Source organism: Oncorhynchus tshawytscha, linkage group LG16, assembly GCF_018296145.1.
Source record: "Oncorhynchus tshawytscha isolate Ot180627B linkage group LG16, Otsh_v2.0, whole genome shotgun sequence".
Lineage (NCBI taxonomy): Eukaryota > Metazoa > Chordata > Actinopteri > Salmoniformes > Salmonidae > Oncorhynchus > Oncorhynchus tshawytscha.
In genome coordinates, this window is record NC_056444.1 from 40,248,408 (window position 1) to 40,476,227 (window position 227,820).

Below are 227,820 nucleotides of genomic sequence, written 5' to 3' on the forward strand. Positions count from 1 at the left end.
TGGTGCTTTATTTTTTTTAAAGCAGGTTTGCTGTTCACTTGCGCTATAAGAGATGTAAGGGAGTTCCATGCAATCATGGCTCTGTATAATACTGTGTGTTTCCTTGAATTTGTTCTGACCCAGGGGACTGTGAAAAGACCCCTGGTGGCATGTCTGGTAGGGTGTCTGTGTGTGTGTGTGTGTGTGTGTGTGTGTGTGTGTGTGTGTGTGTGTGTGTGTGTGTGTGTGTGTGTGTGTGTGTGTGTGTGTGTGTGTGTGTGTGTGTGTGTGTCAATGCTGTGTGTAAGTTGACTATGCAAAGAGTTTGGAATTTCCAACACATGAATGTTCTTATAAAAACAAGAAGTGATGCAGTCAGTCTTTCCTCAACTCTTAGCCAAGAGAGACTGGCATGCATAATATTGATATTAGTCTGCTTGCAATGAAGAGCAAATGGGCCGCTCTGTTCTGTGCTATCTGCAGTTTAACTAGGGCCTTCTTTGCAGCACTTGAACAAATGACTGGACAATAATTGTGAGAGCCATTTGTTAGATCCATTTATAGAAGTAACCTTTTAGTGTATGGAAGCTTAGCCATTACAATAATCAAGATAAGAACAAACTAGAGCCTGCAGGGTGTTGGGTCAAAAAAGCAGAGCATCTCTTTATCACAGACAGACTTCCCCCCATCTTTACAACCATTGAATATACAGTTGAAGTCGGAAGTTTACATACACCTTAGCCAAATACAATAAAACAATTCCTGACATTTCATCCTAGTAAAAATTCCCTGTCTTATGTCAGTTAGGATCACCACTTAATTTAAAGAAAGTGAAATGTCAGAATAATAGTACAGAGAATGATTTATTTCAGCTTTTATTTATTTCATCACATTCCCAGTGGGTCAGAAGTTTACATACACTCAATTAGTATTTGGTAGCATTGCCTTTAAATTGTTTAACCTTTCGGGTAGCCTTCCACAAGCTTCCCACAATAAGTTGGGTGAATTTTGTCCCATTCCTCCTGACAGAGCTGATGTAACTGAGTCAGGTTTGTAGGCCTCCTTGCTCGCACACGCTTTTTCAGTTCTGCCCCACAAATACTTTATACGATTGAGGACAGGGCTTTGTGATGGCCACTCCAATACATTGACTTTGTTGTCCTTAAGCCATTTTGCCACAACTTTGGAGGTATGCTTGGGGTCATTGTCCATTTGGAAGACCCATTTACGACCAAGCTTTAACTTCCTGACTGATGTCTTGAGATGTTGTTTCAATATATCCACATCATTTTCCTGCCTCATGATGTCATCTATTTTGTGAAGTGCACCAGCCCCTCCAGCAGCAAAGCACCCCCACAACATGATGCTGCCACCCCCGTGCTTCACGGTTGGGATGGTGTTCTTCGGCTTGCAAGCATCCCCCTTTTTCCTCCAAACATAACAATGGTCATTATGACCAAACAGTTTTATATATTTTTCATCAGACCAGAGGACATTTCTCCCAAAAGTATGGTCTTTGTCCCCATGTGCAGTTGCAAACCGTAGTCTGTTTTTTATGGAGGTTTTTGAGCAGTGGCTTCTTCCTTGCTGAGTGGCCTTTCAGGTTATGTCGATATAGGACTCGCTTTACTGTGGAAATAGATACTTTTGTGCCTGTGTCCTCCAGCATCTTCACAAGATCCTTTGCTGTTGTTCTGGGATTTATTTGCACTTTTCACACCAAAGTACGTTCATCTCTAGGAAACGGAACACGTAACCTTCCTGAGCGGTATGACGGCTGCGTGGTCCCATGGTGATTATACTTGTGTACTATTGTTTATACAGATGGATGTGGTACCTTCAGGCGTTTGGAAATTGCTCCCAAGGATGAACCAGACTTGTGGAGGTCCACATTTCTTTTCTTGGCTGATTTCTGAGGCACTGAGTTTGAAGGTAGGCCTTGAAATACATCCATAGGTACTCCTCCAATTGACTCAAATGATGTCAATTAGGCTTCTAAAGCCATGACATCATTTTCTGCCAGCAGAGCCTAGCATAGCATTATGCCATGATAAACTTACAGAAATGCTTGTCTAGCATTGGCTGTAAAGCATATTTTGAAATTCTGAGATGACAGTGTGATTAATAAAAGGCTAAGCTGTGTCTCAATATATTTAGTTTGTGATTTTCATGAATAGGAAAATTTTCTAGGAAGATTTATGTCGCTGCTAATTAGTTTGAGGCGATGATTACGGTCCCGGATCCAGGTTTGAGAGTCACAAGAAGTTAACTTTACAAAATTCTAACTTACAATGCTTTTATTTCATTATTAGTTTTTTTATGCATGACTACGATGGCTCACAGTTCGTTGTTATCACCTTTCAAGTAAGACCCAGATGCAGACAGTGTCGGAAGTAATAAAAGTTCATTACTAGTACAGGGCCAGGTAAAACGACAGGTCAGGTGTAAGCAGGGATCAGTAATCCAGTGTGATGTGGCAGGATACAGAATGGCAGGCAGGGTCAGGGCAGGGCAGGCAGAATGGTCAAAACCGGGAAAAACTAGAAAACAGGAACTAGAATCGACCGGATCAAGGGGAAACACACTGGTAGGTTTCACGAAACAAAAATGAACTGGCAACAGACAAACAGAGAACACAGGTATACACTGGGGATAATGGGGAAGATTGGCCACAACTTGAGGGGGGTGGAGACAAGCACAAAGACAGGTGAAACAGATCAGGGTGTGACAGTTGTTGGTATTTCCTGCCTAAGTTTGCCGACTTTGCCCCAGAAATAATCATTCAAATAATTGGCAATATCAAATAGTTCTGTGATGAATCAGCCTTCTGATTCGATGAAAGATGGACATTAATGTTTTAATGTCTTTCTGCCCATAATTGAATTTAAAGTACTCCAAAGTTATTTTTATCTTGGCTTCATAATACAGTTTCTTCTTTTTGTTGACTTTAGATGTGCAGCCAGACATACTAGTCTCTCCTTTTGCCCCATCTATTTCAACCATACAGTTTCTCAATTCATGGAGCCTTTAAAAAAATGTTTTTGCCCTTTTTCGTGATTCCAATTGGTAGTTACAGTCTTGTCCCAATGCTGAAACTCCTGTACGGACTCGAGAGAGGCACAGGTCAAGAGCCGTGCATCCTCCGAAACACAACCCTTCTTCTTGACATACTGCTTGCTTAACCTGGAAGCCAGCCGCACCAACATGTTGGAGGTAGCACCATACAACTGGCGACCAAAGTCAGTTTGCAGGTGCCCGGCCCACCACAAGGAGTCATTAGAGCGCGGTGGGACAAGGATGTCCTGGCTGGCCAAACCCTCCCCTAACCCAGAAGACGCTGGGCCAATTCTGTGTCACCTCATGGGTCTCCCAGTCACTGGCCAGCTGTGACACAGTGCCTTAGACCGCTGAACCACTCCGCAGGCCCAGCCTTAACATTTTTAACAGTAAGTTTCTTAACAGGTGCATGTTGATCAATAATTGAAATAAGCAATTTTATAAATTCATCAAGTGCAACATCTGGATGCTGCACTTGACTATGCTAAACAGAATTATTAATAGTGGGTGATCTTAATTTGGATTGGTTGATGCCCCTATCTGATAGCCTGAACGATATTTGTACTAAGCTAAATCTAACTCAGTTGATAACTAAACCAGCTAGTCCCAACTTTAAACACCCTGAAAAATCTACTATTTTAGATATTAGTCTAACAAACCAATGAGATATTTGCTAATGAGTTCAGTGACCATTCTCCTGCCTGCATAAGAGATGTTATGATGTTATGGCTGCAGGGGCAGTATTGAGTAGCTTGGATGAAAAGGTGCCCAGAGTAAACGGCCAGCTCCTCAGTCTCAGTTACTAATATATGCATATTATTATTAGTATTGGATAGAAAACACTGTAAAGTTTCCAAAACTGTCAAAATATTGTCTGTGAGTATAACAGAACTGATATTGCACGCGACAACCTGAGGACAATCAAGGTGTCAACAGTCTTCAGACATAGTTTCAGGCTTTTATTTTGAAAAATGAGCCAGAAAGATAACATCGCGTCAGGTGTTCGCATGAGTTTTGCTCGCGCAACAGAGTTTGAGCAGCCATTGCCATTCCCTCTCCTACTGAAAAATACAGTTGCGGTTGATATATTATCGGTTATATATTTTAAAAACAACCTGAGGATTGATTATAATTTCTGTGGACATTACGGATATTATTTGGAATTTTTGTCTGCGTTGTCGTGACCGCTCTTTCCTGTGGATTTCTGAACATAACGCGCCAAACAAACGGAGGTATTTTGGACATAAAAATAATCTTTATGGAACAAAAGGAACATTTATTGTGTAACTGGGAGTCTCGTGAGTGAAAATATCCGAAAATCATCAAAGGTAAACTATTAATTTGATTGCTTTTCTGATTTTTGTGACCAAGCTACTTGATGCTAAGTGTACATAATGTTTTGTCGGGCGATCGCTATACTTACACAAACGCTTGGATTGCTTTCGCTGTAAAGCATATTTTCAAAATCTGAGACGACAGGTGGATTAACAAAATACTAAGCTGTGTTTTGCAATATGGCACTTGTGATTTCATGAATATAAATATTTTTAGTAATATTATTTGAATGTGGCGCTATGCAATTCAGCGGTTGTTGATGACGATGTTATCGTTCTGGCTCATTTTTCAAAATCAAAGCCTGAAACTATGTCTGAAGACTGACACCCTGAGGAAGCGATAGGAAAAGGAATCTGGTTGATATCCCTTTAAATGGAGCAATGGGAGGCTATGGAACATGGAGTTTTCAAAATAGAAGCCACTTCCTGGTTTGATTTTCCTCATGGTTTTGCGTGCAATATCAGTTCTGTTATACTCACAGACAATATTTTGACAGTTTTGGAAACTAGAGTGTTTTCTATCCTAATCTGTCAATTATATGCATATTCTAGCATCTGGTCCTGAGAAATAGGCTGTTTACATAAAATATTGCCCCCTAGCTTCAAGAGATAAGTGCCGTGATCAATTCATTATTATCCAGGGAAGTGGGTAGCGCTACCTTGGAAAATAGTTAATAGAAGGTGTGTATAATAGACAGGAGTGAGAAATCTAAAACACCCTAGACACAGTTGGGAGAGGTTTGGGAATAATAACTATTCATATAGCGACAGATGGCCCGATTCTCCAAGCGGAGCTAGAGGGTTTTAATAAAGCCATGGAGTCACTGAAAGAAGTACACAAGCATTCTACAAATTCAGCTCGAATATGGGGAATTAATAGAGGTACTTAGCTACAAAAAGACTGGGTACGTGAGTACATGGAAGAATGAGTGTAAGTAGATATGGAGCCTGCTGTATTTGGAGGGAATGCCGCTATGCAAGTGTTTGCGTGTTTCTGTTCGATCGATAGTGGTTCATAGAGACTACAGTTTCGATGTGAAGGAAGACGTATGAGATCACGTCTTACCTAACTTTTTAGTAGAGGCCAGGGATCAAATATCGCGGATTCCTTATGATGAGAAATTGTCACAGGAAAATGTATTTTGGGTTGAAGAATCTAGGCGAAATGCCAGGGGAATGGATTCTAGAGGTAACAAATTGAAATTATCGGTTACAGTACATGCTAAAAAAAAGATGCATAAAGGTTGGTGGATTGAAACAAACCTTTAAAGTTTGGGAGGTTTTGAAATGGTTTCTGAAGGACAGGGAAAGAAAAGGGAGGAAATATTTAATGGTGTCGAATGCCCTGTATCCTGACTTTTTGGTGAGGCCTGTTCTCTCACTAGAAATTATAGAAACAGGTGGGTTTTAATTATAAAATGAATGAGAAACACCAGTTTCTGTTCTATTTTACCATTGCTTTATGAGATAAGTTGATTGGTTATTCGAATGTGTTTATTTTTGAATTAACATGTTGTTTTTGAATCACGATGTGAATCGTGTTTGAAGGAAAAATGACCAATTCCCTGGTGTTTGGGTACATTTTCAAATGTACATTGTTCAGTCTGCATATAGAAGGAAAAATACATGTTAAATATGGATGACAGTTACTCCAAATAGATTGTGATATGTGTATTGCTGATTTCCTCTTCTTTTCTTTTTGATACAAATTTCACCAGATTGGGATTTATGGGGTGTGGGATTTCCGGATGGGTTAGGGTGCTAACTTCCTGATCTGGTAACTCTTCCGAGAGGTCGCCAGTAAAATAAGGGAGTATGAACTAATTTTGAAAATGTTTTTTTTTAGCAGTAACAGTATGTTGTTATGCTCTTTGACATTTGTTGTAGAGATAATGTTCGTAAGAAAAGGTTCATGTAATAATTTTTCAAATAGTCAATGCTTGTCTGGATTTCCTGAAACAGAAATTAATTGAACTAAACTGTTGATCTGATCTGTCCTTTTTGAGGTTATTATGGAAGGTGGCGTCAGATCGTGTCTTAATGCATGGTAGGAATAATTTGACCACAAACAGTGTGTGTGAACCTCAAAACCCACCCTAACCGGCTGAAGAAAGAGCGACTAAGGTGCTAAATGCGACAGTGACTTTTAACACTTCTATCTGAGTCCGAGTCATTAACCTGGGTACAGGCGGCAGGAAAGCCAGAGTCCTGAGACTATGCGTGGAGAGAGATAATGGCTCAGGTGAGAGACTCGTGTACGTGGGAGAAACAGATGTATCTATTTGGATATTGAAATCGGGACATTATCGAGGACCATCAAATGAGACAGGAACGAGTCACATATGTTGGTAAGGAGGAAGTGCCGAGAGGAGGGGGGGTTATGGTATTGAGAAAGGTCTACACACACTGCAAACAATTTGGACCAAGAATGCATTGAGATACCGGTCTTTCATTACCAGGCCACTCGTGAAAGGAAAACAGGGACAAAGGGGGACTGTATAATGAGAAGAGTTATTACTGGCAATAAAAGGTCCCGTTTATAAATGTACATTCTAACCACGATGATGTGTGCTAGGTTGAGAAGATTCAAAGGAAGCACTAAGGACTGTTATTCTAAATTTGGGTTGGATCATTTATAAAATGTTTAGGTTATGATTCAGATACAGCGAAAGATAGTTGCGAACGGTGAGGGGTGGGGGCGCTGCTCAAATTGATGAGGCCTAGGGAGGCTCTAGAAACCTTATCTGAGTATCCTGATACGGGTGGTTGTTAGAGAACTCACTGGATGATAGCTTGGGTCAACCATGAAGGTTTTTTTGTTCTCTTTTGTTTTACCATGTCATCAGAATTGTAATGTTAAATCGCATCGATAAATAGAGATGGCGGGCTGATACGGTACAATTAATTGCATACAAGGCTCATAGTTTCGCAATAACACCCAAGGATGAAAATGAAGGAGAGGGCATGGAGACCAGCATAACCTGGGCATAGAATGTAACGGGTGGACGGTTCTTTCCCCAATTTTAGTCACATAAAATGTGGTGTGAAGTTATTAAACATGTATTTTTCTCTCTTTCCTGTTCAAGTCAATATGTTTTTAGGTTTCGTGGAACATAAGAGTGATCATTGTTCCAGAGGAGGGACTGATGTATGTTGACTAATTGATTTGAGAATGTTTTTGTATGTTTATAACTGTAGAAGTGCGTTAGGAGTAGTGACTAGTGTGTTATGGGTTAGATGGAATGATATATGTGCAAATGTATCTGTAGCAAGAGGTGAGGTGTTTGAGACAGAATGTTTACATAGGGCTGTTAAGTAGGATGGAACATGCCTGCAGTGGAGATTTGTGGTGGCTCATAAAATAAGGTCGCGGTGGTAGAGGGGTATCATTCCCAGAGACTATATAAAATTGTTATAGGAGATGGCTCATAGGAGAGGGAGGACAGCTAACTATGCGTAATAGGGACTATTATGAAGATAAATTGAACATTACATATACCCAGATCATGGTGAGAGTAGAAGAGATAGTGGTGGCATTTCAGACACCTTGGTAAACTTTCAAGAAACCTGTGACTCAGGGTTTTGTTAGGTTGGATATTCTTCCAACTCATTCAATATCTTTAACAGCCGGAAAACGCTTGAGAGATTACATGCAGTAGTTATTCTCAAGCAGTCGCTGTAGGGACCGTAATTGTTTTTTATTTTATTTTCTATTTCACCTTGATTTCACCAGGTAGGCAAGTTGAGAACAAGTTCTCATTTACAACTGCGACCTGGCCAAGATAAAGCAAAGCGGTTTGACACATACAACAACACAGAGGTACACATGGAATAAACAAACATACAGTCAATAATACAGTGGAAAAAGTATATTACAGTGTGTGCAAATGATGTAAGATAAGGGAGGTAAGGCAATAAATAGGCCATGGTGGTGAAGTAATTACAATATAGCAATTAAACACTGGAGTGATAGATGTGCAAAAGATGAATGTGCAAGTAGAGATACTGGGGTGCAAAGGAGTAAATAAATAAATAAATACCATATGGGGCTGAGAAAGATTGGATGTGCTATTTACAGATGGGCTATGTACAGGTGCATTGATCTGTGAGCGGCTCTGACAGCTGGTGCTTAAAGTTAGAGAGGGAGATATGAGTCTCCAGCTTCAGTGATTTTGGCAGTTCGTTCCAGTCATTGGCAGCAGAGAATTGGAAGGAAAGGCAGCCATACAAGGAATTGGCTTTGGGGGTGACCAGTGAAATATACCTGCTGGAGCGTGTGCTACGGGTGGGTGCTGCTATGGTGACCAGTGAGCTGAGGTAAGGTGGGGCTTTACCTAGCAAAGACTTGTAGATGACCTGGAGCCAGTGGGTTGGGTGACGAGTATGAAGTGAGGGCCAGCCAACGAGACCGTACAGGTCGCAGTGGTCGGTCGTATATGGGGCTTTGGTAAGAAAACGGATGGCACTGTGATAGACTGCATCCAGTTTGTTGAGTAGAGGTTATTTTGTAAATGACATCGCTGAAATCCAGGATCAGTAGGATGGTCAGTTTTATGAGGCTATGTTTGGCAGCATGAGTGAAGGATGCTTTGTTGCTAAATAGGAAGCCGATTTTAGATTTAATTTTGGATTGGAGATGCTTAATTTTAGGAATAGACGTGCCGCTAGCGACCCACCTCGACAACATCCGGTGAAATTACAGAGCACGAAATTCAAAAATACTAAATTCGAAATATTAAACATTCATGAAGATACAAGTGTCTTACATCATTTATAAGCTTAACTTGTTGATCCAGTCAGATTTCAAAAAGGCTTTACAGCGAAAGCATACCATGCGATTATCTAAGGAAAAGCATTAAAAACATTTTCCAACCAAGCAGATGCATCGCGAAAGTCAGAAATAGCGATAAAATAAATCCCTTACCTTTGAGGACCTTCATCTGGTTGCAATCTCAAGGGTCCCTGTTACATAACAAATAGTCATTTTATTCAATAAAGTCCTTCTTTATATTCCAAAAAAGTAAGTTTATTTGGCATGCTTCATTCAATAATCTACTTGTTTCCCCTCGTTCAAAATGAATCCTAAACATTACTAATACACTTGGCCCAAACATGACAAACACTGTTCCTAATCAATCTTCAGGTACCCTAATATGTAAATTAACCATAAAATTTAAGACGGAAAATAGTATATTCAATACCGGAGATACATAACCAAGTGCGTGCCTTCACCGGAGAGAGTCACAAACATTTTCCAACCAAGCAGATTCATCACGTATGTCAGAAATAGCGATTAAATAAATTGCTTACCCTTGAAAATCTTCATCTTTTTGCAATCCCAAAGGTCCCAGTTTCACAATGAATGGTCCTTTTGTTCGATAAAGTCCTTCTTTATATCCCAAAAATGTCCGTATATTTGGCACGTTTGATTCAGAAATACACCTATTCCAACTCGCCCAACATGCCTACAAAGGAATGTAAAAGGTATCCTGTAAACTTGGCCCAAATATTTCAAACAATGTTTCTAATCCAACCTCAGGTATCTTAATATGTAAATAATCTATAAAATTTAAGACGGAATAAACTGGTCAATACCCGAGAAAACAACGAGGAGTGTGCACTCATTTACGTGCACCAAAAGACTACAGTCCTTTTGAGTGACACTTAGAAAGAATACAAATACTTCTTCATAATTTAAAAAAAAAGAGTCTGTTGACATCTAGTGGAAGCCATAGTAAATGCAATCTGGGTCCTAATAATTAGGTTTTCCCATAGAAAAGCATTGGAAAGTCCAATGACCTAAAAAAAACATTTAATGGAAAGGATTTCCCTCAGGGTTTCGCCTACCAAATCAGTTATGTTATAGTCACATACATTATTTTAAGAGTTTTAGAAACTTTAGAGTGTTTTCTATCCAATACTACTACTATGACTACATATGCATATCCTAGCTTCTGGGCCTGAGTAACAGGTAGTTTACTTTGGGCACCTCAGTCATCAAAACTTCCAAATACTGCCCCCTATCACTAAAAAGTTAATGTGAGTCTGGAAGGACAGTTTACAGTTAACCAGACACCTAGGTATTTGTAGTGGTCCACATATTCTAAGTCAGAACCGTCTAGAGTAGTGATGCTGGACTGAAGGAGGCTATAGTCATGGGCCATGTTAGTAGTAGCAGGGGTTACTTCAGTAGCATTGTTGGGATATCAGTTTATGAAGACTCGTGCCACATGGCTTGGTAACTGATTACTGGTAGACCGATGGGAGTACAGGGGGGGCTGTTAATCAAATGTCACAAATTAGTGATCTTGCCATAAGAGGAGAGTCTTTGTTGTCAGGAAATGACCCATGTGTTGCAGTGTGTACATCCTCAGGTGAAAGCAGCACGTGAGGAGCCAGAGATAACTGAGGGCACGGGCTGAATTCTGGAGATTGAGTGTATATCAGGGGTGTTGGGACAGTGTTGGTCTGGTCCACACACAGTACTCCTTACAACACCTGCAGCGGTAAATATCGTCATGTCTCCCCTCAGTGAGTGCATAGTTCTCATGTGAAGTGGGTTCCAGCTGCATAATGGGAGAGCTTGAAGAACAGATGACAGAGGAAGCAGAGCTAAAGAGAGAGAGAGAGACTAGATTCCACTGTAAGACATGCAGATGGGTTGAGTCTGGGAGCTACTTTGAACATCATAGTTGGGTTAGAGTTATCTGCTTTATTGGTTAATACATCATATGAAAGAGGATAAATGTTGGAGTAATTGTACTCTAAACAAATTTTTGAAGGCATTGATGTGAAAGCATATACAGTGTTGAGTTACCTCAAGAGGATGTAGGGTTGATTAGTGATACACACTTTCCGGTGACGTGCCTATCAGCTGGCAAAGGAGGAGATGGGGGAACAAAGTGAAAATTACATGGCTTGGGAACACCTCTCGGAACCTGTGGCCGGAAAGGGGAAGACTGGGTAAAAGCACGAGGAGGCTTTTTAGGGCTTTCTTTTTGTGGAATCCAACAGAAAAGTATCCTGGAGGCATATCAGGTGAAGAGAGTGGGAATTGTCATGGTCTCAGACTTTGGTTTTCATGCATATACAATTATGCATAGTTTACCACATTGTTAATACTGTTATGTTTCATGTCTTTTTGTTGTTTTCCAAGTGTTATGCTATCACTCTCTTGGGAACCAGAAGGAGAAAGTGGAGAAACTAACAGCAGCTCCAGCTGGCGGGGAGGAAGCCAACAGATTCAGCTGGAATGGCATTCTGTTGTATGATGAGAGATGGAAATAAGGGTGTTGTCATGACGTTGGCCTGGGGGTAGGTTTGACAGTCATAAATACCTCTTCCCCCCCCCCTTTTTTCCTCTCTCTACCCTACTGATGTTACATTTGCAAACCCCTTTGGTTAACATAGAGATTCTGGGAACATCAGAAGGTGGGGGGAAATGAACTATATTCTGGTAATCTGACCAATTGAACATATGTGGTGGTACTTAATGAATATGATGTCAGTTCGGTTGTCATCTGAGACATTCTCATCAATGATAAGATGACATAAACTCTACAGTGGAAAGTCTACACATCAGAGTTATCGGATTCACATGGAATTGTTGTTCAATTTAAATGTTTGAATATGAAATTATTTGTTATGGGATGAAATGTAAAATATTACTATGTCTTTAAGAGTTTATTCGGAAGATAACAGCTCTATAAATATTATTTGTGGTGCCCCGACTCTCTAGTTAATTACATTTACATGATTAGCTCAATCAGGTAATATTAATTACGGATAAATTATTATATAGAATAGCATGTCATATCACTTAATCCAGCATAGCCAAAGACACGACAGTGTGCATTTAGAACAGAGGCTGTTAGCCTAACTGTGAATGTTAATCATGTTTTATTTTTTGTTCATGTTTTATTATTATGGTTTGTCCATTTAGAAGTAATTTTCAAGTGTACGTAATGTTGAACAGTATGGAGTTAAAATGTTCAAAACGTGGGACTGTTAGATTCTGTGTTAAACTTGTTATACTCAGAAGTATCGTATCTAAGGAGTGATAGAGACGTTTTTTTACATCAGAAGCTAATCGTTATCTGTAGGAGCCAGATGGCTTTGGAATGTGTTGGGTGGTCGGGAGGAAGTCACAGGATTGCTATAGGGGATACAGATGGACATCTGTGGATTAGGCAAATGAAGGGTTGAGGTCAGGTCAGATCCCCTTAACTTTTTATGGCTGCAGGGGCAGTATTGAGTAGCTTGGATGAAAAGGTGCCCATTGTAAACAGCCAGCTCCTCAGTCTCAGTTGCTAATATATGCATAATATCATTAGTATTGGATAGAAAACACCCTAAAGTTTCCAAAACTGTCAAAATATCTTCTGTGAGTATAACAGAACTGATATTGCAGGCAAAACCCTGAGGAAAATCAAAACAGGAAGTGGCCTCTATTTTGAAAACTCCATGTTCCATAGCCTCCCTTTGCTCCATTTAAAGGGATATGAACCAGATTCCTTTTCCTATTGCTTCCTCAAGGTGTCAACAGTCTTCAGACATAGTTTCAGGCTTTTATTTTGAAAAATTAGACAGAACGATAACATTGCGTCAAGTGGTCAAATGAGTTTTGCTCGCGCAACAGAGTTTGAATAGGTATTGCTTTTCCCTCTCTTACTGTGAAAGACATTTGCGGTTGATATATTATCGATTATATATTTCAAAAACAACCTAAGGATTGATTATAAAAAACGTTTGACATGTTTCTGTGGACATTATGGAAACTATTTGGAATTTGTCTGCGTTGTCGTGACCACTCTTTCCTGTGGATTTCTGAACATAACGTGACAAACAAACAGTTTTTTGGGATTTAAAATAATCTTTATGGAACAAAAGGAACATTTGTTGTGTAACTGTGAGTCTCGTAAGTGAAAACATCCGAAGATCATCAAAGGTAAACGATTAATTTGATTGCTTTTCTGATTTTCGTGACCTAGCTACCTGATGCTAAGTGTACTTAATGTTTTATCGTGCGATCGATAAACTTACACAAACGCTTGGATTTCTTTCGCTGTAAAGCATAATTTCAAATACTGACACGACAGGTGGATTAACAAAAGGCTAAGCTGTGTTTTCCTATATTGCACTTGTGATTTCATGAATATGAATATTTATAGTAATATTTATTGTATGTAGTGCTATGCTATTCAGAGTTTGTTGATGACACGTATCCCGATATCGGGATTGCAGCCATAACAAGGAAGAATTAAACTTGGTCAAGCTTTCATAATGAGTGAGTGTTTTACTTTGAGAATTAGAACCTAACACTTGTTAGAAAATCTAAATAGACTTATTTCTTGAATTGTGTATAGGAGAGTGGTGGTAATCCAGCCAACTTCTGGAAAGTGGTCCAATCTTTTAAACAAAACTCAGACTCACCAACTTTATTTTCATTTCAACAATGTACTTAGTGGTTTACTAAAGATTGATGTTTAAAAAAGCCGTAAGGGATGATTCACTTGATCACTTCTTACTGCAGCTCTCTGCCCCACTTATTGCAGAACCAGTGACCTATATTTTTTACTTGACAATTGTCTGTTGTGTTATCCATACAATCTGGAAAGTGGCACATGTCCTTCCCTTACATAAAGGAGGAGATTCTCCTGACTTAGATAACTACAGTCCAATTTCCAAATGATCTTGTCTTTCAAACGTTTTAGAATCGCTGGCCAACTCAGCTAAGAACTTTAACATCTCACTCTATTCTTAATGTGCAGCAACACAGTTTTAGACCTTGACATAGCGCCGGTTCAGCTGCTACTCTTGTTTTAGATATATTAAATTGCTTAGCTCATAAAAACCATCGTGTTGCCTTATTTATAGACCTTTCCAAAGCCTTCGACACTATTGGCCATCACATTCAAAGGTTGGCTGAAGTAGGCTTGGATGAGGCTTCTCGCAAGTGGTTTGAGAATTATCTGTCAGACAGGACACAATGTGTAATTTCTGATGGTGTTGTCTAGTGTCCTGGATATTATGAAAGGTGTGCAGTACAGGTGTCGGTTTTGGGACCTGTCTTTACTATTTATATAAATAATATTGGTCTATCTGTTAACTTGTAATATTAATCTGTATGCAGATGATACTATTATGTATGCCATTGTCCCAACTGTAGATCAGGCATTGTTAGAGCTGCAATCTGACTTTGTTGACTTACAAAAAGCCCTGGTGGGTTTAAAATTAATTCTCAACAACAAAAAATCAGACTACATATTTATTCATTGAATGGTTCTCCCATCGATCGGGTTCCCACCTATAAATATCTGGGTATTTGTATTGACAAGGAATTGTTTCAAAAATATACTGATGAGCTATTACATTTTTTTTTTAAGTGGGCTTCTTATTTATTAACAGAACTTGCATCTCCCTCAACAGCAGGAATGACAGTCCTTAACTATGGTGACACCATTTACCAGAATGCAGCAGCTACTACTCTTAAACCTTTGTCACAGGTGACAGTTTTAATAATGATCACTGCATCCTGTATCAAAAATTTGTCTGGCCCTCATTAAAGTCCAGTGTATCATTCCATTATTTGTTTACAAAGCTCTATTACACAAGCTTCCGACTTAACTTCGTTGTTGAAGTATAAGAACATGGGTTACCAAACCCTTTCACGGGGTTTGAGGTTTCTCGGGTCTCCACCCAATTAATAAGTAAATCCTCCCCATTTTTGGAATAACCTGCAGAACCCCCTGCATCTTGACTCCCTGGTGCCGCTACGGCAGTTTAGTCGTCGAATGTTGATTTAGTTAAATGAGAATTGCATTTGTCTTGATTACATGTGAAAAATGTATTGTTGTGTTGAAATTGTAGTTTTTCAAATTGTAACCTGTAATTTTTATAAATTTTATTGGAACGTTCGTGTTGAATTTGTTTTCCCGGGGGCACTATTGAAAATAAAACTATGGTGTCAACCGGCTCCCTTGATTAAATAAAAGTTGAATAACACATTTATAAAAATAAAACATTCCTGGTCCGAGTGCCAACGTCAGCTGCGAATGTCATTCTCAGAGGGAGCAGTTACTTTTACACACACACACACACACACGCACAGACGGTAAAGACAGACAGCACAGCTTTGTAAGAAACAGCATTTCATGAAACATATTTCAAATAGATCCAAGACCAATAGATATTCTTGTGCATCAATTCTTTGTTGCCAAGTTTATTTTTTTGTATTTATACATATGTACATACATATGTACACTCTTAAAAATGTGTAGTGCTACTAGAGTAGCATATAAATGGATAATCATAATATTTTAGGCAAAAATAAAACTAAAAAATTGTTCTAGGGGACTGGCTGGTTGGTGGTAATGTAAACAGAGGGCCAGAGTATGTGACCTCGGATGCATCTCAAATTGTACCCTATTCCCTAAATAGTGCACTACTTTTGAGTAGATCTCCATGTGCCCTGGTCAAAAGTAGTGCACTATATATAGGGAGCAGGGTGACATTTGGGGCACATACCCCTAACCTCCTTACAGAGGGCAGCCTGAACTAAGAAACCTCACTAGGGATCTACTTCTTATAACTCAGACATTCACCTAAATCACATTTCCTCAAGTAAGGACCCTAACCTCATCATCAATGCAAACTTTATAACTAGCTCTTGTCCAGTGCGTTATGTGGGGCTTGCCGACACTGAAGCTCAGCATTAGAAAGCCACATGTAACGCCCTGGACTGGAGCTATGTTATAACTAGGTTATTACAACTGTTCTTGAGCACCATAGCCTAGCAGAAAGGCTAACCTTTAGCATCCAGTTGATTTCACTCAGTGGTTGTGATTGATTTTCAATTAGAGATCGAAAATAAATATAATTCAAGGAAATATTTTTGGGGTATCTCATAACGCACATTTATAGCTAATTGGACTGTACTAAGTGCATGGAACTGTCCATAAGAAAGGGTTTCACTTAAAAAGACATACCATCATGGAATAAAGTGGATTGATTTGACCCAATAACTCTACTCTAAAATATAAAATAGTTGTACACCTGACACCAACAATGTGATTCAGTCTACAGTATGTTGTACTAAAAGTGCTGAACAGAGTGTGTATCAATGTTACAAAATGTTTCTGGACCCTTTATAAATTGAACAACAGTACTGTAATGTCACTATTCTTTTTGTCTTGTAAGGCCAGACTAAGGTGTGCCCCAATGGAGAGGCAGCATCAACATCAGAGGACCAAACACCGAAAATGAACAATGCAGATTTTTTTTTGAAACGCAAGCAAAGAAAACAGGAACAATTAAATTAAACAAAAACAATTGCAAATATATAGCATTTAACCCAGTTACATGGTTTACCACTTCTCAGTCATTGCTAACAGTAGTCTGAATGAACAAATTCTTCTTTTAAGTGGCAGCATACAAAAAATAAATTAAAAAACCCTGACAAATATTTTTTTAAATGCTAGTCACAGAAAGCAGTACAGTACAGAAGATAATTCTGCTGTTGTGTCATGCTTCATCAAACACAGGTTTAAAATATGCATATTTGAGAAGATCCATGCATATCCACACATAAACGAAAATGTCTATGTATCGATACACACACACACACACACACACACACACACATATATATATATATATATATATTTATTTACTATATATAATAAAAATACTGCCATTGCTAAGGATGCAACGGCCTTTACAAAGGAAGCATACATAAACGGGTGTAGCAGCAAGATGGGACAACAGAGCGGTTTCAGAGAGAGGGGAGTCCTACCACTGTCTCAGTGTGTGAGGGGTTGGAGTCTCGGGGCTAGGCTGTCACTGGTGAATATAGGGGTCTCTGGCCCAGTCCTCTGTGTCACCCCTCTTTTTGGGGGCAACCTCCCCCTCCCTGTCCCGGTCGCGGTCATAGTACTGGTGGTGGTGGTGGTCGCGGGCCGGTCGTTGATGTTGGTGACTGCGCGGCTTGTTGCGCTCGTTGTGGTCCTGCTCGTTACGCTCCTTAGAACGGTGGTGTCCTATTGTGCTGTGGCCCGCCTCCTCGCCAGCGCGGTGATGGTGGTGGTGGTGATGATGATGGTCCCTGGGTTGGGGCTGGGCCTCGTAGCGCACCTGCTGCTGCTGGGGGTGCCCTCCCTCTCCAAGCCCCTCCTCGTCATACTCCTCTCCAAAATCATCCTCCTCTTCCTGGTGTAGGAGCTGAGACAGAGGCTCTATGTACGCTGAGTCTCTACTTTCTCTGCTCTCCCGGCTCTCGGGGGTCTCTGAGTCCTGTGTCTCCCCCCGGGAGAGACCCTTGCCCCGGCCACCACCACCGCCACCACCACGATGATGATGGTGGTGGTGGTTGTGGTGCTGCTCAGTTCGCTGGGAGGAGGAGCGGTGGTGGATGTGCTGGGGTCTCCTGGAAGACTCTGTCCTTAGGGGCCTCTCCTCCTCCTCCCTCTCCTCCTCCCCCTCCCCCTCCCCATCTGGCTGCTCCTGGCTCTGATGCTGGCTGTGGTGGTGATGGTGGTGCTGGTGGTCCTCTCTGGAGCCCTTCCTCTCCCCACCTTGTCCTGCCTTGTCCCCTGCTTTCTCCTCTGCCCCGCTGCCCTGGGGTTAGCAACACAACACGCCTGTTAGTACAGTTAGACACACCAACACGCATATGCAGAGTAAAAAAGACAAACACACACCCTCAATCACATGCAAATCAAACACACATTTCAACCATTTCCAGACAATATTTCAAATTCACACACGGAAACCCGCATGCATGAAATTCAAACAGCACACTTGTACACATACACACATACACACATGTGCACTGCACACTCAGAGGTTGAATATAGGTTATCAACCAACCACTGAAGGTTGACTATGGTCCTGGAGAATACAGTTTCCCTAAAAATCCTCATATCCATTTGCTTTCAGATTAATTTGGCCTGGTTTATTATTTTAAGTCTCCAGAACCAAGGCCGAATCCCCATGGAATACTAACCCTTGGTCCAAGTCCCAAATGGCACCCTATTTCCTACTTAGTGTACTACTTTTGACCAGAGCCCTATGGGCACTGGTCTATAGTAGTGCACCATATAGGGAATAGGGTGCCATTTGAGATGCATCCCTGAAGTCCACACAGCTCTGATGACGGAGTATCTCACTCACCACAATCACAGACATGTTAACCTCACTCATCAGACGCATTTTCATCAGCATTTTCAAGAGTTTCAAAAGGACTCTCATTGTCAGGAGTTTCAGTCTTACATTTCCCAATGGGGGAGCAATGGATGGGGATGGGGAAAAGACGTCGACATTTTAAAAACAACTGAAACAGACCTGAATCAATCAAATGACCCAAACAAATTGTTCGCTGCTCATCGTTAAATACAGAACCTTCAAATAGATCATTATTTTCAAACTGACAGAGGTGCATAATGCAAAACACATCATGATCACCCTATTCATTCATTTTCCTGTAAGTATTAATTATTTCAAAGGAATTCATTATAGCAACCCACTGTGTTAAACCAATTAAAATGACAAGCTCCTGAGTTGTCAGCGTACATTCCTGACTTAATGATCTTGACTAGTCATGGTTAGCAGGCCCACCACCGGTCATGTTCCTCATCTCTCTATTCCTATTACTCTCTCTGCCCTGCTCTTTCCTACCGTGGTCAGTGTGTCATGACTCTGACTCAGTGGCGGTACAGGCTGCTCATGGCCAGTGAGCTACTGGTCTCCCTGCTATCCCTGTCTGGGCCCTGGAGCAGACTGCCCATGTTGGCCTAAAGCCTGGTCAGCACCTGTACCTGCATGCTGGAGACGGGAGCGGGGCTGGAGGGCAGGGCGTCTGTGGCCAGCTTGGCCAGCAGCGGGTTGGGGGGGTTGCAGCTGGCGGGGTGGGTGCTCTTCCAGTAGGCCTCCAGGTAATCAGCCATGTGCTCACACGCATCCTCCAGCTGGTTCTCATCCAGGATGATGTCAAACATCTCCTACATGAGAGATAAACAGAGGGAGGGAGGAGGGGAAAACGGTACACTCTTAGAAAAAAAATGCTATCTAGAACCTAAAAGGGTTCTTCTGCTGTCCCCATAAGACATCTCTTTGAAGAACCCTTTTTGGTTCCAGGTAGAACATTATTGGGTTCCATGTAGAACCCTTTCCCAAGAAGGTTCTACATGGAACCCAAAAGCGTTCTACCTAGAACCAAAAATAGCTCTCCTATGAAACAGCCAAAGAACCCTTTTGGAGCCCTTTTTTCTGAGTGTATTGTTAGTGTTTTATGTGCCCAAAACAGAGAGATAAAGAGATGAAGAAAGGAGGATAGGAAAAAACTCAATTATTAGTGTTTTAAGAGCTGAAAACAGAGAAATAAAGAGAGAGAAAGGAGGATTGGAAAAAACTCAATTGTTAGTGTTTTAAGGGCTGAAAAACAGCATGTGTTTGTGCTATGTATGGGCCAAGAATAGCATCATAACAATTTTAAAACAGTGGATCTACTTTTTCTTCGTGATAAAAAAGGACAGACTTCGGGATTCTTTGGGAATAACTTCCAAATTACTTCAGCAAGAAACTGACCTGCTTCTCGGATTAAGAAAGTTAGAAAAAACTGTCAAAAAATTACAAAAATTAAATAAAATATTAATTTGGCAAGAATTGTCTAATTAGTGAGATTGTTGAAAGCTAAATCCCACTAGGGATGCAATGGCGCTACAGAGGGTAGTGCGTACGGCCCAGTACATGACTGTACCTGACATCCATGACCTATATACTAGGCGATGAGGAAGGCCCAAAAATGTTTCAGTCTCCAGTCACCCAAGTCATAGACTGTTCTCTCTGCTACAGCACGGCAAGCAGTACCGGAGCGCCAAGTCTAGGACCAAGAGGCTCCTTAACAGCTTCTACCCCCAAGCCATGAGACTAATTCATCAAAAGCCACCTAGACAATTGACATTTACCCCCCTTTGTTTTTACACTGCTGCTACTCGCTGTTTATTATCTATGCACACTTTACAAATTACCTCGACTAACCTGTACATTGACTGGGTAACACCACCCCTGTATATAGCCTCGTTATTGTCATTTTCTTGTTACTTTTTTTCCCCCATATTTGTTTTTCTCACTTTAGTCTATTCAGCAAATATTTTCTTAACTCTATTTCTTGAACTGTACTGCTGGTTAAGGGCTTGTAAGTAAGCATTTCACGGTAAGGTTGTACCTGTTGTATTCGACGCATGTGACAAATACAATTTGATTTGATGCTATTGGATGTACATTAGGGCAGATTTTCCACAAGCCTGAAATCATTGCACTCATATTCTAAAAGAATATCCAAGAAGATCACAGAAGGACGGAAATAGAATTGGCAGGAGATATGAGTCTTTCTGAAGCATTCCACAACAGTATTATTAATATAAGGGCAGAATCCTACCGGGAGATATACGCACACGACTCAAAACCTCCACGCAAATCTGCGATCAACATCAGTGGCAATACACATAAGACTTCAAGTAACTCGAGTGTATATTTTCAGTGTGAGTTCGCAAGTTAGGATTCAGACCGCGATAGTCTCCTTTACAGTATCAACAGAGGCTTGTTGCACAGAAACCCAAATCTTCAATGGGCACACTGAAACAGTATTATGAAATGTCCAGGATGTGTTAGATGTCGTATGTGGTGGGTTTCATCCAGGTAACAGTGATCTCCGAGCAGTGGTGTGGCTATACTCACGGCAGGGCACTGGGCCAGTTTGTCTGCGGCAACCATCTGGACATTGAGGTGCTTAGCCTGGGACTTCCCTCTGGACTTGATGAGCCTCTGCAGAACCTGTGGGACATATGAGCGTATATCCATTAATGAGCGCATATCCATTAAAGCGTTGTCAACACCGTAGCAAAGTCAACTCCATCACACGGAAGCGTCATCAGCACCGAAACTAAGTCAACTCCAACACATCACAGCATCATCAGCACTGTGAGGAAGTCAACTCCGATGTAGCAGCAACGTGGAAACTTGAGCCTAACATTAGCACTAAAGTAGAACTGTGGTTTTACTGGTTCACAGCAGCAGATGTTGATAAAAAGAGGAGTCAAATACACTTGGTTTATCCCATCGAGGTGCGATTCAGGCTGCCGACACTTTGATTTAGAGCCATATTTCACATTCCTTCAGCGACGCCTTCTTTCCCTTTCTATCTTACTCAAATGCCAGCGTTTTTTGAAGGATATTTGAATCATGGGTGTTATTTACACTAAGGCTGAAGGTTAGCGTGATGAATCAGTCGCCCCCACTTCACTCTCTCCCATTCAGACGAGCGGAGTAGTCAGTGCCGACAGGCCGTGTTTAATAACCCAAACAGGAGGCCGTTCAGTTAGAAAAATGCGATATGAGCAGTGACAAGACATCCATACACCACTTGCTCCCCAATGCATCAGGGACTTCCATAGACCTCCATAAACCAGTAGGAGACTACTTCCCTACTCAGGAGACTTTCACTTCAGCTCAGTTTACTTCATCAATCTGTCACTCACTGCTCTCACACTGGACCGTTTACACGTGTTCTCCTGGCCTGCATCTACCTTTCCACAATTACACATAATATTACTGTGTGTGATATGGAAGGTTGGCTGAATACATTACTAGAAAATAAAGGTTCGTATTAGAATATGAACCATGTAATACACTAGGGCACACTGTACACTGCATTCAGTTTGACATGTCAAGTTTAAACTACCAAAGTGCATTTTGTGGAATGGAAATGTAAGTTGCCATTTTTTTTTTGCATTGCTTGGCCTCACCTTAGGAGAGGAGATCTTGACGTAGACGATGATAGGAGCCAGGGATGTCTTGCCCAGTTGGGCCGGGTGGTTGATGGTGTCTGCGTCCAGAACCACCAGCTGTAAGGTCCGGGCCAGTTCAAAGATACGCTCTATCTCACTCTGCACTTCAGCTACTAAGAGAGAACGAGAGGGGCAGAGGGAGGGACAGAGTCACAGACAGAGAGAGAGAGAGAGCGAGAACGAAAGTCAAACCATAGCTCCGTTTCCATTCTGCCGTTCAGTTAGGCGGCGGTGAGAGAAGGAGATATTAGCAAGACAATGATTATTTCATTTTTTTACATTTTTAAAGTGAAATATTAGCTTTTCCCTCGGAAAAAAAGGAAATTCAAAAGCTAATTTGACCTTTGCACAAAGAAGGATTTTCAACATAAGCAGCTTGACTACTGCTAGACTACTCCAAGATTCATTGGTCAGATTAGAAAGGAAGAGGTTGTGTTTGCTCAGTTGCATCTAGGACACTGTACATTGAACTCATTTACAACTGGTTCGCAAGCATGTGAATGGCTTGTGTATGGAGTGTATGGTTGATGAAACAGTGAAGCATGTGTTTGTTTCTTTATTCATTTATATATCATAACCGGCATCGATAAAAGACAGTACTGTGCAGCCGTTTTCATCGACCTGGCCAAGGCTTTCGACTCAACAGCCTTGGTTTCTCAAATGACTGCCTCGCCGACCAACTACTTCTCAGCTAGAGTTCAGTGTGTCAAATTGGAGGGCCTGTTGTCCGGACCTCAGGCAGTCTGTCACGTTCTGACCTTTATTTCCTTTGTTTTGTCATTATTTAGTATGGTCAGGGTGTGAGTTGGGGTGGGCAGTCTATGTTTGTTTTTCTATGATTTGGGTATTTCTATGTTTCGGCCTAGTATGGTTCTCAATCAGAGGCAGGTGTCATTAGTTGTCTCTGATTGAGAATCATACTTAGGTAGCCTGGGTTTCACTGTGTGTTTGTGGGTGATTGTTCCTGTCTCTGTGTTTGCACCAGATAGGGCTGTTTAGGTTTTCACGTTTCTTGTTTTGTAGATTGTTCATGTGTAGTCGCTTTATTGAAGTACCATGAATAGAAACCACGCTGCGTTTTGGTCCGCCTCTCCTTCACCACAAGAAAATCGTTACACAGTCTCTATGGGGGTACCACAGGGTTCAATTCTCGGGCTGACTCTTTTCTCTGAAAATGTCAACAATGTCACTATTGCTGTGGGTGATTCCTTGATCCACCTCTACGCAGACGACACCATTCTGTATACATCTGGCCCTTCTTTGGACCCTGTGTTAACAAACCTCCAAACGCTCTTAAATGCAAGTAAACTAAATGCATGCTCATCAACCGAATCGCTGCCCGCACCCGCCCGCCCAACTAGCATCACTACTCTGGACGGTTCTGATTTAGAATATATGGACGACTACAAATACCTAGGTGTCTGGCTAGACTGTAAACTCTCCTTCCAGACTCATATTAAGCATCCTCAAATTAAATCTAGAATCGCTTCCTTTTTCTCAACAAAGATTCCTTCAACGACGTTGCCGAAACTACCCTCGTAAAACTAACTATCCTATCGATCCTCGACTTCGGCGATGTCATTTACAAAATAGCCTCCAACACTCTACTCAGCAAACTGGACGCAGTCTATCACAGTGCCATCCATTTTGTCACCAAAGCCCCATACACCACCCACCACTGCGACCTCAATGCGCTCGTCGGCCGGCCCTCGCTACATATTCGTCACCAAACCCACTGGCCCCAGGTCATCTATAAGTCTTTGCTAGGTAAATCTCCGCCTTATCTCAGCTCACTGGTCACCATAGCAACACCCACCTGTAGCACGCACTCCAGCAGGTATATCTCACTGGTCATCCCCAAAGCCAAGACCTGGTTTGGCTGCCTTTCCTTCCAATTCTCTGCTGCCAATGACTGGAATGTATTGCAAAATTGCTGAAGTTGGAGACTTATATCTCCCTCACTAACTTTAAGCATCAGCTATCTGAGCAGCTTACCGATCAGCTTACCGATCCAACTCCCTACCTAATCCCCACATTGCTTTTATTTACTTTTTTTACTATTTTGCACACCAGTGTTTCTACTTGCACATCGTCATCTGCACATCTATCACTCCAGTGTTAATTTGCTAAATTGTAATTACTTCGCTGCTATGGCCTATTTATTGCCTTACCTCCCTACTCCCTTTGCACACACTGTATATAGATGTTTCTATTGTGTTATTGACTGCTTTTGTTATCCCACTTGTAACTTTGTGTTGTTGTTTTTCGAACTGTTTTGTTTTATCTTGGCCATATTGCAGTTGTAAATGGGAACTTGTTCTCAACTGGCCAACCTGGTTAACCTCTTGAAGCTAGGGGGCACTATTTTTATGTTTGGAAAAATAACGTTCCCAAAGAAATTGCCTATTTCTCAGGACCAGATGCTAGAATAGGGATATAATTGACAGATTAGGATAGAAAACACTCTAAAGTTTCCAAAACGGTCAAAATATTGTCTGTGAGTATAACAGAACTGATATTGCAGGCGAAACCCTGAGGAAAATCAAATCAGGAAGTGCCTCTTATTTTGAATCCCTTCTGTTCCTTTGCATGTCTATCCAACATTTAAAGGGATATCAACCAGATTCATTTTTCTCTGGCTTCCCTAAGGTGTCAACAGTCTTCAGACATAGTTGCAGGCTTTTGTTTTGAAAAATGAGCCAGAAAGATAACATCGCGTCAGGTGGTCGCATGAGTTTTGCTCGCGCAACAGAGTTTTGGCTGCCGTTGCCTTTCAATCTCCTACCGATAAAGACATTTGCAGTTGATATATTATCGATTATATATTTTAAAAACAACATAATGCGCCAAACAAACGGAGGTATTTTTGGATATAAAAATAATCTTTATGGAACAAAAGGAACATTTATTGTGTAACTGGGAGTTTCGTGAGTGAAAACATCTGAAGATCATGAAAGGTAAACAATTAATTTGATTGCTTTTCTGATTTTCGTGACCAAGCTACTTGATGCTAAGTATACATAATGTTTTGTCGAGGGATTGATAAACTTACACAAATGCTTGGATTGCTTTCACTGTAAAGCATATTTTAAAAATCTGACACGACAGGTGGATTAACAAAAGGCTAAGCTGTGTTTTCCTATTTTGCACTTGTGATTTCATGAATATAAATATTTTTAGTAATATTCATTGAATGTGGCGCTATGCAATTCAACGGTTCTTGATGACAATTATCCCGTTAACTTGTTAAGGCTGCAATCCCGTTAACAGAGCTTGAGAAAATGTGAAAGGAAGAATGGGACAAAATCCCCAAATCAAATCCAAATGTGCAAAGCTGATACAGGCATACCCAAGACGACTCAAAGCTGTAATCGCCGCCCGAGGCGCTTCTACAAAGTGCTGATTCAGAGGTGGGAATATTTATGTAAATTAGATATTTCTGTATTTCATTTTCAATACATTTGCAAACATTTCTAAAAACATGTTTTCACTTTGTCATTATGGGATATTGTGTGTAGATGGGTGGAAAAAAACATATATTTAATCCATTTTGAATTCAGACTGTAACTAAACAAAATGTGGAATAAGTCAAGGGGGTATGAATACTTTGAAGGCACTGCATCTGGGACTGGGAAATAGTGTGACACCAATCAGACCCCGAGGGCTGGAGTACCAGATCGAGATGGAATCAACAGACTCGACACAAGATCCAGCATGATCTGATGCAGGGCTCCCCTGGAGAGTTAGCGTCTTGTAGGTTTTTCTCCAACCCTAATCTAGTGCACCTGATTCTAATAACTATTTGATCGATAAGCTACAGGAGGGTACCTCTCCATGAGATCTGAACCTCCACCTAGTCCCCCCCACCCTTTTCTCTTGTGACCTCTCTTCCTCTACTATAGCTGTCTTTAGTGATTGGACTGAGAGAGATGGAAACACAGACAGCCGGCCGCTACGACATTTAACAATGTGTCATTCATTCGCCATTAAATCATCATGTAAAATAAAGTAAATCTTTGTTTCATATTCTTGTTTGTTTGTGCTAAGGACGTCCAGTAGGTTAATATGAATAGTACTGATGACTGGATTACAATCATGTTGGTAAGATATTGTAATACTTTCTGTAACTGGTCTCATCACCTGCTGCTTGCATTTCAATAGGTCATTTGTATTTAAATTCTACAATTGGCAGAAAGTGTGAATGAATCAGGCTAAGATGCTGCAACATCAGTCAACAACCATTGTAGTGCAGAACAACATTGCCTTAACACTTGTGATGAGACTCTATTGGAGATATGGCCAAAGAGTAGCTTATACCAACGATCAAGGTAAGAATATACATAGCTATAAAGTTCTATTTCTGTTTCATTAAATTGTTGCGGCATTATGCTATGTAATTTGAGCATTGGTTTAAATTGATGCAACAAAATGAACGTTTGTAGCTGATCTGAGCTCATGCCTGCATGTTAGATAGTTAATCTACCTTGAATAATACTGTGAGTATTGCTGAGATAATTTAACAAAATAAGTATGTTGAGGGTCAATGTTGTCACAACGAGGGAACAAAAGAAGTATGTTGAGGGTCAATGTTGTCACAACGAGGGAACAAAAGAAGTATGCCGAGGGTCAATGCTGTGACAACGAGTTAACGTAAACTCACGTAAACTCGTACATAGCCTTGGTCCGTACAATTGCCCTTATTTTATTTTAGCCCCAAAAACATAATACTTCCAGATCAACTGTAATGTCAATACCATTGTGAAGCACAATTTCTCCCCCTTCCAACAAAATCAATTACATGACCTAAACGCTGCCCTTTCTGCATAATTCAAGCAGGCAATGAGCCCCGTCGAGTCTTTTTAAAAATGGCGGGTGGGGAAGCAAAACTAATGTGTGATAGTGAGAAGGAGAGATGTTGTGTGGGAAAATGGCTTTTTTTCACTCGATCTGTCCAACTTATCACCTTATCACCTCTAAAAATGTAAATAAAACACTATAAAGAGTTTATATAATGTGTCATTACATACCTATTTGAAGGTTTGTGTCGAATTTGAATCGGGTTTTTAGGGCGGTGCTAAAGTGATCTTAGAAGTAAACAGCGGCTTTGAGAATGATGATCGCATGCAACGATGACGAAAAAAATGACTTACTCCCGTCCCCCTTACTCCCGTCACTGTCCATTTCTTATTTTTAAAGGATGATAGAAGTGCTACACCTGGTCGAGAGAGATTGTAAGAAATAGTTGCTTTATGCGTGCTGTACGTTACGACATGACACGTCAAGATGTAACGGAGGGTCAGGTCTTTCAACTTTTCTCCAATACTATAGAGCCATTACCATGTTGATCAACGCTTGAATAGAAACCTAGTTCACACCCCCGATTTTGACGTCAACACAGTCACTACAATCCCATTAGTTTTCTTTGTAGCCTCGTTTGAATGTTGCGGTTGCGCACATTTGAACGGTATGGGGTGTGTTTACGTTAACTAGCCAACTTGTGCCATAGTTGGGCTGCTGCTCAGACGAGATGTGAACCCGTGAGCCTGGCTGGCTAGCTAGCTAGTAGATAGTGTTACGATGTCAACTAATTAAACATACAATTTCAACAGTGTAGGCTATCTGGCTTGAATTCTATTTTGAATATGGCTTAGATATGTCTGAGAACAAAAATATATTGCGCATCAATGTTGTCAAGATATAACGTTAGCTAGTTAATTAATAACTTGTGTAGGTAACTAGCTAGCTACTGTTGCTAAGATACAAGAGTGTCTTGGTTTCAGTTTTACGTCACGGCTCAGTACATAGAACAGATATATCGTCAATGAGGACCTGCTGCATTTCTCACCTTGCATGGGACTGTATGATTTCTGATCCTGCTTCTGTCTGTCTTATCTTTTCTGTTTCTCCTTCAACCACAATTAAATATTAGCCTGCTAGCCCCCCATGTAATTACTTAGCTTTCCGTCATGTGTTGCTGTAAAAGAGCAGCGAAAATATTGTTTTTAATTACATCAACAAGACATTTCTCGGTTAATCAAATGGAAGGCACTTCCGTCAACTTTCTTGGTCTTTCGAGCATCACTGTTGACAACTTAGTGGAACTTCTTTAATGTCTTCTTAGAGAATCCCGACGGGAGAATGGTACATTTTATAGATTCTTTTAGCAAGAAAAAGCCATCTGCTGACCATTTAAGGAATTGAGTCCTCAACCAGTGGGCCAAATTTCATTCTGTGATATGGAATATTGACAAGCGTAACTATCGCCATCGTCTATAATACTATAGGATTGTGTGGAAATATCATTATTTTTTATTTAACCTTTATTTAACTAGGCAAGTCAGTTAAGAACAAATTCTCATTTTTAATGCCGGCCTACCCCAGCCAAACCTATGGGACTGCCAATCATGGCCGGATGTGATTTAGCCTGGATTCAAACCAGAGACTGCCTCTTGCACTGAGATGCAGTGCCTTAGACCGCTGTGCCACTCATGAGTAACAAGTAGTAACTAATGCATTTTTCTCCAGTTGGGTCAAATACATATATCATGAACAGTCCAGGAAATCTCCCTAGCAACACTTTTTTATTACATTTCATTAGCAGCTCAAACAAAGCTTGTGTTTGCCCATCGAGAGCTGCCCATGACTAAGATACACCCACCTCTTGCCCTATTTGTTTGTGGTCGGAAATTGCGCTGATGGTCCAGATGTGTGTCTGATAATTATAATTCAGCGATTGTCAATTAGGCCCACTAAACTTGTAGCCAGAATTGATGTGTACACTGTTGTATGCGCGCGTCTTGGTCTTGGCCACTTATCTCCGCTTTGGAAAAATATTAGTGTTCTCGTGAACCACAACGCAATTTGGAGAGTATACTGCCCATTTCCAAGTCAATTCAAGTCAAGAATTGTCATGCAGCTGACATGCGGTAATGTTAAATAATTATGTAATTGCGTATAGTTTTCTTGACATTTCATAATAAAAATTGTGATAGGCTCACGTTTTACCGGTAAGGCATTGACCTGCCCCTACTATTTATTTTGCCAGGACGCCGTACAGGACCGTACTGGCTTAGTCCACTTTCACCCCTGTATCTATCACCATCAAGACAGAGTCAGGGTTCAGCGTACAGTCAAAACATCAGTCCCCGAAGTGACAAAATAATTATCCAGTTGCATTGGCTTCAAGTTAAAGCTTTTAGTCAAAAGTGGAGCACAAAGAGTAATGTTTGTGCAGTGTCATGAGTGTGTCCCAGTGCTAATGTATCTTTAAAGATGGGCGGGTTTATCCCATAACTACTCTCTTAGAAAAAAAAAGATTCCACCCCTAACCAAAAAGGGTTCTTCTATGGGGACAGCCGAAGAACCGTTTTAGTTTTCTAGATAGCACCTTTTATTCTAAGAGTGTAATGGAGCAACCGGCACACCAGGGATGCATCCCAAATGGCACCGTACTCCCTATTTAGTGCACTACTTTTGACCAGGGCCCATATGACTCTGGTCAAAGGTAGTGCACTATGAAGTGAATAGTGTGCCATTTGGGACACAGCCCATGAGTAACATTACAGAGGACCACGGCGATCCAACACAAAGATTAGCTACATGGCTTCCGTAGTTTCGTTGGCTCAGTGAGGTCCTGTTTCATTGTTATCGCAGCTTGTTACTCAAGCCTGGTAAAAACAGCTGCGTTCTTGACCTTGTTATCTGGCAGCAGGTATCTAGTCTCAATTTTCTTTCTCTCTCTTTCGTCCCAAAAGCAAACCTTTTTAATCACAGGCCTGGCCAGGTCATTCTTCGCCTCCAACATCTGTAGGTCTGCATTTTAACCATCTCCAAGGTTGCGCCAAAAATGGCACCCTATTCCCTATATAATGCACTACTTTCAACTAGAGCCCTTTGGGCCATGGTCAAAAGTGGTCCACTATATAGGAAATAGGGTGCCTTTTGGGAAACATCCGAAGACTTTCTTTCATCTTTTATTCTTTCCCTTCTCTCTATGCAATGAATTAGTCTCTCTACATACAATGGGCCCTAGAAGAACATAGAGGTTCCCCAATCTCATACCTCCAAACTTACCAAGGTTGGAGCGTGTGTTGGATCGCTCGATGATGGCGTGTTTACTAGGGTTGTTGAGGACGGAGCGTTTGGCAAGAGAGATGTCTGCAGTGACTCGAGTGATTGATATTCTGATAGGAAGGCAGAGAGAAAATAACTGGTCACCGAGAGACTAGAGTGTGCTCTGATTTCTGAAACAGCCTTATCAATCAAATATTTAACACTTGGGAAAAAAGTACAGAATTAGAAACAAAAAGAGGCATCGCAGCAAAATCACCATCCATAAGGAAGAGGGGAGAGTTTTGGGATTTCTAAGCAAGGTTTGGTAGAAGAGGGAAGAGAGTGGTGAGAGTATGCTTTGTAAAACTCATTGTAGGTTATCAAAAGGGTTGCACTTTGAGAGGGATATAAAAACAATGCACAGTATATGCTAATGATCCTATGTTTTGTCAAATAACTTCCCTACTGCGGATGGGAAAGTGGCCAGGCAGCCGGAGAGGAGAGGAGCTGAGGAGAACCCTGCACTGCACTAGGGCCCACTATAGCCTATTAAGGACATGGAGAGGGCCTATTTAAAGTAGCAGCGAGCACACATCTCCAGGCCAAACAAACTTGTTACACACTCCCTCTGCGAAACCTCCAGGGATGACTAAATACCAGCCTATAGGACTCGGGCAGAGCATACTGAACAAGGATACAGAGAGAGAGAGAAAGAGGGAGGGAGGGAAGAAAGGAAAGCAGGGACAGCTCAACTTACCTTCCCTCAAATCTGTGTTTCAAAAAGTCAAACAGTGCTTTTTGCATCATATCTGTCACCTGAAACCAAATGGGGCAATAAAAACATAGTGAACATTTTAGAAATCACCATCATGAAAACAGACAATATGTGTGTCTGCATGGGTGGGTGAATCAAAGCAAAGCTCTTTGTTGCTGAAAAAGGGAGCCCCACAGATTGCTGTTTCAGTATTGACTGAGGGCACGTCAGCCTTCCCCTTGTAAACAACTATGATCCTCCTCAGCTTAGTGTGTCCTGTTCTCACCAGGTTCCAGAGACCCCTGCCCCTGTCTGCCTCCCACAAATACACAGAGACAAAGCTCAACTCTGTCATTGTATCTACAATGTAAACTAGTAGTAGAAGTGTAGTTAGTGTAAACAGTATGCATTAGTGAGTTGAGTAGTGGTGCTAGTTCAAGTAGAAGGGTGGCAAAATTCCAGTAACTTTTCCAAAATGTCTAGGTTTTCCAGAAATCAGAAGGGAATAAGCAGGACATCCAGAATCCTCCAACCAGGATTTCTGGAAAACCGGGGTAGTTTGGGAACGTTACACATTGGTTTCCTTACCCTGTAAACAGTCTATGGACAAGGTATGACAGCAATTGATCGTTTGATTTCATTTCCCTGGCAGTTGCTTGCACAAGTCCCATTGAAGTCATGGGACCGATATTAGCATTTTCCAAATCATATCTATAAGTGACTTTGTTGAGCTTCACAATAAATTGTAGTTACTTTCGAATGATTTGGACATGATGTGTGAAAAAAATTATAATATCAGTCCCATGCCTTGAATGGGATTTGTGCCACAAATGCTAAAACGTTAATATTTGGAAACAGTGCCCGGGAAACTAAACCACCTCATTGGTTTGCTGTCATACCTTAAAGGGTAAGGAAGGGTAATAAAGGGTTAATGCGTAAGGGTAAGGAAGGGTTGCTGTCATAGCTTAAAGAGTAAGGAAACCAATATATCATTTAAACATTTGGGTGAACTATCCCTTTAACAAGTAGGTCACATTCCACTGCTTAGACATTGCATGCATCCACCAATGGTTTCGTGCCACGTCATCAACTGTGTCATTGACTGACAGATTGCTATAACATATGATGTGGTTAGCTGATAGGTAAAATGCCTATCCAGGTGATGTAAGATCTGGCAACATAAGTAGTGGAATGCGACCATTGTGATCTAAATAGAATGTCCTTGTGAGTGTAGTAGTGGTAGTGTCAGTAATAATCCCTTATAAAAACTTTACAGAAATGTATAACAATTATGTTACCTCGTAGCCCTTCAGTGACGGTCCAACCAGGACCACAGGTCGCATGGAAGGCACAACGTCGTATGGAGGAATGTGTTCCGTCTGCCCAACGACAGAAAACAAACCATCAGCTTCACATCCAGGGAGGTTATTATACATAAGATGCGTCCCAAATGGCAACCTATTCCCTACACAGTACAGGGCCCTGGTAAAAAAAAAGTTGTGCACTCAATAGGAAATAGGGTGGCATTTGGTATGCATACACAGAATTACACACTACGTCCAGCAGGGAACAGCAAAGCACAACCCATTAGACCAGGGTTTCCCAAACTCAGTCCTGGGGCCCCCCTGGGAGCCAGTTTTGGTTTTGCCCAGCAAAACTAACTCATCATCAAGCTTTGATTATATGAATCAGCTGTGTAGTGCTGGGCAAATAAGTAAACGTGCATCCGGGAGAGGGGCAGGACCCAGTTTGGGAAGCCCTGCACTAGAACATTTAATAGAACTGAAAGGAACTATGAAATTAGTTGTCCTAATTGCGAGTCCCAGTTTACACTCAACACACAAGGATGCCAGCTAGAATGTTCGGACCCATAGAGATAGGGGTGTTCTGTTATCAAAAGTAACAAATGATACCGAATTATATCACACACTGAACAAATATTAAGATAATCTGTTAGTATTTGCTCTTAGAATACAACATTCTTATCTTCACCCAACCCCTAAATGAATTGAAAAGAAGCTTCACATGAACAACAATCAATCCATGTGTGGAAGTCAAGGTATACAGTGGCTTGCGAAAGTGTTCACCCCCCCTTGGCATTTTTCCTACTTTGCTGCCTTACTACCTGGAATTAAAATCAATTTTGGATTGGGGGGTTGTATCATTTGATTTACACATCATGCCTACCACTTTGAAGATGCAAAATATGTTTTATTGTGAAAATAACAAGAAATAAGGCAAAACAACTTGTGGGTGTGCAATACTGCAGTAATACAATACTAAAGCTCAATTTTAGTCTCATCTGACCAGAGTACCTTCTTCCATATGTTTGGGGAGTCTCCCACATGCCTTCTGACAAACACCAAACATGTTCGGTTATTTTTTTCTTTGAGCAATGGCTTTTTATATGGTCACTCTTCTGTAAAACCCAGCTCTGTGGAGTGTATGGTTTAAAGTGGTCCTATGGACAGATACTCCAATCTCCACTGTGCAGCTCCTTCAGGGTTATCTTTGGTCTCTTTGTTGCCTCTCTGATTAATGCCCTCCTTGCCTGGTCCGTGAGTTTTGGTGGGCGGCCCTCTCTTGGCAGGTTTGTTGTGGTGCCATATTCTTTCTATTTTTTAATAATGGATTTAATGGTGCTACGTGGGATGTTCAAAGTTTCTGATATTTTTTTATAACCCAACCCTGATCTGTACTTCTCCACAACCTCCAAAACCCTGCTCCTGTTTGGTGAGCTCCTTGGTCTTTATGGTGCCGCCCCTTGCTTAGGGGTGCTGCAGACTCTGGGGTCTTTCAGAACAGGTGTATATATACTGAGATTATGTGACAGATCATGTGACACTTAGATTGCACACAGGTGTCACTTCTGAAGGTAATTGGTTGCACCAGTTCTTATTTAGGGGCTTCATAGAAAAAGGGGTGGATACATATGCACCACTCTTCTGTTTTTATTTCACTTCACCAATTTGGACTATTTTGTGTGTGTCCATTACATGAAATCCAAATAAAAATCCATTTAAATTACAGGTTTTAATGCAACAAATTTGGAAAAACACCAAGGGGGGTGAATGCTTTTGCAAGGCACTGTACTTGTGTTGAGTGTGGAGACAGCAGAATCTCTAATTTCACAATTCTTATCTACTCAAAGGGGAATGTCAGTAGAGGAACGTGTTAGTCAGAACAGGGATAATCACAACAGAAGGCTAGTAATGCAAACGAGAGAGGAGCAGACTAGCAGAATAAAAAACACCCAGGCACACAGCAACAGAGTAGGAGCTCAGTGTATCTCAGTGACAGCTTCAGAGGGATCCGTCTGTGTGTGTGTGTGTGTGTGACAGCGAGGCAGTAGACTTCTAATGCCACATCTGCGTGTGCTGTCACAGTGGTGTGACAGTGCAGTGTGAGGAACACTCCGACAAACAGACAGACAGACAGACACGCCATTGCTTTGCAGGGAAATGAAAGCAGAGCGAGCAAGCGAGAGAGAGAGGCAGACGTTCAACGGAGTCGGTTTGTCACACTTCTACCTCCTCTTCTGTGCAAAATTAATGGACAATAACGTTTTCAAATGTAATCTAATCTTCTTTCACGACTCTGTATTACTGCTACACTGAACTACACTGAGCAAAAATATATACGCAATTTCAAATATTTTACTGAGTTACAGTTCATACAAGGAAATCGGTCAATTCAAATAAATTAATGAGGCCCTAATCTATTGATTTCACATGACTGTTAATACAGATATGCATCTGTTGGTCACAGATACCTTAAAAAAAAGGTAGAGCGTGGATCAAACCAGTCAGTATCAGATGTGACCACCATTTGCCTCATGCAAATGCTGTGTGACAAATCTCCTTCGTATAGAGTTGATCAAGCTGTTGATTGTGGCCTGTGGAATGTTGTCCCACTCCTCTTCAAATGGCTGTGTGAAGTTGCTAGATATTGTCTGGAACTGGAACATGCTGTCGTACACGTCAATCCAGAGCATCCCAAACATGATCAATGATTGACATATCTGGTGAGTATGCAGGCCATTGAAGAACTGGGATATTTTCAGCTTCCAGGAATTGTGTGTACAGATCCTTGCGACATGGGGCAGTGCATTATCATGCTGAAACATGAGGTGATGGTGGTGGATGAATGGCAGACAATGGGCCTCAGGATCTCGTCACAGTATCTCTGTGCATTCAAATTGCCATTTATAAAATGCAATTGTGTTTGTTGTTCATAGCTCATGCCTGCCCATACCATAACCCCAGCGCCACTACTCTGTTCACAATGTTGACATCAGCAAATCACTCGCCCACACGACGCCATCTGCCCGGTACAGTTGAAACTGGGATTAATCCGATTCTCCAGAGTACCAGTGGCCATGGAAGGTGAGCATTTGCCCACTGAAGACCCTTTCCTGAGACGGATTCTGACAGTTTGTGCAGTAATTCTTTGTTTGTACATCATCAGCTGTCTGGGTGGTTGGTCTCAGATAACCGCGCAGGTGAAGAAGCCGGATGTGGAAGTCCTGGGCTGGCGGTGGTTACACGTGGTCTGCAGTTGAGAGGCCGTTTGAACGTACTGCCAAATTCTCTAAAACGACGTGGTTGAGAAATTATCATTAAATTCTCTGGCAACAGCTCTGGTGGACATTCCTGGAGTCAGCATTCCAATTCCACGCTCCCTAAAAACTTGTGTTGTGTGACAAAAGAGTGGCCTTTTATTGTTCCCAGCACAAGGTGCACCTGTGTGATGATAATTCTGGTTAATCAACTTCTTGACATGGCCAAGAAGAAATGGTCACTAACAGAGACGTAAACAAATTTGTGCACAAAATTTTACAGATAAGCTTTTTGTGCGTATGGAATATTTCTGGGATCTTTTATTTCAGCTCATTAAAACATTGGAACAACAATTTACATGTCGCGTTTATATTTTTGTTCAGAGTACCTATTGCTCTTGCAGTTTTTTTCTCCATCTCACCCTTTTTTTATATCTTAGTCTCTCTGCTGTCTACCTGTCTTTTCCTCTCTCCATCTCTTTTCCTCTCTCCATCTCTTTCCCTCTGTCCCTCTCTCCATCTCTTTTCCTCTTCCTCTCTCCACCTCTTTCCTATTTTCCTCTCTCCATCTCATTCCCTCTCTCCATCTCATTCCCTCTCTCCATCTCTTTTCCTCTCTCCATCTCTTTTCCTCTCTCCATCTCTTTTCCTCTCTCCATCTCTTTTCCTCTTTTCCTCTCTCCATCTCTTTTCCTCTTTTCATCTCTTTAACTCTCTCCATCTCTTTTCCTCTCTCCATCTCTTTTCCTCTTTTCATCTCTTTAACTCTTTCCATCTCTTTTTCTCTCCATCCTTCTCTTTTCCTCTCTCCATCTCTTTTCCTCTTTTCATCTCTTTAACTCTCTCCATCTCTTTTCCTCTCTCCATCTCTTTTCCTCTTTTCATCTCTTTAACTCTCCATCTCTTTTCCTCTCTCCATCTCTTCCTCTTTTCCTCTCTCCATCTCTTTTCCTCTTTTCATCTCTTTAACTCTCTCCATCTCTTTTCCTCTTTTCATCTCTTTAACTCTCTCCATCTCTTTTCCTCTCTCCATCTCTTTTCCTCTCTCCATCTCTTTTCTTCTCTCCATCTCTTTTCCTCTTTTCATCTCTTTAACTCTCTCCATCTCATTTCCTCTCTCCATCTCTTTTCCTCTTTTCATCTCTTTAACTCTCTCCATCTCATTCCCTCTCTCCATCTCTTTTCTTCTCTCCATCTCTTTTCTTCTCTCCATCTCTTTTCCTCTCTCCATCTCTTTTCCTCTCTCCATCTCTTCCCCCCCCCATTCCCCTCGCTCTCTCTCTCCAGCTCTCTGTCTTTCTAGGTCTCCATCTCTTTTCCTCTCTCAATCTCTTTCTCTCTCTCTATCTCTCTCCCAGTATCTGTCTCTCTCACTTTCATTTTTCTTCTGCTACCGTCACTGGCGGTCCCTGGGGAACTCTTGTTACATCCGAGTGGGGAAAGTGCTGCTAGATGCGGGCCAAAGCTGACCACGTCTGGAGAACCACCGGTCACTGTAGTCACAGATATTTTAGGCCATATTTTCCTGGCCTCGACTACAAGGTTATTGTTACAAAAGAAAATGCATGATGCTAGATGATTGAAAACGGTGGCTATTGTCGCCATAGTTGTTGTATGGTCTTACAAAGGACATTAGGCTGTACCTCTGTATCCATTTGGTATGCTGATTACTGTGAAAAGAAAATGTAAAAAAAAATGTTTTAAAGAAAGAGGATGGAGATGACGTTGGGGTTTGACAAGATTTGCTCCATGTCAAGACACGGAGTGCACACTTGGACTGAGAACGCTTGTATTTGTTATGTGTATAAGGTATGCCTACACACACATCCCATCATGTGCCAAGAAAGCCCTGACGTGATGTTCCTAACTGCTTTGGAATGGTGTATTAAACGTAGCAGTGCTTTACATAAGAATAGATTTACGTAAGTCGTTTCATAATAAGACAAACACAAGAAGAGTTGTTGTATTTGTTCTAAAAGAGGTCACACTTTATTCATGCTGCTGTGTGATAAACACAACCAAACCAACAAGAGGACAGCAATAGCTGTTACTGTGGATATACACTTCTGGTTTAAGAGCTGGATACGCTGAGTTCCCACTAAATCTGCATCACGCACGTACACACGCACACACAGAGGCCACAGCGACGACAGTGAGTAAGAGGGGAGTCAAGAACGACCACAACCACCGCAGAGAAATCACAGAGGCACATCCCCCAGACCCCCAAGGCCCTGCTGGGGGTTTGGTGTGTGCTGCATGCTAACTTAACTTACCGACTTCTGCTTCTGCTTAGCTACAGCCCAGATGGAAGAGGAGAGAGAAAGAGTGTTAGGAAACAGGCAACATGCATGCTAATGGCTCAAACGCCCAGTGGGGGGGACACGGACTGCGGCAGTAAGACACGTAGGATAAACAGAACGGACAGACAAACAGATTTTGGACAGAGTGATGCTGAGCAGCCACAGTCAGGAAGTCGTCTTGGGTAGCCGGACGGATGGACGGAGAGAGGAGATACAGGTCGAGAAAGAATACCAGTGTACTGCCATGTTTACCTTCTTAAAGAAGGGCATTCGTTTGTCTTTGGCTAGGGTGGGTGACATGACTGTGTTTGGCTGACTGACTTTAGGGGAGCGAAGGTGGACTGGAAGCTCATTGTCCTCGGGGTCTAAGCCTGTGGCGTCTATGTCAACGGCTATGCACACAGACATACAAGGCCACCGTCACACAGAGGCAATACACCGAAAGGCTACAGAGGTAACAATGAACACCTAACACTGAACAGATACACAGGTTATTCCAGCACATATAAAAACTATACAAACCATAAACGCACCATAGCCAACTATGGTCATACTATGGTTTGACTATTCAGAAAAAGAGCACTGACAGTAACCAATAGCACATAAGTTAAGCAAACATTTAAGGCCACAGTAAAACAAAAATACCATTCTAAAATTTTTACTAAGGGCCTACATCCTGTTGATTTAACTACTGATTGGTCAAATTTCCTGACGTGTACTAATGACAGGTCAGCAGTAAAGTCAAAATAATGACCTTACTAATAAAACTTACCATCGTCTTCTATTTCTGTCCCCCTTCATACTCAAGCCCTCTTAGAGGTTGATGGAAGTTTGATAATACTCAAGTGTTATGAGTAAAGAGTTTGTGTTAGTGAAAAACATGTCGACCACTGTCAAAACCCTGCTCCAAAACCCTGTTCCCAAAACCCTGCTCCAAAACCCTGCTCCTATGTCCTTTACTCACCAGAGGAAGGGGGGGTGGATTTCCGCGAGTTAGGAACCACTTCACCTAAACTGGTAGAGGAGTTTGCTCCCGATTTACTGCGAAGATAAATCATTCATATCAGTATATCATTCATATCAGCATATTTGAGGTGTTGCTAGTTGATAGTGTGGGATATCTCAAGCAGGGCTTGACATTAACTTTTTTAGCCACTTGTCTTTCGGGACAAATAGGACAGATTTTTGACTTGTCTGAAAGCTGAAGTCACTTGTATGGTCTTTAATACCATGGACCAAATAGTGACTGAAAATTGTGTTCTATGATGCAAGGAACCACGTCACAATATACATTCGTTATTGTCACTGGTATGGAATGGAAGGCTGCTGGTTTCTGATCCCATGTATTATATCTCCTGCCGTTGTGGCCTTGAGCAAGGCACTTAACCCCCCCCACAAAATACAATACTTCACTGATAGGCTACTGTATAAAAACACATGTGGTCTGTTATCTGGAGAGCTGCTGGGTGTGCTGACTGTTGAACCAACCCTGCTCAAACACACCAGAGTCAGCTTATCAAGGTCCTGTTGAGCAGACGATTTTTGACTATGTGGTGTGTTCATGCAGGACTGGAGCAAAAGCCGAAAGTAGCTCTGAAACATTACAATTATCAACCAAATATTTTTTGTCTTTAGAAAATAATTCCTTCATTCACTCACCCAAGGATCAGATCGCTAAGGGAGATATTGACAGCACAGGAGTTAGGCTACTTGTCAATTAGGCTGTTCTTTAAAAAAATACTTTGTCAGAATTACATGGCTGGTATTGAATAGAGGCGAATCCTAGACAATTTTGAGCGCTTGAGAGACCGGGGTATGCAGCATTGGTTTCATCAACTGCACACCTACAAAGTATGTGGGCACTTGCGCATCGAACATCTCATTCCAAAATTATGGGAATTAATATGGAGTTGGTCCCCCTTTGCTGCTATAACAGCCTCCAGTCTTCTGGGCAGGCTTTCCACAGATGTTGGAACATTGCTGCGGGGGCTTCCTTCCGTTCAGCCACAGGAGCATTAGTGAGGTCGGGCACTGATGTTGGGGGATTAGGCCTGGTTCGCAGTTGGCGTTCCACTTCATCCCGATGGGGTTGAGGTCAGGGCTCTGTGCAGGCCAGTCTAGTTCTTCCACATCGATCTCGACAAACCATTTCTGTATGGACCTCACTTTGTGCACGGGGGCATTGTCATGCTGAAACAGGAAAGGGCCCTCCCCAAACTGTTGCCACAAAGTAGGAAGCACAGAATCATTTAACATATAATTGTATGCTTTAGCATGAAGATTTCCCTTCACTGGAACTAAGGGGCCTAGCCTGAACCATGAAAAACAGCCCCAGACCATTATGTATCATCCACCAAACTTTACAGTTGGCACTATGCATTGCGACAGGTAGCGTTCTCCTGGCATCCACCAAACCCAGATTCGTCCACTGGACTGCCAGATGGTGAAGTGTGGTTCATCACTCCAGAGAACGTGTTTCCAATGGCGGAAAGCTTTACACCACTCCAACCGACGCTTGGCATTGAGCATGTCGATTTTAGGCTTGTGTGCGAATGCTCGGCCATGGAAACCCATTTCATGAAGCTTCCGATGAACAGTTCTTGTGCTGACGTTGCTTCCAGAGGCAGTTTGGAGCTCGGAAGTGAGTGTTGCAACCGAGAAGAGACGATTTTTACGCACTACGCACATCAGCCTCAGCGGTCCCATTCTGTGAGCTTGCGTGGCCTACCACTTCGCGACTGATCCATTGTTGCTCCTAGATGTTTCCACTTCACAATGTCAGCACTTACAGTTGACCGGGGCAGCTCTAGCAGGGCATAAATTTGACCAACTGACTTGTTGTAAAGGTGGCATCCTATGACGGTGCCACGTTGAAAGTTACTGAGCTCTTCAGTACGGGCCATTCTACTGCCAATGTTTGTCTATGGAGATTGCATGGCTTTGTGCTCATTGTATACACCTGTCAGCAACGGGTGTGGCTGAAATAGCCAAATCCACTCATTTGAAGGGGTGTCCACATACTTTTGGCCATGTAGTGTCTATCAACTGCGTGTTGGCCATTTGCGGTTATAGCCTAGACGAGTGTCGGTGGAAATGTATTTTAGGACATTGGACATGACAATGACATTAATACATTCCAGTAGCGAAATAGTTAGTCTGTTATTTTACCTGCTGCGCAATGTCTCTCGCTCTCCTTCTCATTTGGCAATGGCCCACTGGTAAACAGGTGATGCACACATCATGACTTTTCCAGCACCTCTGCTGACCAAAAATGTGCTATAACTGTGCAAATAACTCTCTAACTAACAATGAATATCAATAAATGTGCAAATGCAGCTAGGCTCACTTTTATCTCAAAAAACGGCATCTGGCGACTGCATGATTGAAATACCGCTCGGGCCTGTCAGAGCAGGCCTACAATAATTATACCCCCAACGTGCTCTGCAGAGGTTGGGAGGTAAGTGTGTAATTTACCTCCCAATCTCTGATACAATTCTTATAGAAGTAGCTTAATTGTTTGATATTGTGATTTTTGCATGATTCTTCTGCACTTGTTCATGAGGACAATTGAATCGGTAACCTGCTTGTCAGGCAATTACTTTTACTTGACCCGGGCAAGCGGACAAGTGTTAATGTCGAGTCCTGTCAAGTGTTGGCTCCATGGCAGCATCATGATTGGGTGAGGTGCATGTTCGTTTCCGTGATGATTTCAATGAGCGAGGGGGCTGGTAGCTACCTGGAGTGGAACTTGCCCTGTTTGGCTCTCTGCTCGTGTTGTACCCGAGTGTTCTCGATCTTCACAGGACTGGGGATGAAACCGATTTCACAGCCTTCCTTCACCAGACGACCTATCCACCAGTCATTATTAAATTTCTACAACAGTGGGACAGATGTAAGACAGATCAGCCTTCTCCTTTTGCTCATCATCACCAACATCATTGTTATCCTCATCATTGTTATTGTCGTCATGGTTATCGTCATCATTGTCATCACCACCTTTATCATAATCATATTTAACCTCACCCTCCTCCTCCTCATCGTCATCATTGTTATCGCCATCATCATAATCATCATCATCATCCTTCTCCACCACATCATCATGTGATATTACTGTGACCCCTGACCTCTTTGACGTGGAGGAAGTCTTTAGCCTCAAAGGAGATGGCCATGCCCGGCACGGGGACGCCATCATCATTGGTGGCGCAGTAGTTGACATTTGTGCGGACAGCAAATGCAACTGGTTTAGTCTGCCAAAGGAAGAAAACAGAGGGGTTAAAAGTTTTTGTTCTACAATACTTATGGGTGTGAATCTTTAAACATTCAAACGATTCAAGTAAATTGGGATTCTTAACTTGATGAAAAATCCCTAACTGAAAAATTATGTTAGTGGGTCAATTTGTGGGTAAATAGTGGGTCGAGTTCCTCAACAACTAAGAGTGTTGAAGTGCGAGGCTACACTTCTCTGCTGTTTGGGGCCCTGGCTACCAAGCTGAAGCGAACCCGTGCACATGCGCACATTATATTCTTCAATAATTAAGGGGTACATATCATTAATTTACAAGTCACTAAATGGATGTAACAACTACAGATTGAGTTATTTCAGAATGCGTCTGACTCCAACAACAAATACAAGCATTGCACCCTATGCAAGTTAGTTACGGTACATTGAATATTGAGCGATGACTTGGCCACAGGTGACTGTGTGAGAAAGAAGTGTTGCATCTCGCTCATCTCAATATCCTAGCCTACTAATTGAAGTTGCGAGACATTGCAAGCAAAGAAATGACAAGATACAGCATTCAGATACAGATAGGCATAGTGCACAGGTTCAGACTGCCTGTCTGTGGGCCGACCTGCCTATACTGTGCTCCTCCCCTCGCTCTCCGTCCCTCCCTAGCTTGCTATGAAAGTTGCAAGTGTTTGCGTTCTCAGAAGTACGACAACTAATCAGTCAACTCAGTTCCAAAAACGACTGAATCTTAGGAGTCGATTCCTAGCGGAATCCAATCTTAACATTTAGAAATGGGAGTCGACACCAGAAGTCAATGTGCAAGGAGTTGAGGAATCAATTATAGAAAAGAAGGGTGACCCTAAACTTGTGAATACCAGTGCTGGACAAAAAAGTTATACTGAGATATACACTAGAAATGAGAGGACTGTACACATCATTTTGCTGCTCTGCAGTGCTCTGCAGTGCTTTAGTACACAACATTCCCACTTCACATAAGTCTTCATCAGGAGACAAAGCTGAACTCCACGGAATCGGGAGACAGCAGCGTTCGTTCCCTGAATGTAATTATACGTGATGTTTTTTTATAGCTGAGAAGAGAGCTGTGCTATTCGCGGGGCTATTTTCTCCCCGATTGTGTGAGGTGTAAAAATAACTGCAGTCAGAGATGCTGCCTGGCAGGCAGGTTGTGACTCACAGGCACACTCACTTCTTTCTTTATCAATGACCATGCTGATGTGCTGGACTGCGTTCCAAATGACACCCTATTCCCTATGTAGTGCGCTACTTTTGACGAGAGTCTGGTCAAACGTAGTGCACTAGATAGGGAATAGAGTGCCATTTGGGATGTATAGATTCTCTGCCCCTTCCTCTACCACCCTGCTATAGGCTACACAGCCTGGATGACAATCAATTGGAGGAAAGCAACACAACATGAGTTAGTGGCATAACCAACATACTGTATGAGCAAAAAGATCAACTAAGGTTGGAGCCTTGGAGCGATTAGACAGTTTCATAACTAAGCTTTGTTTTTGTCTTGTGTTTCCTTCTGACTAACAATGAGCCAACTGTACTTGTGCAAATGATCGGTAAATATAATCGGTACAATGGCTGGATCAATGTGTCCCAACATGAAATCATTTATGACTTTTCCCCCTCTGGGACAGCCATTCATCCAGGGTCTGTCCCAAATGACTCCCTATTCCCGTTTTTAGTGCACTTCTTTTGATCAGGGCTCATAGGGCCAAACGTATAGGGAATAGGGTCGAGATTTGGGAAGCAATGCCAGTCCATCTGAATAAAACAAACAGAATAAAATGTTATCCCTCCTAGGGCCTGACATAACCGCGTTAAACAGAGAGATCGATCCAATGCAAGAGAATGCAACGAGGTCAAACCCCCCAAACTTTCTAACAGACAGGAGGGAGCAACATGTCGTGCAAATCCACCCCCACCGTAGTAAGGCATCACACTTTCTGCAAAAATGAATTTAGAACATAAAGACTTTTTAAAAAATAGGTCACTGACAACAGAAAAGAGACGGAGGAAAAAATCGTAACCTGACCGTGGCCTTAAAGAATATCCTTTTTTATAACTTGTTTTTCGAGAATGACATAAAATGTTATGGGACATTATTGTAATCTGTGCTGAGTCTGGCCGTGGCAACAGGTAGCGGCAGTTGGTAACATGGACATGGCCCTATCCGGATGACATTTCCTCTGCCTGTGAAAGCATGACAAGCCCCTCGGCCACTGGCGGTCGAAGGAGAGCCAAGCCAAATGCACAATGATTACAACTCACATTCATCTCCACTGGCCCTTTTGCTAAATGTTTACCTGAAGATGAAAGAGAGAGGGAAGGGGAGCTGGAGTGGGAAATGGATGGCTTAGCCTACCACTAGTAAAAAATAATAATAATATCAAAGAGTCATACAGCATAAACCCAATGTGAAACCTTGAAAAATGCTATGCAAACACCAAAGGAATGACAAAGCTAAATCTGACTGGCCATTGTGCAGTTTGGGAAAAGTCCAGAGGGCTGGTCAATCTTTAGCACAGTGCAACTGACTAAATTGTGTTTTTTTTGCATAGAATGATCATTCATTTGCTAATTATTGGGGCCTGCGTGGTGTGTACAGACGTTGGATCATAATTTGAGCCAGTTTGCTACAGCAGGAAAATAATCCTGCAGCAACAGGAAATGTGAATTATTATGTGGATTATATTTAATGGACATTTTTGCAAGGGTGGATACATTTTTCGTAAGGGAAAGGGGAGAGTCTGAAATTACAAAATGGAAATTACAAACTTCAGAAGCCGTTTTAAGCCTCAAATACACGACACATTTTAAATAGTTCTCCTGCAACAGGGCGATCCAATTAAGAACCTACATCTGTAATGCCCAGACTCATTTCTGGTCCCAGTCCTTCCCTGTGTTGAAGAAGCCATACAAATGTCCGTGGAAAGCACTTAAGCCTGTATTAAAACCCAGAGATGTTGCAACAACTGTTAGGTAAGAATCCTCACTCGGAGGAGGGAGTGTAATTCTTCCCAGTCACCTTCATCCGCCGGCCTAGCTTATGGGACCCTCGGCAGTCACCAGGGTTTGGTAACATTCGGGGCTCAGTCGTGAAGACCAGGGGCTGGGGGGGGGGTCCCTTTCCTACAATTCTACATCATTTTACATGACTGGAGACATTACGAGGATATTTACTTCTACCACACAAATGATCCAGATGACAAGCTGACATTTATAAAATGAAAGACCCATGTCTTAAACGCAACCAATAGCATAGCCCAATGGAATCAGTGGACACACAGCTTTTAGACCTACAATATGAAGAGATTTTTGTCCACCAACTTTACAGTACACTCACTTATTCAAACAGGTTTTTCCCACCTTTGCATTTTGAAATATTGCGAAATACCTTCTAGCTGCTGCCTGCGGACATATTTAATCAATCCCTATCCCAGTCTGCTGTTCCCACAAGCTTCAAGAGGGCCACCATTCTTCCTGTTCCCAAGAAAGCTAAGGTAACTGAGCTAAACGACTACCGCCCCGTAGCACTCACTTCCGTCATCATGAAGTGCTTTGAGAGACTAGTCCAAGGACCATATCACCTCCACCCTACCTGACACCCTAGACCCACTCCAATTTGCTTACCGCCCAAATAGGTCCACAGACGATGCAATCTCAACCACACTGCACACTGCCCTAACCCACCTGGACAAGAGGAATACCTATGTGAGAATGCTGTTCATCGAATACAGCTCGGCATTTAACACCATAGTACCCTCCTAGCTCGTCATCAAGCTCGAGACCCTGGGTCTCGACCCCGCCCTGTGCCACTGGGTACTGGTTTTTCCTGACGGGCCGCCCCAGGTGGTGAGGATAGGCAACAACATCTCCACCCCGCTGATCCTCAACACTGGGGCCCCACAAGGGTGCGTTCTGAGCCCTCTCCTGTACTCCCTGTTCACCCACGACTGCGTGGCCACGCACGCCTCCAACTCAATCATCAAGTTTGCGGACGACACAACAGTGGTAGGCTTGATTACCAACAACGACGAGACGGCTTACAGGGAGGAGGTGAGGGCCCTCAGAGTGTGGTGTCAGGAAAATAACCTCACATTCAACGTCAACAAAACTAAGGAGATGATTGTGGACTTCAGGAAACAGCAGAGGGAACACCCCCCTATCCACATCGATGGAACAGTAGTGGAGAGGGTAGCAAGTTTTAAGTTCCTCGGCATACACATCTGTTGAATTTATTATGGATTTATTATGGATAAATGAATAAACAATATCCCCATTTTAAATAGAATTGTGTCTAGGTAAACTTATACTCTGTATGTTTAATAGACAATATGAGTTCATAAGAAGAAATTGTGTGACAGGAGAAAGGAGTAATAAAACCATTCCAACTGGGCAGGAACAAATGGGTTGTGGACTGTGTAAACACATAAGGTCGTTAGCCTATGGTTGACCCAACCTGAAACTTAGCTCTGGGGTTTTTAGATTAGGCAGTGAGTGCATTCCTAGGGTTTCTGTTAATTAAACCTGTCAGTTCAGTGGTGATCGATAATGTTGAGGGGTCAAAAGTTATCTGGGAGTGTGTTAGTAAGATAGAATGAACTTTTCAGCTTACTTTGTCCTGTCAAGAGGGGGGTTTGGTTAAGACAGTGAAATGACATCATGATCTGTATTTAAACTAATGCATGTGTTTGAGTGGGAGCGCGCTCCGAGAATACATTCTATTACCTATTATTTAAAGACTGGTCTGCGTCTATTCTATGCAAACAAGAAATCTTACAAATTCTCATAAAATAGATTAAGGGCTTTCAATTGATGAAAGCACATTGTCATAATTAAATTATACTAACAACATCACAGACAAACTGAATTGGTCCACCCACACAGACAGCATCGTGAAGAAGGCGCAGCAGCGCCTCTTCAACCTCAGGAGGCTGAAGAAATTCGGCTTGTCACCAAAAGCACTCACAAACTTCTACAGATGCACAATCGAGAGCATCCTGGCAGGCTGTATCACCGCCTTGTACGGCAACTGCTCCGCCCACAACCGTAAGGCTCTCCAGAGGGTAGTGAGGTCTGCACAACGCATCACCGGGGACAAACTACCTGCCCTCCAGGACACCTACACCACCCGATGTTACAGGAAGGCCATAAAGATCATCAAGGACAACAACCACCCGAGCCACTGCCTGTTCACCCCGCTATCATCCAGAAGGCGAGGTCAGTACAGGTGCATCAAAGCTGGGACCGAGAGACTGAAAAACAGCTTATATCTCAAGGCCATCAGACTGTTAAACAGCCACCACTAACATTGAGTCCAGCCACTTTAATAATGGGAATTGATGGGAAATTATGTAAAATATATCACTAGCCACTTTAAACAATGTTACCTAATATAATGTTTATATACCCTACATTATTCATCTCATATGTATATGTATATACTGTACTCTATATCATCTACTGCATCTTTATGGAATACATGTATCACTAGCCACTTTAACTATGCCACTTTGTTTACATACTCATCTCATATGTATTTACTGTACTCGATACCATCTACTGTATCTTGCTTATGCCGCTCTGTACCATCACTCATTCATATATCTTTATGTACATATTCTTTATCCCCTTACACTTGTGTGTATAAGACAGTAGTTTTGGAATTGTTAGTTAGATTACTTGTTGGTTATTAGTGCATTGTCGGAACTAGAAGCACAAGCATTTCACTACACTCGCATTAACATCTGCTAACCATGTGTATGTGACAAATAAAATTGGATTTGATTTGATTTGCTGTTCATTGACAGCCACAACTCAACAATCAGCTGTTTTATATTTTGTTGCCCAATTGCGTGATTCCCGACTGTGGACTAGGCCTATGTGCTCATAATGTGACAAAACACAATCCACAGCAATTTGTCATAATAAGCTAGTGATCCTCTGTGGCTAAATTCTGCTGGTGTAGTATTTTCAATGATTTCATTTATTTTCATAGAGAAAGGAGTAATTATATAAATTTGCAAATGGTACTTCAATTTATCTGCAGCACTTCCTGCGGCGCTATGTTTCCTTCCATGTTCCAAGGCCAAATAAATGAATCAACACTTCTTAATATTCATTCAATCGATTGTGGCCAGTAAACCCCATATGAGGTTGTGTAGGTAGGCCTACTGTTACAATTATTTAAAAGAATCTATCCGCAAGTAGCCTAGCCTACAATTATAATGAGAATAAATTCAGTAAGTCAATGAAGCCCAGTAGTAGTTTCAGCTATATTGTTATTGAAACGATGTAGGCCCTGTGAACTTTTTAAACGACGACTGAAATGACTGAAATGCATCATAAAAGGATTAGAAAGTTCAGGAAAACAACAGGGGAGCTCATCAGGTAAGCTATAGGCATAATGTGTGTGTAGAGAGAAAATCTGTATTGCTTTCAATTGCTAGACTAATGGTCATGAGCACTCACCTCAATTTAGATAACATTTCCCAGCCTAATTGTGACCAAACATCCAAGCGGAGATTCAGTGAAAAAAAAAATATGAGTTCCCATGCTTGTCTCAAAGCAGGGCATTGAAGCTGTCCCAATTAAAACGGTGCTCGAATTATCAGTTGACCGCACATGGCAATTGCTTCAAAAACAATTTTAGGTATCCTGCCGGAGCACCATTTTTTATTATTATTACTAAGCCATCATTTCTGAATGAAAGTTGATACCGAAAATCATTTTAGTATATACTGACAATGCATCATCCAAATTGGATGATTGCCTGTGCCGACACATAGTGTAAGTGGCTAAAGGAAAAGGTACTATTTTGTTCATCCTTAAACACCAAATTAGGCCTACCTTATCATACATTAGGCCTACCTTATCATACATTAGGCCTACCTTATCAGAAATGAGGCCTACCTTATCAGAAATGAGGCCTACCTTATCAGAAATTAGGTCTACCTTATCAGAAATTAGGTCTACCTTATCAGAAATTAGGCCTACCTTATCAGAAATTAGGTCTACCTTATCAGAAATTAGGTCTACCTTATCAGAAATTAGGCCTACCTTATAAGAAATGAGGCCTACCTTATCAGAAATTAGGCCTACCTTATTAAGACATTAGGCCTACCTTATAAGACATTAGGCCTACCTTGAATGATGAAAGTGAGGATGGCTAACCAGCTGAACCAATAGAATTACAGAGCAGCCACCGCATGTCCAAAAAAAAATCACAATCATGCTAAATTGTCATAATAAATGACATGGTGTTTTTGGTATAACAGTACCCAGACATTATCATGCTATTGTATTCGGTTTGTTACGTAGAATACTCATTCGTCATTAAGTGATCTTGCGAGACATAGCACCCTTATGAGAAGTGCCAGAGCATCGCTCTACTGCGCACCGGCAGCACCTTACCAGTGATTAGACCGGTTGGATGACTTCGGGAGTTTCACGTAACCACAGCTCTATGAAGTAAGTGGCGCATTCCGTAACTACACTTTTGTTTACGCCATTGCAGCAGTGCAAAAGATTCGGGGCTGACCCAAATTTATTAGGGGTTAGAGCCCCGAAAACCAGGTCCTGGTGACGTCCATGATGGGACCATCTACCATGAATGTGCACCATTAGACTGATTGCCCAGTTTTATCTTGATCTGTAAATGGGTTTTTCCACTGTAAAAAAACATGTTTTTTTCCCCCCCAAATGGCACCGTCTTCCCTATATATGCACTACTTTTGATCAGAGCCTTAATGGCCCTGGTGAAAGTAGCACACTATCAAATGGAATGGAGTACCATTTAAAACACCGTCAGGTAGTGTGTGCCTGTGTGGTCTGGAGAACTGGGACTACCTTACTCATGCTCCACTGCTTCTCTCTCTCTCTAGCTATTCAGGGATCAATTACCTGGTCTGTGACGTCAGTAGCCCATGCTAGCCCAATCATATGATGCAAAACTCCTTCTGCCAGCTGTATTTCTGCCTGCTTAAGCAGCAATAGCTCAGATACACATGAAAACGCGAAATGACCCCGGAAATCGATAGAATATCGCTCAGAGATGCACAAAAAAGATATAGCATTCAAAATGTGTGAATCTGTCTTTTAATGCTATTTCAGGGACCTGTGTGCATCTGCGTATCTCATCTCCTGACCTCGTATGACACCTGTGTACACTATCACCCCCCTGTTCCTCTCCTGTCATCCCCCTGTTCCTCTCCTGTCCATCCCTGTGTTCCTCTCCTGTCCATCCCTCTGTTCCTCTCCTCTCCTGTCATCCCCCTGTTCCTCTCCTGTCATCCCACTGTTCCTCTCCTCTCCTGTCCATCCCCCTGTTCCTCTCGTCTCCTGTCATCCCCCTGTGCCTCTCCTGTCCATCCCCCTGTTCCTCTCCTGTTCATCCCCCTGTTCCTCTCCTCTCCTGTCATCCCACTGTTCCTCTCCTCTCCTGTCATCCCCCTGTTCCTCTCATCTCCTGTCCATCCCCCTGTTCCTCTCATCTCCTGTCCATCCCCCTGTTCTCTCCTCTCCTGTCCATCCCCTGTTCCTCTCCTGTTCATCCCCTGTTCCTCTCCTCTCCTGTCATCCCACTGTTCCTCTCCTCTCCTGTCCATCCCCCTGTTCCTCTCGTCTCCTGTCATCCCCCTGTTCCTCTCCTGTCCATCCCCCTGTTCCTCTCCTGTTCATCCCCCTGTTCCTCTCCTGTCATCCCCTGTTCCTCTCATCTCCTGTCATCTCCCTGTTCCTCTCCTGTCATCCCCCTGTTCCTCTCCTCTCCTGTCATCCCCTGTTCCTCTCTTGTCATCCCCTGTTTCTCTCCTGTCATCCCCCTGTTCCTCTCCTGTCCACCCCCTGTTCCTCTCTTGTCATCCCCTGTTCCTCTCCTGTCATCCCCCTGTTCCTCTCCTGTCATCCTCCTGTTCCTCTCCTGCCCATCCCCCTGTTCCTCTCCTGTCATCCTCCTGTTCCTCTCCTGTCCATCACCTATCCATCCCCCTGTTGCTCTCCTCTCCTCTTCTCCTGTCCATCCTCCTATTCCTCTCCTCATTGCTCCTCTCCTGTCCATCCCCCGTTCCTCTCCTATCTATCCCCCTGTTCCTCTCCTGTCCATCTGCTCATCTCCTCTCCTGTCCATCCCCCTGTGCCTCTCCTGTCCATCTGCTCATCTTCTCTCCTGTCCATCCCACTGTTCCTCTCCTGTCCATCCCCCTGTTCCTCTGCTCATCTCCTCTCCTATCTATCCCCCTGTTGCTCTCCTCTCCTCATCGCTCCTCTCCTGTCCATCCCCCTGTTCCTCTCCTGTCCATCCCCCTGTTCCTCTCCTCATCTCAACCCTCCCACCCATCCCCCTGTTGCTCTCCTCTCCTCTTCTCCTGTCCATCCCCCTGTTCCTCTCCTCATCGCTCCTCTCCTGTCCATCCCCCTGTTCCTCTCCTCATCGCTCCTCTCCTGTCCATCTGCTCATCTCCTCTCCTGTCCATCCCCCTGTTCCTCATCTCCTCTCCTGTCCATCCCCCTGTTCCTCATCTCCTCTCCTGTCCATCCCCTGCACCTCTCCTGTCCATCCCCTGTTCCTCTCCTGTCCATCTGCTCATCTCCTCTCCTGTCCATCCCCCTGTTCCTCATCTCCTCTCCTGTCCATCCCCCTGTTCCTCATCTCCTCTCCTGTCCATCCCCCTGCACCTCTCCTGTCCATCCCCTGTTCCTCTCCTGTCCATCTGCTCATCTCCTCTCCTGTCCATCCCCCTGCTCCTCTCCTGTCCATCCCCCTGTTCCTCTCCTGTCCATCCCCCTGTTCCTCTCCTGTCCATCCCCCTGCTCCTCTCCTGTCCATCACCCTGTTCCTCTCCTGTCCATCCCCCTGTTCCTCTCCTCATCTCTACCCTCCCATCCATCCCCCTGTTGCTCTCCTCTCCTCATCTCCCTGTCCATCCCCCTGTTCCTCTCCTTTATGCAACACAGAAATGCATTCATTAGGCATGCAGTATTGACTGCAGCCAGAGAGAGGGTGGGAGAAAGCGAGGGGAAGAGAAAGAAGGCTGGTGAGAGTGAGTGAGGGGAGAGTGAGAGAAAGAGAGACAGGGATGAAGAGGGAGAGAATAGGATAGGCCGGAGGGAGGAAAGGCCGGTGAGAGAATGAGGGGTTGGAGAAGAGCGAGTGAGGACATAGGGAAAGAGAAAGAAGGGAGGAAGAGAATGGAATAAAGAGTGGACTGATGGAAAAGACAAAACGAGATAGCAGGTTGAAGAGGAGCCAGATCTTTAACTGGGAACCCTGGTAGGTTGCGCTGTGGTTGACGGCCAATTAACACCACAGAGACCTCTCTCTTTCTCTCTCTCTCTCTTCCTTGTCTTTCTCTCTCTCTCTCTCTCTCTCTGTCAACATGACTCTATTTTATGCATATTTCATTGGCTAATAACCTGGAGCCTTCTCTGTGCCCGTACTGACAGTGTTATTAGACACCTGTCCTGTGTGTTGCTGTGTCCGCCTTGTAACTTGTAATCTGGCACCGTCATTGCATAAGCACGCAACGGTGGATCTCGCACCATAAATAAAGATTCTCGTATCATTTCACCTTGAGCAAACGTTTCAAATTGTTCTGAATTCAATTGTAAATCCTTACTGTGCGCAGAGCGGGCACAATGTGCTAGCTGTGAAGTAGGAGCCCGTAAAATGTGCCGAGGTAAGGTCCCCTTAACCTTCATCAATCCAGCATTTTTTTTTTTTTTTCATAAATGAGCAGAGCCAAATGGCCATTTCAGCACTGCCTATGCATAATGCAATAGATAATGAGGACAGTTCTCAGAAGTCCAGACAACTGAATATTTTACATTCATATTGTACGTAATTGGGTGACATTGATTGATTGTTGGGGGTATTTTTATAGAGGAAACGAGAGGTCCGCCTTGGTTTGAATCTGTGGTTATGTCTGAAACTGAGCCCCATTCCCTATAGTGCACTACTTTTAACCAGAGCCCTCTTTCTTTAACAATATAATTTTCTCTCTGCCTCTGTCACTCTCTCTGTCACTCTATATATGTTGCTCCCTCTGGTCACTCTCTCTGTCACTCTATATATGTTGTTCTCTCCCTCTATATATGTTGCTCCCTCTGTCACTCTCTCTGTCACTCTATATATGTTGCTCTCTCTCTCTCTGTCACTCTATATATGTTGCTCTCTCTCTCTCTGTCACTCTATATATGTTGCTCTCTCTCTCTGTCACTCTATATATGTTGCTCTCTCTCTCTGTCACTCTATATATGTTGCTCCCTCTCTCTGTCACTCTATATATGTTGCTCTCTCTCTCTCTGTCACTCTATATATGTTGCTCCCTCTGTCACTCTCTCTGTCACTCTATATATGTTGCTCCCTCTGTCACTCTCTCTTTCACTCTATATATGTTGCTCTCTCTCCCTGTCACTCTCTCTGTCACTCTATATATGTTGCTCTCTCTCCCTCTGTCACTCTCTCTTTCACTCTATATATGTTTCTCTCCCTCTGTCACTCTCTCTCACTCAATATATGTTGCTCTCTCTCCCCCTGTCAATCTCTCTTTCACTCTATATATGTCGCTCTCTCTCCCTCTGTCACTCTATATATGTTGCTCTCTCTCCCTCTGTCACTCTCTCTTTCACTCTATATCTGTCTCTCTCTCCCTCTGTCACTCTCCCTCTGTGTTTTTCTCCATTTTGCTGACTCCAGTGTATCACTGACTCCTTGGTGTTGCTCTGAGGTGATGGAGGGGAGGAGGGCAGACAGACAGCGTTGGTTTGCTGTCAGAGTGTGTTTTGGGAACAGCCTGTAGAACTGATTAGAGCTGTGCAGTCAGACAGAGGGGCTCAAATGCATGTGAGGGGCTACTGATGAGAGAGAGAGAGAGAGAGAGAGAGAGAGAGTGAGAGTGTAGTACCTTGGCCTTGTCGAGCTGTGTCTGAGCCTGCCGCTCTGCCTCTCGTCGCACTGCCTCCTTATCCTCCTCCAGGGAAACATCGGAGTCTGATGGACGGCTGGTGTAGGAGTCCGCCGAACCCTGCAGAGTAGAGGGAAACACACATTAAGGAAAGATACATGACAGATTAATGTATCCGACCTCAATAATACACAACAGAGACTAACTCTTCAGCCCTCAACATCAAACAACAGACTTACTCTTCAGCCCTCAACATCAAATAACAGACTTACCCTTCAGCCCTCTACATCAAACAACAGACTAACTCTTCAGATCTTAACATCAAACAACAGACTTACCCTTCAGCCCTCTACATCAAACAACAGACTGACTCTTCAGATCTTAACATCAAACAACAGACCTACCCTTCAGCCCTCTACATCAAACAACAGACTTACCCTTCAGCCCTCTACATCAAACAACAGACTTACCCTTCAGCCCTCTACATCAAACAACAGACTTACTCTTCAGATCTTAACATCAAACAACAGACTTAATCTTCAACCCTCAACATCAAACAACATACTTACTCTTCAGCCCTCTACATGAAACAACAGACTTACTCTTCAGATCTTAGCATCAAACAACAGACTTACTCTTCAACCCTCAACATCAAACAACAGACCTACTCTTCAACCCTCTACATCAAACAACAGACTTACTCTTCAGATCTTAGCATCAAACAACAGACTTACTCTTCAACCCTCAACATCAAACAACAGACTTACTCTTCAGATCTTAACATCAAACAACAGACTTACTCTTCAACCCTCAACATCAAACAACAGACTTACTCTTCAGCCCTCTACATCAAACAACAGACTTACTCTTCAGATCTTAGCATCAAACAACAGTCTTACTCTTCAACCCTCAACATCAAACAACAGACTTACTCTTCAGCCCTCTACATCAAACAACAGACTTACTCTTCAGATCTTAGCATCAAACAACAGACTTACTCTTCAACCCTGAACATCAAACAACAGACTTACTCTTCAGCCCTCAACATCAAACAACAGACTTACTCTTCAGACCACAACATCACACAAAAGACTTACCCTTCAGCCCTCTACATCAAACAACAGACTGACTCTTCAGATCTTAACATCAAACAACAGACCTACCCTTCAGCCCTCTACATCAAACAACAGACTTACCCTTCAGCCCTCTACATCAAACAACAGACCTACCCTTCAGCCCTCTACATCAAACAACAGACTTACCCTTCAGCCCTCTACATCAAACAACAGACTTACCCTTCGGCCCTCTACATCAAACAACAGACTTACGCTTCAGCCCTCTACATCAAACAACAGACTTACTCTTCAGATCTTAACATCAAACAACAGACTTACTCTTCAACCCTCAACATCAAACAACAGACTTACTCTTCAGATCTTAGCATCAAACAACAGACTTACTCTTCAACCCTCAACATCAAACAACAGACTTACTCTTCAGATCTTAACATCAAACAACAGACTTACTCTTCAACCCTCAACATCAAACAACAGACTTACTCTTCAGCCCTCTACATGAAACAACAGACTTACTCTTCAGATCTTAGCATCAAACAACAGACTTACTCTTCAGCCCTCAACATCAAATAACAGACTTACCCTTCAGCCCTCTACATCAAACAACAGACTAACTCTTCAGATCTTAACATCAAACAACAGACTTACTTCAGCCCTCTTCAAACAACAGACTGACTCTTCAGATCTTAACATCAAACAACAGACCTACCCTTCAGCCCTCTACATCAAACAACAGACTTACCCTTCAGCCCTCTACATCAAACAACAGACTTACCCTTCAGCCCTCTACATCAAACAACAGACTTACTCTTCAGATCTTAACATCAAACAACAGACTTAATCTTCAACCCTCAACATCAAACAACATACTTACTCTTCAGCCCTCTACATGAAACAACAGACTTACTCTTCAGATCTTAGCATCAAACAACAGACTTACTCTTCAACCCTCAACATCAAACAACAGACCTACTCTTCAACCCTCTACATCAAACAACAGACTTACTCTTCAGATCTTAGCATCAAACAACAGACTTACTCTTCAACCCTCAACATCAAACAACAGACTTACTCTTCAGATCTTAACATCAAACAACAGACTTACTCTTCAACCCTCAACATCAAACAACAGACTTACTCTTCAACCCTCAACATCAAACAACAGACTTACTCTTCAGATCTTAACATCAAACAACAGACTTACTCTTCAACCCTCAACATCAAACAACAGACTTACTCTTCAGCCCTCTACATCAAACAACAGACTTACTCTTCAGATCTTAGCATCAAACAACAGACTTACTCTTCAACCCTGAACATCAAACAACAGACTTACTCTTCAGCCCTCAACATCAAACAACAGACTTACTCTTCAGACCACAACATCACACAAAAGACTTACCCTTCAGCCCTCTACATCAAACAACAGACTGACTCTTCAGATCTTAACATCAAACAACAGACCTACCCATCAGCCCTCTACATCAAACAACAGACTTACCCTTCAGCCCTCTACATCAAACAACAGACCTACCCTTCAGCCCTCTACATCAAACAACAGACTTACCCTTCAGCCCTCTACATCAAACAACAGACTTACCCTTCGGCCCTCTACATCAAACAACAGACTTACGCTTCAGCCCTCTACATCAAACAACAGACTTACTCTTCAGATCTTAACATCAAACAACAGACTTACTCTTCAACCCTCAACATCAAACAACAGACTTACTCTTCAGATCTTAGCATCAAACAACAGACTTACTCTTCAACCCTCAACATCAAACAACAGACTTACTCTTCAGATCTTAACATCAAACAACAGACTTACTCTTCAACCCTCAACATCAAACAACAGACTTACTCTTCAGCCCTCTACATGAAACAACAGACTTACTCTTCAGATCTTAGCATCAAACAACAGACTTACTCTTCAACCCTCAACATCAAACAACAGACTTACTCTTCAACCCTCTACATCAAACAACAGACTTACTCTTCAGATCTTAGCATCAAACAACAGACTTACTCTTCAACCCTCAACATCAAACAACAGACTTACTCTTCAGCCCTCAACATCAAACAACAGACTTACTTTTCAGACCTCAACATCACACAACAGACTTACCCTTCAGCCCTCTACATCAAACAACAGACTTACCCTTCAGCCCTCTACATCAAACAACAGATTACGCTTCAGCCCTCTACATCAAACAACAGACTTACCCTTCAGCCCTCTACATCAAAAAACAGACTTACCCTTCAGCCCTCTACATCAAACAACAGACTTACTCTTCAGATCTTAACATCAAACAACATACTTACTCTTCAACCCTCAACATCAAACAACAGACTTACTCTTCAGCCCTCAACATCAAACAACAGACTTACTCTTCAGACCTCAACATCACACAACAGACTTACTCTTCAGACCTCCAGACCTCAACATCACACAAGAGATGAACTCTTCAGACTCACACTCATCAGACACACCAACACTCACTGTCACAGAATCTATACACCATGCCCCTGCTGTCAGTGAGGCATCACAGTTGAAAGGTCCAAATTTGAAGACAATTGCTGGTAAACTAGTTTGCAATGGACATTGCTGCCTTGTTCAGTAGTGTCTCACTGAAACTCAAGCAGAAGCACTATTTTTGGGAGAGGGGTTCTGTCAAAAACAAAAAAGTTGTAAAAAAACACTATGAGACCACAAATAAATTAATGACCACACTCAACGCCAGAGGTACAATGCATCGTCGAAGAGCATCAAAGCCTAGTTAGTGAACTTAGTGAACAGGCGCACAACGTCTAAATCACACAATATTCAAACCCAGAGGGAGGAGATGCAGAAAGAAATCACAATAGCTAATTGGATGCATGTTTCAAATGGACATTCCCCTGCTTCTCATAAAGCAGCGGGACACCCACTATCTCACATTGCCTAAGGACACATCAGTAACTATAGGGTACTATAGCTGTAGGTTTGTCTTCCATGACGTGAGCGCTCTCTCTCTCTCTCTCTCTCTCTCTCGCTCTCTCTCTCTCTCTCTCTCTCTCTTCTCTCTTACTATTTTCTACATTGTAGAATAACAGTGAAGACATCAAAACTATGAAATAACACGTATGGAATCATGTAGTAACCAACAAAAGTGTTCAACAAATCAAAACATATTTTACATTTGAGATTCTTCCATGTAGCCACCCTTTGCCTTGATGACAGCTTTGCACACTTTTGGCATTCTCTCAACCAGCTTCATGAGGAATGCTTTTCCAACAGTCTTGAAGGAGTTCCCACATATGCTGAGCACTTGTTGGCTGCTTTTCCTTCACTCTGCGTCCAACTCATCACAACCCATCTCAATTGGGATGAGGTCAGGTGATTGTGGAGGCCAGGTCATCTGATGCAGCACTCCGTCACTCTCCTTGAGCCTGGAAGTGTGTTGGGTCATTGTCCTGATGAAAAACAAATGATAGTCCCACTAAGCGCAAACCAGATGAGAAGGGGTATTGCTGCAGAATGCTCTGGTAGCCATGCTGATTAAGTGTGCCTTGAATTCTAAATAAATCACTGACAGTGTCACCAGCAAAGCACACCCACACCATAACACCTCCTCCTCCATGCTTCACAGTCGGAACCACACAGTTTATACACACAGGCAGGCACAGACAAGCTGGGACACACACACACACGCACAGACACAAACACACACACACTCTGCAAAGCTACAATGCGGGCAGGCAGCCCAGTATGTTTATAGCCCTGTTTTGTTATTGTCAGACTCAGAGGGGCTTTTTGAACAGAAGGAAAGGTGATGCATTCTCTTACCTGCACAGAGAGGCAAGCCACTGCCAGCCACACAAGATCCTCACTGCACCATTACACTGCACTTTGTTCTCCTCTGTCTGGGTTCAAAATAAAAATAAATAACCTCAAACTGTACCCGGCTGATTTAAAACTACCCAAGCATCCCGTAACCCTTACAAAAAAATATCCATTAATTATAATCCACTTAATAATTGACATTTCCTGTTGCTACAGGATCATTGTAATGCTGTAGCAAACTGGCTCACATTAAGATCCTACATCTGTAGATGAGACACTGCTCATTAACTATCCATGTTTTTTCTCCTACGGTGTACCTGAGACACCGTCTATAAATAACTCTCTACTCTTTATCTGAAACACCGCTTATGTTTCATGCATTTTGCTTCATGCTTTGGATATCGGTGTCTTACCTCATTCGTTAAAGCCTACCTAAAAGTAGTTTTAGTACCCACACTTCACCATCACAGGAGCTATGCACACACATGTACACAGAGTTGCGCACGTAAGCACGCACGCACGCACGAACCAACTGCACATGGTAGTGTAGGTTACTTTCCAAATGTAATCCGTTACAGTTACAAGTGACCTATTATTACTCTCAGTTACTTATGGATTACTTTCCCCTTAGAAGAAGACAAGAAAAGGATCCATCAAACGCATGTGGTGTGTCATTAGAGTGGTCTCTGGCTTGTGGTCAGACTCGTTCAGGCTGAACAAACGTTGTGCTTATTTTCTGCGCTGAATTGAATTTCATTGAGAAAACAGAAAGGTGTCAATACATTCGATTCGCAAACATCCTTTCTGAATGTAAAAGTAATCCAAGAAGTAATCTAGTTTTTTCAAAAGTATCTGTAATCTGATTACAAAATATTTGCTGGTAATGTAACTGATTACTGTTAGCGTTTTTTGGATAATAAGTTACTCCCCAACCCTGCGCACACACGCTCACAAACACTACAGTATAACATACAACCACACCAACCACACCAACCTCATGTATCCTGGTATCCTCATGTGACTGACACTGTTCAAACCATCATTCCATTATGTCCAGAGTAAAGCAGGGGTCTGACCAAGAGAGTTACGACATAATGAGGACTCTGACAGTGATGACGGACAACCCCACTGACCCTTATCATCCCTAACGCAGCATGACAATACCACCCCCTGACCCCTATACAGGCACGCACAGGTGCATGCGATGATGTACATTCAGTACACACACCAGTGGACGTATAAGTTCACGCACACACAAACGTGCACACGCACACAAACAGGAGATAAAGGAAGCATGTTTGAATAATCGGCTTACACAGTCATCGGCGCTCTTGATGCGACCTCCCTTGGATCTTTTCAGCAGCCGAATCCAGGTGGCCTTCATCAGTCACACTTGTCATTCAGTGTCCCGGGCCACTGTTAAGTATCCCTACTGTGACTAAAGATACCTGGACTGCTATTGCTACGAATACCTCTACAGCTATGGCTACCTTTGTTAGGGTTACCTTTGGTGTGGCTGCCAATACTGCAGCGACAGATGTGCTACCTTTGCTCCTGCTACTGCCGTTTGCTACTAGGTCAAAAGCTACTGATACATGTAATGCTCCAACTACCGTTAATGGTGCTGCTACGTTGTCCACGTGAGCTCTCCAATCTCAGCAGCTGCCTGCCTCTCCTCAAGCCTAGTCTATCTGCCGGCGTTGGTGCTGAAGCCGCCTGGCCTGTGTGAGCTGGGCGGCCGCGATGCTCCTTCTCTCCCCTGCTTCCTCATGCCTCAGTCCAGCTCCAGCCCCAGCCCTGTTGTCCTTCCTCCACAGGCTGGGCTGCCATGCTCCTTCCTCGGGGACAGATAAGAGCACGCCTGCCTGGATCCTGGATGATCAGTGTGAGGATGCTAATTTTATTGCTACTGCTGCTGCTTAGCTGGTGCCTGCTGCATTCAATCTCAGCTCTCCTTAGCCTGTAAATATATCTATCTCACACTCTCTCTCGCTTTCTCTTACCGGATTTCTTGCATTTTGTTTCTACCTCTGTGGTTCTGCCTGTCTCTCACTCTCTTCCCCTCTCTCTCTCTCGCTCTCTCTCTGGCTCCCTTCTGTATCGCTCCCCCTCCTCCTTGCTTGTTCTCTCGTTTTCCCCTGTTCCTCCTCACAGTTCCTCTATCTGTTCGGGTGTCTCCGCTGTGATTATCGCTGCCCAATACCGAGGGCCTGTTTGCGTGCGTGTGTCATGTTTGTAAACGATGCATTGATCGATGAATCGATGCAAACATTGAATGTTGCACAGATATTTCAAATCAAATCAAATTGTATTTGTCACATGTGCCGAATACAACTGGTGTAGACTTTACCATGAAATGCTTACTTACGAGCCCTTCCCAACAATACAGAGTTTAAAAGTAAAATACACAAGAATGGCGCTATATACAGTTGAAGTCGGAGGTTTACATATACTTATGTTGGAGTCATTAAAACTCATTTTTCAACCACTCCACAAATTTCTTGTTAACGAACTATAGTTTTGGCAAGTCGGTTAGGACATCTACTTTGTGCATGACACAAGTCATTTTTACAAAAATTGTTTACAGACAGATTAATTCACTGTATCATAATTCCAGTGGGTCAGAAGTGTACATACACTAAGTTGACTGTGCCTTTAAACAGCTGGGAAAATTCCAGAAAATGATGTCATGGCTTTAGAAACTTCTGATAGGCTAATTGACATCATTTGAGTCAATTGGAGGTGTACCTGTGGATGTATTTCGAGGCCTACCTTCAAACTCAGTGCCTCTTTACTTGACATCATGGGAAAATCAAAAGAAATCAGCCAAGACCTCAGAAAAACAATTGTAGACCTCCACAAGTCTGCTTCATCCTTGGGAGCAATTTCCAAACACCTGAAGGTACCACGTTCATCTGTACAAACAATAGTACGCAAGTATAAACACCATGGGACCAGGCATCCGTCATACCGCTCAGGAAAGAGACGTGTTCTGTCTTCTAGATATGAACATACTTTGGTGCGAAAAGTGCAAATCAATCCCAGAACAACAGCAAAGGACCTTGTGAAGATGCTGGAGGAAACAGGTACAAAAGTATCTATATCCACAGTAAAATGAGTTCTATATCGACATAACCTGAAAGGCCGCTCAGCAAGGAAGAAGTCATTGCTCCAAAACCGCCATAAAAAAGTCAGACTACAGTTTGCAACTGCACATGGGGACAAAGATCGTACTTTTTGAAGAAATGTCCTCTGGTCTGATGAAACAAAAATAGAACTGTTTGGCCATAATGACCATCGTTATGTTTGGAGGGAAAAGGGGAGGCTTGCAAGCCGAAGAACACCATCCCAACCGTGAAGCACGGGGGTGGCAGCATCATGTTGTGGAGATGCTTTGCTGCGAGAGGAACTGGTGCACTTCACAAAATAGATGGCATTATGAGGAGGAAAAAATATGTGGATATACTGAAGCAACATCTCAAGTCAGGAAGTTAAAGCTTGGTAGCAAATGGGTCTTCCAAATGGACAATGACTCCAAGCATACTTCCAAAGTTGTGGCAAAATGGCTTAAGGACAACAAAGTCAAGGTATTCGAGTGGCCATCACAAAGCCCTGACCTCAATCCTATTGAAAATTTGTGGGCAGAACTGAAAAAGTGTGTGCGAGCAAGGAGGCCTACAAACCTGACTCTGTCAGGAGGAATGGGCCAAAATTCACCCAACTTATTGTGGGAAGCTTGTGGAAGGCCAGATCAATGTACAGCTATATAGAGGGAGTACCAGTACCATATCAATGTGGAGCTATATAAAGGCATTACCAGTACCAGATCAATGTGGAGCTATATACAGGGAGTACCAGTACCAGATCAATCTGGAGCTATATACAGGGAGTACCAGTACCAGATCAATCTGGAGCTATATACAGGAAGTACCAGTACCAGATCAATCTGGAGCTATATACAGGAAGTACCAGTACCAGATCAATCTGGAGCTATATACAGGGAGTACCAGTACCAGATCAATCTGGAGCTATATACAGGGAGTACCAGTACCAGATCAATCTGGAGCTATATACAGGAAGTACCCGTACCAGATCAATCTGGAGCTATATACAGGGAGTACCAGTACCAGATCAATCTGGAGCTATATACAGGGAGTACCAGTACCAGATCAATCTGGAGCTATATACAGGGAGTACCAGTCCCAGATCAATCTGGAGCTATATACAGGGAGTACCAGTACCAGATCAATCTGGAGCTATATACAGGGAGTACCAGTACCAGATCAATCTGGAGCTATATACAGGAAGTACCCGTACCAGATCAATCTGGAGCTATATACAGGGAGTACCAGTACCAGATCAATCTGGAGCTATATACAGGCAGTACCAGTACCAGATCGATGTGCAGAGGTACAAGGTATTTGAAGTAGATAAGCACATGAAGGCATCAGGATAGATAATAATAAGAGTAAAATAAAGAACAGAGCAGCATCAGCAAATGAGTGTAAAAGTGAGTGTGTGTGTAATGTGTACATATGTGTGTTTGTGTTGTGTCAGTCTGCGTGCGTGCGTGTGTGTTGAGTGTGTGTGCTCCTTGGTCTTACTGACATTGAGGGAGATGTTGTTGTCCTGGCACCACACTGCTAAGTCTCTGACCTCCTCTAGGTTGACTCATCGCCGTCGGTGTTCAGGCCTACCCCCCATCGCGTCATCAACAAACTTGATGAGGATGTTTGGAGTTGAGCGTGGCCACACAGTCGTGGGTGAACAGGGAGTACAGGAGGGGACTAAGCACACACCCCTGAGATGCCTCCATGTTGAGGGTCAGCGTGGCGGAGGTGTTGTTGCCTACCTTCACCACCTGGGGCCGGCACATCCGGAAATTCAGGATCCATTTGCAGAGGGAGGGTTTCAGTCCCAGGCTCCCTAGCTTAGAGATGAGTTTGGACAGGACTATAGTGTTGAATAGCTGTAGTCTATGAACAGCATTCTCACATAGCTATTTCCCCTCTTGTCCAGGTGGGAGAGGGAAGTGTGAAGTGCAATTGAGATTGCGTCATCTGTGGATCTGTTGGGGCGGTATGCGAATTGGAGTGGGTCCAGGGTGCCTGGGATGATGGTGTTGATGTGTGTCATATCCAGCATTTCAAAGCACTTAATAATTGCAGATGTGAGTGCTACAGGCTAATAGTCATTTAGGCAGGTTACCTTGGAGCTTGGCGCATGCTTTGAGAACGAGCCCTGGTATTCCGTCTGGCCTTGTGATTATTAACCTGTTTAAACATTTTGCTCACACCGGCCACGGAGAGCGAGATCACACAGTCATCCGGAAAAACGGGGGCTTTCATTCAAGGCACAGTGTTACTTATATGCCTCGAATCGAGCATAGGAGGCATTTAGCTGGTTTGGGAGTTCAGCATCGCTGGGCAACTCACGGCTGGGTTTCCCTTTGCAATCCATTGTCGTCTGTAAGCCCTGTCACATACAACGAGTGTCTGAGCTGGTGTAGTAGGATGCCACCTTCCTCCTATATTGTCCTTTTGCATGTTTGATGTCTCGTCGGAGGTCGTTGCAGACTTTTTTGTATGCTTCCATGTCAGTGTCCCGTTCCTTGTAAACAGTAGCTCCAGCCTTTAGCCCAGCGCAGATATCCCAAAACATATCCCAGTCTGTAATAGCAATACAGTCTTGTAGCCTTGCGTCTGCTTCATCCAACCTCTTCCGTATTGAGCGCATCACTGGTACATCCTGTTTGAGCTGTTGTTTATACACAGGAAGCAGGAGAATGGAGTCATGGTCAGATTTGCCAAAGAGCGGACGAGGGAGGGGGTATGCGTTTCTGTGGGTAGAATTGAAGTGGTCTAGAGTTTTAGCGCCCCTAGTGGCGCAGAATACGTGTTGGTTGATGTGAGGTAGGAGGGTTTTACGTATTCCTGCGTTAAAGTCTCCGCCCACCAGAAACGCTGCCTCTGGGTGTGCGGTTTCTTGTTTGTTTATGGCCCCATACAGTTTGTTGAGTACTAGAGTGGTGTTGGCTTGGGGCGTGATGTAGACAGTAGTGATAATTACGGATGAGAACTCTCTAATGGTAACTGGTTGAGGCAGAGATTGGAGCAGTAAAACTGATCCAGGACTAATAGGTTGGCAACCCCATTCCAGAGCTGGGTTAAACTGTGTGACCTTAAGTGAGGTCAGCACAGGTCAGGAGAGCAGGAAGAGGTCAGTGGTCACCACCATGCACGTCAGCACTGGGATGGGTTTAGCGGTTTGTCTAATGGCTAGCAGTCATTCCCCTAGGGGACGCTAACCGCTAACCGCACAGCAATGAATATGACACGCGTATCAGTCCTGCTTATCATAACCAATCAATCAATGTCATAGTTCCATCCGCCCAGGGGTCACCTCAATCAGCTCTGGGTTGCATCCCATAAAGCACCCTATTCCTTATTAAGTGCACTACTTTCAACCAGGGCCCATTGTGCTCTGGTCAAAAGTAGTGTACCACAGTATATAGGGAATAGGGTGCTTTTTGGGACGAAGCCTAGTGTGGAAGATGACGTGCTGATTTAGCTGTGTCCTACAAGAAAAGAAAGGCTGGCGGAGAAAATAATATAATTTTAGCTCGTTAAGATCAATTAGCCTAACGACAAAGGCAATTACCACAGTCATATTCAGATTTGGACAGACACAGATTGGAATGACTATGCAAGTAGCAAGTTTTATGTACTATTACAACATCCATTACAAATTGGCCTACTGTATGGAATACTTTCAAATGTAGCCTGAGTGCCAGTCTGCTTGTGTCATCATGTTTGGCTTGACAATGAGCAATGGCAATGGCAAGAGCACAAACGGATCTGGGACCAGGCTAGTTTAGATGGACCTAATATAACTTGTAAAAACAGCTGAGAAAATCTACAATTTCATGAGAAAATATATATAGTTGCCAGACTACACTGCACTTCAAGTGAAACAGGTCCCATGAAAATAAGAGCAGGCAGTAGCGTTGCGAAAGCCTCTACCAATGCTATTGCTGACAGTGAGTGTATAGTCTTAGGTGAAGCGACCTTCCAGGGCAGTGTGTGTGTCACACATGGCTTGAACATTGTCTAATCCGGGTGAGCTAGTGTGATGGGAAGTGTTGCTAGCCTCCAGAGCGCGGCACAGATGTTTTCCATGTAGAGCCTGGTGCCCACTGCCACTGCCCAGAGTAAGGGGCCCTCAGACCGGGCTTGTGTCAGTCTGTGAACACTGGGCAGTGGCCAGTGAGGGAGGTTGACATGGACTCAGTCTGACAGAGACAGCCTCTGGCTTCATGACACAGCTGCCCTAAGGTCCTACTCACACACTGAGAATTTAGAGAACAGAGCATAGAGAGTTCACTGTAGCCACCCTGAGGAGAGAGAGAGGGTGGGGAGAGAGTGAGGGAGAGAGGGGTGGAGGAAGGGTGGGTTTGTTTTTGTGTGCATACGTGCATCATGTGTCTTGTGTGTGTATGTATGTATGTGCGTGAGTGTGTGTGTGTATGGCGATGGAGTCAATGTTGCTTTAGGGGCCCATTTTGTGCGTGTGTGTGTATGGCAATGAAGTCAATGTTGCTTTATGGTGTGTGTGTGTGTGTGTGTGTGTGTGTGTGTGTGTGTGTCGGCGGTGCTCCTGTGGTCTGCTGTAATGGACTTATTGATCCCTCTGGGCTGCTTTGCCTGCAAAACCCCAAACCATCGCTACATATGGTCGGTCACATGACGGTCAATGCATTAGAACAACACAAATCACTAAGGCTAATTACATACATCGAACGGCTATTGGGCTGTACAGAGGTAGGTAGTAGCCTCAGGCCCAGGGCAATGTCAGCATTCCCTTCAGTAGAGGGCATACACACATCACTGGGGAATCGCAATTGTTTTCTGTATGTTATAAGCATTGGTAGCTATTACCTGGAAAATAGGGGTTATTCTAAGTGTACGCAGTTTAAAAATAGCGTTGAGGTACCATCATGTTACATCAAATGATTGAAAATAAAGCTTTGTTAAATAAAGGAGAAAAAAAATATATGTAAAATGATTGTCTTCCTAAGCCAGATTGATCATGGTCCATCACTCCTTGTTCACCTCTCCATACACCTTAGCCCCCTCTCTTCCCCTTTCCCTGACCCTCTGCTAGCACACTCTCTCCACTCTGTCTCTCTCTCTCACTTATACTCTTCTTCCAATCTCCATCACATCCCCATCCCACGGCCTCTCTCTCCTCTCTTTGTCTCCCCCTCCCCTAGTTTCCCATTATATTGCCCGCATTCTCCCTCTCTCTCCCTCCAACTTTCCTCCTCTCTCTCTCTCCACCTTATAACACCTTCCCATCACAGCACTGCCCTCCCCTCTCCTCTCCTCTCTTGTGGGACAGTCGGTGGCTTTCTAGCCCTCCCAGTACTCCTCAGAAAGAGAAGAGAAGAGCAGAAGGGAAAAGTGCATCTCTGGCATTTTCTGCTCATTAATACGCTCGGAATAATGTGTCACGGCAGTAGGAATGCATAACAATGCACAGATTTGTATGGGGTTTCAATTTTAGCATGCATCACTAATGTAGCCTACTTGAAAGGTTAAGAATATAAGAATGCTCTGAGATAAGCTACAACATATCATCTGCAAAGGTTAGATTGGATGTACGCAAAACAGACAGATGTATTGCAAAAGGAAATAGTAAAATGGTAGTGTACTGGGAAAGATGGATTAGATTGTGGACATTTGAGAGTTGGAATTAAGATTGGAGTGGTTGATTGGTTGACCGATACACTTGGAGTCCAGTGCGATTAGGAAATAAACTTTATATATATTGAATTGTAATATTTTCCACCAAGTTCTCCAATCAGGGGAGACGGGGTTAGGGGCATAATAATAAATAAACAAATATATACAGTACCAGTCAAAAGTTTGGGCACACCTACTTATTTCAGGGTTTTCCTTTATTTTTACTATTGTCTACACTGTAGAATAATAGTAAAGATATCAAAACTATGAAATAACACATATGGAATCATATAGTAAACAAAAACGTGTTAAACAAATCAAAAAATATAATACACTCTTTGCCTTGATGAAAGCTTTGCACACTATTGGCATTCTCTCAACCAGCTTCATAAGGTAGTCACATGGAATGCATTTAAATTAACAGGTGAGCATTGTTAAAAGTGAATGCGGAATTTCTTCCTTCTAAATGTGTTTGACCCAATCAATTGTGTTGTGACAAGGTAGGGTTGTTATACAGAAGACAGCCATGTTTGGTAAAAGACCAAGTCCATATTATGGCAAGAACATCTTTAATAAGCAAAGAGAAATGGAGTTTGTTCCCCTTTGCTGCTATAACAGCCTCCACTCTTCTGGGAAGTTTTTCCACTAGATGTTGGAACATTGCTGCAGGGACTTGCATTCATTCAGCCACGAGCATTAGTGAGGCCGGGCACTGATGTTGGGGCGATTAGGCCTGGCTCGCAGTCGGCATTCCAATTCTTCCCAAAGGTGTTCGATTGTGTTGAGGTCAGGGCTCTGTGCAGGCCAGTCAAGTTCTTTCACACCGATCTCGACAAACCATTTATTTATGGACCTCGCTTTGTGCATTGGCATGCTGAAACAGGAAAGGGCCTACCCAAACTGTTACCACAAAGTTGGAAGCAAAGAATCGTTTAGAATGTCATTGTGTGTTGTAGCATTAAGATTTCCCTTCACTGGAACTAAGGGGACTAGGCCGAACCATGAACAACAACCCCAGACCATTATTCCTCCTCCACCAAAATATATACTCTATAAATACAAAAGTAAGTGGACACCCCTTCAAATTAGTGGATTTGGCTATTTCAGACACACCTGTTGCTGACAGGTGTATAAAATCGAGCACACAGCCATGCAATCTCCATAGACAAACATTGGCAGTAGAATGGCCTTACTGAAGAGCTCATTGACTTTCAACGTGCCACCGTCATATGATGCCACCGTTTGTCACATTTCTGCCCTGCTAGAGCTGCCCTGGTATATATATACTGTATATATCTATACTGTATATATATATACTGTATATATATATATGTACAGTTGAAGTCGGCAGTTTACATACACCTTAGCCAAATACATTTAAACTCAGTTTTTCACAATTCCTGACATTTAATCCTAGTTAAAATTCCCTGTCATAGGTCAGTTAGGATTACCACTTTTATTTTAAGAATGTGAAATGTCAGAATAATAGTAGAAAGAATCATTTATTTCCGCTTTTATTTCTTTCATCACAGTCCAAGTGAGTCAGAAGTTTACATACACTCAATTAGTATTTGGTAGCATTGCCTTTCAATTGTTTAACGTGGGTCAAACATTTCGTGTAGCCTTCCACAAGCTTCCCACAATAAGTTGAGTGAATTTTGGCCCATTCCTCCTGACAGAGCTGGTGTAACTGAGTCAGGTTTGTAGGCCTCCTTGCTCGCACAAGCTTTTTCAGTTCTGCCCCCAAATAGGCCACAGGTACATCCACAGGTATTCTCCAATTGACTCAAATTATGGAATTTTCCAAGCTGTTTAAAGGCACAGTCAACTTAGTGTTTGTAAACTTCTGACCCGCTGGAATTGTGATACAGTGAATTATAAATGAAATAATCTGTCTGTAAACAATTGTTGGAAAAATGACTTGTGTCATGCAAATAGTAGATGTCCTAACCAACTTGCCAAAACTATAGTTTGTAAACAAGAAATTTGTGGAGTGGTTGAAAAATGAGTTTTAATGACTCCAACCTAAGTGTATGTAAACTTCCGACTTCAACTGTATAAATATATTTTAAAAAGGTGATTAGAAATGATGCGGGTAATTGTATTTTAAATATTTAAATTTGATCTGCCAATTTTATATCCTCTAAAAAAACTGTCCATGAATCCTTAGATTCAGGCTCTGCCGCAGCCGGCCGTGACCGGGAGACCCATGGGACGGCACACAATTGGCCCAGTGTCGGCAGGGATGTCCTTGTCCCATCGGGCTCTAGCGACTCCAGTGGCGGGCCGGGTGCAGTGCACGCTGACATGGTCGCCAGGTGCACGGTGTTTCCTCCGACACATTGGTGCGGCTGGCTTCCGGGTTAAGCGGGCATTGTGTCAAGAAGCAGTGCGGCTTGGCTGGGTCGTGTTTCGGAGGACGCATGGCTCTCGACCGTCGCCTCTCCCGAGTCCGTACAGGAGTTGCAGCGATGACACCAGACTGTAACTCCCAATTGGATACCAAGAAATTGGGGAGAAAAAGGGGTAAAAAAATAAAAATAAAAATCCTATTCCAAGAACTTTATCTCGGTACATATCTTTTCCTGGACCATCAGATTTCCGTATTTTGGATTGTTGCTTTTTTTTCTAGTCTCCTGTGACAGACTGCAGTGTTGACATTCAGGAATACAGGTTAGCATCCCAAATGGAACCATATTCCCTACATAGTGCACTACATTTGAACAAGATCCTGGTCAAAAGTAGTGCACTATACAAGGAATAGGGTGCCATTTTGGGACGTACAGAGTTGTTTGTGACTCATGCTGTAACTGTGTTCATTCTTTAGCTGGAACAAAAGGTTGCTGCTTCACAGCCATCTGCCTGTAAATGTCACATCACTGACAGGAACAGAAAGTCTATCAAATCATCATCCGACACACTATGACTGCTTTCTCCTTCTACTGCACAGAGACAATGGCACACCAAAAAAGACATGACAACGGATGCACTGTTAGAACATGTTTGACTCCTGCCACTGCTTCCCACTCGAACTGACAATGACGAACGGAAGCAGAGAAAAAGGGTGTGTGTGTGTGTGTGAGAGAGGGAGAGCAAAGGAGAGACAAAAGGGAGAGAAAAAAAAGAAAGTGTGAGCGGGTAATTGAGAGATTGATAGAATGAGTGAATGAATATGTGCGCGTTGCCATAATCCCATATGTATGTCGAAGTGTGTGTGCGCTGGGAGAGATCGGTCAGTACTGAAGTAATGGCTTCTCTGGCGTGGGGAGCAGGAATGGCTGCTTGGACATCAAGGTGAAACTCAGGGAACAGGGAGGAACAGGGGAATGTGTTTACCCAGCATTCCACGTGCCAAGCGATTTCCTCTTAAATAAGTGCATCATCCCATCCAGGTGTTGGGTATCTCCGGCTTTCGATAAAACCACACTGTCTCAGGTAGCAGGACTGTGTCTCAAATAGCACCCTATTCTCTATGTGGTGCATAGGGCTCGGTCAAAAGCAGTGCACTATATAGGCAGTAGGGTGCCATCCCCTGGTCAAAAGTGTTGCACTATATAGGCAGTAGGGTGCCATCCCCTGGTCAAAAGTAGTGCACTATATAGGCAGTAGGGTGCCATCCCCTGGTCAAAAGTAGTGCACTATATAGGCAGTAGGGTGCCATCCCCTGGTCAAAAGTGTTGCACTATATAGGCAGTAGGGTGCCATCCCCTGGTCAAAAGTAGTGCACTATATAGGCAGTAGGGTGCCATCCCCTGGTCAAAAGTGTTGCACTATATAGGCAGTAGGGTGCCATCCCCTGGTCAAAAGTAGTGCACTATATAGGCAGTAGGGTGCCATCCCCTGGTCAAAAGTAGTGCACTGTATAGGCAGTAGGGTACCATCCCCTGGTCAAAAGTGTTGCACTATATAGGCAGTAGGGTGCCATCCCCTGGTCAAAAGTAGTGCACTATATAGGCAGTAGGGTGCCTTCCCCTGGTATAAAGTAGTGCACTATGTAGGGAATATACTCCGCCATATCAGTCACAACCCAGGATGGTTAAGGCCGGCTTCGAAGCACACTGGACCATGTAGGAACACAGCACTACAGAAAGCACAGAGGGAATAATCAAACCTTAATAGGCAGGGAGCTGATGAAGGGATATGGTTTGATGAAGGGAATACGGTTAGGGAGAGACGGGAGGGCCATGGGGGTGTGTCGCACTGGGGGTGTGTCGCACTCGTTGCTTGCATCATCAATATTGTGGCAAGAGCTGGGTTTTAGGGGGCAAGCGGTACCTGTGGATGATTGATGAGCGCTGGGCTGGTTATGAGAGGACTCACTCTGCTGAGACCTCAAGTTCCATCCTCAGAAACAGATTGGGCAAAGTGCAGCCTGGGCAAATGTCGGATGGGCTGCTCCATCTTTAGCCCAGTGGGCCTGTCTAAATGTGTGCCTTTGTGAAGAATGATCTCTAGCAAGGATGGACAGGGAAGGACTGGGACTAGCAAACAGGCCCCCTCTCGAGGCCCCCTGAGAGAGTAAAAAATATGGGCCTGGGCTGTTTTCTGGTCCCAGTCCTTCCCTGTCCATCCTCACTAGAGTAGCAGACAACACCAGAACACCAGGACCATTAGAATGACTGCCAGTACTGTGAGTGTCTTAGCAGTCCCACAGTGTGAAATACACTCTGTACTATTGCTGTTTAGGCCCATTCTGCTCCCACGCAGCCATGTGGGTTGTAACAACACTGTCATGTAATACGTGTCCATATCAGCCATGTGTGTTGTAACAACACTGTCATGTAATACGTGTCCATATCAGCCATGTGTGTTGTAACAACACTGTCATGTAATACGTGTCCATATCAGCCATGTGTGTTGTAACAACACTGTCATGTAATACGTGTCCATATCAGCCATGTGTGTTGTAACAACACTGTCATGTAATACGTGTCCATATCAGCCATGTGTGTTGTAACAACACTGTTTTATTGTATGTGTTGTTTTACAGGGACAAATACGGTAGTTATCAGAGCAGGCTATTGATTAAGCAAGCTAGGTTAGTGTGAGCTAGCACGTTTAACCACATAATAGTTACTAGTATGGTTTAACCAAGGGAACTGTAGCTTGCTAGCTAAGTTAATGAGGGGTTAGTAGAGATGGGGGACTTGGAAGACCAGCATGACTGGGAGGGAGTGGCGAAGGAGTGAGAGGCAGGGGGAGGACAGACAGGGAAGGCTTTCACTGGGGAAGATGCCCTTGATTGAGATGGGGTGAGGGGGAGCCAAGAGAGATCAAACTACGAACTAAATAGCCAATATTGTAAACCACTAATGGCATACTTTGAGATAGTCTATTTGAAATACAGATTTGATTACTTTTTAGGGGCTCCCGAGTGGCGCAGCGGTCTAAGGCACTGCATCTCTGTGTTGGAGGCGTCACTACAGACCCTGGTTCGATTCCAGGCAGGATCACAACCGGCTGCGGTTGGGAGTCCCATAGGGCGGCGCACAATTGGCCCAGTGTCGTCCGGGTTAAGGTTTGGCTGTCATTGAAAATAAGAATTTGTTCTTAACTGACTTGCCTAGTTAAATAAAATACTCAGGCAGTTACAATGAAAGAGGATGACCTCTAACCATCTTCTAAGTGGTGAGGAAGTTGTTCTCTGCTTAGCTGACAGAGAGAGGAGATACAGGAGTCCATTCTGTTTCAAGTACCTTGGGTCTCTTCTATGCACAGCCCTCTGTGGGCTTTCTGCAGGTATTCATAACTTCTATCAATCTCCCCTGTAACTTAATCATTGGTGGTACTGAGTTCCTCTAATTGCTTTGATGCTGTGTGGAGGCATTGTTATGAGGACATTTGTCACGTAGAGAGGATGCCATGTTATTGACTTTGACCACCTGCTGTCTTTTTGGTTAGCAATATGGTTCTACATAGAGGATGGTTCTATACTGAATGTGCACAAGTAGATTAGGTAAGGGATGAAGTGAAAACTAATAGGAGGATAGCTCTCCACGATGAGGGTCGGGCATTAAATGACAGCAGGCTGTTCAATACTGAGCCATACTGACTGACGAGTGGCGTGGACTAATACAGCTTGTATACAGTATTATCACTTATTTGGCTAAACGATTATCCATAGTTGGACACGTATTCCTCTTTTAATCCAGCTGCAGTCTTAAAATGGATCGTAACCTTGAATGCAACACTAAGATGTTAAAACCTTTCAACTCCAATTGAACCCAGTCTATTTTTAGTCTCTATCTGTTCATTACAAAATTAATGGGGAAAAATATTTGCCGATAGGTGTGCTATTAGCAATAAGTATAATCACCTGCAGCCCATCTGATGCAGTATAGTGGCTATAAATAACTAGGCTGGAGTATGGGGTTGCCTACCTGCCTTTACCATTGTGCTCATCATTAGCGAGATCCCCAATGGGGTATTTTAACTAGTTAGCATGTCCAGTGTTGATATATTTTATCTCCCAAAAAAACTTGTATAAACAATTTGTAACTTTTTGGGCGACCTGACCAAATTCACATAGAAATATGTGTTTATAGATCGGTCATTGGTATTGAAAGCATGTTTATGTGCGCAATTTCTATGCTCCCAGTTATTAAAGCTGCAAAATGTTACTTTTTGGGCAACCCGACCAAATTCACATATAAAACGTATGTTAAAGATATGACATTCTCATTGAAAGCAAGTCTGAGGGTGTTTTCACATACAGTGAGGGAAAAAAGTATTTGATCCCCTGCTGATTTTGCACGTTTGCCCACTGACAAAGAAATGATCAGTCTATAATTTTATTGGTAGGTTTATTTGAACAGTGAGAGACAGAATAACAACAAAAAAATCCAGAAAAACGCATGTCAAAAATGTTATAAATTGATTTGCATTTTAATGAGGGAAATAAGTATTTGACCCCCTCTCAATCAGAAAGATTTCTGGCTCCCAGGTGTCTTTTATACAGGTAATGAGCTGAGATTAGGAGCACACTCTTGAAGGGAGTGCTCCTAATCTCAGTTTGTTACCTGTATAAAAGATACCTGTCCACAGAAGCAATCAATCGATCAGATTCCAAACTCTCCACCATGGCCAAGACCAAAGAGCTCTCCAAGGATATCAGGGACAAGATTGTAGACCTACACAAGGCTGGAATGGGCTACAAGACCATTGCCAAGCAGCTTGGTGAGAAGGTGACAACAGTTATTCGCAAATGGAAGAAACCCAAAAGAACTGTCAATCTTCCTCGGCCTGGGGCTCCATGCAAGATCTCACCTCGTGGAGTTGCAATGATCATGAGATCGGTGAGGAATCAGCCCAGAACTACACAGGAGGATCTTGTCAATGATCTCAAGGCAGCTGGGTCCATAGTCACCAAGAAAACAATTGGTAACACACTACGCCGTGAAGGACTGAAATCCTGCAGCGCCCGCAAGGTCCCCCTGCTATAAGAAAGCACATATACATGTCCGTCTGAAGTTTGCCAATGAACATCTGAATGATTCAGAGGACAACTGGGTGAAAGTGTTGTGGTCAGATGAGACCAAAATGGAGCTCTTTGGCATCAACTCAACTCGCTGTGTTTGGAGGAGGAGCAATGCTGCCTATGACCCCAAGAACACCATCCCCACCGTCAAACATGGAGGTGGAAACATTATGCTTTGGGGGTGTTGTTCTGCTAAGGGGACAGGAAAACTTCACCGCATCAAAGGGACGATAGACGGGGCCATGTACCGTCAAATCTTGGGTGAGAACGTCCTTCCCTCAGCCAGGACATTGAAAATGGTTCGTGGATGGGTATTCCAGCATGACAATGACCCCAAACACACGGCCAAGGCAACAAAGGAGTGGCTCAAGAAGAAGCACATTAAGGTCCTGGAGTGGCCTAGCCAGTCTCCAGATCTTAATCCCATAGAAAATCTGGAGGGAGCTGAAGGTTCGAGTTGCCAAACGTCAGCCTCGAAACCTTAATGACTTGGAGAAGATCTGCAAAGGGGAGTGGGACAAAATCCCTCCTGAGATGTGTGCCAACCTGGTGGCCAACTACAAGAAACGTCTGACCTCTGTGATTGCCAACAAGGGTTTTGCCACCAAGTACTAAGTCATGTTTTGCAGAGGTGTCAAATACTTATTTCCCTCATTAAAATGCAAATCAATTTATAACATTTTTGACATGCGTTTTTCTGGATTTTTGTTGTTGTTATTCTGTCTCTCACTGTTCAAATAAACCTACCATTAAAATTATAGACCGAACATTTCTTTGTCAGTGTGCAAACATACAAAATCAGCAGGGGATCAAATACTTTTTTCCCTCACTGTATAGCCCTCTTTAAAAGAACCCATATCAGTCCTCTTTAAAGTAAACCCTAGGGTAAATAAAAGCGAAATAACTTTGTTCTCTTTGCATTCACACTGCCCTTGCCTTTGAATGAGGACTCAAACCTCTTGCTGGTTTATTTCACCTCTATTGAGGTCTCAGTCCTCTTTGCAATCACATTGCCATGATTCATGAGAACTGAGACCATTTACAGATGTGCATTTTGGGTATTCAAATCAAATAACGTCTTAAAATGAAGCACATTAATCCACTTTACAAGGGGTGTAAGAGCCTAACTGGCAAACATACGCAGTGCGTGAGCTTCAAGTTTGGGGAAGATCCTTTAGATTTGCACATAGAAAAAGATGGCAGCGCCTGCGAATTAAAAGCAGGGACAGGAACAAGCTAAACACAAAATGTGCCTGCACCAACTGAGGAAGAAACAAGGTTGAAGAAGGTTTTTGATGAACCAAAACCAAAAACTGTACAGACGTGATGCTGCTAGCAACACTGGCAGTCCAGAATGCATGTTTGCCTCCCTAGTATGACACTCACAACATGAATACGCCTTAAGAGGAATATTTGTCTCGCTTAGAACGCACAACAACAAGCCGACTAGGTAAATTGATCAACTATTCTACTATGGGGTTGTCTGGTTTTTCTAGTCATTAATAGTTTTGCTTGCAGAGGAAAAGTACATGTGGACTGTTCTTGCAGCTTCAAAGCGCACCTGGCAGAAATATTGTTTTGGGCGTGGTGGAAATAACTGCAACGGAGACACTGTTGTGTACCCACATGTTATTCCTAACAATGGAGTCATTATATTCAGCTATGTAAAATGATGTCCAGTAGCTAGTGTACAGCAGGATGAATGAACTTGTTAGATCACAGCCACATTATGTCCATACTCCATCTATTATTTAATAACCTGGTGTTAACTCCCTCATATCAATCAAATACATATCAGGCACTTTATGAAAAGGTGAAGAAAAACAATTAGCTACTGGTGGACTATGGTGTTACTTAGCTAGAGGTAGGCTGGACAATAAGAACGAGTCAGAATTCACCCAAGGTTGAAAAATAGCAAAAGAACGTTGGCTAGCTGGAACACTAGCGCAAGCCTATAGCATATGAATGGAGTCAAACGTTCACAGAGCCTGTGTCACGACTTCAGCCGAAGTCGGTCCCTCTCCTTGTTCGGGCGGTGTTCGGCGGTCTACGTCACCGACCTTCTAGCCATCGCTGATCCATTTTTCATTTTCCATTGTTATTGTCTTGTCTTCCATCACACCTGGTTCCACAATCCCATGAATTACATGTTGTGTATTTATCCCTCTGTTTCCCCTCATTTCCTTGTCAGTGATTGATTGTTGTATGTATTGGTGCAAGTTATGTTCAGGTGTGCGACGGGTTTTGCACCCTCTTATTTTATTTGGTATATTTTGGTTTTCTGAGTTTTTGTATATTCATTAAACTGCTCCGTTTATACCAAGTTCACTCTCCTGCGCCGGACTTCCCTGCCACCAGCACGCACCCTTTAAAGCCTGTTTTGACTGGAGTGAAGCTTAGAATTCCATTTAGCCTAAATGGCACCAAAAAGGTATCCCTTTTTATTTTACCACTACATTCTGTTCTTAGGACGAAACTGAAAAATAACAACTTGTGTAGAAAGTCAACATCAGCACCTCGATGGTGCCAAGTGTGCTTATGTCTGCATAACGAGGAAGTAGGAATGGCAACTTCTGACCATTTCTGGTCTAGCGTTTGATGACAACGTAATACACTGCCCAGGCTTACATAATTAGAAAGAGGAGATTCTCATGATTAAAATGGTGTCCGACTCGAAAAAAATCTAAATGTACACATTGCGAGATATTTGACGATTTATACCAGCATGCCTCGCCATAGGCAAACAATGAGTGGAGCGCAGTGTTCTAAGGGCAAAAGGTAATTTGTGGCTAGTGTTTGATGAGAATGGAATACACTGCCCAGACTTACATAATTAGAAAGAGGAGATTCTCATGATTTAAAATGGTGTCCAATTTAAAACAAAATCTAAATATACACATTGTGAGATATTTGCCGAAATAGATAGACATACCTATATTTCCTTAAAGGGAACAACGGGACGACGTCAGGAGTAATTTTTTGTTGTTTATATTTTATCTACAAACAACGTGGGCAGGTCTCATTGCCAATAATAGCAAAGCAGGCATTGTGACGTAGAACAATAAGCTGGGAATAGAATGTTCGGAAGGCGAGTTAGTGCCACAGTGCTCAATAAAACTAATAGGAGCTGGCAGGGTGAAAAATGCCCTAAAATAAGGGCCCCTTTTATCGTGATTACTTCAAAACTACAGCAAGTAGCTGGGACATATGGTAATATTATGAAACTGGGCTCCACGGTGGATGCAATGAACTAGTTTTTATCCGAAAAAAAACATTGTTAAAAATGTGAGGTGTCCAGCCTACCTGAGGCGCGACTGTCCGCTTTTCGTCTTACAGACAAACCTTGCTTGCTAGCAAGCAATTACATTGCTAGCTTACTTTAGCAAGTAGATTCCACTCACCTCAAGGTATAGTATAGCTAATTAATGTATGCTTATGTATGAAGTTAAAGCTGGGTTTCCCATGTCGCTCGGTGCTTACTGTTCAAGCTGGCTAGCAAGCTAAACAGACAACTCAGAAGCACATCTGTTTAATGTCATGCACCCAAGAAGACTCAACCAATCACACGATACAACACTGGATTGGCCAACGGTCATGGCTAGAAGGGATACAGCTTGTCAAATGAACGTCTTAAGGTTCCTTTTTTCATTTTAGCTCACTCTAACCCTAACCCTTTACCTAACAATAACCTAATTCTCCTAACCTGCAACATTAATTATCCTTACCTGCTGCATAGGTTCTCCTAACCTGCTACGAAAAGTCTAATCTAACAAAAGCAGTATGCTATCTAGTCCACATCCTGGCCATGTGCAAGCATTTGTTAGTTCGTCCATCACTGCAGTGAAAATGACTAATGTAAGGTTTCTAGACACACACCGGCCTCTAAGCCCGACCCCCACCAACCTGAAATCCAATCGAGAAAAAAGAGACTCAAAGGTGCCAAGACTTGAGAGAGAGCAACTTGAGAAATTAAGAGTGAAAAGTAGACAAATCCTATGGCGAGGCATGCTGGTATAAATTTGATGCTTTCACATTTATTTTCTTACACATTTGAACCATGTTTCTTGGCTTGCAGTTGTATATTTTTTCATTGACTTTTTTATGTTCTGCTCACGGGACAAGCTCTTCTATCTCGACTAAGTTTCGTCGTGGGACACATCCTCTGCCCTCTCGACTATGTGTTCGCTTCACCTTGCTCGACAGCGGTATCATGCGCGCAATGGACTTTAATGGCTGATTTGACGCGATACGTCCCCAGAACACATATTCCCCATGGAGGCATCGGTTCGATCCCCATTCCACCACTCACTTTCTCTGCTATTTCTCTCTCATCTGCCCCCCCCATCTACATTTATAAAATATGTGTGTCATTGGTATTTGCAGGCCAGTTTGACTGGAACAGCAAACAGCAGCAGATTGGGAAGAGACAGCTGTTCAGGTACTCCCCTGTCTGTCTCCAGCTCTCTCTTACACCCCAAAGAGTCAACTAGGGAGCAGGAAGATAGACAACAGCATCTGCCACAGACAGACTCCCAGACTCATAAGGACAGACAGAGACAGAGGCACAGACACAGACACAAAATAAAGTAGCACAGAAAGGTAATAGATTTTAAGTGATGATCCAGTGTCAGTAATGCCCTTTATAACGCCAACCTTTCACATGGACAGAGTTAATTAGGAGTGCAGAAGTTGATGACAGCATCCCAAATGGCACCCTATTCCCTATATTGTGAGCCCATAGGGCTCTGGTAAAATGTAGTGCACTAAATAGGGAATAGGCAGACATTTGGGATGCATAAATATCTTATGTGAGGCTACTCTTTGTAGTAAGATGGGTTATTAGAGGATAACGCATGATGGCAGTGTGTGTATGTGACATGACCCCACACACACACACACACACACATTCACATTCCTTCACACTCTTCACATACGTTGCGGCTACTCTCTGTTTATTACCTCTGCATAGTCACTATACCCCTAGCTACATGTACATATTACCTCAACTACCTCGACTAACCCGTACCCCTACACATTGACTCGAAACGGGTACCCCCTGTATATAGCCTCATTATTGTTGTTTTACTGTGTTACTATTTATCCTTCAGTTTATTAAACACATTTTTCAAACACATTGGTTAAGGGCGCATAAGAAAGCATTTCACGGTAAGGTCTACTCTTGTTGTATTCGGCACATGTGACAAATCAAATTTGACTTGGTGTCTATTTCTGACTGTCATCAACACACAGGGTTCTGCCAGCTTTCAGCGCTGTATACTCAGTCACATCAAACACCATTTAATATATACACAACGCACACGCATGTACAGACATTCCTAAGACACACAAACATGCACACACACACGCACGGGATTGTTTCGAGGCACAGATCTGGGGAAGGGTACTAATACATTTCTGCTGCATTGAATGCCCCCAAGAACACAGTGGCCTACATCATTCTTGAATGGAAGAAGTTTGGAACCAACAAGACTCTTCCTAGAGTTGGCCGCCTGGGAAAACTGAGCATGTTTTTCAGCGGCGGGGACTAGGAGACTAGTTCGGATCGAAGGAAAGATGAACAGAGCAAAGTACAGAGAGATTCTTGATGAAAACCTACTCCAGAGCGGTCAGGACCTCAGACTGGGACAAAGGTTCACCTTCCAACAGGACAACGACCATAAGCATACAGCCAAGACAACGTAGGAGTGGCTTTGGGACAAGTCTCTGAATGTCCTTGAGGGGCCCAGCCAGAGCCCAGACTTGAACCTGATCGAACATCTCTGGAGAGACCTGAAATTAGCTGTGCAGTGATGCTCCTCATCCAACCTGACAGAGCTTGAGAGGATCTGCAGAGAACAATGGGAGAAACTCCCCAAATACAGGTTTGCCAAGTTTGTAGCATCATACCGAAGAAGACTCTGTAATCGCTGCCAAAGGTGCTTCAACAAATTACTGAGTAAAGGGTCTGAATACATATGTAAATGTGATATTTCCGTTTTTATTTTTAATACATTTTGCAAACATTTCTAAAAACCTGTTTTTTGCTTTGATATTATGGGGTATTGTGTGTAGACTGATGACGAAAACAAACTATTTAATCAGTTTTAGAATAAGGCTGTAATGTAACAAAATGTGGAAAAAATTAAGGGGTCTGAATACTTTCCGAATGCACTGTAGCTGACTAACTGACGTCCATTCAAGTTAAGGGGTCAAAAACAGTTAGCTGAATGAACTAGAGTGTAAGAAATTCACTACAGAAGTCTTGCATGCACTTAAGGGATGTCAGTAAAGTCTCATCGAATCCAAACTATGTAGTAAACCTCGAAATGGTCCGTTCGTGTTTAAAAAAAATCGAATTACTGTAGATGTTGCTTTAATAGTCTCCATTAAAGAAATACAGTCAGACTATAATGAATATGATACGGAGATATTTACAGTGAGACAGACTTGGATGAACAAACTGTACCGCTAGGAAGCAGAGGCAGAGAAACAAAATACAAGGAGTTCTGAACAGCCACGGTTAAAGAAAGGGGGCTTTTTGAAAGGCTTTACGTTCACTAACTAAACAGTCTCTGTAACCGGAGGACCAGGCATGTCCTTGGTGTTTATTTTCCTAACTTCACACCAGCCATTAATAAACTGACGCGGCTTTCCACCTTTGGCTAGCAACGTTGAGATGCAAATCCAGACAAGATGCCCAAACAATCCACTACCCGCAAAATGACCTCCGTTGCACACGCTACATAAGAGCCAGAGTAGCGACACTCTCACGCAACAAACTGGCTTCCAGGAAAAGTTCTAAGGAAACAAAATAGGAAGCCTAACATTACGCCCTTTGGAATTTGGTCTAAAAACAAAACTCTCCAAGATTCCAGAACTCTCCTCAATTGTTCAGAGAGGAGAGTGAGAAAGAACAAGATCATTATTGCTGAATCTGTACAGCATGCAGATTCAAGAAAATGTAGGCTAAGTATGTTTGCAGTACGTGTCTGTGTTGGGAATACTTTAAAGGACTTACCACGTCGGACTCCTCACTGCCAGAGAGATACATATCTGTCCTAACCGGCTCTGCTGTTTCTCTGCTCTCCTCTGCCCAGCTCGGGAAGAAAAACTCATCAACTGCTGCCCATCTCCTCCCAGTCCCGGCACAGACAGACAAACTCTTACTTACTACTCCTTGTCTCCTTTCAGTAAAACCCACTGAAACTACATAGAGGAGAGGCCTCTTGCTCTTCCTCTTTCAAACTGCAGTGAAGTGAACCACAGAGATTTGGGAGTTTCAGCCCTTGTATGACCCAGTCCTGTCCTGTCTTTCTGGGAGAACACTCCTTCGGTGCTCTGTGACCGTTCTCCAGTCCCCGAAAACAAGCCCCCGCCCCTTGAAACCCTCCACACACACACACACACACACACACACACACACACACACACACACACACACACACACACACACACACACACACACAGCTAGGAAGTAAGAACTCTGGCCAACAAGGCAGGCCTGAAAATTCCAGAATGCAACAAAAGCAGCTGCAATAGCTTTTAATGTGTGTGTGTGTGTGTGGGGGTTCAGGGGCGGGGGCTTACACTTTTAGGAGAGGAAGGGTAAAGACTTAACCTAATGTACGTAGAGGCCCAACACATGTTCCTGAAACCAAACTTCAGGAAATAATTATCTTTACTATGTTGAAAATGTGCCATTTACCAGAGGCTTGATCAATTTAGAGAAGGACACAAAAAGGGGCGAATGTACTTTGAACATGTTTCAATCATCAAGATAATGAAATGTATGATGGTTCTCAAAGAATTTGAGGAAATATTTTTATAATATATAGCCTATCTTGCTTTCTTTCATCATAGTTAAAACATAGTTAAAACATAGTTCTAACAACCACCAACTGAGTACAAAATGTTCCTAACATACATGTAGCCTAAACCAGGCAGAGATCCTATTGTTCTATTTAATAATTGTTCTATTTCAGTTTATATTTAATTATCAAATTAAAGCTTATTTGTTTTATAAACAGATTTGCAGATATTAAAGCAGGTGCAGGAAAAAATAATGTTTTACATTTGATTTAACAAGTCATAAATTCTTATTTTACAATGACCCCAGCCAAACCCTCCTCTATCCCGGACGATGCTGGGCCAATTGTGCGCTGCCCTATAGGACTCCTGGTCACGGCTGGTTGTGATACAGCCTGGGATCGATCCAAGGTCTGTAGTGACGCCTCTAGCACTGAGATGCAGTGACTTAGAATGCTGTGCAACTCGGGAGCCCCTGAAATAAGTGAAATACTTGTTTCTAGCTCCAGCGATGCAGTAAAAGTCTAACATTACAATACTAGTACACAAATACCTATGAAATATTTAGCAAGAATCACAAGAGTGGGTGATATTGTAGTCAGTAAACAATATTGTATTCAGTCAATAGCTGACAATCAAATTAGGTGATTGGCAGTCAGTGTCCCAGCGAGAAAATCTGTCATGCTAATGATTTTCATTGGTGGCCATGAAGCCTTTAGTTAGTTTTCAGTCTATAGTTTGGGCATTCCTTTGGTATTTTTCCTATTTATGTTTTGTCACCATCTGAACAACTATTAAACTGCTTGAACTGGCCCGATCAAGAGGTCAAGAAGGAGCTGGCCCTGGACCTTCGGTAAGGTAGCTGTCTCCTGGGTACATGTACATTCAAAACCTGGTCGCATATGCTTACTTCTCACATGTATGCACAGATCATATCAGGTTACAGACCGTGTAGCTAGACCTAAAAAAAAAAAAATCAATAAAAGTGTGACACCAGATGAGCAAATCCCATGATACACCACTCCTCCTCAGCTTCCTGGCATGGCCCAGATGTTTGAAAGCCATGGAGAGAACCACGTGTTTGGTGGGTAAATCCTACGAGATTATGTGACCCCGTTTGGTGTGCTTTAACCCCTTTACAAGGATTCTAATCCAGAGTGGGTGCTGGGCACGTGGATCAGTGTTAGAGACTGTTGCCTTGTCAGGACAGTGATCCATGACCACCACCTAAGCCCCTTTTTGAGCCAGGAAAAACCCTGAGGTACTCTACAGAACAGACCTTATAACCTGGTTATATATCTGGCATAACACTTCCTGTTATACCCGATGTAAGATATTGGATATTGTCTCCAATCGCTGGTGCACACTAACACAAAGGTCTGCTCACATCGACTAGACACTGTTCCCCAGACTTAGGCCCTGTATCAAAAACATCTATCTTAAAACAGTGCCATACCTCAACATATCGCCCTAGTTATCTCATGGTCAAAGGCCCACAAGCAGAACTAATAGTAATCTGGGGTGAGCGAGGGTGAATCTGCTGCTGGAGAGGAGAGCAGGGCCATGGCTAATTAGGCTCCATCTGCCCTCAGGTGGACCAGGATGTGTGTCCCCCAAAATGGCACACTATTCCCTATGTAGTGCACTACTTTATGGGCTCTGGTAAAAGTAGTACACTCACTATAAAGACAATAGGGTGCCATTTGGGATGTAGTAAAAGGTCTGTTCACACATAGTGTGAAGACAGTAGATTGGAGGTGTGATCTGGGAGGTGAGTCCTCACTCTTAGCCATATTTGATTTATTTTACCTTTATTTAACTAGGCAAGTCAGTTAAGAACAAATTCTTATTTTCAATGACGGCCTAGGAACAGTGGGTTAACTGCCTTGTTCAGGGGCAGAACGACAGATTTTTACCATGTCAGCTCGGAGGATTCGATTTTGCAACCTTCCGGTTACTAGTCCAACGCCCTGACCACTAGGCTACCTAATTCCTGTTGTTGGAGTGAATGACTGCTTTATTCTCATACTCATCTCATGTAACATCTGTAGCATTACAACACTCCGATAATTTACCCCAAATTCCCAGGTGTTCCAGAAGAATCCCAGTTGGAAGATTCTAGGAAGAATTTCCCTACCCTAAACATCTGAGAGTCTGTAACATGTATCTTATTTGGGATTACATTTGCCTTAGTGCCTTTCATGTGATGGAGAAAGAATTCTGATCATTCTGTACATTCTCTTTTGTTATTAGAAAAAAATGTATGTGAGTCATTCTTGGGTTTTTATTAGGAGGATGTGGGTGAGCTCTCTGCGATTGACTAACTAGTGAGCTGTGTGTGTGTGTGTGTTCGTGCGTGCGTGACAGATATCAATAATTTGTGTGGGTGGAGCCAAACTTTGAATAGATCAATTGCCCACTCGCATTACATGCATACAGCGAGGTCTCTCCACAACAGCTCATGAAAGAAAAAAGCAGACACTTTTATCCAGGTGGGTGCATACATTATAGTATGGGTTGCCCCACACCGCTCATGGTGAATATTTACAAAATATGAACTCTCATGAACAAACTGGCATAACGTGATCCTGTAAAGTACATGTAAAATAGATGGAGACTGGTCCCAGTTAGCCTACATCTGCATCAATACCGAGGCTGTGTCCGAAATGGCAGCCTATTCCCTATACAGTTCATTACTTTTGACCAGGGCATTAGGGTATAGGGAATAGGGTACCATTTGGGACAGATCCTGAGAGAGTAGGTGACTGACTGGGAGGTGTGGTAAGTGGAAAACACACATTCCCACTCAGATTACGGCTGCTCTCATTGGGTAAAATAATGATGTGGACGGGTGGCAGTGCCCTGTGGCATTCCTCTACATGGCTGCCATTCCATCCAAAAATAAACTACCCCTGTCCGTGTAATTGTGTTCATTATTATCTAAAAAGCTAAACTGATCCTAGATCAGAACTCCTACTCTGTGACGATTTGTGAATACGGACCCTGAACATACAAAATCAAATCTATCTTGTTTAACCACCCAAACAAGTTCAAAGAGCTCTAATTGACCAATTGCACAATGATGTAATAAATCATAATGAACTATTTGTTTTCTTCCATTGTAAATCTGTACACTCCCAGTAAATGAGAGTGGGCCTTTTTACAACGTCAACAATACCGATAGTGTCATTCTAATGGGCTAGAAGAGGCCTCTATTAGATTATTGGAGAGTTTGCGCTAATCTCTAGCACTTCTTCCTAGGTGGGTTCATCTTGCCAACACTCTTATTATACAAATTAAATGCTCCAAGATTACACTCTGTGCAATAAAGCTAGCAAGGGACGGAGAGAGAGGGGAGGGACACAGTACAGGCAGGTTGGCCACCAGGCAGATAGTAAGAACTGTGCACTATGCACTATGCCTATCTGTATGGAATGCTGTATCTCGCAATATCTTGGCTTGCAATGTCTCGCAACTTCAGTAAAGCAGGGCCTATCATCAATGAATAGGCTAGGATATTCTACACGCAACACACAGATTTTTTTTAACATAAAGGATCCAAGCTTTGTTTAATAACTTCTTTAGGATAGGGGGCAGTATTTTCACGTACGGATGAAAAGCGTGCCTAAAGTAAACTGCCTGTTTCTCAGGCCCAGAAGCTAGGATATGCATAAAATTGGTGGATTTAGATAGAAACACTCTAAAGTTTCTAAAACTGTTAAAATTATGTCTGTGCGTATAACAGAACTGAAATGTCAGGCGAAACCCCGAGGACAAACCATCCCCCCCAAAAAATAATTTCAGCTTACCACTATTTTCAATGGCTTGAACTCTAATTATAAGCCCAAGTCCTCCCAAATTGCAGTTCCTAAGACTTCCACTAGATGTCAATCGACTTTAGAAAGAGTTTCAGGCTGGTTTTTAGAAAAATGACCCGGAAATTGTAGTTTTTCTAGGTGGCTCCCATTTTGGCTTTAGTGATTCCAAGCGTGTGGAGGAAAGCGCGTTCTTTGTTAATCTCAGGGAAAGACAATAATGATTCTCCGTCTTAAATTTGATCGCTTATTTGCGTATTAGGATACCTAAGGAATGATTATAAATGTTGTTTGACTTGTTTGGAAAAGTTTATTAGTAACATTTGGGATTCATTTTGTATGCATTTTGATAGAGGGAAACTGAGTGGATTATTGACTGATGCGCGCCAGATAAACTGAGTTTTTATGGATATAAAAAGGACATTATCGAACAAAAATACCTTTTGTGATGTTTATGGGACATTTTGGAGTGCCAACAGAAGAAGATCTTCAAAGGTAAGGCATGAATTATATCGTTATTTCTGAGTTTTGTGTCGCGCCTGGTGGGTTGAAATATGATTGTCATGTGTTTGTTTGATGGGGTGCTGTCCTCAGATAATCGCATTTTATGCTTTCGCCGTAAAGCCTTTTTGAAATTGTTAACCCGCGCTGCCATCAAACCAAGGCACGCTGCCTGCTAATTATCTATAGGCTATGTTTAAACTTGTCAATTTCAAATTATATTCTTCAGTAACACGTTTTATTTTCTAACAAAAGTTTGAATTGAGGTGTGTTCCGCCTCCTCATTAATTCATATAAGAAGTAGCCCATTTCACTGTTACGGAAAATTTATGTTTGAAACTTTACTGAGCTGGAGAAACCTATATCTTTAACACGAGCCCAAGCACTTCCCCAATGTTTCCCCAGATCAAGTATGAATACATTGCGCATCTCTAGGCAGAACAGGCCTTGCACGATATTTTCCCCCTGGCATTGTTGTTTTCCTAACAAATAATAACTGTGTACCTACTTCCTATCACAGTAAGAGCTTAATTTTCTCTATTTCATGTTGTCATTTCTACTGTAGCATACCGTATGCATGTATGGAGCATAAAGTATTTACCGTTTTATTGACGTTTTCAAGTACTGGTGACAAATCATGCAGGGAGATTCTTGCATAGATAGTAATGGACACATATGATGTGTGTAAGATACTTTTTTAAAGGTTGTACTGATTATGATGAGCAAATTCTAAGCTATTTGCCATCTATGAGTGGCGCCATGTTTGTGGACTTCATACAATGCAATCTGGTTGTCACGTAAGTGTCTGTCAGACCAAGGATGTTATTACAAAAAAAGAGGTGAAGCGATAGTTCACTCGACTGATTTATGGTGCTTTCAAGACAACTGGGAACTCTGAAAAATTATCTTGTGATCAGTGATCTTCAGGTCGGAAAGTCTGAGCTCTAGAAAGAGGCCCGAGTTCCGGATTTGGAAGTCCGAGTTGGATGACCTCTCAAAACTATTTTTCCAAAGTTGTTTTGAACGCGGCATCAGTTTGTTACTATGGTATCGCAGGGTTGCTAGCTCAGACCCTCCCTTCCCAGGGGTTTTATTTAGTTTATACACTTCTCCTGTATTTGCACCCCATTTATTGATAAATCCCCCATCATAGTAATATTTCCCTCCACGATACCTTCACCCATTTCTACCCCCCATGGACTTGAAAACCCCCCACAAATGAAATGAACTTCCTCCCATAAACCCCCCTAAAATGGTTTCCTCCCTGTTTAGCTTTCACGCTATGGTTAGGATAGGTATTTGGGGTGATGATCTGTGAGGTGATAACATTTTATTTGCTTTGTGATTTGTGCTCCAGTTCTGGTATACACTGTAACAAGTGCATCGAAGATTTGTAATATGCTAAAAAGTGGCCAAACTAAGTTCATATTCTTCAGGCAAATGGCGTAGCAATCTTTGACTTTGTTCAATTGCGTCTTACAGTGAATGGCATTCTGGGATTAAAACCTCTTGGTGTTAGGGGGCAGTATTTTCATTTTTGGAGAAAAAAAAACGTTCCCGTTTTAAACAGGATATTTTGTCAGGAAGAGATGCTAGAATATGCATATAATTGACAGCTTTGGATAGAAAACACTCTAACGTTTCCAAAACTGTAAAGATATTGTCTGTGAGTATAACAGAACTGATGTTGCAGGCGAAAGCCTGAGAAAAATCCAATCCAGAAGTGCCCCAGGTTTTGAAAGCGCTGCGTTCCAATGACTCCCTATTCTGCTGTGAATGTACCATCAACGAGCTTCCGCTTTCTACGTATTCCCCAAGGTGTCTACAGCATTGTGACGTAGTTTTACGCATTCCTGTTGAAGAATAGCCGTAGGCGGCCACATTGCGTAAGTGGTCACATGGTGGCTCTGAGAGAGATTCTCGCATAGAATACAGAGGTAGTCATTACTCCAATCGGTCCTAGTGAAAAACGAATTGTCCCGACGGATATATTATCGAATAGATATTAGAAAAACACCTTGAGGATGGATTCTAAACAACGTTTGCCATGTTTCTGTCAATATTATGGAGCTAATTTGGAATATTTTTCTGCGTTGTGGTGACTGCAATTTCCGGGCGATTTCTCAGCCAAACGTGAAGAACAAACTGAGCTATTTCGCCTACAAAAAATAATATTTTGGGAAAAAATGAACTTTGGCTGTCTCCCTGGGAGTCTCGTGAGTGAAAACATCCGAAGTTCATCAAAGGTAAATTAAATTATTTAATTTGATTGCTTTTCTGATTTCCGTGACAAAGTTGCCTGCTGCTAGCAAGGCATAATGCTATGCTAGGCTATGATAAACTTACACAAATGCTTGTCTAGCGTTGGCTGTAAAGCATATTTTGAAAATCTGAGATGACAGGGTGATTAACAAAAGGCTAAGCTGTGTTCCAATATATTTCACTTGTGATTTTCATGAATAGGAATATTTTCTAGGAAGATTTATGTCCGTTGCATTATGCTAATTAGTGTCAGATGATGACAACGGTCCCGTTCACGGGATGGGGTGTCACTACAGGTTAAGGAGTTTTCACTTATCAAACATAAACAAGCATGGCTGCCATCATAACACATTTAGCTGCTGTTAACTGACATCTATCTCTTTTCTAAAATATATTAATTTCTCCTTTGTGCTCACCAGAGATGTGGTACATTGTAAAGAAGTTTAGGTGTCAGGTCGCTAACTTAGGTTTAGTTTTTCTGTCAGCGCAACCTGTAATTTAGACTGGTTTATGGAATGGATTTGACTGTGGATGTGTTCCGTGTGATGCTTGGACGATGAAGTTCATATTTATCTTCTACAATAAAAGGTGAAATTGAGGAATAAAGTTGTGAAGACCTTTATTTCCCATCTGTACAAAACATTAACAACAATGCTTTTTAGATGCGTTTGTTGCATCCTATGTTCTGTTGCTACTGTTCCAATCCCATATATTATCGCATATATTTTATTTTCCGTAAATACTTTCCTAACACTTATTGTTCATAAAACTGCATTGTTGGTTAAGGGCTTGTAAGTAAGCATTTCACTGTAAGGTCTACACCTGTTGTGTTTGGCACATGTGACAAATAAAATTTCATTAGATTTAGATTTAATTAGATTATTAATTTGATCTGAAAAATATACTTGCGATGGTACGCTGAAGGGACCACTTAACAATGATCACAAATAATATTGACAGTTGCCGCAATGACGTCATGAACATATACTGACCAGCTCATGTTATAGACAGAAGCGTGCTACATGGCAGACCAATCCGAACTAGGCATGTCTAGCCCATCCATTATCTCAACCAGGTTCCTAGCTTTTCCCGTGAGTAAACCAACGAAGCTTGTAATTTAACTATTTTATTCGTATTTACAGATGGCATACAAGTTTGTTATTAAGGCACATGAACATTCACATGTTCCAGAAGGCATTTCTGGACAAAAAAAAGACATTTTGATGAAAGAAAAAGTACATTCAAATGGCTCTCCTGTGAAGTAGTGACACGCGACATACACCTAGATTCATGAAATGAGTCACACACAGTATCAGTCAAAATTTTGGACACGCCTACTCATTCAAGAGTTTTCTTTATTTTTACTATTTTCTACATTGTCGAATAAAATGAAGACATCAAAACTATGAAAAAACACATATCACATCATGTGGTAACCAAAAATGTTTTAAACAAATCAAATATATTTTAGATTCTTCAAATCAGCCACCCTTTGCCTTGATGACAGCTTTCCACATTCTTTGCATTCTCTCAACCAGCTTCACCTGGAATGCTTTTCCAACAGTCTTGAAGGAGTTCCCACATATGCTGAGCACTTGTTGGCTGCTTTTCCTTCACTCTGCGGTCTAACTCATCCCAAACCATCTCAATTGTGTTGAGGTTGGGTGATTGTGGAGACCAGGTCATCTGATGCAGCACTCCATCACTTTCCTTCTTGGTCAAATAGCCCTTACACAGCCTGGAGGTGTGTTGGGTCATTGTCCTTTTGAAAAACAAATGATAGTCCCACTAAGCGCAAATCAATATGGGATGGCGTATTGCTGCAGAATGCTCTGGTAGCCATGCTGGTTAAGTGTGCCTTGAATTCTAAATAAATAACGGACAGTGTCACCAGAAAAGCATCCCCTCACCAATACACCTCCTCCTCCATGCTTTATGGTGGGAACCACACATGCGGAGATCATCCGTTCACCTACTGGTTGGAACCAAAAATCTCAAATTTGGTTTCATCAGACCAAAGGACAGATTCCCACAGGTTTAATGGCCATTGCTCATGTTTCTTGGCCCAAGCAAGTCTCTTATTCTTATTGGAGTCCTTCAGTAGTGGTTTCTTTGCAACAATTTGACCATGAAGGCCTGATTCACGCAGTCTCCTCTGAACAGTTGATGTTGAGATGTGTCTGTTACTTAAACTCTGCGAAGCATTTATTTGGGATACAATGTGAGGTGCAGTTAACTCTAGTGAACTTATCCTCTGCAGCAGAGGTAACTCTGGGTCTTCCTTTCCTGTGGCGGTCATCATGAGAGCTAGTTTCATCATAGTGCTTGAAGGTTTTTGCGACTGATCTTGAAGAAACTTTAAAAGTTCTTGAAATGTTCCATATTGACTGACCTTCATGTCTTAAAGTAACGATGGACTGTCATTTCTCTTTGCTTATTTGAGCTGTTCTTGCCATAATATGGACTTACAGGCTGACTACACAGCTCGCATCGCGTGCGCGAGAGTTGCAAAATAAATTTTGAAATCTATGTTATTCAATTATTGCACCCACACTGCTCGCGCGCGCCAACGAGCGTCTGCATTACCAAGGGCTAAAATAGAAATCAGTTCTATTTCTGACGCAGATCGCACTGCAAGTCCTGCCTCTCCCATCTCCTCATTGGTTTATAGAAGCAGGTAGCCACATGCCATCTCCTCATTGGTTATACCCACGTGGGTGACTGAAGACGAACGAGGTCAGTGGCTTTAATGCACCTAATTTATGAAAGTTGCCAATCAAAAGTTGCCAATTGACTAGAAATGATTCGGTTGACCGTTTTATGTGTGGATTAATTGGTGGAATTTGTGCATTTCAGGTAAAATAACAACTCAATGTTTATATCCCAGGACAAATTAGCTAGCAACAGCAAGCTAGCTAAAAAGGACAAATTAGCTAGCAAGTGCAAGCTAGCTAGTTAAATTGCCATAAATGTTTAATGCTTTTCGACCTGTCCCCAAATTAATATATTGGTTCAGATTTTGTTTTGATATTTTAACCTGTGTGTCGTGATCGTGTTTGGTGTGGGGGGACAAAATACATTTATCACACTCAACTTGGTAACAAATATCACATGTAGCATGCCAAAGCTCATCATCTGTCCATTCTTACCAAATAGAGCGGGAAAAAGTTTAAAATGTCAAATTACATTTACATTACACATAACATTTTCCAAATCACTTTTGTGTATTGATGCACTGTGCATTCAGCAAGGGCTGTCAAATCAAATCTATTCCCTTTATTAGGCCTTCCGAAAAAGATCTGTGTTACCTCTCGAACAAACACAATGAAGGGGAGGAGAGGAAGAGAAACACGGAGATCACTCCTCCTGCAAGAACATTTGAACTCAACACGCCTGGCAGACTGTGTAAACCACATGTATTATTCTAGTGAATGTCTCGTCTATACATAAACTGGGTTGGGTCCAATTCCAATTATCCTCAATACAATTCAATGAAATTGGTATTTAAGTTTACATTCGCAATTGACTGAATTTAAATATAGAATAGACCCTAACCAGAAAAGCCATACAAAGCTCAATACCTAGGTCCATTATGAGGTCTCAGAAATCTCCAACAATCAGAAAGCAAAGCTTACCCTGACAACCAGGTGTTTGGTTCTTGAAGGCTTTGGTTCTACTGGAGGCTTGTCCAGCATCCCAAGGGAAATCAGAATCATGAGCACGGATAGGAGAGTTCCCCAATGCTTAAATGACTAGAGACTAGGCTACTTACACTGCCTAAGCACAAGCACAGACTAGCCCAGTCGATAGACTGCTATGCAGATCACTGCACCAGTGTGGCAGTGACTCTGTGCTGAACTGAACACAGAGTCACTTTACGCTTACTGAACACATCAACACATCGGCTGTCCCACATGGACTCGTAGGAAAAACTCTTCAGCCAGTAAATTAGTTGGGACTGCTGTCCCGATATAATCAGGCATGGGCAGGCAAGCAAACAAACAAACACACACACACATACACACACAGATGCTACCATCAGACAGAAAGACAGACACACTCCTATACTCCTTGTAGTTTGAGGGCAGGTTGCCATGGCACTGCCATCATTAATTAGCTGGATGAGTGGGAGGACTGTCTCTCTTATGCTGCTATGACGTGAAACACACACACTCTCACTCAAAAATGTAAGCACACACACACACACACCAGTGGTGAGCGGGTCAGCTGTTTGTTCAACTGCACCTGCCCGCAATTGCTAATAACCCATCTGCAACCGCCCGACTATATGTGATAAAATGAAAATCTGAGGCTACTCCCAACCTTAACGAGCAAATATAGAAAATGCGAGATAGGACAGTCAATAACTGCATAATGATTTTTTTTTGACAGGGGGTGCAGGATTTTTTGTTGTTGCCTGATTTAGATATGTTTCTTCTGCTTATAATTTACAACATTTTGGAAGGCTATTTGTTAGTCAACTTTTCAATCATTGAGGGCATTATACAGTATGTTGTGCTAGAAAACCAAAACCTCGCACCCTTGACATATTTCTTTTTTCACTTTTTGTTAAGTTACAGCCTTGTTCTAAAATGTATTAAATTATTTTATCCCTCATCAATCTACACACAATACCCCAGGTTTTTAATGACAAAGCAAAAACACATTTTTTTAGAAAATGTTGCAGTCTGAGATCCTGAGCGCTCTGGAGCAGGTTTTCACCAAAGATCTCTCTGTACTTTCCTCTGTTCATCTTTGCTTCTATCCTGACTTAGTCTCCCAGTCCCTGCGCTGAAAAACATCCCCACAGCATGATGCTGCCACCACCATGCTTCACTGTAGGGATGGTGCCAGGTTGCCTCCAGACTTTGCATTCAGTCCAATCTTGGTTTCATCAGACCAGAGAATCTTGTTTCTCATGGTCTGAGAATCCTTTAGGTGCCTTTTGCCAAACTCCAAGCGGGCTGTCATGTTCCTTTTACTGGGGACTGGCCTCCGTCTGGCCACTTTACCATAAAGGGCCTATTGGTGGAGTGCTACAGAGATGGTTGTCCTTCTGGAAGTTTCTCCCATCTCCACAGAAGAACTCTGGAGCTCCGTCAGAGTCACCTCCCTGACCAAGGCCCTTCTCCCCAGATTGCTCAGTTTGACAGTGCAGCCAACTCTAGGAAGAGTCTTGGTGGTTCCCAACTACTTCCATTTAGGAATGATGGAGGCCACTGCGTCCTTAGGGACCTTCCATACTGCAGAAATGTTTTGGTACCCTTTCCCAGATCTGTGCCTCAACACAATCCAGTCTCGGAGCTCTACGGACAATTCCTTCAACCTCATGGCTTGGTTTTTGCTATGACATGTACTGTCAACTGTGGGACCTTATATAGACAGGTATGTGCCTTTCCAAATCATGTCTAATAAATTACATTTACCACAGGTGGACTCCAATCAAGTTGTAGAAACATCTCAAGGATGATCAATGGTCTGAATACTTTTGTAAATAAGAAATGCAAACATTTCTAAAAACCTGTTTTCATTATGTGAATCTGAAATTACTAGTAATCTGGAATTACTATCTGAAAAAGGGGAATTACTATCAGAACCCAAATAAATCAAAGATTCTCCCCAGTCTATAAAGAACTGTACATCTCTTTCTAAAATAATTAAGAACTCCTCCTCTCTTAACAGAACAAGCCACCTCATTGGTAGCCCAAATATCTCTCAATGAACTCAAAAGGGCATTTGATAGCATGAATAAACGCAAATCACCTGGATGGGATAGTATTCCTCCTGAGGTCTATTTAACATTTTGGAATCAATTAATAGATTAATTGGGAATCAACAAACAACTCTGTCGTCACTTCCCATCACACTTCTGTGTTGTCTCCGTGATGGTGTGCTGTTTGTTGCTACTTGGCTACCTGCCAAACGTTTAGCTTTTTACTTTTAATAACGTTGAATCAAACTCTGTATTTAATAAGTTTACCAACGTCTTATTATTTTTCGGATATATCTCTTGACACTTTCACGAAAATAGTCATGGCCTCTAAACCCTCCAGCTGTCTACTGGACCCTATTCCAACTAAACTACTGAAAGAGCTACTTCCTTTGCTTGGCCCTCCTATGTGGAACATAATAAAGGGCTCCACATCCTCTGGATGTGCATCAAACTCACTAAAAGTAGCAGTAATAAAATCTCTCCTGAAAAAGCCGAAACTTGACAAGGAAAATCAAAAAAACTAATCAGCCTATTACGAATCTCTTATTCCTCAAATATTTTTTGGGAAAAAGCTGTTTCTCAGCAACTCACTACCTTCCTGAAGACAAATTATGTATACGAAAAACTCTAGTCTGCTTTTAGACCCCATCATAGTCCTGAGGCCGCACTCATGAAGGTGGTAAATTACCTCCCTGTGCTCCTTTACCTTAGTGCCACTTTCGACACCATCGATCACTACATTGGGCGGCAGATAGCCTAGCGGTTAGAGTGTTGGGCCAGTAACCGAAAGGTTGCTAGATCGAATCCCAGAGGTGACTAGGTAAACCTCTGTTGTTCTGCCCCTGAACAAGGAAGTTAAACCACTGTTCCTAAGCCGTCATTGTAAATTAGAAGTTGTTCTTAACTGACTTGCCTAGTTAAATAAAAAATGCATTATTTTGGAGAGATTGGAACGCGGAGAAGTTCTTGCCTGGTTTATATTTTACCTGTCGGAAAGATATCAGTTAGTCTCTGTGGATGGTTTGTCCTCTGACAAATCAATGGTAAGTTTTGGTGTTCCTCAAATGTTCTGTTGTAGGACCACTATTGTTTTCACTATATTTGCTACCTCTTGGTGATGCCATTCGGAAACACAATTTCAACTTTCACTGCTATGCAGACGACACACAGCTTACCATTTCAATGAAACATGGTGAAGCCCCAAAATTGCTACCCTGGAAGCCTGTGTTTCAGAAATAAGAAAGTGGCCATTGGCAAATATTTTACTTTTAAACTCGGAGAAACCAGAGATGCTAGTTCTAGGTCCCAAGAAACAAAGAGATCTGCTGTCTGATCTGACAATGAACCCCTATGGTTGTACAGTCGTCTCAAATAAAACTGTGAACTCCTCAGGCTTACTCTGGATCATGATCCCTTTTTATTAAAACATTTTGACAATTTTGGTCCAAAAATTACGCAGAAAATCAAATCCATGCTTTTGTCATGTCAATATTAGACTACTGCAATGCTTCTACTCTTCAACTACCTGGATAAGGCACTGAATAAACTTCAACTAGTGCTAAATACGGCTGCTATAATCTTGATTAGAACCCCAAAATTGGATCATTTAACTCCAGCGCTAGTTTCCTGTTAAGGCTAGGGCTGATTTCAAGGTTTTACTGTTAACCTACAAATCTCTCCTATTTTGTGCTGCCATACATACCTACACGTACACTACGGCCACACGGCCCTCCTTATTGTTCCTACAATTTCTAAGCAAACAGCTGGAAGCAGAGCCTTCTCCTATAGAACTACATTTTTATGGAATGGTCTGTCGATCCATGTGAGAGACAAAGACTCGTTCATAACCTTTAAATCTTTAGTGAATACTTATCTGCCAAGGCAGCAGCTACTCTTCCTGGGGTCTGTCAAAATTAAGGCAGTTTTACAATTTTACCACTGATTTCAATGCCTGGCACTTTTATAATAGGGTGAAATCGTCCCCGATTGCAGTTCCTAGGGCTTCCACTAGATGTCAACAGTCTTCAGAAAGAGTTTCAGGCTGGTTTTTGGAAAAATTAGGGAGAGGTTGTAGTTTTTCTAAGTGGCTCCCTATTTGGCTGTAGTGTTTTCAAGCGCATGGCTGAGAGCGCGTTCCTTTTGTTTATCTCCGGTAAAGACAATAACGATTCTCCGTCTTAAATTGTATTATTTATTTGCGTTTTAGGGTACCTAAGGATGATTATAAATGTTGATTGACTTGTTTGGATAAGTTTATTGGTAACTTTTGGGATTCATTTTGTATGCATTTTGACGGAGGGAAACTGATTGGATTATTGACTGAAGCGCCCCAGCTTAAACTGAGTTTTTATGGATATAAAGAAGGAATTTATTGAACAAAAGGACAATTTGTAATGTAACTGAGACCTTTAGGAGTGCCAACAGAAGATCTTCAAAGGTAAGGCATATATAATATCGCTATTTCTGACATTCGTGTCGCAACTCCCTGGTTGAAAATGATTTGTTATGCATTTGTGTGCTGGACACTGTCCACAGATAATCGCATGGTTTGCTTTTGCCGTAAAGCCTTTTTGTAATCTGACACCTTGGCTGGATTAACAAGAAGCTAAGCTTTATTTTGATGTATTGCACTTGTGATTTTATGAAAGTTTAATATTTATAATAATTTAATTTGAATTTGGCGCTCTGCCATTTCACCGGATGTTGGCCAGGTGGGACGCTACCGTCCCACCTATCCCAAATAAGATTTAACAGGGATATAAACAAATTGGTGTACAAAATCTGAGAGAAATACACTTTTTGTGCGTATGGAACATCTCTGGTATTTTTTATTTCAGCTCATGATACATGGGACCAACACTTTACATGTTGCGTTTATATTTTGGTTCAGTATATATACCTATTTTAATATTTTTTACTTTCTTTGCTTTCAGTCTCACGGGGAAGGGGTGGTATTGGGAGTGGTATTTTCTCTGGTAGCTGGAAGGGGGTGGGGTGTCTGAGGGGCAACTGCCGAGCAACCCTAGTTGGGGATGGGAAGTATCAAGCAAAAATAAATGACACAGAAGATGATACATGGCAGTGTGAAACTCTAGACTCTGTAGAAGAGTAACACCCCACATAATACACAACACCCACGAGCGCAATTGCTCCATGTCTATCTGATCCCCTTCTCACTTTGTAATGATTGCTTCTCGGTAAGGAGATTAAAAGCTGCTTGCACCAATCCAGGATTTACAGAGAAAGAAACCATTGCCATCCTTCTTTTTGAAGGACAAATGTGTTTGTCGGTGTTTTGGTTGGCAAAGACACTTTTGATACATTTTGCATAAAAAAAGCATAATAGAGGATTATATAAAATATAATATCAAGTCCAATGGTGATGTTATGGAAATACCCATGAAAAGGCTTTGGTTTAGCTAAAAGGCAATACCCAGTTCTTCGAGCTAAGTAGAAATGGAAAGATGAGCCTACAGCTCATCTTTCAGCCAAAGAGAGGTCTCATTCATACCTGGGTCGTATTCATTAGGCACCAAACGGACAAAAAACGCACTGACACAAGGAGGGACTACATGGATTTGTCCAATAAGAAATGCTAATTTCCCTTTTCTGTTGCAAAAATGTTTTCCATTGCAGTGAGTTTACACACATTCTACCACCACACACACACACACACACACACACGCATACATCCAGGCCAAACTAAACAAAAGCTAGGTACTGGAACACAGACATATGAAACAAAGAAGTGTGTACGAAAGTAAAGTAATGTAGTAGTGTGTAGTAATGTACACCTAACAAAAGAGAAAATAATTACTTATCTCGGTTAGAAATGAATAATCCCACCAACATAGATAGATGCATACAATTCCAAATAGCTGTTGTTATTTTACCTTAGGCTTCTTTGACATGCTCGTTGTCCCAGACTGCCAGAGACACCTGTGTCCCCTCTCTGTTCCAGCGCGGCTGCAATGAATTATGCAAATCCCCTGGATTTGTTCAGAGTACCATGACACATGGGTAAAAGCAGCTGACGCCTTACATAAAAAATACCCAACCTATTTACCCTCAGTCAAATCGGAATTAAACGCTCAAAATGTAACGTTCTGCTGACAAGTGGTTCTCCATTATAACAATCGACCAATCCCAAAACTATGGATGCTCTGCTGTCTGGGCAGTTAGCTTCCATAGTACCAGAGGGGATGAGACGGGGATGGGGTCAGCCACGGTAAGGTCCCTTCTCAGGAGCGTCTCCAACTGGAAATGACATGCCTCATGTTGACGGAGCCCATCTGAGGATCTCTGGGGCAGATGCACACACACACACCGCAGGGCAGGCGCCTCTGTTCAGTGTGCGTGCACACACCCATACACACAAACACACACACACAGAGCTGGGCAGACAGGACAGAGAGAAAGAGAGTGTGTGGAGGGAGAGAGGATCAGCAGTGTAATGGTTTGCTCCAGAGTGTTTTTCTTCAGCTCGCTGGGCATTAGGCTTTAATTTGATATTGTGACATCTGTCGCCTGTGCTGGACGGATACACTATGACCTCAGGCTGACCGCTGGCCTGCACTGAGCTGACTTACTTCACACACACACTTAATATGTTGTGAATTTATTGTAATTTTTTGAAAAATTTCTACCTGCCTTAATTTTGCTGGACACCAGGAAGAGTAGCTGCTGCCTTGTTTGTTAATTTCTCTACCAAAAGCCACCTCCAATGACGTTTTAGAGAATTTGTACGTCCAACCGGCCTCACAACCGCAGACCAAGTGTATAGCGTAGTGTGGGCAAGCGATTTACTGATGTCAGCCTTGTGAACAGACTGCTCCATGGTGGCGGTGGGGTTACGGTATGGACCTAATACACTTATTTTAATTGACTGATAAAACATTTAAATAAACACGAGACATAAGCAATAAGAGATGAAGCTACAGTGCCTTGCGACAGTATTCACCCCTCTTGGCATTTTTCCTATTTTGTTTTCTTACAACCTGGAATTTAAATAGATTTGGGGGGAGGGTTGTATCATTTGATTGACACATCACGCCTACCACTTTGAAGATGCAAAATATTTTTTTATTGTGAAACAAACAAGAAATGAAAAAAAAACAGAAAACTTGAGTGCGCATAACTATTCACCCCCAAAGTCAATATTTTATAGAGCCACCTTTTGCAGCAATTACTGATACACGTCTCTGAGGTATGTCTCTATAAGCTTGGCACATTTAGCCACTGGGATTTTTACCCATTTTTCAAGGCAAAACTGCTCCAGCTCCTTCAAGTAGGATGGGTTCCGCTGGTGTACAGAAATCTTTAAGTCATACCACATATTCTCAATTGGATTAATGTATGGTCTTTGACTAGGCCATTCCAAGACATTAATATGTTTTCCCTTAAACCACTCGAGTGTTGCTTTAGCAGTATGCTTTGGGTCATTGTCCTGCTGGAAGGTGAACCTCCATCCCAGTCTCAAATCTCTGGACGACTGAAACAGGTTTCCCTCAAGAATTTCCCTGTATTTAGCACCATCCATCATTCCTTCAATTCTGACCAGTTTCCCAGGCCCTGCTGATGAACAACATCCCCACAGCATGATGCTGCCACCACCATGCTTCACTGTGATGATTGTGTTCTCTGGGTGATGAGAGGTGTTGGGTTTGCACCAGACATAGCATTTTCCTTGATGGCCAAAAAGCTCAATTTTAGTCTCATCTGACCAGAGTACCTTCTTCCATATGTTTGGGGAGTCTCCCACATGCCTTTTGGAAAACACCAAACATGTTTGCTTATTTTTGTCTTTAAGCAATTACAATTTTCTGTCCACTCTTCCGTAAAGCCCAGCTCTGTGGAGTGTACGGTTTAAAGTGGTCCTATGGACAGATACTCCAATCTCCACTGTGGAGCTTTGCAGCTCCTTCAAGGCTATCTTTGGTCTCTCTGATCTTTGTTGCCTCTCTGATTAATGCCCTCCTTGCCTGGTCCGCGAGTTTTGGTGGGCAGCCCTCTCTTGGCAGGTTTGTTGTGGTGCCATATTCTTTCCATTTTATAATAATGGATTTGATGGTGCTCTGTTGGATGTTCAATAATTTATTTTTAACCCAACCCTGAACTGTACTTCTCCACAAACTTGTCCCTGACCTGTTTGGAGAGCTCCTTGGTCTTCATGGTGCCGCTTGTTTGGTTGTGTATACTGCTGCTCGTTGAACATCTCAATCCAAAATCATGGGCATTAATATGGAGTTGTCCCCCCTTTGCTGCTATAACAGCCTCCACTCTTCTAGGAAGGCTTTCCACTACATGTTGGAACATTGCTGCGGGGACTTGCTTCTATTCAGCAACATAAGCATTAGTGAGGTCGGGCACTGATGTTTGGCGATTAGGCCGGGCTCGCTGTCGGCGTTCCAATTCATCCCAAAGGTGCTCGATGGGGTTGAGGTCAGGGCTCTGTCCAGGCCAGTCAGTGCAAAAAATATCTAAAAAAACAGTTCTCTCTTTGTTATTATGGGATATTGTGTTTAGATTGATGAGGAAAAAACTGTATGCAACAAAATGTAGAAAAGGTCAAGGGGTCTGAATACTTTCCGACTGCACTGTACACACTTTAATACCCACCAAAAGCAAGTCTTAATAACAGTAACGCAGTTGCTAATGGTATGGATTTTGAGAGAGGAAGTGCAACCTATCCAGCCGTGACACACAATGCCCATGGAACGAGAGATATGCCTTTTGTGCTGGTGAATCTCGTATTTAGAAACATAAAAAACTATTGGTTTCCTTCAATTTTGTTTAATTTGAATAAAAACCAAGCATAGCCGACCCTCCCCTTAATCAATTATGGTTTAGCAGCTTCGCATAGTGGCATCTTTTTATCCTGGCCATGCATTAGCAAAATTAACCCATGGATAAAGGGGTTTTAATGGTCTACTGAGAGTGCCTTGAAATATTTGAGGTTTTTCCACTAATGCTTTTTTATGATTCATAATTCACATACCTGCTTTATATTTGGGAGAAGTCTCTTTATATTGGATCTGTGATAATGTTGAGTTTAGGAGGTAGGTGAAGGAGTCAGGCACAGGAGAGCAGAGATGTCTGAGAAGCGTACTTTAATTGGCAAGTCCACCAACACAAGTATGGCACAATCAAAAAAGTACAACGCCCTCGACAACTGAGAACCCGTACAAACGCACGGAGGAACAAACAAAGTTCAGACAATAACACTCTTATGAATCCGTGAAAACAAAGAATGGCATAACCTCACCGAGCACATCACAATGAAAGAATAATCCCGCACAAACCTAGGCAGGCAACAGGGTAAATATATACACACAGAAATTAAAGCAAATAAAATCAGGTGTGAAAAAGAACCAAAGACAAAAAAACAGAAAAGACAAAAGGGATCCGTGATGGCTAGTAGACCGGCGACGCCGACCGCCGCCCGAACAGGGAGAGGAACTACCTTCGGTAGAAGTGGTGAAAAATCTTTGTCCAGCTCCTGTAAAAAAATCTGAGTTTACATTGGCGCGTTATGTTCAGTAGTTCCAAAACATCCGGTGATTTTGCAGAGAGCCACATCAATTTACAGAAATACTTTACGGAAAAAGCAAACCATGCAATAATCTGAGTACAGTGCTCAGACAACAAATCAAGCCAAACAGATATCCACCATGTTGGAGTCAACAGAAGTCAGAAATAGCATTATAAATATTCACTTACCTTTGATGATCTTCATCAGAATGCACTACCAGGAATCCCAGCTCCACAATAAATGTTTGTTTTGTTCGATAACGTCCATCATTTATGTCCAAATACCTCCTTTTGTTCTCGCGTTTAGCCCAGTCTTCCAACTTCATGGCGTGCGATCACTAGGAGCAGACGAAAAGTCAAAAAGTTCCGTTGCAGTCTGTAGAAACATGTCAAAAGATGTATAGAATCAATCTTTAGGATGTTTTTAACATAAATATTCAATAATGTTCCAACCGGAAAATTATTTTGTCTTCAGAATTGCAATGGAACGCAACATTGCGTCAGTGGTCAGCTGAAGTCTCTCATAGTGTTTGGTGCGTAAAGGACAAATGCGGTCATTGTTTCTCTCTCTCCTACTAAGAAACCAGCAGTCCCGGTTGACATATTATCGAATAGATATTTGAAAAACACCTTGAGTATTGATTATAAACAACATTTGCCATGTTTCTGTCGATATTATGAAGCACATTTTTTATATTATTCACCGTTTTAATGACTGCAATTTCCAGGCGATTTCTCAGCCAAACGTGAAGAACAAACGGAGCTATTTCGCCTACAAAAATAATATTTTTGGAAAAAAGGAACATTTGCTATCTAACTGGGAGTCTCGTGAGTGAAAACATCCGAAGCTCAACAAAGGTAAACGATTTAATTTGATTGCTTTTCTGATTTCCGTGACCAAGTTACCTGCTGCTAGCTGGACAAAATGCTATGCTAGGCTATCGATAAACTTACACAAACGCTTGTCTAGCTTTGGCTGTTAAGCATATTTTGAAAATCTGAGATGACAGAGTGATTAACAAAAGGCTAAGCTGTCATTTGTGATTTTCATGAATAGGAATATTTTCTAGGAATATTTATGTCTGTTGCGTTATGCTAATTAGTGTCAGATGATGACAACGGTCCCGTTCACGGGATGGGGTGTCACTAGAGGTTAAGTTAACACGCCATAAAGGAAGCAAAACATTGTTAAGAAAGTTGCTTTTAGTTGTCTGGTTTGCTATACTAAATTCATTTTTAAACGGGTGAGTTTATTGGTGTTAAAATGCACTAGTTATGTTATTTTGGACCACCAGGCTGCTGATGTCACACAGCCTGTAGTTTTTGTGTTTCATAACGACAATTACAAGTTTGATGTTGGACGACAATAGAATGTTCATGATGTCACTGCGACCACTGTCGATAGACGTAGGATAAACCAGCCTTCAGTCTTTGGTTGTTCAGTACGTGGCCTCACATGTGAATCCTTAAAGAGATGGGTGGGGCTAAGGCTTAAGAGGGTGTGAACGATGCTGAATGGATGTAGATAAAGAAGAGCTCTCCAGTAGGTACCAAAACATTCAAGGGCCATTTTCTCAAAAGTGAGGTTACAAGTTCATCAACTTTCAAAGCAGGAATACTTTCCCATTGTTCCTCAACTGCAGTGTGTGATATACAAGTTTCTAGCTCTGAGTCTCTACTTGTATCGAATCCTATGTCAGACCGAATCAACTTGGTCAGTCACAAATGCTATTGCACTGTTCCATATCCTTCCGGTGCAGCATGAGGGTAGAATGTAGAAAGCAGCATGTATGCACCATATGGGTGGGCAGAAGAAAAGTGGAGCAGTGTTTTCCCTCTGGAGGAAAAAAGACAAAATACATCCATGTTTATGCACACATGCACACATGCTTTTAAGTGAACTCACAGCATTACGTACCACAAAACAAGAGTGCATTTCTTAAAGCATATGCTATAAACCTAATATAGCCTCAGGTTCACCACATCCAATCGCTCAACATCATTTTATCCAAAGGTTACAATTAATTATAATAAATTACATCATTAAATGGCTTAGTAGCCTAGTGGTTAGAGCATTGTGCCAGTAACTGGAAGATTGCTGGATCGAATCCCCGAGCTGACGAGGTAAAAATCTGTATGCTCCTGAGCAAGGCACTGTTCCCCGGGTGCCGTTGATGTTGATTAAGGCAGCCCCCCCACCTCTCTGATTCAGAGGGGTTGGGTTAAATACAGAAGATACATTCAGTTGGACAACTGAATAGGTTTTCCCCTAATGAGTGAGGTTTAGGTTTTTGAGTTTAGAGGTAGTGGTATCATAGCCATCTCTGCCTCATCATTGGGCTACTGCAGAGAGAGAGAGAGAAACTTATCCAACCAAAAACACAGAGAACCAGAAAACCTTAGCTTATGCCTTCACTCTGGTGAAACACTAAAACAATACAGAAATACACTAAGAAAAAATAAAGAACAGCATGACAATAAAACAGCTCATTGTGATTGAAGAATCCACAGATTCAAATCCTTTCTGGGAAATTGGAACACACTAAACAAACAACAACAACACGAAGAGCTATCTATCTAAAATTGAGATATATGATAAATCATCACTTCTCCAACCTTTTCAGCCATTTAAAAACATATACATGATAATTGGGATTGACCACCTTGATTCAGTCTTAGGTAGCGAAATTTGAAATTGTGTTTTTTACATTGGATAAAAGCAGAGAGACAGAGCTACATAATGGTATATCATACACTGCATTTGAGGAACAATGGGAAAGTAATTCTGCTATGAAAGTTGATAAACTTCTTCTAACCTCAATTTTGAGAAAATTGCCCTGTTTGTTTTGGTACCTACTAGAGAGCTCTTCTTTGTCTACACCCATTTAGCATCATTCACACACTCTTAAACATTAGCTCAACCAATCTCTTAAAGGGTTGATCCAAGCATTCTGTCCTAACAACAGCAGTCAAGCACCCAAGCTAACTGGCTAACAGTTGGTGCAGTGACATTCTATTAAAACAGACACTTGCATAGTGCAGTATTTTGTTACGACATGTAGTTAGCTAGCAAGCTAGCTAAACAATGAACCGTAATCCCAATTCATGATGTTACTACCCTGCACGAATCTGCAGGTAGCTAACCGACCAGGTTCAATGTTAGCTAGCGAACATTAGGCTATAACAAGCAAAGCAAATGGCTCTGAGATATGAATAATAAGATCATACACGTAAAGTTAGCTAGCTAGCTAACAGTCAACTTAATAAGATCATACATGTAAAGTTAGCTAGCTAGCTAACAGTAACTTGAAATGAAAATACTTTATGTCAAAATTAGAAACGTGTAATATCTGAAAATGAAGCTAGCTAGCCTATCTTACCCGTGGTCTGAAATTGGAGTAGATAGCCAGACAGTTGCATAGTGGAGTCTTTTTGTGAGACAAGGATGCAGCTTTAACCCCACACTCGTCAATATATATATCAATGAATTTTCGAGGGCACTAGAACAGTCTGCAGAACCCGGCCTCACCATACTGGACTCACTGAAATCAAATGTATACTGTTTGCCGATTATCTGGTGCTTCTGTCCCCAACCAAGGAGAGCCTACAGTAGCACCTAGATCTTCTGCCCAGATTCTGTCAGACTTGGGCCCTGACAGTGAATCTCAGTTAGAATAAAATAATGATGTTCCAAAAAAGGTCTAGTAGCCAAGACAACAAATACATTGCTCTAGAGCACACAAATAATTTTACCTACCTCCGCCTAAACATCAACACCACAGGTAACTTCCACAAAGCTGTGAGTGATCTAAGAGACAAGGCAAGAAGGGCCTTCTATACCATCAAAATGAACATAAAACTCAACATCTCAATTAGGATTTGGCTATAAATACTTCAATCAGTTATTGAACCCATTGCCCTCTATGGTTGTGAGGTCTGGGGTCCACTCACCAACCAATAATTCACAAAATGGGACAAACACCTAATTGAGACTCTGCATGCAGAATTCTGCAAAAATATACAAAATAACAAACAATTCATGCAGAGAATAATTAGGACTATACCCGCTAGTTATCAAAATCCAGAAAAGAGCTATTAAATTCTACAACCATTCAAAAGGAAGCAATGCCCACACATTCCACCACAAAGCCTTCACCTACAGAAAGATGAACCTAGAGAAGAGTCCCATCAGCCAGCTGGATCTGTTCACAAACACAAACAGACCCCACAGAGCCCCAGGACAGAAACACATTTAGACCCAACCAAATGAGAAAGCCAAAAGATAAATATTTGACCTAACAGAAAGAATCAACCTCAACAACAGAGCAAATTGAATTGCTATCTGGCCCTAAACAGAGAGTACACAGTGGCAGAATACCTGATGACCATGACTGACCACAAATTAAGAAAATCCTTGACTATGTACAGACTTAATGAGCATAGCCTTGCTATTGAGAGAGGCCAAATGTATGACCACATTAGAGACACATATTTCCACAGATCACACAGACCTACAACGAATGTGAAAACAAATCAAACATTGATAAACTCCCATACTTCTTACGCAAAACACCGCAGTGTGCAATCACAGCAGCAAGATTTGTGGCCTGTTGCCATGGGAAAAGGGCCACCGGTGGAGCACAAACAACATTGAAAATACAACCTACATCTATCTGCTTATTTCTATTCCCTTTACATACTTCAACTACTTGCACATTGTTACAACACTGTACATAGCCAATAATATAACATTTGAAATGTCCTATTCTTTTAAAAAATAATTGTGAATGTAAATGTTTACTAATGTTTCCCTTGTTTATCTTCCTTTTGTTTATCGTCTATTCCATTTACTTTGGCAATGTAAACACATGTTTCCCATGCCAATAAAGCCCTTTGAATTGAATTGAGAAAGAGAGAGCAAGAGTGAGAGAGAGAGAGAGAGAGAGAGAGAGAGGGGAGAAAGTGAGCGAGAAAGAAAGAAATTCTGAGGAAGCAGAGGCCTGTGGGTAAATGGGCACCAGACTAAGCCACTCTCCCCTCCCCAACTCGTTGATTTCATCTGAGTAAAACCTCTCTCTAATCTCCCCTGATCCATCTGCACTGGCCCAGAGTCAGAAATGACACTCCCACACACACCAACATAATACAGAGACACATTTTTGTAAATGCAAATTCAGATAACAATTGTACCCACACAAATACTGTGCAAGACAATCCCTAAGGTAAATCAATTTTCAATCGATTCACCGATACTCACCTGTCCTCGGGTTCAAATGTTTAAGATTTGTAAGATGGGAGAGTGCATCTGTCCGTGAGACCCCAAGCCGATCCAAATGTAGCATGCATCATCAGAAAATCGATTCAAACTTTACGAATCGACGGTTCACAAATTGTTTTTGCTCATATTACTTTCTTTCCACCTTCCGAAAATACCTCTCATCTTTTGTGACAACTGATGCGTTCTCTTATTTAGTGTTAAACTAAACATGTAACCGTTGACAGTCATTGGTCAACAAGTCATTTTGCAGAACAACCCAGGCAATATCAGTAGCCTAATCAAACTGTGCGCTGTCACCTTCAGTGTTCAAATGTTTGCAAAATGGCTTGCGCAATATTAGGCTTTATTAGTTGAGTGACAACCAATGTAATTTGCTAGGTACTTTACTGGAATGAAGATGCCTAAGCAACCGTCTGCGACATGACTCTCCTTTGGCTATATGTTGATCTAAGATTTGATTTTGATTGTTCAGTTTCACCATCAGAAATAGTTTCGGTCATTTTGCTCTAAACAGTGTATATGGTCATTTTTAGATATACAGCCTAAAGATGATCATTTCATAACGAGGGCAGCAATCAATCAACAATCACTTTTTCTACCCGCACTGCAAGGTGGAAGCAGCAGGGAAATTTCACTCAGTAGAATCCAAAGTTGTGCTGTATCATCTAAAGATACATTTCTTAAAGATAAATATTGATACATTAATAGCTCAAACTAATTAGTGAGTGATGATGATTTCAGATCAAAAGTGGGGGGACAAAGAGCAAACATTACCCCCCCTTATGTGATAGTGGTGTGGTAGATGCCAAGTTTGCCTTATAGCTCAGTTTAGGAGCCTAGATACAGCATTGACATACGCACGCATGCGCAGACACACACACACACACACACACACACAGAGCTAGGAAGTAAGTCAGCTCAGACAGAACCAGCTCAGAGGCCTGGCTCGAGAACTCCATTTAGAATGGAAAATGAACGCGTGAATGCAGCAAATGTTTGTGCATCGTATCTTATCATATAGCATCAAACTAAATCACATGAATTTGTCTATATTAAATTTCATGCATGGGCTGAGTTCTTTGAAAATAAATACCAACCACTCACGACCCCTCCACAGTTTGGGAACAATTGATGTATACAAGGTTGCAACATTTCTCAGAATTCCCATGAATCACATGACTTGATCATCATGAGGCTCATGGCAAACTTTCCACCTCCCTACCGAGTAAACTCATTAACTAATGGAGCCAATGCTTTTCCCACAAAACACACAAGCATCTACAATGTCATTGACTTTCAAGTTGACGTTATACTCTTTCACAAGCATCGCCGTCATGAAAAGACAAAGTAGTGGACTGATAAAGTGGGTATGTGGTAGTTATATAATTCCAAAATCTCTAAGCCTCCCCTAAAATAGCCATTGGATGGGCTCAGGAACAAACCAAAACCACAGCTATCTATCCCAGGCTTTAGTACTGCCACTATCAGCTGCCTCCAGGGAACCAGTGGGAATCTCAACATTCTCCTTCAGATCAAGTCAAGTCCAAAGATTATAGAAATGCTTGACAAATCCCAAACACAAATGTTATTGTTGCTTGTTACTTGTCATAACCATAATCTGGGCTCGAAGACTTCAATAATAACTATGTCAACTGTGGAATGCTTTTTTCATTAGTACTACATGCTTAGATAACAGCTGGCGATAGATGTACTGGACTACATACAAATACTGTGATTTCAGCAATAGTGCTTTCGAATAGGTTAGGTAGGAAAATAAATGCATACAACTTGCAGTTCCTTATAACTGAACGATCTGCTTTATGATTTTTTTTTACAACACCTTTAAACACAACTGACTTCTGCTTAGACGTAGAGGTTCCGTAACAAACTCGCAAGCACCGCTTTTAGAATGAACACTAAATGAACAATTCTTTGTCTTGCAAGCTAGATTTAAATACTTTTAAAATATACATTTGTACCTGGAATGTGATTTCCTGATAGAGCAAATGTAGAACAAGTGATTGTACATGTGTTGTGTTTTAAGAGTGCCTAGACAAAGCACAGAGATGAGTAATGGGTAAGGTGCCTCCCCCCTCCGCAACTCCCTACATCCCAGAGCACCTCCTGCACATAACCCACTTACCCAGGATACATTTTTATTCTTGGGTGGTTTGAGCATGGCAACAGGAGCAGCCTGGCAGCATGGATGGAGAGGGGAACCCTTTCCTCAGCAACTCTTAGCCCCACAGTCGGTGCCTGTTCGGTGGGCAGGTGAGAGCGGGGCGGGGGTAAGGGCCAAGGGGCCACGGTGGAACTCAGCCATGGATTTTCTGCAAACTGTCAAATCCAAATCCTTGTCCGTTCTAGACGACTCCAACATCCGTTAGGAGTGGCGGACACATCCAATCTCAGTACCGCAAACACACCCACAGGAAAAAATAAAGAAGTGCAGGTAGAAAACAAGGCGTCAACACCTTCCTGACTCTCCAAGTGGTGCGATTGTTGCCATTATCAAGACCTGAGAAAATGTAGATAATTCCTTCAAAAAGTTATACTTTTTCTTCTTCTTTTTCTTCTTCTTACTCCTTCTGGTAGTTCTGAGTAACCTCCTGGACTGATTATGTATTTACACTGGCTATGAATATGCAATGCAGGTTTAAAACCCGCCCTCCTGCTGTGCCGGAGTAAACGTCCAATCGCTGATCAGGTCTTTGCTGGTGGCTCCGCGGGTAGGCTTATGGAAGTATTATGAGGAAAACACTGATTCTGCTGGTAACGGAGACGGTTTTATGGAGTTCTCCTCAGACAGGCAGATCAGAAGATCAGCAACACTCCCAGATAGGGTTGCAAAATTCCTTTCCCAAAATTCCCAGGTTTTCCAAACTCCGGAATAAACCAGGAAATCTGGGATCCTAAAACCAGAATTTCTGGAAAACTTGGGGGAAATTTGGGGGAATTTATTGGATTTTTGCAACCTTACTCCCAGAGTTCTGAGAGGGTGAGAGAGTCAAGAGAGCATCTGCTGGGGATGAGACACCTGATCTGCTGACTCACTATGGAAATCTATTGACAATGCTCTGTCTCTACATCTTTCTTCTTCTTCTTCTTCTTCTTCTTCTTCTCTCTTTCTGAAGTAATCGCTCATTCTCTTTCAAGTAGATCCTCATCCTACCTTGTGTTGCTGAAGCTCCTCAATCACATCTCTTCTCTCTCTCATTTTCTCTCTCCTCCTTTCTCAATCTTTCTCTTCCTCCCTCCTCCCCCATCTCTCTAGGGTATTGGATGTGCTCTCGCCAGGCTGGCACCTGTTGTTACGGCACCCCAACATAGAGACAGGTACACAGACAAGATAATGGGGAGAGGGTAAACCACCGGGAATTAAATGTTTATTAAATGTTATTTTGTCTTCCCTCTTCTCTTTTCATTCCAAACACTTCAGTCTTTCCCTTTTCTTATCTTCTATCCACACAATTACACTCACTCCCTCCCGCTATCTGACCACAATCTGGTATCTCAATTTTCTATTGACTCTTTACTCCCCCCCCCCGCTCTATCCCACTTTCAGTCCTTCTCTTACTCAATAAACCTCTCTTCTCTTTCACGCTCACAATTTCTCTCACTCAACCTCCCGCCTCTCTCTTTCCCCTTTCCCTTTGCAGTCTGTCTATTTGTTTATACAACATGTCAATCTAGATTAACTGAGGAGATTGTCGCAGAGTTTTGCAGCTATCACTGCTGATTTGCGTTAGGTCATTTAGATTGGATAGTGTAGGGTCTTAAGTTACCCACTATAGTGACACGCGTGGAGGTGCACACTCTCACACGCACACACCATCCATAATGCCTTCTAAAGAACCTAGACCTACTGTACATAATCATGAGCAAACACTTAAAACCCCATCCCATAAACGTATGAGTTCAGGTTTAATGGTAGCCTTTATGTAACGTTTTATGTTGCCCTAATACATTTCTAACGTCTGTCACTAATTAATTGTGCTCAAGTATCCATATGGGTTAATGACCCTCTCCCAGTGCATGGAGGAGAGGAGAGGGAGTCCTCCACATCCCCACCTTTAATTGGATGCTAAGAAACATCTGTTCCCTTTTTATGTGATGCTTGACTTAGTGTGGATGCTCAATCGGTCTGAGGTGTCCATTATAAAATGAGCATGAGCCGTGCCCAAGAACTGCTAGGCTGCTGTGTTTTTCACAGGTGTATCAAGAATGGTCCATCAACCAAAGGATATCCAGCCAACTTGACACCACTGTGGGAAGCATTGGAGTCAACATGGGCCAGCATCCCGTGTGGAATGCTTTCGACACCTTGTAGAGTCCATGCCCTGATGAATTAAGGCTGTTCGGAGGGCAAAAGGGGGCGCAACGCATTAGGAAGTTGTTCCTAATGTTTTGTACACAGTGTATATTGTCTGCACTTTCATCCCACCTAGCCTACTATATTCGTTTATGAAACGCTGGTAGTAGCACAATTCTTCATATGCACCCAACCCTAGCTGGCAATGACTTTCTTCTACAGCTTATCAGCCCACATTGGATGTCATTATGATCAGTGTTGGGGAAGCTATAGCATACCAAGCAACCAATTACTTCACACTGGAAGAAGTTAAGCATAGCATCAAGAAAAATTATAATTTACTTAACTAAAGTTAATTTGAAAAAGTAGTTTACCACATCCAAACTATTAATAGGGAAAATTATCATATGTAAATCTGAAATGCCATAGACTACAAATTGCAAGACAGATCACTTTGGGGTCATATTCAATGTTTCCAGTGAGAATCAGGCAGGTCGGAGTCGGGAAAATAAAGTGTGAGTAATTCACCCATATTTATTTGTGTGTGCAAATAAAGTAGTGTGTAGTTCCAAGATTTAAATTTAGTTCAACTACCACCAAGCTACTGAAAAATTTAGTTAAATTAGTTGAACTAAATGTAGTTCACTACCCCAACACTGATTATGATTCTGGTAAATAGCCTACGATCAATCAAATGTCAGAAGGTGCAAACTTTACAACAAAAAAGTGGCTGCATTCTTTTTCCAAACAGATGCTTTCTACTGACAGCAGTGAGCCAATCTCATGTGTTAGTGGTCAGAGACAGGGGTTCCCAAAATTTTGCAATCAGGGCCCCCCTTCCAGCATTGGGGAACATCTAAAATAGCTCTAAGGTAGGCAATGACTAACATGACAAGTAGAACTGATGATGCACGACACAAATTCGACTATTACAACTTTCAAGAGTAAATTTAATGCGGGACTGAGTTCTTTAATTAAAAATAAGTGTTTGCCGACCGCTCACACCCACTCCAGTGATGCATGCAAAGTTGCAACATTTCTCAGAATTCCCATGTTTATTCCCTCCTGATTCCAGGAATCTTCCAATCGGGATTTCTGAAATACCTGGGCATTTTAGGAATAACTGGAATTTTACAACACTACTGCAAAACTCAGATCTGACAACAGTGTATACATCATTAATAAATCACCACGAGCACTCAATCACTAGTGAGTAAATTCTAAGAAAAAGCAACTTAAGGATAAGTTGATGATATTATCAAGGCACAAGGTGAGACCCAAATGCAGACACAGGAGGCAGATGTTTGGAGTCTTACAATGTTTATTAATCCAAAGGAGTAGGCAAGAGAATGGTCGTGGACAGGCAAAAAGGTCAAAACCAGATCAGAGTCCAGGAGGTACAGAGTGGCAGACAGGCTCATTGTCAGGCAGGTGGGTACAAAGTCCCGAAAAAATATGCTGTTTGACTTGGAAACATACAAGACAAACTGGCACAGAGAGACAGGCTTAATCCTAGACACATGGAAAGTAGGGTGAATACGGAGGGTACGGGGTAACACAAGATGGACAGCAGTGGAAGTCAGGTCTCTTGAGATGGGAAAAGGGCCAATGAACCCGGGGAGACAGCTTGCGTCACTTGCGGGACCGAAGAGGCAGATCGAGTGGAAAGCCATACCCTCTGCCCAATGAGGAGCTGGGGTCTTGCGACGGTCAGCTTGTCAACAATACCTGGAGTTGGTCTTGAAAATAGCCGCCCTGGTTCTTCTCCAGGTATGTCGACAGCGGTGGACAAACATCTGGGCCGAGGGTACACTGACCTCTTGTTCAGGGAAGAGTGGAGGATGATACCCCATGGAGCACTCGTGGCAGAACAGGGAGGAGTGTTCTGGGCATACTCCACCCAGACCAGTTGATGGCTCCAGGTAGTGGGGTTAGTTGAGACCAGGCACCTTAAGGTGGTCTCCAGGTCTTGGTTGGCTCACTCCGACTGACCGTTGGTCATCCGGATTCCATCCACAAACTGACGACACAATAAGGGTGCAGAATGCCTTCCAGAACTTAGATGAGAACGTTGAATGGACACCATGTCTACCGGGAGTCCATGGATCCGGAAGACATGCTGCACCATAAGCTGGTATGTCTCCTTGGCAGGAGGTAGTTTGGGAGAGGCATGAAATGGGTGGCCTTGGAGAACCGGTTGACTACCATTAGAATGACAGTGTTGCAATCAGACGGAGGGAGGCCAGTGACAAAATCAAGAGACCTATGAGACCAGGGACGATGAGGAACCAGTAGTGGCTGCAGGAGGCCAGAAGGAGCATGCCGTGGAGTCTTGTTGAGCACACACAGTGCATGCGGTGATGAAGGCAGAGACGTGAGGGACCGTTGTGGGCCACCAGAAACAAGGAAGGCTAGTGTGTCCTGTTCTAGGACCGGACTGGGTTAGGGACAAACAGCCGGTTAGCCGGGCCCCCTTCAGGTCCGGGTTGGGAGCATTGGGCCAGGTTCTCAATACCCCAATCTAAAGTGGCAGCAAGGCATGAGGTAGGGTGAATCGTTTCAGAAGTCGAGGGAGTGGCAGAGGAACTGTATAGGCGGGAGAGAGCATCAGGCTTCACATTTTTAGACCCAGGACAGTAGGAAATGGTAAAGTTGAATCTGGTAAACAGGAGGGCCCACTGGGCCTGCCTTGAGGCGCTTGGCTGAACGGAGATATTCTAAGTTATGGTAGGTCCAGACCAGGAATGGCTGTTCTGCTCCTTCCAGCCAGTGTCTCCACTCTTCCAACGCATCTTCACCGCCAGGAGTTCCCATTTGCCAACATCGTAGTTCCTCTCAGCAGGATTGAGACGATGGGACAGGAGGGCACAGGGATGAAGCTTCTGGGCAGATCGCTGGGAGAGGATGGCTCTCACTCCAACATTCGAAGCATCCACTTCCACCACAAATTGACACAAGGGGTCCGGATGGATGAGGATGGGTGCTGTTGTGAACCGATGCTTCAGGTCCACAAAGGCTTTGTCAACAGCTGGAGACCATTTGAACGGTACCTTGGGGGAGGTGAGTGCCGAGAGGGGGGCCCCCAGGGTGCAAACCCAAGAAACCTTTGCAACTGCACGTTGGTTGATGTGACATCAGTGGTAGATTGGCCTTTGAGGATCCATCTAAACATTGCCCTCAGCAATGACATATCCCAGAAAGGTGATAGAAGAGCGGTGGACCTCACTTCTCAGCTTTCACAAACAATTGGTTCTCCAGGAGGTGCTGAAGGACCTGTCTGACATGGAGTATATGTTCTTGGGCAGATCGGGAAAAAAACAGGATGTTGTCCAGGTAGACGAAAACAAACCGGTTTAGCATGTCCCAAAACACATCATTGACCAAAGCCTGAGTTCAAATGGCATGACCTGGTACACATAATGTCCACTAGTTGTGTTGAAGGCTGTCTTCCACTCATCCCTCGCGTATCCGAACCAGGTGGTAGGCATTCCGAAGTTCCAACTTGGAAAACATGGTAGCCCCCTGGAGAGGTTCAAATGCAGAGGAAGAGGTAGGGGGGGGTAACTATTTTTGACAGTGATATTGATAAGTCCCTGGTAGTCAATGCACAGTGTATTGTCCTTCTCCACAAAGAAAGGACCCTGCACCGGCAAGAGATGCAGAAGGATTGACGGCCCCAGTGGCCAGAGACTCCTCCATAGCTTTGGTCTCTGGTCCAGACAGATAATACAACCAACCCCGAGGTGGTGTAGTGCATGGGAGAAGGTCAATGTCACAATCATAAGGGTGCGGGGGAAGGGAAGTAGCACGTGCCTTACTGAACACTTCCAGGAGTTCATAGTATTCAGTAGGAATAGCAGAGACATCAGCAGTCTTGCTAACATCCTGAAGAGGATGACTTGGAGAAGGCTGTGCTGCTTAAAGGAAGTTTGAATGGCAAAAAGGACTCCAACCTAGGATGGAGCTTGTGGTCCAGTCAATAACAGGGTTGTGTTTTTGGAGCCAGGAAAATCCCAACACAACATGGGGAGACACAATGAGGAGTAACTGTGGTCTCACTGGTTACCAGAAACCCTTAATTGAACAGCCACCGTACTATAGGAGCAGCTGTCTAGTGCCTTAGCGTCAATGGGCACAGAGAGAGGCTGAGCGGGAACACCAAGCTCCGAAGCTATCATGGCATCCATAAGACATTCATCAGCCCCAGAGTCAATGAGCACTCGGAGAGACTTAGATTGTTGTGCAGGGGATGGGAATTAAGGAACTCCTAGTCTGACTCACCATAGTACTGGTACCCACTAGAGACAAGTGTTTCCTAATAGGGCAGGTAGCTATAAAATAGCTATAAAATGTCCTGCCCCTCCACAGTACCCTGTAGCAACTCCTGATGTCTCCCAATGGTATGCAAGAGTCGTGGACAGGCAAAAAGGTCAAAACCAGATCAGAGTCCAGGAGGTACAGAGTGGCAGATAGGCTTGTGGTCAAGGCAGGCAGAACGGTCAGGCAGGCGGGTACAAAGTCCAGAAACAGGGAAGGGTCAAAACAGGGAGGACTAGAGAAAGGAGAAACATACGAAACAAACTGGCACAGAGACACAGGAAACACAGGGATAAATACACTGGGGGAAAATAAGCGACACCTGGAGGAGGTGGAAACAATCACAAGGACAGGTGAAACAGATCAGGGCATGACAGATATAGGAAAGAGAGGGAAGCTGTATTTTGAGAAGAGCCTAACCAGACACCACCAGTATGCTATTACGTTTTACATGTTCAGCATCAGTCACGTAAAAGCCGAGCCAAAGGAGAGTGGTGCCACTTCGCCATCATCATTACGTCACTGTTTCCAGGGTTGTATTAATTAGGAACCAAACAGAAGCAAGCCAAAATGGGGAGAGGCCTACCTGAATTAGTCCACTAATGTATACGACCCAGGCCTGTAGTAGGGCTATTTACAAAGCAGCACCTACAGACAGATCCCACTGATCCAGGATCTGTCCACATCACACTCACACCCACTCTGTGAGGTATGTTACACACACAAGGCCTCCACAGACATATCACAGTTTCCACTAGTCTGAGGGTGAGATGATAGATTATGTAAAAAGCCTGTAAAAACTGTGAAACTAAGACATTCCGTTAGGAGTCCCGTTTTACTGGATGTTTCCCTACTACACTCTGGAAAAGTGGAGGAACGCACATCCACTGCCAAGGAAGCCCAGTTCCAGACAAAGTGTCCACAGCTCCAGACAAAGTGCCCAACGTTCCGGTTCTGATCCCATAGCCTGAAAAAAATGGGAATTCCTGGCCACACACTCACCAGGGGAGATTAGCTCAGCGCTAGCATTCATGAATTTAACTACAGTTTCAGGTAAAAAATAATTTTAAAAAATGCTCTGTCTCATTTACACTGTGTAATTTATTGACGGTCCCTAACTAGCCCCGGAGAAAGGCTATCCAAAGTCAGACCAATTTTGCTACGGTAGCACATCAGCCAGTTGAAGCTAATTGGCGAAAGAATTTGGCTAACACTTAAGAAACAAACACACAAAACCAATTCACGTTAGAATTAAGTCATGGCCGCCAGCATTTCTTAATGAACCAAATCCAAAAACGAGGCTAATCTGGACGTTCAGCCACCCATTAAAAGCACAAGCACACACATCTAACAACCTACAGTATCAAAATCCCACACTTCCCATTAGAAAGTAAGGGGAGGTTTCCTAGACACAGATTAAGCCCCTGAAATAATAAACACTTTCAATGGAATGTCCCCTAAAACCCTCCCAAACTTTTACAGATGCACAATTGAGAGAATCCTGTCGGGCTGTATCACCACCTGGTACGGTAACTGCACCGCCCACAACCACAAGGCTCTCCAGAAGGTGGTGCGGTCTGCACAACGCATTACCGGGGGCAAACTACCTGCCCTCCAGGATACCTACAGCACCCGATGGCACAGGAAGGCCAAAAAGATCATCAAGGACAACAACCACCCGAGCCACTGCCTGTTCACCCCGCTATCATCCAGAAGGTGAGGTCAGTATAGGTGCATCAAAGCTGGGACCGAGAGACTGAAAAACAGCTTCTATATCAAGGCCATCAGACTGTTAAACAGCCATCACTAACACAGAGAGGCTGCTGCCTACATACAGAATTGAAATCATTGGCCACTTTAATAAATGGATCACTAGTCACTTTAATAATGCCACTTTAATAATGTTTATATTATTTGCATTACTCATCTCATATCTATATACTGTATTTTATACCATCCATTGCATCTTGCCTACGCCGCTCTGTCAATGCTCATCCATTTATTTATATGTATATATTCTCATTCCATTCCTTTACTTAGATTTGTGTGTATTAGGTAGTTGTTGTGGAATTGTTCGATTACATGTCAAATACTGCAACACTGTCGGAACTAGAAGCACAAGCATTTCACTGCACTCGCAAAAACATCTGCTAACCATGTGTATGTGACCAATACAATTTGATTTGATTTGAAATGCTCCCTTAGTCCAGGACTAGGCTTAACCTGTGTCCAGGAAACAGTTTCTACTCTGTTGCTGCTACGCTGGCTTGGTTGAAGTCTCTGTTCAGCTATTACATTCCACTCCTTGCCACTCCTGTCATTTGCCAAAGAGGCTGGCCAATCGGCAATCTTCAAATATGAACATTCTATCATGAATGAGCTCGAGGAGATTTGATTCCTGATTCAATATCCCTCAGCGCTATCGTTCAATGACAATGTTTATGCAAATTAGACTGTCAGGAATCACTGGGCATTCTGACATAATATACATGCCATTGTAAACATAAACATTAGACGCAAGGAGAAAAGAGGATTCCCGTTTATTGCATTTTTACCACCAGCAAATTTGATCACAAATATATATATTTTGGATTGTTCAAAATAAGTGACCAAATTATAGCTTATTGCTACTTCTGGGACACGCATTGGGTTAGGCTACTGGTTCAAGAGCTATAAAAGGGAATACACAGTGGATGGAAGAGAGAGAGGCCAGTGGAGATGCCAGGGGAGATGGATGAATTGCACAAGAAGGAAACAGAGAAGACATATGTGTAAGTTAGAAGTTAATTCATTCATTAGGTTGGGCTATTAATTCACCATTTGTATGCTAGCCAATATATTAGGCCCAGCCTACTACAGTGAATTTAGGTGACCAACTCTACCTTTGCTATGCAAGCCAGAAATTTCTGATGAATGTTTTGTGCCAATGAATTGAAGTTGAACATGGCTAAATGTGTCAATTTAATAAAATAAATTAAATACAAAAAGTATAGTGACTACTGTCTAGGCCTATTTAATGAAACCCTGGCTGTTGACATAGGGAACAGATTGCAAAGCAGGCAATCAACGATTCCCCTCTGAGCTCCGTTTTGGAAATGCCTACTTCACGTTTTCATCCATAAACACATATCAAATGCAAGTGTGCTGTCCAGCAGCTCACAGCAGGGTGGTCTTTTCATTAGGAGGGGCGTCAACTGTCCAGCAGCTCACAGCAAGATGGCCTTTTCATTAGGAGGGGTGTCAACTGTCCAGCAGCTCACAGCAGGGTAGTATTTTCATTAGGAGGGGCATCAACTGTCCAGCAGCTCACAGCATGATGGCCTTTTCATTAGGAGAGGCGTCAACTATGGATTGAAAAATAATGATTATGAGCACATTACCTCAATTTAAATATTAGGCCTACGTGGACATCTATACAATTGGCAGCGAAGCCTGAGTGATCAGTGTAGCCTTTTATCATCTAGACATGATGTCAAATTATCTTTGTGCCTAGAATAAAAACCACTTGGTTTCCGTCATAGACTCAATTGAATGAAAATAATGTATAATTACAGTGGGCAGATTGGGAAAACTAATGTCCATTCTGAAAGTATCCTAAAGTAGCCTGTCTGGACTCTGTCTGGACTCCAAGGTAGGATGGACACATAATATAACTGAAATGAGCATTTCAACATTTCAGAAATGTAAGCAACTCATTAACGGTATGCAAGTGAAGCAAACCTATCTCGATTGAATCTTGTAGCCTAATACCTTCCGTGTCATTATTTATCTTTCTCTCATCTACAGTCCTCTCTTGCCACTTTGATCAACACTATCTTACATTGACACTGCCTTCTCACAAGGGAATGGCCGCAGCAGGTCGTAACAGTATTGCTTATTGTTGTTCTTAAAATGATCATTCTAGATTGCGACAGATTTGCACACACCTCATGTTCCATTTACGTTCCATGACGTTGATTTATGGTGCAACTGCGCCGTGAATCTGCCTGCATATTGAACGTGGAGATTGACAAAAGGCCAATGTCTTTGGCAAACGACAGGAGTGGCAAGGAGTTTAATTCTAGCTAAAAAAAGACCGGAACCAAGACTACTGCTACGCTGAATGTGCTGCTAAGCTCTTATACAGGCTACAAATGTACTACTCTCCAGTCCCGTTGCACGATGGGAACCAGTAAGAGTGAACAAAACAGTTAGGCTGGGCCTGCTGTCTTCAATTAGCCCAGTTTCCGTGCAGTGTCTGAGACTGCCATGGCCCTTTAGTCTGCTGCGTGTCAGAGTCAGAACGAGTCCCATTCAGCAAGGTCTCCCTCCGTGCTCTAAATTCCATCGCGAGCGGAATTGTGTTCCGCCCCATTTCCGACGTAAAACAAGCGGTTTGGGCCTCCATACTGGAAACATGTGAGAGGAGTGTCATAGAAAGAGTGGTGTGTCACGGAAGGAAGCAGTCTCGGAGTTCAAAAGCAGATAGAATCACATGAACGTGCTTGGGCTCTTACCACACCATATGCACCATATACTTCATACTTTTGGCCATAGTGTACACAGAATGTACAAAACATTAGCAACACCAGCTCTTTCCATGACATAGACTGATCTGGTAAATCCAGGTGAACGCTATGATCCCTTATTGATGTCACTTGTTAAATCCACTTCAAATCAGTGGATGTTTAAGCCTTGAGACAATTGAGACATGGATTGTGTTTGTGTGCCATTCAGAGGGTGAACGGGCAAGACAAAAGATGTAAGTGCCTTTGAACGGGGTATGGCTCCTGGTCTTCTTGGGGGAGAATATACACGACTGTGATTATTCTCTTCGATCATAATCCCAGTTGTGTATATTCCGCCCCAAGCAGACACATCGGCGGCCCTGAACGAACTTCATTGGACTCTATGTAAACTGGAAACCACATATCCTGAGGCTGCTTTCATTGTAGCTGGGGATTTTAACAAGGCTAATCTGAAAACAAGGCTCCCTAAATTTTATCAGCATATCGATTGCGCGACCCGGGCTGGCAAAACCCTGGATCATTGTTATTCTAACTTCAGCGACGCATATAAGGCCCTCCCCCGCCCTCCTTTCGGGAAAAGCTGACCACTAAAACAGGAAACACCCGTGCTCAGGTCTGTTCAACGCTGGTCCAAACAATCGGATTCCACGCTTCAAGATTGCTTCGATCACGTGGACTGGGATATGTTCCGCATAGCGTCGAACAACATTAATGAATATGCTGATTCGGTGAGCGAGTTTATTAGCAAGTGCTTCGGCGATGTTGTACCCACAGCGTCTATTAAAACTTTCCCCAACCAGAAACCGTGGATTGATGGCAGCATTCGTGCAAAGCTGAAAGCGTGAACCACTGCTTTTAATCACGCAAGGTGACCGGAAACATGACCGAATACAAACAGTGTAGCTATTCCCTCCAGAAGGCAATCAAACAAGCTAAGCGTCAGTATAGAGACAAAGTAGAGTCACAATTCAACGGCTCAGACACGAGAGGTATGTGGCAGGGTCTACAGTCAATCACGGACTACAAAAGAAAAACCAGCCCCGTCGCGGACCACGATGTCTTGCTCCCAGACAAACTAAACAACTTCTTTGCTCGCTTTGAGGACAATACAGTGCCACTGACACGGCCCGCTACCAAAACCTGCAGGTTCTCCTTCACTGATTTGATTTGATTTAATGTTTTGTACACTCGGTGTATACACAAATGAAATCATTACATTCTTTATTAGTTTCACCCTTCCACAAGGAATGCCTTTTGCATTTTTAAAAGCATCCCACACACAGAGAGAGTTCTTGGCCTCTGCTCAGAGCATCCTGCAAAGTACGGAGTAGGACAACAGCCATCTCTCCAGCTGTACAGGAGCAGTAAGCCTAAATCCTGCCTGCAGCCCTGCACTAATCCACTCATCACTCAGATTAAAATACACTCTTTTGTAAATGTTAATCCAGACCACAGCAGCATGAGTGTGCATGCCGCTCAGACATGGTCAAATTGACTTAGACAGAGACCACTGAGGAAGAGCGGTAATGAGGATTTTGTTGTCGTTGCAGTGGATAATATACAACCATTATGTCAGCAAAAAGACTTAAGTTGTCTGATATAACAGCTGTACTGGGAGCACATTGCATGTGTTGTATGCTGATTGGACTGGAGTAATTTGTCCATATAAATTAATGTAGAACCTCTGTGGCTTTGTCCTAAATTATACCCTATTCCCCATATAGTGAATAAACTATACTAAATAGGGAATAGGGTGTAATTTGGGACGAACACTGTATGTATGTAGCCTACTGTAAGCACTGGTTGGCTCTGATTTGGACCAGTGAAATCATCATAATGGAATGACATACTATAGACCAATTCTAAGAGCATTCTATTCACAATAACATCCAAGCTCTGTCTGAGATCTGGAGTGACATCATAATTCATACAAAGGTGAACCCAATGAAACGTCACTACTGCACTATTGCATCGTGAGTTGATTATAGTAACATAAAAGCTGCGGTACTAGGTGCATGTGTAAAATGTGTGTGTGTGTGTGTGTGTGGATAAATCGTCTAATCTGAAAGGTGCTATAGGGGCATCTAGTGGTGACAGTAGTCATGCAATAAAACGATTATCTCTTGTCTATGCAGTCCTTTTGTTATAGATTGTGTGTGTGTGTGTGTGTGTGTGTGTGTGTGTGTGTGTGTGTGTATGTGTGTGGCAAAAACAGTTGCTACTGTGTCAGAGTATACTGTGCAGAGCCAAGATACTTCTATTTATTCTGTCTATAACTGGGCATGAGTCCACCCAAAAACTCATACCAAGACAATCAGGCACTGTTAGAGACCTGAACCAGCCCAAAGTCAAATTTAGGGGAAAAAGCAACACAAATGGCAGATATTTCAGATTTTCGGAAGCACCTCGTCTCATGTTGACCAAGTCTCCCGCTGCCCTGCCATTCCCCCCCTTAAATGCCAGGGAGGAGGAACCCTTGAATGTTTCTCCCACTGTGCTCCATTAGGCTGATGTACAAATGAAAAGCCTGTCCCCCCTTAAACTCATTCTATCGGTTAGACAGCATTACAGCCCAGACACTCACACACAAAGAAGAGGGATGAAATAAACGGAGTAAAGCCCATTAAAAACTCTGCCGTCAGCCAAGCATGAGCCATGTGGACATCGCTCTCTGCCGCCCACTGACTGCATCCTAATCTCTCTCCGTCCGTCCGTCCCCATATAAACATGGGATAAAAGATCAATCGACTGCCTCTTAGTTTGGCTGGCTGGCTGGGTGCACATGATGCCAAACGGCAGAGTTCTGTAGAGAGAGCTGCCGGTCTGCTGAGAGTCGATAGAGAAAAAAAATGGTCTCAGTAAGACCGTGTATAGTCTCAGTTAGACAGGGTGCAGAGAAATCTGCAAGGTTGCAGATAAACAGGTGTGTGTGTGTGTGTGTGTGTGTGCCTGCGTGTATGTGTTTACACTTTCAGGCAAACATGTACATACATACACTCCGAAAACATGTGCATGTGCCTGCATGTACACACACGCATGCGCACATACACATGACTTTTGAACGAGCTACAGGTATTCCTAGAAAGCGTCATTACATGAACCGTTTCCTCAGTGTATTTGTTGTTGACAACAGCAGAGCATTACTAAGACTCATGCAGTACGCAGTATGCCTCCGGTGTTCCCTCTCTGTCTCTGTCCTAAATTGAGAGAATTAGGCAGCAGACTCACGTATGGAAGCTGTGCTCTCCGGCGATGGCCCAGCCCACAGCACGGCATGAAGGGAACCAGGGGGGTTCAGGAATGGACGGCAGCCGCCTCACAAACACCGTGTCAGGCAGCAGCATCCACTCAGCCTCGGTCCATGGCTTTACACTCTGCCCGCAGGGGGGAGCAGGAGAGGAGAGGAGGGGTGGAGGTGGAGAGAAAGAGAGAGAGAGAGAGAGAGAGAGAAAGAGAGAAAGAGAGAGAGAGGGAGGGGACGAAGGAAGGAGACAGAGGGACGGAGTAGCAATAGAGAGCAGAGGAGACTGTCGTATCCACGCCGAGCCCCCCTCCTCCCCTTCCACACGTGCACTTAGATCCTCACAGACAGACCCAAGCACTATCTAACTCTCGGCAGGGCAGTTTCCACGGTGAATTCGACCCTGTGCCTCCTTAGCCCTCCAGCCCGCCCACATGTCCCACAGCACAGCAGAGAGGCAAAGAGAGTAGAGTGCCTCTGAGTGAGGCACAGGTCTGTTGCAGCACTGCCAGTTACCCCACCTTAAATCCTTATTCCTTATTCTCTTCAGCACCCCAGGGTTGCTCCTCTATCTAGCTTTAACCAAATCTTCTGCAGTGCTGCTGCTTTTCAGCTCCCTGCTGTGGCTGGCTGGCTCCCTTGGTTCTGGTGTGTGTGCTGTGACAGTGTCCTGTAGAGGCTCCTGGGGGACACGCGGTGCAGACATGGGTTCTGAATCAGACGCGGAGGTGGAGCTACTGGTGTCCTTTATTGACCGCTGTTCTTCCTGATGGGGGGGCGCCGCCTTCGCCACTTCTCCCTCTCTGCCACCTTGGGTTCAGTCAGATGGGTGGACAGGAAAGAGTCAACAGGGCTTTTTCTCTCTCTTCTTTGCTGGCAGGGAGAGTTCTACAGGGCAGTGGTCAGGGCAGAGGCTCAGACAGAGAGCTGGCTGCTGGGCTGGCTGGGGAGAAATGAGACGGTGTGTCTTGTTGTGTCTGTTTGTCTGGTGCAGAGAGCAGCAGCAGTAGCAGGACTCTCTCTCTCTTTCACTCTCCCTCTGGTGCAGAGAGCAGTCACAGATTCTCTGACTCAGTCATGTCTGAGCACTGAGTGGAACGCTGGCTTCATCGCTCCTCTCTCCCCCCCCTCCCCCTCCTCTTTCCTTACCCTGCCCAGTGCACTCCGCCTAACAGATGATTAAGTCCAGACCTTATATACTCACTGCTGTGTCTCTGCTGTGATCAAGCCTTCCATCTCCTTACCCCCCCCGCACTCGCTCAACCTACCCTTCCCCGAGAGGAGAGGGGCATAACAGAAAGATAGCGAAGGAGACAGAGAGAGAAGCTTAGAGAGGAAAGGGGCATAACAGAGGGATAGGGAAGGAGAGAGAGAGAGACTGTTGCTGTGCGTTTCCCCTATCTTTATCATTGTCGCCTCCCTGCATTGAAGACACACACAGAATGAATTTCAATTGGCCACCGGCACTACCAGCTTATAACATTAGCTTTACCCTCACGTTCTCTCCCTCTGCCTCCATCAACCCTGACGGCACACCCCAAAATAATTTCTTTATTGCTCACTCCCTCTACTATCCGTCTCTCCCTCATTCTTGTTCCCTCTCTCTCTCTACCGCTCACCATCTCTTTTACTTTCTCTCCCTCTCTCTCTCCCATTGATGGGAATCCTCTCCCTTTCGGTGTCTCAAAGGCCGGTATTTATGAGTACATTCACTCTGCCTTTTCCTCTCCAGGGGTGAGCTGTGCTGTTAGCGTCACACACTTTCAGTAAGCAGCAGCATTTCTTCAGACTCTCTTCATTCTACAGGAACTGCCAGGGAGTCACTTCAAATCCAAATCAAATCAAAGTTTACTGGCCGCGTACACAGTTTAGCAGATGTTATAGCGGGTGCAGCAACATGCTTATGGCACTAGCGCCGAACAATGCAGTAAAATGTCAACAAGTGTCTTCAGTGTCTGCCGTCCTTATAGGACAATGTTGCTCTTTTTTTGATTCCGGCTAATGTATTAATATTATGCAGAGATGACACTGATAAAGCTGCATCTGCTGTGCTGTGACTAAAACAGACAGTGGTAAACACGGGTGGCCCCTACACCGCTCCACAGGGCAATGGCAGCCACTGATGGTGTCTCTCTCTCCTCTCCTCCACTGCTGCTGCTAATATACAGTGACTTCGGAAAGTATTCAGACCCCTTTACTTCTTCCACATTTTGTTATGTTACCACATCATTGTAAAATGGATGAAATAAAATACATTCCTAAGCAATCGACACAAGACACCACAAAATGGCAAAGCAAAACAGTTTTGAAAAATTAGAATAATACAAAAAACAGAAGTGCATCTGTTTTCATTGATCATCCTTGAGATGTTTCTATAACTTGATTGGAGTCCACCTGTGGTAAACTCAGTTGCTTGGACATGATTTGGAAAGGCACACACCTGTCTATATAAGGTCTCACAGTTGACAGTGCATGTCAGAGCAAAAGCCATGAGTTCGAAGGAATTGTCCGCAGAGCTCCGAGACAAGACTGTGTCGAGCACAGATCTGGCGAAGGGTACCAAAACATTTCTGCAGCATTAAAGGTCCCTAAGAATGAAAGAAGTTTGGAACCACCAAGACTCTTCCTAGAGCTGGCTGTCTGGTGAAAATGAGCAATCGGAGGAGAAGGGACTTGGTCAGGGAGGTGACCAAGAACCCGATGGTCACTGACAAGAGTTTTAGAGTTCCTAAAGAATCTTCCAGGAGAACAACCACCTCTGAAGCACTCCACCAATCAGGCCTTTATGGTAGAATAGTGTGACGGAAGCCACTCCTCAATAAAAGGCACATGACAGCCTGCTTGGAGTCAATGTAAATAGTCCGGGTGGCCATTTGATAAATTGTTCAGCAGTCTTAATGCTTGGGCGAAGAAGCTGTTAAGGAGCCTTTTGCACCTAGACTTGGAGCTCCGGTACAGCTAGCATAGAGAACAGTCTATGACTTGGGTGACAGGAGTCTTTGACAATTTTCTTTGGCACAGGATACTGGATGGCAGGAAGCTTGGCCCCAGTGATGTACTGGGCTGTACACACTACCCTCTGTAGTGGCTTATGGTCAGATACCGAGCAGTTACCATACCAAGTGGGGATGTAACCGGTCAGGATGCTCTAGATGCTGCAGCTGTAGAACTTCTTGAGGATCTGGGGACCCACAACAAATCTTTTCTTCACGACTGTCTTGGAGTGTTTGGACCATGATAGTTTGTTGGTGATGTGGACACCAAGGAACTTGAAACTCTCGACCCACTCCATTACAGCCCCATTGATGTTAATGGGGGTCTGTTTGGCCCTCCTTTTCCTGTCCACAATCAGCTCCTTTGTCGTGCTCACATTGAGGGAGAGGCTGTTATCCTGGCACCACACGGCCAGGTCTCTGACCTCCTCACTATAGACTGTCTCAACATTGTGTCGTCAGCTAACTTAATGATGGTGTTGGAGTCATGCTTGGCTATGCAGTCGTGGGTGAATAGGGAGTCCAGGAGGGGACAAAGCCTACCCTTACCACCTGGGGGCGGCCCATCAGGCAGTCCAGGATCCAGTTGCAGAGGGAGTTGTTTAGTCCCAGGGTCCTTAGCTTATTGATGAGCTTTATGGGCACTATGGTATCGAACGCTGAGCTGCAGTCAATGAACAGCATTCTCACATAGGTGTTCCTTTTGTCCAGGTGGGAAAGGGCAGTGTGGCGTGCGATTGAGATTGCATCATCTGTGGATTTGTTGGGGCCTCCGACGTGAGTGCTATGGGGCGGTAGTCATTTCGGCAGGTTACCGTCGCTTTCTTGGGCATTACAAACTCGGTCAGGGAGAGGTTAAAAATGTCAGTGAAGACACTTGCCAGTTGGCCAGCGCATGCTCGGAGTACACGTCATGGTAATCCGTTTGGCCCAGCGGCCTTGTGAATGTTGACCTGTTTAAACGTCTTGCTCACATCGGCTACGGGGTGCATGATCACACAGTTGTCCGGAACAGCTGCTGCTCTCATGCACACTTCAGTGTTGCTTGCCTTGATGCTAGCATTAAAGGCATTTAGCTCATCTGGTAAACTTGCGTCACTGGGCAGCTCGCGGCTGGCTTTCCCTTTGTAGTCCATAATAGTTTTCAAGCCCTGCCTTATCTGACCAGTGTCAGAGCCGGTGTACTAGGATTCAATCTTAGTCCTATATTGTTGCTTTGCCTGTTTGATGGTTCATCTGAGGGCATAGCGGGATTTCTAATAAGCTTCCGGATCAGTGTCCCGCTCCTTGAAAGCGGCAGCTCTAGCCTTTAGCTCGGTGTGGATGTTGCCTGTAATCCATGGCTTCTGGTTGGGATATGTACACACGGTCACTGTGGGGACAACGTCGTTGATGCCCTTATTGATTTAGCCGGTGACTGAGGTGCTATACTCCTCAATACCATTGGATGCATCCTGGAACATATTCCAGTCTGTGCTACAAAACAGTCCTGTAGCATAGCATCTGCGTCATCTGACCACTTCCGTATTGAGAGAGTCACTGGTACTTCCTGCTTCGGTTTCTTCTTGTAAGCAGGAATCAGGAGGATAGAATTATGGTCATATTTGCCAAATGGATGGCGAGGGAGAGCTTTGTATGCGTCTCTGTGTGTGGAGTAAAGGTGGTCTATAGTTTTTTTCCCTCTGTTTGGAAGTGACATGCTGGTAGAAATTAGCTAAGTTTGCCTGCATTAAAGTTCCCGGCCACTAGGAGCGCAGCTTCTGGATGAGAATTTTCTGGTTTGGTTATGGCCTTACACAGCTCGTTGAGTGCGGTCTTACTGCCAGTATCGGTTTGTGGTGGTAAATAGACAGCTACAAATAATATAGATGAAAACACTCTTGGTAGATAGTGTTGTCTACAGTTTATCATGAGTTACTCTACCTCCGGCGAGCAATACCTCAAGACCTCTTTACTATTAGACATCGCGCACCAGCTGTTATTGACTAATAGACTCACACCCCCACCCCTCGTCTTACTAGACGTAGCTGTTCTGTCCTGCTGATGCATGGAATACCCAGACAGTTCTATATTATCCGTGCTGTCGATTCAGCCACGACTCGGTGAAACATAAAATATTACTGTTTTTAATGTCCCATTGGTAGGATAATCGAGAAATGGAGATCATCCAGTTTATTTTCCAGTGATTGCACATTGGCCAATAGAATGGATGGTGGAGTTGGGTTACCCACTCACTGACAAATTCTCACAAGGCACCTCGATCTTCGCCCCCTATATTTCCATCTTTACTTCGCGTGAATGACAGGGATTTAGGCCTGGTCTTGAGGAAGCAGTATATACTTTGCGTCAGGCTCATTAAAGAAATAATCTGAGTAAAACAAACAAAATAGCACAGTTGGTTAGGGGCTCACAAAACAACAGCTATCCCCTCTGGCGCCATTATCCAATGGGACCCTATTCCCAAAATAGTGCACTACTATTTTATTTGTATTTATTTTTTTACCCTTTTTCTCCCCAATTTAGTGGTATCCAATTGGTAGTTACAGTCTTGTCTCATCGCCTGTACTCCACGGACTCAGGAGAGGTGAAGGTCGAGAGCCGTCCATCCACCTGAAACACAACCAACCAAGCCACATTGCTTCTTGACACAATGCCTGCTTAACCCAGAAGCCAACCTCACCAATGTGTCGGAGGAAACACCATACACCTGGTCAACCGTATCAGCATGCATGCACCTGTCCCGCCACAGGAGTCGCTAGAGCACAATGGAACAAGGACATCCCTGCCGGGAAACCCTGCCCGAACCCGGATGACGCTGGGCCAGCTACGACAACGCCTGGACTCAAATCAGGATCACTAGTGGCACAGTTAGCACTGCAATGCCTTAGACCACTGCACCACTCAGGAGGCTATAGAGCACTACATTTGACCAGAGCACTATAGGATATATGGTGCCAATTCAGACGCAGCCATAATCTCTCTGTGACGAGCCCCTCTCTTTGTTCATGCTGCTACTCTCTCTGCTCCAGTACGCTCCACAGGTTCCAAAGAGACATTTGTCACGAGGACAATCGGAATGTGACTTCTACTGTCATATCGAAGGCTAGAGAGATGGTCGGGGAAAGGGGCAAACACAGTTCTCTATAGGCCAGGCCAGTTTGACAAAAGAACGGTCTGTGTCCCAAATGGTACTGTATTCCCTATACAGTGCATTCGGGAAGTATTCAGACCCCTTGACTTTCCCCACATTTAGAATTCCTTATTCTAAAATGGATTACATTGTTTTTTTTCACTCATCAATCTACACACAATACCCCATAATGACAAAGTAAAAACAGGTTTTTAGAATTATTTTTGTAAATGTATTAAAAATATAAAACTGAAATTTGACATTTATATAAGTATTCAGACACTTTACTCAGCACTTTGCTGAAGCACCTTTGGCAGCGATTACAGAGTCTTCTTCGGTATGACGCTACAAGCTTGAAACACCTGTATTTAGGGAGTTTCTCCCATTTTTCATTGCAGATCCTCTGTCAGGTTGGATGGGGAGCATCGCTGTACAGATATTTTCAGGTCTCTCCAGAGATGTTCGATCAAGTTCAAGTCTGAGCTCTGGCTGGGCACTCCTGCATTGTCTTGGCAGTGTGCTTAGGGTCGTTGTCCTGTTGGAAGGTGAATCGTTGCCCCAGTCTGAGGTACTGAGCGCTTTGGAGCAGGTTTTCATCAAGGATCTCTCTGTACTTTGCTCCGTTCATCTTTCCCTTGATCCCGACTAGTCTCAATCCCTGCCGTTGAAAAACATCCCCACAGCATGATGCTGCCACCACCATGCTTCCCCATAGGGATGGTATTGGCCAGGTGATGAGCGGTGCCTGGTTTCCTCCAGAAGTGACCCTTGGCATTCAGGCCAAAGAGTTCAATCTTGGTTTCATCAAACCAGATAATCTTGTTTCTCATGGTCTGAGAGTCCTTTAGGTGCCTTTTGGCAAACTCCAAGGGGGCTGTCATGTGTCTTTTACTGAGGAGTGGCTTCCCTCTGGCCACTCTACCATATAGGCCTGATTGGTATAGTGCTGCAGAGATGGTTGCCCTTCTGGAAGGTTCTCCCATCTCCACAGAGGAACTCTGGAGCTCTGTCAGAGTGACCGTCGGAGTCTTGGTCACCTCCCTGACCAAGGCCCTTCTCCCCCAATTGCTCAGTTTGGCCGGACGGCCAGCTCTAAGAAGAGTCTTGGTGGTTCCAAACTTCTTCCATGTAAGGATGATGGAGGCCACTGTGTTCTTGGGGAACTTCAACGCTGCAGGAATGTTTTGGTACCCTTCTCCAGATCTGTGCCTCAACACAATCCTGTCTCAGAGTTCTACGGACAATTCCTCATGACTTGGTTTTTGCTCTGACATGCACGGTCAACTGTGGGACCTTATATAGACAGGTGTGTGCCATTCCAAATCATGTCCAATCAATTGAATTTACCACAGGTGGACTCCAAATCAAGTTGTAGAAACATCTCAAGGATGATCCATTGAAACAGGATGCACCTGAGCTCAGTCTCATAGCAAAGGGTCTGAATACTTATGTAAATAATGTATTTCAGTTTTTTATTTGTAATAAATGTGCTACAATTTCTAAAAACCTGTTTTCACTTTGTCATTATGCTGTATTTTTTTATTTAATTGATTTTTAGAATAAGGCTGTAAAAAGTAACAAAACGTGCCAAAGGGAAGGGGTCTGAATACTTTCCGAATGCACTGTAATAGTACGTACAGATAACCTCCAGTGATGCTTACTGTACACCTACTGTAATCAATCAATATATATTAATTCCCTATCTGGACTGGGTAAACCTTTTTAGAGCTCACTCGTCAGAATGAAACACGGCACATTCTTTCCTCGATGTGTTGATAAATCACGTCAATGCTTCATTCTGTGGCAGGTGTAGCAGGTGTCACTGTTTTGATGAAGGAGCATCAATGCAGGCAGAGACCTCTCCACCTTTCGGAGGCAATGGGAGGAGGGTAGAGGAGGGGGGATGAAGAGGGGGGTACTTTCACAATCGATCAGAGAAGTGATCATCACTCACTCTCTGGTGACACAGTGACCATGACAAATAGCTGAGGGTCGTGATACACTGCTCTGCAACACAATCTGTGCTATCTGAATAAGAACACATGGAAATGAGTAGCGTTGTGGGGGTGCAGAGTATCTTTCAGGGACATGGACCTAACAGGTACTATACTATACCACTCGAGGCAACCAGTTACAGTTGAAGTTGGAAGTTTACATACACCTTAGCCAAATACATTTAAACTCAGTTTCACATTTCCTGAAACTTAATCCTAGTAAAAATTTCCTGTCTTAGGTCAGTTAGGACCACAACTTTATTTTAAGAATGTGAAATGTCAGAGTAATAGTAGAAAGAATGATTGATTTAAACTTTTATTTCTTTCATCACATTCTCAATGGGTCAGAAGTATACATACAGTCAATTAGCATTTGGTAGCAATGCCTTTAAATTGTTTAGCTTGGGTCAAACGTTTCGGGTAGCCTACCACAAGCCTCCCACAATAAGTTGGGTGAATTTTGGCTCATTCCTCCTGACAGAGCTGGTGTAACTGAGTCAGGTTTGTAGGCCTCCTTGATCGCACACGCTTTTTCAGTTCTGCTCACAAATTTTCTACAGGATTGAGGTCAGGGCTTTGTGATGGCCATTCCATTACCTTAACTTTGTTGTCCTAAAGCCATTTTGCCACAACTTGGAAGTATGCTTGGGGTCATTGTCCATTTGGAAGACCCATTTACGACCAAGCTTTAACTTCCTGACTGATGTCTTAAAATGTTGCTTCAGTATATCCAGATTATTTTCCTCCCTCGTGATGCCATCTATTTTGTGAAGTGCACCAGTCCTCCTGCACCAAAGGACCCCCACAACAAGATGCTGCTTCACGGTTGGGATGGTGTTATTCGGCTTGCAGGCCTCCCCCTTTTTCCTCCAAACATAACGATGGTCATTATAGTCAAAACAGTTCTATTTTTGTTTCATCAGACCAGATGACATTTCTCCAAAAAGTACGATCTTTGTCCCCATGTGCAGTTGCAAACCGTAGTCTGGCTTTTTTATGGCGGTTTTGGAGCAGTGGCTTCTTCCTTGCTGAGCGGCCGATATGTCGATATAGGACCCATTTTACTGTGGCTATAGATACATTTGTACCTGTTTCCTCTAGCGTATTCACAAGGTCCGTTGCTGTCGTTCTGCACTTTTCGCACCAAAGTATGTTTATCTGTAGGAGACAGAACGCGTCTCCTTCCTCTCCTTCCTCTCCTTCCTGAGCGGTATGACGGCTGCGTGGTCCCATGGTGTTTATACTTGTGTGCTATTGTTTGTACCTTCAGCCGTTTGGAAATTGCTCCCAAGGATGAACCAGACTTGTGGAGGTCTACAATTTTCTTCTGAGGTCTTGGCTGATTTATTTTGAGTTTCCCATGATGCCAAGCAAAGCGGCACTGAGTTTGAAGGTAGGCCTTGAAATACATCCACAGGTATACCTCCAATTGACTCAAATTATGTCAATTAACCTATCAGATGCTTCTAAATCCACAACATTATTTTCTGGAAATTTCCAAGCTGTTTAAGGCACAGTTAACTTAGTGTATGTAAACTTCTTACCCACTGGAATTGTGATACAGTGAAATATAAGTGAAATGATCTGTCTGTAAACAATTGTTGGAAAAATTATTTGTGTCGTGCACACGGTAGATGTCCGAACCGACTTGACAAAACTATAGTTTGTTAACCTCTCTGGGATATGTGGCTAAAAGCCAGGGAAAATGCAGAGCGCTTAACTCAAATAAGTTACTATAAAAATCTAACTTTCATGAAATGACACATGCAAGATAGCAAATTAAAGCTACAATTGTTGTTAATCCAGCCAGCATGTCAGATTTCAAAAAGGCTTTTCGGTGAAAGCACACAATGCTATTATCTGAGGATAGCACCTCTGTAAACAAAGAGAGAAAGCATATTTCAACCCTGCAGGCGCGACACAAAACGCAGAAATAAAAATATAATTCATGCCTTACCTTTGACGAGCTTCTTTTGTTGGCACTCCAATATGTCCCATAAACATCACAAATGGTCCTTTTGTTTGATTAATTCCGTCGATATATATCCAAAATGTCCATTTATTTGGCGCGTTTGAAAAACACTGGTTCAGAAAAAGTCCAGAAGTCCAGAAGTCCAGAAAAACACTGGTTCCAACTTGAGCAATGTGACTACAATATATCTCAAAAGTTACCTGTAAACTTTGCCAAAACATTTCAAACTACTTTTTTAATACAACTTTAGGTATTTTTTAACGTAAATAATCGATCAAATTGAAGACGGGATGACCTGTGTTCAATACAGGAAGAAAACAAACTGAAGCCTGCTTTCTGGTCACGCGCCTCTATCTAACAGTACACTTCAAGTGACCCTCGTTCAAGATGGCCGTACTTCTTCATTGCACAAAGGAATAACCTCAACCAATTTCTAAATACTGTTGACATCCAGTGGAAGTGATAGGAACTGCAAGAAGGTCCCTTAGAAATATGGATTCCCAATGAAAACCGTTGAAAATAGAGTGACCTCAAAAAAAGAAAAAATCTGAATGGTTTGTCCTCGGGTTTCGCTTGCTAAATAAGTTCTGTTATACTCACAGACATGATTCAAACCGTTTTAGAAACTTCAGAGTGTTTCCTATCCAAATCTACTAATATGCATATCTTATCTTCTGGGGATGAGCAGCAGGCAGTTGAATTTGGGCATGCATTTCATCCGGACGTGAAAATACTGCCCGCTGTCACCAAGAAGTTTTAACAAGACATTTGTGGAGTGGTTGAAAAACGAGTTTTAATGACTCCAACCTAAGTGAATGTAAACTTCCGACATCAGCTGTATGTATCAATACTACAAGCTGCCACAGGTTTAATGAAAATACCAGCACACCACTATTTATCAGAAATACAAAGTAATGATTCACAGTGATAAAAAAAATACAAGGACACAGAGGATTCAGATACAAGGATGTCATTGTCTATTATTCTGAGGAAAGTACAACGCGACTTGGCAGGTCTCAGTCAATGTCTGTCCTGCAGACATTCTCAATCAATCAGTGATAATGCATCCCAAATGGCACCTTCTTCCATATACAGTACACTACTTTTGACATGATCCCATAGGGCTCTGGTCAAAAATGTTGCACTATATCAGGAATAGGGTGACATTTGGGACGCACACATGCTGAAACAGCAGGTGCCTGAAGATAAAAACTGCCCTGCTTGTAACAGAGGGCACTGTTCTCTAATGCTTCCTCTCCTGACAGGACAGAGGAAGGAAGGAGAATATGCAGGCATCCATCTTACATCTTGCACTCAGATAAACAAAACAAGGTTACTCCTGGATATATTACACTGATTCTATGCCATTCATGGGCCTGAATGACCATACAATTAACAAAGAAACAATCTACTCTAATACTGCAACAGAAACAAAACATTTCTATTTTAATTTCGTCTCCTTGATAGTTTAGTACCTATTCACAGTGGTGACTCGTCATTCAGGGCAGGTGGGGCAGAGCCTGTTTTGAGACCCACATTTTAAGCAAAAAAATGTCAAATAAAATTATTAAAAATATATATTTTGGGGGGGGGGCTTGCCTGTTTTGCATGTTATCACATATCAGTTTGCAAACAACGTAAAAAATTATATATATCATTGAGTTAATAAAACTGCATACAAACATGGTCTCTTTTTTGTTTTCTTGAGAAAGGCAGCTCCAAAATGCAGGTGTTTCAGCCTAGCTCAATGCTTTCTGTGGTGGTGGCGCGAGCCAGCAGAAAATAGGAGCATTGCGCCGTGATTGGCTCAGTGTTCTGCCACTCATGGGGACACTACATCACAGGCCAAGTCTAAGTCCTTAGTAAGAGTAGACGTTGAACATTTAAGCCCTTTGGGTCCTGCCATAGAGTTACATTAGAAGAGCCCTTCCAAGAAGGCTCAAGGTCAATGGCCACAGATAAAATGACTGATCATATCAACATCTTACTTTCAAAATCTTAGCTAGCAGTCATCATCATGAGTCAAGTCGACAATCTTCTGGCGAATCCTTTTTAATTATTTTCATATGAAGAGAAATAATAAAGAGAAATGCTAGATACAACAAATCGGTGCTCATCGGCCATTGGGCATAAACAAGTTGGAAATAGCAAATTCAACAATGAGTGGTTTGGAAGGAATCAGTGGCTAACTGCAAGCATTGCAAAGCAACCACTTGCCTGCTATTCATTGGAGTGGCTGTGTGTGTTTTGTTTCTGAGTTCCCACTATAACTCCAGAGAATGCCAGACTTTGATGACAAATAACAAAATTTGCCCACAAAGGAGGCTGTCTAGTTTGAGAAACAGACACCTCACAAGTCCTCAACTGGCAGCTTCATTAAATAGTAACCGCAAAACACCAGTCTCAAGGGGCGACTCCGGAATGCTGGCCTTCTAGGCAGAGTTCCTCTGTACTTTTATTTTTATTGGCCAGTCTGAGATATAGCTTTTTCTTTGCAACGCTGCCTAGAAGGCCAGCATCCCGGAGTCGCCTCTTCACTGTTGACGTTGAAACTGGTGTTTTGAGGGTACTATTTATCAAACTGCCAGTTGAGGACTTGTGAGGTATCTGTTTCTCAAACTAGACACTCTAATGTACTTGTCCTCATGCACAGTTGTGCACCGGGGCCTCCCACTCCTCTTCTGGTTAGAGCCAGTTTGCTCTGGCGCCAACAGAGATGGCCGCCTCGCTTCGCATTCCTAGGAAACTACGCAGTATTTTGTTTTTTTACATGTTATTTATTACAATGATAACCCAGGTAATCTTAGGTTTTATTACATACAGTTGGGAGGAACTACTGGATATAAGAGCAACGTCAACTCACCATCATTACGACCAGGAATACGACTTTCCCGAAGTGGATGCTGTGTTTTGCCCACCACCCGGGACAATGGATCGGATCCCAGCCGGCGAACCAATACAACGACGCCGTAAAAGGGGCAGACGAAGTGGTCTTCCGGTCAGGCCCCCGGAGACGAGCACACCGCACACCGCTCCCGAGCATACTACTCATCAATGTCCAGTCTCTTGACAACAAGGTTGATGAAATCCGAGCAAGGGTAGCATTCCAGAGAGACATCAGAGACTGTCACGTTCTTTGCTTCACGGAAACATGGCTCACTCGAGAACACGCTATCGGAGTGGGTACAGCCAGCTGGTTTCTCCAGGCATCGCGCCGACAGAAACAAACATCTTTCTGGTAAGAAGAGGGGGGGGGGGGTATGCCTTATGATTAACGACACGTGGTGTGATCATAACAACATACAGGAACTCAAGTACTTCTGTTCACCTGACTTAGAATTCCTCGCAATCAAATGTTGACCGCATTATCTACCAAGAGAATTCTCTTCGATTATAATCACAGACGCATATATTCCCCCCCAAGCAGACACATCGATGGCCCTGAACTAACTTTATTTGACTCTATGTAAACTGGAAACCACATAGCCTGATGCAGCATTCATTGTAGCTGTGGATTTTAACAAGGCTAATGTGAAAACAATACTCCCTAAATTCTATCAGCAGATTGTGCTAGCAGGGCTGGTAAAACCCTGGATCATTGTTATTGTAACTTCCGCGTCACATATAAGGCCCTCCCCCGGCCACCTTTCGGAAAAGCTGACCACGACACCATTTTGTTGCTTCCAGCCTATAGACAGAAACTAAAACAGGAAGCTCCCGCTCTCAGGTCTGTTCAACACTGGTCCGACCAATCTGATTCCACTCTTCAAAATTGCTTCGATCACGTGGATTGGGATATGTTTCGCATTGCGGCAAACAACAACATTGACGAATACGCTGATTCGGTGAGCGAGTTCATGTTGTGTAGTAAGCTGTTAGAAGCCCATGTGCCTCACCCTAATAATTTGCCCTATTTTAACCAACTCGGTATTTTAAACACATTGTTCGTTGCCAGGGTGTGCTTTTTGCAGACTTTTTTGTACAGCTTTGACAGTGCTACTGATAGTAGTGGTGGCGCTTGGCTTGCACATGCAAATTCAGCATACACAAGATTCTATAATAGAATTGTGTTATTATTTAATGGGTCAAATAGTGTTTTTTTTCACATATATCTGTTTTGACACGCAAAGACCCAAACGGCCTTCAATGTGCCTCACCCTAATAATTTGGTATTTTTTTACCTCTTAATTTCGCCTCCTGTTATAACTTGGTGGTGCACATGTAGCCTATAACCTGTTTTAGAGAAATGTAATCATTGAATATTGTAAGATCTTTCATTGTCTGATATGCACCCTTTATTTATCCTACAGTTTTGACTTGGTGTACAGCGAGTACACTGGAAGAATGGCCCATGTTCTGAATTCTGTCGCTGTACATTTCAAAATTGCTGAACAAAAAGTTATATTGACTACGTCCGTCGTCGCTCGCTCACTAATGTCTTAATCAAAATGACGGATTGCCTCTTATCCGCTTGTCGTCTCCTTATGACATAGTTTGTACATCTCAATTGTCAGTAGAAACCACATTTGTTTAAGCAAGTCAGCCATATCAGCTATATTTTTTTTAAAGGCAGTAAATGAGGCTGAATGAACTGTTCGCAGACATGCCTCCGCTGATGTAGCAGTGGTAAGGTGTTGGTACTGCTGTTGGGACTCTGCTGTTGGGACAGCTTTATGTAGACCTTAACAGTTTGTGGGCACCTTTTGTCATCATTATAGTGCAATGAATGTATTGTTTAGGGTTGTGTTGTGTAGTGGCATTTCTGCCATGCATCCCACATTTTTTGCTTGTTTGCTTCACCAAGACATAAATGCTGAAATGGCCACTGCCTATTCATATAACTTCAACTCTAAGCATAGGTCAAACATGCATGCAAACACTGACTGACAGTCATTAGCTCATAGTCATGATGGATGTATAACTCTCTTTATTTCTTACCACCTGATGGCAGTCTTGCTGTTCTGTGCCGGTAGCTTAAACTGTGAAACGATGTGCTACCATAAACCGGTTTACAGCAGCCAGGCCATCCGTCCTTCTCCTAAGCCATTTATTTAGTATTCATGTGCATTTAAAATAAATGGTTATTCTGTTATTATGATAAAAACAAAAAGCACTGCATATGTAACCAACAAGAAGCATCATGCTCAAGTAGTTGTCTTTGGCTCATAGATCACAAAAAAGAAGTACAGTTGGAGACTTTGGTATATTCTCTCCACATGTGGTGTATCTCTAAACATTGTCAGCAGGGCTCAGGTCTATAAGGTTGTCAGCAGGGCTCAGGTCTATAAGGTTGTCAGCGGTCTGAACAGAGACGACTAGGTTACTCCAAGCCCTGTCTGTGTCCCTTGTATGCATTACATAAAACCTCCTAGGGTTGCCAGATCTGATAAGGAAAATAGCCAATAGGATGCTTACGTAACCCCTTCCCCCCATTAATGGGAGAAAACATAATCTGGCTGATGAAAAGAAAATAAAAAAGTCTGTAATCAAGATAACGAAAAAGGGGTTTCCTGCGACCACACCACACCCTGCCTTTTAGACACCCCACCACCACTAGCTCCACTCCTATCCGTATGGAGAGAGGATCAGCATCCCAAATGGCATCCTATTCCCTACTTACATAGTGCACAAAGTATTACCAGGGCCCATAGGGTGCATCATAGTACACTATATAGGGCACTTTGTAGGTTATAGGATTACATTTGGGACGCATCCTGAGAATCATTCCATTTTGGACGCACAAAGGGCCTAAAATCTCAAACAAATCAGACTGCGATGCCCTTCATTCTTTTATCCCTGCGATTATACAGTATCAGTTACCATCCCCTCAATGACATTCAGCTCGGTTCCACTTTATTTATGGAATCCATCACACAGTTTAGTCCTATAGAAACTACTCATTCTTCCCCCAGAGCTGGGCTGTGAGTTAAAGCAGATAGTGACCACACCACCACTACTCCCACTGCTGACTGAGTGATCCAGACCGCCACTGCTCTCAACTTCCTCCATCCTATACTGTAAACCCCATGGGCAGTAAGAGTCACAGGGCACCTCTTTCTTTCTTTCTTTGCCCTCTCGCTCTTCTCTCTCACACTGTCAATTTAATTCAATTCAAAAGGGGCTTTATTGGCATGGCAAACATATGTTTACCAATGATATATATACTAGATGACTGACAGGGGCACTGTTTTGAAGCCAACACACCTCCATGTACTCCTCCTTTGTAAAATAGATTTTTGAAGCTATAGAAATGCATTTATTCATGTCTACATTCGTTTTTGCCAGGTATATTCTATTACAGACACCTTAATGCATATGTTCAAATGATATGTGAGCTAAACATAACATTTGTTAATGTAAAAATCCTTAAGGTATATTTTTTAAGAGTACTAATGTTACTGTCCCCACTACAACAACAAAAAACTGTAATATGTGTAATTTTGTTCTTGAAACGTTTAATTGAAATACTGTAGAATTCCATTTATTCTGAAGAGCCTCCGATGTACTGAACACTCTGAACACTCGCCCACATGAATGCTGGGATTGAGTCACCATTGCAACAAGTGTGGTGTTGAGGGAGACGGGAGAAGAGTAGAAGGCACTCAACCAACCTCAGACAAGTCGCAACCCAAAATAATACGAGCATTTGGAAGGAATAGGAGAGACTCCAACACTTGGCACACAATGGTTGAATCAGCGTTGTTTTAGAGCTGGGCGATATGGATAAAATTGACCAATGAGCTGGGCGATATCGCAATAAATTGACCAATGTTTTTGGCTATAGACACATTTTCTCTAGTGCCAAGTAATTACAACTGAGATGGGAAATAAGCTACAATGAATTTTTCCATACGCACAAAATGCTTATTTCTCAAAAATGTTATGCACAAGTGTATTTAGATCTCTGATAGTGAGCATTTCTCCTTTGCCAAGATAATGCATCCACCTGAAAGGTGTGGCATATCAAGAAGCTGATTAAACAGGTGCACCTTGTGCTGTGGATAATAAATGGCCACTCTAAAATGTGCAGTTTTGTCACACAACACTATGCCACAGATGTCTCAAGTTTTGAGGGAGCATGCAATTGGCATGCTGACTGCAAGAATGTCCAACAGAGCTGTTGCCAGCAAACTGAATGATAATTTCTCTTCCATAAGCTGCCTCCAACGTTGTTTTAGAGAATTTGGCAGTATGTCCAAGCGGCCTCACAACCGCAGACCACGTGTAACCACGCCTGCCCAGGACCACCACATCCGGCTTATTCATCTGTGGGATCGTCTAAGACCAGCCACTCGGACAGCTAATGAAACTGAGGAGTATGTCTGTCTGTAATAGAGACCTTTTGTGGGGAAAAACTCATTCTGATTGGCTGCCATTGGTGGGCCTGGGAGGGCATAGGCCCACCCACTTAGGAGCCAGGCCCACCAATGGCTGCGCCCCTGCCCAGTCATGTGAAATCCATAGATTAGGGCCTAATGAATTAATTTAAATTGACTGATTTCCTTAAATGAACAGTAACTCAGTAAAATCATTGAAATTGTTGCATGTTCCATTTATATTTTTGTTCATAATAGATGAAAACAGTACTGGTTGATTACTTTTTTCAAATCCAATGTATTTTCCACGTCAGGGCCGGTTCCAGGCATAAGTGACAAAAGCAGGGGTCGCTTAGAATACACTAGGTGCAATTTAGAAGTTTGGTTGAGAATCAGCAGTTTTCAGCAGTTTTTCTCTTGTTACGTCCGTCACTGACAGTCCCTCAATTAGCCATGTCAGCTAACAATTTTTTGATTGGTAGTTAGTCTAGCCAGCTTTCTAAACTTGTAGTAATCATGGCCGAATACCGACCGGGCACGCAGGGCACGTGCCCTGGCGCCTTGACCTCCAGGTGGCCCCCCATGATTTTGAGAGTCATTCTCACTCAGATATCATATTTATATGGCATAAATCACAAAATGTACCTCAAACTATCATTATAGTTTTAAAAAGATATCTAATTTCAATATGTACACATTTGGGGCTGAACATGGTAAGAGTCCTGATAACAAAGAGGGAAGATGATTAGACTATTTAAAAAATGTCGGAGAAGATTAAAAAGAACTGGACAGCTTGATGAATAGGCTAGTGAAACAACACATTTCCCTCCTCATATTTGAAACCCAGTTCCCAGTATGGTGTTAGTTTAAAGTTTTAAACACTGCAGCCTCATACGTGTGTGAGAAGTGAAAATAATCATGTCCAACAAGATGGAGAGAGTGAGGAGGAGGGAAAGAAGGTCAGCTTAACCACTGTTATGATAAAAGAATTCACAACTGTGTATTTATGTTAGTTCCTAACAGAGTTCCTGGAATGGCTGCTATTCCTGGGGTCCTCTTCCAGCAAACATCTAAAAGGGGATACTATGTCTGCTCTTCGCTTTGCCCGTCTGATCTTGTTAGAACCTTTCCCCCCTCTCTGTTTTTTATATCTCTCTCTACTTTTCTCTCACTCCCCATCCTACTTGCTACATCATGTCTGGGTATGTCTCTCAGTAGGGTTGTGTCTCAGATGTACTGTAGTTGCTTGTCTGACCCTCGTACTGAACAACATTCCTGCCTCTCTCTTTTTTTTCTTCTCTCTCCTACTTTTCTATCCTCTTCCCTATCCTAATGTCCACTTAAAGCCAGGTATCTCCTGCAGTGTTGTGTCTCAGATGTAAGTTACTCTCAGTCTAATTGAGTTTAGCCACGATGACTCAGAGACGTTAAAGGGGGTGGGCCTAATGAGCCTGTTGGAATACCCAGGGAGATTGTGGGAATGGACGTGTGACAGCTTCACAGGACCAGTCTTCCCTTGGGGATCGAGGGGGAAGGGCACGACATATCACTGCCGAGAAGACCTTCACCACCCCCTAATCTACCCAGCAGGTCCTTGCTGATCAGCTGTCAGTGCAATAGAAACACATGGAAAAAGCAAATGCGAACATCTCGTAGCCTCAATTCAAACACCTTTTCTGTCTGAGAGAAAGGAGGTGGCAATTCCACAGTGTGTCATATTGGTCCGATACACTTCGATTGGCGACAAAGAGGAGGCGTTCTTTATCTCCTCCAAAAAAGGCAGAAATATTTCGGCAGAGGCGCCTATCCTTAACCCGGTCTCTCCCACTCTGTCCCTGCAGGTCTGCTGCTCAACAAAGACCAGACACCGTGAGTGCTTCACATACACACTGTGTAGCACAGATGGTCTGCTTTATAACAGGCCACAGTGTCAGCAGCTACTCTCAAGCACTTTGACTGCAAATCTAAAGAGCCGCCTGCAGTTAACAAAGACAGTTAACATCCTGAACCCAAGCTATGTTTATAACAGGGGCTTTCATTGCAACATGCATTGATTTATATCAATGACTTTGCATTTTTTTGCTCTTACGCCAGTCTGAACATACCGGCTATGTACTGTAAACCATAGAAATAGAATGTTCTAATTACAGTATATGCTGTAAACATCCAGTGCAGACACGATGTCATAAGTGTCCGATGAACGGTTATTGAATCATATATGCCTTGAGATATCATCACATTCATTCCATTAAGGTTACACTCATGGCCCATCTCTAACACATTCACAGTCAGATCACTCTCACACCACACACTCTCACTTCGGCTCAGATTCGCACTGCTAACAATTGAAATCACTGCCTTTACAGAAAAGTAGAGACCTCCAAGATACCCAGGTGGTAAACGCCTTGTAAATGGAATGTGTCTTCCCTTTAGATAAGCTGAACACAATGTGCTACTGCTTCCCTTACCTGTCGCACAAAGCTGTTGTTTGTTGTATCTGAAGAGGTGCTGCCGTCTGATCCTTTGAATCTGCCTTTTCTCCGTGCTCCTTTTCCATGTGACTTTAGCAGAAGGAGAAAACAGAAGAATAACATGAAAGGACCATTATCAGCAGGTAACACAGTAGAACCTGAAAAACAAGACATATTGGGAATTCATTGCTCATAGAGTGCTATGACAAAGTTTCTGGTGACGTTGAGACTGGTGTTTTGCGGGTACTATTTAATGAAGCAGCCAGTTGAGGACTTGTGAGGCGTCTGTTTCTCAAACTAGACACTCTAATGTACTTGTCCTATTGCCCAGTTGTGCACCGGGGCCTCTCACTCCTCTTTCTATTCTGGTTAGAGGCAGTTTGCGCTGTTCTGTGAAGGGAGTAGTACACAGCGTTGTATGAGATCTTCAGTTTCTTGGCAATTTCTCGCATGGAATAGCCTTAATTTCTCAGAACAAGAATAGACTGACAAGTTTCAGAAGAAAGTTCTTTGTTTCTGGACATTCTGTGCCTGTAACAAATGCTGATGCTCCACATACTCAACTAGTCTAAAGAAGGCCAGTTTTATTGCTTCTTTAATCAGAACAACAGTTTTCAGCTGTGCTAACATAATTGCAAAGGGTTTTTCTAATGATCAATTAGCCTTTTAAAATTTAAACTTGGATTAGCTAACACAACGTGCCATTGGAGCACAGGAGTGATGGTTACTGAAAATGGGCCTCTGTACGCCTATATTCCATTTTTAAAAATCTGTCGTTTCCAGCTACAATAGTCATTTACAACATTAACAATGTCTACACTGTATTTCTGATCAATTTGATGTTATTTTAATGGACAAAAAAATTGCTTTTCTTACAAAAACAAGGACATTTCTAAGTGACCCCAAATGTTTGAACAGTAGTTTACATATTACCTCATTTACCTCGACTAACCTGTGCTCCTGCACAATGACTCTGTACCGGTACCCCCTGTATATAGCCTCGCTACTGTTATTTTACCGTTGCTCTTTAAGTAAAAAATAAACATAACAAATAATTATCTCTTTTTACATAACACTTATTTTTCTTAAAACTGCATTGTTGGTTAAGGGCTTGTAAGTAAGCATTTCACTGTTGTATTCGGCACATCTCACAAATACAATTTGATTTGACTTATCGGGAATATTCAGTGCTGTATTACAGGGATGAGGTGCGCATGTTGCTAGTAGCAACTGAAAAACACCCAACCATCCCAAAGATGTTTTTTTTTTAATTCCCACAGGTCATGTAAAGGATGAATATAAAAATAAAGCTATTCTGTTGGTTACTTAGAAACCGGGTATGTATGTCTATTTACTCGAAAATACCCATTTTGGCGTAGGCACTCAATATGCAGCGAAGTTAGGCAATGCAGAATGCCATTAATAGTGCATATATTTGCTACCTTTTTTTTATAAGAGTAGTAGTCATTTGAAAATTCTGAATTTAATTCACTACATTCATAAAGAGACAGGCAAGTGGAAATAGTGCAGCTTCCAGTAGGCTACTTCCAGCAATTTGCTCTTTCAGTAGATCAAAACCAAGGCTATTATACCGTGTACTGTAATGTAATAAAATGACACGTCAAGACCATATATTTACTTAATCAAAGCATGACTGGGAGACAAACCTCAGCTTAGCTGTGGATCAACACCAACCCCTAGGCTACTGTAGCGGACAAAACGGCACACCATGGTGAAGGAAGTTTCTGATGAACTTCACCAACGACATGGAGCCGAAACCAGGCTTTGTGGAATCTAGCTCCGACTACTAGCTCCGATAGCCCAAAAAAATGTCAATTATGAAAACGGCCCCCTTGTAACTATATTTGTCCTCTGTAGTCGCAGTGCCTTTCTTTGTTTGCTGAAAGACATACATTTTCAATAAACATGAATTAAATACCACCACTGACGGTTTCCTTGTTGAGATTCAATGAGATGCCACCTTAGTGCAACAGCAGTAAGCAAACAGTCGGTGGTTGTCTTTGAATAATGTTTATTGAAAAAGTATGAGTTTCAGCAAAAAACGAAATACAACTTGTCCAAATTACAGTTATAACTGTGTAACACGCCTGAAACAACTGTAACCTAGCTGTTTCACATCATAGAAAAACATTCGTCCTTATTAGCAAGTTATACCACCTGACATAACGCAGACTCCACCAACTTCCGGTTCGAGTTTACTTTATGGCGTTACATTTGTCGCCAAGACGAGCGAAATGGAAATTTGGTATTTGCTGCTATTTAATAGCATACACATGCGATATAGGCATAGAAATCACACAATACAACAACTGTGCATACTTGTAGTCCAGGGTTTTCGAGCGAATCCATGTGTCTGTCCAAAAGTGAGTGCGTATTTTGCAAGTTATTATGGACCATTTGACATCCAACAGTCGGTCTATCGTTGAGATAGAAAATAAAATTTTTCAAGGGTCGGTGGTCATGCGTGACTCCCCGATCTCTTCCAAATGTAGAGCCGATTTTTTTGTTTGACACGAAGTAACGTCCAAATGAATAAAAATAGTTGTGTGAAAGAGACTTTGGTGGCGCAGAAGTGAAGTGACTCGCTCCTATGTTTCTCAGCCTCTGCTTTGCAGTCTTAAGTTTGAGTCGGACCACAATCGGGAAGGCTTGGGAAGGAGGAGCAGTTTGCGCAAAAATATTTTTCCTGAAGGATTTGTTTCCTCCGCTTTGGTGCACAAATAAAATATGACTGCATATCATTCAAAAGCTCAGTTCCTTTACCGAATCTCTGCCCCTCACTCCCACGTTATCTCACAGGCAGTTTCCCCCCCAACTGATAATAGCTGCTGGAAGCAGGTACACTCGCGCATATCCAGCAAAGGCACAGCCTATGCGTTGTCTCGAGCTACGGTAAGTATGACTAATCATAGCTGCTGGAGTTTTTAGTATAACAATAGTTCGTTTTATGATGGGGTTGAAACCAACGGTGGAGTTTTATGATGGGGTTGAAACCAAAAGGGGTTGATAGGTGTGTTTGTAGCCTAATTCATCTCGTTGACCAGACACTTCCACCAATGGACAATTACACTGAACAAAAATGTAAATGAAACATGTAAAGGATTGATCCCATGTTTCATGAGCTGAAATAAAATATACCAGAAATGTTCCATATGCACAAAAAGCTTATTTCTCTCAAATATTGTGCACAAATGTGTTTTCATGTTAGTGAGCGTTTCTCATTGCCAAGATAATCCATCCTCCTAACAGGTGTGGCATATCAAGAAGTTGATTAAACAGCATGATCATTACACAGATGCACCTTGTGCTGGGGACAATGAAAGGCCACTCTAATATGTGCAGTTTTTGTCACGCAACACAATGCCACAGATGTCTCAAGTTTTGAGGCAGCATGTAATTGGCATGCTGACTGCAGGAATGACTCCAGAACTGTTTGTACATAATTTAATGTTAATTGCTCTACCATAAACTGACTCCAATGTCGTTTTAGAGAATTTGTCAGTACGTCCAACCGGCCTCACAACCCCTTACAAAACAATATTGCAGTTTTGAAACTGCAGTAAAAGTGCAGTAACTGCAGTCGACTGTGGTATTTTGGAAGTAGTAATTGCAGAATAACTGCACTCTAACTGCAGTTACACTGCAAAATTCCTGCTATAAAAAATGGTTTTAGATGCAGTATTTGCAGAATAACTGCAGTGTACTGCAGTTGAACTGTAGCTATACTGCACTTTAACTGCAGTTATACTGCAGTGTACTGCAGTTATAGTGCACTCTGACTGCAATCTTTTTTTTCGTAAGGGATGTGTATGGCGTAGTGTCGGCGAGCGGTTTGCTGATGCCAACGTTGTGAACAGAGGGCCCTATGATGACTGTGGGGTTATGGTATGGGCAGATATAAGATACGGACAATGAACACAATTTAATTCTATCGATGGCAATTTGAATGCACAGAGATACCATGCCAAGATCCTGAGGCCCATTGTCTTGTCATTCATCAGCCGCCATCCCCTCATGTTTCAGCATGCTAATGCACAGCCCCATGTCGCAAGGATCTGTACACAATTACTGGAAGCTGAAAATGTCCCAGTTCTTCCATGGCCTGCATACTCACCAAACATGTCACCCATTGAGCATGTTTGGGATGCTTTGGATTGACGTGTACGACAGCGTGTTCCAGTTCCCACCAATATCCAGCAACTTCACACAGCCATTGAAGAGGAGTTTGACAACATTCCACAGACCACAATCAACAGACTGATCAACTCTATGCGAGCGAGATGTGTCACTCTGCATGACGCAAATGGTGGTCACACTGACCAGATACTGACTGGTTTTCTGATCCACGCCACTGTGACCAGCAGATGCATATCTATATTTCCAGTCATGAAAAAATCCATAGTTTAGGGCATAATTCATTTATCAGTAAAATCTTAGAAATGAATGCATGTTGCGTTTACATTTTTGTTCAGTATAGCTTGGGGACAAGGTTCATTGCACCATCAGTGCCATTGAGGCCATCTCCATTTTGTTGTAGTCAATATTCTTCTTCTATGAGTTGGTTAACAAACTGAAAGGGTGCATACCGCCACCTGGAGTGTGTTGTTTGAACAGGTATAAAGTAGGGCTGGGTGATATATCAAGTTGTACAGATGGCTTCTTTACGTTTCTACGTGGCTAGATGAGGTATGCCTACAGCTCCATCTACTGGGCGCGTCGGGGACATTGTATTGTAGCTTTTATTTTTTATTTTCACCTTTATTTAACCAGGTAGGCCAGTTGAGAACAAGTTCTCATTTACAACTGTGACCTGGCCAAGATAAAGCAAAGCAGTGCGACAAAAGCAACAACACAGAGTTACACATGGAATAAACAAACGTACATTCAATAACACAATAGAAAAAATATAAATCTATATACAGTGTGTGTAAATGTAGTAAGATTAGGGAGGTAAGGCAATAAATAGGCCATAGTGGCGAAATAATTACAATTTAGCATTAACACTGGAGTGATAGATATGCAGATGAAGTAGATGTGCAAGTAGAGATACTGGGGTACAAAAGAGCAAAAATATATAACAATATGGGGATGAGGTAGTTGGGTGGGCTATTTACAGATGGGCTGTGTACAGGGGCAGTGACCGGTAAGCTGCTCTGACAGCTGATGCTTAAAGTTAGTGAGGGAGATATAAGTCTCCAGCTTCAGTGATTTTTGCAATTCGTTCCAGTCATTGGCAGCAGTGAACTGGAAGGAAAGGTGGCCAAAGTAGGAGTTGGCTTTTGGGATGACCAGTAAAATATACCTGCTAAGCACGTGCTATGGGTGGATGTTGCTATGATGAACAGTGAGATGAGATAAGGTGGGGCTTTACCTAGCAAAGACTTATGGATGACCTGGAGCCAGTGGGTTTGGTGACGAATATGAAGTAAGGGCCAGCCAACGAGAGCATACAGGTCGCAGTGGTGGGTAGTATATGGGGCTTTGGAGACAGAACAATGGCACTGTGATAGACTACATCCAGTTTGCTGAGTAGGGTGTTGGAGGTTATTTTGTAAATGACATCGCCGTAGTCAAGGATCAGTAGGATAGTCAGTTTTACGAGGGTATATTTAGCAGCATGAGTGGAGGAGACTTTGTTGCGAAATAGGAAGCAGATTATAGATTACATTTGGATTGGAGATGCTTAATGTGAGTCTGGAAAGAGAGTTTACAGTCTAGCCAGACACCTAGGTATTTGTAGTTGTCCACATATTCTAAGTCAGAACCGTCCGGAGTAGTGATGCTAGTCGAGCGGGCAGGTGCGGGCAGCGATGGGTTGAAAATCATGCATTTAGTTTTACTTGCATTTAAGAGCAGTTGGAGGCCACAGAAGGAGTGTTGTATGGCATTGAAGCTCGTTTGGAGGTTTGTTAGCACAATGTCCAAAGAAGGGCCAGAAGTATACAGAATGGTGTGGTCTGCGTAGAGGTGGATCAGAGAATCACCAGCAGCAAGAGCGCCATCATTGATATATACGGAGAAGAGTCAGCCCGAGAATTGAACCCTGTGGCACCCCCATAGAGAGTGCCAGAGGAGCCCTCCGATTTGACACACTGAACTCTATCTGAGAAATAGTTGGTGAACCATACGAGGCAGTCTTTTGAGAAACCAAGGCTGTTGAGTCTACCGATAAGAATGCGGTGATTGACAGAGTCGAAGGCCTTGGCCAGGTCGATGAAGACGGCTGCACAGTACTGTCTGTTATCAATGGCGGTTATGATATCGTTTAGGACCTTGAGTGTGGCAGAGGTGCACCCATGACCAGCTTGGAAACCAAATTGCATAGCGGAGAAGGTACGGTGGGATTCAAAATGGTCGGTGATCTGTTTGTTAACTTGGCTTTAGAAAGACTTTAGAAAGGCAGGGCTGGATGGATTTAGGTCTATAACAGTTTGGGTCTAGAGTGTCTCCTCCTTAGAAGAGGCGGGATGACCGCGGCAGCTTTCCAATCTTTAGGGATCTCAGACGATATGAAAGAGTTTGAACAGGCTAGTAATAGGGGTGGCAACAGGGGTCCAGATGGTCTAGTCCAGCTGATTTGTACGGGTCCAGATTTTGTAACTCTTTCAGAACATCAGCTAACTGGATCTGGGTGAAGGAGAAGCAGGAGGAGCTTTGGCAAGTTGCTGCGAGTGGTGCAGAGCTGTTGGCCAGGGTAGGGGTAGCCAGGTGGAAGTCATGGCCATCCGTAGAAAAATGCGTATTGAAATTCTCGATTATCGTAGATTTATCGTTGGTGACAGTGTTTACTAGCCTCAGTGCAGTAGTTAGCTGGGAAGAGGGGCTCTTATTCTCCATGGACTTTACAGTGTCCCAAAACATTTTGGAATTTGTGCTACAGGATGCAGATTTCTGTTTGAAAAAGCTAGCCTTTGCTTTCCTAACTGACTGTGTATATTGGTTCCTAACTTCCCTGAAAAGTTGCATATCGCGGGGGCTATTCGATGCTAATGCAGTACGTGACAGGATGTTTTTGTGCTGGTCAAGGGCAGTCAAGTCTGGAGTGAACCAAAGGCTACATTTTTTGAATGGGGCATACTTATTTAAGATTTTGAGGAAAGCACTTTTAAAGGTTAACCAGGCGTCTTCTACTGACAGGATGTGATCAATATCCTTCCAGGATACCTGGGCCAGGTCTATTAGAAAGGCCTCCTCGCTGAAGTGTTTTAGGGAGTGTTTGACAGTGATGAGGGGTGGTCGTTTGACCGCGGACCATTACGGATGCAGGTAATGAGGAAGTGATCACTGAGATCCTGCTTGAAGACAGCAGAGGTGTATTTAGAGGGCAGGTTGGTCAGAATTATATATATGAGGGTGCCCATGTTTATGGATTTGGGGTTGTACCTGGTTGGTTCCTTTATCATTTGTGTGAGATTGAGGGCATCTAGCTTAGATTGTAGGACGGCCGGGGTGTTAAGCATGTCCCAGTTTAGGTCAATTAACAGTACGAACTCTGAAGGTAAATGGGGGGAAATCAATTCGCATATAGAGTCCAGGGCACAACTGGGGGCTGAGGGGAGGTCTATAGCAAGCAGCAACAGTGAGAGACTTATTTCTGGAAAGGTGCATTTTTAAAAGTAGAAGCTCGAACTGTTTGGGCACAGACCTGGATAGCATGACAGAACTCTGCAGACTATCTCTGCAGTAGATTGCAACCCCTCCCCCTTTGACAGTTCTGTCTTGGCGAAAATGTTGTAGTTGGGGATGGACATTTCAGAATTTTTGGTGGCCTTCCCAAGCCAGGATTCAGACACGGCTAGGACATCGGGTGTTACGGATACAGGTATCCTGTGGGTGTGTGTATGTATCCTGTGTTCTTTTCTATCCTTCTCCCCTCACAGGTGAAAATCGTCACTCCCCAATCAGTCACCAATCAATCATCAATCAGAAGACACACCTCCTCCTGTTTCCTACCCAATCACCGTTCCTTTCCCTTGGTTTAAAAACCCTGTCAGTTGTTTGCTCTAGAGCTCAATCTCTCTGTAAATGCCATGTTTGTAGGTCTCTCTGTTTCACGCTCTCTTTATGTATTGACCTCTCTTTTGTTTGAGCACCTCCATATCACTTTGTCCTCACCTGTGAGTATTGTTTTTGGTTATGGTGTTTGTTTGTTTGCTGGTGGGAAAAGGGGGAAACAAGACAAGTCGCCCATGGGCATACACTACCTGTAGGTAAACTTTGTTAAATACACTAGTTAGAACTGGGCGGACCACCCACTGTATTTTTTTTTTGGTTAGTTAGTTAGCTGTTGTTGAAATAGGCTAGTCTAGCTTAGGGGTGTTTTTGAATACGTATTATTTCTTTCCTTGGGTCCAGCTCAGACCCTTTTCCTGCCCCTCCATTACCGTGTGTTTACTAATAAACCCTGAGTTTGACGGTAGATTTAAGTTGTTGTGGTTATTTCGTTCTCACCGTTACTTTGTCACTATGTTACGTGACAAAATTATAATAGTGACAAAGTAACGGTGAGAACGAAATAACCACAACTTAAATCTACCGTCAAACTCGGGGTTTATTAGTAAACACACGGCATGAGTTATGTTACGGGTCTCAATACCATCCCCCCTAGACTGTCGGGCCAAAAGGGATTCGTAACATCAGGGTTGGCGGAGTGTGCTTAAGCAATGAATAAAACAAACTTCGGGAGGAAGCTTCTGATGTTAACATGCATGAAACCAAGGCTTTTACGGTTACAGAAGTCAACAAATGATAGCGCCTGTGAAATAGGTGTGGTACTGGGGTCTACAGGGCCTGGGTTAACCTCTACATGAACAGAGGAGGAGTAGGATAAGGGTACGGCAAAAGGCTATAAGAACTGGTTGTCTAGTGCGTTGGGAACAGAGAATAAAAGGAGCAGAATTCTGGGTGTGGTAGAATAGATTCAGGGCATAATGTACAGACAAGGGTATGGTAGGATGTGAGTACAGTGGAGGTAAACCTAGGCGTCGAGTGACTATGAGAGAGGTTTCGTCACTGGTGGGACCAGCTAACCCTAACCCTTTTCCTAACCTTAACCTTATCCTAACCTGCTATGTTAATTCACCTAACCTGCTGCGTTAGCGCTCCTAGCCTGCCATGTTAATTCACCTTACCTGTCACTTGAATTTTCCTAACCAACTATGTTAGTTATCCTAACCTGCTATGTAAGCAAACCATCTGTGGCAACAAGTCATCAGTATCACCATACACACACCAAGCCCCTCCCCCTGTCATTATTTTACAATTATGGAGAACTTAACCTTTCTAACGATACCCTCTTTATTAGGGGTGTGACTGGCCAGACTCGTAATCGTGTCCGTAGATCGACAGTTGATAGTCGGATCGGATGATACTCGTAAACAGAAAACACAGAAGTGTTTTAATATGCTTAAGTAGACTAAATGTTGGCAAAATACTGCACAGTTATAGAGCAGAAAAGGTGCAGATTAGGAGCAGTACGCAGAGGCATAGGCTGCGGGAAGTTGGGGTGCAGAGGGTTCTGCAGCACCCCCTGAAAAATCAGAATTGCAAAAAAGATTAATAAAAATAAGTTGTTTTTTTTAAGAAAGAAAAGAAATCACACACAAATAGTGCACTGGACCTTTACTAGTCCTGCGCTAAGGGGTGGGTGTGTGTGTGTGACTGGTGTCCTCAACAGCGGGCAGACAAGTTTGCTGTCACTCAGTCAGAATGTGAATCAGTGTTTCATCTTTTTTTCCTTACCCTCACCCCGTTTGTTAGATGCTATGCACATGGATAGCTTGTAGCAAACGCCCTCAACATTTGATGTATCATAGTAGCAGGCTAACAGGATCCAGCAGCAATCTAAATGAACCGACCAAAACATGCAAGGAGAAGTGATTGGGTGAATGAAACAAAGCGAGTGGATGGAGAAATACAGCTTCGCCTTATCTAATCAGAGCAGCAGGGTCAACGTACACCCTTCTCTTTACAGACCGGCAAACTAGCCAGTTGAGTTATTTAGACCACGTCGCACCTTGCACTTGATTGAAAGATATTAACAAAACATACTCCGATCATAATCGTATCAGGACAATTACCCATATCCATTATGATACTAGTTTTGTCCGACTACTCCGCACACCCCTACTCTTTATGTTTCAGTTCCCATAATTGCGCACAGAGCAGACTACTAAATGGAAGTATCAATTAACATTGATTCTGGAAAAATGCTGAGTTTCTGTCAGCACTGCATTAAGGTACCACAACCTACCGCTAGCAGTAGTGTTATGTGCTAGCTGTTTACTCTGTGTTTTATGCATTTGTAATGAGCTTTAAAAAATGTAATCTAATTTACATTACTGGAATTACCGATGCAGCAACATATTAACCAGTGTTCTCTGCAAGTTCAAATTTACACATTTACATTTTGGTCATTTAGCAGGCGCTTTTGTCCTTAGCAACTTAGTGAGTGCATTCAAACAAGGTTGATAATAAAACATATCTGACAGTCATAGTAAGTAAAACATTTCTGTTACTGTTACTGAAAATGTTGTTGTAGTTAAGGATATATTGGTCTTCAAAATAGTTATAATTGCAACAAGAAATCTTATGATATATATGATATATGACTGTCTCTGGATAGTGCCAATACAATACTGAGATATTCACAGTAACTTGATGCCAGTAAGAGTTACTATTAAACTATAATAATTTTTTTTCTACAGTATTTTATTGTAATTACAAGGGATTAGAGCAACCAGGGTGGTTGTAGGCATTTGCATATTACAGCATATTACTGAATACTTGGAGTTTTATATCTACAATATATATACATAGGTATGTGGACTAGAGGTCAACCGATTTATGATTTTTCAATACCAATACCGATTATTGAAGGACCGGAAAATAGCCGATACCGATTAATCGTCCACATTTTTTACGTTATTTGTAATAATGGCAATTACAACAATACTGAAAGAACACTTATTTTAACTTAATATAATAGATCAATAAAATCAATTTAGCCTCAAATAAATAATGCAACATGTTCAATTTGGTTTAAATAATGCAAAAACAGTGTTGGAGAAGAAAGTAAAAGTGCAATATGTGCCATGTAAGAATGCTAACGTTTAAATTCCTTGTTCAGAACATGAGAACATATGAAAGCTGGTGGTTCCTTTTAACATGACTCTTCAATATTCCCAGGTAAGAAGTTTTAGGTTATAGTTATTATAGGAATTATAGAACTATTTCTCTTTTTCTCTCTTCTCTTTACCATTTGTATGTCATTAACCTTTGACTATTGGATGTTCTTATAGGCACTTTAGTATTGCCAGTGTAACAGTATAGCTTCCATCCCTCTCCTCGCCGCTCCTGTGCTTGAACCAGGAACACATCGACAACAGCCACCCTCGAAGCAGCGTTACCCATCGCTCCACAAAAGCCCCAAAAGCAGAGCAAGGGGAACAACCACTCCAAGTCTCAGAGCGAGTGACGTTTGAAACGCTATTAGCGTGCACCCCGCTAACTAGCGAGCCATTTCACATTGGTTACACCAGCCTAATCTTGAGAGTTGATAGGCTTGAAGTCATAAACAGCGCAATGCTGGAAGCATTGCGAAGCTTGCGAAGAGCTGCTGGCAAAACGCATACCACCGCTCAGTCAGACTGCTCTATCAAATATCAAATCATAGACTTAATTATAACATAATAACACACAGAGATACAAGCCTTTGGTCATTAATATGGTCGAATATGGAAACTATCATTTCGAAAACAAAACGTTTATTATTTCAGTGAAATACAAAACTGGTCTGTATTTTATCTAACTGGTGGCATCCATAAGTCTAAATATTCCTGTTACATTGCACAACCTTCAATGTTAAGCCATAATTATGTAAAATTCTGGCAAATTATTTCGCAATGAGCCAGGCTGCCCAAACTGTTGCATATACCCTGACTCTGCGTGCAATAAACGCAAGAGAAGTGGCACAATTTCACCTGGCTAATATTGCCTGCTAACCTGGATTTCTTTTAGCTAAATATGCAGGTTTAAAAATACATACTTCTGTGTATTGATTTTAAGAAAGGCATAGGTGTTTATGATTAGGTACAGTCCTGCAACGATTGTGCTTTTTACGCAAATGCGCTTTTGTTAAATCACCCCCCTGCGTTGCATTGATTATATGCAACGCAGGACACACTAGATAAACTAGTAATGTCATCAACCATGTGTAGTTAACTAGTGATTATGATTGATTGTTTTTTATAAGATTAGTTTAATGCTAGCTAGCAACTTACCCTGGCTTCTTACTGCATTCGCGTAACAGGCAGGCTCCTCGTGGAGTGCAATGAGAGGCAGGTGGTTAGAGCGTTGGACTCGTTAACTGTAAGGTTGCAAGATTGAATCCCGGAGCTGACAAGGTAAAAATCTGTAGTTCTGCCCCTGAACACGCAGTTAACCCACTGTTCCTAGGCCGTCATTGAAAATAAGAATGTGTTCTTAACTGACTTGCCTAGTTAAATAAAGGTGTATAATTTTTCTTTAAACAAATCTGCCAAATCGGTGTCCAAAAATACAGATTTCCGATTGTTATGAAAACTTGAAATCGGCCCTAATTAATCGGTCATTCCGATTAATCAGTCGACCTCTAATGTGGACACTCCTTCAAATGAGTGGATTTGGCTATTTCAGCCAAACCAGTTGCTGACAGGTGTATAAAATAGAGCACACGGCAATGCAATCTCTACAGAAAAACATCAGCAGTAGAATGGGCCGTACTGAAGGAAATCTTAATGCGACAGCATACAATGACATTCTAGACAATTCTGTTATTCCTAATTAGTGGCAACAGTTTGGGGAAGGCCCTTTCCCGTTTCAGCATGGCAATCTCCCCTTGCACAACGCAAGGTCCATACAGAAATGGTTTGTCGAGATGGGTGTGGACGCACTTGACTGGCCTGCACAGAGCCAAGACCTCAACTCCATCGAACACCTTTGGGATGAATTGGAACACCGACAGCGAGCCAGGCATAATTGTCCAACATCAGTGTACAACCACACTAATGTTCTTGTGGCTGAATGGAAGCAAGTCCCCGCAGCAATGTTCCAACATGTAGTGGAAAGCCTTCGTAGAAGAGTGGAGGCTGTTATAGCAGCAATGTGGGGACCAACTCCATACTAATGCCCATGATTTTGGAATGAGATGCTCGACAAGCAGGTGTCTAAATACTTTTGGTCATATAGTGTATATAAACAACGGCTTCGAAACAGATCAAATGAATGTGGGTAAATATCCATCCATTTAACCCTTACAGAAAAACATATGAATTTCAAATGCTCTAATGTGATCTTATTTGAAGTTAATGTGATACATCTAAAACATCTAAAAACAACATGAGAAAGCTACACATGACAGGCGCAAGCGCATACCGATGGGAAACATAGGGAGATAGTAGCTCTGTTTTGTACTGTCAAAACTGATAATATGTACCAGCCAGACAACATAATTTAAACTAAGTCTTTAAAAATCGATAGATCATTATATCCACAAGTAACCAGGAGAGAGTGAGCGGTCGGTTATACACAACAGCGAACCAATCTGTGAGTAAAGCAATGCTGAGACTAGAACCCAACACTCCATGGCTTCCCTAAGAGGAAAAGACAAAGAGAACTTCCAGATGTAAATGAGAGCAACAAACAGCCAAATCCAGGAATACATAGCTAAAATTCTCTCAATGCTCACCACAACAAACAAAATGTTAAAATCTCCCGCAACCGGGAGACCCTTGGGGTGGCGCACAATTGGCCGGGTTAGGGGAGGGTTTGGCCGGCAGGGATGTTTTTGTCTCATCGCTCACTAGTGACTCCTGTAGTGGGCTGGTCGCAGTGCACGCTGACACGGTCGCCAGGTGTACGGTGTTTCCTCTGACACATTATTGCTGTTGGCTTCCGTGTTAAGAGGGCATTGTGTCAAGAAGCAGTGTGGCTTGGCTGAGTTGTATTTTGGAGGACGCACGGCTCACGACCTTCTCCTCTCCCGAATCCGTACGGGAGTTGCAGTGATGGGACAAGACTGTAACTATCAATAGGATACCACAAAATTGGGGAGACAAAGGGGTATAATATATATATTTTTTATAAATACAAATATTTAAAAAAGAGATTTGCCCAAAGGGAAAGTAGATTCTATCATGTCAGATGTCCATATACAGGGCAGGTGCGTGGACGAACAAGAAAACAGAATTGTCCTTCTGGAAACAGGTGCAAACTTAACAAGATGAACTGAATCAGCTAGAAAATAGGGAGAGACAAGATAATATGAGAATGTTGTCCTCACCGGAGTTGGGCCTTTAATTGACCAATAAGAAAGAGTTCCAAACCTCTGTCAATAAGAGCAAATTTTCTGTTTTGCCCTCCCCACTCAGACAACTCCCAGACATTCCGAGCAAAATTCTTTGCATGAGAAATTGCTTTTTGGTAAGAAGCTAAATTCAACAAGAAAAGAAACGTCCTCTCACTGTCAACTGCGTTTTTTTCAGCAAACTTAACATGTGTAAATATTTGTATGGACATATCAAGATTCAACAACTGAGACAAACTGAACAAGTTCCACAGACATGTGACCAACAAAAGGTGGGGGGGTCAAAATCAATAGTAACATTCAGTATCTGGTGTGTCCATCAGCTGCATTAAGTACTGCAGTGCATCTCCTCATTGACTGCACCAGATTTGCTTGTTTTTACTGTGAGATGTTAAACCACTTTTCCACCAAGGCACCTGCAAGTTCCCAGACATTTCTGAGGGGAATGGCCCTAGCCCTCACCCTCCGATCCAACAGGTCTCAGACGTGCTCAATGGGATTGAGATCCGGGCTCTTTGCTGGCCATGGCAAAACACTGACATTCCTGTCTTGCAGGAAATCACGCACAGAACGAGCAGTATGACTGGTGGCATTGTCATGCTGGAGGGTCATGTCAGGATGAGCCTGCAGGAAGGGTACCACATGAGGGAGGAGGATGTCTTCCATGTAACGCACAGCATTGAGATTGCCTGCAATGACAAGACCATGACGGATCCTCCACCTTCAAATCGATCCTGCTCCAGAGTACAGGCCTCGGTGTAAGACTCATTCCTTCGACGATGAACGCGAATCCGACCATCAAGAGCACCTTTTGCCAGTCCCGTCAGGTCCAGACTTCACCGATAACTACGTTGCGTATGGGTTTGCGCCCATAGGGGAAGTTGTTGTCGGTGATGTCTGGTGAGGACCTGCCTTACAACAGGTCTACAAGCCCTCAGTCCAGCCTCTCTCTTGATTCAATACTATAACTCTTGACGCATCAAAACCTGACTCTAACCTCACACACAAGACGCTAACGTCAACATCTACAAGGCAGTTGGCATGTACGGTTGGCACATTTACTGTACATGTATTGCGTCAGAGCAGCAACCCAGTTTAAAATCCAACAGGAAAACATCTGAGTACATCGCTTGCATATCCACTTGTGTGTCTGTCTTAGCTTTTCCCCTCATGTCCATGCTCACTGTGTCCTCCTGACCCCTGACCTATGCTCTGCTTTGGGGACTCTTTGCCGAGCGAGTGAGGATGGCTGCAGATACAGAAGTGCACTCACATTCACAGCCCAGATAAAAAGCCCATTCCTTTCCTATCCTGGCAGCAGATGCCTTTCAAAACACACACACACAAGCATGTCAACGAGTATCTTTAAGAACAAGACATGTGCACATAGACACACAGACATACTCGCATGTGCACAGACATTGTTGTAGAATGACTAGAATATTCAGAGCTTTGACACCAACCCTAAGCCAAACCATCTCAGCACTCTCTATTTGCAGATCTGAGGTTATGCTGTGGTTATTATGAATAAACATATTTTCAGACTTGTAAAGTTATTGGCAGATGATCTCCAGCTTGTGGACCAGGCTTTTGTGAAATGATGTTACTGTACTGTTTCGAGTACTCAACATAAACCAGAGGGGTATCCTACGAAGCAGGTTTGAGGAGATAGCGAGGTAACTTTGGTCAGTTGAGTTGAACTGGGGATAGCCGGTCATACAAAAGTGTCTCACCCTTTAGCCAGGTACATTTCTATGGCAACGAATCCTTCAGAACTAACCTGCTCCGTGGCAGGCTAACTCACGGCTAACTCCACTTACCCTGAATGAAATTACTGAGCTGCAAGTTGAGGACCAATTATGTCAGATTCCCTCCCTCTTGCAAAGATTGATTAAATAATATATTAATCAAAATGTTTTTTTTTTTGTGTACATTATTTAAATGTTAACCCAGCTAGCAATGAGGAATCTGCGTCAGAAATAGGAATGACTTCTATTTTAGCCCTTCGCAACACAGATGCTCGTTGGCGCAAGCGAGCAGTGTGGGTGCTCGCGCACGCGACGTGTCCAGTCTGGTCAGCATGTTAGACCGCTGCACCACTCAGGAGGCTCCAGCCACAAAGTTTTTAATGCTTATCAATTGCATTGCACAAAGTATGAAAATAATAATAATACAGCCGAAGGCGGCCTAGACTCCGGCCACATGACGTCAGCCGAGTTTGACTCAGCCGAGTGCCCCAACTCTCAGCCGGAATCGGCCCAGATCCACTGTGCTAGCTGGGAATATTTCACATTACACATTTAGTAATGACATAATGCATTTTAAACTTCACTCAATTTAACACATTTGTATGACTTAATAATCCAAATAATATTGATAGGAGTGGGAAAAAAGTCCTTGTGCATTGATAAGCACACCAAAGACGGTTTAACGATCAGCAGTTCAAGTTAAAGTTAAACTTTCACTATAATTATCCTATTTACACTTTGTGGTCAATTTTGGCACTAGAATATCTGTTACTGACTCATATCGATGACACATAGGCCATTTTCAAAGGGATTTATTGCTTTTTAAAGTAGTCGCTCTCTAAAACTAGAATCCTTATTTGAAACAACAACAAAGCCGTCACCCAGCCTGTGTTTTGGTAAAAAGCTGAGGGATGCGCCTTCAGAAATGTAACCACTCTCACATTCATAGACATACACTACCGTTCAAAAGTTTGGGGTCACTTAGAAATGTCCTTGGATGAAAGGACATGGATGCAAGGACTGACCAGCCATGATTATAGTGTAACCATGCTGTGAATCTATACAGTGTTTGTTTACATTAATAGTGTTTACAGACATTGGCGAAAAACACGTTGAGACATTATTCTTCAAGAATCAATGGGTATATATTAATAATTTATAAATCCAAAAATGGATGATGTAGAACTAAGAATTCCAGAGACCATCTCATCAGAATTGTATATAAACTTGATCTTGTATAAAATTGAATCATTGTTGTGGCATCATACAGTACAGTAGATTCAAGATCACAAATGCATCAATTGTCTCATTAATATAGTATAAGTGACTATTTTGTATACAGTAGGTTTCTATTATTCTTCTTTGTTCCACTTATGCCTCTCTTATACCTCTTCTTCCACCTCCTTCTCTAGACCCACTCTGGCCTTAGAAAGAGGGAGCACAGTACAGCACTATGTGGCCAGGATCCCTATGGAGTCTCCAACTTGTTGAGTGTGGATTTATCAGCCCAGACCAAATATGAACAGAGCAGTACAGAGGTCCTTGATGAAAACCTGCTCCAGATTGCTCAGGACCTCAGAATGGGGTGAAGGTTCACCTTCCAACAGGACAACGACCCTAAGCACCTAACCAAGACAATGCAGGAGTGACTTCGGGACAAGTCTCTGAATGTCCTTGAGTGGCCCAGCCAGAGCCCGGACTTGAACCCGATCTAACATCTCTGGAGAGACCTGAAAATAGCTGTGCAGCAACGCTCCCCATCCCACCTGGCAGAGCTTGAGAGGATCTGCAATGAAGAATGTGCCAAATACAGGTGTGCCAAGCTTGTAGCGTCATACCCAAGAAGACTCAGGACTGTAATCACTGCCGATGGTGCTTTAACGAAGTGCTGAGTAAAGGGTCTGAATACTTACGTAAATGTGATATTTCTATTTTTTTTATTTTATAAATTAGCAAACATTTCTAAAAATCAGTTTTTGCTTTGTCATTATGGGGTATTGTGTGTAGATTGATTAGGGGAAAAACGAAAAAGTCAAGGGGTCTGAATTCTTTCCGATTGCACTACCTGCTAAAATAAAGGAAACACCAACATAAAGCATCTTAATAGGGCCTTGGGCCACCACAAGCCAGAACAGATTCAATGCACCGTGAGAGTGCCTCGAACTCTATTGGAGGGATTCCATCATTTGGTGTTTTGTTGATGGTGTTGGAAAACGCTGTCTCAGGTGCCACTCCAGAATCTCCCATATTTGTTCAATTGAGTTGAGATCTGGTGACTGAGATGGCCATGGCATATGGCTTACATCGTTTTAATGCTCATCAAACCATTCAGTGACCACTAATGCACTGTGGATGGGGGAATTGTCATCCCATGGCGGCATAGCCATGGTAGCCAAACTAATGGCCTGCCCAGCATTTTTATACATGACCCCAAGCATGATGTGTTGTTAATTGCTTAATCAACTCAGGAACCGCACCTGTGTGGAAGCACCTGCTTTTAATATACTTTGTATCGCTCATTTACTTAAGTGTTTCCATTATATTGGCATGTTACCTGTACATACATACAATGTACCTGTTATAAAGGTTTTGTCTAAAAATAGAGCTCTTTGGCCACACACACCAGTGGAAGCATATGCAGAAAGTACCCCATACCTATGTTAAAATATGGTGGTGCATCTTTGATGTTATGGGGTTATTTTGCTTCCACTGGTCCTGGGGGCCCCTGTTAAAGCCAACGGCATCATGAACTTTACCAAGTACCAGGACATTTTAGCCAAAAACCTGGTTTGCTTCTGCCAGGAGGTTGATACTTGGCCGCAAGTGGATCTTCCAGCAAGACAATAACCCCAAGCACTAATAAAAATCCATAAAGAAATGGCTAATTGACATAAAATTAACCTTTTTATAATGGCCATTTCAGTCTCCGGACCCAATTGAAATCCTGTGGTTTGAATTGAAGAGGGCAGTCCATAAGAGTCTCAGACTCCAGACTTGAACCCCATTGAAAACATGTGGTTTGTGGTTTGAATTGAAGAGGGCAGTCCACAAGAGCAGATGAAGGATATCAAGGATCTGGGAAGATTCTGTATGGAGGAATGGTCTAAGATCCCTCTCAACGTGTTCTCCAATCTCACAAAATGAGTGCTGAAAACAGGTGTGCCAATATATATATATATTTTTTTTAACCTTTTTTAAAAATTATTTGTTAAAGAAACTCCCTTTCTCGGAGCAATTGTATTAGTATAAAATAACAATTTCCTTTATTTTTTAATACAATACATCTCAGTATTTTTATAATTTATATTATAGAGTATTTTCTGCTCATTTAAAAAAAAAATCAAGGATGACACTTATGGACCTGACTGTAGGTGTGCCAGACATACTGTAAGCTAGCTATGTGCCCTATGATACACAGTACGTCAAACAAAATAAATCATCACATAGAAAATGTGTGCATGTCCTGAAGCTCACATGCAGGCATCTGATTTAAACAAACGTGGATTCATCCAGCTCTAACACACGTGCCTAACCACTGGATCAAAAAATTACATTTGATTGTCACTGCTATTATTCACCTTACTTTCATATCGCTATCACTTGCATAAAATGCCTTGTGGCTTTTCTAATAGGCAGTTCGATGCCTTCATCTAGTGTAATACTTACACAATTATGACAAGTAGCAGTAAATAATATAGTAATCAACAAGATAATGATAAAAAGCAAAGACCAGAAAGTACCGTCAACATTGCCATCAATTACACATATTGTATGGCAGATACCATAGGCCAAGGTTCTGCAGAAGGAACATGAGACAGGGCCTGTTGGTCTTCACACGAAAGAGAGCTGAAAGAGAGAAAGGGGAGGAAGAGAGAGAAATTAGTGTTTGGGAGTTCGAGTAGTGGGCACATCTCTCTATCCCAAGTCACCTGTGAATTGTAACAATATATTACCTATCAATAGGGCCAGAAAATGTTCTTGACTGTGAGCTGACTGATAAGGGGGACACACTGTCTGGTCAAACTCCAGTCCCTACCTATCACTGTGTTTTTACTAAGAACAGCAGTAGCCCAGTCCCACCATCTCTACCAGTGGCTGATAGAGGAAGATCCCTGTGGTAACCGTAAAGATCCACTGCTGGATCTCTGGTTCTGAGGAGACGAAGAGGCCGACGAAGGCCGTCAGAGCACTGAGTAAGTTCATCATCACTGCATTCCTCACAGAGAGACCTGAGCTGAGAAAAACAGCAAAGTCACCTGGGATAGGGAAAGATGAAGAAGATGCTATTTAAGGTCATTTGGGACCAGCGTTTTCAGTTCTTCGCAACTGGGACACAAATTACTCAAGTCATGTCTGGTTTGGTTTGACAAAGGGACCCAGATAAGAACAACAACACTGCCACCACATACCAACAACCTTTGGCCTTTGAGCCGTTGCTCTGTGACTTGTGACCTCTCACCAATGTCATGAGGGATTTCATGGTAGAGGATGGCTACGGTGGTTGCCATGCCCGTCTCGGCGGATGAGGAGAAGGCCGCCCCCCACCACTAGGCCATCAGCAAAGTTATGGAGGCTGTCTCCCACGATAACCATCACAGCCAGGAAAGGAAAACCCTGTCCTGGGAACACACACAAAAAAAAAAAGCCTGTTTGTGTGGCGGCTCATCCTCTACACTTCCTAGTCCAGTAATTACATACAGCACAATGGACAGAACTAAACAGAACAGGATCAAATTAAACAGGGAGAGAACTGTGGGACAATGAGTGAAGATGAATGAAAAAGGAGGATGAGGATATATCTAACTTACTTGTCTGATGTGTAAGGGTTCTTGGTTCAGGCTCCTCTAATGGGATTTCTGTGCATTCTAAGTCCTCCACCGTTCCCTGTGGGGGAGCGACAACTAATAGGGTGTTTCCTTTCAATACACATCATTACAATTACACGTAATTACTCCCATCCATACCAAAATCAGCAAATCAGTGACCACAGTTCCCCCTGCCTATATTAAAAAGAGTCGAGAGGAAGTTCACCAAAACCGTTCAGTTTCTCTATCTCCTCCTACACTATCTGCATAAGGCCTGAATGATTCAGCAGCAGCATCAAGGTCTCCTGCACAATAGTCTGTTTCACATTTACTCCCACCCACACCACTCTTCACTTTCCCTGCAATGCAACACTCTGTAGATGTCTACATCAAAGCTCAAACTGTTCAAAAGTATTGCCAAAATAATTCTGAATCCTGTAGGCCTACCTCTTTTGAATTCCTGTGCTTTTATATTAGCCTCGCACCCCCGTAGAGTGAGGACAGCACATTGTCAGATCAAGACTGCTACTCCCACTCCAAACCTCCTCCAGGTTTGTCTTGTCTGTGACAATGAGGGCTGGTAAATACGACACATTTTGTAACAACAATTGTGTTTAACCAGGTGAGTATATATATATTTTTTTTTATAAGCTCTAATTGTAATCATGTGAAGAGGAACACAGAAATACCACTGCAGTCTGCCATCTTCAAAGCACAAACCTCAAAAGCTTTTTTTTTAAACACAGTTTTCCTTTCACAATTCCAAACAAATCCAAAAAGACACATTTGCGTGAGGATGCACCTTTAATTGAGTTATCTATTTCTGCTTTCATTTGAGGAAGTGAAATAGGGTTAATACCATATAATTCTGCCCTCCATTGATGCAGTCACTGAACATCATTTCTTTTAAGAGCTGCCAATTGCACATTTGGAGTAGAGTATGGGTACCAGATAGAGACAAACAGACTCACCAGCTGCATGGTGGAGATGGACTTGCCCCTTTGTGAGTGGCCATTGCAGTTGTGCTCCAGGGGAAGGTCATGGGAATGGCCCAGGCCCCCGTGACCCTGCCCGAAAAAAAAGAGTCTCCAGTCACTCTGTGGCAATGAGCCATCAGCCACCTGCACAGTCAGCTCAGCCTGTGTCCCAAATGGTAACCTATTCCCTATATAGTGCACTACGTTTGACCGGGGCCCATTGGGATCTGCTGAAAAGTAGTGCACTAAGTACGGAATAGGGTGCCATTTGCGATGCAACTTTAGTCCGTGTTCAGCCAGAGCCAATGGGAACCCACAGATAAGCACCATCATGACAAACTGTAATGAATGACTTAGATGGATTTCCAAAGCAAACGTTCAGACATAGACATGCGGAAGAGTGAAACAGTTATTGTTATAAGGAGTTATTACCTCTTGTGTTTTGTTGAGTTACCACAGGATGTGGAATTTGTCTTACCGTGGACTGATGAACATCAAGGCTTTTAGAGATACTTTTGTAAACCCTTTCTAGCTTTCTAGTCAACAATTCTTAATCTTAGGTCTTCTGAGATCTCTTTTGTTCGAGGCATGGTTCACATCAGGCAATGCTTGTTGTGAATAGCAAACTCAAAGTGTTTTTAATCGGGAAGGGCAGCTCTAACCAACATCTCCAATCTCGTCTCATTGATTGGATTATTATTAGCTTTTGGAAAAGTCATTAGCCTAGAGGTTCGCATACTTTTTCCCAACCTACACTGTGAATGTTTAAATGATGTATTCAATATACACAAGATAAATACATGAATTTATGCGTTATTACTTTAAGCACACTGTGTTTGTCTATTGTTGTGACTAAGATGAAGATCAGATCAAATTTTATGACTAATTCATTCCGAAATCCAGGTAATTCCAAAGGGTTCACATACTTTTTCTTGTCACTGTAAAATCTACCTGGAAAACTTGCGAAATGAGTCAGGCAGATATGACTACAGTACAATTGACTTTCCCAAGTGGATTTACTATTTACTCATTTTAATCCAGATTAAACTGATCAGTCGTACGTTAAAATGGATAGAGTGATTAATAAGAAATCAGTAAATGTGACTTAATTTTGGTACTGGTTCAGACAGACATCTACGATAATTAATCTATCTGTGGATACCGTCGATTGAAATGGCTTGCATTGAGCAATAGCCCTGATGCCCAAGTACACAGGAGTATTTTCTCTGAGCCTGTGTGACATAGGATGTGGAATCTGACACCACTTGAAGCAGGGATGTCCCTCCTACCATTTAATTTGTTCTTCTGACTGTCCATCAACTCCTGGCTGAAACCTACATCACAGCCACTGACAAAGCACATACCCGATCATTACATCATAGTGCAGCAGGAGAGAGTGGTATCATCACGGTAGCACATTCAGAGATCAATTTCTAGTCATTAATCTAAAATAATCTATAGATTTTAAAGAAAAATACTCTCTGTCATAGACAGACAATATTAATATGAGATGAAAGGTGAGTTCCTAACGAGTTCAGGAAGCTCTGTGGGATGTTCACAGAACATATGCACATTTTCTCTAACACTAAACATACAAATATATATTTTACTGTTATAAGGAAGGTGAAACCTTATAATTAGCCGTTTTATAATTTGATTATGCTGTATTCGGAAGCATATGTGTCAGGGATCATCAACTGAATTCAGCAGCGGGCCAATTTTTTCTGGAGCGGAACATCAGGGGGCCAGAACATAATTTAAAATAATTTGTAGATTGCAAATTGACTGCAACAAGCCCGAACAGATATATTTGACTAAACCCTAATAATAATTTTTAACCTTGTATACGATCACATACAGTGGGGAGAACAAGTATTTGATACACTGCCGATTTTGCAGGTTTTCCTACTTACAAAGCATGTAGAGGTCTGTAATTTGTATCATAGGTACACTTCAACTCAAATCAAATCAAATCAAATGTATTTATATAGCCCTTTGTACATCAGCTGATATCTCAAAGTGCTGTACAGAAACCCAGCCTAAAACCCCAAACAGCGAGCAATGCAGGTGTAGAAGCACGGAGGCTAGGAAAAACTCCCTAGAAAGGCCAAAACCTAGGAAGAAACCCAGAGAGGAACCAGGCTATGTGGGGTGGCCAGTCCTCTTCTGGCTGTGCCGGGTGGAGATTATAACAGAACATGGCCAAGATGTTCAAATGTTCATAAATGACCAGCATGGTCGTATAATAATAAGGCAGAACAGTTGAAACTGGAGCAGCAGCACGGTCAGATGGACTGGGGACAGCAAGGAGTCATCATGTCAGGTAGTCCTGGGGCATGGTCCTAGGGCTCAGGTCCTCCGAGAGAGAGAAGGAGAGAATTAGAGAACGCACACTTAGATTCACACAGGACACCGAATAGGACAGGAGAAGTACTCCAGATATAACAAACTGACCCTAGCCCCCCGACACATAAACTACTGCAGCATAAATACTGTGAGAGACGGAATCTAAAAATCTAAAATGTATCTAAAATCCAGAAAATCACATTGTATGATTTTTAAGTAATTAATTTGCATTTTATTGCATGACATAAGTATTTGATCACCTACCAACTAGTAAGTATTCCGGCTCTCACAGACCTGTTAGTTTTTCTTTAAGAAGCCCTCCTGTTCTCCACTCATTACCTGTATTAACCGCACCTGTTTGAACTCGTTAGCTGAATAAAAGACACCTGTCCACACACTCAATCAAACAGACTCCAACCTCTCCACAATGGCCAAGACCAGAGAGCTGTGTAAGGACATCAGGGATAAAATTGTAGACCTGCACAAGGCTGGCATGGGCTACAGGAAAATAGACAAGCAGCTTGGTGAGAAAGCAACAATGGAAGACGTTTAAGATGACGGTCAATCACCCTCGGTCTGGGGCTCCATACATGATCTCACCTCGTGGGGCATCAATGATCATGAGGAAGGTGAGGGATCAGCCCACAACTACACGGCCGGACCTGGTCAATGACCTGAAGAGAGCTGGGACCACAGTCTCAAAGAGAACCATTAGTAACACACTACGCCATCATGGATTAAAATCCTGCAGCGCACGCAAGGTCCCCCTGCTCAAGCCAGCACATGTCCAGGCCCGTCTGAAGTTTGCCAATGACCATCTGGATGATCCAGAGGAGGAATGGGAGAAGGTAATGTGGTCTGATGGCTTTTTGGTCTAAACTCCACTCGCCGTGTTTGGAGGAAGAAGAAGGATGAGTACAACCCCAAGAACACCATCCCAGACGTGAAGCATGGAGGTGGAAACATCAATCTTTGGGGATGCTTTTCTGCAAAGGGGACAGGACGATTGCACCGTATTGAGGGGAGGATGGATGGGGCCATGTATCGCGAGATGTTGGCCAACAACCTCCTTCCCTCAGTAAGAGCATTGAAGATGGGTTGTGGCTGGGTCTTCCTGCATGACAACGACCCTAAACACACAGCCAGGGCAACTAAGGAGTGGCTCCGTAAGAAGCATCTCAAGGTCCTGGAGTTGCTTAGCCAGTCTCTAGATCTGAACCCAATAGAAAATCTTTGGAGGGAGCTGAATGTCCGTATTGCCCAGTGACAGCCCCGAAACCTGAAGGATCTCGAGAAGGTCTGTATGGAGGAGTGGGCCAAAATCCCTGCTGCAGTGTGTGCAAACCTGTGTGCAAACCTGGTCAAGAATTGATTGATGGCAAACAAGAGTTGTCTTGGGGATGTGGTTTGATGTCTGTGTCTTTGCCATTCATTCATAACAAACAAGTGCAGTATTGAGTACAGCGAGATAAGCTAAGCTAGTTTTGCTAAGGAGAGAAAAATGTTTTGAAGCTGAGGACTTCTGAGGACTGACTCGCCTTGTTTTGATCTTGTGCTTGGCACCAGAGCTGTGTTCGAAATATCCATACTAACATACTGTATACTACATACTTAATGAGTATACACTACATACTATAGTGTACTAGCGCATCTACTGGAAGTTGATGCTGTTGCTATGCAACTTCTTGCTAGCATAGCTAACAAATTACTAGCTAGACATCGTACAACTTCATTAGCAATGTCCATTGAGAACGCACAATGACTGTACCACTTAGCTGAGCGTAACCAAGTCAATAAACGTTGGGTAGTTAGTTAGATAGCATATAGTTAACTTCTTATGGCTGGGGGGCAGTATTGAGTAGCTTGGATGAATAAGGTGCCCAGAGTAAACTGCCTGCTACTCAGGCCCAGAAACTAAGATATGCATATTATTAGTATAGGATAGAAAACTCTCTGAAGTTTCTAAAACTATTTGAATGATGTCTGTGAGTATAACATAACTCGTATGGCAGGTAAAAACCTGCCAAAAGCCTGCCAGCAAATCTGAGGTTTGTAGGTTTTCAAGTCTTTGCCTATCCAATATAGTGTCAAATTTGGTCCGATTGCACTTCCTAAGGCTTCCACTAGATGCCAATAGCCTTTAGAACCTTGTTTCAGGCTTCTACTGTGAAGGGGGGACCGAATAAGAGCTGTTTGAGTCAGGTGTCTGGCAGAATGCCTTGAGCTCAGTCTTGTGCGCGGCCGTGAGCACGAGCTCTGTTCCTTTTCCTTTCCTTTCTAAAGACAAAGGAATTGTCCGGTTGGAATATTATTGAAGATTTATGATAAAACATCCTAAAGATGGATTCTATACATCGTTTGACATGTTTCTACGAACTGTAATGGAACTGTCGTCTGAACTACGTGCCTGAACTCGCAAACAAAAAGGAGGTATTTGGACATAAAGTCCATAATTTATCGAACAAAACAAACATTTCTTGTGGAACTGGGATTCGGATGAAGATCATCAAAGGTAAGTGAATATTTATAATGTTATTTCTGACTTTTGTTGACTGCACAATATGGCGGATATCTTTTTGGCTTGTTTGGTCTCTGACGCAGTACTCAGATTATTGCATGATATGCTTTTTCCGTAAAGTTTTTTTGAAATCTGACACAGCAGTTGCATTAAGGAGAAGTTTATGTAAAGTTCCATCTGTAATAGTTGTATCTTTTATCAATGTTTATTATGAGTATTTCTGTAAATTGACGTGGCTCTCTTCAAAATCACTGCATGTTTTGGAACTACTGAACATAACACGCCAATGTAAAATGAGGTTTTTGGATATAAATATGCACTTTATCGAACAAAACATACATGTATTGTGTAACATGAAGTCCTATGAGTGTCATCTTTTTTTATTTTACCTTTATTTAACCTTTACCTTATTTTACCTTTATATAATCATCAAAGGTTAGTGATTAATTTTATCTATATTTCTGCTTTTTGTGACTCCTCTCTTTGGCTGAAAAAATGGCTGTTTTTCTGTGACTTGGTGGTGACATAACATAATCGTTTGTGGTGCTTTCGCTGTAAAGCCTTTTTGAAATCAGACACTGTGGTTGGATTAACGAGAATTGTATCTTTAAAGTGGTGTAAAATACTTGTATGGTTGAAGAATTTTAATTATGAGATTTTAGTTTTGAATTTGGCACCCTGCACTTTCACTGGCTGTTGGCGGGGTGGGATGCTACCGTCCCGAATATCCCAGAGAGGTTAACGGGATTTCAGCTGTAAGAAATTAACATACTGGCAAGTTCGATGTATTAGTAGCCAACTAATGGTACATACAAGCAACTGCTGTAATGATATGCTACACGGTTTGTAAGGCTAGCAGAGTTAACAAATCCGTCAGCCAACATAACGTGTGACGTAAATTATTTGAAAAGTAATTAATATATTACATTGCTCAACATGTTCTTTACATTTGTCATAATTTGTTAAAGCAATTAATTTTTCTGCTCTCGTCAGACTACTGCGGCATATTTTCCACAATTTTCTTAAAATCTGAAAATGTTGTGAAGCCACGCCCATTTTATGAAGAATTGCATTGTGGGCCCTGAAAGCACGGAAATCGTGTCCACTGCTTGTATACTTTGGAATTTGGCAAATGTAGTATGACATCCGGGAACTTTTGGCATAATAACTATATCCATACTATCACCAATAACCATACTACATACTCAATTTATTCACAAATTGTACAGTTAGTGTGGTTAGTTTGAATATTCAAACACAGTCTTGTTTTGAGTTGTTTTGACTGATATCATGTCTACAGTATACTAATATGGCATTTCTAGCTTAAAAAAAATATATATTTCTAGCTTTTTGACTGTAATTCCCCATTAATTGCGGACCTAGTCAGAGATGACTGTATTTGTCACACCCTGATCAGTTTCACCTGTCTCCACCCCCCACATGGTGTCTCCCATTTTCCCCCATTATCCCCTGTGTATTTATACCTGCGTTTTCTGTTTGTCTTTTGACAGTTTGTCTTGTTTTGTCAGGTCTTAACAGCGTGTTTCCCAGGTCTCTAGTTCTTGTTTTCGAGATTCCTGGATCTGACCTTTCTGCCTGTCCTGACCCTGATTGACTCTACCTTGGATTACGAACCTCTGCCTGCACACAATCTGACCTTTGTAATATTTCTCTACTGCACATCATCATGGCAGACTTTGCAAAACAAATGTGAACCGGATTGATACAAATAAGCATGCTATCATTCTGTCAGGTAGGCCTACTTTGTAGAAAATTCTAGGGAAAGCTTTTCTGTCTACCAACAAGACAGTTGCCATTAACACAACACTGATAGTCAGGGGCGATATTGCTGTAAATGTATTTATTGACAGAGATATTGTTGTGTTTGGCTTTTTAACCAGGGGTAGGATTGTGTCAATGTGGCTTTGATTGGATAGCAGCAGGGAGCTTACAGTGGCAGATATTTGTGAGATGTGTTTATGGCAGTTTGCGATGTAACGCATGGAAAGTGTATGCTCTTTCAGAATAGTTTGGCGACCAACTCATAGGTGGGCTGAGAGCTGCTTGTAGCTCGTGTACGGCAGCTGCTCCGCCCATAACCGTAATGACCGACCTTGAATATGTGGACATCTATAAGTACCTAGGTGTCTGGCTATATTGTAAACTCTCCTTCCAGACTCATATCAAACATCTCCAATCGAAAATCAAATCTAGAGTCTGCTTTCTATTCCGCAATAAAGCCTCCTTCACTCACGCCGCCAAACTTACCCTAGTAAAACTGACTATCCTACCGATCCTCGACTTCGGCGATGTCATCTACAAAATTGCTTCCAACACTCTACTCAGCAAACTGGATGCAGTTTATCACAGTGCCATCCGTTTTGTCACTAAAGCACCTTATACCACCCACCACTGCGACCTGTATGCTCTAGTCGGCTGGCCCTCGCCTCATATTCGTCGCCAGACCCACTGGCTCCAGGTCATCTACAAGTCCATGCTAGGTAAAGCTCCGCCTTATCTCAGTTCACTGGTCACGATGGCAACACCCACCCGTAGCACGCACTCCAGCAGGTGTATCTCACTGATCATCCCTAAAGCCAACACCTCATTTGGCCGCCTTTCGTTCCAGTTCTCTGCTGCCTGTGACTGGAACGAATTGCAAAAATCGCTGAAGTTGGAGACTTTTATCTCCCTCACCAACGTCAAACATCTGCTATCTGAGCAGCTAACCGATCGCTGCAGCTGTACATAGTCTATCGGTAAATAGCCCACCCATTTCTACCTACCCCATCCCCATACTGTTTTTATTTATTTACTTTTCTGCTCTTTTGCACACCAATTTCTCTACCTGTACATGACCATCTGATCATTTATCACTCCAGTGTTAATCTGCAAAATTGTAATTATTCGCCTACCTCCTCATGCCTTTTGCACACAATGTATATAGACTCCCTTTTTTTCTACTGTGTTATTGACTTGTTAATTGTTTACTCCATGTGTAACTCTGTGTTGTCTGTTCACACTGCTATGCTTTATCTTGGCCAGGTCGCAGTTGCAAATGAGAACTTGTTCTCAACTAGCCTACCTGGTTAAATAAAGGTGAATTTTTTTATTTTTAAATGCTCTCCAGAGGGTAGTGAGGTCTGCAAAACGCATCACCGGTTGCAAACTACCTGCCCTCCAGGACACCTACACCACCCGATGTGACAGGAAGGTCAAAAAGATCATCAAGGACAACAACCACCCGAGCCACTGCCTGTTCACCCCGCTATCATCCAGAAGGCGAGGTCAGTACAGGTGCATCAAAGCGGGGACCAAGAGACAGAAAAACAGCTCCTATCTCAAGGCCATCAGACTGTTAAACAGCCATCACTAACATTGAGTGGCTGCTGCCAACATACTGACTCAACTCTAGCCACTTTAATAATGGAAAAATGTATGTAATAAATGTATCACTAGCCACTTTAAACAATGCACTTTATATAATGTTTACATACCCTACATTGCTCATCTCATATGCACATACTGTACTCTTCTGCATCTTGCCATCTTGATGTAATTATATGTATCACCAGCCACTTTAAACAATGCCACTTTATATAATGTTTACATACCCTACATTACTCATCTCATATGTATATACTGTACTCTATACCATCTACTGCATCTTGCCTATGCCTTTCGCCATGCCTATGCCGTTCGGCCATTCATATATTTTTATGTACATATTCGTATTCATTCCTTTACACTTGTGTGTATAAGGTAGTTGTTTTAAAATTGTTAGGTTAGATTGCTTGTTAGATATTACTGCATGGTCGGAACTAGAAGCACAAGCATTTTGCTACACTCGCATTAACATCTGCTAACCATGTGTATGTGACAAATAACATTTGATTTGATCTACCTGTTGGAGACCCCTGACCTAATGAGAAGAATGTAATTGCTTAACGTATGTAGATATTTTAAAGAAAGTGTTTTTGATAACTTTCAAGTGTAACAGTTCCATGTAGTAGAATAAACCATATTTCACAAAGTACTGTCTCGGTGTTCTGCTAATATAACAATATGCAAATATTTCACTTTCATATTTCATATTTTCTTTTCATTCACAACCTATCAACATTTTTTTTCTGGTGGTGCTGGGGCTACCTTGCCAAACATGCCAGATGTCATACCTTCCTGTATGGTGTCCCATACACACTCCCCCCCCATTGATAGTACCATTATATTCAACAATAACAAAAGACAAAATGTTATGTGTCTTGTATAATGCTCAGTACAAGGTCTTTCCAAATTCAGACATCAGTATCAACCTGTCTTTCAGTCAGAGGACTCTATGACCAAAGCCTCTCTCCTGTCCTCCATCTGTAGAAAAATTTGATCAAGTTGATGAGTGACACATATTGAAAGAATGATGTTATCGTGTCCATATATGCAGTTTATTGTTGGTCTGTAAAATCTGTTTATTGTGGCAGCACTATTTCAACAAGTCAAATTCCTGTACATGCAAATGTATTTGGAGGGAAAAAAAATCTGATTTTGATTCTGATATTCTGATATCGCCTGTGATGTCCTGTCTTATTAGTTATCACCTTTTGTCCCTTCTCAGGTGTTCGCCAGCGCTGGTAGATCAGCTCCAGGCCCCCCTCGTCACAGACACTGGTCATGAAGGAGCCTGACATACGGCTCCAACCCAGCTCCAATCACAGAAAAAGAGAGGGAGAGAGAGAAAGACTGTCACCATACAGTCATGGAGGCCAACAAAAATACATGGTTCAACATAGCCAATCAGAGATTATGAATCACAGTTCATTCACAAGGGACATGTTCCAACATGGCACTGACTGTTTGGCATTACTCACCCTGGCCCAGAAGTAGTCCATAGACGGGGGGAATCTCCTTACAACATACAAGACAGCACTGATTACACTTCCAATGGTGGTTATGTGCTCTGAAACAGGACTGGTTTCTGACCACTGCCTCCTTATTTGGTGATATGTCTTCTTTTTTTTTGGCCCAGAAAATACTGTACACAATAATATTGTTGATGTCTTTTTTGGGGTTAGCTAGTTTGCTTGATTATTTAGCAGGGATCTTACAATAGGCAGCTCAGGGATTTGATCCAGCAACCTTTCGGTTACTGGCCCAACGCTCCAACCACTAGGCTACCTGTCGCCCCAATACACATAGGTTGACAATAAATGTTGCTCAATTCGGAGTCTGCAGTTTCTACTGGTCATTGTTTTCAGGCTGGTTGTATTGTTGCTAGCTAGGTACCCCAGAAGTTGTGGTCGAACAAATAATGCCTTATTACCAACTCGGTATTGTAAACACATCGTTCGTGGCCAGTGTGTGCTTGTTTGCAGACTTTTTGTACAGCTTTGACAGTGCTACTGATAGTAGTGGTGGCGCTTGGCTTGCACGTGCAAATTCATCACACATAACATTCTATAATAGAATTGTGTTATTTGACATGTCAAATAAAAAGCTTGTTTAACGGGTCAAATAATGTTGTTTGACGCATCAGAGTGTTATTTGACGTGTATCTTTTTGACATGTAAAAGACCCAAACGGCGTTCCATAGCCTTGTATCATAGCAACGTAGCCTTTCAAATAATGACATGTAGCTACTTACCAACAACACACCAGCTTCAGGTTTGACGGTTCACAGCCCAAGTAGAAATTAGTCAAATGAAATCCATATCCTGGCAATCTGTTCAAGATTGCTCAACAACTTTATGGAAGCCTATTTTCACTCCAATTTGCAGAGTGAAATGTGTGTGCTCTGCACCCATATGCAGACTTGATAACAAATGTCCTCATGATTGCTGGAGGCTGACCACAATATGTTGTCTCTGGGCAGCTAGTCATCATTGGCAAAAATGGGCATATAAGTAATCCAGCGACCCCATCATTCAGGGCAGGTGGGGCAGAGCCTGTTTTGAGCCCCAAAAATGTTTTATCAACCCACCGCCCCAAATAAAATAAAATACATTGTTTTGCCTGTTTTGCATGTTATTTTGGATATATCAGTTTGCAAGCAATGTAAAAAAAAAAAATATTAAAATCATTGAGTTAATAAAGCGTCCATAAAAACATGATCTCGTTTTTGCTTTCTTGAGTAAGACAGCTCCTAAATGCAGGTGTTTCAGCCTAGCTCAGTGCTTTCTGTGGTACTGGGATAGCCAGCGGAAAATACAGAGTGTAGGGGATGGTAATGTCCTTTAGTTGTGCCGTGATTGTCTCAGTGTTCCGTCACTCATAGGGACACTACATCACTGCCAAATCTAAGGGTAGAGCTCAAAAATGTAAGTCCCTTGGGTGCTGCCATAGAGTTATTGATCATGTCAACGTCATATTTTCAAAATCTTAGCTACAGTCATCATCAAGAATCAAGTTGACAATCTACTGGCAAATCCTTTTAATCCTTGTCATATGAAGAGAAATAATAGATAAAACGTATCGGTGCTCATCGGCCATTGGACATAAACATTACACAACAAGCTGGAAATCGCAAATTCAACAATGAGTGGTTTGGAAGGAATCAGTGGCTAACTGCAAGCATTGCAAAGCAATCACTAGCCTACTATTCAGTGGAATGGGTGTGTAGTCGCAAATCTTGGTTTACGGGTCTCTTTTCCAAGCTTTGCACCTGAAAGTGCAAATCAATCCGTTATTTTAAAGATTTAGAGAAGTTATGCTGTTACTTATTACATATTTTCACTAATTAGTAGGTTATGCATATAAACCCTTAACAGATAGAGAGTAACAGTTTGAGGACCAAAAAATGTCCAGGCCTTACCCTGTCATAGAGCTCCTGCGATCCCCCAGTCCACTCTTCACAGTGCACAGCATGGAGGATAGTGGAGAGTAGAACCCTTGTCTGGTTCCTCTGGAGCTGGGGTAGGTTCATTTTGTCCGTCTGCAGGTAGCCCCCCTCCTGGCTCTGTTCCTGGGCCTGGCCCTCCACAATCCTCCCCAGCAGACATAGGTTGTAGCTCCCTCTAGTAACCACAAGCACAACCGTTTCTTGATTTTAACTGGCGGATTTATTCTGTAGTTCTAGTCAGAATTATCACCTCCTGAAAATACAGTTAAGCACACTCTTACAACCTTCTTGTCTTACGAGTGACTTATTAGCTTGATATAACTCTGAAGTGCTTACATTCATGAACAGTTTAGCCAGAGCTATAACAGTATCAGATTAAACACGTGAATAAAGGAAAAATACCTCATTGGCTGCTTATTACAGAAGGGAAGACATCAAAACTTCACAATTATTATTCCTGGCATGAATTCACACTTCTTCCTTAATTATTATAACGTTACCATCCTTACATACACACTTCAGCCTTTACGAACTACACCCGATGACATAAAACCTCATCTAACACAGCGCGGGATTGCCTTTCACTCCAAAGGTGTTTTGCTACGATAATGAGCCCCGTTACAACAGTTATTAGCCACGTAGTTCCGCTTGTCTTATCATTTCCCCCGCATAGCGAACACGTAAACAATTCAAACAAAAACCAACGACATAGACTTACAGGTTAATTGTCAGTTACACAGGTGTAGAAGGAGCAACGTGATGGCCCCAGAAGTGTATGGCCCCAGCTGAGCCCCCCCAGCTGAGGAGAGGAAAGCAGTGCGAAGGAGAGAGTGCAGCAAAGAGTTCAAGAAAGACAGAGAGGAAGAGAGATGTTTTATCAGGCAGTGATAGTAGGAGCCAGAAAGACAGACAGAGAAAGAGAGAGTGAAAGAAATGAGTGCTCCTAGCGAGGCCAGAAGCAAAGAGAGAGAATGTGTCCAGGCTGAGGGAGGCATTAATAATGGGCCCACCTGCCTAATCTAGTTCAGGATGGCCGGCAAGAGGGCTGGCAGGGCACCCTTCATCCAAATTAGCCACCACCACAGAGGGGTGACCAGTCAGCCTAGAGCTCTGGCCCCCCAATCCTCCACAACAAAGGAATTAACGCAAGCAAGTTAGAGAGAACTGGGGACAGGGATAGGGGGTGAGAGGGGGAGAAAAAGAGGGGGAGATGGGGTGAGAGCATGGAGGGAAGGGCTTTGAGTTTGAATACAGTAATTGGTCCATATGGACAGAGCCTGCTTGAGTATGTTGGTAATGATACAAGTGCAAAATGGCCGGAGAAACTTGCCTGAGTGGATACCCAAAGCAGTAACTTGTGTAATATTTTGGGGAAAGCGTCCCTCTGTGTGAGCTATTAACTAAGGATCAGACAGACAGATTTTTCAAAACTTCTGGCTTCACATCTGAGCAACAACATTCCTCAGAGGGCTACAGAGAATGTTGCAGATTAGAGAGTTAAGCCATATAATAGGAACACAGAGGCTATACCTCCTTTTTTTATTATTATTTAACGAGGAAAGTCAGTTAAGAACAAATCCTTATTTACAATTACAGCCTATGGGACTCCCAATAACAGCTGGTTGTGATACAGCCTGGAATTGAACCAGGGTGTCTGTAGTGATGCCTCTAGCACTGAGATGCAGTGCCTCAGTCTGCAGCTCCACTCGGGAGCCCAAGTTTCATGAACACATGCACACTTACTGTATAGAAATTGAAGTTTAAGTACGTTTTTTTTTAAATGAAAATCTCACTGGATGTCCACCTGCCCACCAATGAGTCAGATTACCACCAAACATCTAAACAATAATAATAGCTACAGAATAGCTACAGAAGAATCCCACAACATGAGCATAGGAGGATTTCTAATACAGGAAGCCGCATGCTGTGTAACAGTCCCAGAGGCCTGTAGCAGCTCCCCAGACATCAACATACAAAGTATTTATGCTGTATGATCCCTGAGTCACCACAGATGAAACGCACAAGTGCATGCACGCCAACGCTACCTCTCAACACTTGCACAAGATTCCAATGTCTTTCCAACATCCTCCCACACACCATGTACCATGCATGTCAGACAAATACACACTTCTGTAAAACTCAAATGATATAAAACTGTATACGTGTCCAAAACTACAATTGGAAATAAATGGAACATGAAGAGACCTACCTACCGTTGTTCCCTCTCCAACTTTCAGCAGCTGTAGTATCTATACCTGCTGTGGATAGAGAGGAAGGGTTTATGTTGTTTGGGAGAGAATTCTTGGGCATTGATAAAATCCTCTTATTGAGAAGAAGTAAGAATTGTGTAATATCTTGAGGATTAGCTGCCAGTGCCACTGCCTTAAATGGCTCCGGTTGCCATGGAGATACTTGCCTCCTTTCAAATATGAGGGCACTGGGAGCAGCACACCACAAGCTGGGGTTGGGCGAGAGAGAGGGAGAGGGAGAGGGTTGAAGGAGGGGTAGGCAGAGGAGAGAGGAGGGTTGGAGGTGATCTGGTTGAATGATTGACACCTGAGAGAGCACTGTTCTGAGAACTGCTCATTCCTGCAAGCCGGAGCCCCCCTATGAGCCACAGAGCAATCAGTAGGCACACTCTGAATACACAGCAGTCTGCTGTTATGTAATGCAGTACTACATTTTATTTGCAGATGAACTTGCTTTGCATGTAACTGAATGTAACTGAGTGAGTGACTGACTAAGCGACTGACTGATTGACTGACAGACAGATAGACTGACTGAGTAAGTGAGCCAGTGACGGATTGATTGAATGACAGACTGACTGACTGTGTTTGATATAAAGTTTGTTCATATTCTCAGAGGTTGTTACCATAATTGGTGTGTGTAGTTTAGGACCTGCTGACAGTAATGACTGAGTGGGTTTTGAGGCTCTATGTTGGCCTGCTCTATGTTGGCCACCAGGCCCTTTGTGTCCACTGTGGTTGTTTGGTGGGTGGGGTTGTTGAAGTACAAGGTGTTGCGGAACATACACTCTCCCATTTGCGGAGTAGGACGGCACAGAGTCCTACCACGATGATTATCACCAAGACGACGGCCACAGCGATGTCGTCATAACCATGGGGAGCTTTCTCCACTAGGGGAGCTGGAGGACAGTCAGAAAATCCCAGTGTTATTGGGTGAATTGTTGGTGGGATTGGTTTATTTATGTATGTACAGAAAAACGGAATAGGGTGAATTTGCCCCTAGATGCTGATCTTGGTTTCGTTTAGCATTTTCCCCAGTAATGGGGAGGGCTCTGTACCCAAGAGCCAGAAAATGATTGATTTGATTGTCACAACTATAGAATTGATCACGATTTACTCTAGCCAATTTATATCTGCTATGAGACACTCACCAACAACTTGTTGCTTCTCTTTTGGTGTGATGACTGCAAAAGAAAGATATAATGATGTACAGAAAACATAAATGCAAGACAATTCTAAGCAAACATCAACACAGAATAATTTGAATAATGACTGATATCATCCCATCTTAAATACCGGAGTCTATCTGCTGAGTCCGACTCACCTTTGGCTGTTTTGCAGATTTATATGTTTAAAGTAATGACTAAAGTATTCCACCCTGAAACCATATAATTGTATGAAATGTGTTAGAGTCATAATTCAATAATGTGTGTGACTAGGCCATTGTGTTACTATTTCGAAATATGAGGGCAACTGAACTGTCGACTTGTGATAACTCTGAAACTAATAACAGGAAAGAGGCCTCCCCAACTTAGGTAGGGGAGTAACTGTTAGGAATGGCTAGGCTTGCAGAAGATAATGAGAAACTATGTGTTAGTATTGTGGAAAAATACAGCCCACCTTAAGAGAGGTGGAGTTTCTACTGATGTGATTTCATGTGTGTGTGTCTGTGTGTGTGTGTGTGTGAGTTATAAAAAGATTGTGTTCTCATTTTGAAGTCAGAACAGATCAGTATTGATCTATTGCAGACTGGGACTTTGTCTAAATTCTTCTATTAACCAGGGCCTTACAACCTCTGGGAATTGGTCAAAGCTATAGTGACTGTTGAGTTATCATCATTGGGATTGAAAATTCTCATGACAAGATGGTATAGTATAGTCCACCACACTGTTGTCAATCCACATCCAGTCACCTGAGACAAGAACAACTGGTCAAACAGTCTCCTCAGAGAAGTAAGGGGAGGACCATCCTCCACTGTGAATTTCAGAACAATTTAAATAGTGAAACATTAGTAAAGTTATAATTTTTAGATACAACTATAAATATATTCAAGTCACCAAATAATTGATTAAAACACATTGTTTTTGCAATGAAGGTCTACCAGTAGCCTCAACAGCACTCTGTAGGTGTAGCTGGAGGACAGCTAGTTTCCGTCCTCCCCCTGGGTGCATTGACTTCAATACAAAACCTAAGAGGTTCTCACCCCCTTCTATAGACTTACTCGTCCTCCAACCTATCAGAGCTCTTGCAGAATGAACTGACATGTTGTCCACCTAAGCAAAGGATTAGATAACAAATCTAGCATTGTAAGCATAACCTACAGGAAGCTAGCACTGCAGCGCATAAAATGTGGTGAGTTGTTGGTTCAAAGAGAGAGAAAGACAATAGTTGAATAGTTTTGACCAAATACATTTCTTACAAAATGAAGGAGAAGCGAGATAGCTACAGTGGGGCAAAAAAGTATTTAGTCAGCCACCAATTGTGCAAGTTCTCCCACTTACAAAGATGAGAGAGGCCTGTAATTTTCATCATAGGTACACTTCAACTATGACAGACAAAATGAGAAAAAAATCCAGAAAATAACATTGTAGGATTTTTAATGAATTTATTTGCAAATTATGGTGGAAAATATGTATTTGGTCAATAACAAAAGTTTATCTCAATACTTTGTTATATGCCCTTTGTTGGCAATGACAGAGGTCAAACGTTTTCTGTAAGTCTTCACAAGGTTTTCACACACTGTTGCTGGTATTTTGGCCCCTTCCTCCATGCAGATCTCCTCTAGAGCAGTGATGTTTTGGGGCTGTTGCTGGGCAACACGGACTTTCAACTCACTCCAACGATATTCTATGGTGTTGAGATCTGGAGACTGGCTAGGCCACTCCAGGACCTTGAAATGCTTCTTACGAAGCCACTCCTTCGTTGCCCGGGCGGTGTGTTTGGGATCATTGTCATGCTAAAAGACCCAGCCACGTTTCATCTTCAAGGCCCTTGCTGATGGAAGGAGGTTTTCACTCAAAATCTCACGATATATGACCCCATTCATTCTTTCCTTTACACAGATCAGTCGTCCTGGTCCCTTTGCAGGAAAACAGCCCCAAAGCATGATGTTTCCACCCCCATGCTTCACAGTAGGTATGGTGTTCTTTGGATGCAACTCAGCATTCTTTGTCATCCAAACACGACGAGTTGAGTTTTTACCAAAAAGTTATATTTTGGTTTCATCTGACCATATGACATTCTCCCAATCTGATTCTGGATCATCCAAATGCTCTCTAGCAAACTTCAGACGGGCCTGGACATGTACTGGCTTAAGCAGGGGGACATGTCTGGCACTTCAGGATTTGAGTCCCTGGCGGCGTAGTGTGTTACTGATGGTAGGCTTTGTTACTTTGGTCCCAGCTCTCTGCAGGTCATTCACTAGGTCCCCCCGTGTGGTTCTGGGATTTTTGCTCACCGTTCTTGTGATCATTTTGACCCCACAGGGTGAGATCTTGTGTGGAGCCCCAGATCATGGGAGATTATCAGTGGTGTTGTATGTCTTCCAGATTGTGTTACCAGATTGTCCGTTTGTAAATTCAGAGCATTTCGCTCTTGGAGTGTTCAGAGCGCACATTCCAAGAGTGAGGAGTAGGGTTGATCTGAGAGCTCTGACCTCACAACAGCAGTCAAGCATCCAAGCTAACAGGGTAAAGTTGGCTAGCTTGCTAGCTACTTCCAGACACAAATGAGAGAACATCTAACTCGGACCATTTTACTCACCCTAGCGGAGATGGTTAAGTTGTTTTCATGTTATCTACAGTATTGGTGACTGTAACTGTGCTGCTGTCAACAATTGAATAATTTTCTTTGCCGAGGTTTATGACCCCGGTCATATTCAATGAGTGTTGCACATTAGTAAATGAGTTATTCTGTGCTCTGGCACACTCAGACGAGAGTGCTCTGAAATCAGAGTAGATAGCGAGAGTGAATTTACGAACTCACCCAAGAATGTAGGCTGTGTGTAGCGGTTATGATATAAAGGTTTGGATTGGAAAGGTTTTTTGGCCTGGTCACAGACAACTGATGTGTTGTGCATGGAAGTCCATAAATGAAGGGAAAAGGTGAGAGGTGGAGAGCTCGTAGATGTAAGAAGGAATTACATGCTGTTTGTATGTGGCAGCTATGAAAGTGAAGTTTGTGTGCGATCAGGGGTGTATTCATTCCACCAATTCTGTTGAAAAATGTTTCTTAAATGGAAGCAAACATAACGAAATGGGGATAGACATACCTGAATTTGTCCAATAGAAACTCTTGTTTGTAACTGTTGGACTAATGTTTACACCCTAGATCAGCTAAATGCAGGCAAGAGTGTGCAAAGCAGAATTTCTCCCGACCTGTGCACCTACGTTGTAAACTTTTATTCGTAGGCTAGGTTCTATCAACCTCATGATGGGTATAGGGAACATTTGAGTATAATGTAGTAGCCTAAACTTATTGATGTTACATTGAACTGGGTGAATGGAATATAAATAACAGTCATCCAACATGCTGTAATAGAAATAAGGCTCATAAAAAATATATTGTCCTCCCTCATCTCAAACGGCACCGACTGCCACTGGGGTCAAACCAATATCCTTTGATAGGGGGGATTCATTGTCATTGAACAACTATAAATAGATAAACATGGTTCTGAAATTGGGACATCATCTTTGAATTGCAAGAGACAGGTGCATGCACTTTGTTCATTCAAAGTGATTTTGCTAGTTAAAAAATTTTCATATTCGAGGGCACAGGGTTTTTGCTTAAGTAGCCTGTTTAATGTTATGGGTTGTCAGTAAGAGGTACTGATTGGGTTGCAAAATTCTGGTAATTTAAAAAAATCCCTGGTTTTCCAGAAATCCTTTTTGGGAAAGTTACCAGAATTTTGGAACCATAGGTACTGACCTTCGTGGCTCTTGTACATGCGGATCCAGAAGGACTTGGATCCGTCCTGCAGTAGCTTCCTGCTCCTGCAGGTATCCTCGATACTCACCAGGGATGCTCCTATTGTCAGAGAATCATGCTCCTATTTCTCATATTCATCATCATCACCATAAATCACTTTGAATGTTTTTCAATTCAATTCATGAGTTCACATGCATTCAATTGAAAACATTAGGTATGTCCCAAATGGCACCCCATTCCCTATATACCCACATAAAAAACTACATACAAAAATACTATAGTATTCACTGTAGTGTTTTTTGCAGACTACAGTGTTTACAGAAGTATTTACTGTAGTATTTAACGTTTACTATAGTATACATACTGTATTAAAAAGAGTAGTATATACTCTAGTAATTACTGTAGTATTGTTGTGAACTGTATACTGTAGTATACTGTATTAGTATAGTGTACTGTATTATTTACTGTACTATCTTTGGGTACATTACTGTAGTATTTACTAAAGTGTTTTAGTTTTATTGTCTTTGACATAGAAATGGGGGTCTTCATCCTTAAGGAAACCAATTGGAGAAATACTAAAAGGGAACATTTTCCATAACCTCTAGGTAGGACCTTGTTCTGAACAGAGAGTTCAGAGCTTCTGCTCCTTCCTATAACCTGTAGCGATGACGATGAACTTTGGGACATGTAGGTACATCTCAGGGCTTCATGCCCCTTTCTATCCCTCTTCTCCATGTATCTGTTTAGTGAAGGTCAGGTTTGGCAAGGTACAAGGGGGAGGGGGGTGTGGAGTTCAAATTCTTTCTTCCTCAACTTGATTTGGTTAAAACCAACTTTAATGTACTTAAAATGTAAAGAAGTAAAGTAAAACATATATATATATATATATACATATATATATATATATATATACATACAGTTGAAGTCAGAAGTTTACATACACTTAGGTTGGAGTCATTAAAACTCGTTTTTCAACCACTCCACAAATTTCTTGTTAACTGACTATAGTTTTGGGAAGTCAGGAAGTCAATTTTCCAACAATTGTTTACAGACAGATATATTTCACTTATAATTCACTGTATCACAATTTCATGCAAACTAGTGTTACATACATTAAGTTGACTGTGCCTTTAAACAGCTCCAGAAAATTATGTCATGGCTTTGGATGATTCTGATAGGCTAATTGACATCATTTGAGTCAAGTGAAGGTGTACCTGTGGATGTATTTCAAGGCCTACCTTTAAACTCAGCGCCTCTTTGCTTGACATCATGGGAAACTCAAAATAAATCAGCCAAGACCTCAGAAAAAAAATTGTAGACCTTCACAAGTCTGGTTCATCCTTGGGAGCAATTTCCAAACACTTGAAGGTACCACGGTCACCTGTACAAACAATAGTACGCAAGTATAAACACCATGGGACCATGCAGCTGTCATACCGCTCAGGAAGGAGATGCGTTCTGTCTCCTAGAGATGAACGTACTTTGGTGCGAAAAGTGAAAATCAATCCCAGAACAACAGCAAAGGACCTTTGTGAAGATGCTGCAGGAAACGGGTACAAAAGTATCTATATCCACAGTAAAACGAGTCCTATATCAACATAACCTGAAAGGCCGCTCAGCAAGGAAATAGCCACTGCTCCAAAACCGCCATAAAAAAGCCAGGCTACGGTTTGCAACTGCACATGGGGACAAAGATTGTACTTTTTGGAGAAATGTCCTCTGGTCCGATGAAAATAAATAGAAATGTTTGGCCATAATGACCATCATTATATTTGGAGGAAAAAGGGGAAAGCTTGCAAGCCGAAGAACACCATCCCAACCGTGAAGCATGGGGGTGGCAGCATCATGTTGTTGGGGGGCTTTGCTGTCGGAGGCACTGGTGCACTTCACAAAATAGATGGCATCATGAGGAAGGAAAATTACGTGTATATATTGAAGCAACATCTCAAGGCATCAGTCAGGAAGTTAAAGATTGGTCGCAAATGAGTCTTCCAACTGGACAATGACCCCAAGCATACTTCCAAAGCGGTGGCAAAATGGATTAAGGACAACAAAGTCAAGGTATTACAGTGGTCATGGCAGTCTTCATCCTGTGATGTAGTGGTAAAAAAATAGGTGGGTAACCTCTGATCGCCAGTCACACTGAAGAAAGCAACATTTCCTATACTTTCAATGCATTGAAAAGAACAACAAAGTCACGTTATTGGAGTGGCCATCACAAAGCCCTGACCTCAATCCTATAGAAAATTTGTGGGCAGAACTGAAAAGTGTGTGTGAGCAAGGTGGCCTACAAACCTGACTCAGTTACACCAAATAAATAAAAGCTGAAATAAATCATTCTCTCTACTATTATTCTGACATTTCACATTCTTAAAATAAAGTGGTGATCCTAACTGACCTAAGACAGGGAATTTTTACTAGGATTAAATGTCAGGAATTGTGAAAAACTGAGTTTAAATGTATTTGTCTAAGGTGTATGTAAACTTTTGACTTCATCTGTGTATATAATTATATATACTGTGGTAAAAAAAAGTATGTAATCCCTTTGGATTTACCTGGATTTCTGCATAAATTGGTAATAAAATTTGATCTGACCTTCATCCAAGTCACAACAATAGACACACACAGTGTGCTTAACTTCTTGATGCACCCATCCCGTTACCGGGATTATTTTCGTCAACATCCGCTGAATTGCAGAGCGCCAAATTCAAATTAAATGACAAAAAATATTTAATTTTCATGAAATCACAATAAATATTCCTTTTGTTCCATAAAGATTATTTTTATATCCAAAATACCTCCATTTGGTTGGCGCGTTATGTTCAGAAATCCACAGGCTCGAGCGGTCACGACCGGGCAGACAGAAATTCCAAATAGTATCTGTAAAGTTCGTAGAAACATGTCAAACGTTTTTTATAATCAATCCTCGGGTTGTTTTTACAATATATAATCAATCATATTTCAACCGGGACTGTAGCTTCTTCAATAGGAGAGAGAGAGAAAATGTCTGCTCCAAGCTGTTGCGCATGCAAAACAATGCTGGCATCCAGCCATACAATGATGCGATGTGATCTTTTTCGCTCATTTTTCAAAATAATGTCTATGTCTATGTCTAAAGACTGTTCACACCATGGGGAAGCCATAGGAAAAGGAATCTGGTTGATAAACCTTTTAAATGGAGCAAAGGCAGGTAATGGAACAGAGAACTTGCAGGTAAAAACAGCACTTCCGGGTTGGATTTTCCTCAGGTTTTTGCCTGCAATATCAGTTCTGTTATACTCACAGACAATATTTTTACAGTTTTGGAAACTTTAGAGTGTTTTCTATCCTAATCTGACAAGTATATGCACATTCTAGATTCTGGGCCTGAGAAATAGGCAGTTTAATTTGGGTACGTTTTTCATCCAAACATCAAAATAATGCCCCCTACACTCAACAGGTTAAACTAATAACACACAAAATATTGTATTTTTCTCATCTATATTGAATACATTATTTAAACATTCACAGTGTAGGTTGAAAAAATTATGTAAAACACTAGGCTAAGGATTTCTCCAAAAGATCATTGGAGTCAGGAGTCAGCTAACCTGGAGTCCAATCAATGAGATGAGATTGGAGATGTTGGTTAGAGTTGCCCTGCCCTATAAAAAACACTCACAAAATGTGAATTTGCTATTCACAAGAAGCATTGCCTGATGTTAATCATTCCTCGAAAAAAGGAGATCTCAGAAGACCTAAGATTAAGAATAGTTGACTTGCATAAAGCAGGGAAGGGTTACAAAAGTATCTTTAAAAGCCTTGATGTTCATCAGTCCACGGTAACACAAATTGTCTATAACTGGAGAAAGTTCAGCACTGTTGCTACTCTCCCTAGGACTGGCCGTCCTGCAAAGATGACTACAAGAGCACAGCACATAATGCTCAATGAGGTTAAGCAGAATCCTACAGTGCCTACTTACAGAAATCTCTGGAACATGCTAACATCTCTGTTGATGAGTCTACGACACATAAAACACTAAACAAGAATGGTGTGCATGTGAGGACACCACGAAATAAGCCACGGCTGTCCAAAAGTGCACCTAGATGTGCCACAGCGTGGCTGGCAAAATATTCTGTGGACAGATTAGACCTAAGTTGAGTTGTTTGGAAGGAACACATAACACTACAGTATGTGTAGAGAAAAAAAGGCAGAGCACACCAACATCAAAACCTCATCCCAACTGTAAAGTATGGTGGAGGGAGCATCATGGTTTGGGGCTGCTATGCTGCCTCAGGACCTGGACAGCTTGCTATCGTTGACGGAAAAATGAATTCCCAAGTTTATCAAGACTTTTTGCAGGAGAATGTATGGCTATCTGTCCGCCAATTCAAGGTCAACATAAATTGGGTGATGCAACAGGACAACGACCCAAAACACAGAAGTAAATCAACAACAGGGTGGCTTCAACAGAAGAAAATATGCCTTCTGCAGTGGCCCAGTCAGAGTCCTGACCTCAACTCGATTGAGATGCACTGACATGACCTCAAGAGAGCGGTTCACACCAGACAACACAAGAATATTGCTGAACTGAAACAGTTTTGTAAAGAAGAATGGTCCAAAATTCCTCCTGACCGCTGTACAGGTCTGATCTGCAACTACATCAAATGTTTGGTTGAGGTTATTGCTTCCAAAGGAGGGTCAACAAGTTATTACATCCAAGGGTTCACATACTTTTCCACCCTACACTGTGAATGTTTACACGGTGTGTTCAATAAAGACATGAAAACATATAATTTTTTGTGTGTTATTAGTTTAAGCAGATTGTGTTTGTCTATTGTTGTGACCAATTTAAGCAGAAATCCAGGTAATTCCAAAAGGTTCACATACTTTTTCTTGCCACTGTATATACAGTACCAGTCAAAGGTTTGGACACACCTACTCATTCCAGGATTTTTCTTTATTTTTACTATTTTCTACATTGTAGAATAATAGTGAAGACATCAAAACTATGAAATAACACATATGGAATCATGTAGGAGGATGTGTGATGATGTGGGGGTGCTTTGCTGGTGACACTCTGTGATTTATTTAGAATTCAAGGCACACTTAACCAGCATGGCTACCACAGCATTCTGCAGCGATACGCCATCCCATCTGGTTTGTGCTTAGTGGGACTATAATTTGTTTTTCAACAGAACAATGGTCCAACACACCTCCAGGCTGTGTAAGGGCTATTTGACCAAGAAGAAGAGTGATGGAGTGCTGCATCAGATGATCAGGCCTCCACAATCCCCCGACATCAACCAAATTGAGATGGTTTGTGATGAGTCGGACGGCAGAGTGAAGGAAAAGCAGACAACAAGTGCACAGCATATGTGGGAACTCCTTCAAGACTGTAAAAGCATTCCAGGTGAAGCTGGTTGAGAGAATGCCAAGAGTGTTTAAAGCTGTCATCAAGGCAAAGGTGGCTATTTGATCACTTTTTTTTGGTTGCTATATGATACCATATGTGTTATTTCATAGTTTTGATGTGTTCACTATTATTCTACAATGTGGAAAACAATCAAAATAAACAAAAACCCTTGAATGAGTAGGTGTTCTAAAACTTTTGACCGGTAGTGTACGTACAAGAAAAAATACAATTTAAGAAGACAAAAAAAATCTTCATAATATAGAAAGCGACAGATCTTGGCAAACGTAAAAGTGTGTCCGTTCTTTTTACTATTACAGGCCACCTACAGACTGAGGCCGGTAACACATGCATATAAATGCAGTCATACACAGTTCATGCTCACGTGAAATCATATCATAAAACAGATGTCTTTTTTTTCTCTCAGATTTTCTTTGTCTTTATACATTTTTACACCCAAAAATATGTTTCATTTGTACAAACTCACGCTATGTTTTAAATGTGTGGATATGATAACCTAGCAAGGGAAGAAAATCTGGGATGTATAACAACATGGATGTATATTCTTACACAATTCACTGCACTTTATGGTAATAGAATAGATACATCATATATTATCTGTTATCAAATTTGTAAGTGACATGACAGGTTCTTTACATTCTCAAAGTGCCATGGTTCAGGTTGGGGACAAGGGGGCAAGGAGAGTTGCGGGGTAAAAAAAACAACGTTGAACAAATAGGAAATAAGATAACACCAAGACAACACATAGTCCTCCGACAGTCAATGTCCTCCATCCCCTTTACGGGAACACATTGCCAAAGAGTTCCCTTTTAGCCTGCAAAAAGCTCCACAATTGTCATCCTCTCCCTCCTTTAATCAGAATCATCATTATGAAATGGATCAATCTCTCTTTGCTGTGCCGAACACAGGAATCCGCTCCAACTCTTCTCATCGCTGCGTGAGTCAGTTGTTGTTTTGGTTTTGTGTCTCTGTTATGAACTCCATTTCCACTGGGCACAGACGTAATTTCAACGTCTAGTTTTGATTTACATTTGGTTGAGTTGTGAATACAATGTGAAATCAACAAAAAATATCACCATGACATTGGATTTAGGAAAAAAAATGTTTTTAAACAAATAAATAAATTCCCTTACTTTGATGACAATGTCATCACATTTTTTTGGGGGGGGGATTGAAATGATGTGGAAACCAGTTTTTGCCCAGTGCGTTGTTGTCCATTGTTTTTTTCTCATCCTTGGCTGGCGACTCAGATCAGAACATCCTCTCGGTGTTGAAGACCCTCAGCTTGGTCATAAAGTTGAAGTAGATGAAGGCCAGGCAGACGAGCAGGTTCTTCATCAGGTAGAGGAGGGGCGTGACAAAGCCGAAGAAGGCGATGAGGCCGATACGCACAAACAGGAAGGGCAAATCCTGCAGGGCCACGCCTAGTGATGATAGCAGGGGACTGTGGGGCATGACCACCAGCCGCAGGCATGACAGGTAGCTGAAGATGTAGATAGGGAACACCCAGCCCGAGTAGTAGACCGCTGGGTGCCCAGCCACCCTCACCATCTCCACTGTGTCCATCCAGAAGAGAAAGCTGTCCACAAATACCTCGGCTCGGGCATCGCTGGCACACAGGAATTGCAGCGGCCCTGTGTACGCATATGGTGAGACTCCACGGTCCACCGACGTGCTGACAGAGTGTGCCGAGCGTGCCGAACGTGCCGAACGTGCCGAGCGTGCCGAGCGTGAGCTCAGGCCTGAAATGCTAAACTGTCTCCCTGGTATCTGGTTTCCTGACATCCCCTGGAAAGTCCCATTAGCCTCTGGTCGTGAGCCCGCCCCGTTCTGGTCCTGCCCATTTGGACCACCAGGTTGCCCTGGTTGTGCAGGTTGCCCGGGCACAGCTGGCGTTACGGGTGACGCAGGGTTTGCTGGGTTTACTGGTGTCACTGGGGTTCCACGTAGGTGCTCCACGTGTGTGAGGACATTGGAAGGGATCTCAGCATCTCGGTCCAATTCATTAGCTGGACAGAAAGACAACAGCACATGAGTATGTTAGCCGTGACTGAATGACGCAGATCAGAACATCTCATTACGGCACAAACATGCACACCGCACAGCCCAAAAGTGTAGAACACAGGACAACACAGCGACGGTCTCTCTGGGATCTATCGGCACTATATTTTACCATAATACAATAGCATTTCTGATCAGTGGAAAATGACAGGATCTGGTTATTTCCTCTAATAAAGGGATTCCAAGAAAGTGACAGCCGTCCTTAGAACAGGTAATGGTTTTTGCCAATTCAACACTGTGTTACCAAAAATTAATTGGGGGGTTGTACAGAGAATTTCCTGTTCATTTCCTGAGATATATACTGTATCTCTATATAGAACATATCCTCCGATAGTGTACACTATTGTTGTCTTAATGAAATTAGTTGTGAGTTGGAAGAGGATCAGGCAGTATTCAGACTACAGTAGCTAGCTAGCTAGCATTCTCACCATGTCCAGTGAGTCGACAGTGGCGGATCCTCTCCAGGATATCGATGCAGATGAGGGAGAAGAGCATCAGCGACACAGGGAGCTCTGCGAACGTGTCCTGCCTTATACTGTTATTGATCTGCACCTGAGAGAAAACAATGATCAAAACCAATCTGTGATTTGAATCAGATGACGTTGACATTTTAGATGACTCTTATCCAGAGCAACTTACAGTTAGTGCATTTATCTTACAATAGCTAGGTGGGACAACCACATCAGTCATAGTAAGACAATTCTTCCTCAATAAAGTAGCTTTCATTACAATTTCTAGCCCTGATTGTGATCTAATGAAATATTCATGTGCCGGTCTTCCCCTCCAAACCTTCTCCAAATGCTACATGGCACCCTATGAGTGCTATATACCCTCTGTGATACTGGATTAGTGGGCTAATCACTTAGCTCTGGTATGTGCTTAACCCAGGACTACTTGCCTACAGGACACAGAACAAAAGAGACTGGGAGTCATCTGAGCTTAATTTATGACTTCTCTTATGTGAAAGAGAGTAGATAAGTCAAGGATCTGAGGTCATCCCTGGATCTTCAGGAACCTCTAGAATGTGGGCTCATAGGAGGTGGGCTCTTCACAGACAGGAAGTGGGAAAGTGCCAGATGGACAGCTGATGTGACCAGGGCGGCTGGGACAGGAAGAGGAACTCAGCTGCTTATCAGTGGCCCCTTGGCCATAGGGCTGTAGATTGCTCCTCTGAGAACCTAGGTTTTCCAGCCAATAGCGTCGAAAATAGGTTCATTACCCTAGGCTTTGATCAAAACAGTGTACACTAGTGGCACCTGCTGGTAAAAATAATTTAGAGCAGCCAAATGATTATTTACAACGTCTCACATCCTGTGTAGCCTGTACGTAGCATAGCCTTTTTGTCTTCTACTAAACCAATGGTTGTTCGATGAAACGATGCTCCGGACGTCATTAATCACGTGCTTCTGATAAAGTAATACAGGAGTCGGCACACTGCTTCGAAGTACATTGCTTAGCAATTTCGATGTATGCCTCGGAGATCCAGGATCAAACATACTATCACTACTCTCAACTCATCAATTTTACCCCCTCCTCTCTCATAAGACCCCTGCTAGGACACCACTCTTCAAATAACTTCATTATCCCGTGGTTGTGTCATGATGGTACACAGGTTTTTTTCTCATAGATTTGTCCCTAAAGGGGTACAAATGCTTGTCACTGGGGTGGTACCCTGTAGTACGCCCTTTGTACCTTAAGTTATAGGTACATAATTGTACCCCAGTTCATACTTTTCTTACGTACAGTCCATAGACACAAAAGCATGCTTTTAGAAAAGGAAAAATATGCCTTGATAGGGAACCACCACAGTAACAACGCCAATTGTTCCTTTAAAGTAGCAAAAGTGTACCTCTTCCATAGACCACTTAAACTGGTACAACACTTCCACTCACGGGTAGCCAAAAAATAACTAACTGAAAACCACGCCCCCAATAAGCCATGCCTCCAATAAAATGTACTGGTGTGCCTTGCCTTTTCGAGTGAGTAGTAAAGTTACCACCCATGACTGTATTTGTTAGTAACAGAGACATGATTCATTCATTTTTAGTCCTGTGACCTTCACCGAGTGAGTTCCAAGATCAATGTCATCATTCAAATTAAACTAATTTGACCCTTTATACAGTGGTGTGAACCTCATAGTTTACATGCCACATGGTGGGTACAAATATGTACTTTTCTTCAATACATTGCTTTTATGGTAAGCAAAGGTACAGATCAGTACCATCAAGAGTTAAGGGTACACAAAATACGTTTGTACCCTGGGAAACAGAAATGTACCTTCACCGTATGTTGAGAGTAAGAGTGTTTGTACATTTACAGTCGGGCAAAAAAGTATTTAGTCAGCCACCAATTGTGCAAGTTCTCCCACTTAAAAAGATGAGAGGCCTGTAATTTTCATCATAGGTACACTTCAACTATGACACACAAAATGAGGGGAAACAATCCAGAAAATCACATTGTAGGATTTTTATGAATTTATTTGCAAATTATGGTGGAAAATAAGTATTTGGTCACCTACAAACAAGCAAGATTTCTGGCTCTCACAGACTTGTAATTTCTTCTTTAAGAGGCTCCTCTGTCCTCTACTTGTTACCTGTATTAATGGCACCTGTTTGAACTTGTTATCAGGATAAAAGACACCTGTCCACAACCTCAAACAGTCACACTCCAAACTCCACTATGGCCAAGACCAAAGCGCTGTCAAAGGACACCAGAAACAAAATTGTAGACCTGCACCAGGCTGGGAAGACTGAATCTGCAATAGGTAAGCAGCTTGGTTTGAAGAAATCAACTGTTGGAGCAATTATTAGGAAATAGAAGACATACAAGACCACTGATAATCTCCCTTGATCTGGGGCTCCACACAAGATCTCACCCCGTGGGGTCAAAATGATCACAAGAACGGTGAGCAAAAATCCCAGAACCACACGGGGGGACCTAGTGAATGACCTGCAGAGAGCTGGGACCAAAGTAACAAAGCCTACCATCAGTAACACATTACGCCACCAGGGACTCAAATCCTGCAGTACCAGACGTGTCCCCCTGCTTAAGCCAGTACATGTCCAGGCCTGTCTGAAGTTTGCTAGAGAGCATTTGGATGATCCAGAAGAAGATTGGGAGAATGTCATATGTTTAGATGAAACCAAAATATAACTTTTTGGTAAAAACTCAACTCGTCGTGTTTGGAGGACAAAGAATGCTGAGTTGCATCCAAAGAACACCATACCTACTGTGAAGCATGGGGGTGGAAACATCATGCTTTGGGGCTGTTTTCCTGCAAAGGGACCAGGACGACTGATCCGTGTAAAGGAAAGAATGAATGGGGCCATATATCGTGAGATTTTGAGTGAAAATCTCCTTCCATCAGCAAGGGCATTGAAGATGAAACGTGGCTGGGTCTTTCAGCATGACAATGATCCCAAACACACCACCCGGGCAACGAAGGAGTGGCTTCGTAAGAAGCATTTCTAGGTCCTGGAGTGGCCTAGCCAGTCTCCAGATCTCAACCCCATAGAATATCTTTGGAGGGAGTTGAAAGTCCGTGTTGCCCAGCAACAGCCCCAAAACATCACTGCTCTAGAGGAGATCTGCATGGAGGAATGGGCCAAAATACCAGCAACAGTGTGTGAAAACCTTGTGAAGACTTACAGAAAACGTTTGACCTCTGTCATTGCCAACAAAGGGTATATAACAAAGTATTGAGATAAACTTTTGTTATTGACCAAATACTTATTTTCCACCATAATTTGCAAATACATTCATAAAAAATCCTACAATGTGATTTTCTGGATTTGTTTTTCTCATTTTGTCTGTTATAGTTGAAGTGTACCTATGATGAAAATTACAGGCCTCTCTCATCTTTTTAAGTGGGAGAACTTGCACAATTGGTGGCTAACTAAATACTTTTTTGCCCCACTGTATGTTCAAAATATAATATGCTCTTTATCACGCAGTACCCTAAAAGTTACCGTACAATACCTTGTAAGATCATACTGTATGTGTACCTCTGAAGGTACATTATGTGTATTTTGATCTACTTACACACCAGGGAACAATATTGCACCCTTAATTCTAAGAGTGTAGACAATAGTCTGCATCGTGCTCAGTAGGGTTCGATATGCATGGAATCATCTAGACTGATTCGGAACTGGTACATCAGTTCCGAAAAGCATAATTAATCTATTAATTAACTACCAGGGGTACCAGGAAACAAGCAATAATATAGACCTGAAGGCCTGGATGTGAATACCTCTGAGTTAGAATGTCTCTCTAAGTGTCACTTTCATTTCAGAGGTAACCAACAGGTTGAGTGTCAAAGGTCACCTACAACGGTGAATCTAAGTCAAAGGTCACGGAAACATAGACACACTGAGACGAGCATAAACAAATGATGCATAACACCAGGGTCACATGGTTTACCTCTGAGCTGGCGATGAGAAAGGCAAAGCAGGGTAATGTGGAGAGGATCACATAGACCAGGGCCACTGGCCTCCTGAGAGAGAGACAGAGAGAGAGAGGGAGAAGGAAAGAGAGAAAGGAGCAATAGTTATAGGCTAGAGGTTATGAAAAAGGAAAATATCAATGCATTTGGAAATGCTCAATGTTGGCATGATAGACGTGGCCCAGCTACTGCCAAACCAATTGCAGGCCAGTTGAGTCAGACACAGCACAGCTACCGGTCAGGTTCATGCCACACAGACCAGACAACCATTACTACACCGCAAGGCTCAGGACCAGAAAACACTGTGCTGTTATTTTAAAAATCAAATCACATTTTATTTGTCACATACGCCGAATGCAACAGATGTAGTAGACCTTACAGTGAAATGCTTACAAAAAATACAGCTACAGCTCAGACACAGCTCCTAGCATAGATTTCAAGCCAGGCCGCAGAACAAACAAACCAGATAGACCAGAAAGACACTCACCACTTCTTCCTGCCGACAAGAAACTTCTTATTTGTGAACACCATGTACTTCATGGGCACCCAGACCAGCAGGGCTGTGGAGGTGACATAGGCGATGGAGGAGGCCACGATGAGCCAGTAGGCGGTGCTGGCGTCGCCAGGCGGCTGTGCCATGCTCTTGACCCGCGCCACGATGAGGGCAAACCTTTGCATGACGATGAAGAGCGGCACGCACAGGCCTACAAACTGCAGCACCTCGCACAGGGCGAACTTCAGCGTCCTCCCCGAGGCCATGCTGTGGCAGCCCCTGCGCTGGCTAGCCCTCAGAGGGAGGGAGGGAGAGAGGGGGCTGTTGTCCGCAGTGAGGCGACCCCTGTCCCTCTGAGGGCTAGTCAGGCCTGAGCCTGTTGCATTGTCTGTGTCCACTAGCATTTTCCACACGCCACAGCTCCCGCTCGCTGTTCTGCCGTTTGCTTACACTGCACTAGGCATTGTGTACCTTTATCGCCGCAGTCATGACGGTGTGATGTGACTGCCCCGCTAACCTCTTTATAATATGACTGTTGCAAACAATTTCTCTCTCTCTCTCTCTCTCTCTCTCTCTCTGGCCCTTCAAGGGTACTATTTTTCAGAAAGAGTGTGACACCTGGGAAGAGATGTGAAACCTAGAGAAAATATACCTATGGAGCAGAATCGTCAAGGACCACGCCAAACAATTGCAGTTCCGTGTTATTTAAAGGAGCAGTGGAGAGAGCACACTCTTTTTGTCATTTGGCTGTCCTGTGAGTTGCATGTTTATTCTGCCATGACTACACATCCCCATCTAGTGGTCCTCTGCAACACTCTGCCAGCAGTGTGGCACAACAGTGTTGTACTGCAACCAAAAGCCATAAAGCAGATGTAGAGATGATGTATCCCCTTCCAGACCAGACAGAAATGAGTGTAGGGGAGACATGAAGAGAAGAACAAGGGAAGGAGGGAGGAATAGAAAGCCTGGGAGAAGAGAGAGGAGAGATAATACACTTTCAAGACAAGCTCAATCAAGTGTTACTGATGAGAAATTGAGTTATATTATTCATGAATGCAGATTATTAGATTGCAAATAAAATCAAAATAAAGAGTAACTCTTATCTGACTGAGAAGAAGTTATGAGAGCGATAATCCGACAGACAATCTGGAGTCGTGAACCTAACCATGCAAATGAACCTACTAAACTCAGCAAAAAAAGAAACAACCCTTTTTCAGGACCATGTATTTCAAAGATAATTCGTAAAAATCCAAATAACTTCACAGATCTCCATTGTAAAGGGTTTAAACACGGTTTCCCATGCTTGTTCAATGAACCATAAACAATTAATGAACATGCACCCGTGGAACAGTCGTTAAGACACTAACAGCTTACAGACTGTATGCAATTAAGGTCACAGTTATGAAAACTTAGCACACTAAAGAGGCCTTTCTACTGACTCTGAAAAACACCAAAAGAAAGATGCACAGGGTCCCTGCTCATCTGCGTGAATGTGCCTTAGGCATGCGGCAAGGAGGCATGAGGACTGAAGATGTGGCCAGGGCAATAAATTGCAATGTCCGTACTGTGAGACACCTAAGACAGTGCTACAGGGAGACAGGAACGGACAGCTGATCATCCTAGCAGTGGAAGACCATGTGTAACACCTGCACAGGATCGGTACACATTCGAATATCACACCTGCGGGACAGTTACAGGATGGCAACAACAACTGCCGAAGTGACACGAGGAATGCACAACCCCTCTATCAGTGCTCAGACTGTCCACAATAGGCTGAGAGAGGCTGGACTGAGGGCTTGTAGGCCTGTTGTAAGGCAGGTCCTCATCAGACATCACCGGCAAAAACATCACCTATGGGCACAAACCCGTAGTCGCTGGACCAGGCGGGACTGGCAAAAAGTGCTCTTCACTGACGAGTCGTGGTTTTGTCTCACCAGGGGTGATGGTTACACTGAGGCCTGTACTCTGGAGAGGGATCGATTTGGAGGTGGAGGGTCCGTCATGGTCTGGTGCAATGTGTCACAACATCATTGGACTGAGCTTGTTGTTATTGTAGGCAATCTCAATGCTGTGCGTTACATGGAAGACATCCTCCTTCCTCATGTGGTACCCTTCCTGAAGGCTCATCCTGACATGACCCTCCAGCATGACAATGCCACCAGCCATACTGCTCGTTCTGTGCGTGATTTCCTGAAAGACAGGAATGTCAGTGTTCTGCCATGGCCAGTGAAGAGCCCGGATCTCAATCCCATTGAGCACGTCTGGGACCTGTTGGATCTGAGGGTGAGGGCTAGGGCCATACCCCTCAGAAATGTCCAGGAACTTGCAGGTGCCTTGGTGGAAGAGTGGTGTAACATCTCACAGCAAGAACTGGCAAACCTGGTGCAGTCCATGAGGAGGAGATTGCACTGTAGTACTTACTGCAGCTGGTGGCCACACCAGATACTGACTGTTACTTTTGATTTGACCCCCCCTTTGTTCAGGGACACATTATTCCATTTCTGTTGGTCACATGTCTGTGGAACTTGTTCAGTTTATTATCTCAGTAGTTGAATCTTGTTATGTTCATACAAAAATATACACATGTATTGTTTGCTGAAAATAAACGCAGTTGACAGTGAGAGGACGTTTATGCTTTTGCTGAGTTTATAATGAGACATGCACTGGGCAGACTTTAACACAAACATTGGCAATTATGGCCCGGGTCCCAATTGCATTTACGTGCATCGGGTTACTCTCCAGTGACCCTTTACTGACTGTGAGGTATTCGCTAGCCGTGTGAAGACACACTGCTCTGAATAATAAGCATGTCACTATGTTCCTCCTGCCAATTCACTACAGCTAAAACACAAATACACCGTATGAATCAAACGTTAATTACCCCCCTGGTTATATTCTGCTGAGCAAGCATGCTGGCTATCAGTTTCAGATGTTGATGATAGCCTCCCCTCCTCATCAGGTCAGATGCATTCTTTGAACATGAGGACACACTTGGCAACAGATTACTCCAAGAAGGGGATGAGATGTGTGTGATTCAAACACTGACGTGTGAATGATGCCCGCGATCTCCACATTGTTCAGACACAGGGAGTAGTATAGAAAGGATTGCGACATGAACACACACTCACGTGTGCGCACGCAGACACACACACAGACACACACCGTAACCCTCTCTCAGGTAGTCATTGTTGAGTCCGACCCTGAGACACAGCCATTTGAACACTTGTAACTGGATCCGGATTAGGAGGCCTGCACTATATTTGGTGGTGTCTTTAGTTTACACACATTTATGCTGGGTACTACGAGAGGAGCTAATTTTAGATCCTACAGTGATGCACTTTCTCAAGCTGTGCCTCCAATACTGAGTGCAGGGCTCTAGTCCAAACACTGCCCCCTTACCCAGCCCAGCACTGTCCCCTTACCCAGCCCAACACTGTCCCCTTACCCAGCCCAACACTGCCCCCTTACCCAGCCCAACACTGCCCCCTTACCCAGCCCAACACTGCCCCCTTACCCAGCCCAATACTGCACCCCTTACCCAGCCCAACACAACACTGCCCCCTTACCCAGCCCAACACAACACTGCCCCCTTACCCAGCCCAACACAACACTGCCCCCTTACCCAGCCCAACACTGCCCCCTTACCCAGCCCAACACAACACTGCCCCTTTACCCAGCCCAACACTGCCCCCTTACCCAGCCCAACATAACACTGCCCCCTTACCCAGCCTAACACAACACTGCCCCCTTACCCAGTCCAACATAACACTGCCCCCTTACCCAGCCCAACATAACACTGCCCCGTACCCAGCCCAACACTGCCCCCTTACCCAGCCCAACATAACACTGCCCCTTACCCAGCCCAACATAACACTGCCCCCTTACCCAGCCCAACATAACACTGCCCCCTTACCCAGCCCAACATAACACTGCCCCCTTACCCAGCCCAACATAACACTGCCCCCTTACCCAGCCCAACACTGCCCCCTTACCCAGCCCAACATAACACTGCCCCCTTACCCAGCCCAACATAACACTGCCCCTTACACAGCCCAACATAACACTGCCCCCTTACCCAGCCCAACATAACACTGCCCCCTTACCCAGCCCAAAACTGCCCCCTTACCCAGCCCAACATAACACTGCCCCCTTACCCAGCCCAACACTGCCCCCTTACCCAGCCCAACATAACACTGCCCCCTTACCCAGCCCAACACTGCCCCCTTACCCAGCCCAACATAACACTGCCCCCTTACCCAGCCCAACATAACACTGTCCCCTTACCCAGCCCAACACTGCCCCCTTACCCAACCCAACGTAACACTGCCCCCTTACCCAGCCCAACATAACACTGCCCCCTTACCCAGCCTAACACAACACTGCCCCCTTACCCAGCCCAACATAACACTGCCCCCTTACCCAGCCCAACACTGCCCCCTTACCCAGCCCAACACAACACTGCCCCCTTACCCAGCCCAACACTGCCCCCTTACCCAGCCCAACACTGCCCCCTTACCCAGCCCAACACAACACTGCCCCCTTACCCAGCCCAACACAACACTGCCCCCTTACCCAGCCCAACACAACACTGCCCCCTTACCCACAACACAACACTGCCCCCTTACCCAGCCCAACACAACACTGCCCCCTTACCCAGCCCAACACTGCCCCTTACCCAGCCCAACACTGCCCCCTTACCCAGCCCAACACTGCCCCCTTACCCAGCCCAACATAACACTGCCCCCTTACCCAGCCCAACACTGCCCCCTTACCCAGCCCAACATAACACTGCCCCCTTACCCAGCCCAACATAACACTGTCCCCTTACCCAGCCCAACACTGCCCCCTTACCCAACCCAACGTAACACTGCCCCCTTACCCAGCCCAACATAACACTGCCCCCTTACCCAGCCTAACACAACACTGCCCCCTTACCCAGCCCAACACTGCCCCCTTACCCAGCCCAACACAACACTGCCCCCTTACCCAGCCCAACACAACACTGCCCCCTTACCCAGCCCAACACTGCCCCCTTACCCAGCCCAACACTGCCCCCTTACCCAGCCCAACATAACACTGCCCCCTTACCCAGCCTAACACAACACTGCCCCTTACCCAGTCCAACATAACACTGCCCCCTTACCCAGCCCAACATAACACTGCCCCGTACCCAGCCCAACACTGCCCCCTTACCCAGCCCAACATAACACTGCCCCCTTACCCAGCCCAACATAACACTGCCCCCTTACCCACAACACAACACTGCCCCCTTACCCAGCCCAACACAACACTGCCCCCTTACCCAGCCCAACACTGCCCCCTTACCCAGCCCAACACTGCCCCCTTACCCAGCCCAACATAACACTGCCCCCTTACCCAGCCTAACACAACATTGCCCCCTTATCCAGCCCAACACTGCCACCCCAACGCTGCCCACCTAGTCTAGCCCACCACTGCCCCGCTAACTACCAACCCCTAACTAACCTTACAACACTGCCACTTTAAGAAAGTCCAACACTGTCCCACTAACCCAAAACTACATTGTTATTTTAATGCAGTCTAACCCTGCCCCTTTTAACCCCGGTCAACACTGTCCCTTTAACTTGGGACCCCCCCCATTTAACCCAGTCCAAACACTTTTCAAAACAGGATAGTCAAAGCTTTGCGGTTTTGAATGCAACTCCTTCCAGCCCCTGCAGGCAGAGGGCAGTACCCTACTGTAAATCTGAAAGAGATCAAAGGAATTGGAAAGAGCTCTGAAATACAATTAAACATCAAGTGGAGACCATTTGGGTTAGCGACTTGGACTGGAATAGGTGTCGGTACTCATGTTGGGTGCCGGTACTGTTTATATTTAGGTGCAGGAGCTCCACAATATGTTTGAGCTAATATTCTATAAGAGGAACAGGAGCTCAAGCAGTAGAACATTTTAGGCGCCAGTAATGATTTCCTGCCCAAGTCAAGCACTGGATAGTGAAGTTGAGGCCTTAAAGATGTTGAATGCCCAAGTTGGCTATCTATTTTGTATTTATGCACACTTAAAATAAGCTGGAGCTATTTAAATGGTGGGTATTTATAGCTTAGAGCACCCTAATATTAAAGGCATAGAGGATTAGGATCACATCATATGTATGGCTATCAATGTAGACCACCATTGTTCTTCAGGGTACAAAACTACTTTCAGAACTATTATATACCCTAATATCCAAGTGAAATGATTATAGTCAACAATTTATTAACAGTTACAGTTACATTAAATTGTTCTAATGAAGGCAGTGCCAATACCGGGGCAAATGCTTGATTGAATGACTCATTAACGGCGGGACTTTTCTTAGGGACTTGCCACCACGCCACATGTTGCAGGAATAGTCCCGCGAGAGGGATGCCGTGGGTACATTGACGGATGACCCTGCTGCTCCCAGTCCCAGCTGTCAGCTGCGCTCGTGCACCGTTTCTGACTTTCCCCACTCTGTCCCCGGTACCATGGCGTCCATGGAGGAGGACGGCTCGGTTGAGGAGAAGGATAACAACAACAAGAAGAGAACGAAAAGTGCAATCGCTGTCGCATGGCTTACATTTTACAACATCGCCATGACGGCCGGGTATGTGGATTATTCTACCCTATAGCTGTTTATAAAGTAGCCACTCCCTGAACACTTCGCTATGCACCAGAGCGCTGTGAGCAAGCGTGTGTTGCTGTGAGCAAGCGTGTGTTGCTGTTTATAGGTCCGTGGTGTCTCTGACACTGCAAGTGTCCCATTCAGTTGCAGTCAGCAAAATAAAAGTAAGGGACTTGATATGAAAGGGGTCCAAGAAGTCATTATTATTTGAGAATTGTCTATCTTTTAAAACATTTTTAAATAACGGCGGTGGAAGTGCGGCCCCAGGCGCGGGTTCAACCTGTCCAAATACGGTCGATTACACGATGTCAGCGTCATTACCCAGCCTTACCTCCACAGTCGCAGTGATAAGTATAGCCGGAACGCTGACACTGGAGCTCCGATCTCGGAGAATGAAATGCGCAATTGGCATATTTTTATAACTGCAATTGTATGCGCTTCAAACCGCGCTGGCGCGACTACGCAATTATTTTACTCAACTGTTCTTAGTTATTTTAGTGAACTCACTAAACGAACTTACTTTATTGGTTGCTAAGTTTTCAATAATTTATTAATCTGTTGATGGTCTCTTACATTAATTTGCATTGGTCTGAGCCACTTTAATTAACGAGGAGTGCGCCTTTTTGGAGATATGCATACAATGCGCATTTTAAGGATATCTTGGATCCACTTCCACTCAGTGATCTCCAATACAACTCAATGTAGTTTATTGTCTGTTCTACACATAATGGGTATTTTGGAATTACATGAAGGTGTGAAAACTAGGTTCAGTTGTCTAGACTTTTGTTCCCAATGACCAAGAGGTGGTTGGTTATAAAGCCCCTGTACCTGATCACCCTCATACAGAGGAAACAGATACCAGACTTTTGATTCAAACATCCAAAGAGCTGTTCAAATATTGACTCAAGCAGCTTCTCTCAACCAGCTTCATGAGGAATGCTTTTCCAAGTATTGAAGGAGTTCCCACAAATGCTGAGCACTTGTTGGCTGCTTTTCCTTGACTCATCCCAAACCATCTCAATTGGGTTGAGGTCGAGGGATTCTGAAGGCCAGGTCATCTGATGCAGCACTCCATCACTCTCCTTGGTCAAATAGCCCTTACACAGCCTGGAGGTGTGTTTTGGGTCATTGTCCTGTTGAAAAACAAATGATAGTCCCACTAAGCGCAAACCAGATGGGATGGTGTATTGCTGCAGAATGCTGTGGTAGCCATGCTGGTGAAGTGTGCCTTGAATTTTAAATAAATCACAACAGTGTCACCAGCAAAGCATCACCACACCATCACACCTTCTCCTCCATGCTTCACGGTGTGAAGCACACGAGGAGATCATCTGTTCACCTACTGTGCGGCTCACAAAGAAATGTCAGTCAAAACCAAAAATCAAAAATTTGGACTCGTTAGACCAAAGGACAGATTTCCACCGGTCTAATGTCCATTGCTCGTGTTTCTTGTCCCAAGCAAGTCTCTTCTTCTTATTGGTGTCCTTTTAGTAGTGGTTTCTTTGCAGCAATTTGACCATGAAGGCCTGATTCACACAGTCTCCTCTGAACAGTTGATGTTGAGATGTGTGTGTTACTTGAACTCTGTGAAGCATTTATTTGGGCTGCAATCTGAGGTGCAGTTAACTCTAATGAACTTTTCCTCTGCAGCAGAGGTATCTCTGGGTCTTCCTTTCCTGTGGCGGTCCTCATGCCAGTTTCATCATAGCGCTTGATGGTTTTTGCATCTACAATTGAAGAAACTTTCAAAGTTGTAGAAATGTTCCTTATTGACTGACCTTCAAGTCTTAAAGTAATGATGGACTGTTGTTTAATTTTGCTTATTTAAGCTGTTTTTGCCATAATATGGACTTTGTCTTTTACCAAATAGGGCTATCTTCTCTATACCACCCCTACCTTGTCACAACACAACTGATTGGCTCAAATGCATTAAGAAGAAAATACATTCCAGAAATGAACTTTTAACAAGGCACACCTGTTCATTGAAATGCATTCCAGGTGTCTACCTCAGGAAGATGGTTGAGAGATTGCCAAGAGTGTGCAAAGCTGTCATCAAGACAAAGGGTGTCTACTTTGAAGAATCTCAAATATAAAATATATTTTGATTTGTTTTGGTTCCTACATGATTCCAGGGTGTGTGATTTCACAGTTTTGATGTCTTCACTATTATTCTAAAATGTAGAAAAAATTAAGAAAAACCCTAGAATGAGTAGGTGTGTCCAAACTTATGACTGGTACTGTATCTCACGGGCACTTATATGATGTCGGTGTAATGTCCAGGGCCTAATCCTGCTATGAGCCCATTTAGCCATGAATACTGAATCAAGGGACCAAGTGTGATCTAATGGGGATTTTAAGATGTGACTGTAAAATACTAGTTATCTCAATTTAGTGGAATATGGAATATGGTTGAGGAAGCTATGCAACTTTGGCCTGCCTCATTACTAATACTGTACGTAAACTTTTTTTTAAAGTTACACGTTTTAGAGAAAAAGAGAACAGCTGAATGCCAACACCCACAAAGACACCTTCACAGAGATCCATAACACTGCTGACCTAGTAGACGTGTAAATGTAAAGACAACACAGACCATTTCCCCCAGGTCATGCGTAGTTTAAAAAGCAAATGGTGAATACCAGGGGCGGTGTTTATCAAGCTTCTCAGTAAAGGAGTGCCGATTTAGGTTCAGTTTTGCCTTTTTAGATCACATTGAATAAGATTACATGGACAGGGAGGACCTGATCCTAGATCAGCACTCCTACACTGAGACCCTTGACCCATACGGCCCCCGATCTTCTGTGTAAGTTCTGTACAAGAACTCTCACACCTTTCTGTTGTTTAACCTGATCTTTACCTTTGACTAAAGCCACAGAGAATTAGCTTTAAATGGTCCTCAAAATGGATCTGCAATTAAATAGTAAAACATGTAGTATTGATTTGAATTCAAACATATTAAGGTCACAAGGCCCAATTAGGCATATTACTGTGATAGCAAAAACATACATGTTTTTTGTTGTATCCTGTGTGTAATGGACCAATAAAGATTGTATTGTGTTAGTATAGTGCTCTACAAATGGTGTCTGCACATGATGGTTCAGGGATTTGCTTGATTTAAACAAATTAATCTTTAGTTCCTCCTGAATGTAGTTTTTGCAGTAGCAGGGTTGCTGCTAGTTCAGAGAGATGACAAGCTGTGCTGTAGTGACTGATGTATAGCCAGATTAGTGTGTGCAGTACCAAGCTAGAGACAATTATCTCCTCTGTAGAAAGGACTTGGTGCTCCCTGTTTCACCAACTGACACTGTCTGTGTGTCCCAAATAGCACCCTTTTCCCTACACAGTACACTACTTTTGACTAGAGCCCTGGTCAAAAGTAGTGCACTATGTGAGGAATAGGGAGCCATTTGGGACTTATCGTGGCTGATGAGGAGGCATACAAGTTTAGTTGGTGTCCATTCTGCTTTTGCTTACGATAGTACTGTAAAAGGCTTACAGAAAAAAATAAACATGAATTTGACGTGGCAGTATGTGATCACGTGATCTTATGTGACGTTAACGTGATAACGTGAAACTACAAATTTGAGCATGTGAAGACATGCTATGGAGACAGTGATTGAACTGTGTACTTTTATACTGTAACTCCAAAGTGGTATCTATTCGGTAATCTATGTCCTTCTCGTGCACACTCTAATGTAAAATACAGTTATTCAGATGTTATAAATATTTGATCTTCTTTTCCAGGTGGCTCGTTTTGGCTATGGCAATGATGCGCTTTTACCTCCAGAAGGCCACACACAAGGGTCTGTACAAAAGTATAGCAAGGATACTCAAGTTCTTCCAGACAGTTGCGTTAGTTGAGGTGAGTTTCTGGGATATTGGCATAGTTCTCTATACAGCCGTATTCAAACAAAGTATTCACCGAAGACAGTTGGGGGAAAATAGACAAATGTTGAAATTACTGGTAAGACCCCTCTGTGTGCTTTAAATACTTTGATGCGGAGAAGAAGTGAGGAGAGGCGATTCACTGACTCTGATTTGTTATCTTCTTTCAGGTGGGGCACTGTGCAATCGGTACGTATTGTCTTGATTAACGACCATGTAATGTGACGGCCTCCCAAGTGGCGCAGCGGTCTAAGGCACTGCATCACAGTGCTTGAGGCGTCACCACAGACTCGGGTTCGATCCCAGGCTGTGTCACAGCCGGCCGTGACTGGGAGACCCATGAGGCGACGCACAATTGGCCCAGCGTCGTCCGGGTTAGGGGAGGGTTTGGCCGGCTGGGATTTTCTTGTCCCATCACGCTCTAGCGACTCCTTGTGGCGGACCGGGCGCCTGCATGCTGACCTCAGTCGGCTGGCTTCCGGGTTAAGCGAGCAATGTGTCAAGAAGCAGTGCGGCTTGGCAGAGTTGTGTTTCGGAGGACACATGGCTCTCGACCTTCGCCTCTCCCGAGTCCATAGGGGAGTTGCAGCGATGGGACAAGACCACTAATGTAACCACTAATTGGATATCACGAAATTGGGGAGAAAAATGGGTAAAAGTACAAAAAAACAATCAAACATATCATGTGAATATCTCCTAGCTCTGACAGCAATGTTTATTTCCCCGGTTCTGACCCTGTAGGAATCGTGAGGACCTCTGTAATTGTGACCGGGGTTCAAGTGTGTTCACGAATCTTCATGGTGTGGTTCATCACCAACAGCATCAAACAGGTGACTATCATGATTTATTACCAAAGAGGTGTTTTGTAACCCTGGTTACCATCTACATTAAGATGCCTTGGAGTGGGTGAGGTTAAGTTGCCCCTAGACACTGATCTTGGATCAGTTTAGCATTTTCCCCACCAATGGTTAAGTTTAGGATTGGGGGACGGGAAGCTGATCCTAGATCTGTACGTAGGGGAAACTTCTCCCCGGAGCGCAACTGTAGTAATATCCTACTCTACAACATGGACCCCATTAACTGTTAACTATCTTCTCTGCCTTTGTTTTGTTCCTATCAATGTCGACTTTTTGGAAGATCCAGAACGAAGAAAGTGTAATCCTCTTCCTGGTCGTTTGGACGTTGACAGAGATTACCAGATATTCATTCTATACATTCAATCTGCTCAACCACCTGCCATACTTCATCAAATGGGCCAGGTGGAGATGGGGATGGGAGGGCCGGGTTTGGGTAGCTCTGGTTCTGTGCGTTTACATGCGGCTTGCTGATGCAGAGCCTTCTCAGCATCAGAAAGTTGCACGTAAACGCCCTGGACAAGAGCTAGGTTTTGCGTCGCTGTTACAGTTCTGTGCATGTCAGTTTGGTTTGATTGGCGTTTTCCCTGGCATGCTTCCCAGTATTAGCCTATAGCCATGCATAAGGTATCTCTTGGCTCATAGCCAGGCAGCATGTGATCAGAATGAGTGTGTTGTGTTTATTGATTAGCCCGTTCAATATGGATGTTGGCTGACCTAACTGCTAACACTTAGTACTCTGGCATTATCACTTTGATTCATGGGCTAGGACAGTTGTGGGTAACCAATGGATTACATGCCAGGCGATCAGGCATTGATAAGCATACGGATCAGAGTCTGGAGAAAAGGTGGTGACACCATCAGTGCAGGGATTGGGATTTATTCTCCGGCCATATGTATGAAGCATCTCAGAGTAGGATTGATGAATAAGAACAACAATGAATAAGAATACATAGACAGGGGATGTGATCCTAGATCAGCATTCATACTCTGAGATAATAAGGTTTCTCCTCATATTCAGCTCTGAGTCAAGCTGTTATTGTCTTTCCAGATGTGGATGACGTAAGGATGGTGTCATCTTTTCTCTCATACTTTCAACATTCCTTCACGCCTCTTTGTTGCAGACTCACAGCTTGTGTGGGCCATAGCACCACTGATTTTGAGTCTTTCTTCATACACTGCACCAGACCTGGGTTCAAATACTATTTTAAATAATTGCAAATACTTTATCTGTGCTTGATTAAGCTTCCCTGACTTCCAATGGAATAGTCCCAAAGCTGCAAACCCCACCTATCTGGCATGCGAAGCAAGCTTAAGCAAACGCCACAAGCATTTGAACGCTTTCAAATGGTATTTGAACCCAGGTCTGCAATTCACAGTCTCAGACATACACAACTACTGTAACACATGGCATTAGCTGATGGTGACAGGGGGTTAGGTGTCGGTGTTACCCCCCCCCAGTCCAACAGCTAAGCAGTACTGTAGTAAAAATACCTATTTCTTATGTGTATATCATCAGACACAACGCTCATCATTATACACAAACACTCTATTTTCCACCGCTGTCAGCAGACCGGTGACATAACGTGGGACTATCAAGAACACTCGTGAAGTGTAACTGTCTGGATCTCATATGAAGGCCCTCAGATGAAATGTAACTACCGGTGAAGAATGCCTACTACACACTTGGGGAGCAATCTGACCGACCTAGAGTCCTGGGATCCTATGGTTAAGAGCTTGCTGCTTTCCGTTCAAAATCTGAATGTCTATAAATCAGATTAGCGACCGACCCCATTTTTTTTTTGCACGGCTGTGCGGTGGCTATGAGTTTGGGTGACAGTGAGTGACAATCTTGTTCCTGTAACCACAGTACTGTACATTCAATATGTTTGTTTACATGTACGACAAATCTCTTGGGTTTTGTTTCGCTGGTCTTGATCGGTCAGTGTTACCCCTGTTCTCCTCCACTCTCGTCCACCCCCATTCCCGGTCCCCCTCTGAGTGATCTCAAGGGTTCCTTTAAGCAGGAAGGGGAGGGGCGCAGCCAGGTCCCCGCAGTGGGAGGGAAGAGGGGCTCATGTTCAGCTGCTCCTGTTTTTAAGACCATCTGTTTCGGGAATGGAATGCTCGGCCAACATTTCACTCACATCCGCCGAAATGCTCCCCCGAGCCGCCGCCACGTTCTTTGAGTAAATGAGGGATTCTTACGCACCAACATCACCACATATATAGATCCCTCTCCTTTCATAACCGACTCGTTTTAATCCCCCATACATTTTTGTTCACTTTTGAAATGGAATACAGTAGTATAATTATCGGTATATTAATCCTTCCTTTCTGGGTTGTTTATTAACCAATATTAAACACTGTGGCACGGTTTCCTGGACACTGATTAAGCCTAGTTCTGGACTGAAAACCAAGCTCAATGGAGAATCTCCATTGAAAGTGCTTTTTAGTCCAGGGCTAGGCATAACCTTTGTCCGGGAAACGGCCCCCTGTACATTTTGAATAATGATGTGCAGAAATCCAGTAATGTTAAAACACTTAGAAAATTGTTAATTAAGCTGATCATTTGGGGGCATTCAGACCTGTTGGTGTTCAAAGAGCTAAATCTTTTTTTAAGTGCCAACTGTATTTTTGAAAAATTCCAATCTGGTTTTAATGCCCAGCACAGAGACAGCCTTAGTTAGAGTGATAAATTATCTTAGAGCCAACACAGATGCCAAACAGTCCTCAAGTCACAAGTCCTCAACTGGCAGCTTCATTAAATAGTACCCGCAAAACACCAGTCTCAACGTCAACAGTGAAGAGGCGAATATGGGATGTTGGCCTTCTAGGCAGAGTTCCTCTGTCCAGTGTCTGTGTTCTTTTGCCCATCTTATTGGCCAATCTGAGATATGGCTTTTTCTTTGCAACTCTGCCTAAGTTGAGGACTTGTGAGGTGTCCGTTTCTCAAACTAGACACTCTAATGTACTTGTCCTCTTGAACAGATGTGCACCGGGCCTCCCCACTCTTCTTTCTATTCTGGTTAGGGCCAGTTTGCACTGTTCTGTGAAGGAAGTAGTACACAGTGTTGTACGAGATCTTCAGTTTCTTGGCAATTTCTCGCATGGAATAGCCTTCATTTCTCAGAACAAGAATATATACTAAAAACATGTCAGCCGTCACTATGGTAATCAGCCATTTAGTGGCCTAATTCATTGGCAAATGCTACAAGACACTATCAAGATGGCATACATTTTTCCAATTCATTTTGCAGGGTATTCATTCCAACGTAGTGTGAAGTTTAGTTTTTTTGTCGTTCTTTACTGCACGGCCCTTAAGCTGAAGTGTGTGTGTATGTGTGCGCGTGTGTTTGTTACTGATGACTATCCTCTCTCCCTGTCAGATACAATATGTTTATCATCATGTACCCTCTCGGAGTGGCCGGAGAACTCCTGACTATTTACGCTGCTCTGCCGTTTGTTCGCAAAACCGGAATGTTGTCCATGAGGCTCCCCAACAAGTACAACATCTCCTTCGACTACTACTACTTCCTCATCATCGTCATGCTCTCCTACATCCCATGTAAGCAGCTACGTACAGCGTGTTTGTATGTTCAGCCTATAGGTGCGCATTAGTTACTCATGGGTGTTGATTGTCTCTTGTTTTGACCAGCAGAATTGTTCAGGAGTTCAGTAGATTGTGATGGCTGTTGTTTATTTGGGGTTTTTGGGGTAGTTTGTGATAGCTGTTGTTCATTTGGGTTGTTTGGGTTACGTTTGTGGTGGCTGTTGTTAATTTGTGTTGTTTGTGGTCGCTGTTTTTGGGTACTTTGGGGATGGTTTGGGTTGTTTTGGATAATTAGTAGGACCCAGTGTTTGATGGTTAAGTGCCTTTCACCCTTTGAAGGCGTTTTGTTCAAATATTGATCTGGACTGGATAACTGTTTAGATTGGTGGGTAAAATCTCTGTCTCTCTCCTAGTGTTCCCACAGCTCTTTTTCCACATGCTCCGTCAGAGGAGAAAGGTGCTTCTTGGGGAGATCATAGTGGAGAAGGATGAGTAGAGCCGCCTCACAGTCCAGCACCTGGCGTTCGTTTTGGAACAGCGAGCCCAAGTTCTCCACACTGCAACGCAAGCGACCGGGAGAGTCAGACCACTACCGACATAACGGGATTAACCAAGTAATAATCGCAGAAACAGGATTTTGTCATTCACCGCAATAACCCAACTGGATTAAATACAAGATAAATCATTACCCAACAGGAATAACCTTCATCAGAATCATCCACAACAGACATCAGTCAACCAGAAGAATCATTACAGAACAGGAGTAGTCAGCGGAATAGTCATTAATGTGGAAAAAGGAATAAGTACAATCTATAGCTTGAATAATCATCTTCATCGCAAAACTGGAACACTGTCCCAGTGCAGATAGCTAGATCCCCAGATAGAGAGAGCACTGAATCAACTATCCAGCATGGCCACATCATGCTGTCCTAAACCTCTGCAACCTGATAGCATACTGCACCTATTACCTGCTCTCAACTGCAACAGTACGATATTGGAAGGCGCTTGCTGTGCATTGGGTCAACCACACAGCAGATACATACTGAACCCACCATCAGTGCAACACACAGGGAGTTCGAGGGAACCAGGGACGGGTGATATGTATGAAAGGAGGGATGAGGCTCCTGAGCTGGGTTTTTTTTTTCTTTTAAATTGGAAATACATTTTTTAAGCATTTTTAAACGTTTTCCACCACAGTGATTTTATACATAAATAGCATGTTGCAACAATGACTAGACAGAAGCTCAGAAAAAGAGAAAAAGTTCTGCATAGACGTATTATACCTCGACAATAAATATGCTGCTTCCTCGGAGTATGTGTGTTGTACTTTATTTGTAAACAGTGAAATGTGAAACGCCACCTTTAGTAGGTTATTTTATGCACAGATCGGATCATTTGAAGAATTACTTAATTTATTCACACATCACATGGTTGGCAATTCTATGGTTTTTAACAGTAAAACACTTGAATGTTATTAGTGCTTTAGGTGTAGCTTGGCTTAAACAAATATTTTTGTTGCTTTGCTCAGCTCTAATGTTCTCTCCATGTTTACCAAGAGCTCAGTCAAATGTATTTACAAGTGTACATCTTAAAACAAGGTTGAATCTTTGCAGAAAAGCGCTCTCTTTTGAAAGTTCAAGCCAACATAGGAGACACGCAGAGAAGATAGGAGATAATACATTTATATCTGAGCACTCACAGTCTTCAGTTAGTCACTGTTTTGTTCTTTTATGTTTTAAAAATCTGTGTTCGGGATCCATTGTCCTTGTTGGTAATGGACTGGTAGTTAGCGTTAGATTCCCTTTGCTAAAAGGTGCTACTGTGTCAGGTCGTTTCAATCTTCTGTGCAGCTGAAGGATAGATTGGGATCATCTAATTGTATGCACTGCGATACCTAGCCCTGTGCTACAGTGTGCTGAATGAATCAACATCATGCTATGAATCAGGGCTAGACAAGAAAGAAACAATAAAATTCCATGTCAAAAATCACTGAACTCTTGTTTGTCCAGTCACAAATGTAAGTGTGAAGAGACAGTATCATGGATCAGAGGATGGAATCAACTTCCTGGCACCATAAAGGCAAATGAGGCCTCTGGTAAGAGGTCCAGTAAAACAGACGTGCTGCGTTCCAGGCCGACTGCATTGCACTGCCAGAACTCACAACACCTGGATAGGTGTTCAGCAGCCACATCATAACCACATCATGTGATATAGCAATCTGATGCCTGACTGCTCAGTCGATGATGTGACATTGGTTGATGTAAACGCAGCGCCTGCAATGTAGTCATCCTGGAACACGACCAGTAGGGTTGTGATGGTCATGGAAGTTTGGATGCTGTAATGGCCAGCCAAATGACCACGGTCTCCGTTATAACCATTAGAATAGCGACAAAATTTTTATTACATTGTTTTAGACCCACATTTTCTCCTCTCCTTCGTTACTCCTGATCACATGTGCTGCAATATAAATAGAATGACTAGAACGGGTGTCCTAAATCAAGTCAATGATGGCATAATGGGTGGACTGGCGGCCATTGTGAGTGTGCAAAGCAGGAAGTAGAAGCAGGATGTGCTGTGATTTGTTGATTCAAACTCAACTGACGTTACAAAAAAGACATTCCATTGCATGAGCCACATCAGTTATCATTTGAATGAACATTATAAATTACCATGACAATTATTGCATCACAATACCAGGCAGCCATTGCGCGTTTACCCGTGAGTTCATCAGTCAAATTGCCAGGGTTAAAGGTTCCAAGCCTGTTCTATTCTTCCTATTTCTATGTGTGCTGCTGCTGCATTTGTTTTTTTGGGGGGGGGGGCATCGCTCACAACCATTGGTTGATGTAATGCAACGTTTGCAATGTAGTCAGCCTGGAACGTGACCACAGACTATTGCTACTTTGTGGAAAGTTCACACTCATACAACAATACAGGCACCATAAGCCAAAATACAGTACTGTCAAGAATCACTAACATGTACACTTGTGCAATCTTGACTTACAACCAAGCAGACCTTCTGACTGTTGTATGTAAATACATCATTTATTCAAATGCATGTGTATAATAACAGTTTTATATATATATATATATAGCTAGACAGTTCTTGAGGTTTGAGAAAGGACAGGTGTTCCTCAAGGATAGCATATCAGCGACATTTCTTAGCTTTTTTATTTTGCGCATCATTTTGCACCTTACATCATTGTGGAACTAGACTTTAAACCGTGAAAAGGGCACTGTGGTGATTCCCATTGGCACTGCTGAAATAATGATCTACACTGAGAAGAACTGCAATATGAAAATATACATTCAGATAATCGGATATAAATGGACTAAAGTCGTACAAAAAAACAGCATTAAAAACAATGAGACCAATCTATGAGTCAATTACTTGGGTCATTATTTAAAAAAACAATATGGATCCTCTCAACTCTTGATTGTCATGTTGTTGGAATGCAAATGCTGGAAGTAATGGTCTGGAATCACTTTGGAGGATTGCTGAATCTGGCCACTAGAGGGGGAAAGCTCAGTGAATGCAGCCTTAGTCCCGATTCAGGCATGTGCAGTTTGTCCCTCGTCTCTCTCCATACAGCATATCCATGCAAAAGTGTGTCAGAGGGCTAGTTACACTTGTGGGTGGAACATAATGCAGCTCACCACACCGCCTCTGACTCAACTGTGCTTCTTTTTCTTCTTCCCCAGAGGGTGCTATAACCCTGGACTTTTTGCTGTAGAAAATGATATTACTGATAGATTATACACATCTTTTTTAATGCAAACAATATAACTATGACTTAGACAGAAGAATCCGATGCGGATAGAAAACTTCAGAGACAGACAAGCAGACACACAAAGAGACAGACAGACGGATACTCACAGCTCTCCATGGCTTTCTCACAGATGTAGCTGATGAGATCTTCACAGAAGAAATCATTCCACAGTCCCTCGTGGATGAGGCCTGCGCAGTCCTCTCCTCTCTCATGCCCGTGGCTCCAGTTGTCTGGCTGGCCCGGCTTCCACTTCCTACAATCACACAGCAGAGGGCACTCACACACTGAATTCCTTCCAACTATAGAAACGAATTCAGTGAGGACTGAAACGTAACTTCAGACACCTTCCCTTCAGTCACACATTGATGTCAATGTGAGGTCTCACAAGGGATCAGCCTTGTCACTGAGGTACTATACTCACGTGAAGGTAGGTTCGGTTCCATCCAGCCATTGCCAAACATTCTCCTTCTCCCTATCTGTCAGACCCATCCAGAAGTAGCCCTTTCCAGAGGTCTGCTTCTGCAGCCATTTCTGAGGGGGGAAAAAATAAAACATGTCAGTAATGTCACTCATTTTATGACTATTCAAACAGATGTGCATTGTATTACAAAAGGCTTATAAGAAGGACTGTCACCTGTTCAGCGATATCGTTAATGATCACCATTGATGCAGTCTGGGCATCACAGCTTTTCTTTGCATCGTCAAAGTTGTGCAGCTCCCTGGAGAAGTGGTAGCATTTGTCTCTGAAGCCAACCCACTCATGAGGACAACCTATAGTTCATTTGGTTATATTGTCAAACTATCACCAATTAACTCATGTCCTGTCAACTCATAGATGGTGTTGACAGAGTGATACAGAGATATTAATGGTGTATAAAGAGTATTATGAGTGAGTCTTACCTGGGGCCAACACTGTAGGGGCGGGGGAGTCACTCTTCAGAGAGACAGAGGCCAAAGGCACTGCTGCTATGGCTGCAGGTCGGGCAGGATGTCCTGGTAGTCCAGGTGGCCCTGGGGCCCCCACAGGCCCCATCACTCCCCTGGGTCCCTGTACCCCAGCCGGCCCCACCTGTCCTAGGTCTCCCGGCGGGCCCTGGGGCCCCTGAGGACCGGGCTGTCCATCTCTCCCAAGGAGCCCAGCCGTTCCTGGCTCACCCTTCGCACCCGGAGGTCCTGCCCTGCCGCCTGACCCTCGGGAGCCCTTTGAACCTGGGTTGCCCCGTGAGCCTTGTTGACCTCTGGAACCTGTTAGTCCCAGTGGTCCTGGAGATCCCTTCTCTCCACGGAGCCCCTGCACCCCAGGCCCACCTTTATCCCCTTTTTCCCCCTTCTGACCAGCCTGACCTGCCACTCCCTGGGGTCCTTTGTCTCCCCGCGGGCCTCTGGGACCAGGTGGACCTGAAACAAGAAACATTATGTTTTCTTTTGAAACGTGTCTGTTCATCTGTTTACAACACACTTCTACGTGAACAAAATAAAAAGCTACTATTTAGTGTGTGCCCTCACCCTGGAGAATGGTGAAGTTGGTGATTAGCTGTGAGTGCTTGCTGTCCACCAGTTTCATCTCCTCCATGACTATGGAGAGGCTGGTGACCTCTTTGTCGAGGCGGGCCGCCAGGTCGTCCTGCTGCAACCTTAGTGTGGTGGTGTCCGACCTCACGTCCAAAACCGTGAAGTTCAGGTCAGCCAGGTAGTCGGAGTGGCGTCCTACCGTTTCAGCACAGGTGCGCAGCTCGTTGAGGTTGAGATTGATGGCGCCCAGGAGTTGGGTTGTAAAGCTGATGTTGCCCGTGACACGGTCGATGCTCCCCTCCGACTCGTCCAGGCGTATCTCCAGCTGGTCGAACTTGGAGGAGGTGAGGTTGTCATGGTCCCTCTGCTGGTCCATGATCTCCCTGAGGGTCTGGTCGTGGTTCTCCGCCAGGCTGGAGGTGTTCTGCAGCTGTCCGGACAGCGAGGTCAGCTGAGAACCCACATCCTCCAGAATGTCGTTGTTGGCCTTGGCCAGGACAGAGGCGTTGGAGGCCAGCACCTGGAGGTTCTGGACCTTCTCCCGCAGCCAATCAGCGTCCGACTTAGTCTGCCTGGCCGTCTGCTCTATGCTCTGGAAGTCATTGCGGATCTTCTGGATTGCCTGGCTGGTGTCGTCCACTGACCTCTGCAAAGCCAAGATCAGGCCCCTTTGTTGGGCCTGGGTGAGGTTGAGATTCCCGATGCTGAACAGGGCCTGGCCCTGCTGCCGAACCTGCTCCTGGAGCTCCGTCTGCAGCCGAGCCGTGTCGTCCTGAAGACCCTCCATGGTGCCGCCGTAGGCCCGCAAGGTGCCGTTGACGGACCTCAGCATGGCTGTGTTGGCATCCAGCAGACCCTGGAAGGAGCCCTGGCTGCCTTGCATGTCCTGGCCAGCATCCTGCAGACGACCCAGGGCTGCCCGGTTACTACTGCTCCTTTCAGCCACCTCGGACAGCTGCCTCTGCAGAGCCCAGATGTTGTTCTTAAAGGCCTGGATTTCTGTGGTGGTGTTCTCCGACTTCTCGCCAGTCTGGTCATCTGGGAACATGGGATGAAATTGACTTGGACTTTGTAACTGAGAGTTGGATGAAGTTATACTTCTCTCAATGATGAATGTTTCTAAAAAACAGCTATTCTGATTAATTTGATATATTCAAGATATGCATAAGACCCATAGTACAAGTGATACTGTATGGTCAACTGGCTAGCGTATATGCTCCATACTGCTGTGACCATGTGGTAGGTAGGGGTGAAACTCACCTAGCTTTTTCAAGTCTGTTTCCACAGCAATGATCTTCCCCCCATAGCTCTCGATACCTTCGGACACATTGTCAACCTTTTGCACCACTGCAAAACAAACAAAACAACACAGCACAACACAGAAAAGATCAGGGTTAGGTCTTCAGCACAGTGGTTGGCTCCATACAATATTAACAGTCTGAGAAGGATGGGCAGAATAGCCTGAAACTATACAAAAGGGATCAGACAGGATACTTATGAAAACTCACTCAGACACAATATGTAAGATATCATATAAGATGTATATTTATCTGGTGGGTATGTAATAATGGTTGCCTCAGCAATCACAAGCTCTAAGATTAGGAAATGGTCATGTAATACACAATAATGTCTCAATGACTTGGTGTGTCCATGAAGACTGTGCATGAGACACTGAAGACACTGGAAGATGAGTGCAAAGGGGTGGGTGGTCAGAGGGAGTAGGATCTGGAGATGATCAAAGTGGGACAGAGACAGGGGGACCCTGGGGGACAGGAAGCGACCCAAGTGGGGGTCCTCAGTAAACAGGGGGTTCAAAGTGTACCCTAAGGAAACAGACGCTGTGTCAGGCAGGGTCTTTACGCCCCCACAGGCGACAGGACCCTTCATTTCCTATGGAATGTGTCTGGGAATCATCCCACCACCACCACCACCACAGGCTATGGAGGCATCTCTAACCATCTAATTGGAGACCACAGGGGTTCAAACCAGTGGTGAAAACTGCACATCATGCTATTTCTGTCATTTCTATCCTCTACAGGTAAAGACCAACCAAACCATCAAGCTCAAAGACCCCACCAAGCTCAACCTTTAATGGGTATAATCATCTATTTTATTCTAGGGCCAAATCATCGTAAAGACACAGGATGAGAAGATTTAGCATCACCTCCTTCCCTCCCTCTGAGAGCACGGGAGGACATGGATAGATAGATCCCACTGTTATGACTGGGTGTATCTCCCTGGTCATGCTGTATGTGCTTATGATCTTTGTAGCTTTCAATGTGTAAGGTGTAGTTGCAGAGTACTTTACATCTACCGTATGCCAGTCTCAGACAGTGAGGGGTGAGGAAGCTTTCCAGCAGAGTCCCGGCTGTTTTTCATGTTATTTTGGCATTTAATATGTATCGCATATCAGTTTGCAAACAATGTAAAAAAATATTATAATAATCTTTGAGTTAATAAAGCCGCAAACAAACACGATCACTGTTTTTGCTTTCTTGAGTAAAGCATCTCCAAATGGAGGCGTTTCAGCCTAGCTCAGTGCATTCTGTGGTGGTGGGGCAGCCAGAGGAAAATACGGAGCTTAGGGGTTGGTAATGTTCTTTAGTTGTGCCGTAATTGGCTCAGTGTTCTGTCACTCATGGGGACTGCAAAATCTATGGGTAGAGCTCGAACATTCAAGACCCCTGGGTGCTGCCATAGACTTACATTAGAAGTGCCCATCCATGAAGGCTCAAGGCCATTGGCCACAGATAAAATTACATCAAATCACGTTATATCTACCGTAGCTTTGATTGGACTGATCATGTCAACATCATACTTTCAAAATCTTAGCTAGCAAGCTAGACAAGCAGTCGTCTTCATGCATGAAGTCAACCATCTACTGGCAAATCCTTTTCAATCATTGTCATATGAAGAGAAATGATAGATAAAACGTATCGGTGCTCATCGGCCATTGGACATAAACATCACACAACAAGTTGGAAATCGCTAATTCAAAAATGAGTGCTAAGGCGCCACTGCAGCCACGGGTTCGATCCCAGGCCGTGTTATAGCCGGCTGTGACCGGGAGACCCATGAGGCGACGCACATTTGGCCCAGCGTCATCTGGGTTAGGGAAGGGTTTGGCCGGCCGAGATGTCCTTGTCTCATCGTGCTCTAGCGACTCCTTTTGGCGGGCCGGGTGCGTGTTTCCTCTGACACATTGGTGCGGCTTGCTTCCGGGTTAAGCAAGAACTAGGGAGGCTCTCGACCTTCTCCAAGTCCGTAGGAGAGTTGCAACGATAAAACAAGATTGTAACTACCAATTGGATATTACGAAAAAAAGGGTAACGCCATGGGCCAGAAAAGTTTGAATACATTGGCCATGCTCGGAACTGGGAAATCTCAGTTCCGACATTTCAAGTAGTGATTTCGGTCCTCTTTCTCGAGCCCAAAAGAAGGACCGTCGTGCCACCTTCCAGTTTAAGTGAGCACAGCACAACAAGGTGAGTCCAAAAATATATTGTATGCTGCTGCATAAATGATGTAATATCCCAGGGTGATACTGCATGTATACTTGTAGCCAAGAAAAGAATACTAAGTGTATGTTGTGTAGTAAGCTGTTAGTAGACCATGTGCCTCACCCTAATAATTTGGTAGAAACCACATTTGTTTCAGCTAGTCAGCCATATAAGATATATGTTTTTTTTTAAAGGCAGTAAATGAGGCTGAATGAACTGTTTCGTTTCCAGAAAAGGCTCCGCTGATAGCCAGGTTTAGCAGTGGTAAGATGCTAGGACTGTTGTTGGGCCTCTGCTGTTGGGACAGCTTTATGTAGGCCCGAACAGTTTGTGGGCACCGTTTGTCACCGTTATAGTCCAATTCATTTATTGTTTGGTGTTGTGTTGTGTAGTGGCTTTGCTGGCATGCATCTTAAAAAAAGTTTGCCCCAACAAGATTTACATGACAAAATAACCACTGAATCTTACATGTTTCTACGGCACAGTTGTAATAAAGGAAAAAATAAACATGCTTCAACATTGCAAGTTAAACGTTGTGATAGCCACAACAATGTAGAAGAGGGCCCCGTAATTAAGGAAGACTAGTGATGATAGAACGTCTAACTGACAATGAAAGGCAACTTCGACTGGAAATGAGAGACGAGAGACAGAGAAACATTCTTCAAACCGCAGAGGATGAGTGTACTTTTCTCATTGTCAACAAACAATAGAAAAAAATGCCTTCTGAAAATAGAAACCCAGAAGTTTCATGCAAGCTTTTAATGACTTGCATGTGTTCCATCTATAATTATGGCAAACAAACATTTGTGCCATATTCGCTTGCATGCACAGCAGGGAATTCATCCCAACAGTACAGTCTGTACATTTAGATGGAATATGTTTCAGGTGAGTGTCCTGTGTTTGAATCACTCCTACTGTAGCTGATAGCGTTGACCGGGGTTCATATTCACAAAGCGGCTGAGAGTAGCAGTGCTGATCTTGTTCATAATGATTTAAGGCAAAACTGATCCTAGATCAGAATTCCTACTCTGAGACACTTTCTGAATATGGGCCTGGTATGGGTAGCCTCATAGACGTGTGTAGTAGTGTGTGTGGAACGCCGGAGTAAGTGCTTCCACATGTTTGAGAAACCGTTTACTACATACACTCACTGAACGTCTAATTCTCCCACCATCCCTCTCTTTCCAGTACAGGAAACAAAGAATCAAAACAACATTCCCTACCATTCAAAGAGATGTATCCAGACTTGAAACAGAGAGAATATAATTCTGATGGAAAATGGTTTTGTACAGAGTCGACGTCCTAATGTTTTGGGAAACTCAAGTTGCTTGTATACGGAAAACAAATGCTACTACGGATGTACAGTAGCCTTTTCATGGTGGAAATATGTTCAAATGTTTACCCTCATAGATGACTATCCGCCCCCCAAATACTCTCTCTCAAAAAAAAGAAAACATATGAACTAGAAAAATGCCCTCTCGATTGAAAGAGTAGTATTAGCTCAGAGTGGAGAGGCATGGCCAGTCTGAAATGAAACGTTCCACTGCAAACTAAACGAGACACATTTCCAGACACCACAAACTACTGTACCACACAGAGCACAAAAGACACATTCAGCTCAGGTCTGCAGACCAAACCGTACACCTACTGCACATTGTAATTGTTATAGAGAGAAAGAAACACAAACACACACACACACAGGGACATGTTTTTAATTGCACTCATCCTCTCTGTTAAACTTTAATCACTTTGGTGTGATGCTCTCTGTACTAATGTATTACTTCCTCTCTGTCGAGATGTTGGATTCAAATAGACGTTAATACAGAACGCTGTGGATTAAAAACACAACTTTGGGAAACTCTCTTCCAAGTTATGAAACAATTAGCATCCTAAATGGCCCACATACGCTGCTAGACTGCTACTCTGGAATGACAGTCATGCTTTACATGGTTTAGCTGAATGCTGGAGAATCACAGGGAGAGTACACACACACACACACACACACACACACACACACACACGGATGCTCTTTGTGGTTGGAATCCATTTTATCGTAAACATATATTTAAATATCTTTAATACGGTGTTGATAGACGCATACGCATGCACATACACACACGTGCTCACACACACACTTGTGCTCACACACACACACGCGCTCACACACACGCGCTCACACATGCGCTCACACACACATGCGCTCACACACATGCGCTCACACACACATGCGCTCACACACACATGCGCTCACACACACATGCGCTCACACACACACATGCGCTCACACACGCACACACACACATGCGCTCACACACACACACACACACACACACACACATGCGCTCACACACACATGCGCACACACACACACACACACACACACACACACACATGCGCTCACACACACACACACGATCACACACACACATATAAACATGCGTATGCACGCTCGCACGCACACCCACACACACTGTATAATATCTGGTCCCCAGAGCTATGCCCTAGGCCAGCTGTGCTGCAGCTGTGGTCTCTGGGTGTCATCCCTTCCTCACAATACACACAACACATGCAAGCACACGACAAACTCACTCACACACACACACACACACCCTGACACCTCTGATTATTTTTGCTAAAGCTCAATATTATAGCTCAGAATGTAGTGACAGATTCCATGTACACAGCTGGAGCAGAGGGAGAGAGAGGGAGAACGCAGCACGAATGCTGAGTGAGGCCAAAGAGAGGGCGAGACTCCCCCTACACCCTCTTATTCTCTTCTCTGATTCCTCTCCCTCCTCATATTCACCTGTGTCTAATCCCTCCCTCATATAGCCTGGGTCGTGTCTCAAATGACACCCTATTCCCTATACAGTGTGCTACTTTTGTCCAGGGCCCCCATAGGGGACGCAACCCTAGTCTTTCCTGCCAGGACAATGTCTGAGAGCTGGAGAAGAGGTTTTCACAGCCTATCGTGGAGGTTCTATACTGTAGCTCAGTGGAGATCACATACGCACCATAAAGAGATAAGGTGATGAAGCAAGGACATTGCTATGGGTGAGAGTAGAGAGCGTAGGGTCAGCTCGATGTTAAGATATCTGGCCACACTGCATCCTACAGTACAGAATACAGATGTGAAGTGAATAGAACATTGGGGTCTCTCTTACGGCTGTTGCGGTGACTGTATTACCGCCACAAGGGCAGTCCCGAGTCATTAAGGCGGTCAAATTCCACGTGACTGTTTAGTCACTGTAATTAGGCTTCTCCAAGCTCTGATGCTGCTGATGGTCATTAGTAGCCTATCAAACCTGCTAACTGCCTGGTACTCAGTACTCTATTGTCCCTCTAATCACTCTGACATCAATGCAAATGTAATCAAAAATCTAATCAGACACTTCATGAGAGCCCATGAGCTCATGTTGCGCAACCTTTCGATAGGCTATGCAATTTAGCGAGAAAACAGAGTGATGGCCTCTATTAAAAAAAGGAGGATCGCATCAGCTTTCTATAGGTTAGGCCTACTATATTTATTTCTCAACTTTCCTAATAATCAGCACACCTGGCTGGCCTGAAAATGAACCACAGGAAAAGCGTCCTCCATTCTCTATTTCAGTGCATAGATGACATGTATTTTTTCCCGCTGCCCCGGTTTTGAGACAGGTGCACGATAATGGTCGATTCTAAATCAAAACAATTTTCACACATATATTATTTGGCACACAGTTGAAGTCGGAAGTTTACATACACCTTAGCCAAATACATTTAAACTCAGTTTTTCACAATTCCTGACATTTAATTATAGTAAGAAATCCCTGTCTTAGGTCAGTTAGGGTCACCAATTATTTTAAGAATGTGAATGTCAGAATAATAGTAGAGAGAATGATTTATTTCAGCTTTATTTCTTTCACCACATTCCCAGTGGGTCAGAAGTTTACATACACTCGATTAGTATTTGGTAGCATTGCCTTTAAATTGTTCAACTTGGGTCAAACGTTTCAGGTAACCTTCCACAAGCTTCCCACAATAAGTTGGGTGAATTTTGGCCCATTCCTCCTGACAGAGCTGGTGTAACTGAGTCAGGTTTGTAGGCCTCCTTGTTCACAAAAGCTTTTTCAGTTCTGCCCACACATTTTCTATAGGATTGAGGTCAGGGCTTTGTGATGGCCACTCCAATACCTTGACTTTGTTGTCTTTAAGCCATTTTGCCACAACTTTGGAAGTATGCTTGTGGTCATTGTCCATTTGGAAGACCCATTTGCGACCAAGATTTAACTTCCTGACTGATGTCTTAAGATGTTGCTTCAATATATCCCCATACATTTCCCTCCTCATGATGCTATCTATTTTGTGTAGTGCACCAGTCCCTCCTGCAGTAAAGCACTCCCACAATATGATGCTGCCACCCCCTTGCTTCACGGTTGGGATGGTGTTCTTCGGCATGCAAGCCTCCCCTTTTTCCTCCAAACATAACAATGGTCATTATGGCCAAACAGTTATATGTTTTTTTCATCAGACCAGAGGACATTTCTCCACAAAGTACGATCTTTGTCCCCATGTGCAGTTGCAAACCATAGTCTGGCTTTTTTAATGGAGGTTTTGGAGCAGTGGTTCTTCCTTGCTGAGCGGCCTTTCAGGTTATGTCGATATAGGACTCGTTTTACTGTGGATATAGATACTTTTGTACCTGTTTCCTCCAGCATCTTCACAAGGTCCTTTGCTCTTGTTCTGGGATTGATTTACACTTTTTGCACCAAGGTACATTAATCTCTAGGAGACAGAACGCATCTCCTTCCTGAGCGGTATGACGGCTGCATGGTCCCATGGTGTTTATACTTGCATACTATTGTTTGTACAGATGAACATGGTACCTTCAGGTATTTGGAAATTACTCCCAAGGATGAACAATACTTGTGTTGGTCTACTGTTTTTTTCTGAGGTCTTGGCTGATTTCTTTTGATTTTCCCATGATGTCAAGCAAAGAGGCACTGAGTTTGACGGTAGGCCTTGAAATACATCCACAGGTACACCTCCAATTGACTCAAATGATGTCAATTAGCCTATCAGAAGCTTCTAAAGCCATGACATCATTTTCTGGAATTTTCCGAGCCGTTTAAAGGCACAGTCAACTTAGTGTATGTAAACTTCTGACCCACTGGAATTGTGATACAGTGAATTATAAGTGAAATAATCTGTCTGTAACCAGTTGTTGGAAAAATGACTTGTGTCATGCACAAAGTAGATGTCCTAACAGACTTGACAAAACTACCGATAAATCAATGATTATCGAAAACTTCAACAAGCATTTCTCAACAGCTGGCCATGCCTTCCGCCTGGCTACTCCAACCTCAGCCAACAGCTCCGCCCCCCCCGCAGCTACTCGCCCAAGCCTCTCCAGGTTCTCCTTTACCCAAATCCAGATAGCAGATGTTCTGAAAGAGCTGCAAAACCTGGACCCGTACAAATCAGCTGGGCTTGACAATCTGGACCCTCTATTTCTGAAACTATCCGCCACCATTGTCGCAACCCCTATTACCAGCCTGTTCAACCTCTCTTTCATATCGTCTGAGATCCCCAAGGATTGGAAAGCTGCTGCAGTCATCCCCCTCTTCAAAGGGGGAGACACCCTGGACCCAAACTGTTACAGACCTATATCCATCCTGCCCTGCCTATCTAAGGTCTTCGAAAGCCAAGTCAACAAACAGGTCACTGACCATCTCGAATCCCACCGTACCTTCTCCGCTGTGCAATCGGGTTTCCGAGCCGGTCACGGGTGCACCTCAGCCACGCTCAAGGTACTAAACGATATCATAACCGCCATCGATAAAAGACAGTACTGTGCAGCAGTCTTCATCGACCTTGCCAAGGCGTTCGACTCTGTCAATCACCATATTCTTATCGGCAGACTCAGTATTCTCGGTTTTTCGGATGACTGCCTTGCCTGGTTCACCAATTACTTTGCAGACAGAGTTCAGTGTGTCAAATCGGAGGGCATGCTGTCCGGTCCTCTGGCAGTCTCTATGGGGGTGCCACAGGGTTCAATCCTCGGGCCGACTCTTTTCTCTGTATATATCAATGATGTTGCTCTTGCTGCGGGCGATTCCCTGATCCACCTCTACGCAGACGACACCATTCTATATACTTCCGGCCCGTCCTTGGACACTGTGCTATCTAACCTCCAAACAAGCTTCAATGCCATACAACACTCCTTCCGTGGCCTCCAACTGCTCTTAAACGCTAGTAAAACCAAATGCATGCTTTTCAACCGTTCGCTGCCTGCACCCGCACGCCTGACCAGCATCAACACCCTGGATGGTTCCGACCTTGAATATGTGGACATCTATAAGTACCTAGGTGTCTGGCTAGACTGTAAACTCTCCTTCCAGACTCATATCAAACATCTCCAATCGAAAGTCACATCAAGAATCAGCTTTCTATTCCGCAACAAAGCCTCCTTCACTCACGCCGCCAAACTTACCCTAGTAAAACTGACTATCCTACCGATCCTCGACTTCGGCGATGTCATCTACAAAATTGCTTCCAACACTCTACTCAGCAAACTGGATGCAGTTTATCACAGTGCCATCCGTTTTGTCACTAAAGCACCTTATACCACCCACCACTGCGACTTGTATGCTCTAGTCGG

At 43.0% G+C, this 227,820-nt stretch overlaps 4 protein-coding genes and 1 pseudogene across 11 annotated transcripts in view; 1 reads left to right on the forward strand and 4 right to left on the reverse strand.

The window, feature by feature from the left end:
- Positions 1 to 15,571: 15,571 nt before the first annotated feature.
- On the reverse strand, positions 15,572 to 147,179 carry LOC112215649 (voltage-dependent L-type calcium channel subunit beta-2). Of its 7 annotated transcripts, none has more exons than XM_024374853.2 (14): positions 146,664 to 147,179; positions 144,321 to 144,413; positions 54,042 to 54,161; positions 42,002 to 42,124; positions 41,614 to 41,750; positions 38,842 to 38,918; positions 38,130 to 38,269; positions 32,318 to 32,398; positions 31,023 to 31,081; positions 30,287 to 30,396; positions 22,172 to 22,323; positions 21,105 to 21,200; positions 19,184 to 19,366; positions 15,572 to 17,984 (listed from the first exon to the last, which is right to left on the reverse strand). In XM_024374853.2, the coding sequence occupies exons 1-14, from the start codon at positions 147,084 to 147,086 to the stop codon at positions 17,208 to 17,210; spliced, it is 2,571 nt and encodes an 856-aa protein (XP_024230621.1). In that variant the 5' UTR covers positions 147,087 to 147,179; the 3' UTR covers positions 15,572 to 17,207. The 7 variants fall into 7 exon arrangements, with proteins under 7 accessions (XP_024230621.1, XP_024230619.1, XP_024230623.1 ...); XM_024374851.2 differs by having other exon boundaries at positions 22,172 to 22,326; positions 146,664 to 147,178; XM_024374855.2 differs by lacking the exon at positions 38,130 to 38,269 and adding an exon at positions 37,851 to 37,870 and having other exon boundaries at positions 146,664 to 147,177.
- Positions 147,180 to 163,688: 16,509 nt separating this feature from the next.
- On the reverse strand, positions 163,689 to 176,454 carry LOC112216568 (annotated as a pseudogene).
- Positions 176,455 to 190,751: 14,297 nt separating this feature from the next.
- Positions 190,752 to 198,524, reverse strand: LOC112215651 (transmembrane protein 236-like). Its single transcript, XM_024374860.2, has 4 exons — positions 197,484 to 198,524; positions 196,975 to 197,047; positions 192,984 to 193,107; positions 190,752 to 192,503 (listed from the first exon to the last, which is right to left on the reverse strand). Exons 1-4 carry the CDS (start codon positions 197,891 to 197,893, stop codon positions 191,746 to 191,748), a joined length of 1,365 nt encoding a protein of 454 aa, XP_024230628.1. The 5' UTR covers positions 197,894 to 198,524; the 3' UTR covers positions 190,752 to 191,745.
- Positions 198,525 to 203,844: 5,320 nt separating this feature from the next.
- Positions 203,845 to 213,710, forward strand: LOC112215652 (very-long-chain (3R)-3-hydroxyacyl-CoA dehydratase 1). Of its 2 annotated transcripts, none has more exons than XM_024374862.2 (7): positions 203,845 to 204,091; positions 207,851 to 207,968; positions 208,162 to 208,180; positions 208,733 to 208,821; positions 209,135 to 209,250; positions 212,235 to 212,413; positions 212,812 to 213,710. In XM_024374862.2, the coding sequence occupies exons 1-7, from the start codon at positions 203,973 to 203,975 to the stop codon at positions 212,892 to 212,894; spliced, it is 723 nt and encodes a 240-aa protein (XP_024230630.1). In that variant the 5' UTR covers positions 203,845 to 203,972; the 3' UTR covers positions 212,895 to 213,710. The 2 variants fall into 2 exon arrangements, with proteins under 2 accessions (XP_024230630.1, XP_024230629.1); XM_024374861.2 differs by having other exon boundaries at positions 203,849 to 204,091; positions 209,129 to 209,250.
- A 2,269-nt stretch (positions 213,711 to 215,979) lies between these two features.
- LOC112215650 (collectin-12) overlaps positions 215,980 to 227,820 on the reverse strand; it is a 48,758-nt gene continuing 36,917 nt past the window's right edge. The window contains exons 4-10 of the mRNA XM_024374859.2: positions 218,941 to 219,027; positions 217,675 to 218,718; positions 217,069 to 217,566; positions 216,803 to 216,939; positions 216,590 to 216,699; positions 216,276 to 216,421; positions 215,980 to 216,126 (exon numbers count right to left, since the gene is read on the reverse strand). Of these exons, the coding sequence (XP_024230627.1) occupies positions 216,107 to 216,126; positions 216,276 to 216,421; positions 216,590 to 216,699; positions 216,803 to 216,939; positions 217,069 to 217,566; positions 217,675 to 218,718; positions 218,941 to 219,027 (2,042 nt within the window). The 3' untranslated portion in view covers positions 215,980 to 216,106. The remainder of the gene's footprint in view (positions 216,127 to 216,275; positions 216,422 to 216,589; positions 216,700 to 216,802; positions 216,940 to 217,068; positions 217,567 to 217,674; positions 218,719 to 218,940; positions 219,028 to 227,820) is intronic.

Bases quoted from the DNA above. Each gene is read 5' to 3' on its own strand.
- LOC112215649 (XM_024374851.2), bottom strand. From the start codon at position 147,086: ATGATATGCAGTCATATTTTATTTGTGCACCAAAGCGGAGGAAACAAA. The intron at 144,414-146,663 runs GTATGCACAGTT...CTTCTGCTAAAG, and splicing joins TCGAAAACCCTGGACTACAA to TCACATGGAAAAGGAGCACG. The intron at 17,985-19,183 runs GTACAGGTGCTG...TGCTAACCCCAG, and splicing joins CTCCCGTCTCCAGCATGCAG to GGCAGCGGGGCAGAGGAGAA.
- LOC112215651 (XM_024374860.2), bottom strand. From the start codon at position 197,893: ATGCTAGTGGACACAGACAATGCAACAGGCTCAGGCCTGACTAGCCCT. The intron at 197,048-197,483 runs GTGAGTGTCTTT...TCTCTCTCTCAG, and splicing joins CTTGTCGGCAGGAAGAAGTG to GAGGCCAGTGGCCCTGGTCT. The intron at 193,108-196,974 runs GTAAACCATGTG...GTTTTCTCTCAG, and splicing joins TTCTCATCGCCAGCTCAGAG to GTGCAGATCAATAACAGTAT.
- LOC112215652 (XM_024374861.2), top strand. From the start codon at position 203,973: ATGGCGTCCATGGAGGAGGACGGCTCGGTTGAGGAGAAGGATAACAAC. The intron at 204,092-207,850 runs GTATGTGGATTA...CTTCTTTTCCAG, and splicing joins AACATCGCCATGACGGCCGG to GTGGCTCGTTTTGGCTATGG. The intron at 208,822-209,128 runs GTGACTATCATG...ACTTTTTGGAAG, and splicing joins TCACCAACAGCATCAAACAG to ATCCAGAACGAAGAAAGTGT.